At 48.7% G+C, this 286,440-nt stretch overlaps 2 protein-coding genes and 1 long non-coding RNA gene across 17 annotated transcripts; 2 read left to right on the forward strand and 1 right to left on the reverse strand.

Annotated features, from left to right (window-relative positions):
• Positions 1-13,542: 13,542 nt before the first annotated feature.
• On the forward strand, positions 13,543-172,220 carry Ano10 (anoctamin 10). Of its 11 annotated transcripts, XM_021257686.2 has the most exons (14): positions 13,543-13,639; positions 30,531-30,682; positions 32,530-32,727; positions 33,797-33,931; positions 46,272-46,391; positions 47,079-47,648; positions 49,137-49,192; positions 51,152-51,226; positions 52,784-52,966; positions 67,600-67,791; positions 71,962-72,090; positions 139,160-139,276; positions 148,259-148,372; positions 148,614-153,602. In XM_021257686.2, the coding sequence occupies exons 2-13, from the start codon at positions 30,544-30,546 to the stop codon at positions 148,349-148,351; spliced, it is 2,007 nt and encodes a 668-aa protein (XP_021113345.1). In that variant the 5' UTR covers positions 13,543-13,639; positions 30,531-30,543; the 3' UTR covers positions 148,352-148,372; positions 148,614-153,602. The 11 variants fall into 11 exon arrangements, with proteins under 11 accessions (XP_021113345.1, XP_004835133.1, XP_004835132.1 ...); XM_004835076.4 differs by lacking the exons at positions 148,259-148,372; positions 148,614-153,602 and adding an exon at positions 170,369-172,220; XM_004835075.4 differs by lacking the exons at positions 148,259-148,372; positions 148,614-153,602 and adding an exon at positions 157,821-158,105.
• Snrk (SNF related kinase) lies at positions 164,104-207,269 on the reverse strand. 5 transcript variants are annotated; one of them, XM_087186888.1, is made up of 7 exons: positions 207,112-207,252; positions 205,836-206,062; positions 192,618-193,312; positions 174,000-174,141; positions 172,220-172,432; positions 169,978-170,112; positions 164,104-167,678 (listed from the first exon to the last, which is right to left on the reverse strand). In XM_087186888.1, the coding sequence occupies exons 3-7, from the start codon at positions 193,204-193,206 to the stop codon at positions 166,451-166,453; spliced, it is 2,307 nt and encodes a 768-aa protein (XP_087043014.1). In that variant the 5' UTR covers positions 193,207-193,312; positions 205,836-206,062; positions 207,112-207,252; the 3' UTR covers positions 164,104-166,450. The 5 variants fall into 5 exon arrangements, with proteins under 5 accessions (XP_087043014.1, XP_087043015.1, XP_021113317.2 ...); XM_087186889.1 differs by lacking the exon at positions 205,836-206,062 and adding an exon at positions 196,387-196,448 and having other exon boundaries at positions 207,112-207,246; XM_021257658.2 differs by lacking the exon at positions 207,112-207,252 and adding an exon at positions 206,393-206,905.
• Positions 207,270-207,328: 59 nt separating this feature from the next.
• Positions 207,329-212,442, forward strand: LOC110348948 (uncharacterized). Its single transcript, XR_002394614.2, has 2 exons — positions 207,329-208,860; positions 210,900-212,442. It is a non-coding gene; the product is annotated as an uncharacterized LOC110348948 (long non-coding RNA).
• The last annotated feature ends 73,998 nt before the right edge of the window (positions 212,443-286,440 follow it).

Below are 286,440 nucleotides of genomic sequence, written 5' to 3' on the forward strand. Positions count from 1 at the left end.
AGCCCCCCACCCCCGAGTTGCTCAGATGAAGCTGTGCTTTTATTTTTGCTCTTTTCCTCTTGTTCTGCCCAAGTTTGCTCTGCAGAGCTGGTTCTCCCCTGACCCCGGCACCCCTCACTTTTCAAATAAACTTTTGGTGCCATTTTTGGCTTGTCTCCTCGAATCCTTTACTGGAGTCAGGAAGGACCTGGACTGCTTTGCTTGGCGAGCCATTTCTGAAGGAGCTACTACCCTGCTGAGGCTCCCTCAGAGCGCTGTGTTCTGTGAGGGACCGAGGGAGATGCCCGTGACTGGGCCCCAAACAACGTACAAGATGTCACACGGGGTTCACTACCCTCGCTGCCTTGGACTAGGACCAGAGATGATCAGGTTGCATGGTGGCATCCACCTGTCATTCCAGCACTCTGGGAGGCTGAGGCAGGAGAATCCAAAGTTCGAGCCCAGCCCAGGGAATGTAACAACTTAGTGAGGCCCTGTCTCAAAATAAAAAATCAGGGCTGGGGATGTAGCTCAGTGGCACCGCGCCTGCCTCACAAGTGCAAGGTCCTGAGTTTGATCCCTGGTACCAAAAAATAAATAAATAAAATAAAAATTAAAAAATCAAAAGGACTGGGGATGTAGCTCAGTGTGAAGGCCCAGGGTTCATCTCCAGTACCCACCCAGCAAAAAGATGAGGTTGCTGCAGCCCTACCCCAGGAAGAGTCACGGACAGCAGCCTCGCGTCTGATGTGAGCCCCTCCCCGCCCACTCCTGTGTCCCCAGGTTGGACCCCCTGGTTCCCGCCTCTTGCTGTCCCTGCAGGACCCATGCCTCCTCCTCTCCTCTTTTCCCATCGCAGCACCACAGCTTACCCCTCGTCCCCAGGACCGCAGCAAGGCCCTGTGAGCTGCGCAGAGCACCGCGGTAAGGACGACTTCTGGCTTGGTCTCCGGTCTTCAATAGTTGCTAGGGTTACTTGTATGCAGCCGCCTTCCAACCAGTAAGGCAGCATCTATGCATTCACCTTATCAGGACCAAAGGCAACCTGGGCGCACTTCTCTCAAATACCTTGTCTCCCTATGCCACAGCCCCAGCCTGCTCACTGCACCTCAGTGCCTGTGCCTTTGGTAACAACACCCTAAGTTGTACATAGTAGGGATGAGGGACTCCAGCACTGGGAACTGAACTCACGGCCCTTGCGTGTAGCTACATCCCCAGCCCTTTTAAATCATTGTTATTTTTGTTTTGAAAGAGGGTCTTGCTAAATTACCCAGGTTGGGCTAGAACTTGAGACCCTCCTGCCTCAGTCTAGTAGAGTGCTGGAATTGCAGGCATTACCCCCTAGAGTTTTACACCAAATTCTGACAGGCGATCGGCGGCTTTCAGTTCAGGGTATTTCACAGGGGCCTCCTTGAAACCTCCCGCTGGGAGCTAATAAACCTTTGGTGCAGCCATTGCCAACGAAGCTGACTTTGTAACCATCTTTCCCACGTCTTTTTCCACTTGCCTTTCAAATAAGTTTTAATATGGTATGTCCGTTTCTTCCCGGACAGCAACATTGGACAGAAGGGCTTCCCGTGGCCCCGCCTCCTCTCTTCATTTTGTCCCGTCCTCTGGAAAGTCCTGGGCCCGGGACCATCCCCTCTGGGTGGCAGCTGGAGTCTCACCGTCCTTCCCCCTGGGTTTCTCTGTTCCTGCAGCTCCACAGCTCTCTCCTTTGTGTTTTCTCGGCGTGGCTTGTTTAGCTTGGACTTCAGATCAGCCCCTCCTCTGTTTCCTTTGCCTTCTTTGCGTGTTCCCAGCCCCTCTGCTCTTCCTCCTTTCTCTTCTGCTGGAAATCGGGACGTTTTCCAGAGGGTTCGTGGTGTGATCGGTCAGTACATCCTTTGCATTCTGTGGCCCAGTGACAGCCAGAGCCCGGGTCTCAGCACAGGCACCAGATCTGCACCAACACTCACAGGAGCAGCCCGCAGTGGGACCGTCCTGTCCCTCCGCTGTCACCCAGAGGACCCCCGCTTCTCCTGCTCCCAGTCTTCATCTCATGACTCTGTGTCACCAGGTGAGCCCAGCAAGGGCCAGGATCTCCCACCGCACTGGCGTCTTCCGGAGTAGCCACCAGTGGGAAGTGAATGGATGGGAGCAGGCAGGAAGTTGGAAACCTACTAGAGGATGCCAAAGCTTCTGGCTTTAGCTTTTTCGCATCGTCACTCTGCTTCTGGTGGGTGGGGACGTGTAGGTGAGGAATTCCCAGCAGAGGGGCTGCCACACGGGCTGTGTGACAGGCACACAGGTGGGGGTGTGTGTGCATGTCTGTGACATTCACAATAAGCTGGGACCAGGGGGAACCTGCTCCTCATGGCCTGGTGTCCAGTAGACTTTCGTGCTCTGGGCCCGTGCTGCCTGTCTTAACTTCTTTTCTTTTTTGAATTAAAAGCCACACAAAGAGGAAATCTGGTCACTGTTTTCGCTCTCCCAGACTGCGCCTGTGAAGGCCCCCCCACAGCGAGCAGGACAACTTTCTGGGGAAGCCAGGCGAGCCGGCCATGGGACTCCTCGTTGTCGGGAGCAGTGGAGCCTCCCGGTCCCTGGCGTGTCCAGCCGTGTCCAGCTGCTGGCACTGACACACTGGGCTCTCTGCTGCCTCCATAACAAACAGCCTCGAGCCAGAGCTGGTTTCTCCCTGCAGAGCAGAAAGCTGCTTGCTGGTCCAGATGATACAGGTTTGCTAACGGTGCTTAAAAGCCTCGGTTATGTAAACTCACATTCCCAGCCGTGACACGAAGCTGTAGTGACCTGCTGCACCCCCCCCCCCGGGGACCTGGGGACAGGGGACCCTGACCACCACAAGCCCACGCTGCCTGCTGTGACCTGAGGGGCTGCGTCTGCATCAGTGACCCAGAGTCTCGTTCAGCAGCAGCCGTGGAGTGTGTGCGGGGCCGCGGGGAGAGAGGCCAGCCTCGGCACTTCCCCCAGGGGAGCAGGAGCCACCAAGGGACCTAGGGCTTCTGTGGCTTTCTTCCAGACTCGGTCAGTGCTCAGAACACAGAAGAGAGCCTGAGCCGCTTGCCCTGCTGCCTGCTGCAACTGGAAAGTGCAGCAACCCTGCAGCTGCAGCCACACTGTGCGCTGGGCTCAGGTTCCCATGCAGGCGAGGCAGAGCAAGACCCCTTCCCAGGACACTCAGAACACCTGGGGACTGCTCCACACCCCACGGAAGGCAAAGCCTCAAAGCCAATCTGTCCCGGAGGAAGAGCAGACCTTTCCACATGTGAAAACAAATCTCTGTTTCTCATTCCTAGGTCTCAAGATGGAAAGCATCAAGAATATCATTAACATAAATTTAAAGGTCATTTTCCCCATTTGTTTCGGCTTAATACATTGTGACATTTTAAAACATGATATGTAATATTTGGCTATTATTGATTTGCTTTAAACCTTGCTGTTAGATATTATATATTTTAAATGTAAATTTATATAATCAGAATATATTGTCTCACAACTGCTTTTTTTTTCAATACTGGGGATCAAACTCAGGGCCTTCACACTAAGCTACATCCCCAGCCCTTTTTTATTTTTCATTTTGAGATGACCTTATTAAGCTGCTAAGTTGCCCCGTGCTGGGCTTGGATTTGCAATCCTCCTGCCTCAGCTTCCCAGAGTGCTGGGGTTACAGGTGTGCATCACCGTGGATGGCCCTTTATAAACTATGTGTATGTGCATTTGTGTGTGCGTGTGCGTGTGTGTGGTGCTGGGGATGGAACCCAGGGCCTCCTGTGTGGTAAGAGAGCACTCCACCCTGACCTACATCCACAGCCCCTATAAAGACTTTTTATCCATCACCTCCATCGCCAAATGTTCACATCTAAACAGTTTTCACTGTGTCATACATGCCTTCCCCCAAATCCAATGTTAAATTGCCTCCACTAAAATCTCAGTCTTGGACCCAGCTACTCGAGCGGACTGAAGCAGGAGGATGGCAGATTTGAGGCCAGCACAGGCAACTTGCTAAGACCCTGCATCAAAAACAAACAAACAGACAACCCCAAAGTGGATCTGAGTCTCTCGGGGAAGAGCTCGGGCAGATTGGAGATCTGGAAGGCGGGCCAGGCAGCACAGCAGGCTGATGTGTAAATCACAGTCCTGGCAGGGACAGGCAGCACCCACACAGCTGCTGATTTGAACAGTTTTCACCGAAGTTTACACCACAAAGGTGTAAACCTCGAGGGGCTGGGGACAGCTTGCTGAGCTGGGTTGTTAGGGTTGTTAGGGTTGTTTGGTTGTTCTTGTTCGCATTCCAGGCCTGGGGGCCCAGAGAGAGCTCCCGAGTGCTCTGATTCCCTTCTCCCTCCTGCCTGTCCCGGGCCAGTGTCCCACGAACTGAATCCAACTGGGGCCAGAGACCCACTGAGGCAGCTCAGAGAGGCTGGACACAGTAGTGTCCACAGTCTGCATCCTACTCTGAAGACGATAGTTTCCATTTTGTCACCTTTTTTGATATACATTTTCGTTTTCCGCTGGAAATACGGGCTCTCACCATTAATTGCGGTAAGTTTGAAGTGATCATGTAAAATACCAGAGCTTCCACCCTGCAGGGACCTGGAGGTTATCCAGCAAGTCCTTCTCAGACAATGAGAATATTTTGAAACAAGTCTTATATGGAAAAAAAGTGCATCACTATCCCTATGCCAAGTTGGAAAACTTCTTAATAACCAGAACTTCTGCCTCAGCTTTTGCTAAGCTGTACAGGAAAGCAGTGGGCAGCCGGGCTGGAGAAGAGTGGACAGTGGCAGCCTTTCTCCTTTCTCTTGGAAGCCATCACAGAGGAGTACAGACTTGAGAAATAGAAAGTGAATCCCACGTCTGACCGAACAAGTAGACATCTGACCCTCAAAGCTACACACAGCCCCTGGATTGGGACCCTGGGCAGCAAGCGTCAGCGGGGATGCTGGGTGAGAGGAGAGAGCATGCTGGGTGTGGTGGTGCATGCATGCAATCCCAGCACTCAGGAGGCTGTAGCAGGATGAACACTCTGAGTTCAAGGCCAGTCTGGGCTACACAAGAAGACCCTGTCTCCTACAAACAGACAAACAACAAACAAACACAGACAGGAGAGAGCACGGTCATGTTGCAGATCTCAGATCGGGCCAGTTGCCACAGCAGGGTTGAGGATCTGGGGCAGAGGGTGCAACAGCAGAGGCCTGACAGGAGCAGTGTGCAGAGACCCTGGGGAGAGGCAAGGCTGGGAGCTCATCCTGAAGTCTACAGCTTAGCTTTCTAAACTCCCCCACTTTCTCTTGTTTATTGCTTTTCTCCCCCAGCACTAGGAGTCAAACCCAGAGCTTTAACACTGAGCTATATCCGTGGCCTTTTAAAATGTGTATATTTTTGGAACAGAGCTGTGCTAAGTTTCCCAGGCTGGCTCAAACTGGTGTTCCTCCTGCCTCGGCCTCCCACAGTGCTAGGATCACAGGCATGCGCTACCATCCTGGGCTGTTTTTTTGCTCTGAATTCAGCTTTACTAAGATCATGATTTGGGCCTTATGCATGTTTAAATTTGCCTGGCGTGTCTGTCTAATCCTTTTATTTTGGTTGAAATATGAAGTGTCCCCAGAAGACTCATGTACTGAGAGCTTGATCTCTGTTATGGCTTGGATCTAGACGTCCCCCAAAGCCTCATGTCCTCAGAGGTGGGGGTTTCCAGAAGTAGCTGGATCTAGTGTGTTGTACTGGGATTGAGCATGTGTGATAACTAAATTGGTTTAGTATGGTTCCAGGTGTGGATAACGGGAAGGCCCAACCTGGGTGTGAGTGGCACCAAACAATAGGCTTATAGCCTGGATGGAATATAGAGGGAGAGAAGGAAGGCAGGCTCGCTGCTGCTGCTGCTTGCTGCTTGCTGCCTTCTGCCCATCCTGCCATGGACTGTTTCTCATTTGTAATGCCCCTCTGCTAAGCCACCCTGCCTTGGAGATAGCCAGTGTCTTAGTGACTTTTCTGTCATTGCTGAGACAAAATAACCATCATCCAAAGCTAAAGGGGGAAAGGTTTATTTGGCTTATAGTTCATAGAAGTTACAGTTCATAGAGGCAGTCTCCAAGGCAGGGTGGCAGAGGGACAGCAGCTCATGGCAGTGGAACATAGCAAAAGCAATAAGGAACCTTAAAAGTATCTTTCTGTCTCTTTTATCCCATCCAGACTACCGGAATTAGGGTGGTTCCAAACCAATCACTCACATATAGTAGTTTTGTAATCACACACCCTTAATCCCAGCATCACACACTCCAGATTTGGCCATCAGATTCGGCCACCTCATCCGCATGAGGCTTTGGGGACACATCTAAACACAAGCCATAACAACTGACTATGGACTAAACCTCCACAAACTGTGAGCCAAAGCAAACCATTCCTCCTTTAACTTTGGGTGTTGGGTGTTTTGTCTCAGCAATGAGAAAAGTAACTAAGACGATCCTCAAGGCAGCAGTGTACAGAGGTGGGGTCTCAAAAAGTTAGACTACGAGGGGTCTAACCTCATCAAGTGGATTAATCCAGTGCTAAGACCCTCATAGAATGGCATCACTGGGAAGTGGTAGAAATGGGAGCTGGGGCCTACTTAAAAGGGAAGGGGCCTGGGGATGTGACCTTGGGGACTGTATTTTGTCCCCAGCCCTTTCCTCTCTGCCTTGCTCTCTCTCCCTCTGCTCCTCAGCCACCATGAGGCGAACACTTTTGCAGGCCCTCAGGCCATGATGTTTCTGCCCTGTCACAGCCTGAGGCAATGGTGCCAGCCTGCCGTGGACAGAAACCCGGAAACCAAAACCACAAGCCAAATGAACCTTTCCTCCTTGAGTTGTTTTTCTCAGGTATTTGGTCACAATGATGAAAATCAGACTGGTAAACTTGTTTGCTTTAAAACATTGGAATTCAGCTGCTTTAGATGTGTTCCTAGAGCTGAGTTTTAATCAATCCAGCAGGAACATTGTTTATTCACAGAGGTCTGGAGCACATTCAGGACAGATGAGTTCATCGGAGACTGGTACATTATTTCACGCTGTCATGTGCTTCTTCCTTGACCTGGTGCTTCCCCTTCTGTTCACATCCGTCCCACTCTCTGGCCAGGCCCGTGGCACTGTCCCACCCTTCTCCGATTGCTTTGCTCTTTTCTCATCTTCTCCCCACTTACTGTTAGGCCACGGCTTAGTCCTTGCTCCTCCCCTCTCCAGCACTCCCAACGCCGTGAGAGCGTCTGTCCCTCAGCTCCAAAGGGCACCTTTGTGTAGGGAATTTGCAAATTCCTCTCCTCACCCCATCTTAGTTACTTTTCTCTCATTGCTGAGAGGAAATACCCAACACCCACAGTTAAAGGGGGAAAGGTTTATTTAGCTCACCTTGTGTAGAGGTTTCAGTCCATAATCAGCTGGCTCCAAGGCAGAGCGGCTCACGGCAGAGGGGGTTCACAGAGAACAGTCACGGTGTGCACAAGGTAGCAAAAGCAACAAGGGACCTTAACAGCATCTTTCTATCTCTTTTATCTTATACAGATTACTTAGGGTGGGCAGCACTCACACCCTTAATCCTGGGCCCTTGAGCCTAGCTTTGCACCATGAATCAATCCCAGCATCACACACTCTAGATCCAGCCGCCTCTGAGAAATCCCACCTATGACCGCATGAGGCTTCGAAAGACATCCAGACACAGCTGTGACATCCCCCAACCTCTTTCCTGAAGCCGGAGGCCTGGGACTGACTCAGATTTCCCTGCATCGTCTCAAACTCGGAGTGTCCTGCGCAGGACTCCTGCCTCCTCCCAGTCTCGTCCTCCACAGTCTTCCCCGCCTCAGGCCTCTCTTGACCGCTCCTTGAGCCGAGCTTTACATCCACTATGTCCTTAATTCCTAAGAATCTACCTTCAAAATATTTCTGGGACCCAACCTCTCCCACTCTGCTGCTCCCACCCACGATGATGTCTACTGATGTCCTTCAGTTATCACCGTAGCCAGTTTCCATCTGTGTCTCTGCCTCAGTGATCCTGTTAAGATGACATCACTCATCGGCACAGAATTCCCAGGGGGCCATCCACTTCTCTCAGAATAAAGGCTAAAGAAGGAAAGCTATTAACAAAATTCACCATCACTAAGAAAGAAATCATATGACTGTCTCCAGAGAGGGTGAAAAGGCATATAATTAAATTCAGCATTCCTCCTCAATACACTAAAAAAAAAAGTCTCTAGGGTAGGAATAGAATGGACAGAGTCTCACTTAATGATTCAATATATTTGCCCTAAACTTGATCAACCTCCTACTGGTTGAGTAGGTGCCAGAAGCATTTCCTCAATGTCAGAAACAAGACAAGAGGAAGGATTATGAGACAGTGCAGCTGGACATCTCGAGGGAAGTAGCAACTATAAACAGGAAGAGATTTTATACTGAGTATGAATTAACATGCAGATATTAATGTTCCTATCTATAGACAACCAGTTAGAAAATATAATGGGAGAATAGTCTAATTTACGCCAGCAACAATAAAGATAAATTCCACAGGAATAAACTGTGTAAGAAATGAGCAGGGTTTATGACAGTGTGGTAGATGTAGGGTTTGGAAGCCTAAAAAACAACATGGGGTCTCCAGGTCAACACACCCACCTGAGAACTGGCAGGTGGAGATCAGGATCTGCCCTCCTGTGGCCCTGGCTGCCTCCTGGAAAGGAAGGTGATGGTTTCGTTCTAGTCGTCATTCCCCAGCTTCCTGTAGAACTTCCACAGGAAGTTCTTTGCCCAACTCTGAAATCCCTGGATCACAGATGAAGGTGTCTATTCCCCTAATCCAGGCAGAGGCTGCAGCTGCAGACCTGCAGGGCTCCACTGGCCTCAGCAGAAGCATCTCTGGGGTGGGCCAGGCCAGCAGTGCCACCTGCTCCAGCATGTCCACCTTGAATGTCTTCTCCAGCCTTCCCAGGATTCAGCAAGGACTTAGTTCTCTTTGTGGAGTCCTCTGGTGTGATGTGTGCATGTGTGATTTGTTTTCTGCACTAAAGCCTGACTAAGGTATTGAGTGTTGGGATCAGATCCTCGAGCTGGGAGTTTGAGATGGGATAGGAGGTGACAAGGTTTGGGGACAATGGCAGCCTCGCTAGCTGTGGCAACGAGGATACTGTGAGTCCAGACAGTGAGAAAAGCTACATGGATGACCACTGTGGTCACCTGGAATAAAGAGTTTACTGAAGGGGGTTGGGGGGGCCGCTACAATAGGCGCTTAGGGTGGGAATGAGGGAGACAAAACTATGGCGACCGTTGGGCTTTTCCGATTGTGCTCAAGAGTTTAACAAAAGAGCCTGATATATTACAGACACTCCTCGTTTAACGACCGAGTTATAGTCTCACAACTAGATTGTTAACTGAATTGGTTGCTAAATGAGGAATTGTAAGTAGGATGCACTTTACAATATTCAGAACAAAGAAATGGCCAAAGGAAGTTCCACCTTGATGACTTTGCTTTTATTTCCACAACTCTTACATGCAGCACTGTAATGCATAATGGAACATAAAGCTACAGTGCTGCATGGCACAGTCAGCAAAATTAGAGTATTGTATAAATGAGGTGCACTGTACAAAAAAGACAAGATGTGCAGAACCGTACAAAAAAGACAGGTCATAAATCCGAATAGCATGGCTTGGTTGTAAGTCCGAACAGTCATTAAACAGGTAGGCTGTTAAATAAAGAATATCTGTATGGAACTTTAAAAATTAAAATCTTTTATAAGGCCAACATTTTAAGCTTCCAAAAATCAATGAGAAAATAAATTTTTGCCTTTTGTTTTTGGTTTATTTCATTTCACATGATGTTCTCCAGGTCTGTCCACGTTGCTGCAAATGACAGGATTCCGCTACTTTTTATGGCCCAGTAATATTCCGTGGTGCATATACACCCTGTTCTCTTTATCATTTAACCTGCTGATAGACACCTTAGTTGAGTCTATATTTTGGCAGTTGTGAATAGCGCTGCATAAGCATGGAGAGCAGCCGTTTCTGATGTAGAATTATTTCATTTCCTTGTGAACATCCTTTTCCATGTGGTACTGGGGGTTGAACTCAGGTCCTTGGCATGGAGCTGCACTGGAGATGAGAAAGGGAGCTGGGGGGAGAAAAAGCGAGGTTCGACAGCAGGGATTGAAGCCGTCAGATGAGGAGAACCAGTGCCCAGGCTCTGTAGCACAGTCGGTAACTGCAGCCCACAACAGTTGCAGAGCTATTTCAAAATAACCAGCAAATAAGAGTTCAAAATTTCCCAGTGCATAGAAAGGATAATTGCTTGAGGAGACGAAAATGCTGATTATCCTGATTTGAACACTGCATATTGTATATATGTATCACATTATTTTACCATGACCAATAAATATGTACCAGTATTATGGTGCCATGACAATTTTTAAAAAGAGAAAAATTAAATCTTATGACAAATAAACTACAAAATTAATGGTACAAAGAGAAAGTTCATAAATAAAGACATTTACTACATGAAAATGGTGACGTTTAAAATCAGCAGGCCAATCGCTTCTTGGCCTTTTGGCTAAGATCAAGTGTAAAATCAGTAGGCCAAACTGGAGCTTATATCCCACTGATTAAGACAAAACACAAAAGCAAAGACCCAGGTAATGCAGGAGGTAAGGAAAGGACTGAGGAGGAGGGGAGGGTCTGCCTGCCTTTGAGCCTCTCTCTGGGCCCATCTGAGGCCTCAGGTAACCAAGGAAACGCCTGGAAAGACGAAAGACCAGAGGCCCTGCCTGGGAGACTTTCTGCCCTGGACCCACCCTCGGGGTTGGACATTAGCCCAGGACTGGGACACCGGGTCTAAACACAGCGGGACAGGTGACCGGTGACTCAGCTTACGCACAGTGAGTCCGGGGCCTGCGCCTGCCACTCTCGCCCGCCCAGCTCTGATCACCAGGTCCCTGGCCACGCAGATTTGACCCCCGTGGGCCATGGGCGCCATGACAGATCCTCCCAGGGCCACAGAAGGTCAAGGCCTCCACCGCCCTACGGAGGAGGAGCTGAGCCAAGTGGTCTTAGGTGGGAGCCACACCTCAGAGCAAACCTTGATCTTATTATAGACAGCTAAGGTAGCAGAAATATTTTAGGCAGCCAGACAGGGCTGGGCCCTGAAAGGAGTCAGGACAAAGGTAAAAACACATTGACCTGTGACTGGAGGTGCTTCTGTTGGAGGTCAGGCCTCAAGATAGAGACAAAATGGCCAGGCCAGAGATAAGCAGAAACACCCGGTCTAATGAAGTCTAGAGACAGCAGTCACCTGGGTGAGTCACCGAGGCCCTTGGACCCACCCCTTCCTGAAAAGTTCTCTGTCCCTTCCATGTACACTTGCTGTGACTTGCTTCCCCATTGGATCAATGTTATCTACGTGACTGTACTTACAATCTTATTGGTTGATCATTGCTGTAACCCACGTTGTTCCCATGTGGCTGTGCTCCATAAAACTTCCCCCCCAAAGTGGGGTCCTCCACAACCCACTTGCAGGCCCCCTCCTGCCTCTCAGGAGCTGTATCCTTCTCCCTCAATAGATGTTTTCTATCCTGAACCTCTGCAGTTTCTTAGGATTCATTCTTCGATTTGGGGAAACACGAGCTTAGCACGTCAGGCATCTAACAGGTTGAGAGTTATAACATTGCCCCTGTGTCATTTGCGGGGCCGATATCATTTCCTGTACCAATCTCACCCCAAACCCTCAGCCTCAAGCCTCAGCTGGGAGCTCTTCTGGCGGCTCCCACATCTACTCCTGGGTGCCCTGCTCAGTTGTGTGTTTAGAACATCAGGAACCTGGACAAGACCCCAGCCTGGGAACATAGGGACGCTGGAAAGGTCATGAGAGCCAGTGCTCTGGACAGGGAACTCAAGACGTGAAGAAAGAGCAGTGCAGTGGCGGTGAGTCTTGTGGGGTTTCCCCTCCACTGTCACACAGCTTTGATCTGAGGGCAGACTGAAATGGGCACTGCCAAGCAGACATCTTGGAAAACAGTCTGAGAGGATCAGATCCCAGAGCCGCACGACCAGGGAGCAGGAGAAAGTGCTGGAAATGCCTGGTGGTTTCTGCTCTTGCTCCTTGCCCAGGCCAGTCTGTCACGTCAGCACTGCATATCCAGACAGGGACCACAAACCCCTGGAGACTGTCTGCCCTTCCAGATGCAGGAACCGGAAAGGGGCTCCTGCAGGCCAGAGTGCGGAGAAAATCCCCAAAGGAGAGAGATGGAGAAGGAAATTCCGAACCCTGGCAGTGGCTGGCTACGTAACATCGTTGGGACAGGAGACAAGGGCCTGCCACTCCCCCAAAGGTCTTTTTTGTTCGTTTTTCTCCCCACAGCTGTCCCCCGTGCCTTGCCACTGGCCGCCACTACATCACACCACTACTCTGCAGCTGTCCTCCTGCAGGAGCCCCTTCCCCATGATGAAGTGACAGTCGGACACCCCACGCGCGGGCCGCTGCCTCTTCTCTGACGTGAGGGACCTCCCGATAACCACACCAGGGATCTGCTGCAGTGGGAGTCCTGATGGAGCGTCTTTTGTCTATTAATTATCTCTAGCTCCAGTAGAACAGGCTGAGCTGGAAGCCTGCTGGTAACGCCAAAGGCGGCTGGCCTGGGGACGCTGGAGGCAGGTGGTAGCCAGAGAGCTGCAGAGAGCAGTGGGGCTGCCACCCTGCGTCCTCGGAGGAGTCCCCAGGGCCGCTGCAGCGGCGGGCATTCAAAGCTCTCAGCTGCTAACACCAGAAAGAGCTACACTTCGGCTACTCATCATTTCTACCAAGGAGCAAACGAATCCTAGCCGACTGGTGACACAGGGACACATGGCATTAACTCAGTCCCCATCTGTGATGTTCAGCAGTCTGTGCTACTTAGAGAAGTCTGTGTTTACTGTGGGGATGAAATAGGAGAGATTTTCCACATTTCCATTTGTTTCTTCTACAACGTCCAGGCAGGTGAACACCAAAAGATGAAGTCACTCTTAGGATGGCAGTGAGCTGGGGGCCCTGAGAGAGGGGTGCCATTAACAAGGGTCTAGTCATTGAGGATCAGAGGACATCCGCACGCAGGGCCCGCAAGGCGAGGTGGCAGCAGCCCCGCTGACCTGGTCAGCAAGGTGGCAAGCTTCCGCCGAGGAGGGGACTGTCCTAGAGCCGGACGGCGACTGGGCCCGTGTGCCCGGCCTGAGCTGCGCAGGCGGGGCTGGGGGGCGGCCCTGGCGGGGAGCCAGAGCGCAGCGCGGAAGGACAGGCGGCCCCGAGAGGGTCAGGCCCGCGGGGCCGGGGCCAGGGGCACGGGGGTCACCAGCAGGGAATCCGCGTCGCCCCGGCCGCAACTGGAGGCACAGAGACAGATCCAGGCCCTTGGGCGATGGAAAGGGGCGCCGTGAACCTGCCCGGGCCTCTCGCGCCCTGCTGGCTCCTCCTCGCCGCACGCAGGCCCGCCCCGGTCTCCTGGCCCGTCACGGCCGGTCCACTGCGCGGCGGAAGGCCCCGCCTACCACGGCCCCGCCCCGTATGACCGCCGCGAGGCCCCGCCCAGGCGTGACGCCGCGAGGCCCCGCCCCTGCCCGAACGTCCACTCGCGGCCTCCGTGCCACGCTCCGTGCCGGCCGGAACACAGCTGCCCGCGGCGGTGAGTGGGTGGGGGGTGGGCAGGCCCGACCCCGACGCTCGCGGAGCCTGGTGCGGGTGTGGTCCCGGCTCCCCGCGTGGCCCCGCCCGGCCTGCGGCTCCTGACGTGGATCGGCCCTGCGACCGGGTGCGGCCGCCTCGGGGTGCGCGGGACCAGCGAGCATCACGCCGCGCAGCCCGCAGGGGCTGCGGTCCGTGGGGCTCACACCCGTGTGGCCGTGGCCGCCAGGCGCCGAGGGCTTGCGGCTGCGGGGTGGGTGGGGTCCCCGCGGTGCGGACCGCACGTTCGGGCTCGGAGAGGCTCTGCCCCCGTGGGTAACAGACGCGGAGCCGCCCCGAGCGTGAGCCCCGAACAAACCCAGCGGGCCTCCTGTGTGGAAGTCCAGGAAGGTGAACACAAAAGGTCTCATGTGAAGACGAGAACGTAAATATTCCCCAAGTTTACCACCTCTGTGAGCATTTTGATGCATTTCTCCCTAAGATTTGTACGAAAATTTACATATTACTTAATTGGGGTAGCATCACTTTACTTTCTGGTGTTATCTTACTTTCTAGTGTTATCTTACTGTCTATCTTCTGTTGTCTTACTTTCTATCCCACTTAACGTTTTCTCACTTAGGATTTTATGTGATCACAAAAAATTCTTAAACAACTTTTTGCTTTTTGGCCTTCGCACTAAGCTGCGTCCTCAGCCCTTTCTACATTTTTCATTTTGAGACCGCATCTCACTGAGTTGCCCAGGTTGGGCTCAAACTTTGATCCTTCTGCGTCAGCCTACCAGAGTGCTGGGGTTACAGGTGTGCGCCGCTATGCCTGGCTTAGCCTGGCTTCAACAATTTTAAGCACTTCATAATCATTCATCACATGGGTTCGTTTTGTATCAAAATAGAGTTTCAGCTGTGTGTCTATCTAGTGCTGTGTTTGGAGGGTAGGATTCAGCGCTGCTCAAGTTGTTCATATTTGTTGGGGGCTTAGATTACAGCCCCAGTGTACTTTATTAGCGTATTCCTCATCATCGGACATTTCAGTTGTCTCTAGTTTCGCTGATGTAAAATACATGAGCTTTCTTTTTGAAAGCTACCAGCTCTGAATGTCTAGTATCATAATGTGAATTGAAAATTGCTATTTTTAGTTAGCTGAGTTTTTATGCATATATGTTAGAAAGAGGAAAATAAGGAATTGAGAATGGGCATTTAGAATGTTTGATTTTAAAATAATTCAATTTATTCAAAAAGTTGCTAACATAGTGGACTGAGTGCCCTTATTCCCTTCCCCCGACTTCCCCGAAGGGTAACGTCTTATATAACCATGGTGCATGACTGAAACCAAAATTTACCCTGATATGTTCTGTTAAGTAACCTGCAGGCTTGACAGGAATTTCACTAGTTGTCCTGCTAATGTCTAGGATCCAGTTCAGGATCCTGCGTGGCATTTGGGTGTCCCGTGTCCTTAGCCTTTTTGCATCTGGGCAGCTCCTGAGCCAGATGACAGGGTGCAGCAGAACGCCCACATCTCCCCTAAGTGCATGTCCTGAACCCCATGCCGTAGCAGGGGATGTTTACCTTCCTTTCCTGGATAAGTAGACTGTGTAGCAGCGAGGTACCCTCTAATTAGCTTTATATACCATTTCTAGATCACCAAGCGACGGGATAGGACTGACTCCAGTAACCTCAACACTTCTTAACGCCTTTGTTGGGTTATAAACTGACAGTGGAGATCTCTCCAAAGCGTTGTGCCAAACGCCAGCTCCTTTCTCAGTGACCTTGGTTAGTGGGACCAACATGTCCGAGTTTTAAAACTGAAAATCTCTTTCTGGAGAACCCATTCAGTCCTGGACAACCTGGACCATTCGTAGTAAGAAAGCACAGAGTATTTCAGATGTGATTCCAGACACAGCAAGCAAACCCCCAGGGTGTAGACAGAAAGCGAATGGGAGAGGAGGCAGAGCTGGTGGGTGGCTGAGTGCTGATCGGGTGGGGCCTGGCTGGTGGTGGCCAAGCTGTTGGCAGTTCCCCTCCTCTGGTCTCTCCTCTACTCAGGGACACGGAGGCGTTGAGTTCCCAGACATGTGCCCTGAGAGCAGGCCTCACCTGCAGCCTGCGCTGTCTCTGTCTGTGAGAGTGGCTGGGTGCAGGGGGATTTCCATCCTCAGGTCTGCTCATGGATCTGCATCCCTAGGCCTGCAGGAGGGGCCCCGGTACTGTCGTCCTGCCCCTGTCTGAAGGTGTTTGGGGGTGCTGCTGTGGAGTCCCCTGTGTTCTGGGGCCTCTGAGGGTGCTGGGCCCTTTTCCAGTCCTGGCCGAGGAAGTCACGGCCTTTCTGCTGCGGAAGTGCCCCTGGCCCCCAGCCTGAACAGTGAGCCTTTCAGTTTCTCCCATTGAATGTTCCCTATTCTGCTTCACGGCTGAAAGTGGATGCTATTTTGCCTCCTGTTTCTCCCTGAGTCTGAAAAAGGTGATTGTTAAAGAAATCTTTATGCATTTCCTTTAGCTTTAGGATTTTTGATAACTCCATTTTTTTTTTTTACCCAAACTGAGGAAGGGCATAGTCCCCAAAATAACAGCTCTGTCATTCTTTTCTTGAACCTTGATAAAATAACTCCCCACCCTCCTGTCCCTCCCTGGTGGAACCCTCAGTATCTTTCTCTGCATCTTGACCTCCAGAGTCAGGATTTCTTCCTGTGGGCCGTGATTCAGTGGCTCACAAGCCACAGAAATCTTCGACCCTTTGTGCGAATCTGCACAGGGTGAAGCGGAATGAACTCTGAGAATATGCTCTCTTACTCCCACTCCCTGGGGGCTCTCAGGCCTTGGGCTGCTGTGTGCCCTGGAGTCACTGTCTCCCCACGCTGGTGGAAATCCTGAAAAAGGGGAAGAGGGGGCCAGGGATTTAGCTCAGTGGTTCCGCTGCCTGCCTCGCAAGCATAAGGACCTGAGTTCAATCCCCGGTACCAAAAAAAAGGGGGGGGACTGGGGGGGGGACTGGGGTGGGGAGCCCCCCCATCACTGCTGGCTGTTAGATCGGCCCCATCTGGAAGCTGGTGTTTCTGCCTCGCCTGCAGCCTCATGGCCCCTCACCCTTGGTACAGTGTTGGTTCCACATTTTGTCCAGCTTGTTGGCAGCGGTGGAGCCGACTCCCTTTCAGACCCTCTGGTGACAGTGGGCTGCAGAGTTCAGCTTAGGCCGAGGCTGCCGCCGCCTTCCACCGTACACTTGGTATTCACGCCATCCATCCGGACAGTTTAGTGGGTGAAGTGGGCCAGGGAAGTACGAGAGGAAAACCTGCTGCCTGCGGGACAGAAGGGCCAGCACCCCTTGAGAATGGTACCCAGAAGTCCCCAGAGGGTAGACATGCTCAGGTGGGGTTACCCTAGGGGGCAGAGATTTCCCGGGCAGAGGATAGCCCTGGGCAGTGACAGGGTAGCAAGAAGAGACCAGAGGCAGTGGAGGGGGCGTCTGCCCGCCCACCGCATCTCCACAGATGGCACAGTGGCAGCGGAGCAGGGCTGTGCAGGCCGGTGCTGCGGGCAGTGTCTCGACCTCCGAGAGCATCCTCTATCCCAGGGCCTCAAGGGATCGGGCAGGGCTTTGCAGGGAGCCTTCCCTCGCCCACTGGCTCCCAGCTCAAAGCGTATTCCCTGCGATTCCAGCACTGGTGTTGGTCTTGGAGTTTTTATTGAGTGGAAACACACAGGACACAGGTGTAGCAAGCCAGCAATATTTCTGATGATGAGACCGTAATAGCAGCTTGGACTTTCCTGGCTGCTGAGTTCCCAAAGAGGGGAAAGCAGGGCTTTCCAGGTGACCTGGTGTTGTCCACGAGCCCTGCACTGCATTTGTCTCGGTCACGCTGGTGCTGTGGCCCGGCCTGGGGAACATGCCACAGTGAGGGCTGATGCTGTAGCACTCCCCCGCTCTGACACCCTGCCTCTGTCCAGCCACACGGAGCGGAGCCGTTGGCAGTAGTCTTCTGGATGGGAGATGGCATCCAGTAGTATGAGTCCTTTACGCCACATGCTGCTGATAGGGACGGTTCACGGTTCGTCCTTACACAGAAAGGGCTTCTAAAGTCCAGGAGCTGTCACACGAGGCTGGCATGTTTAATCTGTGAGTAAAGCAGAGTATCTTCTACTACATAGTCAAAGAGATACCATTTGGCCCCAAAGTATTTATTTTACATTTACTGTTGAAAATGTGGGGCTTCTCTACTATTTTACAGATACAGTTCCACTTTTTTTTTCCATTAAGCTTATTGGTACATTTTAGGTATACAATACAGTTACAGTCATCATTGGGAATTAGTACCTGTACATGACGTATCTTGGTTCTTATTTTTTTTCCCCTTTCCCTGCCCTCCCTTCACCCCTACCACCCTTCCCTATTTACACAGACTTTGTTTCCATTTTTTCCTTTTCTCATATTTTTTCCTTTCCCTTCTTTCCTTTCCCCTTCCCTTCCCACTTCCCCTACTCCTTTAGACCTTTTCTTCCTATTTCACATTATCAGCTGTACATTTTGATCCTTACTTATACTTTTCAGTTTCTCACACTAGAGAAACTGTTTGGTATTTACGCATGTGTCCTATTTATTTCACTTAAGAGGATGGCCTCAATGTGCATCCATTTAGCTATAAATGTCTCTAGTTTCTTGTTCTTTATGGCTGAGTAGTACTCCATTTTATAAAAAAACCCACATCTTCTTTATCCAGTCTCCAGTTGATGGGCAATTGGGCTATTTCCAAGCTTTAGCTATTACAAACTGTGCCGCTATAAACATGGGTGCACATATATCACTGTGGTATGATGCTTTTAATTCTTTGGGGAAGATACCCAGCAGGGGAATAGATGGGTCAAATGGGACCTCTAATCCTAGTTTTTTATTTAGGTATCTCCATATTGATTTCCACAGTGGTTGCACCAGTCTGTACTCCCACCAGCAATGGAGAAGGGTTCCTTTCTCCCCACACCCCCGCCAGCATTTGTTATTGGTTGATTTCTTGATAGCAGCCATTCTTTCTGGGGTGAGGTGGAATCTCAGTGTTGTTTTCATCTGCATCTCTCTAATGACCAGTGATGTTGAACATTTTTCATATCTTTATTTGCTGCTTTTACTTCTTTGTCTGAGAAATGTCTGTTCATTTCAGATGCCCATTTTTGAATTCGGTTTTTATATTTGAGGGGACTAATTTTTTAAAGTTCTTTATATATTCTAGATAGTAGACCTTTGTCTCAGGTACAGCTGCTAAAAATTTTTTCCCACATTGTAGGTTGTCTCTTACCTCTCTTGGTGGTTTCTCTTGCAGTGGAGAAGCTTTTCAATAATATGAAATCCCAGTTGCTGATTCTTTGTGCTAGTTCCCGTGCTACTGAGGATTTGTTCATAAAGTCTTTTCCTATGGCAATGTCTTAGAGAATTCTGCCTAACTTATCTTCCAGCAAATTTAGTGTTTCTTTTTTAATATTTAGATCTCTAATCCACTTCGATCTTAGTTTAGTGCATGGTGATAGATATGGGTCTAGTTTTTTTTTTTGTTTTTTTTTTGGGTACCGGAGATTGAACTCGGGCCCTTCTGCTTGCAGGGCAGGCAGTGGAACCACTGGGCTAAATCCCCAGCCCAATATGGGTCTAGTTTTAATCTTTGGTAGGTTGAAATCCAGTTTTTCCAACACCATTTATTAAAGAGGCTATCTTTCCTCCAATGAGGGTGGTTGCCTCCTTTGTCAAAGGTGAGGTGGCTGAGTGTGTCTGGAGTTGTTTCTGCATCTTCTAATCTATTCCACTGGTCCTCGGGTTTGTTTCTTTGCCAGTACTGTGCTGGTTTTTTGTTTTTGTTTTTTTTGGTACCGGGGATCAAACTCTGGTCCTTGCGCTTGCGCAGCAGGTGGTAAAACCACTGAGCTAAATCCCCAGCCCAGTACTGTGCTGTTTTTATCACAGTAGCTTTGTAGTATACTTTCAAGTTGGGTGTTGTGATATCCCCTGCCATGTCTCTGTTGCCTAGAATTGCTTTTGCTAGTCTAGGTTTCTTCTGGCTCCAAATGAATTTTTGGATTGTTTTCTCTAGCTCTGTGAAAAATACTGTTGAGATTTCAATTGGAATTGCATTGAATCTATATAGCAGTTTTGGAAGTACGGCCATTTTCACTATATTGATTCTTCCTACCCAGGAACAGGGGATGTCTTTCCATTTTCTTATATCGTCTTCAATTTCTTTTTTCAGAGTGCTGTAGTTTTTAATGTAGAGGTTTTTGCTTCCTTTGTTAGATTGATTCCTAGATATTTCATTTTTTTGGATGCTATTGTGAAAGGAATTGTTTCCCTAATTTCTCTCTTGGTGCATCTGTTATTTGTGTACAATAAGGCTATTGATTTGTGAGTATTGACCTTGTATCCAGCTACTCTACTGAGTGTCAATTAAGTGTAGAAGTCTTTTGGCGGAGTATTTTGGGTCTTCTATGTAGAATATCATATCACCAGCAAATAATGGCACTTTAACTTCTTCCTTTCCTATCTTTATTCCTTTAATTTTTTCTCTTGTCTAATTGCTGTGGCTAATGTTTCCAGAACTGTATTGAACAGGAGTGGTGATAGTGGACATCCTTGTCTTGTTCCTGATTTTAGCATGAAGGTTTTCAGTTTTTCAGTTTTTCATACAGTTTTTCAGTATGATGCTGGCTGTTGGTTTTTCATAGATAGCCTTTATCAGGTTGAGATAAAGACCATCTATTCCAATTTTCTGTAGGGTTTTTATCATGAATGGGTGTTGAATTTTGTCGAATGCTTTTTCTGCATCTATTGAGATGATCATATGGTTTTTGTCCTTGACTCTGTTAATGTAGTGTTTTACATTTATTGATTTATGTATGTTGAACCATCCTTGCATCCCTGGGATAAATCCAACTTGGTCAGGGTGTATGATCTTCTTGATGACCGTCTGTATTCTGTTTGTCAGTATCTTATTGAGGATTTTTGCATCTATGTTCATTAGTGAGATTGGCCTCTAGTTCTCTTTTTTGGTTGAGTCTTTCTCTGCTTTTGGGATCAAGGTGTTGCTTGCTTCCAGGAATGAATTTGGGAGTACTGCTTACCTTTCAATTTCAGTGAAGAGTTTAAGCAGTAGTGGCAATAGTTCTCTAAATGTCTTGTAGAATACAGCAGTGAAGCCATCAGGACCTGGGCTTTTCTTTGTTGGTAAATTTTTAATTACATTTTTAATTTCACTGATTGTAATTGGGGTATTTAGAATTTTTATATCTTCTTTGTTCATCTTTGTTAATTGATATGTATCTGGGAATCTATCCATTTCTTCTGTGTTTTCCATTTTATTAGAGTACAGGTTCTCAAAATAGGTATTGATAATCCTCTGGATTTCTGCTGGATCTGTTGTGACTTCACCTTTTTCTTTCCTAATTTCATGGATTTGAGCCTTTTCTTTCCTTTTTTTGATAATGTTGGCTAAGGGTTTATTGATTTTATTTATTCTTTCAAAAAACCAACTCTTTGATTCATTGATTTTTTTTGTGTGTGTGTTGTTCTCTTAGTCTCCATTGTGTTGATTTCTGCTCTGATGTTTATAATTTCCTCCTTTATATGAGCTTTGCGTTTGTCTTGCTCTTCTTTTTCTAGAAGCTTAAGGTTGAGCATTAGGTTGTTTATTTGAGCTCGCTGCCACTTTATTTTTTGATTATAAAAAATACCAGCTCATTAAAATAAAAATGTAAAGAAGAAAATCAAAACCATCCTAAATCAGAACCTCAGATCAGAACCTGGAGAATGCATCTGACTTGCCATGGTACAGATTTCCTCACAAGAGTCATATCATGTATGTGAATATTTGCACGTGTGGTTAACGGTGGGGCCCGATGTCAGAGCTTTTGGGCCCCAACTCCTGTTTGCTGCTGTGAGATGTTAGGCAAACTGTTTAACCCCTGTTTTAGTCACTTTCCTTTGACATCTGCAAGTTAAGGAGGGCAAGGTTTACTTTGGCTCATGTTTCAGTCCATAGTTAGCTGGCTCCAAGGCAGTACAGCATGGCAGAGGAGCCTGGTGGAAGAGAGCTGCTTAGGGCATGGTGGACAAGAAGCAGAGAGTCATAGGCGGGAGATACAGCCTTCTAGGTCATAGCCACTGTGACCTGCCTCTTCTGACTGAACCTAACTCCTAATAGGAGGTCAGCTATGATTCCTATATAATCCAGTCACCTCCCCAAGGTGCTGCTTGTGATCGTGTTAGGGGATATGCAGATATAAACCATAGTGTTCCCCACAGCCCCTAAAAGACTCATGCACATCTCTTTATACAAATTGCACTCAGCCCATCTCTAAGAGCTGCCAAAGTCCTGACAGTTCCAGCCTTGCTGAAAAGTCCAAGTCCCAAGACTCTGAGACTCAAAGCAGACTCTTAGCTGTGAGCCTCTATAAAAATAAAAAGAAAGTTAAACACTCCCAACATACCCTGGCACAGGGTAAATGTTCCCATAACAAAAGGAGGAATAGGGCATAGAAACCAATTGGAACAAAGTAAGACCAAAACATATCAGGGCCACGTCCAGCACCAGAGCAGGCTGTGGCATTTAGATGTGACTCCCTGTGGCCTGGGAGGCCCTGCCCCTATGACATCACCAGTGGTTGTATCTCTCCTGGCTTCTCTCTTGGGCTGGCTTTGCTCACCCCTTGCGGCCTTCCTCAGACGTTCTGTGTTCCTGGCTTCTCCCATTTCCAGAGGTCCACTGCACCTTGGGCTTCACACTCACAACCTCACATGCTGCCCTCTCAGGGGCTCACTGCTTGGGCTCCCAGGCCTCCTTCTGAAAGCGGGTGGAAGCCTCCCTGACCCCACAGCTCTTGCATTCTGCGTGCCTGCAAAACCAGAACCACACGGATGATGCCAGCGTCTGCCACCACTTGAGTGTAGCCAGGCTGTCTGTAGAGGCCTCCACCTGCCTGGATGGCTGAGCACTCACCCGAACCTTGGGGAACAAACTCCCTGGGCAGCTGCTCTGGGGCCCGAGCCCTGAGGCTCTCTTCTCAAAGCAAAGTCTTTCAGTTTTCCAGTAATGAGCCTGTGAAGGGTGGAGCCTTACTGGCTCTTCACATGGCCTCAGGCGTTTTTCCTACTGTTTTGATCCAAGATACTTTTCTTCTTTTTTAGTGTTAATCTTTTCTGTCTTTTAAAATAAATTTTATTTTATCCCATTCCCCCCTAATGTTAATCTTTTCAACAGCCAAGCTTTCTGCTCCATCTTTGTGGATGCTTCCTTTCTGGCAAAACTGAAAACTTTAAAAAGGACCTTTTGCTTTTGCTTTTCAATGTAAACCTAGCGAAACACTCCTATCGGTGTCCATGCCACAGCCCCAGCATTGGACTTCCTTGAAATTTCCTCCAACAGATTAGTCTGCCACCCTTAATCTCAGTGTCCCACAAAGTCTTAAGACATGAGTCAAACGTAGACAGATTTTCTGCCAGAACATAACACACGTGACCTGGAGTCCAACTGCCAGTGGATTCCTTGTTCATAATTGAAATCACCTGAGCCTGATCTTTACCATCTGGTCTTTTTTTTTAAAAATCATTGTTCTGGTCTTCTCATCTCTGATGAGAATTTCTCATCAAACTTGACTTACAGCATTCTAGGGCTGCTTCTCAAGCCAGCATCTCTAAACCTTTCCAAACTCCTCCCATGAACCAGTTTCAGAGGTTTCTGACCCACATTGTCAGGTAGTGTCGCAGCAAGAACCCTACTTCTCTGGTACCAAAACCCATCTTAGTCACTTTCCTCATCACTGATACACAATATCTGACACCCGTGATTAAAAGGGTGAAGAAGTTTATTTTGGTTCATGTTTGAGCTCCAAAACAGGACAGTGGCAGAGGAACATGGCAGAAGTGAGCTGCTTACAGCATGGTGGACAGGAAGCAGAGAGGCAAGGGAGGAGGTGGGAAGAGAGATATTACCTTCTACTCCAGGCCCCCAGTGACCCACTTCTCCCCACCAGACCCCAACTCCTAACAGCAAGTCAACCATAAACCCCATAATGCAATCACCTTCCCAAAGTCTCACCTGTGATCCCAGAAGGCTTTAAGGAACATCTAACCATAACACCTTTTTGTAACCTGAGTTTTCTCATTGGTGAAATGGAAGTGTTAAACTTCCTTTAACAAGGGGTTGCTAGGAGGATTAAGTGAGTTAATTCTTGTTAAAAAGTGCACCCCAATGCCTCACATGTAATAAAGCCCTAGCAAATGTTAGCTAGTTTCACTCTGATATTAATATATATTTATTATATGTAATTATGTGGGACCATGCTTTGTTTTTCTTACAGCATGTTAGGAAATGCTTTCCATGTTGAGAAATACAGTTAGATCTGTATCCTAGTATTAATGATTCTGTTACAGCAGACCCTTGACTTATGAACTCAGTTCGTTCTTGAGTGCTGGTTGTAACTCAGGTTGGTCGATTGAAGGCTCATGTTCCTCTACACAGCCTTCAAAGTCTCTCTACTGTGTACAGGCAGGTCTCAGTGTCCTTAGAGAGACGTTTGCCCAGGATTTCTCAACCCCACACAGGAAAGGATGTTGTAATGTTCCTTCCAGAACTCTTTAAGGATTAAATATGTATCTGAGACCATCTGAAAGCACAAGCAGCCGGTATTCAGGTCCTAACTCAAAACTTTCTTCATAAGTTAAAACTAAAATTCTGGTCATAACCTAAGTTGTTTGTACATCAGGCCAGTTGTAACTCGAGAGTCCACTGTATATTGTAGCATAGTTTACTTTGCCAATCTCCTGTGGACAAACATTTAGGTATTGTTGTTTCTTTGCCATTAACACATAAATAAATTTAGTAAACAATCTGTAATGAGCTTCTATATTCATATTTGGTTTAGTTATTTTTTAGATAAATTCCATAAATAAAACTGTAATGAACTGTATATATGTTTAATTTTCTTCTTGGGAGAAATTTATAGAAATAACTCTTATGTCCAAGATTATAGATATTTAATGTTTAATATTATTTTTCATATTATCAGTCTACTTTCTGGCATGGTGACATCAAATTATAGTATCTGTCAACTATGTGTGAAAATGCCCAGTTTTCTAAACATATGCCCCAGTTGGGTTCTTTCCATCTTTTATTTTTGGCAAATCTGAAAAAGGAAAGGTATCTTGTTACTTTGCATTTGTTTCATTAGTGAATTTGAGTATCTCTTCAGGTATGCATTGGCATATTGCTTCTTTTGGAAGCTGTGTTTTCATTGTTTGTATTTTTGTTGTTGATTTGTGAGAACTCTTTGTGTACCAGGGATAGTGATATTTGTCCTTCATAGATATTGGTAAGGGTGTGTGCCTTGCAGGATGGATGACTTACAGTATCTTAAATGATAATGTCAGTTACAAATGTTTTTGTGAGTCTCTAGGTAGTGCTCACGTCCATGTTGCAAAAGGAGACCAGCTTTTTGCGTCTCAGAGAAATTGTTTTATGACCTGGTAATTAGGAGTAAAGTGGACCTTTTATTACTCACACTAGACAATGCATGTGTCTTGAGAACTGACCTTTGATGCAGCTCACATACCCTTCTGAACACGTCACTGTCTCCTCTGTTATTTCCAACATTGCTATTTCTTCCCTCGGAGTTATTCTTCCAGGCTGGGAAGCCTGGAGTTACCTGTAATGGCCTGGAGGCGATGTGGCTCTCAGCCTTTCCGCTCAGTTAGTGCCCCTTTGAGGCTGTTTCCCTCCCTGGTTCCTGCCACTGCACTTACCTTGGGTGTCAGAATGACCTTGTGCACACCCACTGCTTCTCCTGGACAGAGGGCTCCTCAGGTGGAAGGTGCAGAATTTACTTACTTTTACATATTCATTTACCTTTAGACTCTGTGATACCTTGGCTCATAGTAAGCACATGATAAATGTTTATTGTGCTTATTATTCCACTTTGAAGGTGATGAAGCTAAGCCTCTGCAGTCACCTGGTAGATTGATACTAGATATGCTGGTAGGTGTAATTTTCTTATTATGGAAAAGTTCATTTGTGCCAGATAGTTAAAAGACTACCTTAAAGAGCACCTGTGCTGTCACCCTGTAGGTTTATCTGTTGAAATCCATGCCACTCTGACATACACTCGTCTGTCCCAGAACCTGTGGGGACTCCTTACTGGCCATTGACTCAGATGTGATGATAGCATTTGTCATTCTTACGTGGCAACAGCTTATAAAGCAGAACCCTATGCCTCTGCTCTGTTAGCTCAGTCTTCTTATTGTTTTTTTCACATGCTGCCTTGTTCTTCCTTCATTGATACACATCATTCCCCATGTAGAACATGCTTCCCCCTTTGCTTTTCCAAAGCTTTTGTGCATGAACTGTTCCCACCACATTACAGTATTAGTATGGAGGTGAGCACTGTGTCTTGTCCTGATCTGATTACTTCTAGGACCTCACATGTTGGTTAATGGACTTGGCAGGTGTGATAGTTAACTGAGTCACCTCGAGTAACAAATGCCCAGCTAAATCGGATCGGCACAGTTCTGGGTGAGGCCGAGGGGATTTACTGCGGAGGGAAGACCCAGCCTGGGTGTGACTGACAACAGCCAATGGGCTTGCAGCCCGCATGGAATAAAGGGAAACAAGCAGGAAGGCGCCTCTGTTTCCTCCCAGGAGCTCCGCTCTTCCTCTTCGCCTTGGACCTGAATTCAAGGGCCTGTTTATAGAATACCTGGGGCAGTGGAGAGTATGAGCAGCGACCTGTTAGGTTTCTTATTTTTGGAGCTCGATAGGAAGACATTAGGGGTTTCCTGTGTCATAAATGATATAAAAATATCTTGAATGAAAGCTGCAAGAAAACTGTGTATTGTGAAAAAAAAAAAAGATGGGTCTCCTGGCTTCTTCCTGGCGCAGACCCTTTGGCCTCTTGATACTTGAACAGAACACTACAGTGAGCTCCAGGCCTCCGCCTGGATCCTTCAGATCTCCAGCACGCAGGCAGCCCTTTTGTTCTCTTCCACACCCGACTGTGGGCGGCCACTGTAAACCAATCTTGTAAATTCTTACTATGTATATCTTGCATTAAATGTTCTTCTAGTATGCACTGAGTGGTACAGCAGGTATCTTTAAATAGCACTCCTGGTGCGTTCAGAGTACAGTGTGAATCCAGCATTGCTTTATAAGACCTATGTTTCTCTGAACAAAATGTGTGCTCTGTTAGGGCAAAAACTGATGATCAGTCCAGCCAGACAACCTGGATCTGTTTGATTGGATTGCTGCAAAATTACAGTTTCCACCAAAGAAAAGAAAGATGGTGTACATTTATATAGTGTTGTCACTCCCTTTGTGATTGTTCTTATGAATTGATTTGCATGTGTATATTGCCATTATTAAAACTGACATGAAGTGCAATTAGAATAAGTGAATGTAAGGTCTGGAAGTTTTCCAGGGTTGAGAGATTCACATGTAAAACATTTTAGAAGGAAGGGTTTAGGCCTTAGTGCCTCGCCCCATGTATGGGTTTCCATTATTTTTCAAGCTTGGTAACAGAACTAAAAAGATGGTGCCTTTGAGAAAGGTAGGGAAGCTGGAGAAAAAGCCGATACTGGGGAGAAGTATATATGTTTAGTTTGGGATGTGTTGATAAGTTTTGGTGAGATAGTGTCAAACAGTGGTGGAAGCTTCTGATGGAGTGCACCTTAGAGGATACGATTAAGATATGGTACAGACATCAGTGCAGAGGTTAGAGTCTGAAGTTAAGAAAAAGCAGTTTTAGAGGTAGTCTTAATTACTTTCTTGTCACTGAAACACAACACCAACAGCTATAAGGAGGAGAGGTTTATTTCAGCTCAGTGTGGAGGGTTCAGTCCATAGTCCTCTGGGTCCAAGGCATGGTAGCATGGCAGAGGGGCATCACAGAGGAGAAACAGCTTATGGCCTATGGTGGGAAGCAGAGAGGGATCAAGGGAGGAGGAGGGAGATAACCCGCCCAGGCCATGCCCCCAGTGACCACCTCCTCCAACCAGACTCCACCTCCCAACATCACATTTAGCTATAAATCCATCAGTGGACTAATCCACTGAGTATCATGTCCCTATGACCCAGTCACCTCCCAGAAGCCCCACCTATGAGTGATGATGCTTTGGGGGGCATCTAGATGTAAACCATAGCATTCTGCCCCCAGCTCCAAAAAGGCTCCTGTGGATCTCTTTATACAAAATGCATTTAGTCCATCTCTAAGAGTTGCCAAAGTCCTCACAATTTTGACATTGCCAAAAAGTCCAAGTCCAAAATCGCCTATGAGTTCTAAGGTAAACTCTTAGCTGTGAGCCTGTGTACAAAGGAAGAAAAAGTTAAACCCTGCTGACTTACAGTGGCACAGTGGAAACATTCCCATTGCAGAAGGGAGGAAAAGAGGGATACAGACGGATGGGACCAAAGCAAAACCAAAACCCATCAGGGCAAACACTAAATCCTTTAGTTCCATGTCTAGCTTCCTGGGGAAATTGTGATGAAATGTGAGCTCCAAACCGCTTGGGTAACTCCACCTCTGTTGCATTGCTGGTGTTTGTAGCCCTCATGGCCTTTCTCTTGGGCTGGCTTTGCTCACTCCTTGCAGCTTTCCTCAGAAGTTCTACATTCTTGGCTTTTCCAGCATTATGGAGTCTATCGTACTTTTGACTTCATCCTTGCATCTTTATGGATTGCTCTCTCAGGCACACTGCCTAGCCTCATAGGCCTTATTGACCTCACAACTCTTACATTCTGCATGCCCAAAACCCAGCACCATCTGGGTGATGGTGCCACCAGCTGGAGCAGAAGCCAGGCCCTTTTCCATCTTGCTCCTGGCTGCAGAGGCATCTGAGTGCCTGGCTGGCTGAGCATGATAAACTGAATCTCAGGGAATCAATCCCCTAGGCAGCCCTTCTCCAACAGAATGCCCTGGTCTCTGCTCAAAGCAAAGTCTTTCATTTTTGAAATTTTGAGCCCTTGAAGGGCTAAGCCTTAATGCTTCCTCACATGCCTGTAAGCCATTTTTCTGCTGTCCTGTTTCAAAATACTTGGCTTCTTTTTAATGCTACTCTTTTCAGCAACCAAGCTCTCCTCTGCTCCATCTTTGCAGACCCCAAGTTTAATGAAACTTCCTTTCTGGCCAAACTCAAAACTTTAAAAATCATTCTGCTGGGCTGATTGCTCTTGATCCTCGGTGTACAGCTGGCTGCAAGCTTCCAGCAGCATCCAAGCCACAGCCTGGATCTGGATGTTTAGCTTCCTTGAACTTTCCTCCACCAGATTAGTTAGTCTGCCACCCTTCATCCCAGTCTCCTGCAAGTTCTCAGGACATGAGCAAAATGTAGATAAGTTTTCTACCAAAGGATAATACACATGATCTGGAGTCCAACTACCAATGGATTCCGTGTTCTTGAATGAAGCCTCTTGAGTCTGGTCTTTTCTAGTTGCATTACTGTCAATATTTTGGTCTTCTGAGCTCTGACCAGAGTCTCCCATCAAGCTCAGTTTTTAGGGCTGCCTCTCCAGCCTGTGTCTGCAAACCTAACCAAACTCCTCTTGCAAGCCAGTTCCAAAGGCTTCTGAACCACATGATCAGGTCATATCACAGCAGTGACCTCACCTCTCTGGCACCAAAATCTGTCTTACTTACTTTATTGTTGCTAAGACACAATACCCAATACAACTATAAGAAGGAAAGGTTTATTTTGGCTCACAGTTTGTAGAGGTTTCAATCATAGTCCAAGGCTCCAAGGCAGGGCAGCATGGCGGAGGAGAAGCAGCTTATGGCATGGCAGTTGGAAGCAGAGAGATCAAGGGAGGGGTTGGAATAGACCCTGTCAGGCCACGATGCCAGTGACCTTCTCCTTCCAAGGTCAGATTTAGCCATAAACCATCAGTGCACCAATCTGCTGGTGAGCATCACAGCCCCACAATCCCATCACCTCCCTCAAGCCCCACCTGTGAGTGTGTGAGGCTGTGGGCGACATTTGATACAAGCTGTAACGGAGGAGAGATTGCCTTAGAATGAAGGCAGCGGTCTAGAGATCGTGGCTCGGACCCTTTGCAGGCAGACACACTTTGTTGGAAGACAGAAGAAGGGAAGGTGTTTTCAGAGGTAGGGAGAGGACCAAGGTAGTGAAGCATCCTGTAGGTCAAGGAGTTTCATTTTCTGAGCTCCTGAAAGAGTCATTGATACTTTTAACAGCAAACATGGGCCATTCCACAGAGAGCATGGTATGTTTCCCACGAGTGTGTTCCCAGAGGGTCCCAGGAGGTGGAGGAACGGTCAGGAGAAGGGAGGGAAGTGGGAGGCCCTGAGGTCGCCGGGGTGCGCTCTTGGGGCCCGTGGGATCCCAGCACCCTCCTGCCTTCTCTTTGCTTCTGGGCTCCTTGGGGTGAGTAGCTGTGGCTCTGTCAGCTTCCTCCATGATGTGCCGCCCTTGCCAGAAGCCCCGAGCAGTAGGGCCACTCAGTCCCTGACAGCCACACCCAGCCACTTGTATTTCTCAGAGCCGGCTGGCCCCTTTTGTCACTGTTCAGTAGAGAAGCCGACCTTTCTGCGTAGCGTGTCCTCTGCTGGCTCTCTGGCGAACTCCTATGCATTCCTCTAATCCCGCTCCGGGATCACACTTCCTGACTCCTCTGCATGGGAGCCCCCTTTAGCTCCTCTCCCCGAGTCTCCCCTCTGTATTCTGAACTAGGATTGGCTTCTCTCCTAGCCTGGCTCACATGTGTGCTGTGACTCTGTGATCCAGCCTCACGTACACCCTGTCGGATTGTGAGAAATTTGCCTGTATCTTGGAAGCCAGGATTAGGTGTAATTAAGAGAAAATGCAGTCAGTTTGTAGTGTGTTTCTTTGCGAGAATAACCCATTTTGCCTTTCATTTTAATTTTCAGTAAATCGTCAAAGATGAAAGTGACCTTATCAGCTTTGGATACTTACGAGACTTCCTTCACGCCTTTGGTGGTCATAGAACTTGCTCAGGATGTCAAAGAAGAAACCAAAGAATGGCTGAAAAACAGAATTATTGCCAAAAAGAAAGACGGAGGTGAGTAAAGTAGGTGCCGCCCAGACCGCAGCCTGAGGCTGCCTGTGGCTCTCCCGAGGCCTTCCTTCCTGTGTCATAGCCATTGCTCTTCCCTCCCTCTGGACTTGGGCGGCCTCCGTCACTCACCGCAGAACATCCAACTGCCAGCGGTGAGGGCTCAGCTCCCACGCTTTGCGCCCGCTTGTCGGAGCTTTCTATGAGTGGGCGCAGGGCGCTGCTCTGCGGGGCTCCTGAGTGTCACCTGCGCTGCCCAGGGCCGGTTAGCACAGCACCTGCGTGCGAGAAGGTGCTGTCAGGGGAGGAGACCTAGAGCAGCAAACAGAGCCAGCCGGGAGTGGTCCCAAGGCAGCGCCTGCGCCCTGTACCAAACCCTGTGCTGCGAGCCTGTGCAGGAGCACAGGGTGGGGTGGCAGCGCTGCAGAGTCGGGGTGACCCAGGGCCCCCGCTTGGCCCTGTCTGGGAGCTCGGCAGGGCTGGGCTGGCGAGAGGTGGGGTCAAGCCCACGCCTTCTGCTGCCCGAGCGCTGGGCTAGGACTGTTTATAGAAAAATGCCTATAAAGTGGAATTTTGAATCAAAGTCGATTACATTTTTTCTCAATAATTGCACCAAGAGGGAAGAAAAGCACAAGTATTTGCTGCTGGAATCTGAGGAATCCTTTCTTCAAGAACATTTGCTGTGTCTTGTCGCGAATAACTCTGGCGCCTCCGTGCGGCTGTGCATTCAGGGACACTGGGGACGGGGAGGGTGTCTTTCTGTACCCCAAATGCACCTTTCATTCAGATTTGTAACACCTGCACTGGCAATCGCCTAAGCGACTGAGCCATAATAGAGTCGCCAAAACACGGATACACGCTTCGGGAAAAGAAACACCGGGATCAGTATTTTAACGCCAAATTTATTCAGACATGGTGAGATGAGTGCAAGTCACCTTTGGCCTCCACAGTGACAGGAGGTGCTCAGAGGGGGCCGTGAGCCCCCAGACGCTCAGTGCCCTGAACTGCCGCTCGGGGACCTCGCTCACTGAGATCGCCGTGTGTGCGTGCATTTTCACTTTCTTCCCTAAGGGCCGGCAGTGCAGTGGGTTTCCTGCGATACACGGCATCCTCTAGGGTCCCTCACACGAGGGTAACACCATCTGCTGAAAAAACTTCATAGTTTTCCTTTTCCTGAAGTGTGTATACATTTTTTGGTGGGCTCTGTACATTAATCTTAACATACGAATCCATTTGGGGGCCGGGATGTAGCTCAGTGGCACCGCACCTGCCTGGCAAGTTCAAGGTCCTGAGTTCGATCCCTGGTACTGCCAACAAAACAAAACAAAACTTCATTTGGTAAGCATAAACTTTGCGAATACCTGATTATTTTCATAATTTCTGTCAGCCATTTCTACAAGGGTAATAGAAAAGAAACACCTGGGCATGGCGGAGCTCGCTCTGTAGTCCTAGCTGTTCAGGAGGCTGAGATAGAGGATCTCTTGAGCCGAGGGTTTGAGGCCATCCCAGACAACATAGCAAGGCCCCATCTCAAAAGTAAATAAGTAAAAGAAAGAAACGTACCTTAAAAAGTTTGATGTAGGTGGAAATAATTAGGAAAAAATCATTTTTCTCCAGTATCTTGTGGGTAGTAATTGTATATATAATATCAGATCATAACATCTTTTTAATGTTTGGGGAAAATAATTATATTTAAGAAAAAAAATATTTTTTTATTTGCTTGGAAGATGGATTTAATTTTTATTTAACATTTTCTTCCTTTTACCAAACTAGAAACATGATATTACTAGGAAGTTTTCATTTTTGAAATTTCTGTTTGTTTCTAAGACTGTGCTTACCTTTTGTTTTTGAAGGTGCCCAGTTGCTGTTTAGACCCCTGTTAAACAAACACGAGAAGGAAACACTGGGAAGCGACAACTTGTACCTCGTGGGGGCCTCCAGGGTCCGGTTGCTGCTGGGGGCGGAGGCGCTGGGGCTGGTGAAGGAGAGTGTGGACGGCACCATGCGCACCTTCACCTACAGCACCCGGGGCAGCTTCCGGGGCTTCCACGGTGAGCGGGGCTTCCTCCTCAGACCCCTGTGTCCTGGCAGCGTTTGATGAGTGGGTCAGGGGCCAGCAGACTTCTCCAGGGAAGGGCCAGATAGTGAGTGTTTGTAGGCATTGTGGACGGTGTTGGCTCCCCGGGAATTAATACAGTCCCGCCACGGTGGAGCAGAGAGCAGCCCTAGACCATGAGGAAATGAGCGTACAAGGTGGTGTTCCAACAGAGCTTTATTTATAAAAACCCGTGGCAGACCGCCTTTGCCCCCTGGAGTAGGTAAGGAAAACTAGAAGGACGCATGTGTGAGTAATTTAATTATTCATTCTGTGTTTCATGATGATGAGTATTCTCTTGGTTGATGTAGAAAAATCTCACAATAAGAAACAGTGGTAGGTCCCTGTCCTAGGAACCCATTTCCTGAATGCTCTGGCTCCTCCCAAGTGTGGGAGGGTAGTTGGGTGTGTTCTGGCCCAGGGGAGCTTCCGGAGGGGATGCTTTCTGCCAGGAACTGGGCAAGCTGCGGGGGAGCTGCATTGTGAGGGCGATGGGTAGGATCGGGGTTCTTCAGACAGGCGCAGGTTGGAGCTCTGCACCCCGGTGACTTCTTGATCCAGGCCAGGGAGCCTCGGTTAAGAAGGTCTGCCCGCCTCAACAGCCTTTCTTCTCTCACTCCAGAGGGAATGAAAGGCTTGGGAAATTGAAGATGGTTTTCCCATTCAGGCAAACACGCTCTTCCATCCCTGGTTTAAAATGTCTTCAGGATCCAAGGTGGCATTGGCCTCTGCTCCTTGGCAGTGAGACCCAGCAAGTGTGTGCATTTGGACGTCTGCATGCTGCTTCGGAACGGCTAGCAGATGATTGGAGAGTTGCGTTATGAGCAAGCATAACCAAAATATTGTGTCCTTAGAAAAGATCTAAGGAGCTTTATGTTCTATTTAATTTACCAGTTTTATATTTGATTACGCCTGTCAGTTGCTATTGTATACATCATATTTCCATAATCTTAAGCAACTGCAGTACTGCTGAACTTTCTTTTGATTACTGAGAAAATAACGAGAAGTTTGTGCTTTTATTCCAGATGACAATGACGATTTCCTCACCATGACAGAATGTCAGTTCATTGTCAAACATGAGCTGGAAAATCTCAGAGCTAGAGATGAGAAGATGATCCCTGGGTACCCCCAAGCGAAGCTGTATCCAGGAAAGTCGCTGCGTAAGTTATGCTGTCAGCCAGGTTGATGGGGACACGTTCTCATTTGGCTATTCTTTCACAAAAAACAAACTTAATAAATCAAGCAATTGCAGAAACTTTAGTATCATCCTTATTGAGAAGCATACAGCCCTACAATAACACGAGCATATCTTTTGCCAGTGGAGCTCTATTACACTGCACATTTTAACCATTGTATTTGTTCTCTATGGTTTGCTGCTTTGTAAGGCCTCACTGCCCATGGTTGGCTGTGTGTGTGTGTGTGTGTGTGTGTGTGTGTGTGTGTGTGCGTGCGTGTGTGGTACTGAAGGTGGAACTCAGGCCTTTGTACTAATTTAAATCTCTAGACCCCGCTTTGTTTTTCATTTTGAGACAGGATCTCACTAAGTCTCTGAGGAGCCCAGACTGGGCTTGGGCGTAGTCCTGCCTCAGCCTCCCAGAGTGCTGTACGATCACGCACCACATGGGCTGTGATGAAAATCTGTGACGGAAGACACCTGGCCTTCCCCAGAGCCCTTCCCAGCCCCTCTGGTCCTGCTGGTGCTGAGCACAGGCAGACAGAGAAGCCTAAGGAGGCTTACAGGGGCGCATGACACCTGAATGCAGATTAGCAGCTTGTGACCTTTTGGTTTTGTGTAATTCTGTTTTATTGAGAACACTGTTTTGCAGAATGAAAGAGTTTACTTCAATGTATAATTCCAAATTTGCTTCAAGCCCAGAGAGCAGCAAGGCTTCAGCATTTTTGCTGCTTTAAACACACTTCAGGCAGTTAGCTTCTGTGCCCAGTCTGGCTGGTTTCCCTGGAGTTGTCATTGTAACACTGCCCTCCAGCCTCTTCCCTTGAGGATGAAGCCCCACGACCCTGTCCATCTTCATGTTTCCTCAGATCCCTCTTTGATCACCCATTTGTTGGTGGTTATGTATCATTTATACAGGGAAAATATAACTCCCGACCTGCTAGATGTCAGATATGCCGAATTCATGTTCCCTAAAACGGAAGAAGGAATTCTAAGGAACAGTGGAGGTTAAGGGTAGGAAAAATGTATTGAGAGAGAGAGCACTCCTGAGGGACAAGAGGGGCCCAAAAGTGGGTTGCCAATGAGCCTACTTTTCTGAGAAAGTTTTATAGAGCAGAGTCACTAGGTGGGTATAAGGTGGGTTCAATTATAATCAACCAATAAGATTCCAAGTACAGCCACTTAGCTAATATGGATCTGATATAGTAGCAAGGGCATATGGATGGCATCATTAACCTTGGTCGATAATCTATAGTCTTAGTCTTGTCTTTACTCTTAGTCTTAATGGTCTTAGTCTTAGTGGGTGGGAGAGAATGGCCCACCACCAGCAAGATTTTTATGAGAAATCTCAAAAGGGTGGTACCAATAATCTGAAGTTTCAGCTTATCCCTTAGGAAGTGTGTAAATCTGGCCAATGTGACTTTAAGCTTTTTTAGATGCGCCTCCAGCCACAGTTGTGATGTGTTCTCATCTTCCGCTCTTACTCCCTCAAGGGCCTAGCCTGTCTGACTGCCTGTAATATTTCTGCATGATTTAGCTGTCTATAATATCATGAGTCTCTAATATCAAACAGTTTCTGTTCTGCATTTTTCCCTCATGAAATTGTCTTGCTGAAGAGACCAGGCCATTTGTCTGATAATGAGATTGTTTCAGAGTGCAGGTTTTCTGATGATGTCCTCCCAGTTCCTCTGCCCTCTTGTCGTTCCTGCAGCCTGAAGTTTCTGGCAGGAATCCTTCTTAGGGGCTCTGCCTCGTGCCTGGTCTCCCTGGATTCCTGACAGTGAGGAGTAGGACTGCAGAGGTTCTCTTTGTCTCTCACGCAGATCCTCCTAACATCCTGTCCTCTGTTGGGGATGTTGCCTTGCCTTGGGAGAGTTTATCCAAATTTTTACTTGGACTTGCTTTTTGAATTTTGAAGGGTTTTTTTTAGGATAAATTGTTTATTTTCACTTTTTAGTAGAAAATTTTGTGGTGTTTTTTCCTCCTGAAGTAACATAACTTATTGTAGTGTGTGCTGAATGCTGTCCCGAATGCTGAGGGCTTATTGTTTGTGCGTGGACATTAACTAACACTTTTCAGTTACACAGCACATGCATAAACACACTTCCCTGAGCAGTCTGCAGCTGTTACAGTTCTTTGTCCCTCAGGTCTATAATAAGAAGGGCAGAGGGGGACCTGGGGCAGGGTGTGGAAGGAGACTGCACTTTGCACTGTCTAATTTTTACACTGTTGGCATTTCAGTTAAATATCTTCCTACTGTGAGAAGTGGCACAAGAGCGAGACCGCCCAGGTGGGCTAGTGGAAGGCAGTGAAGCACGTGCAGTATTCACCTCCTGCGGGTTGGCTGAGGGCAGCAAGAGGCTGTCAGTGGTGAACAAAGAAAAGCGGGAGCTTTGTTGGGGGTCAGGCAAGGGCTCTGGCACGTCTGTCATGTACAGGGCTCAGAGCAGATATTTGCTGTCGGGGTCCACGAGGCAGTCAAGGCAAGTGTGTGGATGTTATCAGGTAACTTGGTGCTGGGAAGATGTGCTGTACTTTGTAGTCTTGAAGCAGGAAACTGAGGACCTTGGACAGATAACTCTAACACAAAGACAGGAGCAAAACTCGGCTTTTAATGCTGGTGGCTCAGCGAGTGACTTTGTCAGTTTTGAGAGCCCCAATAGAAGTTTGTACTTCCTGGGCCGGGGTTTTAGCTCAGTGGTTCTGCCGCCTGCCTCGCAAGCGCAAGGTCCTGAGTTTGATCCCCCGTACAAAAAAAAAAAAAAGTTTGTACTTCCTTATCTACCTCTTTTTACATCTATGAAGCCCAATTCCATTGGAGCTTCCCTGGGAATATAGCGAGCAGGATTTGCACAAAGCAGAGCAGCAGAGGGTGGGGAGAGCAGAGTTCTGGCAGGACTTTCTGAGTCTGTTCCGCTCCTTTGGTGACAGATTACAGAAGCTGTCATGGCTACTCAGGTGCATCCCACAAAGAGCATAGCTACCTAGTTAACCCATAGTTGCCCAATAACTCAGTTAACCCATAGTTGCACAGTTCCACATGGAGGGGTGGTCTCCTCTCAGTCTTATCTCTGTTTCTGTAACATCCCCTGCTGTGTTCTGTCTGTTCCGAGACAGCACAGCTTGCATCATCTGTGTGTTTTGCTGAGGGCTGAGGTTTTTTGTATCTGTTAAACTGTAGCTTGGAATCAAACAACATATTTATTAACCAGGAAATGGCCAGATCAGGACTCACACTGACCTTGTGCTCTGAATCTCCTCCTTTCCTCCTTATTAGATATCCTAGAGAAATGTTGTTCATGAGAACATGTGTTCAGATAGCTGGAAGGATAGCATCCATGTCATTTTGGACCATGTTTTTTATTGAACCCCATCACGTGACCCTTCTAGGTTACCACGGGAAATCTAACTCCTCATTCCTTTTCTGTGACTCCTGGTTATGGATATCACCGTGTTAGTGAACATCTAATTTTTTCCTCCAGGTTTTTCATTACAGACAAATTAGGAAACTCACCTAAATTGAAATTGTTAGATCAGAAGTATCTACAACCTTTGGGGTAGATATTGCCGAATTAAACTTCACAGTGATTTCATCAACTTAGGAATGCTTCCATTTGAACATTTAGCATGATGTAGACTTCTGACATTAGGTAATCTTTCCAGGTTCAGAAATAGTCCATTCCTTCTACTTCATAAGAATTTTTGTCTGTGTGGCCATTAAATTTTATCAAATGCTTTCCTAGCATCTGTGAAGACTATTATTTTTTGTTTCTAACATTATCGATATGGTAAATGATGGTAGTAGAATTTCTACTATTAAATGATCTTGTACTCCCTTGAACTTTCCTTGATTATAGTGTATTATTTACTTCCTGCTAAATTCTAGTTATCATTTTAGCATTGGTTATTCATGACATGAGTATTTTGATTTCTCTCTGATGTATTCTATTGCATGTACATGGTAATATTGTCATTTAGTTGTTGTTGTTTTTTTTTTGAGACAGGGTTTCACTATGTAGTTCCAGGCTGGCCTTGAACTCACTGTGTAGCTCAGGATGGCCTCAAACTTGTTGTGATCCTCCTGCCTCAGCTTCCCCATGGCTAGGATTACAGGGATGTGCCATCACATGGGCTTGTCATTTAGTACTTGTGTCTTTGACTCTATTTTTGTTTTCTTGATGGTCATTAACTGTTAATCCTTATCTTGCTTACTGTTGTGTTGTTGAATTCTACCTTATCTTGGGTCTCTTGCTTTCTTTTAGTTTGCATCTGCTTAGATGTTTTTATCCACCTTTTTGCTCTTCCTCCCTCTCCTACCAGAATGTGGCAAAGTTTAGCTTTGCAGTCTGATCTGAGGACTTATTATTTGGGTAAATGAATGCTTTCATTTTTGCGTGTGTTTATGGTGCCGCGCGTGGAACCCAGGGTCTCATACATGCTACCCAAATGCTGTGCCACTGAATGAGACCCCAGCCCTGGTGAATTTATACCACTTGAATGAATGACCTACTTGGTATTGGGCTATCTTATTTGATGTTATGTTTTCTATTAAAATTGCTTCTTTTGTGCTTTAAAAAAAATCTTTTGCTATATGGAGTGTGTCATCTTTCCCCCCATTTCAGTGGAAAAGTCTAAGAAATATATATATTTTTAATCATGAATTTATGTTGATGTGTTCAGTTCAAATTTAACATCAAAGAATTTTACTTAATTTCTTTGGCTATATATTTGCATCTCTTTTCACTTACATTGAAAATCTTTATTCTTAGTAACTTTACTGTAATTAGTAATTTTCTTTATCTTCCAATTTACATAAAATAACTTATAAAGCCATGCTAACTTCAGCATTAGCAAGTTCTGAACGAAGTTTAACATTTCTTACTCCTTGTTCTATTACTGCCCGTAGTCAGAATCAAATCTGTTTTTTAAAATTAAGGCTTGGTAGAATTCCTTTAAGAAATTACCTGGCTCTGATATTAGTTCATGTGTTAGGTTTTGAAGAATTTTCTCTGAATCATCTGTAGAAATGGTTTGTTTAAACTTTTCATCTCTACTGGGTCAGTTTATTTTCCTAGAAGATTTTCCATTTTATCCAGGCTTTAAAACTTTCAATTGATTTGTGCACATTTGCCTCGGAATCTTTCTGACTGTTGTGCTGTAATGGTAGTTTTTTTCCCTTGTCAGGTTTGCTTTTTTTTCCTCATTAGCATTTAAATGCTGAGGATGTTGCTGTGTCCCAAGAGCTCCTGGGCTGTGAGTTCCCGCTCCAGGACTCTTAGCCACATCTCCCTCCCTGTCCTTCCCCCAGGACACACTTTCTCAGCTGTGGCCTCCGCAGTTCCTGCAGCAGCGCTGTCCCAGGCCAGCCGCCTCTGTCCAGTACACCTGTTCACCTCCCATGCTGTGAAGTCCCCGCCTGTCCTTGGGGGTCACTCACAGTGTGGAGCCTTCTCCCAAGGGAAGGTGGGGGTCCCGGGGGCCCATTGTTCACTGGGTTCCCCTCATTCGGACTGCTCTCCTGCCTGTTCTTTGAGCAGCTCTTGCCATCTTCGTCCCCCACCAGAGGCTTCGGGCCAGGGACCCAGGGAGCTTGGGTCCTGACCTAGCTGTGGTCTCGTCTGCTGTTGGCAGATGTCGTGGGCCTTTCCCGAGCGGCTCCTCCCATCCGTGTGGCTTCAGGAGGCCTCGGGAACTGCGAATAGGGGTGCGCTGCACAGCTGGTCTCATTTCAGTTACCTGTGGAAGCCTCAAGGCCATTATCTTTTCCCAGCTCTTTTGTCGGACGTGGTTCTTTCACTGTAGAGGTGAGAGATTGCCATCATGTTGGGACATGTTCTTAGTCACCTTTGAAGTGTTATTTTGTTTTATTTGCTCTGTTGTCCTCAGGGGTGTGAACTATATATACATGGCTCTTACATATTCCCTGTAATATTTAAAAATCTTTGTTCTTAGGCACTTTTCTTAGGCTTTTCTACAGTTTTTCTGACTGTTTTCACGTTGGTGTTAATTTCAACTTCATGAAAAATTTCATAGTTTTTCAAAGCTTGATGCTATAATTTTCTGTGTAGTTTTTCTTTTCTTTTTCTGTTTCCCTATAGAATTTTTGCACAGCTCAGTGTGGTTCTTTGTCATTGCTGCTTACTCTTCAGTGAGCCGCTGTGCTCCCCAGATTGGCACGGGGAGGGGCTCAGGTGTGTGGTGAGCAGCTTGGACCTGCCCCGCGGGGCTCAGAAGGGGGCGCTGCAGAGCCCTGTTCTCCTAGGGGCTCTCGCGTCTGTTGGCCTTTAGGTTGCTTTGACCTCCCTGTCCTGCAGGTCCAGAGTCAGGTGTCTCCACCTGGCTCCACCAGCCAGCTTTTCTTCCAACATGGCCACCCTCGTGGTCTTTGGAGAAGTTTTATTTTAATAGCATCTGAGATAATCCTATTTAAGTTGTTAAATCTGGATCTGTGTTTTTTGCATTATTTTAATGTATGACAGTATATTTGATTGAAGAAGAAATGGTATATGCATAATTATGAGTTGTAAACTATTTTCAGAGTGCAGATTTCAGAAGTCACAAACGTTACAATCCTAGCTCTTTGGTAAATTAATCCACGGCAGCAAGACATGTTTCTCCTGCAGGTTTTGTGGGAGTTGCTCCCTTGTGCAGCCCCTTGTTGGAGGCTGATCGGAGGAGTCTGTAGCTGCCCAGTAGCACTTAGAGGTGGCCAGGCTTTCTTGAAAACACTTGCCACATCCGAGGTTTAATGCGACGCACTTGACAAACCCACCGCGACTGTGGGTTTGTTTGCCGCTTGCCACCTGTGGAGCTTTGGGTATGAAGCATTCATTAAGCAGATGGAGAGTTGCCTTGTTGGGAACATGACTTGGAGCCTGGTGGGATGCTGGGAGATGCATCCTTAGGGCTCTTCCCAGCTCCCCCAGATGCAGGGGATATGAGGAACCGGATGTTGGTTCCTCACCGTCGTCAGCAAGTGTTGAGCTTGACAGCCATTCACCGCTGGCTTCTGCATGAGCCAAGACCCCTTCCTGCCCTCAGACCGCCTTCTCCTTCATCGAGGCACAGAGAGCAGATGACAGGTTCCCTAGAGAGGGGTGCAGGGGCCACAGCTTCAGCTTCTTACTATCAGCTGTACCCTACCCGCTGTCCTGTAGCCTGGCTTACTCGCAGTCTCTGGATGTCTTTCCCATGAGCATCCTGGTTGGAGAGATGGGAGTGCCGTGCCTTGCACTGGCCTCAGTGAGTACCCCCAGCGTCCCCAGCGGGGCGGTGTGCACGATGATGGGACCGTCAGGAGGTGGCCTGAGTGGGGGCTCCTAGCATTGCAGTGTGCACTCTCAGGGACCGGCACCACACCCGCTCTGGTCCCCTGTGCTCCTGTCACCAGGATCGAGCTGGAGCTGGTGCCACGCCTCTGACTCTGAGCTAAGTCATCCTCTTTTCTTATAAAGTTAGTCTGCCTCAGCATCTCACTATCGTAACAAAAAAGGATAACTCAGGACCCAACACATCTCATGTCTTTAATGTCAGGTAGTTGTTCTTGTGGAACATTGTGGAAGGTTCTCTAGAATATCTTATGTATACAAGAATGGGTGGGTTAGAGTAGTCAGATACTGTCTGTCTTCTCAACTCTTTAATTGGCATTATAAAAGTGATAGAGTGGGTTTCAAGTCAGTATAATGTCTCAGGAATGTACACAGAAGATAGAGACGTCTATATGACTGTATGAAAGAAGATTCAGCCAGGTGTGAATGAACGTAAGCCACATATAAATATATATCCTGCTGGGCAGCACAGCAAACACAGCTGTGTTTTCCTGTGTGTGGGGAACAGGGGAAGGGGACGTTACCAGAACCTCTGCAGTGAGTCCTGGTCTCCTGCGAGCCACGGCAGCACACAGCAAATTACAGGAAAGGTAGACAAATGAGACTGAGAAGAAGCTGAGCTTTGGGTCTGATCAGTGCTGCTCTGGGCAGCAAAGATGAGAGCACCCCCCACCCCCAGGTTACCGCACCTTTTATTCAGTACTTAGTACATTGGGAGAAACAGATGTAACAAATGACTTGCAGAGAGGTCAGTACATCCGGGTAAACAAGATGGTAACAGTCCAAGAGCAATGAGGAACTGAGTAGATGTTTGTTCCTCCCAGGATGTCTTCAGCTGGTGTAATCTTGTCCTGGAGAATCATAGCATCATCACTGGATCATTGAGTTCTCAGTTGTGATCAGAGGTCAAAATGCAATTATGTTTTGGAATTCCATAGCTGGGCTGTAGGCAGGAGAACTAGGCTAACCAAATGATTTTACCCTAAAATTATGTAGCATTGCTCCCGACACCCGTGTATGTATTTGTGCCTTTTGTATTAAGCAGGGATATAAAATGTGTTTTAAGGACACAGGCAGCCCTGGGGTGTCTTTTTGACCTGAACAGGAGCAGTCCGTTCAGATGCCAGCCTGGAGGCTGGTGCTCAGCGCTGCAGGGTAGTGGGGCGAGGGGTGGGGCATCTTCACTGCAGGGGCATAGGCTGCTCCTCCCTGGTGCCCAGCACACTCCAGGGAGCCCAGAGAGAGACTTTTCTTTCCTTTTGGAGTGGACACGACACATAAGCCATGGGCAGAAGCCGAGATGTGTGGGCACTGCTACTGCTCTGTCTCATTAGCGGGTCCGCCGGAAGCCAGGTTCCCGACAGTGTCCTGCACACCAGACTGGCTTGTTTGGCTGTCTGCAGTGGCTGTGTCAGACCCCAGCCCCACAGTGTCCCCACCCCTGCAGGCAGGGGCACGGCTGCGTTGCTGCCTCCCTGACCGCCCGTGCTGCAGCCGGTCTCCCTCCCAGAGCCCGCTTCTGTCTGGGAATTACATTCATAGCTGATGGGAGAAAGTTGGAGGAGTTTTAAAGAAAAGCCAACCTCTATTTTTAGGAGCTGAAACCAGAACCGTGCTTTGGCACTGATGGTGAAGAGAAGCCGGGTAACTTAGGACTTGCAGCTCTGTATTCCCGCCCAGTGCCCGATTGCAGTCCTATTTTTATTTTATTTTATTTATTTTTTATTTTATTTTATTTATTTTTTTTTTGCTTAAATTCTTTCATTGGTACATTTTAGGTATACAATACGTTTACATTTATCATTGGGTGCTTGTACCTGAACATGATGTATCTTGGTTCTTATTTTTTCCCCATTCCCTGTGTGCCCTTCCCTATTTACATAGACTTCGTTTCCATTTTTTTCCTTTTCTCATAATTGTTCCTTTCCCTTCTTTCCTTTCCCCATCTCCCCCCACCACCCCTACCCCTTTGGACCTTTTCCTGTTTCAAAGTATCAATTATTAGTTATTAATCCTTGTAGTCCTTATTTACACTGTCAATTTCTCACACTAGAGGAACTATTTGGCATTTACACATGTGTGTCCTGTTTATTTCACTTAAGAGTATGGCCTCAGTGTGCATCCATTTAGCTATAAATGTCTAGTTTCTCATTCTTTATGGCTGAGTAGTACTCCATTTTATTAAAAAAAACCACATCTTCTTTATCCAGTCTCCACTTGATGGGCACTTGGGCTGTTTCCAAGCTTTCGCTATTACAAACTGTGCTGTTATGAACATGGGCTCACATATATCTCTGTGGTATGATTCTTTTAATTCTTTGGGGAAGATACCCAGTAGGGGAATAGCTGGGTCAAATGGGACTTCCAGCCCTAGTTCTTTAAGGTATCTCCACACTGATTTCCACAGTGGGTGCACCAGTCTGCACTCCCACCAACAATGGAGAAGGGTTCCTTTCTCCTCACGCCCCACCAGCATTTGTTATTGGTTGATTTCTTGATAGCAGCCATTCTTTCTGGAGTAAGGTGGAATCTCAGTGTTGTTTTCATCTGCATCTCTTGAATGACCAGTGATGTTGAACATTTTTTCATTTGTTTATTTGCTGCTTTTACTTCTTTGTCTGAGAAATGTCTTTGCATTTCAGAGGCCCATTTTTGAATTGGGTCTTTGAATTTGGGGGGTCTGATTTTTTTCAGTTCTTTATATATTCTAGATAGGAGTCCTTTGTCTGAATTACAGCTGCTAAAAATTTTTTCCCACATTATAGTTTGTCAGCTCTGTTGGTGGTTTCTCTTGCAGTGCAGAAGCTTTTTAATATGATGAAATCCCAGTTATTGATTCTTTCTGCTAGTTCCTGTGGTACTAAAGTTTTGTTCATAAAGTCTTTTCCTATGCCAATATCTTCAAGAGTTCTGCCTAACGTATCTTCCAGCAAATTTAGTGTTTCTGTCTTAATATTTAGATCTTTAATCCACTTTGATCTTAGTTTAGTGCATGGTGATAGGTATGGGTCTAGTTTTAATCTCTGTGCAGTCTTATTTTTAGAAATATACTGGCTGGTTTAACACGGCCTGGAGAGTCTTCTATGGTGGCAAGGAGTCATCTTTTATAAAATAACTTGGAAATAGTGAAATAATAACTTACATGCTGTATCTCAGCTCAGAGTTAAAAAACTTGATGTAGTAATCGCAAAGGGTGGAAATAACAAGAAAGACTCAGGGACAGCCTGTGCACCCCCAGATCCAGGATAAGAGGGAAGCATGGATGGCTGTGGGAGATTGAAGAGAAATCCATGGAAACACTTTAGATAGAAAATATTTTAAAAATGGATTTGACAGCACCAGTGGCTGATGTAACTTAAACCATATGTCTTTGTACCGTGGCTGCTGGCCTTTGGAGTATATACCTTTTTCAGTCTTTAAGGAGGGTTTTACCAGTTGTAGCTTTTAAAGGCTTTTCTCCCCTGTGTAACTTACTCAGGAGTTGTAATGGTAGGAACCGAGTATTGAGAATCCTTCTCCAGTCTAGGCCCTTTCCTGTTTTTAGTATCAGATCTCTCTTTTCATTTCTAAGAAGTCAAATTGCTGTGCAGATCTTAGCACAGGGATCTGTCCCGAGACTCCACCATCTGTCTCTGTTCCTTGTAAATTCCCACACTGGAATCATCTGTCCTGTTTCTCTTCCACACTGCTCATCTTACTTTGGGGCTCACAGTTGTACCAGATCCCCGACTTTGGCCACAGGTGGCCAGGGTGGCACCCCGTGGAGAGGAGAGCCAATCGGCCTGAAGAACTCGCCTTGCAGTGGACAGAAGCAGCAAAGTGTTTTGATGCGGCCACGCTCCTCTAGGCAACCAGATCAGTCTTCATGGAGGATTTGGTCGCAATCTTAGCCCTAGTAAGAGACAGGACTGGGACTCGGTGGAGCAGGGATGTTGAGGCTGCGCCCTCCGTGCCCCCGGACACGCCTTGTCCCAGGGACCCAGCGGATTCCTACAGGGAGAGGACGCTGCCTCCTTTCCTTCACTGTTGCTAGGAGACACTGACTGTGGTTAGTTTCGTTTGTCTTTCCAAGTATGTGCCTGAGTGTTTAACCCAGACTAGTCAAATGACGGCTGAGCCGGGGCAGCCTTAGTCTGATTTTGAGAAGTCCTGTTTTGGTTTGGTCTTTGTAACTAGATTAGAAAAGATGAAAATAGTTGAAAATACTCAGTAATCAAAAAGAACCAAAGGAAAAGAATGTTTTCCTACTTTCACTATAATGGGCAGATTGGTAAAATATTGTAGGGGAGTTTGTATTCTGTGTCCAGATTTAGAATATCCATGTCCCTGGGCCAAGCAGTTCTGCTTCTGAGTACACATAACAGGGAAAGAGTGGACAGGTAGGAAAAGGTGTTTCTACAAGAATTGTAGCATTATTCATCACAGCAAAAAAGGGAAATAAATACCTTTCAGTAGGAGATTAAGTGAAAGCATTTCATACAGTGGCATATTATGACACTGTTACAGGTGCATTTCAGGTTCCCTTTAAATTGGCATTGAAAAGTACTAGATGATACAGTGTGAGAAAAGATCATAGAGCAATGAGTATAAAAATGATTCCATTTTTGTATTTTTTGTTTTTGTTGGTACCGGGGACCTTGCAATTGCGAGGCAGATGGCGGAACCACTGAGGTACATCCCTGGCCTTCCATTTTTGTTTTAAAATGGTTTATTTATGAATGAGTCTTTAAAAGTCTGGTTATACATAAATTGCTATTTCTAATGACTTTTGGGGAGTAGGGAGAGGAAAGCAGGCCTCTCTTATTCTCACATATACTTTTGTATCTCTTAGAATTTTGAGTCAGCTTGTATCGCCTCCATAGTCAAGACAGCAGGAGCAGGCCAGGTGCCAGTGACCTCCACGCGTCCCTCTTAGGGGGAGTCCTCACCGTGCCACTGAGGGCATCGTGTGCGGTCGCTGGCCTATTTGATGTGCTCTGACACATTTTCCTTCCACAGTGAGAAGGCTGCTCACGTCTGGCATCGTGGTGCAGGTGTTCCCGCTGCATGACCGCGAGGCCCTGAAGAAGCTGGAGGATAGCTGGTACACGCGCTTCTCCTTGCACTGTCAGCCCATAGGTAGGTGTCGTGTGCACCACCCACTCGAGCTCGGCCTGCTAGTGCATGTCTGGTTCACAGAACATGAGCAACCGAGGGGCCTTCGTCTGCCAGTGCTCCTGTGCCAGTAGAAATGAATGTGCCCCAGCGGGCTGTTCTGGAGCTAACGTGTGGATCTTGCTTTGCGTTTCCGAATACTTTCTGTGCAGCGTGGTGAAATCTGGCGCAGTGGAAAAATTGCGTATCTTTGGACAGGGAGGCAGGAGACTGCAGATGGGTGTCTCCTTGGCAAGCAGCATTTACAGCTCAATGCAAAAGTGGGGGGCATAAATTTGACACCCAAATAAGTCCCTCCAAAGGCGTGCCTGAGCTCAGTCTAGCACCTTAGAGACTAGGGCCAGCCCCAAGATGAGCCTTTCTTTGAGAAGAAAGTGCCCACTCAGTGAGGAAGTGAGGGGAAACTGAGTCAAGCTACCTGGCAGAGCAGCCTTGGCAGCTAAGGCCTAGGCCCCGCGCTGGGCAGCGTGAGGCTGTCCACAGTGACAGATGGGGTCTCTGTAGTGAGTGCAGCACGGACGCGCCCTGCGCTCCCTGGGAAGCGAGGCTGTTGAATGGCCCCCACTTACCTGAAACCTGAATGAGCACAATTGCAGGGCTGAACAGGAAGTCTTTGACGGTCAGGACTGAAGTTCTTCTTCTCTACCACAGACCGTATTCGTGGCTACTTCGGGGAGACGGTTGCTCTTTATTTTGGGTTTTTGGAGTATTTCACCTTTGCCTTAATCCCCATGGCCGTCATCGGGCTGCCTTACTACCTGTTCGTGTGGGAGGACTATGACAAGTACGTGGTCTTTGCCTCCTTCAACCTGCTCTGGTCCACCGTGATCCTGGAGGTGTGGAAGCGCAGCTGTGCCGACATGACCTACCGCTGGGGGACGCTGCTCATGAAGAGACAGTTCGAGGAGCCCCGGCCCGGGTTCCACGGGGTGCTGGGAGTCAATCCGGTCACGGGCAGGGAGGAGCCCCTCTACCCCAGCTACAAGAGACAGCTGCGCATCTACCTGGTCTCCTTGCCGTTCGTGTGCCTCTGCCTCTGTCTCTCACTGCACATCATGATGATCTACTTTGACCTGGAGGACTGGGCCTTGCGTGTCCATGAGGAGAGCAGCACCGAGTGGACCGGGGTCCTGTTGTACGTGCCCAGTGTCATCTACGCCATCGTGATCGAGATCATGAACCGCCTCTATCGCTATGCTGCCGAGTTCCTGACGGCCTGGGGTGAGCATTCATGCTTTTTCTTTTTGTCTTACTCGCTCCCAGGCAGTGATGCTGGGATCAGAGGATCTCCAAGCTGCTTCTGCGGGGAAGGCAGGCCAAACATGGGGAAGAGTTCCTCGGCATTGTGAGCTCTAGTGATGTCTGTTTCCTGGTTACCACAGCCCTTAAGTGTTTCTGTTTTGTTTTTTAGGGTTTTTGTTTGTTTATTTTGAGACAGGGTCTTGCCATATAATTCTAGCTGGCTTTGAACTCACTATGTAGCTCGGGCTGGGCTCCAGCTCATGGTGATCTTCCTGCCTCAGCCTCCTGAGTGCTGGAGTTACAGGGCTGTGCCGTCAGCCTGACCACAGCCCTGAGTTACCGAGGGTTACCATGTCCTGGGGCCTCACTAAACACTATATCCATAATCTCTCATTTTCACTTCCTTGGGGCCCCAGGAGACATGTTGTTTCACCATTTTCTGGTGCTTAACCGGGTCCCGACAGCAGAGCCGGGCGAATCCAGAGCCCTCTGTGCAGAAGCCATGCTCCTCGTGCTGTCACTGTGATTCGTGAGGAGGGTAAAATACTCGGAAATCATCTTCGTGATGCTAGGCTGGTGACCGACAGCTGGTCCTCAGACCCTGGTCCTGCTCCAGGTGGGCGGGCGCTGAGCATGGCTGTCGCGCCCCTCGAGGTGGTGGTCATGCTGCATCTGTGGGAAAGAGGACTCAGTTCTGGTTTAAAACGGCCTTCGCAGCCACTCACTGTTTAACTTACATATTCAGTCCAGCAAATAAGCAGATGTGCTGTGTTATTTCCCAAGAGGTCTAAGCCTTCATTTCACAGACCGTGAAGACGTGCTGAGATATTTTCATGAGCAGTGTAACAGCAGCAGCCCCGTATGTTGAGAGCTTTCACGTCCTGTGGGGGCAGAGGTCCTGTGTTATTTCTGACCCTGACAGTGACCCTGGGAGGGGCGAGCAGGCCGAGGAGGAGGTGAGTGGCCGGGTAGCCCCGAGCTGCCAGTCTTTTTTTTTTTGCAGTGCTGAGACTTGAACTCAGGGCCTCCTGTGCTAGGCAAGCGCTCTACCACTGAGCTACGTCCCTGGCCCTTTTCACTTTAATTTATTTTGAGACCAGCTCTTCCTAGGATGCCCTGTCTGGCCTTGAACTTATGATCCTCCGGCTTCGGCCTCTAGAGCAGCTGGGGTTAGAGCTGTGTGCCACTGCGCTCAGCTTGCAGGGCCTTTTCTGGTCATTTGCCAACAGTTTCCAAATGTCTGACTTTCTTTCCCGCGCTAATACTTTGCAAATCATTTGAGGCCACAGGGCATTGCAGCGCCATGAGAAGCACATCCCCGCGTGCTGTCCCGGCCGTTGGGAGTGCTGTGACCACAGCCTGCGTGTAGGGACTGAAGCCCTGGCGCCGAGCCCAGACCCCACTCTCCCTGTGACGGCTCACGTTGTCTTCCTCTCTGAGAGAACTTCTCTCTCCTTCACGTTTCAGAGAATCACCGATTGGAATCTGCTTACCAGAACCACCTTGTTCTGAAAGTCTTGGTGGTAAGTGGAGGTTTTATGTACAAGGCTTGAATAACGAAACCGAAGCATACCGCTGAAAATTGAGACACGTCAGTATGAAGTTGCTTCTAATCATGTAAGATGTAAGATATGAGACAGTTAACATTTTGTGTAGATAGGCAAGATTGATGAACAAGTAATGTGCACAGCTGGGCTTAGCAGTTCCCTTACAGATGTGCACATGGCATGACACTCTGAGTTACACAAATCAGTATCGCAGCCCATTTCTATGGTGTAAAAAGCGAGCCACTTTCTAGACAAGTTTCCATTGTTATTCGTTCAGTTATCTTCTTGAATGTTTTATTATTCACCAATCTCCAGGTACCTGCACTCTATTTAATGAAGGGGGACTAAATCATTTTTAAAAATTTCATTAGAGAGATTTCCAGAGTGTGGAGGTTCCCAGCCCTTCTTACCGGTGGTGGGAGGAGCGGTGGAGGGAGGCGCCCTGTGGACGCTGGCTGGTGGCACCTGCTTCCCCCCTTGCTGGGAGCTCGGAGGCGCCTGTGTAGTGCCGAGGACCGGGAGGTGTGGAGGCTGCGAGCTCTACCCTGTGTTCTCCCGCGGTCCTCATGCTCCACGCATAGAGCGGCTGTGTTCCGGGCCTAGAAATCTCCTGAGATGCTGGTCCCTCTGGTGTTTCAGTCCTGGAAGATCAGAAACCTCTGCTAGGAGAACTCAGGAAGTAGGTGAACTCAGGGAGGCAGGGGCAGGTGGGACCTGGAAAACCTGCCACCAACGGATCAGAATTCAGCATTTGGCCATTAAGAGGGAGCAGGTGGCCATGAAGCATCTGAGAGGCTCTGAGGGCCTCACACAGGCTGGGAAAGAACTGATGTTTAAGATGTCCATGAACCAGCACGGACGCTGCGCTCTGTGCCACATTGCTGCCCGCGGTGCTGGGTGCTAGGTGTGGTTCTGGCAGCGGCCTTCTAGAGCCCTGTGTGAGAGTCTGTTCTTCCTTCGTGACCAGCTGCCCCGGCTTCTGCTTTTCAGCTTCTGCTCTGACTTAACACCCACTCCTGGCCTGGGCCGATCTCGCTGCTCGCTGATGGGGTGCTCACTCTCACACAGCTGGTACCCCTGTGCTGCGCAGACAGAAGTGTGTGAGGCAGAGGGAACCCCGACTGGCTGCAGGTTCTTGAGTCAGGCCTGCTTGAAGATGCGGCACGTTTTGTGGCAGGATCTCCAGCCAGCCGCCCCAGCCAGTCCCCTGTGCTCTGGCAGGCGGAGAAGTTCCGCCTCTGCGCCCGAGACGCTTGCTGGGCTGGGCGGTTGGCAGGGCCAGCTCTCCCGTGCCAGCGGCCCGGTCGTCTGGGGTCTCTCTGAGGGAGCAGGGTCTGAGCCCCGAGCACAGAGCGGCTTCTTGCATCGGGCCCTTGGGTGGTGGGTCACCCACCAGTGCCCCCAGCTGCCCGCCGGCCCCTGGGGGGTGGGTTCAAGTCTGGGGTACGGGGCTTTGGGCCTGGGCCGCTGTGGTAGACGGGCCTTTCTGCCTTGGCGGCCCGCACCCTGGCACCTCCCTGTGGGACTGAGGGAGCGTGTCCCTGGCCTGATTGACTCCCCTTCACCGGTTCTGCTGGGCTGGCCTGGGTTGGGGGCTTCCTATGAATGGGGGGGCAGGAGGCACCCGGGCAGGAGGACCCACTGGGCCTCGGTCTCCGCCTCTCAGGCGGGGACTTGGGATGTGTGTTCTTCGGCCCTGGACTCCCAGACGGTGCGCTGTGCTCTCGGCACTGTCCAGGGCTCCCCTCCCGCTCCCCTCACGCTCCTTGCGGAGTTGACAGCTGTGTGCAGCGGGGGCAGGGGCAGAGGAGACCCTGCGGCACCCGCACTGCGCCATCCCCTCCGAGCAGAGCCCCTGCCTGTGTGCTTGACTCTGCCTCTGCGGGTGTTGCCAGGTCCCGCAGTGCAGCAGCTGACACTGCTCTTCCTCCGCAGTTCAACTTCCTCAACTGCTTCGCCTCGCTCTTCTACATCGCCTTCGTCCTGAAGGACATGAAGCTTTTGGGCCAGGTGAGTGTGACTGACAGAAAAGCAGCGGCTTTTTCAGTCCAGCGGTGGTTTCCTCTATTCAGGGAATGCAGTTGTCACTGTGGACCATGCTCAGCTGAAAATGAGTTAAACATAACTCACAGAATTAATCACATCAGGCAGTAAAATCAGTTACATATTTAGTTCTGTTAAAGCGATTGTAATAACAAAGATGTGTTCAGAAGTTGAGCTTTTGCCTCGTGAATTTTATTTTTAGATTAACCGGTTGGTGAGTTTTACAGACCAGTAAATCCTGTGCAGTGCTCTTTCCTCCCTGAAGTGTTGGAGAAAGTCCTATGTTTACTTTGATGTGCTGTAATTTTGGGACCATATAATATTGACTATTAAGTTGTGTACAAATTACTAATTTCTAGATTGTGTTTTCATACCCAAGCCAATTATCAGTAAGAGGTGTTGATTCTGGTTTCTAATATTCTGAGGTTGTTAGTGAGCAGTGTCGCAAGGCCCAGGCTTCTTAGTGCTTGTGCTAGAGCTTGGGGTAATTTTTCAGGAAATTTAAAAATCTGCATAATCTTTTAAGTAGTTGTGGTGCTAACAGCTTGCGTAAAAGTAAGATTAACTATTGTGTTCTTAACAACTATGCCAGATCTATTACTGCCTTTTAAACGTCAGTTTTGAAACTCGAGCAAATCAAGCGAATGCATGTGCTGTGGACAAGCTGGAGGTGCCCGCCCTCGCTCCGTGTTAGCTGGGGGACTTCGCGTTTCTAGGGCTGTCAGAGGGCGGGACGGAGGAGGGCTCTTTAACAAGAAAGTCATAAGGCCAGCAGCTCGAGGTGTGGTGGAGTGGAAATTAATTCAGCCTCCCTGGAAACCCCAGGGTAGCTCTTCAGAGAACCTCAGCTCCCCTAGTCAGGCGCCAGAGAGCACCGGGCTCCTGTGCGCAGAGCCTGGGAAGCGGATGCTTCCCGCTGAAAGCTGGAATGGAACAATTCAGCGGCAGTGCTCTAGGCAGGTGAAAAGACTCTCAGTGACCTGCGGAAAAGCGTACAGTATGTTAAGTGACGAGGCAACCTGTGAAAGTGCATACCTGGAATGACGGCAGCTTTACTTTTCATGTGGCTGGGCAGAGCGTCCCGAGAAGAGGCAGCAGCCCTGAGGTGCTTGGCCCTGCTGCTTCCATTCTGTTTCTGTTTTCTACTCTGAAGAACTATAGGTTCAATTTATAATTTAATTTTTTAAAAATGTTTTAGTTGAATTGTTGTTTTCAGAGTTGGCAACCTCATGTGGATCCCTGTGTTGTAGTCAGGACGAGATGGCAAGGAACGTGATTTCAAGTTGATGCGTTAATCAAGTTCTTGACTAATCAGTTTCCTCTTATAATTGTACCTGTGTTTTAATGTCTTCTCTGTGAAGAGTTGGAAATTATAAGCATACCCTGAAACACAGCTTTTCTAGCCCTAGTCCGTATACCAGCAGCACACTGTTCATTGGAGCTCCCATTGTATTTGTTGCACAGCTGTGTCCTGTTAGGGTTTGAAGCTGCTTTGCCCAGCATGACTTCTGTGTTTCTCCTTAGAGCTTGGCCACCCTCCTGATCACCTCCCAGATCATTAACCAGATTGCCGAGTCTCTTCTTCCTTACTGGCTGCAAAAGAAGCACAGTGTGAAGGTGAAGAGGAAGGTCCAGGCTTTAAAGGTGGACATTGATGCCACCTTCTATGAGCAGGTCGTCCTGGAAAAAGAAATGAGCACCTATTTGGTAAGTTGGAGTGTTGCTGAACCTCACATGCCCGAGCGTGAGTCACAGCTGTACTGGGTTCCACAACACAGTACACTTGTGTCTCACACGTGACAACTTCTAAGTGTTTCCCAGCCGGTTTTTCACTGTGAGCCACTTTAAAAGGTGCAAACTCTAGGCTTAGCTTTTTGAGGATTCTCCGTACTGATTCCCATAGCACTTTACATTTTCATCAGCAGTTCCATTCGATGCAGCTATTCTCCTTCTACTAATTGTACTAGATTATACTAGGGTTCACCCCAAGAGTTAAAGACCTCATACTACAGTGATCCACGCACACCATGTTCATAGCGGCACAAGTCATAACAGCTAGATCTTGGAAGTGGCCTGTACGTCCATCAGCAGATGAATAGATAAAGAAAATGTGATGTTTACACACAGTGGAGCACTACTGTGCTATAAAGGAGGATAAAGTTGAGTCATTTGTAGGAAAATGGATGCACCTCAAGACCATAGTGTTAAGTGAAATAAATCAGACACAAGCTTAAATATCACATGGTTTCTCTCCTATGAGAAACCTAAAATACAAATAAAGAGCGAAAGAAAAGATAGATGATAGGAAGTATGGAGAGAGATCTTTCTCAGAGGGGAAGAGGGTCACGACTGGAGGAAGGGGAAGGAGAAGGGGTAAGAAAGGAATGCAGACGTGCTGTGTACTCGCTTCAACTCCACACAAGGAGTGTACATATCACATGCTATGTGGACTACTAAACAAAGGAGAGGTTGGAACTGTGTGTTGAAGTGCTCTGTCCTGAAGCTGAAGTTCTGCGCAGCCGCAGTGCAGGGCAATTTAGAGAATTGTTTGCTCTGCAGAGAGGGGCTGGGAAACTTGCACCAGAGAGGATGAAGCCAGGAGAGAAGGTCTGGGAGAAGCAAGGCGTGGATGCTCTTGACTCCCCAAACTCAGAGAAAACACTCATTCAAGCAAAAGGTTCTGACCCAGTGCTGAAAAATCCAATGCCAGTGTGATTTTAGTTTAAATGAGTGCTGTTGTAAATACGAAACTGTTCCCTTTGAGGCCGAATTTCTGACTCATGTAAAGGAACTGCAAGCAGATTATTAAGGGGTGGCTGCTGGGGTACCTGAAAGCTGCAACTCGTGAAGAGCCAGCTGTGCATTCACGCGCTGTCATTGGGGTCAGGCCAGGCTCGCCGTCTCTGCCGGGCAGGGCCTGGGTGTCTCTCCCGCCCAGCGCCCTCCTGCTCGCCAGGCAATGCTTGCTGCTTGGCTTGTTAACTGAGGACCCATCTTGGTAGACTTCCTGGATCTCGTGTCCACTGGGATGAATCGTCTTCAGATCACTGACTTTCTTGGCTGGCTTGCAGTTTTTCTCCTGCGCTGCAGGACTTTGGTCTGTAAGTTCATCTTGGGCAAGAGCTGCCCACTCCCCCACTGCCCACGCTCCCCGCCTCTCAGTCGCCTCCATGGAGCCTCCAGGTCCCTGGTCCATGGCCGGGCGCGTGCGGCCCTGAGCTCCCATCTGGACAAAGCCAGGTCCCACAGATCTGCTCGGCTCTGTGCTGGTGGATCACTGTCCACGCAGCTGTCATCCTGGGCTCAGCTGTGGCCTTGTCTGCCTTTGCTCGAGGCGGGCCACTGTCCTCCCCCTGGTCCTGGTCGCTGGGTGGCTCCAGTTACACTGCAGGGGCCGGGGTGCTCGATTCCCAAGGATCCTCGCCACTGCGGGCCCTGGGCGTGTCCACCTTGCTGTCTTGCACTTTATCTGTCTCTTACCTATGCAGCTGTTTTCCCGATTTTTGCTTGGTGATCAGGTCTTTTGATTCACGTATCTAAATTTTCCACTAGCATTTTCTGCGGTGCTGGGTTTGGGAAGAAGGTTCAGAGTATAAACCCAACAGCACAACTGGAACGACGGCTGCACTGTTGTGTTCTCAGATGAAACGAGGGAGGGGCGGCACACAGGGAGAGGGACAGGTGGGGAGCGGGGACCCGGGGCAGCGTCCTGGCCAGACTGGCTGAGGGCTGCCCACCGAGGGTTCTGTTCCGCACGATCCTCTCCGTGCACAGGTCAGGATGGTAGTTGGGACCACATTTGTTTTTGGTCCCTTGGCCTCTGGTGGACACTGACCCCACGCTCGTCGCTCTGTCCCCTCGGGAGAGGCCTCAGTGGGCTCCTTTGCCGACTGTCCCCCTTCTCCCGCTGGCTCCCCCTTGCAGCCTCCCCAGTCCTTAGCACCCTCCTGCTTCAGAGGAAGCCAACCCTTCATCTCTGCTGTTTGCATCCTGCCTCTTCCTTGGCTCCTAGTCATTCTCCATAGTTTTGTCTCTGATGTCTTAATCCTCTTCCTATAATCAGAATCTGCTCTTCTTTCTCCTGAAATTGGGCAAGCAGCAGCATCCCCGAAAGTGCCCCAGCCCGAGTTCAGCCCTCTGCACATGGCTCCTCCTGCTTTCCCTGGCCAGGGTGGACTGCACAATCGCTCAAACAGCACATTCTTCATCCGCACCATTCCTGCATCTGAGAACCTAGCACTGATGGGGTGGTGTTGCCCAAATCCAGGACCTCTGACAGCACTTTTGTGGAGGGAGGCGGGGTCCAGCACTTACTGACGTGTGACAACACTGGAGTCATGCTCGGGTCGGACACAAAGCAGACATCCGAAGCTCTGTTACAAGTCACCCAGTGGCCAAATCAGGAACAGAGTTCACAGGTGACTTCCTGTGCTACCGCATGGCTCTCTGCTTCGAAGTGGAGAAATGGGTGTCCCCATTGGTCTCGCAGGGCCAGGGCTCCTTAACTCACCTGCAGGGTCCCGCGTGGCCTGGCCATGTCCCTCCTCATCTCCTGCATGCTCCTGCTTTCATCTCCAGTTGAGAGCGACATCTGCTTTCCACGGTCTGCATGTGTGGAGAGGGGAGGTGTCGTGAGCCACCTAGATATTTTAGGTGGTGGTGTCCTACTCACCCATCCTTCCTTCTTGGTGCATTTTGCTGCACTGAAGTTAGAGAGTGTAGAAGTGCATGTTCTGTATCTCAACTGACTGCTCTAGTTGAGTCTAAGATAACATTACCCAGCTCTGGGAGAAAGCTAAAACTTAAAACATGTATATTATAACAGTGGTGCCTGCTTGCTTACTGTAGAAAACTTGGAAAATGCAGGACAAATAGGAAAAAGAAATCCTGTCACACCCCCAAGGGTGACACACCGGGGCCCCTGGCCCTGTCCCCACCCAGGATCTGGGCTGTGCTGCCCCATGGTCCTCACTGGCCACGCTGTCCTTCCTTGGCTGCTGCTTGTCCAGCTGTGTGGCCATGGAAGGCTGGGTTTCTGCAGCCAGTGCTCCACTTTGAGCAGATTGTGGCACCAGGGGGAGCTGCCTGTGCCGGAAATGGAAAGGAGGGTCGGCCTTGCACTGAAACATTTTTGTTGTTGTTGTTGTTGTTGTTGTTATGGAAAATATCATATTTCAAAAGATACTGCATTTAAGTTAATGTTATTATTTCACTGAACCAAAAAAAGGTACTATTTCACAGAACTAATGAACAAAATTAAGTTTCCCAGGTTTAATTTCTGATTTGGTAAATATCACTAGATGAAATCACATAAGGGTGTCCTTAACGCATTCAGTAACTTTTCAGAGTTTAAACCAAGAAGTCTGAGAATTGCAGATGTGGAACAGGCTCCCTGCCTTGCTTTCTGAGGTGCTGGCCTCCTGGTTCCTCGTGAGGCTCAGTGGTGGCTTTGGAAGTGGCCCTGCAGTGGGGCCACCTTGTTGGATCCCACGGTCAACTTGGTGACAGATTTTAAAGGCTCTTTTATAATGAGTAAGTTACCTGTGGAGAGCCCGTAGAGCCTCCTGTTCCCTGTCCATGGCATCTTTTCTGGCTGCATGTGGCTGGCATATGGGGACCCTGTTGAGTTCTGGATCTTCACCTGCAAGTTTGCTGCACCCTCCTAATATTTCCAGCTTTATAGCTTTTCTATACCCCGTTATTTCAGCTACAGATAATGTCTCCTTTCTCTCTTCAGTTCTGTTAGGCTCACTCAGGTGTCCAGGGCACTTGTGTACTATTTTATTACAGGAATCTTTACCTTAGTCCTGATTTTTTTGTCTTCCTACCATTGCATGTTATATTTGCTCTGTGTTTTGGGACATGACATTTTGTCAGTTTAAAAATGTTTTGTCTTTCTTATTTTCTAAGAGATTTTTTATTTAAAAAACCTGAGTGTGAAGTTTTATCATTTTTTAAATTTTATTGTGATTGTCATTATCTCCTTATTTAGTATTTTTAGTCGCATTTAAAATTTCCTAATGGTACACCTGCTCAAATTTAAATGATTAACATTACTGGTTGAATATTTTTATATACATTTCTGTGTAGAGTGTGCTACACAGCAGTGTATATATTTAGGATTTTTATGCCATTAGCTGATAATTTTCTTTCTTGGTCACTAAGGGCAAGGCATTATTTAGAATAGAAACCCTGTTTCTAACATACAGCCTGGCATTTAGCAGTGACTCAGTGTCTTGGGTGTCTTGGTTACTTTTCTTGTTACTGGGGAAAATATCCTACACACACGTTAAAGGAGGAAAGGTTTATTTTAGCTCACAGTTTGTAGAGATTTCAGTCCCTAGTCGGCTTGTGCCAAGGCAGCGCGGCCTGGCAGAGGGGCCTGGCAGAGGAGAACAGTCCATGGCAGGCAGGCAGGAGGCAGTGGAGAGCAAACCTGCCTTCTTTTTGTTCTTTTATATTCTATCCAGGATACAAGCCTATTGATTGGTGCCACCCACACCCAGGTGGGGCCTAGAACTGTGCTGATCCAATTTGGGGGCTAATTCAGACATCACACACCCTTTATCCATATTCACACACCCTAGATCCAGCCACCTCCAAAAAGCCCCGCCTATGAGCGCATGAGGCTTTAAGTGACATCTAGATACCAGCCATAACACTCGGTGTAATATTTAATAGGAAAAGGACAGCCCTGTCCCTGAGGTCTGCCCTGATTACTGCCTTCATGCTGTGCTTTCTTTCCTTGCCTTTAAATCTGCACTACATAAAGGCCGGAGTGGGGAATCTGAGATGGATGAGCAGATGGGACAGGCCACCCAGAACCTGGATCTTTGTCTCCATACATCTAACAAATTAGATATGTAGAATTAATTGTGACTTCCCCCAGCGTGCCACACGTGGTACTCTGAATAACTAGCTTGTTCTGAAGGTTTGCTCCAGCCTCACAGGGCTGTCTTAGCTGGTCTTGGCCAGCTTTTGCCTAATAGGGAGGGTAAGGTCTACCTTAGCTAAGCCATTGTTAATTGGCGGGTATGTTTTTTGTTTCCTGGGTTAAATTTGCCTTTTTTTCTTCCTTGCTGTTGGGTTAGATCCCTGGTTTGCCATGTGTTCTTTGGTTTAAAAGTGTTCAGGAGTGTAGAAGCACTGGAAACGCTGCATGTGTGGCACATTGCTGTGTTGGGTAGGGGCTCCCTGCACGCTGTGTCCTGCCAGTGCCCAGGGCCTTGGTGGCCCCCAGAGGCTGCCCAGTGGCACATCGGAGAGAGACTGTCTGCACAGCTATGCAAAGCGTGGGACCTTTACGAGCTGGGAGAGTGTGGTTGTGAGTGCTGAACACACAGGCATCAGGGGTTCTTAAGATTGAGTTGTGGTAAAAATAGCTTGATTGCTAAGATTTCTACTCTTCCCGACTCACAGTTTCTTCGCTCTTCACGGAAGTAAACCAACCTTATATCACTGAGCCTTTTGTAAAGGCACATTTAGATGATGCAACAGAAGGAGATGCTTTCTAGAGCAAAGGCGACCAAGGAGTGGCTTGGAAACTCCTCCCTGCTGAGTCCACGGGCACTGTCTGGAGACACTCTCCACCGAGTCTGGAAATGGCCTGGGTGGCTTAGGCAGAATCCTGCTGATGTTGGCTCACACTTGACCCGCATGCCCAGAGTGCCTGAGAGAAGCCCTCCCTGCATGCCCTGTGCCTCCTCATCTTGTTCAGATTTTGTTTCAGCAACATAGGAAATAAGAAAAGAAACTGATCAGAGGTGGGGTTGGCTTAGTAACACTGCTCCTGGGCCAGTGTGTGTCTCTCAGCAGAAGACTGATTGGGAAAGTATTAAAATAGCTATGTTTATCAATTTTGAGAGCATATTTACTAGTGCTCTAAAACACTGTGATGAGTACTTCTTTCACACTAAAATCACCTCGAGTGCGTGTGCTGCGTGATCTGAGGCCGAGGGTGCTGGAGCCGGGGAGATGCAGTGTCAGGTGTGAGTGTGGCCTGGGGCACATGGCTGCTCTGCAGCTCCATCACCACGCTACTGGGGCAGGCCCTCACTTCCTCTAGACTGGAGCAGGAAGGCGCCTTGCCCGGTTACTAAAGGTCCTGAGTAACTCACCTCCTCCACGTGTGCCTGTCTCCAAGAAGGGTGAAGACTGTTTCAGAGTGGTTTCTTCACGCCTCCATGGTTTGCCCATTTTTTACCACTAATGCCTTTCTTCTCTGGCCTCTTTCAGTGTTTCTGCTATTTCCAGTAAGGTGACCCTGGGCAGCTTTCTTGTTGCCATCTGAGTTTCTCTTTTTTTTTTTTTTTTTTTTAACTCTTTAATTTAAAAAAATTGAGGCATAATTCACATACCATAGAATTCAGATTTTAAAAGTGTACAATTTAAAACATTCATGATGGGGCTGTGATTTGTATTATCTCACTGCATGACTGTCCCATTGGGTGGCTTTTTATTGATTTTATTAATAAAAATACTTTTAAAAGTGATTAGATCTGTTTGTACCACCAGTGGTACAAGCTGCCTGATGGGATAGTCATGCTTTAACACTGGTGGTTCAAGCTGGGGGGAATGGGTTAATGGCTTGTAGTAACTCACAGGGTTAGAGTTCTACTTAGAATTCCTGAACATTTCATCACCCAAAAAGAAATCTCACATCCATTGGGAGTCACCCCCGGCTCTGGCAACCACTAATCTACATTCTCTAAGTATAGGTTTACCTTTCATTCCGGAATGTGCCTTGTGTATCTGGATTTTTTCACTAAGCACGGTGTGTTAGAGTTTGCCATGGTTTGGGTCTGGATGTCCCCTCAAAACCTCACGTGGTCATAGGCTTGATCTAAAAGCTGGAATTGATTCATGATGCCATGCTAGGCTGAAGGGCACTAGGATGAAGGGTGTGAGTGCTTCCCACCCTAAGTAGCCTGAATAAGATAAAAGGGGCAGAGAGGCACTGTGAACTTCTCTTGTCACCATTGCTGCCTGTGTGCGCCATGTTGTTTTTGCTCTGTCATGCCTGTTTGTCATCCCTGCCTTGGAGTTGGCTGATTATGGACTGAAACCTCTTCGAACTGTAAGCCAAATAAACTCCTTCCCCTCTAACTTTGGGTGTCTGGTATTTTGTCTCAGCGATGAAAGAGAAGCAACTAACAGAGAGTTCATCCGCGAGTAGTATGTATTGGCACATCTTTCTTTTTGTGGTTGAAAATTTTCCATAGCATGGATACACTATAATTTTTTTATTCATTCATCAGTGATGGATACTAGGTTGTTTCTACATTTTGGCTATTGTGAGTCATGGTACTATAAACTTTTGTGTACAACTTCTTGTGTGAACATATGTCTTATATAAAGGTATGTTACCATTTGCTCAATCCTGTGTTAGCTCTGTTTAACTTTTTGAGGGACTTCCAGGCTATTTTCAAAAGCAGCACCACCATCTTACGTTCCAGCCAGCCCTGTATGAGGGTCCTGCTTTTGATAACATCTTCAGTGTTTTATGTATTTTTTTAATGATAGCTATCATTGTGGGTATGAAATGATGTCTTATTGTGTGTTTTATTTGCATTTTCTTAATGACTGATATTGATAATTTTTTATCCTTGTCTGGCTATTTGTGTATCTTCATTGGAGAAATATATTCACATTATCTGTTCATTTTTTATTGGGTTGCCTTTTTATCGTTGAATTTTAGGAGTTACATATTCTAAATACAGGTGTCATCAGGCATATATTTTCAAATATTTCCTCCCATTTAATAGGCTATCTTTTCACTGTCTATCATTTTTTGTTCTTATTTCCTTCTTTTCCTTCTCCCTTTTTGTCAGAGATGGGGCTCAAACCCACGGCTTCATGCATGCTAGGTAAGCACTTGACCACTGAGCCCCTTGGCTTTTTTCCAGTAGTTTCAATAGTTTTTTTCAATAGTTTCCATTCCATAGACTCAAATATTTTTCATTTTTATGAAGCCGCGCTTATCTTCTTGATGCTTGAGCTTTTGTGGTTACATCTAAGAATATTGCCTAATCTTAAGCTCAGGAAGATTTTACTCTTACACATTTTAAATGAATTTTTGTGTTTGATGTGAGAAAGGAATTTATATTCATTCTTTTTCATGTGGATACACAGTTTTCTCAGCACCACTTATTGAAAAGACTGTTTTCTCGGCACCCTGATTGAAATCAGCTGACCTTACGTATGGGGGTTTGTTCTGGATTCTTAATGTTATCCCTTTGATCTCTGTGTCTGTCCTCATGGCAGTGCCATCCTGTCTTGATTACTGTAGATTTGTGGTAGATTTCTAAATGAGGAAGTTGTTCCTCACTTTCAAGATTGTTTTTGACTGTTCGGGATCCCTTGAAATTCCATCTGTGCTATCATTAGCCTGTATCCATTTCTGTAAAAAAATGTAGTTTTAATTGTGAACAGGAATTGGTTTGAACCTTTGGATCGGGTTGAGGAGTATTGCCAATATGAAGTCTTCCGATCCACGAACACAGTGTCTTTACAGATATTTGGGTCCACGTCATCAGCTTTTAGAGATGATTTGTAATTTTTAGTGTGCAAGTATTATACTCATTTAGTTAAGTTTATACCTAAAATATTTTATTCTTTTTATTTCTATGATAAGTGGAATTGTTTTCTCATGTATTGATCATGTATCTTGCAATCTTACTGAAATCATTTGTTAGGTCTAATAAATGTTTTGGTAGATTCTTTAGGAATTCTTGTATATGAGATTGTTTTCTGCAAACAGAAATACCTTTACTTTTTTTCACTGTAGATGCCTCATTTCTTTTTCTTGCCCAATTTTCTGCCTAGAACCTCCAGGACAATGTTAAATGAGAGAGTTGAGAGCAGAAATCTTTATCCTGCTTCTGCTCTTCATTGGGAAGCTTTCAGTCTTTAACCATTAGGATGCTGACTGATTTTTTTTTTATGGATAACTATCTCAGATTGAGGGAGTTCCTTTCTATTCCTCAGTTGTTGAGTGTTTTTATTGCAAAAAAAATTGGATTTTGTTTTTCTGAGTCTTTTTTAAAAACTTTATTAAGGTTGTCAGTTACTTTGATTGATATTCATATGTTGAACTAACCTTGTAATCCTAGGATAAATCTCACTTAGTCATGCTATAGACCTTTTTTTTTTTGGTACCGGGGATCGAACTCGGGTCCTTGCCCTTACGCAGCAGGTGGCAAAACCACTGAGCTAAATCCCTGGCCAGCTGTAGACTTTTAATATGCTGTTCAATCCAGCTGAATTGTATTTTCTTGGGAACTTTTACATTTCTATTCATAAGGAATATTGTTTTATAGTTTTATTGCAGTGTCTTTGTCTCATTTTGGTATGAAGATAATACTGGCCTTATTGAATTGGTTGGTTAGTGTTCCTTACTCTTCTTTTTTGGAAGAGTTTGAGGAGAATTATTATTAATTCTTCTTTGGATTTTGATAGAATTCACCAATGAAACTCTGTGGGCTTGGGCTTTTTTTTATGGAAAGTTTTTGATAACCAACTCTGTTTACTTGTTATAGATCTATCCAGATGTTCTATTTCTTCCTGAGTCACTTATTGTAGATAGGTCATTCTAGGAATTTGTCCATTTCATCTATGTAATTATTTTTTATGATATTCAGTTATTCTTATTATTTCTTTTATATTTTTTCCTCCCTATGTAATCCATTATGGTTTCCTTCTCTCTTTCTTTCTTTCTTTTTTTTTTTTTTTTTTTGATACTGAGGATCAAACTCAGGTCCTTGCACTTGTGCAGCAGGTGGCAAAACCACTGAGCTAAATCCCTGGCCCTGTGGTTTCTTTCTTAAAATGTTTTCAAAAAACTAACTTTTGGTTTCATTGATCTTCTATCTTGGCTTTATTTATTTCTATTCTATTATTTATTTCTTTGCTTTGGGGTTAGTTTACTTTTCTTTTTTAACCCTCTTACAATAGAAGTTTAGGTTATCTTGAGAGCTTTCCTCTTTTTTACCAGAGGCATTTACAGCCACAGATTTCCCTTTGACACCTGCTTTTGTGGCATCTCATATGTTTTGACATAATGTATTTTCACTTTTATTTTTCATCTTTATTTTCTAATTTCTCATGTGACTTCTTCTTTGACTCATTGGTTTCTTTAGCATATGTTGCTCAAATTTCATGTATTTGTGAATTTCTGAAACTTCCTCATTGTTGATTTCCAGTTTTGTTCCAAAGAAGATATTTTATATAATTTTAAGCCCTTTAAATTTATTGAGAATAGTTTTGGGTCCTAACCTGTCATCTGTTTTGGAGAATATTCCACATACATTAGAGAAGCATGTGTGTACGGCAGTTGTTGAGTTGAATATTCTATAGGTGTGTGTTAGGTTCCTGTTTTTGTGTTGGGGTATGCTACCAGCACTCAACTAGGAAGCATACAGCTCTACCTTAGCATTATTCTCCTGCTTGTGCCTGGCATCAAGGTCAATCAGAGGTGATATCATAGAGCTTTCTTAGGTCTTTCCTGAGTGTGGATGTGGTCCTATGAGCGTTTTTCAGGAATATGTTGGCAGTTTTCCAATCACTTATGAGCATCTCATTCCTCAGCTTTGCCTTTGAGCTCTGTGGCTAGTCTGACATTTGTCCCTGCTCCACCCCGCACACTGGGAAGACATAATACGGGAACATTTGACAGAGACCCCTGGAGAGAAGCCTTTAGCACTGGGACAGACTTTAAGTTGACCAGTGACAGCTTTTTGAGTAGTGAAATTCCAGAATGCTGCCAGCCAGATCAGCTCATGACTTCTCTTTGGGAATGAGGCTTTCGGAGATCTCTGGCCCCCCTCTGTTCCCTCTGATGCTAGGAATGCTGTTGTGTTTCAGGGCTGCTGCAGACCTGAGGCGCAGGTGATGAGATGAAAGTAAGTTAAAATGCCCCAACATTGTGGTCCTTCTCTTCATTAAACGCTGCCTGGGTTGCTGCCAACCTACTGGTAGATTCCAGAGTACTGAAACAGTTGACTTTGACAAATTGTATTAGCTTATTGTTTAGTTGTTTTTATGGAGGTGAACTTTTGGTGATTATTACTTCACTATAGTTCAGTGGCATCATCACCATCAGTTTTTTTTCAATATTTCATCTTTAATGTTTATTGTTACTTTGAAATTGAAGTCACAAACACTAAGATATCTTCTCAGAAGAAATGAATAATACACACACACACACACACACACACACACATTGCACGCAAGAGAGACTTCTTCCCAAGTATAGATGACAATACAATTTTTATTAATTTATTCATGATAAAGAAAACTCCTTAGGCAAAAGGCATAAGATACATTAAATAGCCTACTTAAAATCTGAAAGGAAAAATTGCCAAAGTTCTATAGAAGCACGCTGGCTTCAGAAGCAAGTGCTTCCTTGTGGAAGGAGGTTTATAATTTTTGTGTAGGGTACAAAATGAGAGCAATAAATTTTAACTTTAGCACCACTTCATATTAGTTGGCTAGCTCAGGGGTTAGTGACTGATCTTCCTCGGTTCTCAAGAAGGAAGAAATTTAAAGAATGAGAAGATGAGTAACTTTCAAAGCAATGGCCTTTTTTCCTGTTATTTCTGGGTTCATTTACATCACTCATTTGAGTCTACAAGAAAGTTAGAGAGAAATGGAGAAAAGATGACAGTTTTACCACATCTTCAGGCGTGAGCTACAAAATGCATATATTGAAGCCAGCGGTGCCTTGGTTCGTGAATTTAATTCGTTCCACAATTCTGGAAAAGATGGCCACAGTTGTGTTCATCACTCAGTGGGAAGTTTGCAAACAAAAACAAAATTTTTTAAATGCTTCTGTTTGCAAACCAAATTATTCACAAAAGCGCTCGTGAACTGAAGCATCACTGTATTTCAATATGGGTATTCATATTTGATGCTTTGTTTAAAAATGAAAATTTTCATTTTAAAACATCTTACCATTTTTTTCTAAATTTTTAAAAATAGTTGTAAATGATTTAAAACTTCTGTTATGATCTCCATTAACTGGCTGACCAATTGCTTCTTTTTTATTGTTTACTCTATCCTACTTGTTCCCCTATCTGGTAAAGGATCAATCATATTAAGAACATTGCATATTGATGAACTGCTGAAGACTAATGTGTGGATTGTTTCTCATGTCCTTTTTTTCCTACCTGGAAATTAGAATGTGAGCTAATATTCTGATTTTTTTTTAGGAGCTGAGTTGATCTAGCTCACACTGAAGCTCCAACTAAATCTTACCTGTGATCATTCTAACCACTGAACAATCCAAGAAGTTTACCTCCTGTCTTGTATTTGCTTTCTGTCTCTCTCCTTCCTTTCTTCTCTTTCTTCACGTTTTTACTGTTTTGATTATAGTTTATTTTTGTAAAATAACAAGTCTAGAGGAAGGTTTCAAGAAATGTATAAGGCATTTCTAATATACCTTTGAAGTAGTTTTCCCAGTGCTTTATAGCTGTTTAATTGGTGTTCATTCTTCCTACTCTAACTTCTTTGGAAAATGTATTTATATTTACTGTATCTATTCATTTTTTTCTATGAATGACATATAATTTTTCTGAATAGTTTTTAAATAAATTGGAGTAATGTTTTTACCTTTAAAACTCAATTCTGTTTTCTTAGAGAAAATACATTTAAAATACTATATGACTATACTGCACTATATTTACCATTGATTTATTATTTAGTTGAGTGCTGTTCTCTAGTTCATAGTCTATTGTAGCTATAGATTTTGCGTCCAGGATCCAGGCTTGTATCAGACATTCTAAGTTTTCATGTCTCTGTAATGTCCATTAATCTAAAGAAGTTAAGCCTTTCTTATCCTTGCTAGTTTTGAAGAGTGCATGACAGCTAATTTGTAAAATATTTTTCAATTAATGTCTTCTGAGCAAGATTTAGGTTACACATTTTCTAGAAATGATGTAAGAATCGACAGTGTCCTCTTCAAGGAATTGGGACATTCATGCGATCATTCTGTCCCAGTATGAAGGGTTAACTTTGCCAATGTCCTGTACACCACTTTCAATGTCAGTTCAATGTCGTGTACACCACTTTCCTTTACTGTGGGTTACTTTTTCCCCCCTTTTCAAATTTTGTAGTTTGAGTCTTCAGAGAAGTAAGACAGGATTAAAGTGAAATGGATTGCTGGGAAACCACATTTGAGAGACAAGTGGAGACAGTGTCAAAGCAGTTAGGCAAAGCCACGTGACTTAGATGGGGAAGAAAAAGGAGATGGTGGGTGTCCTTGGCTCTCAGCCGCAGCTCAGTCTCAGCAATGTTTGGCCAAGGCGAGGAGGATGTCAGGGAGCCAAAACTGTCCCTGAAAGGGTCCACATTTTCCAGGCTCAGGTAATTACCCGTCCTAGAGCTGTAATGTGCACCGCAGGAAGCACAGCATCATTCCGGGTCTCTGTCTAGAGATGCACCAAGAGGCTCCCAGTCTGACGAAAACGCGTGTCTGGACGTGTTCCCACGTCCCTGGCGCGGTGGGAGGGTCCCTACCTGGTGGCTTCCCAGTCGCGCGTAGGTCTGGTAGGTCTGTCTCTGCTGAGGTCACGTGTCTCCCAGGTGCAGCCTTCGCGCACGGCCCAGGTCACTGCGTCCACGGCGGTGCTCTTGCGAGGCGGGTGTCTGCACTCCCGGGCCCTTCCCCGCTGTGTGCACTGCTGTCTCCGGAGGAGGACCGGCCTGGGGCTTCCGCACACTCTCCGCGGCCCGGGTTCGCCCGGAAGGCATGTTCTCCCTGGAGCTGCGTGCGTGTCCTTGTCCCCATAGCCCTGCTCACACTCGCCCCAAAGGAAGCTTCTCCCGGGAGTGTGTGGCCTGGGGCGGGAGAGGGCCGACTTCCGGGTGAAGCCCGGCCTCAGTCGGCACACGTGCGCGCGCTTGCCGGCGGGCGGCGTCTTCTGGTGGCTCCACCATCAGTTTTTAATGGACGCTGGAGGACTGACATTTTGGGGTACCCAGGACATGAGGGCATTGTCTCTAACAATGAAAGTGCATCATTCGTTTTTAGTTTGCTAAAAGCAATCATGTTTAGCGTAGCTATTGTTTGCTTTTGAAAAATGTAATAATTCAGTGACTTGGCTTTTCCCTAAGGAAATGGACAACTAAATATTTTTTTCATTCTCTATTTTGGTGACTACGAATAATATTACATAAATTCTGGGTTTAGGAAGAAAGAATTGATGAAAACTCTGGGAAGAAAGAATTAATGAAAATTCTTTGAAGTTTTTTAATAGAGGCCAACACACTGGTAGTGTTACAAAGGATCTTTCCTGTACTAAACATTAAAACGACGCCTGCTTTCCTTTTGTTCACATCTGCAGGGTACCTTTGATGATTACTTGGAGCTCTTCCTGCAGTTTGGTTACGTAAGCCTCTTCTCCTGTGTTTACCCCTTAGCAGCTGCCTTTGCTGTGTTAAACAACTTCACCGAAGTCAATTCAGATGCCTTAAAAATGTGCAGGGTCTTCAAACGTCCATTCTCTGAACCTTCAGCCAGCATCGGTGTGTGGCAGGTAATTATTTGAGAAAAAAAATCTTTCTTTAAAAACAAGAGGCACTGTAAGGGAAAAAATAAAGCAATTTTTAAAAGAGGGATTTAGAAAAACTCAGTTTTAATCCTTGCATAGCTGCAAAATAGTTGTGTGACCTTAAGAAGTCATTCACTTTAACTCACCTGGGCCTCACTTTTCTTATATACTTTTTGTTTTAACATTGGATGGGGGGCAAAGTCTCATTGTTAAGGACCCTTTCAGGGGTGGAACTCTGCCAGTTCTCTGGAAAGTGGCCGGCCAAGCCTTCATCACAGGGCAGTCGTGAGGCCCCTCCTGCTGCAGTGTTGGTGGAGACTGCATGGGAGCCTGGATTCATCCTCTCACCTGGCAGTAACCAGGGTCGCTCCCTAGTCCCTGATGGGTGGGCTCAGAAGAGCTGAATGGAGTTTCCTGCCACCCTGCACAGCAGAGGCTATGGGTGCACATACATGTCCTCAGAAAGCAGGAAACAGTGTAGGCTTAGTGGGAACCAGAATGCCCACCCTGGTGCAGCGGCCTTGAGGACCTCCCACCATGGGTGCCAGAGGTTCCTAAGTGGGGAGCCTGGACATTTACCTCCATCTGGTTGTCACAGTGCATTACCCCTCTTCCCTTGCTGAAATGGTGTTAGAGTAACCAGCTAGAACACATTTACAGATGATGTAGGGTCTTATAACATGCAGAATGTCCAGGTTTCCAAAAAAAAAAAAAATCACTCTTTATATCAAGAATCAGAAAAATACTGAACTGAATGAGAAAAGACAATCAGCAGATGTTACTGCTGAGATGACATAGATATTAGAAATATAGGACAGTGATTTGAAATCAGAGCCATGATAAAAGTGCTTTAGCCAGTAATTATGAGCACCCCAACATGAAAGAAAAAATAGAATTTGATCATCTCAGCAAAGAAACAGAAGACACAAAGGAGAGTCAAACTGATATGTTAGAAGTGGCAAACAGAGTAACTGAGATAGAAGGCTCAGTAGATGGTACAGGAACAGAATGGAAGGGATAAGGAGCAAATTGGGAACTGGAAGATGGAACGAAAGAAATGACCCTATCTGAGCAACAGAGAGGAGACAGATTGTAATAATAAACATAGCCTCAGCAGCCTATGACTGTAATGAAAGAGTCAGCATTCTTCTCTTTGGAGTTATCAAAGCAGAGGAGGGAGGAGGGGCCAAAATACTTGAAGAAATAATGTCCACGAACTTTTCAAATTTGGCAGGAAACCTAAAGCAACAGGCTGAAGAAACTGCAAACCCCAAACTAGATAAACCCTAAGAAATCCGTGCCAACACATCATAGTTAAACATCTGAAAACTACAGACAATACTGAAGACAGCAAAGGGAAAGGACATTTTAACTGAAGGAGAAAAACAGGGTGATGGCCATTTTCTCACCAGGAGCCATGGAAGCCAGAAGAAAGTAGCACAACATTGCAACTCCTTCAAGAAAAGCATGGTCAGTACAGGATTCTGTTCCTAAAGAAAACACCAAGACGCTCACAGATGAAGGAAAACTGAGGGACTGTGTTGCCAGCCTCCTGTCCTGATGGGATGGCTGAAAGGAGTTCTCCAAACTGAGAAAATGATGAAAGATGGAATCTGGGAACATGTGGAAGAAAAAACATGGCAACCAAAAATGGGAGCAAACACAAAAGCCTTTCTGCCCTTGAGGTTTTTAGTTATGCTTAACGTAATATCTGAGAAAGTAGACTTCTGAGAAAAATAATCCAGAGAGGAACATTCTGTGATGATAAAAGGGACAAATGTCTAGGGAGATGCAACAATTGTAAAGGTGTGTGCACTGTACAACAGTTTCAAAATGGGCGATAAAAGCTTGAACTGAGAGAAGAAATGAATTGACAAGTATAGCTTGAGATTTAACATTCCTTTCTGAACAGCTTGATAGAAAATCAGCAGAATGCAGAAGAACACAGTTATACCATTAAATGAGAGTTTCTAATTGATATTATGGAGCATTCTACCAGTAGCAGTAGGATATATACTCTTTTTTGAAGTGCATACAGAAGATTCAGTAAGATGAATCATCTCCTGGGACATAAAACAAACTTCAAAATTTAAAGCCTTGCGATCATACATAGTATTTTCTGTGGCCACAATGGAATCCAACTGAAAATCAGTAACGAAAATAACAGCAAAATCTCAAGCATTTGAAAACTGAACAACACCAAAATAGCCCATAGGTTGGAGAGATAGGCTGATGTGAAGTAGAAAGATACACTGAACTGGATGAAAATGAATATACAGCAGGTCAGAATCCGGGAGACACAGTGCTGATGGCAAACTTACAGGTCAAGATACACATGCTAGAAAAGAAGAGGAAGCCGGGAGCAAGCAGAAGAAAGGAAGTCATAAAGAGAAGAGTACAAATCAGTGACAGTGTGAAATAATAGAGGAGATCAGTGAAACAAAGATCTGGTGCTTTGCAGAGATCAATACAGTTGACAGACCTCTAGCAAGACCAAAAAGGAGAGGAGCTAGCAGTAGAGGAATGAAACCGAGGGCATCACTGCAGGTCCAGGGGCCATTCACAGGGTAATAAGGGACACCGTAGCTTCCCAAATGTAAACTTCACAACTTGAATGAACTAGACCAATTCTTCCAAACAGTACATATTACCACAACTCGCCCAGTATGAAATAGATCATTTGAGCAGCCCTGTAATTAGGAAGAAAGTTGAATTTGTAATTGCAAATTTCAAAAATGAAAAGTCTTGGCTAGATCACTTCAATGGTGAATTCTATCATTTTAAGAAGAATTAACACCAAAATTACACAGTTCCAGAAAACAGAAGAGGGGAAGAATATTTCCCAGTTCATTTTATGATGAAGATAGTATCAATGTGGTAGCAAAACTCAGCAAAGAGTTAAAAAAACAGATTATGTTCTTCATGAATATATGCACAAAACATCTTTAAAAATTATCAGCAAATAGAATTCAGCAATAATGTTAAAAGAATTTTATGCTATGACAAGTGAGATTCGGTCTAGGGATGCAAGCCTGCTTCAGAATTTGAAATTCGGTTAATACAATTCACCATAATCATCTAAAGAAGAAAATCACATCATATATCAGTGTATACAGATAAAGCGTTTGGCAAAATCTAACAGTCATTCATTTTTTGACTTTCAGAAAAATAGGAATACTTCAACTTGATAAAGAACATCTATTTAAAAACCCTAATTTTAATGTTATTCGTGAAAGAGTGAATACTTCCCTTCTAACATTGGGAACGATGTAAATATGTCTAGCCTTTCTACTTTCATTCAGTGTAAGTCCTGGAAGTTTAGTGTAATTAAGCAAGAAAAGAAATAAAAGACATACCACTGAAAAGGAAGAAATAAGGTGGTCTCAATTTAGCTGACGTGATTACACAGAAAGCCCAAAGAATCTGCAAACACAGGGCAAATGGGGGATCAGTAAGGTTTCAGGATATCATTTTTGGATCATATGATTGGGAAAACCCAGAGGGTCAACTGAAAATTATTACACATAATAAGAAGATAGAGTTACTCACAAAATTAAGATTCAGAGATAAGTAACTTTTTATATACGGGGAGGAGAAGAGAGACCCTTCTGTATTCAGCAGTCTGCCCCACAGTCCTGTATGGCGCCTGCTGGATGAGCGTGTTTCGTGGTCTCAGTGGCCCTGGCATCTGTATTTTCCCAGTGTCCTGCAGGTGCCACTAGGAAGGGATCAGTTTGCCATGGGAGCTTGGTTATAGCTGCTCTGGATGATGTCTGTGACCTGTCAAAGTAGGATGCTTTCACAAAGCAAATTCTGCTTGCAGTCTTCCATGCTTGTGGATGCTCCAGCATGCCTCTGGTGGTCTATCCTCAGATAGCAGTGTACTGGGCAGGTTCCAAACCAGGCCGCTCTGGTTGGAAACGTGAAACAAACTGCTTTGGGATGCTCAAGCCAGAAGTGTCTAAAATACCTTCAAACAATATGGCACTTTGTAAGCTGAAGAAAATCATACGACAGAAAGCGGTTTGAAAGGCACTTGGTTGGAATGTGTAGAACCTAGGCAGACCTTGTCCTTGGCTTTCAGGGGATATGAAAAGGAGAAGGAATTGTGGAAAGGGGCATTGCAGTGTTAACTTCACATCCTTCTTTTCTCAGTTGGCTTTTGAAACAATGAGTGTCATAGCTGTGGTCACAAATTGTGCTCTGATTGGAATGTCTCCGCAAGTGAACGCAGTCTTTCCAGACTCAAAAACAGAGCTCGTCTTGATTGTGGTGGTGGTGGAGGTAAGTGGACACTTAATCCCCTGCGGACACCTGTGGTTCCCAAGCAGTGCTGTCCTTGCTGCTCATACCTGCAGTGAAGTGATGCACGTTTGCTGTGAGAAAGCGGAGCAGTCCGGCTCTGCAAGGTGTGCCATCCTGCTACCTCAGCACGCCATGCTGCAAACGGAAGTGGCTCCGGCCACTGCCATCTGTCCAGGGCCGAGTGGATAAATTCTACTGGGAATAGGAGTCGGTGAACCTAACATGTATTTTTAGTAGGGCAACATCACTCCCGCTTTCTTAAGCAAATGCTAAGAAATGTTTGTTAATGACTTGTGCTATAGGTATAGAGTGAGACACTCTGACTCTAATTCGTAGAAAGGCGCAACATTTTGCATATGAAGAATGTGTAGGCTTTCTGTGTACTTTTTAGATTTTTCTTTTATTTTTCATGTTTCAGAATATGGACTCTTGCAATAGTGCAAATGAAACACTGACCAAATGTAAACACAAGGGTGTGCAGTAAGTTGGTTTTGTTGCTAATGGTTATCATTCTCAAAAGAATATTGTGACCTTTCATTTTGAGATATTTTCAAGTTAGAGCAGTTGTGGAAATTATTTATTTTCATTTTATGAAAAAAATTTCTTAACAAATAATAAGAATAACAATATTTACTACACAGTGTATCGTTACTCAGAATACAAAACATAGACCAAAAAGATTGTTACAAGGAAGCAAAGAGATAATGACACAGGATCATAGAGCGGTGTTTCATGAGGAATGAGATGGTGAACTGTAATTCCAGTGCGGGCTCAAGACATGTCCTGCTTTGTGCTGTTTGCGCCCTCCTCCCGTCTGCTGGGCCTCTGCCGGTGACCCGTGCTGTGTGCAGCGTGCCTTGTGGAGAAGGGCTTCAGACAGCAGTGAGCGGGAGCCGGAGCAGAGGGTCCTGGCGGGTAGAATGGCTTTGTTGAACTGTGTGGGCTGGGAGGATTGTGGAGCCCTTTGCAAGGCTGATTTGCTGCCTGTAGAAGTGCGAGAGGAGGGTGGGAGTGACCAGCTGCGAGTCACCCCAGGCCTTCTGAGAAGGCTGCACCCGAAACTGGGCAGATCTGGGACTCACCTTTGCCCATGTGTGTGGGCTTGATTAGATCCAGGCCCCAACTAAGCCCTGAAACTACTAGACTCGCCAGGGCCCAACAGAATTCACCACAGGAGCTGCCTTCCCTGGCCCACAACTGTCGGTGCTGAAGTAAAAGCGGAATTGGCTGTTAGGCCATTTCTTGGTTAAATGTCCAACAAGACCAGGGAGGGAATAAGGTCTCATCCCTAGCCCCAGGAAGAGGGAGCTCTGTCCGAGCCTGGGGTCCGCCATAGCCTCGGGCAGGGCCGGCTGCATCTGAGCTCTGGATCCCTCCTGGCCCGGGTCGGGGCCTGTGTGTGCTGCAGGCCAGGCAGCTGCTTCCCCTGGCCTGGTGTGGGATCTGCCGCCCGCAGGACGGACCTACAGGATGGTGGCTGGCCTCGGGCCGTTTCCTTGACTTCTCACATCGGAGAGCAGGTCCCAGCTTGGGGTTATAAAATGAGCATTTTGTGTGTTAGTACAAAGCCAGCCTTAGAGATCGCATCAGAAATAAGCAAAAAAATCAGCAAGTTAACTAATTTTATTCTAGTGTTGCTGAGACCTCAGCTGAATACCATCTGGTCTTGTAATGAATCCAAAAGTGGAACATTTACAAATAAACTAGAAAGTAAACTTTGGGTTTGTTACCATCTAAGTGGGTAAGATTGTGCTGGAATTCTTTTTTTTTTGAGACAAGGTCTCACTATGTAGTTCAGGCTGTCCTTGAACTTACTGTGTAGCCCAGTGGGGCTCAAACTCACAGTGATCCTCCTGCCTCAGCCTCCCAAGAGCTGAGATTACAGGCGTGTGCCACCATACCTGGCCTCATGCTAGAATTCTGGCTCAGACTGTTTCCAGGTGACTGTGAGGTGCTGGCTGTATTAATTAGCTTAATTGTGATAATCATATTGCAGCGTCTACTTGTTTCAGAACATCACCTGTACCCTTTGCATATACACAGTTTTTATGTTAGTTTTACCTCAGTGAAGTAGAAAAGAAGAATGTTACAGAAATTTCATCAAGACAGTCAGCTCAACAAATTAACTTTTCTTTATAAGATTTTTCTCTTAGATCTGAAAATGTGTTTTCAAGGAAGGTAATAAAGACTTAAAATTAATTTTAAAATAAAATTATTATTTTACTTATTTCTTATTTTTCATGGAGCATATATATTGCTAGTACTTAATTAAGTTTAAAAAGCTTTGTGACCGGTAATAGCATATTAATGTGCTAACATGCTGACCATTCATGTGTTTATTCTTAAAATTTATTCCTAAAATTTCACTAAAGAAAATCATATTAAGTAAGTTTTAAATATATGTAAATTCTTGTATAAATTTTAACATTTGATGGAGAAATGTCCAATTTAAGATGTTAATTTTTTCTCCAAATTAATATCTAAAATAATTTCTATGGTAGAATGTGTTAACAACACAAATCTTAGAAAGTTGATGTTGAATGTTAGTTTTCTCATAATTTAAAATGGGATGAATTGATAGCTTTACTAGTTTTTTGGCTTGTGTTTCCAAAGCCAAATAACTTGAATTTCTTGATTAGGTTTTTGATTTTAGGTATTTTAAGGTCTTAATTGAATGCAGGGTAAAACGAGTGGAGGCTAAAACAGCCCTTGCGCTGTAGAGAAAGCAGCGTCAGGCACAGTGCCTGTGTGCCTACTGCCATCTAGCGTTGCCTTTGGACACGGATGCCGCTTCAGCGCTACTTGTCTTTGTGACATAAATTTATCATAAAATGAACAAGAGAGCGGCCCCAGTGTGTGAAGTGGAAACATGAATATGTCGTTTTTCTGGGTTAAAATAGTCAAACATTGGCAGTGTCATCCAGTTCATCCCCCAAGATCAGATCACCATGCGAATAACTTCCCTTAAGTGACACTTCTGAGACGAATTTATTTCACTTCTTTGATGCAAATTTCAAGCAGAAGATCACTATTTTAGATACCGAATTGCACAAAAATGTCCAACTCCTGAAAACGAGAAATGACTTAAAACCCTACAAAAATCAAATGTTAGGTAATACTTCACTTAAGTATTGAATGAATTCACAGTTTCCTTTTAACCCTGAGCTTGGCAGGCAGAACCCAGTCAGCTGTATGGAATTTTAACTGTTTACTGAAACCTGTCCTTCCGCTCACCCAGAAGTCACACTGCATTTCTCTCTGGTTTTCAGGTCTGGTGACCAGTGAGCCTGTCTGCATCATGCTTGTTTAGTTGGGAGTTTCAAAATATTCTTTGCTCAGATTCTTTAGGGAAAGGAAGTGACTCTAGGCCCTACCCCCATCCAGTGCTGGTTAGGGACAGAACTGAGTCTCATCTGTTCATAAGATGAAGGGGGTCTTCTCACAGTGGGCTGAGGCCGGGGCTCCTTTATGTCTGGATTCACAGTACTGGGGAGTAGGGTTAGGGGGATGCAAACCAGGGCTTTTGCACTGAGCTACATCCCCAGCCCATTTTTATTTTTTATTTTGAGACAGGTCTTGCAAAGTCACTAACTGCCCAGGCTGGGCTCAAAGTTTCCATCCTCCTGCCTCAGCCTCCCAAGTGCTGAGATGGCAGGTGTGCTGCACCACACCTCTGCCACAGGGTTAGTTTCCCAATTTCAGAGTAAAAGTTGCAAGCCCCATTTGGAGAATTCCTTCTACCCACATCAGGATTTATTCATCTGGCACGATCTTGACCCGGGCTCTCCCTCTGGGGATGGGGGAACCCGCTTGCTGGTGCAGGGTGAGGCGAGAGTGGAACTGTCCTGGGGGCTGCAGACGCGTGCCTGGGCCCCGGCCACGCGTGGGAGGCACCGCAGGCGGAGGAGGCTGGGAGAGGGCGCCTTGTCCCGGGCTTGGCGACCCTGCAGGATGGGCCATGTGCTGGGTGTCGCGTGGGAGCAGCCCCCACCCGGAGAGGCTGCGTGAGAGCCAGGGTTGCCCCCTGCCCTGAGGCCCCAGCCTCCACGCTGTAGGGCGAGGACAGCAGTGGTGGACACGGAGGTGACGGGCAGCGCGGGCCCCAGAGCGGCCGTGGGCGGCTGGTGACCCGGGGGAGCCCCGGCTCCTCACGGTGGCTCCTGGGAGCTCCCGCGGCCTCGCTTGGTGCTACTCCATCTGTGTTAGTAAAATGTGTGGCCAGCTGCATTATGCTGTAAACGGTAGTAAAAATGGAGCCTGTTTCTAAAGAGTCACGCGGATGAAGAAGGGTTTTGAATGTTGATTACCGACTAAGAGCATCTCTCATTTTCCATACATGAGTTCAAAAGCCCCATCTTGCCACTGGGAAAAGACAGATGCCTGGGGCTGCCTGCACACATGTCGGCGGTCTTCCGTGTGTGTGGTCTGCCCCCCCAGCTGAGGTCAGGGAGCCGCCGGGAGGACGGGTGGAGGGTGACCTGCAGAGTGCAGGCTGGCTGTCCCCAGCTGTTCTAGCCAGGCAGGGAGCGGTGGGGCTGCGGTTGTGCTGGCTCCCAGCGCTGGGCTGCTGCGGAGACTGGTTGTCGCCTCTGTGGTGACCACTGAGTCTGCGACAGGTCACAGCCGAGGACCTGCTGGCAGGAGGACTGCAGCAGGAAGAGTGCAGGTGCGTGGTACCTTTAGGCTGCTCGGTGGTAGGAAGGAACCCAGGAAGGCAGCAGCTGTGTCCTAGGCTGCGCTGATCTTGCTCGGCCTGTAGACCCGCCGAGGGTTCCCAGGATGGAGCAGAGTGGGGGTGCATCCCTCAGCGTGGGTGCCTCTGCCCTTGGGTCGATGCTGGTGGGCTGCAGTGCACCCGGTCCAGGGTGGGGCTTTACCCCTGGGTGGTTTCCAGGAGTAGGAATAATACCAGGCTTGAGGCCATGTTTGGGGCCAATGGAATTGTGCTGTAGCTTGATTGTGACTGGTTTCATAGCTCAGTATGTTTGTTAAGACTCCTAAGAGCTGTCCTAAGACTAGTGACTTGCACTCTGTGTAACTGTAAAAATTGCTTAGAAAATCTTTTGTCTTTGGTGCAGGATGCGTTATAAGATGAATGAATTATTTTCCCTTTTCCAGAACTAAGAAGGAAACAACCTACACCCAGTTAACCTAAAATTTGAGTTTACACAGCAAGTGACTCTTCCCAAACAAGAAGTCAGGTTTTGTCAATGGTTTTTGAGAGACGTTAATTATGTGTAAAGTAACCCTGCTGCCAGCAAACCTGGTGAGGATGGGGTGTTGTGTGTCCCTAGAATCCAGGTTTGCCAAGGGAAGCTTCCCCCCAGGCAGCGGTTGGACCCCAGTCTAGTGGAATCAGGGCACTGCCACTTAGTGGAGTCACTGAAAAGCACACGTTTTATAGCTTGTAACTTTTTTTGGTTCCAGGGATCAAACTCAGGACCTTGCGCTTGTGAGGCAGGTGGTGGGACCACTGAGCTAAATCCCCGGCCCTATAGCTTGTAACTTTTAAGTAAATAATTTCAAATTAAGAAAAGCAGCTTCATCAGCCTATGATGTAAAGTTTATCCATGAGTTTGATGTTTTTATCAGGAACGTTTAAAATACCTATAAAGTATCTTAAGCCATGAAGCTAAGTAAGTTAGAGAATATGTTTTTAAAATCTAAAGGCCTGAAAAAGGCGTCAGCAGGCTGAGGGACTGGCTAACAGGATTTGTCCAGCACTTACCTCGAGGGGCTCTGTGTTTCCCCTTTGAAAGGGGAACTTTCGAAACTAGGATGCCGCCTCCTGCTGGTGCATTCCTTCAAGAGAAAGTGAAGGTTTACCATCTTCCGAGACTCTGGGAAGGGTGCGTCTCACATCCTGATCAACCTGAGGTGAGCAGAATTTGGGTTTTCAGAATCTTCTCCAGTTGTCCCTAAAGCTCACGGTCACCTGTGCTCGCAGCTCTCGGCCACTCTAAGTGTGGCCGCATGCTGTGCTGGTCAGTTCACGGCCAGAGGAGGACTTCCTGGCAAAGTGAATCAGCCTGTGCTCCTTTCATTAAGAGTGGTGAGGTGTGGAACCAGGGCCAGCAGAGCTCTGCAGGCGCTTGGTGCATAGCTGATGCACGTCCTGCTCTGTCTGTCTGCCTGTCCGTCTGTCGTGGGCTGGCACTGAGCAGTGCTCCAGCTGCACAGGCTTGCGCGGCCTGGCCAAACACGTTGTCCTCGCCACCCAGGCAAGTCCCAGGCGTGGCCAGCACCCGTGCTGCCAAGCAGGAGGAGCAGCAGCAGTGTTGTTTCCACTCCCCATGCTGAAGCTGCCGTGTTCCACTGCCTGTCTGCCCAGCTGCAGGTGACCATGGGGACAGCTGTGGGGCGGGGACCGCCCTGCACAGGGGAGTGCGGCCTTCGGTGGGGGCTCCTGTTCATCACGCCTCTCTCCAATACACACTGTCTCGAGGGGGCAGGAGGGCATCCTCGGGTCCTTTCAGCCATGGGGAGAGTGGGTTGCTTCCTGTCTTCTCAGCTCTCCCGCCCCCTGCGTGTAACTGGACAGGATCTGAATGTCTGCCTCACCTTCCAAGTGTCTTCTGTTATTAGTGGACAATATGTAGCAGCTAGAAAAGTTGCCTTAGGAAAATAATGATCTCCTCTACTGAAGTTTTATGTGTGTGTTCTTTGAATAGTGATGCATTACCATGTATCGGAAGGCAAAGGCCCAAAAGAGAGCCCAGCGACAGGGCGCACCTTTTCCTCTGCTGGGCACTGGAGCCTCCGTGTCAGACTCTCGTGTGCACTGGGGAATCTCATATGCAGACTCAGGTATCTGTGTACCTGTGTGTGTGCACATCTGTATGACCCATGAGCAAAATTCAGCAAGCTGTTGTACACCTAGTTGCTTAGTACAGATAAGAGTGCTATTGGCAGTTAAAACACTTTCATGTAAGGGAATGCAGATGTGCTGCTTCTGAGCTCAGAACGTGTGGCCTGTGTGGCATTTTACAAAGCAGCTTTGACCTTTCCGGATTAAGGGAGGTTCGTCCTCTCCAGCGAGTGACAGGCTGGGGCAGGATCTGGAGTCCTTTAGCCTTGGATCCGTTTGTTTCACCTGCAGCTTAGCAGGAGCAGGCGCGGCTTATGAATAACAAATAGTTGTCCTGCTCTTCGCTAAAAGCAGCTCCAGCATTGGCCTGGGTCAAAGCAAAGGCACAGGCTAATTATGGATTTATCATAGCTTTTAATAAGAATGAGTTTCTTTAGAAGCGCTAAGGCCAAAGCCTGTTTAAACAGAATCGTGCAACCATGGAATGAAAATGAGTTTCACCAGTGTGATTCAACCAAAAGCACTGGATTAGGGAGCTTTGTGTGTTTTAAAAATAAGCCTCTAAGATTTAAGCAAACATGAAGTAGGCGCACCGTTTGGCTGCACAGTGCACTTCTCGCCTCTTCTCCTGAGTCCTGAGAACTGGGCCGCACTGAGCCTCAGCGAGACAGTGAGGCTCAGTCCGCTGCTTCCCTTCCACCCGGCCGGATGTCCTGGCCCCTGCTCCCCTCTTCATTCCCCTGACCGCAGCCCTCTCCTCCCACCTCCGCCATGTGCCAGCCCCCGTCCAGGTCTCCATTTGGGTGATGCGTGTGTGTCTTGGCATGGGGCGGGCAGGCAGGGGTATGGCCCTGCCACGGAGGTCATAGACACGGGCTGCGAGGACACTCGTGTGACTGGGACTGCAGGAGGAGCTGAGCACACAGAAACCTCACCGTGTCCTGAGACTTTCCACCTATGATTAGTGACTCCGGATGTTTGTGACGTATTGTTTCTGTGGGTCTGCTTTATTCCTTCCGGGAGAAAGCACTGCAGTGGTGTGGATTAAAGCTACTGTTCTTCTGTGTATCGGGAGGGATTTGTGGGGGTGGGGAAACTGCCTGGCACCTGATTCTAACATGAATGTATACACGTGTCCAAATTCCTGAAGCTGTACAGCAAAAAGTCAGTTTCATTGTATGAGAAAAATCATAAATGATTTTGTTTTGAGATCGTGTGTACTCCCTGCAGATAGAGACCTGTGACTGCAGGGGCATTCATGGGGCCTCACTGCTGTGCTGGGTCCATGGGCTGCCGTCCGACCCGGCCCCGGCACGAAGCGTGAGAAGCGCGAGATGTCAAAGGCCACAGTGTTTCCCTCTGCTGCTCCCTCCATGGCCACACTCACTGCCTGCATGGCTGCGATGAAAAGAGTTCTCAGATGGCGGGGGCTGTGAGTCAGGGCCGCCCCTGGTGCTGTCATCCAGAAGTCAAGCAGTGACAAATGCTGGCGAGGGTGCAGGGGAAGCAGCCCTGCTCCACTGCCGGGAGGAAGATGAGCCAGCACAACCGCTGTGAAATTAGTGTGGGATTCCTCCAAAACCTGAACTAGAAATCCCATTCGACCCGGCTGTTGCCCTTCTAGTATCTTCTCCCAAAAGTTAAAGGCATCGTATTGCAGGGATCCATGCACACCCGTGTTTATAGCGGCACAGTTCACAATAGCTGAATCCCGGAAGCAGCCTATATGCCCATCGACGGGTGAATGGATAAAGAGAGTGTGGTATTTACAAACAGTGGAGCACTACTGTGCCATAAAGAAGGGTGGACTTGAGTCATTTGTAGGAAAATGGATGCACCTTGAGACCGTAATGTTAAGTGAAATAAATCAGACACACAAGCTTAACTATTGCATGGTTTCTCTTATACGTGAAACCAGAGTATAGATAGAGGACAAAATAAGATAGCTAGTAGGAAGTGGGGAAATAGATCTTCCTGGGGTAGGACAGGGGCCGAGAGATGGTAGGGCGGCCGGGGATGGAGAAAGCAATGAAGATGTGCTGTGGGCACATACCGACTCCACCCAAGGGACTAAGGACTGTGTGCTGCAAACACAGACTATCAAAATAGATAAATACTCCTGAGCTCTCGTGTGTGGGGAGCTTAAGTGAAGGCAAAGCATTTGCGGCCTTGGCAACCTCAATTCCTGCTGCTGTCTCTTTGCTTGGAGTCTGAGGCCCATTCTCTTCGGTGTGGGTGCCCTGGGCCTCTGCCTTGTGGGGACCGTGCTGGGTATGTGGGTGTGCAGTCCTGGCTGCCGCTGACCCTGCAGGGTATCGGATCCTTCCTTGTTATATTTTAATTGCCATGGAAATGACAGAATTGTGAGATTACACATTGTACTTTCATTGTTGACACCTGGTACATCTATTTTCATATAGTAACTTACCACTTCATATTTTAAAATATCAATGCAAGAGAAAAACGCTAGCAGGTATAGCAGAAGGTAGAGCAGTTTATCTGAGTTGGAAGAGTCTTGTATCTTATCTTCATTCAGAAAACCTTTGAAACTATTACTACAATGGCAGATCTTGGCGAATTGTTGGAGTAAAGAATAAGCCAGGACTTGTGCTTTAAAGAATGTTAAAAATATTTATCCAAAGTAAGACTAGAATGTGCTTTTAAAGTTCAGGTCTGTCTTGGGAATTTGTCTTTTTCCTTTTGTATCTTCAGAACAGCTGAGTATAGGTTGAGCAGCAGGTGGATGAGGTCAGAACTAGAGCAACTGCATTGGTGACTGTAGATTTTCCCTCGAGCTTATGAATACACGGTGCACGCAGGGTTAGGGCCCCATGGTGTCCCAGAGGCCTCCGACCCAGCGGCCTTCCTCACTTAGGAGGAGGTCCCCCTCTCAGGGTGATTTTACCTGTGTCCCCACACCCCTAACCTCTGTTTCCCACCCTGCATCTCTTCCGCAATGTCTGACTCAGCTTCCCACTTAGCTGTGGACCCTGGAGCCGCTCTCTCAGATGTGTGTCCTCTGCTTTCGTGTGCCAAGGGGACACAGCCCCTGCAGTCCTGGTCACGCTGTTGGCATGAGGAGGGGGGCAGTTGATGCCTCCTGGGTCAGGCATTTGTTCTCCGAGGATGCACAGAGAGCTTCGGATTTAGGTGGCTCTGTTTTCTTGTGGGCACCCGCAGCTCCATAATGATGTTTTTACATTGGGAAAAATTCAATTTATGTTGGTGTTTCCAGGCCAGCTCAGTGTATTCTATTTATCTATGAGCTGAAGAGGAATGCTTCGTCTTCTCTTTAGTTTATTGCATATTTTATTATATATTATTTGAATTATCATACTTATTCTAATTTATACCTAGATCACTACAAAATCTGTTCTTGTTAACATAATAATAAACCTCTACTATATCATATATAAGGAGCATGCTGGACACGTAATAGTTTAATTGGATAAAGGGCATTTTGAAATTGAATTTTTACGGATATACAACCAACGACAGAATGTGAAAGGCTTCTGCAGAAATACATTACACCAATGAGTCCACAAATACGTGATTTAGATCCCGGGTGAATTCACCCTGAGCCAGAAAGAGCAGCACAATGTGGGGAGGGGCTTGTGTGTTCACTGCAAGTCACGCACACACCTGTATGTATGTATTTCATACACACATTGTTTTCTAACTATGGCTAAAGTCAAAAATACATCACAAATTATTTTAGGTCCTCAGAGAACTTCAGGAACCTCTACTGTTACTTACTGCTTAAAGTAGGGCTGAAAGGAAAACATAGATGCTATACTCTATAACACTGGCTATTAATTTAATTTTCAAAATATTTTAAGGAACTTTTTATAAATTGTAACATAACATTTTAAAAACAACAGAATGTTCCTTAAAATATTTTTTAAAAGTATTTTGAATATTCGCCTAATGTGACAGTCATTTAACCAAGCATTCCCTGAAGTATTTTGCGTTGTTTGCTTGGCAAATGCCAGCTGTGGGTGTCAGGGCGGTGGTGTCCCCAGGAGAGCAGCACCCTGCCTGCCCCACACCCCTCTGCACCCAGAATGGCCTCATCCCAACTTCTGCTGCCGCTCCCTGTGCCTCTAGGTTTTGTATCAGCTGCACCGTGCAGCGTGTTCTCCTGGGGTTTTCAGTCCTCGCAGGACCCTGGCTGTGTTGCCCACCCTTGCCCGTGGTGGATTCTCCCCACCCGTCCCCGAGTCATCTGGTTTGGCCCCAAGGAGGTGCACACAGGGCTGGCATGAGCCTGGGGCCCCAGATGTGTCACCAAAATAACCACAAACATTGTATCGCCAAATGCGGTGGGGAAATTGTCAAAATGCTGGCTAATTAGCAAGATTAATAAAATATGATGATATTTAAAGATCTGGTGGCTGCACAGAACAATGAGTGCGCTGCTAATCCTGCAAGGGAAGCTAAAAGGGGGCGGTGATTTACAGTCCATATGTTTGTTGTGTCCTGGCAAAGAGATCAGTCAGCAGCTTCTTTAAAGCTCATCAACCCTTCATTGCATTGGTTTTATTTCTCCAAGTGTGCTGACTTTGATGGCTTTCTTACTCAGTACTTTCTGCGTATGTTATGTGAGTGTGGCAGAGCCCACTGGGTGTTGTTGCTCCACTGTAGAAGTGGTGTTTCCATTGCAAAACAAACAAACCATGGCAGTGCGGAGGGCTGGGGCTGGGGACGACAGTGGCAGGGGGTCCGTGCTTTGGAAGGGAGGACTCTGCCGTCTCATGGATCGGTGCCCTGCCCCGATGCTGACAGCAGAGAGCAAGCAATCCAGCACCTTGGGGCAGGAGACGGTAAAACACCAACACCCCCCGCCCCGTCCCTTCCCTGCCCCCACTGCACATGGTGGAGTGCTGGAGGGGCCTGCTGGCCTCTGAGGTTGACCGTGACCCTCGGGACCACCCGCAGATGTCTGGCCATGCCCCACACCTTGCGCTGGGCACTCGGCGGCCGTTGCCTGCTCCCTGGCTGGGGCTCCCTCGTGTCTGCATGAAGCACTAACTAGCCGTGCTATGGGACTGGGGGGAACCCGACCTGCCGGGAGGGACAGGCAGGACAGGGTGCTTGGGGCAGAGAGGACGGGGCCTGCCCAGGGCATGCAGGTCTCCAGGCCACAAGGACGTGGCCAGAGTGCGCCGAGAGGCTACGGGGCACACAGCAGAGGAGCCCTGGGCGGTCACTGGGGAGGTTGGGGGAGGTGGCCGTGGTGACAGCCTGGAAACCCCAGCGCCCTCCTGACTTTCTGCGTCTTCGGGATGGAAGTCCTGGGTTTGTGTCCCTCATAGAACCCCGCGGCTCTCCCCCTGCTCTCTGCGCCACCCTGTGCTCCTCACCTCCTTCCTTGCTTGCCTGTGCCTTAGCCTGCGCCGCAGCCTCCACCAGAACCTTTCAGTCAGCAGCATGTTCAGGTGCAGTGCAGGGTCTCTGCTCAGTCACTGAGCCCCGAAACCCATCCTGTGTCCACTGTGGAGCCCCAGCCTCCCTGCTCTGGGGCCCAGCCGGGCACCCGTGCTGTACGGAGCCAGTAGCAGCCCTGCACCCCACACTTGAGCTGGAAGCCAGGGAGCCCAGGGTGCAGACACCTCAGAGCCCACTGGGGCGGGGATGGCTGGAGCGCGACTGTGCCCAGCAGCACCGACCCCAAGACCCTCGCTGGCCCTCTCTAGGGGAGAGCGAGAAGTGCCCAGGCTGTGTGGCTTTGAGCTCTTTCCACACCTCTTGGAGGCTGCGTGAGCTGCCTGCCACTGCGGCGCTCTCCTTTTCCAGGGAAGCCAGGGTTGCTGTTGCGGGCTGAGAAGAACCCTTCTTGGCTCTGGTGGGTTCCCTTCCAAGGCCCGGAAGCGGACACGGTGAAGCTGCACTCCAGTGCGGAGGGGCTGTGCAGGCTCTGGGCTGCAAACCAGCAAGAGCAGTAGCAAGAGGAGGGAGTAACAGTGTAACAAGAGAGCCTTGCTGCACACAGCGGCTGACCGACTGGCCAGTACAATCATAAACGTGGTAAAAGTGAAGATTAGGAATCGCTGTGGGACTTCTTTCTCAAAATATTTTTATTGTGGTAAAATGGATATAATAAAATTTGCCACTTCATAATAATTTAAGGACATCAGTTATACTCGCTGTATTATGGAACCATCGTCCTAGAGCTCCTGAAACTTTTGTGTCACTCCAAACAAATTCCGTATCCATTAAGCGTTCACTCTGGTGCCTCTCTCCTGCCCCCGCTAACCTCTGCTGTTCCTTCTGTCTATGTGATGTTGCTACTGTAGACGCGGCCTAAGAATGAAATTGTACATTTGTCCTTTGGTGTCTAGCTTATTTCACTTAGCAGGGTGTCTTCAAGGCCTTGTCTGTATTGTGCGTATATCATAACTTTGTTCCTTTTATGGCTGAATAATATTCCATTACATGTATAGATTGCATTTTGTTTATCCGTTTGTCTGTTGATGAATGCTTGGGTAATTTCCACCTGTTGGCTGTTTTTATATAACTGCAAGTCATCTTGCTGTGACCGTTGATATGCAAGAGTCCAAGTTCCTGTTTTTAATTTTTGGAGTATATTTCTAGGAGTAGGATTTTTGGGTCATATGATAATTTTGTTTAACTTCTTGAGAAATCTCCAAACTTTTCCACAACAGCTAAACTATTTTAAACCTACAGGCTAGGTATGCGGTTCCAGTTTCTCTCTATTCTCACCTACACTGATTTTCTTTTTATTGCTGCTCTCCTAGTGGGTGTGCCATGGTAGCTCCTGTGGTTTTGATCTGCATTTCTCTGATAATCGCTGATGGGAAGGCCCTGTCACATGCGAAGCTTCCTGACTGTCTCGTTTGTCTCGAGAGCATCCACTGAGTTGAGTGTGATGATGCCACCTGGGGACCATGGCTTCAGCACGGGTCCTGGGGACATTCACAAGCCAAGCCACAGTACCTGCTGCCTCTGCAGACTCCAGCTGATCCTGGAATCACGTGGAAACGTAAGGGGCCAGGACAGAGCCTGGAACATCTTGAAGAAAAGAACCAAGTATGAAGGCTCATATTTCCCATCTTTACAGCTTTGTCACCCCGACAGAAGAGTGGACACGGATTCAACTGAACAGAATTGAGAGTTGAGAAATAAACCTTCACATTATGGTCAGTGTTTGTGACAGCACTGTGAAGACAGTTTCGTGGGGAGAGGAGTCTTTCCGAGGGCTGATGCCGATGCCGCTGGGCATTCACGCGCAAGTGCAACTGGAGTCCTATCTGATGCTGAGGGCGGTGTGAGCTTGTGTCCCTGTGTTGATCTGGTCACCAGTGCAATGGTTTCAGGAGGGACAGTGGGAAGTGATTGTGTCACGAGAGGGATTAGCACCCTCGCCCCTTCCGCATATGAGGACCCAGCCGGGAGACAGTGTCCCGTGACCCAGGAAGCGGCCCTTACCGGACACTGAGTCTGCCATTGCCTTCAGCTTGCATGTACGGTGTTTTGTTGTGGCAGCTCAAGTGGACTGAGGCACACCATGCAACGAAGCACTTCAGAATGTGTCTGTGACGGGAATATTAAGAGCTAGGAAGGGGGAGATGTACATAGATAGATATCTCCTGCTCACATGTCACAGGCTGTGGAAATCAGCCATGTGGCTATGAGGCGACCACGTGACCAGCAGGGGCTGAACTAGTCCAGCTCTGCACCTGGAAGGGTGAGGTGTGATTTTGGTGGAGAGCCAGCCATCCCCGTCCAGGGCAGTTGCCGCTGTCACTCCCGTGGTCCTGGGTGGTTCCGAAGGTCTGCTCTCTGCTCTGTATTAGCACTGGTGCCACGGTTACAGGAACAGTAGCGGGCTGTTGCCTTTCCCTGGGGCCGGGAAGGGTAAAGTCCAGCCAGCACAGTCAACGTCACGGCCGCCCTGGCTGCCAGAGGTCTGTACTGTGACCTTGTGAACCCGACTGTCAGAGCGCGCTGCTGGCTTGGCCTGCGATGGCCTCTGCTGCTCTCTGGCCAGTCTCCCTGAGAGTGAAGGGGTGAGCAGAGGTTCTCCACAGTGGTCGGCAGTGGTTAGGTGAGTGCTTCCGGACAGGAAGCCACGCAGGGCTCAGAGTACAAACCAGCTTACTGGAGAAATGCATCAGGTCCACCCTCAGCCTGGTGAGACAGCTCCTGGGCGGACCTGCGGGTCCCCTCCCTGACAGGATGCTGGGCGAGTTTGCTCCTCTGTCCACATCAGTCTCCTGAGGGTGTCTGTTTCGTGAGTTTGATGGATACCCTCATTGAAGAAGTAATGCTCCGGCTGTGAGCTTGTAATCTTAACTGTCCTGTGCTCCCCGGATGTGATTACGGAGACTGATGCAAGGGCTAGAGAAGCGGAACAGAGGGAGGCTGCAGATGTGGCTCGGTGCTGCTCATCTTTCTGGGACCCACATCCTGCCTTGTATGCCGGGAACTGGCCGGATAGGACCCCGTACTACCTGGGCATCTCGTTATCCCTAACCTTGCAGCAGGCGCCTGGGTTCCGATGAGTTTAAAAGTCATGCCCTTATTTTGAGTTCTGTGTTTAAGCTTAAAGACGGAAGTCCAGTGTCGGCCCAAGGGTGGCCTCAGGCCTGGTGTTAGCCCGCTGGTATTTGTTGCCAGCCCAGGACTTGAGGATACGCGTTTGACACTGTGTGACCTTCGGCACATGGGCAGCGGCTCGGCTTGTGGAAGAAGGGTTGAGGCCCACGGGCGGCATTCGGCTTGCATAATTAGCTGCATGTGGAGCGGGCTTATTTTGCACAGTGCTGCAGACTAGATGGTTTAAACAATGGCCGTTATTTTCTCATGGCTCTGGAGGCCAGGTATCTAAGATCAAGGTGGGGGAGGCAGCTTTCATCCTGATACCGCTTCTCTTGGCTTGTGAGTCTGCAGGACTCTGTGGTCTCTTCAGTAGGACGTTAGTCCCCTGTCAGGCCGCTCTTACGGGCTCATACAGCTCCTCCTTATAGCCCTGGCTTCATGATGGAGCTGCATCTGTGGAGGACCCTCAGGGACTGAGCATTTTAGACCTCGGTGCCTTATTGCAATAGTTTGGTGGGCCTGGTTCACCTAACCCAAAGTCGGTTCATGAATAAAGAAGCAGGGAACAATTTGCTGTAGGCTAAAGTTTTGAATATTTGTCAAATTTATGTAGTTTCAACACTCCGCAGAATTATCTTGAGATGCTGACGCTCGGAGGAGCCGGGATGTTAGGAGCTGGACTAGACACAGATGAGCCGCATGGTTGCATGCTGCAAGGCTGGGCACAGGCTGGGGGCAGCTGTCGCCTGTGTAGCAGCCGAGTCTCCCTCTGTGCCCCACCTGCTGGCCCTGGCTTCCGCGGCCTGCGGACATCGGCCCAGGGCCACCCACAGGCGCTGCCATCCAGCATTTGTCCAAGCGAGAGCTTTGCCTGCTGCCCTTGTGCTTCCTTCCCTGTCTTGGTTTTCTGCCTAGCACATAGGGCTTGGTTCTAATGGATGCTCGCTGTGAAACTGTCCGGTGTGGCTGAGTTTTCCTCTTTCTCTTTGGAGCTGTTTTCTCCCGCCGGCTGCTCCTCTCTTGGCCACTCTGTCCCGGGCTCGGTGCTGAGCTCTGAGCGCATTCCTGTGCCCCACCTGCGAGCCCAGCAAGCTCCTTAGCAAGGCGGGTGGGGCCTTGGGCTGCCCTCTCGCCTGTGTCCTCCCTCCACACGCCGCAGCCCGCTGGCCTTGGCACTTTCCCTGGCTCTTTGCCTGGAGTTTCCTGGTACCTGGAATTTGCTCACATCCAATCTCTGCTGCCCAGAGGAGCCCTGACCCTGAAGATCCAGTTCAGGGAACCACCTCTCTGTTTCCCTCCCTTCCCATTTAGGAATAATGATTAGTTAATGTGTCCTATAATATGCTCTGATTTGATGTAGGTATGTATGGGTTTGTTTTGTTTTGAGACGGGCTCTCACTATGTAGTTCCGGCAGGCCTTGAAGTCACTGTGTAGCCCAGGCTGGCCTCAAACTTGTGGTGATCCTCCTGCCTCAGCCTCCAGAGTGCTGGGATCACAGGCGTGTACCACTACACCTGGCTGACATTTGGAGATTTTACCCTGTGCTTCCCCGACCCCTGCTGGGCTGCTCGTGGGTGGGGGCGTCTGTGCTCAGTGCTCTGGGGCCCGAGGCCTGGTCACAGCGCTGAGTGTGTGGCAGGAATGCGGCTGGGCGTTGCTGAGGTCACAGGAGAGGAGCGGGAAGTCTCAGAGCGCAAGGAGGACCAGGCCTCTCTGCGCCGGAGAAGAGGCGGTGCCCTCTGCCCAACTGTAGCCGCGGTGTACGGGTGAAGAAGGACAGTGTTCAGGCAGAGAGGAGACTGGGTGAGACGGGCTGATCTGATAGGGAAGAGGACGGGCTCGGCGGCTGCTCTCAGTCTAGAGCCGGGATGCTGTTAGATCACCTTTCTGAGATTTCACAGGTTCTGCTGCCAAGGCAGTGAATGAACTGATCCGTGATCTCAATTTTGCCTATTTTCAAAAAACCTAATTTGTGTTACTAGAGCAGCAGTGATAAAGCCAGACAACCATAATGCTCAGTAAATTACGTTGGAAATACAATGATACTCACTTTTTATTTTGGGCATCTTGCATCCCATTATTTTATTAACTGCTTGTATTAACTGTCTCTGATATGACTTGAAGCTATAATCTTTAAAAATGAAATCATTAACAAGATGGAATGTTGTTTATAAAAATTCACTAATTGGTCTCGTTAATCGACCCGTACTCTCTTGCTTATTAACAGTTTTAATTAAGCTGTGCCATGGGATAAGCACCGGGCAGTTAATTTTTGCCACCTTGGAAACAGTAGGATTATGCTAGCACTAAATATTGTTTCCTACTAGAGTCTTTTCAATCCTAACTGGTTATATCCATATAAATAGCATGCAGAATATAAAACCTGGCCCGCCTAGTAAGAGGACTGTTGGGTGGAGAGTTTTTATGTGGATTGGATAGATTTTAATTAAGCGTCAGTGGATCCAGACACATCTGTGACTAGCAGCTCCCCACACCCTGGTGCCTGCAGTGCATCCCTCAGACCCAGGTGCAGGCCCCGGTGCTGGGCAGACCACGCCAAGGGGATTCTGCTAAGAGGACTGTAGGATCCACACGCCGTCGTGAGCAGTACCATGCGGGACCTCGTGTCCCACGCAGAGATCCGCGAGATTTCATCTCCATCCCGCTTCCTCCAAGGTTGACGCTGTGCAGAGCCGTGGAGCCAGTCACAGCGGATGCTGACGTCGGTGCAGTCTGCTGCTGGCATGGCGATCGCCCCAGTCTCCTTGTCTCATGTGTGTGTGCGCTCGACATTGTCACCACACGTGTAGGTCCCTGTACCCGTGCCCACAGCAGTTGCAACAATTTTTAATTTAAATCTCATTTTCCCGTGGAAAAAGGGATGTGAGAGAATTTCAATTCCGAGCAGGGACTGGATGCCCGACGTTTTCTAGAAAGTTCCACACACTCTGAATGTCACGATACTGAAGTATAAACGGCTGCTGTTTGGTCTGAAACGCACATCCATCCTGAGAACCCACAGCCAGCGCGGCCCCTGTCTGTGCCGCGGTGCGTCCCACCGCCCTGCGCGTCCTCCTGTGACTCACTGGCCCCCGCACTGCCCCTGCAGGTGCGGGCATCGGAGCGACTCCGGAACAAACACCTTGCACTGGTTGATTTTTTTCTTTTTGAGAAATGACTCAAGAATTGTTTTCTGTCATTTCTCATCCCGGTATCTTGTTGAAAAGACTTTCCTCTAGACTACATGAACTGACCCGACTGTTAGGAGCCGCACCCCGGTGAGCACACACAGTGTACGCGCCGTGGCCGGGCCGTGGTCCTTTGGGTGCCAGGCCCATGGCCCTCCAGTTTCCTCCCCATCAGAGCCCGTCCCTGCCCCTCCCCTGGGCCCTCGTCTGCCTGCCTGTGCCAGGGGCGCCCAGGCTGACGGAGCCACCCCCGACTTCTCTTCCGTTTCCCCTCGGGGATGAGAGCAGCAGCACTGGTGGTGTTGGATCCCCCAGGGAAGAGAACAGGACGACGCCCTCCTTGCTCCCAGATCAGAGTGAATGACAGCAGCCCCTTTCAGTGTCCGAGGGTACTTTAGGTGTCTGAAACCACTAGAGGGAGCCCGTATTTTTCTGATTCCAAATCCTACAGTGTTTTAATAGCTTGATTTCACCACCTACGGGGAGGAATAGATACCTCCAACCACTAACTGCAACGAGCTCCGTTAGTTTGCAGTTTTTTCCCCCCAATTTTTAAAATTGTAAAACACATATAGTGCAAACTGTAGCATCTAGACCACTTAGAGGATTCCGTTCAGTGCCATTAAATACACTGATGACAGGCAACTATCTCTGCCATCTCCACCTCCATGACTCGTAATTTTCTGGAGCAAAGAAACCTGTGAAGCAATAAGTCTCCACCCACTCTCCCCAGCCCTGGCAGCAGCGATTCTACTCCCCGTCCCTCTGATTTTGTTTATATAAATACCTCACAGAAGTGGAACCATACACTTTGTATTTTGTGACTAGTTATTTCACTTAGCAAAATATCCTTGTGAACTTCCCTTTTCAAGGCTGAGTAATGTTCCACTCCATGTTTACGCAGCATCTTGCTTATTCATGTCTTGTGGGCCATGGAGTGCTCTTGTGAACCATGTTTTACGAACACGGGTGCCGAGTACCTCTTCTCTTCTGGACCCTGCTTCCATTTCTTTGGGGTGTATGCCCAGAGGTGGAATTGCTGTACCGTGGCTAGTCCTGTGTTTAGTTTCCTGAGGAACACCGTGTTTTGCTTTCCCAGCCTCAGTTCCCCTCTCGGTCATTAGCTTCTGTTGGCCTCTGTGCCTGTGTCTGAGCAGTAAGCATTTGTGAGTCCAAAGTGGTCCTGAGGTTGCTTTGAAGGAGGAAAACGAAAGTCACTGCATCCCTGTGCTCCAGGTCACTGCGTGTGAGACGAGGGGGCAGCAGGGCTCCCCGTGGGGCCCATGACCCTTTCTCCAGGACACTCGCTGTCATCGTCCGCCCTTTCTTCCCACCGCCCTCTGGGCAGCTTCCGTTGTGTTTCACGGGACGCCGTCCAGTGCCCGCACTGTCCCACGCTTGTGCTCTGATCGCCTCTCCTACCTCCCACAGCCTGGCCTCAGCCTGGCCTGGCCGGGAGCTTCGCCTCTGGCTAGTGACTGCCACCACTCGAGTGCTCCAGGCTCGCTTCCTGTTGGCGTGCTTGTCTTTTATTGTTTTTAAAGGTCTGGAGTCGATCGAATTTTGCACATTTTATCCCAGAGCCAGCTGGTTTCTTTAGCAGATTTGTGTTGATTCAGTTCTGCACACAGCCTCCCCAGCGTGTGTGTGTGTGTGTGTGTGTGTGTGTGTGTGTGTGTGTGTGTGTGTGCGCGCGCGCCCGCGCGGCCGCAGACGCCCCTCCGCCTTGCGCCTGCCAGAGTCCCGCCCTGGGCCGGCCTCGACTCCGTCCTCTGCCACGGTGCCCCTGGCGCTGCTTCCGCCTGCTCCCTGGGCTCAGTGCCCGGGCACCTGTGGCGCGACCTCCCCCTCTTCCTCCTCGGGACCCACCGCCTCCTGGCACGCAGCAGCCTGGGCACCGGCAGGCGACGTGTACCTAGTGCAGGGACGGCGCCGAGTCTCACACCAGCGTGAGGGGTGTCCGGCCTCTTATTCTGGGTTTCCTTCCCCTCCAAGCCTCGCGAAGGCGAGAACCACCTCAGTTACGTTTCGACCGCTTTTGTTGCTTCCCCCTCGCTGGCAGTGTGCAGGAAGCAGGGGTCAGCTCAGCTCCAGTGAGTGGCAGGGCCACTGTCCGGGCTCCCGGAACACAGCACGCCCAGGGGGAGCCACCCTGCCCCGTCAGCTGCCCTGGCGTGGCCTGCCCGCTGCACCCACCTTCGCTGGGGCCTGGAGAACCCCGAGGCAGGATGCTGAGCGGCGCCCGCAGAGGAAGGGAAGAAGAGGAGCTTAGGTCTCCACACTGAGCCGCCCAGGCTGGACGATCGGGCTCCGGGCTCCGGGCTCCGAGCTCCGAGCCTGTGGGAAACAGCCAAGTCCAGGCGCGGGCTACTCCACCCTTCTGAGCTGATTACCAGACTGTTAACACTTGATTCACAGCTGATCACGTGAGAAGTACAAAGCTTGTGCAGCAGGATGGGAATTAATTGTCGACATTAAGATCCATCCGTGATTTGTCTTCAAGTCTTTTAAGTTCATGTTTAAATTAGCTGGCTTTGTGTTGTCTTATTTTCTGTTTCCTTTGAATATTTCAGAGCACGGGCAGTGTAAAAACATCAGGGGGTGAATTCTGCAGTTCTCTCAGTGCCTGTGTGGGGACAGGGCCTGCCCTCCAGGCACACACAGTGGCTGTGCGGGCTCTGGGCAGGTCGGGGACACCTTAAGGTGGGTTCTCCTCCCTCCCCAACTGCCCACCTGCTGAGACCCCACCCCACTTCCTGAGGACAGCGCCCTCGGCCTGGGGACCAGGCCCAGGAGAGAGGCCCCAAGCAGAGGGAGGGCTGTGTGGCGAGGAGACACTTTATTAAATTTTTGAATGATTCGGGCTTTCTGCCCTCACTTTTTAAATTGCTTATTGCAATCAAATGAGGAATGTGGAGGCTCCCTGTGGGCAGATGCTGGCGTGGGGCCCAGGGGTAAACCTGCGTCCCTCCTGTAGGGCGAGGGGCGGGGGCTTTACTCACTTTCACCCTGCGGCAGGTTTGTTGTCCCACTGAACTCGAATCACGCACACACGCGCACACACACACGGACATACCATGCACATGCACACATTACACGCAAATGCACACACGTGCAATACACATATACACACAGGGACATACACAGAGATGCATGCACACCTATACACATGCACATACATGTACATCTCCCTCCTGGGACAGCTACGAGATGTTTCAGGTCCAGCTTCTCTTCCTGGTAAGCATACAGACTGTTTTCAGGTATTTTGAGTTAATAGAGATATATATCCTTTTAAAAAGCATATACTTCCCTGAAAGCAAGCTTGCTGGATCAGAGAAGAGGCACAGTCTTACTGTGATAGGTTTGCAAGATCATTTTACCAAGTGTCCTGACCACTTACATACGAGAGCTTCATTTCCCAATACTTTGCTGGTATCCATCCTGTGTTTTAAAAAACTTTTTCCAAGTGGATAGGCCAAAAATGTTTTCTAGGGTTGATCAGTGAAAACGAACACCTTCCTATTGAGGGCCCACTTGTATTTCCTTATTTTTTGTTTGAGTGATTTATCTTTTTCTCAATTTATAAGATTTTTCTATGTTAAGTACAGTAACTCCCTTTTTCTCCCCTACTGGGGATTGCATCCAGGGGTGCTGTACAACTGAGCTACATCTCAGCCCTCTTTTATTTTTTGAGACAGAGTCTCACTAAATTGCCCTACCTGGCAAACAGGATCCTCCTGTCTCAGCTTCCTGAGTAGCTAGGATTACCACTCTTGGCAAGCATATTACATCTTTGATGGATGGTCACGTGTTACAAGTATTTTCCTTCTGTCATTGATCTTTGAATTTTGGCTTTGTTTTTTTTCGGCTTTGTTATATATTGGATAATATACCTTTTTCCATTTCACATAGCCCAAGTCTCTTATCTTTCCTTGTTTTTCCTGGTTTGCTATATTCTTTAAGAAGATTTCCTAATAATCCTAAAAATTTCTTGGGAAGTTTTGAATTTTGTTTTGTTTGCTTGGTATCTTACATTCCGTTGTTCAATTCAGTTGGAAATTGTTTTAACTTTTGAAATTGGGATCCAACTTCATGTTTTCCAAAGCAATAGTTTTTTATATTCATAAAATTTATTAAACAGTTTTTCCAACAATCTAAAGTACCACCTTTATCTCATATTATTTTGAGATTCCCTGTTTGTCCCGTCCTGCAGGTAAGTCAACGGAGACCCTAGAGGGGGAGTGAGAATGACAAAGGACAGGGGACACGAGAGATGGAGACAAGACAGGTTTCTGATCAAGTCTCGTTTATTGCGGAAGCTGCTACAGCATATATACCATAGGGCTAGAGGGAAGGAGCAAGGGGAGGGTACTGGGGCTACTTCCTTGTTGCCGGGTAGACTTGCAGCAGGCCCAGACATGCCCGTAAAAGGCACTCAAGAGTTCTAGCGGGGGGGGGCAAGGCCCCCCACAGGTCCTCCCTTTAAAATTATAACTATAGTAGAAAGGCATCAGGAGAGCCAAGCCTATGGGGGCTGAGCCTGTCTTGGGTCAGAGCGACATATGTGTCTGCACTGTGCACCTTACCCGTCATCGGTTAACCAGAGAATCAAGGCTCTGGCACCTGTCTTAGGCGGCGCACGAGGGCTCTCTCATTGCATGGCACGCTTGCTCAGTTGCCCGTCATTGGCTTGCCAGCCCACTCACCAGGTGGGGCGAGAACACTTCGCCACGGCAAGGACCTAATCGATGGTCCGGCATTTGTCCTGGTCAGCCATTGCCAATCTATGATAGTGGACCTGTATGGGTGCTGTTTTTATTGCCTCTATCTGGGCTCTAAGGAAGGCCATGATTTTGTTGTATATTATGGGCCCCAAAGAAATGAGCAGAAGTAGGCCCAATAAGGGTCCCAGCAAAGGGAGAAGATAAGGGAGGAAACCATTGAGGCCAGTCCAGAGGGGATTTTGAGTGAATTCTTGTCGTCGTCTGTATAGATCTTCCTGAAGTTTGCAAATTTTTCCCCTGACGATCCCAGTTTTATTGGCATAGAAACAACAATGTTCATTTAGGGCTATGCAAATCCCTCCTTGTTCCGCCGTGAGGAGGTCCAGGCCCCTTCTATTTTGAAGGACCACCTCAGCCAAAGAATCGATCTGATCTTGTATATCTGTAAGAGTGTTGGAGAGAGCTTGAACATCATTAATCAACTGGTTGGATAATTTGGCATAGGAGTGTAACGCCACTCTGATGCCAGCGGAGCCAGTGGCAAGGGCGCCGGACACCCCTAGCCTCACGAGCAAGGGGACCAGTGAAACGGCCCTTTTATGTCGCCCAGCGATATAGTCAAAGCTGGGCAAGGGCACTGGCTCATCTCCAGGAATGAGGGCGATATCCGGGAGGACAGTCGCCACCATGCACAGCCCAGTCCAATTAGTGGGGAGGGAGGTGAACGCCAAGCTCCCTCCACAAACGAGCACGTGACCCGATAAAAGAATCAGGCTAACCTGATTAAGCTTTTGAAGATGACCAATGTGGACATATTACAATAACATATTTAGAACTTAACCAATGTAAACATTTTGTAATAACATATTCAGTGCTTAAATATCAAGGGTAACCAATGTAATCAACTTATAACATATTTAGACAATATTCGTTGTGATGTGTCTCCCATGAGATCATAATATAAAATTTACTAGGGGGTCCCTTTAATGAATTAAGACCAGAATAATCATTTTCTGGGTGGCCACTTCTATATTCATCAAAGGGAGTCCCCATAGTCTCTAATCATTTTGACAAGCAATTAAGAATATATATATCTTTTTATTGTACAACTGTTTATTGTAATTTGATTATTGCCTGTAGGTGACAATACACTTTACTTTTATAAAATAAATCTCAGTGGCACTTTAATCAATTAGCAACCTGGGAAGGAAGGCATGCCTTTAATTTAATAACATTTATCTGTAAGCCAATTTAACGATAGGCGAATATCTTTTGAAAAAGAAGGAAAAGAAATATTGAGCTCAACTGTACGAACACAAACAACAGACAACAGACAAACATATGAGACAGTTTATAAAATTAGGGTGCACTCAAATATATCTGACCAAATTGAATTATACTATTCTCTTTATGATTATTAGATTATAATTGTAGGCGCCATTGTTAACTGGTTGAAATTGGACAATATTAGGTCATCGGTATCATCAATATGCTTATCAACTTGTTTTACTAAGCGTTCTGGAAGCCACCTGGCCGACTTCATTTCCTTGGAGTAAACACACACTGACCCTCGGCTCCAGATGAGTATGGGGTCAGGCCCATGCCATGAGTGGTCCAGGGGGTCTCTCCACATCACAGAGGCAAATTGTTGTTGTGTCTCTGGTTGCCAGAAACGGTTAGCTGCGGATAATCCCTTAGCATCCAAATTTAAAAAGTTAAGAATAAATAGTGCATGTGATATTAGGTTTCTGGGTGACCCCTTGATAGGGTACCATTCCCCCTTTTTTATTTTATCTAATGTAATTTTGAGTGTGAGGTTGGCTCGTTCTATAATGCCTTGTCCTTGTGGATTATATGGGATTCCCGTTATGTGTGTTATATCTAATTGTTTGCAAAACTTTGAGAAACCAGAGCTGGTATAGCCTGGACCATTGTCTGTTTTAATTTGCTGTGGACATCCAAGTACTGAGAAGGCAACTAGAAGGTGGGCAATTACATGTTTAGTAGCCTCCCCGGATTGTAGGGTGGCAAATATAAATCCACTATATGTATCAATGTTGACAGGTATATATTTAAGATTTCCAAATTCAGGGTAATGTGTGACATCCATATAGTGTATAACATACATTTGGGCCCAAGATTCACTTATGGCCTGAATAGCTGAAGCTACAAAGGACTGGCAGAGCGTGGGGCTATTTGCCATGTCTTGAGGGAACACCCACCATTGGAAGCGTTACATTGGAGCACAGAAATTGGTCTCTGGAAGGCTAAATGCGAAGCGTTTTTGATCAGCAGGGTGTAAGGGAATGGTGAAAAAACAGTCTTTTAAATCAATGACAACCTTATAATATCCAAGGGGGATGGCTACCGGTGAGGGAAGACCGGGTTGTAAAGGTCCCATAAATACCATGGTCTTATTGACTGCTCTAAGATCTTGTAAGAGTCTCCATTTTCCTGACTTTTTTTTTAATGACAAAGATGGGAGTATTCTATGGGGAATTGCTGGGGATGATATGGCCAGCGTGAAGCTGTTCCTGTACCAGCTGCTGAGCTGCTAATAACTTATCTTTGGAAAGGGGCCATTGATCGACCCATACTGGATCATCTGAGAGCCAGGTGATTTTTTCAGCATGGTCCGCAGGAGTGTCAATGACCCCTATGGAAAATGGCCTAACCCTGCTCCGGGGGATCGAAGGACTGGCTCAATGGGCTGTATAATACCTGTAGAGTTTTTACCTAGCCCTTTTCCTGGAATGTACCCATTTTTAAACATCTGTATAGTGATGACTTCATTAGGGCTAGAGATAATTATCCCCATTTGTGATAATAGGTCTCTCCCCCATAGATTAATGGGTAACCCTGAGATGATATAAGGTTGAATGGTGCCCTGATTGTCATCTTGGTCTTTCCAGGTCAGATCTTTGGCACTTTGTTTAGGATTTTGACTCTGACCTATACCCTTGAGGTGGGTGAGGGTGTCTTTTAATGGCCACGCCTGAGGCCAATTTTTTTTTTTTTTTTTTGATGATAGTTACATCAGCACCGTTGTCTACCAATCCAGAAAACTGTCTCCCATCTAACCATAAGGTCATGAGAGGCTTCTGGGCTGAGAATATTTTTGACCAGTAGACATCGGATGAGCCGAATCCCTGGCTGTCTCTGACGTTGTTAAGAGCCTTATTAGAGGTAGGGAGAAGGGGAAGGAGCAACAATTGAGCAAATCTATGGCCTGACTGAATGGTGTTAATGGCTTTGGGGGAAGAAACCATAACTTTAATCTCTCTGGAGTAATCACTATTAATCACCCCAGGGTAGATCAGCAGCCCATCCATAGTGCTGCTGCTCCTGCCTATTACAAGCCCAAAGGTCTCTTTAGGTAGGGGTCCAAAGACCCCTGTCGGGAGGGCCTGTACCCCCATTTCTGGAGTCAATACTGTGTGGGCGGTGGAACCGAGGTCCAGTCTGGCACTTCCCGTTGTTGCTCTGAAGGGGTCTGAAATGGATTGTTGTTTGCTGGAGCAAAATTGAGTGCCCCATAAATTTGTTTGGGTCCGGGGTCCCGGGGCTGGCCCCCTCTCCCGTTTTTTTGGTCCGGGTTATGGGCCGGCCTTGAGCGTCTGTCACGGACTTGCATTCATTTGCCCAATGTCTCCCTTTATTGCATCGAGGGCAAGGCCCTGGAGGTGTGGCCCTAGGGGCCGACGCCCTAGGGGCCTGACATTCTTTGGCAAAATGACCCGTTGTCCCACACCGGAAACATTTGTTATCCGGGCGGCACGACAAAAACTGTTTGACCGTGTAACCCTGCATGGCGGCAGCCATAGCAAGCCCCTGTTGGTAGGCAGTCCCAATTTCTGAGCAAAGGGGAATGTAACCTGAGAGATCAGTTTTGTTTTTTTTTTAATAAGGGCGGATGGCGGCCTGGCAAGCAGCATTAGCATTTTCAAAAGCAAGCTGTTTAACAAAATCTGTCCCGGTTTCTGCGCTCCCAAAATCCGACCCGCTGCTGTGAGCAGGCGGTGAACAAAATCCGCAAAGGGCTCATCAGGCCCCTGTCGGATATTGGTGAGAGAAGCACTCACATCTCCTTTAGGAGGGAGCTTTCTCCAGGCTCTAGTGGCTGCGGTCTGAATCTGGGCATACAACCCCGCATCAAATTGCATCTGTTGATCGCTGGCGGCATAGGCTCCATCCCCCAGAAGCATATCGAGTATCCAACCATTACCCGCCTGAGCATTGCGTCTAGCAGTATCTCGGCAATTTTTTACATATTCAGATTTCCATAGTAAATAGTCACCTCCTGTAAGGGTGGCGCAGGCCAGAGTCTGCCAATCGATTGGGGTGAGCCAATTTTCTGTCACCAATTTTAAAATGGCTATTGTGTAAGGTGTAGTGGCCCCGTATTGAGCTGCGGCCGTTTTAAGTTCTTTAATGACCTTAAAATCGAAACCACTGTGGTGTCTCTACGCCTGTCCCTGCGTGTCAGTAGTTTTAGTTATGGGAAAGGCTTCCACATTTTTAAGTTTTAGGGATACTCCTGACCTGGATGGCACCCTAGGGGCCGCCCCTCTAACGGGGGGTCGTGGCTTAGGTTTGTCCTCTCTACGGATATTTTTTATGGGTTTTGCCTGTTTTTAAGCCCTCGAGCTGGGTAATAAGTTCCTGGTGTTCCTTTTCTAATCTTATTTGTTCTTTTAGAAATTTTATCTTGTCCCGGAGTTTCTTTTGGGGATCAACAGCAGGGCATGCCAAAGCGGGCGCATTGGGAGTGTTGGGTACCGGAACATAAGGAGGAGGACCTTGGACTACAGGCGGCCAGGCAGGATTATGATATCTGGCTGCCTCTTCCTCAAGATTGGCCCAGTCAGCCTCCCCTGGATCGTTTTGTGGCCAGGGGGGGTGTCTGAGGTGGCGGAGGAAAGGGTACAAGGTCGGTTCCTCTTTCACTGGCGGGGCGGGGTTAGAGGCAGGGGCTGAAAGGGTGGAGGCGGAAGCTGAGGAGCGCCGAAGCTTTTTCTTAAAAGGCTTGGATGAGGCAGAGCCCGCCTGTAAACCCTCATCAGTTGCATTTTGTTTTTTCTTGTCTGAGTCATCGTCACTATCAAAAGACATCAAGTCTTCTTCCTCATTCTTTGAGGAAGTCCCGTCCCGCAGGGGCTCGGGCCTCGGTGCCATCTTGGCATCTCGGGGGGGGTTTACAAACTCCTCACTCCGAGGGAGAGTGATCGACCCTACCTCCGATCGGAGAGCTGTCTCCCCGACCTGGATGGCTTGAGCCACCACCGGATCTTTGGTTTTTTGGGAGATAATTTCATCAATAAGATTCCAATAAGAAAATGCAGTGATCGGGACCTTTCCTGGTCCACAAGTAGCATAATAATCCTTAAGGGCCTCCCCTACTCTTTTCCATCTCCTCTTGTCGATGGTACCCTCGGCGGGAAACCAAGGGCAGAGATCTCTAATATAATCAAAATATTTTAACAACTGTTTGACTGTAACCTTTACCCCTCGTGTCTGTAAAGTTTTTTGTTTTTTTTTTTAAGACCTTCTACAAACAACTCATGTTGGCTAATCCCTGTCCCATAATCGCTGCTCAACTCACCGAGGTGCAGGAAAGACGGCAGGTTCACGTCAGACGCAATCCTCTTTTTTCTATTTTATTTGTCTCTTCTATTTTATTGGGCCCCCGAGCAGCGTTCTTTACTGGATCCCCCATTCTCAGGCCCCACGTTGGGCGCCACTTGTCCCGTCCCACGGGTAAGTCAACGGAGACCCTAGAGGGGGAGTGAGAATGACAAAGGACAGGGGACACGAGAGATGGAGACAAGACAGGTTTCTGATCAAGTCTTGTTTATTGCGGAAGCTGCTACAGCATATATACCGTAGGGCTAGAGGGAAGGAGCAAGGGGAGGGTACTGGGGCTACTTCCTTGTTGCTGGGTAGACTTGCAGCAGGCCCAGACATGCCCGTAAAAGGCACTCAAGAGTTCTAGCGGGGGGGCAAGGCCCCCCACACCTGTTCTATCTCACTGATCTTTTTGTCTGTTTTTGAGTGAATCCATATTTTCATTATAGTTGTTACAGTTTTAGTATTTGTTACAGCAATTTCTTCCTAAATTTTTCCCGACTATATTTTTTCTCTAAAAGTTTGTTGCCAATTCTTATGCATTTATTTCTCTATATAAACTTTAAAATTATGTAGTTCAGTTTCAGCAAAACTCCATGTGGGTTCTGATCGAAATGGCATTGAATTTATGTATGCATTTTAGAAAGATTAATCTTTCTGTGATACTTGCTCACCTAAGAACACTCTGTTAGCTATCTCCATTTATCAGTGTCTTGCGATGTATCCTTCCGTGAAACTTTAAGGTTCTTTCATATCAACTCTGTATATTTCTCACTTCATTAATTAATTACATTAATTAATTAACTTCATTAATTAATTAACTTTGCTCTCATCAACATCAGCTCTGAGCCTTACTTGGGGGATGAACCAATCAAATCCACGAAACTCCTTTACAAACCTGATAATCATCATGAGGGCTGTGACACATTCAAGTGACAAATGAGATCGTTACACTCAATTATTTGGAACCTCGAACGGAATACGAGCTCTGTGTGCAGCTGGTGCGCCCTGGAGAGGGTGGAGAAGGGCATCCTGGACCTGTGAGGCGGTTCACAACAGCGTCTGTAGGACTCCCTCCTCCCAGAAGGCTTAGTCTCCTACCAAAAAGTTAGACCACATTAAATTTGACCTGGCAACCAGTATTTCCAACCTCAGAAGATGACTTCTATGTTGAAGTGGAGGGGAGGTCTGTGCAAATTGCATATATTGTTTTGTGAGTAATGTTTGTTGATTTGGGGTTTTTTTGTGTGAGTAGTATTTTTTTATTCATTAAGTTTATTGGTACATTTTAGGTATACAATACGAAGACATTCATCATTGGGATCTTGTACCTGTACATGGTGTATCTTGGTTCTTATTTTGCCTGCTTCCCCTGCCCTTCCTTCACCCCCTCCACCCTTCCCTATTTACAAAGACTTTGTTTTCATTTTTTGCTTTTCTCATAGTTTTTCCTTTCTCCCCCCGCCAACTACCCCTTCCCCTTTGGACCTTTTCTTCCTAGTTCACATTATCTAATATACATTTTTGTCCTCATTTACACTTTGTTTCTCACACCAGAGAAACTATTTGGTATTTACACATGTGTGCCCTATTTATTTCACTTAAGAGTATGGCCTCAATGTGAATCCATTTAGCTGTAAATGTGTCTAGTTTATCATTCTTTATGGCTGAGTAATACTCTATTTTATATTTTAAAAAACCCATCTTTATCCAGTCTTTAGTTGATGGACAGTTGGGCTGTTTCCAAGATTTAGCTGTTTCAAACTGTGCTGCTATAATCACGGGTGTACATATATCACTGTGGTATGATGCTTTTAATTCTTTTGGGAAGATAACCAGCAGGGGGATAGCTGGGTCAAATGGGACCTCTAATCCTAGTGTGAGTAGTATTTTTCTAATCAATCTCTAACAGTTATTAGTAGTATAAAAAGGCTTTTTAAAAGTATATATATCCTGCAGCTCCCAAGCTCTCTTATTATAATTGGCTGGGTTTTTTCCTTGGGTTTATTTGTATTCATTGCTGCAAATAAGGATAATGCTTCTGTTTTTGCTAATACTTACACCATTTATCTCTCATCTGCTATTGCAGTAGCTAGGGCCTCCCAAAAACATGCCTCAGGCATCCTGTCTGGTCTTACTTAAATAGTACCTTAAAAATTCTTTTCTGTAGGTTTCTAATAAATTCCCTGTATCTTATTTAAGTACCCCTTCCTACTTCTATTTTAGGCAATGTTTTGTTTGGCTGTTTTAATTAGGAATCATTACTGAATTTTATCAATACATTTTTTTGCCCCTATGTTTGTTTATTGATACAGATTTTACTCTTTCAGTTTTTAAAAATGTAACATCTATGTTGATTTTCATAATGTCCAGCCCTCTCTGCTTTCCTAAAATAAACCATACCTGGTCATGACATATTATTCTGTTAATTCACTTCTGGGTTCTTTTCGCTGGCACTTGATTTAGAACCTTTGCATCGATATTCGTAAGTGGAATTACCCTCTGGTTTTGTCAGGGTTGGGTATGAAGTATATTCTGTCTTCTTAAAGGAACTGGGGCACCTCCCACCCTTTTCTGTGGTTCAGACCAACTTCAGTCATGTCCTCTTCTCACAGGACGTCTGCTGCCCAGTATGGAGGGAAGGGCATTAACGAGTTTGTAAGCTCCACTATTAGGATGGTGAAATACGATCTGATTATTTAAAAGCCTAGCTCTAAATGCCTTCCATCTCTTCCAAGTTTCCAAGATTTTTGTTATTTTGTTATTTTGCTTTTTATTTAATTGTGTTAAATTTAAAAACCCCTAGAATTCCAGCAGTTTTGAGCATGGATGCTATTGCAGCAGCAGGGACAGCTGGAGGGGAGGAGCACTCATGGCCCAGGACCTACTTTCCTGCTGCCTCCTGGGAGACCTGAGGAGGGTGAAGACCCCCGTCCGCCCACGGAGGGCAGAGGGCAGGGCTGGCGGAAGGTGCCTCTGCCCCTCCTCGAGAGCCCGCTTGTGCGTGTCCTGGAGCGCATGTTCTGCTGACAGTTGAGAATCAGAGGAATAATGTTCAAGAACTTCCAACCCTTAGAGCACACGTTGACCCAAAGGGTGCTTTCCAAGGTTTATTTTTCCCAGAGGATTGGTTGTTGAAGGTTGCTGCAGAAAAGGAGCTTCTCATTCATCCATGTTCCTGTAGCTGTTGGTTCTTACAGGACAGTCTTTCTTAACAGCCCCACTATCAACCATGAGATGATAAAATCAGGCATTAAACTTTGTTTCAGTCTTCAGCATGTGGAAAGCCAGTTTTTCCAGCACCATTTATTAAACAGGCTATCCTTCTTCCAGTGAAGGTGTTTGGCTCCTTTGTCAAAGATAAGGTGGCTGAGTGTGTCTGGAGTTGTTTCTGCATCTTCTAATCTGTTGCATTGATCCTCAGGTCTGTTTCTTTGCCAGTATCATGTTGTTTTTATCAAGTAGCTTTGTAGTACAATTTAAAGTCAGGGATTGTGATGCCCCCTGCCTTGCCTTTGTTGCCCAGAATTGCCTTTGCTATTCTAGGTTTCTCCTGGTTCCAAGCAAATTTTAGGATTGTTTTTTCTAATTCTGTCAGATATGCTGTTGGGATTTTGATTGGGATTGCATTGAATCTGTATAACAATTTTTTAGGTATGGCCATTTTCACTATATTGGTTCTTCCTATCCAAGAACAAGGGACATCTTTCCATTTTCTGATATCCTCTTCAATCTCCTTTTTCAGAGTACTGTAGTTTTCAATGTAGAGGTGGTCTTTTACTTCCTTCATTAGATTGATTCCTAGGTATTTCATTTTTTTGGATGCTATTGTGAAAGGCATTGTTTCTCTGATTTCTCTCTCCGTGAGTCTGTTATTTGTGTACAGAAAGGCTATTTATCTTGGATTGAACTTGGGTCCTTCTGCTTGCAAGGCAGGTGGCGGAACCACTGAGCTAAATCCCTGGCCCAAGGCTATTGATTTTTGAGTGTTGACTTTGTATCCAGCTATGCCACTGAATTTGGTAATCAAATCTAAAACTCTTTTGGTGGTGTTTTTGAGGTATTCTATATAGAGTATCATGTCATCTGCAAAAAATGATAATTTAACTTCTTTTCCTATCTTTATTCCTTTTATTTCTTTTTCTTGTCTAATTGCTCTGGCTAGTGTTTCCAGAACTACGTTGAACAAGAGTGGTGACACTGGACATCCTTGTCTTGTTCCTGATTTTAGAGTGAAAGGTTTCAGTTTTCATCCATTTAGTTGATGTTGTCTGTTGGTTTGTCATAGATGGCTTTTATCAGATTGAGATAAAGACCATCTATTCCAATTTTCTGTAGAGTTTTTATCATGAATGGATGTTGGACCTTGTCAAATGCTTTTTCTGCATCTATTGTAAGGATCATATGGTTTTTGTCCTTGGCTCTGTTAATATAGTGTATTACATTTATTGATTTGTATATGTTGAACCATCCCTGCATCCCTGGGATGAATCCATCTTGGTTATGGTGTATAACCTTCTTGATGATTTGCTGCATTCTGTTTGCCAGTATCTTCTTGAAGATTTTTGCATCTATATTCATTAGGGTGATTGGCCTATAATTCTCCTTTTTGATTGGATTCTTCTCTGCTTTTGGAATCAAGGTAATGCTTGCTTTTAGAAATGAATTTGGGAATATTTATTCTCTTTCAATTTCATTAAAGGGTTTGAGGAGTAGCAGCATTAGGTCTTCTCTAAATTTCTTGTAGAATTCAGCAGTGAATCCATCAGGGCCAGGGCTTTTCTATGTTGGTAGTTTTTAAATTACATATTCAATTTCATTAGCTGATACTGGTTTATTTAGAATTTCTATATCTTCTTGATTCAGTTTTGGTAATTTATATGCATCCAGGAATCTGTCTAATTTCTTCTGTATTTTCCATCTTATTAGAATACAGGTCCTCAAAGTAGGTATTGATGATCTTCTGAATCTCTGCAGGATCTGTTGTGATTTCACTCTTTTCATTTCTAATTGCATGGATTTGAGTCTTTTCTTTCCTCTTTTTTTTTTTTTGATAAGGTTGGCTAAGGATTTGTCAATTTTTTTTAATCTTTCAAAGAGCCAACTCTTTGATTCATTGACTCTTTGTATTGTTTTCTTAGTCTCCATTGCATTAATTTCTGCTCTGATTTTTATAATTTCTTCCCTTGTATGAACCTGAGCTTGACTTGCTCTTCTTTTTCTAGAAGTTTGAAGTTCAACATTAGGTTGTTTATTTGAGCCCACTCTGTTTTCCTGATAATGGGAATTCACCATTATAAATTTCCCTCATAGGACCACTTTCATTGTGTCCCATAAGTTCCAGTTATGTTATATTGTTATTATTGTTTCATTGTAGAAATTGTCTGATTTCTTCTTTAATTTCATGTGTGACCTGTTGGTTGTTCAGGAGGGTGTTATTTAATTCCCATGTATTTATGGAGTTCTTGTGGTTTCTTTTGCTGTTGATTTCCAGTTTCATTGTACTATGGTCTGATAATATGCATGGGATATTTTCAATTCCTTTGCATTTACTTAAGCATGTTCTATGGGCTAGTATGTGATCTATTTTGGAGAAAGTCCCATGTGCAGCTGAAAATCATGTGTATTCTTTTTTTTCTTTTTTGTTTTTGGTACCGGGGATCCAACTCAGGTCCTTGCACTTGCGCAGCAGGCGGTGAAACCACTGAGCTAAATCCTCAGCAAGCATGTGTATTCTGATGTGGGGTGGAACACTCTATAGACATCTACTAAGTCCATTTGTTTAAAAGGTTGGTTAGTTCTAATATTTCTCTGTTGGTTTTTTGTCTAGTTGATCTGTCTATCTGTGACAGTGGGGTATTGAGGTCCCCCATTACAACTGTATTAGTGCTTGTATGATTTTTCATGTCCATTAATATTTGTTTTGTATAGTTGGGTGCCCTGCTATTTGGTGCATATATATTTATGATTATTATCTCTTCCTCTTGGATTATTCCCTTTACCAGGATGTAATGACTTTGTCTGTCTTAATCAGTCTTGGCTTGAAATCCACTTTGTCTGCAAATAGAATTGCTACCCCTGCTTTTTTCTGGGCTCCTGTCACATGGAATATTGTTTTCGATCCTTTGCTTTTCAGTCTATCAATTTGCTTTTGAATTAAATGTGGGTTTTTTTTGTATGCAGCATATTGTTGGATCTTGCTTCTTCATCCATTCTTCCAGTCTGTTTCTTTTGATTGGTGAATTGAGATCTTTAACATTGATAGTTATAACTAATATGCATTGTCTTATCTCTGTCATGTTATTTTCCTGCTGTTGGCTTCCTTCTTTCCTTTTCTGTTTAATTTCTTTCCTTGCCTGGTGGATTCATTCTGTTGGGATTCATGGAGTTGTAGCCTTCATTATCTCTTTTTAGCACGTCCTTCAGAACACTTTGGAGTGCTATTTTGGTGGTCATGAATTTCTTCAGGTGCTCTTTGTCATGGAAGTATCTTATTTCTCCATCAATTTTGAAGGATAGTTTTGCAGGGTACATCAATCTGGGTTGGTGGTTGTTTTCTTTTAGGGCTTGAAACACTTCACTCCAAGTTTTCCTTGACTTGAGAGTTTGTGTTGAGAAGTCTGCTGTGATTCTGATGGGGTTTCCTTTATAGGTGATTTGTTTTTTTTCTCTAATAGCTTTTAATATTCTGTCCTTGTATTGAATTTCTGGAATGTTGACTATGTACCTTGGGGAAGATTTTTTTTTTGATCATGGCTAATTGGAGTCCTATATGCCTCATTTATCTGTATGTCAAATTCTTTTTCTCTGTTTAAGAAGTTTTCTGCCATTGCTTCTGAGAACAGTTTTTTTTAATGTCATTTGCACTGTCTCCTGCTTTTTCATTGATTCTAGTCAAGCTTTTGTTATTCTTCTTTGTATTGTCTAGCAGTTGCTGGATTGATTTCTCATGGTCCCTTGCTATTTTTAAGAAATCTCTCTTTTCCTGATCACTAGCTGGAATCCTGTCTTCTATATCTGATATTCTGTCCTCACATTGGCTCATTCTGCCACATATACTTTCAGTGGAATTTTTAATGTTCTGGATATCTGTTTTGAGTCTGTCTCATGGATTCCATTTCTATCCTATGTTGGGTGTTCATGGTTTCCTTCTGGTCACCATCTCTTTAATTATCTGGGAAATTATTTCTGCTTTCATTTTTTTTCTAGAGCCTTGTTCATCTCCTTTGTTACCTCTGCAGTTACCACTTCAGAGAGTCCAGATGGACAGTTTCTGATTGTTTCACTTCATTGCCCATGAAGTTTGCCTTTTGTGAGCTGAAAGTCTGTGGGAGTTGCATCTTGTTTAAGTGTCTTCTCATTTTCTATTTTTTAAAAAATTTGATTCCTGAGTTGATGCTTGTAAATTGCTTATGGCGAGTAGCTTTATTGCCAGTATTCAGAACCCTTAGGAAATGACTACTTATTAGAAGCATCTTCCAGGTGTAGCTAGCTTTTGAGTTTTGAGTTTGTTGCAGGATCCTACCTCTTCAGTTTAAGGGGGATGAGAAGTTTCTGCCTATTTGGCCCAGCTGCCAGTTCAGTGGCACTGGCCTATAGGGTTTTTTTTTTTTAAGACCTTAGGCAATCTCAGTCTTGGTATACCAGGAGGAACAAGTGATGAGCATAATTATGTGACCTTTGCTAAAGTAGTACAATAACAATAGCATCAAATACAGCCTAGAAAATGACAAATTGTGGCCCTTAATATGGCATTTTTACCCTAGGGGAGAAGATTTAAATGGGGTTGGGGGTAAAAAACAGAAATAGAAAAAGAAGAAGATATCAGAAGCAAGGCTGGAGGACAAACTTTAGGAAACTGGTGAAGAAGACATGTGGGAAAGAGAAAAGGAAAAAATAAAACCAAGAATAGAAAAGAACAACAACAATAACAAAAGACTGGAAACTGTTCAAACAATTGAGAAAAAAAAAAGAATTAGAAAGGAGGAAAAAAAGAAAGGAAAAAAAAATGAAAAAGATTTTTTAAAAACTCCAAAACATCCAGTTCAAGGTGTGTCTCTGCTGTCACTGTTAGGTAGTGTGGGCAAACAGAGTCCAGAGCCAGACTGATTAATCCCAGCAAGGTAGCTGTAGCTTCAGGGTGGGATAGTGGAGAATCCTAGCCAGCCTGCCCCTTTAATTCCTCTGAAGTTCAGGCTGGTTTCTGCTTATGAGGCTAGAACCAGATTCCTTGAACCTGCAACAGTCTTATGTGTCTCCTGCCAGCTTGAACTCTGCTCCCTGACCTATGCTGACTTGAACTCAGCACCCAGACCAAGGCACCTGGAGCCACTAGGTGGAGTCTGCCTGCAGCTTTTCTGAGTTCCGAGCTTAGTAGGCCCCTCTCCAAGATGGCTACCAGACAATCCCCCTCTCCTGGGTGAGATCTGAACCCAAATAGCTCACTGGCTGCTGCAGTGCAGTGTATCCACTGCTCCATTCCACTGGTGCATTTCTCTGTGGAGGCCTCTGGGGTTGTCAGTAGTCACTGTGCATCTGCAGGTTTGGCCCACCATTCCCTCTTGGAGAGTCCAGGCTCTGGGAGAAGGCACTGCTTGGTACCTCCCTCCTCTTTGTTAAAGTTTCTCTCTTCACTCTCCCTGTAGACTTCAGTTCTTGCCTCAGATCTTTCCTGTACCCGGAGACCCTCTTCCCTCCTCCTTCTCCTCTAGCTGCTATATTCCAATGTCTGGACACCACATCTCAGAAAAGCTTTCTCTGCCACCACTCCACCACCTTCCCAGAAGTCCCTAAACTTTGTTAAGTAGCTCAATTTCATAGATACTACACTGCCCCCAGTGAGACAGGCTCACATAATACTTTCATATCCCGGTGCTTTTAGTGATAGAAAGCAAACAAAACACCCACTTGTATATTTGGTGGCACCTGTACACTTTCCGCTCTTTGTTATACCTGGCCTGAATGAGACCTTCACAAGCAGACATGGTGTTCTCTGCAAACAGCAGGCTGTTCTCAGTGAATAGAACAGATGGTCATAAAGAAAATTTAGGATGGAGCATACAATCTCCCTGGCACTGAAAAGTCCAGTGAGTGCCTGCACACCTGCACTGACCATCCTTGGACCCTCAATCATAAACGTTCCTTATGAGCATAACTCCTCCCCAAACCCTACATAACGCTAATTCCCTTCCCAGCCCCCTCGGTGTCAGCCCATCCACACATGGAAGAAAGAAATTCGGCTCTTACTAGCTAGTTGCTGAAATCTGCCCCCCTATTTCAGTTGCTATTCACACCTGGATAGGAATAAAGCTTTTTTTTTTTTTCTCCTGAAGTCTGTCTCTAAGTGGCCTTATACATGCCATTTAAAAATTTTTTTGTTTGTTTATTTGAGACAGGGTCTCACTATATAGTTCAGGCTCGTCCTGAACTCACTATGTAGCCCAGGCTGGCCTCGAACTCTCAGTGATCCTCCTGCCTCTGCCTCCTGAGTGCTGGGATTATAGGGTGCACCACCTTGCCCAGCACTTATACATGCCGTTTATAACAGTCTTTGAGAAAGACTTTTTCCCTGTGTCCTTGGTTTTGTCACCTGGAAAAGAGCTTTTTATAACAAAATACCTCTCTAGCTCAAAGAAGAGGAGAATAATTTTCTCCAGCATGTGCGTTCGCATCACTTGATGGAACCACAGTGTGTTCTGAGCACCTCAAAGGAAAACCTTTGAATAGTTCACTCTGCCTCCTAAATGTCACCTGCATAGTCCTGTCTTGAGAACCTTCTAAGTCCTCTGTGCCCCTTGTTTTCTTCCCCAGAGATTGCCCTGGCGAGCATGTGGTCAGCTCACCCTGGGCCCCTCCTCAACAGTGATGAGCTGCAAACAAACAAACAAGCAGTTGACTGTTTCACCTGCCGGGGAGGACACGGCCCCTCCTTGATCTGGGGTGCAGGCCACGTGCACTTCTCCATCTGTGGAGCAGTGGGGGCACTGGGACCTCTGGCTTTAGTCTCTCCATGTGTGTTGCAGTCAGGCACCTGGCCAAGTGTCACCTGTGGCCCCAGCACTCACCAGCAGGACTGTGACACAGGAATCTATTTCTAGACGTTTGGCTCCTCACAATGCTGACAGAAAGGACAAAAACACACCCCGAAGGAAAAAGCTCCAAGGTCACCAAGACTCCGAAAATGTGCAGTTACCAGACTCAGTGAGAAAACAAACGTCGCCAAGTCCTAGAAGCAGGCAGTGTTTACTGTGGGTAGAGCCACCCACGAGGTCAGCATTAAAAAAGTGCTCTGTGGGGCTTAACACTGACCATCCCTCAGCGTCCCCATGCATAGGATGCTTGCAGCGTATAACTTACTTTCCGAAAGAAGGTATAATTGCAGAGTTCTTAAGCACAACTAAAAATTGCCTCTCTAAAGAGACAAATTTAGGGGCCGGGGATTTGGCTCAGTGGTTTCGACACCTGCTGCGCAAGTGCAAGGACCAGAGTTCGATCCCCAGTACCAAAAAAAACAAAAACAAAAACAAAAAACGTAAGAGACAAATTTAGTGTCTCTTTCACAGCAGTGTCCTATTGGTTGTGTTGCCTGCCTGTCATCTGTTTCTTTGGACACTGGACCCTGCCCTCTCCCTCAGCTGACTGCTGTGGGTGCTACGGTGGGGGGGTCACCCCTTCCTGACTCTTCCCTGGAGACTTCAGAATTGCTGCAGACTGGAGTCCACCCTGGCCTGCACTCCCGCATGGGGTGTGCAAAATTGAAACTGGGGACAGAGGCCTGGCGGGTGGTGGCGTCTGGGGAGCAGAGAGCCCCTGGGAAACCAGTGAGGCCGCAGGAGGAACTAGGAAGGCAGGCCCTGGGGTCCGGAGACGGCCTGGCAGGCTCCGTTAGTGGAGGCCCAGCGCTGTGCCCTCTTCTCAGTGACACTTGGAAGGCGGAGAACAGATGAGCTGTCTGTCCACCCCAGGGGGCTCCAGTCCCAGGAGTGCGTTCTGCTTTTAAGCGCTTGGTGATTTTTCTCTCAGTCTGTCCAGCACTTAGTATTTTGAAACGTCTGCACTTAACCTTCTTTTTCCTTCCTTTGTTTCCCTCTCCTCCCTTCCTACTTTCTTCCTTCCTTTAGTCCTTTCCTCCTTTCTTTCTTCCCTCTCCTCCCTTCTTCCTTTAAAAAAACTCTCAAGGAAAACGTACCGGTCACATTTCACTGAAAGTCATTACTTCTCCTTTTTCAATCATTGTGAATTTATTTTTGCGAATTACTAAATTTTGGATCAATCAGCTTCTGAATTAATACCTTAAGGTTTCACACTTATTTTTTATTTCTATCTTTACCTACTTGAAGAAAGTAACAACAAACCCTAAAGTGGGAACAGGATGAAGAGGAACAGAAACTTAGAGAACCTTTGGGATAACAGAGCAGGAAGTGCTCGTCTGCCTGACACGGTGGGGCCTTAACTCCGGTCTTAAGTTTTCCCGTCAGCTCAAGTACAAAGGGAGATATATATATGCGTATTTTTATATAACAGATGTTAGATAGGGTACAATCTTTATAATCTTTGGTTATTAAACAAAAGGAACCATAAACATCCTTTTCAGAGGCCAATTAGCCGCAGAGACGAATTCACTGTGTGATCTTGTGAACAGGGAACCTCGACGGGCATGATGACCTGTGTCCTCAGGACAGCTTCAGGAAACGCACCTAAGCGGCCACTCTGTGCCAAGTGCCTGCCTTGCAGGGGCTGCTGACGGCATCACGAGGCGCTTGGCTTTGCTGCTCCATGCTCCGACCGTCAATAGAGCTGGGGCTGGAAGCCTAACGTCAGTCAAACTTTCCCCCAGCTGTTTGATTTCTCAAGCTTTTGCCAAATGTTAGATCACATTTAACTTAACATTGAGTTATCTGCTACAAATGCAGGATGTGAAGAAAAAGTACATAAAATTGAATGCGACAGAAAGGTGAAAGTTATGCGTGACTGAACTGGTGCAAGACTTCTCCCGTGGAAGGGCAGCTTGTGTCCGCCGGGGCATAAGCCTCAAGTCACAGCACTGGCTTCCTGCCTGCGACACGGTTGGAGTTTCTCGGAGAACTGTGGAGCAGGGAAAATGTGTGGGTCCTGGGCTTAGGCAGGCAGGGTCCTGGCTTCAGATCTGAGGAGTGAGAAAGAGAACTTTCCCGACTTAAACTGCTAGTGAAACAGGAGCTCAGGCGCCTACTTTAAAGGGCCATGGTTAGGGTCGGGCTCTTGGTGAGGACTCAGGAGGGGCTCGCTCCTCCGGGTTTGCAGGTGGCCTGGCTCAGCGCTCCCAGACTGACCAGAAGAGCAGGTGCGAGCTCCTGACCAACCCGGAACTTCGGAGTGGCTGCTGGGGGAGCCCACAGCCTGGGACCTGGGACAGGGCCCCTGACCTCTCTGATGGCAGAAGGATTCTGTATTTGTGAACCAGCGTAAAGGGTGAGCTCATGTCTTGGGACAGCACCATCGGGCGGGGGGACAGGGCAGGAATGGGAGGGGATCCACCCCCAAGCACGTCCCAGCGCACCCCCTTTTGAAATCCCATGACTTGGAGTAGAGCTGCGATAACCCTCTGCCCACGGGTGTCTGTGAAGATAGGTCTTGGTTCTGCTGGAGTCCGCGCTGTGGGCAGAGGCTGTGGAGTCACATGTGGTTTTCCATGGTGGCTGCAGCATTTTGGGTTCCTGCTAGCAGTGCATGCGAGCTCCAGGGTTCCTGTCCTTGCCAGTGAGTGGCTCGGGCAGTTTTTGTCTGGGTCATGCAACAGGGGTGTCATGGAACCCACACGTGCATCTCTCTGGTGCCTAGTGATCCCAAATATCTTCACATGAGTTGTCTGTCATCTGCAAATCTGCAGCAGTGACCAGGACTCTGCCTGTTGCCAGCGACTTCCACAGTGTGGATCTCAGTGTCGTCTGCAGTGTTTTGCTTCATTGTCTTTCTTTTCCACTGCCCCCATTGTATTAGAGGTTGTTCTAGAAGCTTGAGTAGATCCAGCTTAACAATTTGAGGGAGAAGTTTCATGAGTGGCACATGTGTGAGGGATTTAAAATTGAATGGGAGTAGACTCACAGGCACACTTTGAAGATGCCACACCCCTGGGCATGGCAGCAGCTTCCCTGAGGGTCTCTCCAGGGTGGAAAGAACTCGGTTGGGTAGCCGAGCAGGTACATGAGGGATGAGATCAGAGCGCAAGTAGACGGAGAGGTGAGGAGGGGTCTGGAAGCAGGGAGTGGGGAGGTCTGTGGTGGCCACCAGACTGCTCCTCGGAGGGCGCAAAAAAGCACAGCTCTGCAGAGGAGAAGGAAGGGAGACTTTGGAAATGGTGACTGAAGAAGGAGAAAGTGTAGCTGGGTCGGGGGAGAGGGAGAGTGATGGCCAGGGAAGGCCTGGAGCTGCCCTGGGGGCGTGGGTTTACAGCAGGGTCCCACAAGGCTGCTTTTCTCTTCATTTGTTCTGGGCCTGTCTGGGAGAGCTGGAACAGTTTTGATTGATCCTACGCCTTTGCTTTGGGATTTTTACCCTAACATGCGGGTGTGTGCTGTGTGGGTGTCAGCAGGAGGCCGGTTACAGTGCAGACTCAACCCCCAGTGCTCACCCTGAGGACCTGGCCTCGAGTCCTCTGCCGAGGAGTTCCTGGAGGTTTCAGAGTGAGAGCAGAAAGCCCAGCCTCGCAGGGAATGTTCTGTGTCTTAAACTTAGAATTTAAAACTTTTGAAACTTCACCCCTGCTCAAAATGAGCAGCATTTTATTGCAGGTAAGGAAAAAAATAAGTGTTTTGTTTATACTTGATTTCTTAATATTTCTTTTTTAATTGGATATACTTCTACTGTCAGTTAAAGCCCGGGATGGAGCATTTGCTATTCTGTAAATAGGTTTCCAGCTGGGGGAGAGAGCTTTCTGAATGCTTTCTGGGCCATCACAGCAGTTATGTAAGAGAGGAAATCATTAGAGCGCCTATCTGAAAATACTTACTGGAAAATTGTTTTACAATCACAATATGTCTGTTGAAAGATGTAACATTAAAAATTCTGCAATCGTAATTTACAGTGTAATTTGAAATTAGTAAACTTCATTTTTTTTTTACAGTAGACTTAGTTTTACAGAAAAATTGCACAGCAAGTAGCTACCATAGACACTGCTCCCCTGAAGAGTTTCCCCCTGTGTTAGTCAGCTTTTTGTCTCTGTGGCAGTGTACCTGGGAAAGTCAGCTTCAAGGAGGAAGGTTGATGTTGGCACATGGTTTCCGAGGCCTCAGTCCATGGTTGGCAGGCTGCACTGCTGTGTGCCTGGGTGAGGGGGAAACATCACGGCGGAAAGGCATGGTGGAGCAAGGCTGCTCACCTCCTGGCAGCCTGGAAGCAGAGAAAGAGAGGGAGGCAGACACGAGGGGCTGGGGACCAGACCTACTCCCTGAGTTCAAGCCCCTGTGACCTGCTCCCTTCAGCCATCACCTCAGTAAAGCCGCCAAATTATGGTTTCATCAGTGACTCATTCACTGGATGAAGTTAGAAGCCCCCTGCTCCAGTCCTTTCTCCACAGCCCATCAGGTAGCAGCCAGCCTCTTAGCATATGAGTTGGGGGATGTTTTAAATCCAAACCCTAACATCTTACCATAGTGTGGGATATGTTGTAATTGATGAACTAACACTGATACTTTATTATTGTCTAAGGTCCGTCGTTTACACGAGGGTTCGTGCTTTATGTTTATATTCTCTGGGTTTTGATAAATTCCTAATGTCACGTCCACTGTTACAGTAGCCTACAGAGTGGTTTTATTGTCCTTGAGATCCCTTCCGGTTCACCTATCCTTCCTGCCCTGCCTTCTTCCTTCTGAGAGCCTCACACCACTGATCTTTTCACCAGCTCAGAAGTTTTGCCTTTTCCAGAGTGTTGGAACTGTCTGGTGTGTAGCTTTTTCAAACTTGCTCCTGTTACCTAGCAGGATCCACTTTAGGTCTCGCCCTGGCTTTTCATGGCTTGATAGTGCCTTTCTTCTTATCACTGAGTAATATTCCGCTGGGAAGATGGACCCATTTGTTTAACCGTTCACCTACTGAAAGATATGTTTGTTGCTTCCAGTTTGAGCACTTTTGAGAAAAGCTGCTGGAAACACAATATAATTTTAAATACACCATTACAAAGACGTTTGATGCTTTTCTTAAGCAGCACCTGTGTTTACTAGACCTTACACAGACTGATTAGCCTTAGTGTGTCTAAGGGTGTTTCTAGTTGGCTCCAGCTATCAAAGGCAGACAGGCAAGCTCTTTGTCTCATAATCCTGGAGTCTACCTGTGGAAGAGCTGGATTGTGCTTAAGTGTATACATGTACACACATACACTTAAATGTTCACATGTGAACGGCCACAAGAACTTTCTTCGTCACGTGAAGATTAAACCCCGAGCACGGGAGGGTGTGCAGAAGCAGAGACCCAGGCCGAGGGCTTCCCTCAGAGGGTCCAGCTGAGCGGCCTGGCTGGGTGTCTGGTTCAGGACCATTGCCCTTCTCCCGGCTTAGAGGAACCCTTCTCTCAGATAGAGGCCATGGTTCTTGACACTTGTGGAAACCTTCACAGTTTTCACTCCTAACAGCGTAAGTAATGAAACAGGGTTCAGGAGGCCCTGGAATATTAGAAAGGAGAACAGAGACAGGCCCTTGTCTGGTTGTGTGCCTTCAAGTCCTACTGATGGGATGAGTCAGTAGGAGATGAAATCAATGTAAACTTGAAAGAATTTCAGGAGAGCAAATCATGAAAAGAGCCCGTTTGGTGTAGGACTGAGAGCCCACCCTGAGGTTTGGGTGAGGGATTTGAAAATGGCCCGCGCAGGCCGACCACCGAGATCGGCCGGTGGGAGCCCAGACATGTTCATTACCACACTTGGCACAGCAAGCGCTTCGGGCCTTGGTACTGAGAGAGCCCTCTCCAGCGCAGAGGCCTCTGCGTGGCACCCTTGCCGCCAGGCGCGCGCTGTGCGTGTCTAATCCTGCACCAGAACCTCCCCTCTCTCTCTCCAGGGCTGGTTCTGTGACCGGAAAGCTAATCCCTTCCCTGGCCTTTCTTTATTTCCCAGGGCCCACGGCCAGCACTGTGTGTGTGCTGGGGCTGTGGCAGCAGCCGAAACAGTTGTGGGGATTCTGAAACTAACTGAAGGAATAGCCCACCACCTGCTATCCGTGCACTAACCCGCCCCGCCAGCCCAGTGCCCACAGCCATCTTTACACAATGTATAGTATGCATGCTGCAGCAAGTTATTGGACAGCGTGGCCAAAGCAGGAAAGTCATTCATTGTACTGTGAGAGAGAAACAGCATGTGGATTGAAAGGCTTTGTAATTAAAACTGAAAACACGACCTAGAATGCTTCCTCAGGTGCCACAAGTGAGTACTTAACGCTTAGTGCTAAGAACTCCGTCACTGTGGCCAAAGCTGCCTGAAGTGGCCGTGTTTCCCGTGCGTTTCCATGGCTGCAGTGACAGGAAAACTCTCAGTTCCTTGGTACCTTGTTTAACTTTCCAGTGTGGTTGGTATCTCAACCTGACACTACTGTTGCTGTTAAAATTAAGAGAGTTGAGGGTCTCCACGTGGCTTGGTTATACATACAGCATTCTTAGTGCCTTACTGAGGGATGACTCACGTGCTGTGCAGTGGGTCTGTATCAGTGCTTATGTTGGTGGTCTTGACATTAACCGCCACCGCAGGAGGGTTTGTCCACCACATCACAAAGTCCCCTCCTTCCTCTCTGCTTCGAAGGCAGTCGCAGAAGTGTTTCCTGTCGTTGTAGAGAACAGGTGTGTTCTAGAAATTCACGTAAATGGAGCACCATAAGTGTTCTTTGTGTGTTTTTGTTTTGGTTTTGGTACCAGGGATCGAACTCGGGTCCTTGCGCTTGCGCAGCAGGTGCCAAAACCACTGAGCTAAATCCCTGGCCCTTCTTTGTGTGTTTTTATTTGTCAATGCATTTGTGATTCATCTGTGTCATTGTGTGTAGCTTGTTTCTTTGTATTCTAAGTATTTCCATTGTGTGAATTTACCACAGTTTTCTCATCCTTTCACCCACTGTGGCTGTTATATTTTGAAGACAAATTTTTAATTTTTGGTAGAGTGTAATTTCTCATTTTGTATGTATATGATTATGCTTTTTTATGCTTTGTCTGAAAAATCTTTGATCACCCCAGGGTCCTGTGATTTTTTTCTGAGTTTTACGGTTTTAGCTGTTATATTTGCAATTAGGATCCACTTCAAGATAGTTTTTACTTGTGAAATGGATGTGAAAAAAAATTTTTTTCCAGTACTGGGGATCGAACTCAAGACCTTACCCTTGCGGGGCAGGTGCAGCGCCACTGAGCTACATCCCTGGCCCTGATCATCTTTTCATATAGAGAAGTATTTATTACTCTAGTCATTTGTTGCAAAAGACCTTTTGTACCTATCAGTTACTTTAGCATCTTTGTCTAAACTAACCATGTGTGTGTAGCTCAATTTCAGAACTCTGTGACACATTCCATTCATTTGTGTGTCCAGACCCTTATGTTTTGATTAGTATGGTTTTAAGTCTTCATATCAGATGAGAGTCTCTCGACTTTTTGTTCAGATGTTCTTTGCTATTCCAGATTCTCTGCATTTCCATATACCATATAAATTTTTGAATCAACTGGCCAATTTCTATTTTAAAAAGCTTAGCAGAATTGCATTGATTTAGTAGATCAATTTGAAGAAGATAGGTGGACATTTAAACGATATCAAGTCTTCTAATCCATGAATATTGTACATCTCTTTCTTTAGATCCTCTTTAATTTTTATAGCAGCATTTTATAGACTTTATACAGAATTTGTACACATCTTATTAAATTCATCCCTAGGTCTGTATTTATTTCCAATTTGAATTACTAGTATGCCAGAAGAAAATTGATTTTTATATTGGCCTTGTATTCTGCAGTTTTTCAAAATTTGCTTAATAACGATAGCAGTTCTACTTATATAGGATAAAACTTGAGAGGTTTTGCTGTATACACAATCATGTCATCTGTAGATGAACACAATTTTTTGTGTCCTTTACAATCTCAGACTTTATTTACTCTTATTGTCTGATCACACTGGTTAGGACCTCCACAAGAGTGCTGCATAGAATTAAGAAAAGTTGATATCCTTGCTTTGATCCTAATTTTAAGGGGGAGCAATTAGGTTTTTACCACTAAATCTGCTATTAGTTATAGCTTTTTTCCTAGACGTCCTATTTAGATTGAGAAAATTTCCCTTTTGTTTCTTTTTTTACTGAGTTTTTAAACATGGATGAGTATTTGAATGTCAAAAATGTTCTGTGTATAGTAACGTGATAGGTCATTTTTCTTCTTTATTTTGTTAATGTGTTGAATTATGATTAACTTTCTAATATAAAACCAACTCTGCATTCCCGAAACATGCCCTACTTGGCCTTGTTTTATAAGTTTTTGAATTTGATTTCTTAATATTTTGTTGAAGATTTTTTAAATTATGCTCATGAAAGATATTAGTCTATATGTATTTTCTGGTAATGTCGGGTTTGGTATGTAAGTGATATTGTCCCCAAAAGTGTTCCCTCCTCCTATTTTTTCCCTGAGACTATGTAGGGTTGGCATTACTTATTTCTTTGATGTTTTATATAATTTACTAGTGAAACTATCTGGGTATGAGGAGTTTTTAATTATGAATTAAATATCTGTAACAGTCTACTTCTTTCTGTTTCTGTTTGTTGTTGTTGTTGTTATTTTAATTTTGAGATGATGAATTAGTCACTTTTTATCTCTGGGACAGAATACCTGAGACCTACAACCTACAGAAGGAGAAGTTTATTTTGGCTCATGGTTTTTACAGGATTCAGCCCATAGTCGGTGGCTCCAAAGCAGAAAGGGTCTGGCAGAGAAAGCTGCTCGCCTCATGGTGACCAAGAAGCAGAGAAGGGAGGGGCCGAGGAGGGCCACACCCCAGGGACACGCCTCTCACCAGGCCCCACCTCCTAGCAGCACACTCAGCTGCTGAGCTCATTAGTGGATGAGGACAGGACCCCATGATCCAATCACCTTCCAAAAACCCCACCTCTGAGTACATGAGTGTTTTGGGGGACCCTCTTGATCTAAATCATAACAGACTCACTCACTGTGTTGCCCCGCCTGGTCTTGAACTCTTGGCTCAAGTGATCCTCTTACCTCAGCCTCCTGAGTTGTTGGGACTGCAGTTGTGTGCTGCTTCATCCAGCTTTCCTGTGACAGTTTTCACAACTTGGTTCCCTTAAGCCGTTTGTCTGTTTTATCTAAATTATTAAGTTTATCATAGAAATTACCCATGTGCTGATGATCTTCCTGTTTTCTTCATTATTATGGAATCATGCCACCCCCGGCCCCGCTCCTCTTCCTGTGACCTTTCCAGGTGGATTTGAGAGATCAATGGGAAGGCGCCACCTCCCACCTCTTGGTGTCTGGCACGCTTTTTAACTGGTTTACGTAGTAGGCAGTAGTGTTCTGATTTCTGGTCCCACACAGCCACTTCCTGGCTTCTGTTTCTAGAGAAATTGTTTAACTTCTGTGTGCCTCAGTTCTTTGAAAACTGAGATCACAGTAGCGCTTTGTATGGTGGCTGTGTAGCATAGATGGCCTGGAGTACCTGGTAGCACGAGTAAGCCCTAGATCAGTGTTTTCTGTACCGTGGCTAGTGGCAGCCAAACTGTGCACCACACACTGGCTGGCTCTGAGTTCTCCACGTGGGTGCACACGTGTGTGCATGTGTGTGTGCATGGTCCCTGCTTCCTGCTCCTAGTGTGGTGAGCGTCTCCACATGAGGCAGGTGCCCTTGCACCCTCCACCTTCCTAGAGACCAGATGGCTTGGGAAGCATCATGCCCTCCCACCAGTGTGGACAGAACTCCCAGTTTCCCTCCTTTTTCCCAGCCACAGGCCAATGCAGGAGGATAATGCACCTCGAGGCTTTGTTATGCAGCGCTGCTGCGAGGAGGCGCTGCTAACAGCCCGGTGAATTGCAGCACATTTGCGTTTGGAATCCCAGTCAGCTTCACGGTGGGAGGCAAGGCCTGTCGGTCGGCCCTGTCACTGGCTTCTGTCACAGCTGAGCCTTCCTGAGGCACAGACCCTGAGCCTGAGCAGGAGCAGCATCCAGGCGCTCAGGGCAGTGTCATGCCACGCGTGACCCCACGGTTCCACTTGCCTCCCAGCCACACCACCCCAGGGCTCTTTCCCTGGCCCCTGGAACCTTGTCCTGTGGCCAGCAAGCCCTCCAGCCCCGTTTCTCCCCTGCAGATTCTCCTTCCTGGGGCACCGCCGCCGGTCTGTCCCTTGCGGCCTCGGAGGAGTGCTAGGGAGGGTGCAGGGTAGAGGCTGCTCAGAGCCCAGCAGGTCTTTTCTGTGGCCACAGGGGGCTTCCAGAGGAGCAAGGCCAGGGACAGCAGCAGGCGGCAGCGAGACAGAAGGTGATGGACGAGGAGCACAGCCAGGGGACCACAGGGCCACCTCTCTGCTATCCCCATCTCCACCTCGGCTGGGGGCGCGGGGAGGGACCTGGCTCACCTCTGTGGGGTGCTGGTTCTGGAGCTGGGAATTCATACTTCTCAGGAGAATTCAGGTAGAGTCATTTCTATGTAGAAATGTTTTCAGAATATTTTATTGTTGTAGAGAATAAAAGGTTGATATGGAGGAATTTAGTGCAAATCAGATTATTTCAGCTCAGATTCAAAGACTCTGCAGGCCTCCATTGGCTTGTGCTAAGAACATCCTCCCAAGAAGGGAAAAGCCGGAAGCCTGCTGTCTCTGCTAAGCTTCTCCTAGAGCGGGTTTTTACGAGGTGCCCACCTGTGTCTGTGAGGAGACCATCTGCTGAGTGCTATGCACGACCTGGGGCACCACAGTCTCCACGGCGAAGGGGCCCTTGGCAAGGACTCTGGGGCAGCACCCGAACAGCTCTCCGGGGCTCAGTATTTCTGTTTCCCAAATAACAAAGATCCCAGGTGGCAGGCATGGTGAGGAAAGGTTGTCATCTCTCCTTTCACGGACAACAAGCTGGAACAATGTAAAGTATCAATCCTTCTTCCAGTGTTCACGCGTCCACTGTCCTTGTGACCCAGGGGCTCAGTGTCATTCAGTGGGAGGAGGACAGAACACCTAAGTGATTCTTCTGAGGCCCCACAAAAAATGCCCGCAGGAGTCAGAAATGGGCGCCTTGAGGTCGTGAGCACCCGAGTGGCGTGGGCGTCTCAAGGGCAGGACATGTTTGTTAAATTGCCATCTGCCTGCTGCTGATCCCCTTGCAGTTGATTTTATTTTGGAATGTAATTTGCAATTTAGTAAGGGAAAACAAAAGGCCTGGGGTGAACCAGGAGCCCGTAGGAACCCCGCGTCTGTGCTAAAGCGAAATGTGAGCACATTTTTGTGGTCAGATGCACCTGCCAGTGCTCCCTCTGATGTGCCGTGGTGGTTTGCAGTCCTCCAAGAGGTGTTTCGCGTGCTGAGTCTAACCACAGTGTCAACCTCAGTTGAATAGCAGCCTTTTAAATCTACTTTTCTCTCTGAATTTATTTCAAAGCATGATTAGAGCTTTACTCTTCATTAGATTCAGCATCGGCTAATTTAAATTTTGGCAAGTGTTATCCTAGTTCCTGCTAAATACCAGCCACAAATGGAGACAGTGCCAGTGCCAAAGCGCGTCTGTTTGTGGGGTGGTGACAGACTGCTGGGTACATGGTCATGGTACGTTACAGATGGCCCTGGAGCAAGGTTAGTAAGCAACAGGTCACCTTTCAGTGGGAGGAATACACAGCCGTTGTGCTTCGGCCATGAGAGTGCTGCTGTCCACTTCGCCCGTGACCACCCCCACCTCAAGTGTACAAAACGAAGTGGAGCCCAGGCCTTACTTCATGGCACAGGTGTTTTTGCTTATATTTCATTCCTTTCCACGTCAGCAGCCTGCCCCCTAGGTGGGCACCCACATGGATATATTTAGTGTATATCCTTTCCTTCCCTCTTCCACCCTTTTATTTAAATTGTGTTGTTTTGTGTGTGTTTTAACTTATGACATGATGTAAAGACATCTGAATCTAGCTCATTCTTTATCACTACACATTTACAACAGCTACCTGTGTTGCTGTTTATGAATCTGCTTCATTGCTTCTGCCTGTTGCATAATTCTGTCTCCTGAATATACCAGAATTTACCTATCTCTTCTCCTAGTGATGGGCCGCTCTTTGCTCCTGAGGCTGGAACACAGCTGCATGTTTTCTTCCTTGTGGGTGGTGTGGGAGCTTACACTGCAGCACAGGTGAAGAAAATGCCCAGGTTTAGCAGATGTTTAGCACCGTTGAGGCAAAACTCAGGATAATAGAAAACTTTTGGAGCTCTCAAATATTCATGTTTTATATAAAAGATGGCATTCAGAAGTGCAGTTGCAATTACCACTCATTATAAATGCGGTGTCTGAGGAGTCTATTTTTGCAGAGTCCTTGTCCTTTTTCCTAATGACTCTGCAGGTGTTGGTGACTCCGCCACACCTGCCGAGTGCCAGGTTGTCAAAGAGGGAGCCAGCTCGAGTTATATGAGCAGGCAAAAGCATCACACCGATTTCTATTTAAAGAAATTAATTATTTCATCCCGTAGCAGGTATTTACATGGGTTTTTAAAATGCTAAATACTCCCTTTGCTTTTCTTGGTCTCTGTTAGAAAAGTTAACTCTTTGTTCCTTTTGCACGTTGAACTCTGTCTGAAATAGCAGCACCTGGAGGACATGAGAGGTTAAATGCAGCCTCGGTTGCCATAGGTCACTCAGGTCTTCCTCATTTTTTTGCAACAGTCAGCGTCTGATACTGAAGAAAAGGAAGGGGGACAGTAGAACCAATGTTTGCTTGACTGATTATGTTTCTAATTTTGTAAGTACACTTCCTCTGACATTTTGGTTAAAATTCCTTGACCTTACTCTGTAGTCTTACCTAAGCAAGTCTGGACCCCTGAGCTAGATTGCAGGGTACAGTTTGTTGGCATTTCTTTTGCAAATTCCCTCAGTCCCCTTCCACCCTACTCTCCGTTCCTAAACACTAGGCCCAGGCAAAGCCTTAAGAAAGGCACTTAAAAATCTCATTCTTTATTACTGTCACAGGTCAGATTCCCCAGGAGCAAACTCTGAGACAGAGACAGGTGTGCCAGACTTTGATTCGTGTCTTAGTTACTTTTCTCTTACTGCTGAGACAAAATGTCCAACACCCAAAGTTAAAGGAAGAAAGGTTCATTTAGCTCACAGTTTGTGGAGGTATCAGTCCATAATCAGCTGGCTCCAAGGCAGGGTGGCATCACAGAGGAGAAACAGTTCATGGTGGGCAGAAGGCAGCAAAAGCAACAAGGGGCGACCACAGCTGTTTCCATCCCTTCTATCTCGTCCAGGCCCTCAGGGCGGGTGGCACTCACATCCTAACCCTAGTGCCCTTGAGCCTAGCACTGCACCATGAGTCAGTCCCAGTGTCACACATCTAGATCCAGCCACCTCTGGAAAAGCCCCACCTATGGCCGCATGAGACTTTGGAGGGACATCTAGACATGAGCCACAGCAATTAGCAAAGGTTGTTGAGAATTAACCCCTGCAGAGGGACGGAAATGAACCAGAGGGGAGGAAGGAGAGGTCAAACAGCAGTTCCATCTCAGCAAAGACTTCAGCTAACTTCACAGAGCTGCAGGGCTGGGGTCCAGACCCCTGTTGTCTGCCACATAGACAAGTACTGGGTGCTGACTGCCCCCAAAGAAGGGGAGCTGTGGTCGAGGTGGTCGTCTTCGGCAGACTTGTGTCTTCCAGCAGTTGGGAATGATTCCTTCTCTTCGGAGTGGGTATCTGGGCCAGGCATCCCAGCATCCTCTAAAATCTCATGCTCTGAGAGCACATGTCAACATCTGACTCCTGAAGTAGCTGTTTCTGAGCACGATCTTAGGGGACATGATTCCACATCATCTTGGGAGTATAAACTTCAAATTTGTGCTCTGATGTACTTTGAAAATAGGGGAACTTTCTTCCCACCAGATTGGCACTCTATAAAGACTGCAAGGATGTCAATAATCTGTTATAAAACCTGAGCAGGAGAAAAGGATGTCAGACTTGGTGGGCTTGGCAGACTAGCCCAGAGCAGAAGTGCATCTGTGAATGGATTACTGGAAGCTTCAGGAGCCTAGGGCCAAAGTGCATGTTTTGTTTTGTTTTTTCAGCACTTTACCAAAGTTTGATGAAAGTGCTTTTTAACCTCCTACTCTGTCACATCACAAAAGGTGGCATAAATGTTCTCATCATTATTTTCAAGAGTACAGTCTTTTTTTATGGCTTTAATTCAATGCATTTGAATATTATGTTTGGGAATCTTATTTCAAGTTATTGCTTGGTTTTTTAAAAAATTTGTCACAGGCTGGGGATGTAGCTCTGTGGCACAGCACCTGCCTGGCAAGCACGAGGGGATGTAGCTCTGTGGCACAGCACCTGCCTGGCAAGCACGAGGTCCTGAGTTCAACCCCCGATACCAAAAAAGTTTTTGTCACAATAAAGTTATTAATATAAGATTTCCATATCAATACCAAGGAACTCTATAAGATGTATGATTCTGGCATGGGTGAAAAGCAAGCTTTGTAATTTTTCATGATCTTTAGGGATCAGATTGCCATTCTTTAAGTTGCTTTTATAAATATATAGATAGGCAAGTATTTTTCTACCTGATTCTAAAAACAATGGTACAAACTAGAACAAAAGTCAACTTCTTTCCTATATGCCAGCAGTGAACTTTTGGAGTTTGAAATTTTAAAAGCAGCAGTATAACATTAACACCAAAAATTGAAATACTTAGATATAAATCCAAAAAAGTATATATAAGATCTAGATGAGCAAGACTACAAAACTCTGGTGAAAGAAATTCCAAAAAATAAAGAAATGCAGAGATAGTCCATGTTCATGGATCGAAAGATGCTTCTGAGGATGTGCATTCTTCCCAGCTTGATGTGAAGCTGAACACAGCCAACCAAACTCTTAGCAAGTTACTTCATGGATCGTGACAAGCTGACAGAAGTTTCTGTGGAGAGGCAAAGACCCAGGAGAGCCGACACAGCAGTGTGGCCCAAAGGGTAGCGCCCACCCAGACTGATGCAGCCAGCCTTGAGACTTGCTGAGAGCTACAGTAATAAACGCAGGGTGGTACCGGCCAGAGACCAAGCGAGTAGATCTGGGGAACAGCACCGACTGCCAGAGACGCTCAGAGGAGCCAGGGCAGGGCCCTCCATCCCACGGGGGAGGAGAGTCAGCAGGTGGGGCTGGAACCGTGGACGTCATATACAAAAGAGGAATTTGGACCCAGACCCGACACCCTCTACCAGAGTTAACCCCAGATGCTTCTGAGCCCTGCATGGAAATGCAAAGCCATATACTTCTCCCACAAGAAAAAGTCTGTATGACCTGGGTTTGGGCTTCTTAGACACAGTTCCAGAAACATGAGAAAAATAATTGGTAAGTTCAACCTCTGCAATTAGGAGCTTCAGCTCTGTGAAAGAATACCATTGTGGGAGTGAAACGACAAGCCACAGCTGGGAAATGCTTATTTAATAAAGGATTTGCATGCAAAGAACTCTTACAGAGAACTCCTAGTGGTCACCAATAAGAAAATGATCCACAGACGAAGGATCCGATGGCTCATTTATTGCTGGTGGGAATGGAAGACAGCACAGCCACCCCGGCCGCACGCGCTTCCTTGGAGAACAGAGTGGTCCTGACCTGTAATGTGTGCCCTTGGCATTTGCCCAGATTAGTTGAAAATTTATGTCCTCACCATAACGTGCAGCTCATAACCGCCAAAGCCCAGGAGCAGCTGCGATGACCCTGGGTAGGTGACAGGTGACATCCGGTGGTGAATGCAGGCGCTGAGAGGTGATTCAGTGTCAGGAAGGAGAAGCAGGATGCGAAGGGCACGGAAGCCGTTACTGAGCACTGCTGAGTGAGGGAGCCGGGGTGGCATCCTGTCTGGAGAAGGCAAAGGTACAGCAGGCCGGGGAGGGTCGGGAAGCTGGGTGCGGGGCCAAGGAGGATGCGCAGGATGGGCAGGCGGAGCAGGGGGGCTCTCAGCCACTGCTGCCTCCTGCACACTGCTGTGGTGACCACATCACATCACAACACATCACATCACACGCTTTCCTCACCCAGGCAGCTGTGGAGAAGAAGGAGGCTGGGGGTCCACAGTCAGGGCACCCACAGGTTCGGTTCTTGGCAGGGCCTTTTCCTTCATGGCAGACAGACGGCTGGTCCCCAGTCCCTGCATGGAGAGGACGTGCTGTGTCTTCTCCTCCTCTCAGAAAGGACACTAGCCCCACTAGTGAGCCCCGCCGAGGCCCTGCTGCCTGACTGCTGCGTTGGGATCAGGGCTTCCACCCAGGGACTGGGGGCAGACATGCAGGCCATGTCAGTGCTGTGCTGACACTGGGAACGAGCCCTCACATTAACTGCAGCCCTTACTGAAAGACCATGCGTCAGCGTTTGCTCACTGGGCGTGACAAGTGTGTGACACTCAGGTGTTAATGGGGGAGATGTCCAGGAACACTGCACTTTAAAATATGCATCACTGGAATTTAACCTGTCCTCATAACAGGCTGTAATAATTTAGGCCAGAAAATGAGTTCTTTGTCCTTGAACAGAACTCAGTGTACTTGCCTCTTCCTCCTCTCCTTCCAGGTCTCCTTTCTCTCCAGTCCTGCAACCTTCCCAGATGCTTCCCATTAGGAACAGAAAGTACACATGCGCGTGTGCACACACACACACCCCTCCCTGAGGGTGAGGGTGCTCATTGAAACAACTGCACCAAATCACCTTGGGGTCAGCTGCCACCCCCAGAGGACATGTGTCACCCGAGTCCCCAGCCAGGGCAGCAGGTTGATACCACAGAGGAGCACGGTGGGCAAATCTACCTGAACAACAGCCCCGTGTGTGCATGCTTCCAGGCAGCAGCTCTCCTTTGGCAATGCATCCTGGCAATGCATCTGAAAGCCCCGTGCATATGTGCGAAATGCCGCCCACCTGAGGAGGTTTCCTGCAGCATCACTGACAGCGAAATGGGGAATGCTGTGGATGTCCGTCCCCAGCTAGTGAGTTTCGAATGCAGTCTGTGAACCAAAGACCCAGCCTGGAAGGGACTGTAATGTGTTACTGCACAAAATCAAGGGGCCGAACAATAGAGTGTGTCCTTTATGAAAACGGAGGAAATATTAATTTATTCCCATTGTCTGCATGAACAGGAAGCGGAGCAGGCATTGGGCAGAGGGCAGGGAGATTTTTCACTGGATACCTTTTACTCCTCCTGATAGTGTGGCTGTATCACCTTCAAATGTGTTGCAAAAAACTAGGATAAAGGTATATATACATTTAAAAATAATAAACTCAGAATAGCTAAGGAACGTTGCTTCTTGCTGTTAGCCATAGGTTTTCAGGCCGCCTGTGAATCCCTCCCCTCCTTGGGCAGCACCCGGCCTTGTCTAAAGGCACCTCCGTCTCCTTACTGCTCTGGCCATGTGCAGTAAGCACATCTAGTTGGCCTGTTTAGAAAAAGGAAAAGTAGTAAACCCTAAACCTGCATTTATTTAAGGAACTGTGGCAGTGGAGAACAGAAGGTTTCTTCTTTGACCTTTCATAGAGAGGCAGTTGTAAAGGCAGTCGCCCCTGGCCTGGCAGCAGCCTGTACATGCCGGAAGCCACTCTGCTTAGGCCAGGGCGGGACACTGGCTTCTCTCTGCCTGCAGGGCCGATGTGCAGTGATGGTTGCCCCTCAGGTGCCCAGAGGGGGCCAGGTCCGGGGACACAGCTTGGGGCTGCTAGGCTTGGGCGTGGTAGATGGCCGCATGTGCCCGGAGGTGACTGCAGGAAGCATCTTCACTGCTCCGCGCCTGACGCTGGGCCCTGGGGCAGAGGACAGCGAGATTGTGGCAGCTACACCCTGCTGCACACCGCGTCAGCGTCTACTCTGCCCCAGCTGCTGGCCTCATCCTCCTCTGCGTCCCATGCCGCCTGGCAGGACCCCGCCGTGCCCCTCTGCCACGTGGACGGAGACGCAGTCTCAGACACAGTCTGGAGCCATGGGTCATTGTCAGGATTTTCCTGTCTCCTAAGAACTGGTTCAGTAGATTTTGTTGATTTTTTTTTTGTACCGGAAATCAAACTCAGGGCCTCAAGCTTGCCAGGCAGGCGCTGTGCCACTGAGCTACATCCCCCGCCCTGCTGAGTTGATTTTAGATGGTTTCTTTGAAGCCCTAATTTAATTCTTCAATGTTTTTCCTGAAATTTTCTCAGGAAAAAGATAGATAATGTAGTATAATATAATATAATATAATATACATGCTAGAGCTTTGGGCTTGTATGCCCCTTGTGGCAGGCCAGGAGGCCAGGGAAGAAGCCCGCCCACCTGGCGGGGGGGGGTCTGGCAAGGGAAGGGGTGCGCAGCCACCTAACCTCTGCCCACCCGGCCACATGTGCTCCAGGGCCCATCTCCCACCAGCACCGCAAGCCCTTCAGGCGTGGCCTCTGGGGACAGTGACCCAAGCTGTCCCAAGCTGTCGCCCATGGCTGTGTGAGCCGAAGCTGGTCGCTGAGGGCGACCTTGGGCAGGCAGCGTGATGGGTGGCCGGGCGTCCCCTGTGGCCAGTGGGTCAGGGCTGACGAGCGTGTGTCTCCAGTGTCGCAGGAACCCTCACCCGATGGTGCTGTAAGGTAAATGAAGTACGAGCAGAGCAAAGTGAAATTGCAACCCTGGGTGTCGCTTTGCTTCTAGGCCTCGGCTGGAGAGCTTTCTCGGGCACTCCGTTAGTAAGTGTTGCTTGATATTTAAAATTGTCAAGCAGTCAGAATAGCTGCTGAGAAACAAAGCAGGCTCTAAATGCAGCACGACCCTCCTGTGGGCTCCCTCCTCCCTGCTGGCCAGCCTGGCCCTGAAGGGCAGGCAAGCTCTGAATGCTGAGCTGCCTTCAGGCTGCTTGAGGTGCTGCTTGAGGTGTTCCCTGGGTGACATGGGGATTGCCAGAGCCTGAGGGCAGCTTCCTCCCCCGAGGACAGGTGACAGCCAGCAGAGTCCTTCCCAGATCCCAAGACGGGGACCCTGCTTTCAGAGGGGGCCCACGAGGCCCGCAGCCTCATTGCTCTGCAGTTCCTTCTGCCCCTGTTGCCTAGTGGGCACTGCTTTTCTCCAAACTACTGGTGAATTAGGTGGTGGAATAGAGGAGGAGGCAAAAATGTCTCCTTTTGGGGGGGGGGGGTACCAGGGATTGAACTCAGGTCATTGTGCTTGCAAGGCAGGCGGCGTAACCACTGAGCTAAATCCCCAGTCCTCCTGTTTTTAAAGCAATCACCCACTCTTTTGCTTTTGTTTTGTTTTGGGGGCTTTGAGACAGGATCTCATTGTGTAGTCAGGCTGGCCTTGAACTCACAGCGATCCTCCCGCCTCAGCCTCAGAGTGCAGGGCCAGCAGTCAGTTCCTCTTGTCTCTGTCCTGGTTTTGACTGTGCTGACATCTTCCCCATGGATTCTCGTGGGGGCTGTAACTTTTCAGCTTTCCATTAACCTTTTCAAGCCCAAGTCCTTGCTCCTGCACTCGCCCCGGGAAATTGTGCACAGGGGCAGCCTGGGGCCGTTCCCTGTGAGGGCGACTGGTCTTGTCGCCTGTCCTCTCTGTGTCCTCGGTGCACCGGCCCTGCGCTGAGCTGGGAGGAGAGTGAGCCATGCTGGGTCCCAGTGCTGCCCAGCCCCTCAGTGACTTTCTCAGGACGCCCACCAGGGCCAGCGCCGGAAGTCCCTGCAGGAAGCCTCCTCTGAGACTCCAGAGAAGCTGCGTATCTGTTATGGTATAGAAACCAATTGCATGATGCTTCCTCATCTTTGGAAAATGTTCGCGCGAGCCGATTAAATCCAGTTTCCCGTCCTTCTGCATAGTCACCCGAAGGTTTGCAAACCCAGCCAAGGACAGTGTTGGCATAGCCACATCTCTGTGCTCAGCTGCTCCTCGCATGCTGAGCTGTGGCCGAGATGGTGTGGCTACCCAGCCATTGTTTCCTGTAAGAAGTGTGAGCCTGCTGGAGAGGAAGAGAGAGAGAGTCTTCAGGGTGGGGATTTCGGGAACTCTGTAGATGGCTTGAGCAGTGCGGTCCGTGCTACCAAGTCTTGCCGTGTGTGGATAGAGTATTACAGTTTTAGTGTGTAGGTCTTTTACCTTCTTGGTTAAATGTATTCTAAATATTTTACACTACTATAAACGGGACCATTTCTAGATGTTCTTTTCAGATTGTCCATTGTTACTGTATTGCGATGCAGTTCATGATTGTGTGATTTTATATCTTGCAAATATATTGAATTCATTTTAGTTTCAGTGTGTGTGCACCTGTACATCTGCATACACTCACAGAGCTATGAATTTCCATTTAAGATGATGTTGCGCAGGCAGAGATAATTTTACTGCTTCATTTTCAGTTTGGATGCCTTTTATTTCTTTTTCTTGCCTACATTTTTCTGGCCAGGACTTCCAGTGCTGTGTTGAGTAGAAGAGGTAAGAGTGGGTGTCCCTACCTTGTTCCCGGGCATAGAGGGAAAGCTGGAAGCTTCGAACCACTGAATACGATGTTGGCTCTGGGATAGTTGTATGTGGCCTTTATTATCTGCAGATCATTTATTTTTATTACTAGTTTGCTTCAAGTTTTTATTGTGAATGAGCATTAAATTTTATTATTGTACCTTTTCTGCATCAATGCAAATGATCATGTAGTTTTTGTCTTTCATTTTGTTAACACAGCATAGTTTTACTCTGACTGATTTGCATGTTACTCCTTCTGTCCATTCCAGAGCCAGAAGCCACTTGGCCACGAAGCACAATCATGTCACTGCACTGTTGAATCCAGTTTGCTAGCTTTTGTTGAAGATTGTGCATCTATTTCGATCAGGGATATTGGTCTGTAATTTTCTTGTATTCTCTTTGTCTGGTTTTGGTATCATGGCAATGTTGGGTTTGTAAAATGACTTTGGAAGTGTTTTCTTCTCTTCATTTTTTTTTTGGGATGAGTTTGTAATGTTTGGTAGAATTCATCTATGAAGCCATCTGGTCCTGGGCTTTTCTTTGTTGAGAGGTTTTTGATTATTGATTTAATCTCCTTATTAGATGATTTGGTTCTGTTCATTTTTTTCTCTTGATGCAACATTAGTAGGTTTTATGTTTCCAGGAATTTACTCATTTCTAGGTTATCCGGTGAGTTGGTGTATAACTGGTGGCTCATAGTCCTCTTTATTTCCGTGGCATCAGTTGTAATCTCCTTCATTTCTGACGATTGGTAAATGAATCTTCTCTTTAACATCAGTCTAGCTAAGGGTTTGCCAACCTTGTTGATCTTTTCCAAAAAACAGCTCTTTTGGTTTTATTCTATTGATTTTTCTGTCCTCTTATTTATTTCTCCTCTAATCTTTATTATTTCTTTCCTTCTATTAACCTTAGGTTTGGTTTGTTCTGATTGTGGATCCTTAAAGTTAGTAACGTTAGATTATTGACTTCAGATCTTCTTTTATAAGCATGGGCATTTACTAGCATAAACTCCCCTCTCAGACCTGCTTTTGCAGGTAAGTTTTAGTATATTATTTGTTTCTATTTTCTCAAAATATTGTCTAATTTTCCTTGTGATTTCTTCTTTGACTTACTGATTCTTCAAGTGTGGTACTTAATTTCCACCATTTGTGAATTTTTCAGTTTTTCTCTTGGTTTTCATTTCCACTGTCATTTCATCATGGTTGGAATAGATACTGGATATGATTTCAGTCTTCTTAAATCTGTTAAGATTTATTTTGGGGGGCTAACCTCTGATCATTCCTGGAGCATATTCTCATGGACTTGAAAGGAATGTTTACGCTGCTGGTACTGAGTGGAGCGTTTGGTCTATATCTGCTAGATCTGTAGTCGGTTAAGTCTCTGTTTCTATACTCTTCCTGCATCTGGATGTTGAATTTTCTGACTCTCAAATTACCACGAATTTCTTCCTTCAGTTCTGTCAGTCTTTGCCTCATATATTTGGAAAGTCTGATGTTAGGTGTATATATATTTATAATTGCTGTGTCTTCTTGTGAGTTGATCCTTTTACCCTTACATACTGTCCTCCTCTGTCTCGTATGATATTGTTTGACTTAAAGTGTCCCGATGTGTAGCATGGGTCTCCGGTAGCACACAGTTCCATCTCTTTAAAGATCCATTAGCCGTGCTGTCTCATGGTGGGACAGGGTAGACTTTTGCCATTTTGCCAGTTGATTTCTATATATCTTGTAATTATTGTGTCTCTCTTTTCCTCTTTTGTTGCCTTCCATTGTATTTTGTTGATTTTTTTGTAGTGGCTTGCTTTGATTTTTTTCTCATTTTTTGTATCTTCCGTAGATATTTTCTTTGTGGTTGCCATGGGAATTACATTAAGCATCTTAGAGTTATGACAACCTTGACCCTTTACCTCTTCCCCCTTGCTACTTTATACTGCAAATATCACAGATTATATTTTTGCAGTATTACCATTGTTTTATAATTTATCTTTATCCTTTTATCTATTAAGTTATATACCAAAATTAAAAGTTATTTAGACATCATTATATTATTGCAGGATTTTACAGTATAGCTTTATTTTTTTCAGTATAGCTTTAATGTTGTTGCCTAGTGTCCTTGAATTTTAACCTAAAGGACCCTTTTTAGCATTTCTTATAACTCAAGCCAAGTGGCAATGAACTCCATCAGCTGTTGTTTACCTGGGAAGGTCTTTATTTCTTCTACATTTTGAAGGACAGTTTTTTCAGATATAGTATTCTTGGTTGGCAGTTTTTCTCAGCACTTTGAATATGTCATTTGTTCTCTCCTGGGCCTTAGTGGTTCTACTGAGAAATCTGCTGATGATCTTCTGCAGCCCCCTGTATGTGACAAGTCACTTTTCTCTTGCTACTTTCAAGATCCCTCTTTGTCTTTGACTTTTCACAGCTGGATTATAACGTGTCTCAGTAGCGACCTCTTTGAGCTCATCCTGGCTAAAATTCTTTAAGGTTCTTGAATTTGAATATCGTTTATTCCTCAGATTTTGGAAATTTCAACCATTATTTCTTCAAGTAAGCTCTGTTCCCTTTTCTCTCTCTTCCTTCTAGAATTTATCCAGTTGATGGTGTCCTATCAACTTTTCTTTTTTTATTATTATTATTCCTTTTTGGCTTTGTTTTGCTCTGTTCCTGGGAGCGAATAATTTCAAGTAATCTCTCTTCAAGTTTGCTTATTCTTCTGCCTGATCAAGTCTGCTGTTGAACTCCTCTAGGGAATTTTTCTACCCAGGTGTTATGTTTCTGCAGTGCATGCCCCCAGCTTTTCTGAGAGCTGTTCTTCACTGCATCTGTACTCTGGTACTGACTCGGGGTCAGATTTGACATTGGCCTCTCTCGGGGGTTCCTCTGGGGGTACAACCTGCTATTGTCTTGGGGACTCCATCTTCACTGGTCCTGTCCTAAGAAGTTCTGGCAGCCTTTCTTGTTCCTGTTAGGATATACATTTCTGTCATTTCAGGGAACCCTTGGGACTGGGAAGCAGATGTATGTGCTTGATCCACAGCCTTAAATTGGAAATCCCTGAGATTGTTTTCTTTAATTCCATAATATTTTTCTCAATCTCTGCTTCATTAATCATTTTTATAAATTGGTATTTGACATGTAATTTGTCTGGGAATCAGCAGAGGATACTTTTTGAAGGTGATTCTTCTGTGCAATTGAGGCTGGGCTTTGAGTGTAAAGAAGTAATGCAGCAGATACACTGCTGTAAGAATCAAATTAGCTTTTCAGAAGCCTAAGAGCTCAACTCTGCTTTCCATTTTCTATTTCAGCAGTGATGGGGTTGGTGACACATTGCTACAACATACAGCTTCTCCAGCCAGTCACATCAACACATTTCTAGTTTTTGCAAAATAAAATGGTTCTACTCACTGTGTGTGCCTGCCACGAGAGTTCAGGGCTTGACAGCCCTGTGGTGACCACTGGTGCACACCCGACCGCTGGCTGGACTGGCAGCCCCTCACCACTGGAAAGCATTTAGCATAGGTGCCCATTTTCTATGGTCTTGGTCTTTTCTCCTTTCCCAAGAAGCTTGTTCTATTCATTGCTTAATGTAAATGATTGTGGGGAGCTGACTGTCATGACTGTGTCTAGACGTTCCCCCAAACCTCATGTGGTCATAGGCGGGGCTTTTCCTGAGGTGGCTGGATCTAGAGTGTGTGATGCTGGGATTGATTCATGGTGCGGTGCGAGGCTCAGGGGCACAGGATGAAGGGTGTGATGCTACCTGCACTAAGTAGCCTGGAATAGTAACATAAAAGGGGCAGAAAGATGCTGTTAAGATCCCTTGTTGCTTTTGCTGTCTTCTGTGTGCAATGAACTGTTTCTCTGTGAATCCCCTCTGCTGTGCCACTCTGCCTTGGAGCCAGTAACGATGGACTGAATGTGAGCTAAATAAACCTTTCCCTCTTTAACTTTGGGTGTCGGGTATTTTGTCTCAGCAATGAGAGAAAAGTAACCAAGACACTGATATCTTTGTATTTATTTGTTTTTAAATTCTGCCCATGTCCATGCACACATACATACTCACGCACGCATGCACACACAATTTCCTTTCTCTTTACTTTGTTTAGGATATGATTTCATGAATTTTACTTTAAAAGAAGATTATTGGTGAATAGTCACAATCTTACCCTGTAAAACATCTCCTGTTATCCTTTTGAGTATGTTTTTCTTCAAATGTGAGTGATTCATTTCATCTTAGGTTTTCCTTTAAATAAACAAGTCAAGACAGCTGAAATACATTTTATAATTTTTTTCTTTGATTATTTAACATTAATCAGTTTCCAGCCTTGAGACAGAGTAAATGTGTGGGCAATACAAAATTTTTTTAAATGGATCTTTGAAACACAGTGCTATAAATATTATTTAGATTTCCAGGCTAGGCCATGAGACTAGCTTAATCCATCATGATGACTTGAATTCTGGATTGTGGTGAAAGAAACCAGTCATAAAGAGATGACATAGAAGAGCCCTCAATTATCCTTCCCTGGCTCTGGAGGCAACATTAGGTCCTTTCTGCTTCTCTGTACCCCTTATCCTCAAAGCTGCTTCCTTGCTGCTGTAGCTGTTTTTCCTTTCTCACCCCAGTCCCAAGAATTCAGTGTCACTCACTCACCAAGTGTGGAAGGGAGTAGACACAAGAAGAAGGTGGTTAGATCCAGCCATTACATTAATTAGCCAGTATCTGGGAGTGGTTAATACTCTGTTTTCACTATTTATTTGTTTGTTTGTTTGGTACCGGGATCAACTTGGGACCTTGCAGTTGTGCAGCAGGCGCCGGAACCACTGAGTTAAATCCCCAGCCCTGTTTTCACTTTTTAAAGTGATATGTGTTAAAGCAAATATGTATAATTGTCCCAGAAACTGCACCTAGAATCGGTAGGGTTTCTGGGACAAAAAGTTGAATATGACAAATGAGGCAAGTTTGGGAAGAGGTGGGTTAGGGTTACAGGGTTAGCGATGTAGGGTTAGGGCAGGTTAAGGTTAGGGTTAGGCACCCTCTAAGCAGTCTGGTGGATCAGTGCTATGCCTTGCTGCATGCAGAGTGGCCTTTTCCCGCAGCTGTGTGTATTCCTGGCCTCCCAGCAAGTAGCCGGATTCTCTGAGCTGCACAGTGCCTGCTCGTGGTCTGTTTGCAGGGCACAAAGGCAGTTGTGATCAGTGTTAGAGACCAGCAGAGACGTGTAATTCATATGTTCTGCGAAGAACCCTGTGTTCCTTTCCACATACCCCGCCCCTGTTGTATAAAAGTAATGTGTGACCATTAAAGTCTAAAGATAAAGGGGCCACCTCTAGGGCCACCATCCAAAGAACACCACTGTAAAGGTGTCATATTTTAGGAAAGTAAACTATGGAGAATCACTTATAAGAGAACATTACTGTATCCATTTAAACATATTAATGTGGTCCCCTATTTGGATTACTATTGCCAAACCAATACCAAGTCTTCTCAGTTCCTGAGAGCCTTATGAGCAGTTCACACAGAAACCCTGTCCCAAGGTCTGTGGCGGCCTTGTTCAACCCCTCATTGCTAGGCCCATTCCTAGAAGGATTTGACATACACAGGAAGCAGCTCTGTCCTCCACAGGATGGCTTTGCTTGGTTTTGTGTTTTAAACTAATTCCCACCAAGCCTCTGAGGAGGAGGAAGTGGCACCAGTTTGTTAGGGGGAAAAAGAGCAGCAATTGGTCTTGCTGGGCCTCTGGCAAGCTGGGGCCACCTAGTATCTGAAAAATTAGATTTCTTTTCATCCATTAAATTTATTTCTTGTCTGCTGTAGCCACTGAAGAGATTCTGTTTTGTAAAACTACGTCTCAGTACTCTAATAGAATAAAACAATGGCATAGTTTCATGTTTTCTTAATTTTGAATTTATTCTTTATAATTTATAGCCAGGTTCTTGTTCATTCAGTTCATTTAGTTCACAGATGACAGCATCTGACTGAAGACGTGTATCTTTTTCATTTGTCTGTTCTGAGACAGGGTCTCACTATGCAGTTCAGGCTGGCCTTGAACTCACTATGTGGCCCAGGCTGGCCTTGAACTTGCAGTGATCCTGCTGTCTCAGCCTCCCAATTGCTGGGATCACAGGCCACAGGCATGCACAACCACACCTGGCCCATGTTGTGTTATCTGCTTGTGTTCCTCCTGCAGCCTGAGGCTGCATCTTCCAGGGTTACCCTTGGCCCTGCCCTCACGCTGACTGAAGCCTGCTGGTCCTGGTCCACTCCAGGCCTCCCATAAACACCAGGCCTTGTGGCCCCATCTTCTGTTGAACTTTTGCTTGTCCTGGCGTGTTGCTGACTTCACCATCTCCTGCCTCTCTCTGCTGTCTTTTCTCCCTTCTTTTGAAAATATTGCAATAAGGAATTGATTTAATTTTTTCGGCTGTCTTCTTTTTCTGTCAATGTGACATTTCTTGCAGGCTGCTCTGTCTCTTGCGTCATTTTTGTTAATGTTTTTTATTCTTACCTATAAAAGTTTAGAGCTTTACCGGGCGTGGTGCTGCACACACTTGTAATCCCAGCACTCCCGGAGGCTGAGGCAGGAAGCTCGCAAGCTGAAGTCCTGCCTGGGCAAGTCCTCCGTGAGACTCTGCCTCCAAATAACAAATGAATGGGCTGGGGCAGTAGTTAGTTCAGTGGTAGAGCGCCTCTGGGTTCAATCCCCAGTACCACAGACAAACCTCGCAGCTTTGCCTGCGTGGATTCCTGCTCTCACGGCGCAGGCTTTATTCTCCATTGTTCAGATGTCTGTGGATGTTGACCCTGGATCCCAAGATGGTGCCAGGTTTGAGAGGCACCCACAGGCCGGGGCTGGCCATTGCGGGGCAGGGCTAAGATGCAAGCAGTGCTGCTGATATAACGATAGACCTCGATCATTATGTGATAGAAAACCTCTGCACTGTGATGCTGGTGGAGAAGAGGGGCCTCCCAGCCAGGTTTAAATTTCCGTGTTTGAACAAGCACTCTTTCTGTGCACCTGCCCTGCTGTATATGAGTCCGTAGGATCAGAGGACAGCCAGTTCTAGCAAATGAGTTAATCGCTATTTACTGAGCGCTTGGTCGAGGAAGAAACTGCGCCCAACCAGCTGGGGGCGTGCAGGACCTGGGTGCTCCCGGTCAGAGAGTTGCGTGAGCACTCACCGTAGCAGCCCTGCTGTGCGCATGCGCAGACCCTGGGCAGAGGCGGAGCGGCCGGCCGTGCATGCGCTGTGAGCTGAGGCGCAGGTCGGAAGTGTGCAGTACTTTGGGATGAACTTAATTTTCTACGACACACTGTGAGTGGCTTCTGGTTCTAATTAGGGTGATAACTGGCTTTTCCGAAGAATAGTCAACAATTACTGAATGGACCGCAGCGTGATGGGCTACACATAACTCATGGGCCTGCTCGGTCTGTAGGACTCCAGGGACCAACAGTGAGGCAGTCCCTAGGGCAGCATTAGCGACAAGGCGGGACTCAGGTGGCAGTGTGGGAGTGCGCGTCAGCCCATGCGCTTTCTTTTTCAGCACGTGCTCCTGGCTCTCAAGTTCATCCTCGCCTTCGCCATCCCCGATAAACCACGCCACATCCAGATGAAGCTGGCCAGGCTGGAGTTTGAGTCTTTGGAGGCGCTGAAGCAGCAGGTAAGAGAATTGAACGTCCAGTGTTTCTCCGGGAAATAACAGAAACAACTCCGAGGGGTCGCCGTTGACATTTACCTCAACATTGTGCTTATTACCAGTCTAAATAAATATGGAAGATCCACCTAGGATGCCAAAACCTAACCCAAAACAGGTTGAAAGAACTAAAACTAAGCAGACAAAAATATTCAAGCAAGGGTAATAAAGAATAGAGCGAGGCTTCAGTAAAAGAACAAGACAGATTTCTAAGGATCACTGAGGCAGCTGCCTCCAATTTCTGATTCCGCCCTGCAGAAACATCGGGGAGGAGACTGCGTAATAGAATCCTTAATGATATCTTGCAGAGCACCAGGAGGAATGAAAACAAGTGGGCAGAAGCAGAAATTGCCATGAAAGGAGAAACTGTTTCTCAATGAGTTCCACATTACGCCAGCTGAGAGAGAGAGAGAGAGAGAGAGAGAGAGAGACAGAGACAGAGAGAGAGAGAGAGAGACAGACAGAGAGACAGAGAGACAGAGCTACCAAGAAACAGGCACCCTGGAGCTCCCTGTTTGGTGATTTTCCCCCGCCCTGGAGAGCACAAGTAGGGAGAGGGAGAGTCCTAGATGCCCAGAGTGGTTTGTCTCCAGGGAGACCTAGGAATTCAAGTAAGGAGAAAAGTAGGAAAGCAGTGTTTCCAAGGTCTAGAACCCCCTGGACTGCAGTCTCCTCAGCCTCCAAACCACTTTGCCCAAGAATCGTTCTCCTTACGCTTGGGGAGCTGGGAGGGGAAAGCAGTAGGAGGACCCCAGGCTGACCTTCTGATAGAGGTGAGCAGCCTGTGCCCCACATTGGGCGGGGTCACCCCGGAAGAGGACTTGTGACAAGAGGACAGGAAAGGGGAGAACCTAGCCCCTAGCCCGAGCTGTGCTCGTGTTTGTCACATAGTTGGCGAGAGGAGGAGCACAGCCACCCGTGTGTCCCACAGGGAGGGTAAGGCCACTTGTAGCACATGAGCCAGCGGGCCTGTGCCCTACACCAGAGCTGCCATCGGGCTCTGCACTGAGCACTCGAAGTGGAAGCGTCCACAGCCCAGACCACCACTGGTGCTCAGTTTTGCTCCCAAGAAGCCCACCAAAGCGGTGGGTGAGAGCAGGGCTAAGAACCCCACGTAACTGGGAGGAGCTGGTGCACCATCACTGGGGTATGAGGGTCACATATCTAACAGTCACAAGGTAAGGTCAGCTATTAAAGACAGTAGGAAAATGTGGCAAGAAGGCATGTTACAAAGTTTAAATAAGTTGCTTCCTTTCATAAGAAATAATGACCGGTTATTATTGAAGAATAAAATCCTATTTACAGAAAAAACCCAATAGAAAACCTTTAGGTGGTAGCTTATTGAATATGAATAATCTGCATGAGAATATTTTTTTAACTCCCCGGGGATCAAAAAATGTAGTCTTGTGAAAACGCAATGCCAATTCAAATAGAAATAAGCACTTGAGAATAGCTAGGAAACGTCTCAAAAAGAAGAAAATAGGATCACTAGCTCTGCTTGATATCAAAATGTATTCTAAATGATATAATAATTATAATAATTTAATACATTTTGAATTAAAGAAGAAATGGACAGATCAGTGGAATAGAGCAAAGTCTCTAAATGGACCCACATAGAAATGGGGTTTAGTTGATGGTAACAGTGACATTTTATGTCAGTGGGGAAAAGATGGTTTGATGACAAACAAGTGTTTTAGAAATCATGACACTTTCTTATATTACTTATGCACTGTTTTCTACCAACTCCAAACTCAAATGGTTGAAGGATCAACTTAAAAATTTAAATCCTTAAAAAAAAACTATTTAAAAAGTCTGGACACATCTTTCAGGGTGAAGTGCCTTCCCAGTTAAGACAAAATCCCCCAAGATCTTAAAGGAAAATATTGACAAAGTAAAATACATGAAAATGTAAAACTTCTACATGATAAAGCAAACTCAAAAGATAAATTGGGCAAATTGCGAAGATATTTGTATGTCTGACAAGGGTTAATATATTTAATTCAAAAAATTTCTACAAACCCTTAAAAAATGAGTTTGCTAATTAAAGGGTAACAAATGAAGAGCTGCTCAGCCCCACTCAGTTAAAGAAATGTAAGCTAGAACCCCCTGTGAAATCCCACTGTTTCCATTGCTTGACATCATCCTGTCACTGGGACACAACACCCGACACCCACAGCTTCAAGGAGAGGTTTATTTGACTCCCAGTTCCTGTGGGTCCAGACCATGGCCACTGGCTCCAAGGCAAAAACATGTGGCATAGGGGCCTGGAGGAGGAGAGCGTCAGGAAGCAGAGAGAGGAGGGGCCGGAGGCAGGGGCTCAGGAACACACCCTTCCAAGTCAGCTGTATCTCATCCAGTCTGTCGGAAAATGTTGCTGATGTCCTTCCGTCATGAAATATGGGGCTGGGTGTTCTTTCATACCCCACTGGCAGCAGTGTGGATTGGTTCAGTCTTTCTAGAATGCAAGTGAATGAAAATATAAATGACTGTTGCACAGATAGACTCGCATCCTTAGTGTACCACACTACAGTCCTCGAAACATCTCCATCCACATGAAAACTCTCGAGACAACTAAATTCCTAAGAGACTGGTTAAATAAGTTACAGCATATCCATATATTAAATTTTTATGACCCTATTTTTTTTTGGTACCAGGGATCAAACTCAGATCCTTGTTTATGACCCTATTTTAAAAAAAAACCTGTGCTGGTGTGTTTGTGTGTGTGGAATGCACACACACGCTGACTGTTTTATTAAGAACAAGGTGCTCTCTCCTCTGAGTGAAATTATAGAATACAGAAGGAGGGAAGCAAGGAGGAATGACGGCTGCCAGCAGGTGCGTCTGTTTTTCTTGGGAGGGCTCAGGCAGCAGCTCTGGACAGAAGGGTTAAGACTTCTGTTTCCATGTGGGATCTTAATTTTCTGACCATGTGCATGTATTGTTCTTTTAAGTCAACTGGACTTCTCTGGGAAGGGGGCTGTGCATTAGCCGTGTGCTTTTCTGCACATAAACCGTGGATGTGTGCGAACAGGGGTGAAGTCTTCTGTAAGCAGAGCGGCTCCCATATCTGTCTTCAGCTGTTTGCAGACACACACGTCCTCTGCACGCTCTCCCTGCTCCTTTTTTCCATAAACATTTGCACTTTTTTTAGAACAAATAAAGTAAACATCCAGGGAAGTCTTCAGAGTAACTTTGACACCTAGTGCATTTTATACGTCAACTGTGAGGCCACAGGTACAGCGTAGGGACGGGGCAGGGACAGGAGCCGGGGATCTGTGCCCTCCCCAGGAAGATGAGGACACCGAGGCTGGAGCAGGGCTGGGGGCTGGGACAGGCGGAGTGACTCGGGAAGGGCGGAGAGAGGGTGCAGGGGACAGGACAGAGCACAGCGTGCAGGAGCTGGGCCCTCAGACTTTGGAGCTCCTGGGCCTGGAAGGCGCTCGGGCCTGCAGGCGCAGATGCCCCATGCTCGGGGCTCCCGGAGTCCTCTGCTTCCACCGGGCTGTCCACAGCCACCTCCCCTTGCACAGGGGCCCTGCTCCCCCCGCAGAAGAAAGGCACAGCCCTCCCCACAGTGGCCCACCCGGCCTCCAGGTGAGAGAGCCCTTCCGGGAGCCGGGCTGCCTGCTTCCCATAAAGGTGCCACTGCCTTCTGCCTACAAAGCCAGCTCCCTTCCTCCACAGATGTGTTCAGAGGCAGATCCAAAGTGTGTTCAGTGCTTCTCAAACTGTGCGTCGTAGTTTGACAGTTTTTCTCATCTGTGCACCATAAGACTCGTAGTGATCAATCGCTCCAGAAGAAAATTTTAATTAGAGACACGTCACAGAAAATTTTAAAAGTTTTAAATTTTCAATTTGTGTTATTACTGAAAAATGTGAGGAAGTGCTCTGTAAAGCTTTTCAAGCAAAAAATATATTTTTTTAATAAAATTCTTTGGGAGAAATGGAAAAATATGTATGATATAATTTCAAGGAAAAATATTTACTATTAAGAGCATAGTCACGCATTTTTAGATGGGTAGTATTGGATATTACATCATTATAGTATTTAAAATCTCTTGAACATCTTTAAAAGAATGACATCATAGTTTATTTTTGTGTCGATTTTTACCATATGTGAGAAAATGCATTTTGAAACTGATGATGGAAATTTTAGATGTCAATTTAAAATTGTGTGGGAGGCCATAGGCATTTAAGACATTTCTAGGGAGGATGTAAGAGAAAAAGAGGATCTGTATAGTGCTGTCTGGGAGAGTTTTGCTAAGTCAGGTTGCTCTAGTGATTGCCTTTCTGGGACGTCTGTAGGCTGAGGCTGGCGGCTTCCTGGCTGGTGTGTGCTCCTCTGTCTCTGTGTCAAGTGGGATCTTGCCTCCTGTTAGAAAGCTTCCCCGACCCAGGATGTCAGGTGCCCATCATCTGTCTAAAAAGCGAAGAGTTTGTGTTGAGGCTCACTTTCATCAGCATCCCTTGAGTTGTGAAATAGTGGAGCAGAGAGCCAGGAGGCGGGGCTGCTCCATGTCACTGTTGTCAGCGGTGTGCTGACTGTGGCTGTGACCGAACATCCTCTCAGATCCCTTGCGTCCTTCGCTAAGCCCTGGTTCAGGACTGTTTCCTCAAATTGTCTCAGTGACAAAGCAGACGCTGACAAAGTCCCACCGCCTGTTACTGAAGGAGAAGAGGGAATTTAGACATTCATGGCCCTCACCCTCAAGAGCCCATAACGGGTGTAGACACTGCTGGGCGTCCTGGGGGCAGAGCCATCTGAGGGGCAGCGACACAGGAGAGGCACCAGATGCCTCGGACGGGACGTGCCTGCCGACCTGAAGGGACTGGGTTTCTTCGTGGGGCTGGGATATCACCCAGGGCCTCACTGCACTGTCTGCTCAGGGGCAAGGTAGCCCCAACTCTGGGCTCCTCCCAGGTTCCCACAGCAGAGCTTCCTTGGGGTCCTGGATGGTTTCTGGGCCTGGGACTAAATGGAGACGCTGGAAACATGTCCGCAAATAAACCTCCCTCACAGCTGGCCCGGCCTGGACTCCCCACTGGGTGATGAGAAATGGACAGCAGCCGGCCAGCCGGAATTGTCATTCCTTATGAAGAGCTGTCGCATTCAGTGTGTATCTGAATCGCTACTCTTCGTGGCTCCCATTTTAGGGGAAAATACAATCAGGAAGTTCACATCCTCTGACAGATCTGAAATGAGCTTGTGCTCTTTGAATAAAAACTCCTCATGCATGTGCTGGGGCTGTACACACTGAAGACTGTGGTTCCCCAAATCTAAGGTGGGGCTCAGGGACCTGGATTTAAAACCCTTCTTGTTTCTGCAGAGCCCCCTTCCCAGTCCACACCCCCCAGCAGAGATAGGTCCTGTTATGGTTTAGATCTCAAATGTCCCCCAAGTCTCGGGGTGTGCTGTGTGCCACGGGGCACTGTGCTCACTAGTGGTGAGCTCAGGCCTGAAGGTGTGCTGTCCGGGTGGGCCTGGCTGGAGCTAGTCCCTGGGGTGTGACCTGGAAGGGTCCCTGTCCTGGCTCCTCCCCTCTCTCTGCTTCCTGGCTGCTGTGGGTGAGCAGCTGTCCTCGGTCACACTCCCGCCATGCTGCTGCTGCTGCCCTGGAGCCAGCCTCCCACGACTGAAACCGTGAGCCACAAACCCCTCTCCGTGAAGCTGTGGGTCTTGGGTGTTTTGCCCCAGTCATAGGACAGACTGATGCTTGTCCCAGATGTGGTCAGGTGACAAACACAGAAGTGCTGCACGGGGTTCAAAACACGTCAGCCCTTTGTCTTACAAATTCATGGCTGGGTTCCATGCCCCACCCATGGAAAGACCCAGAGCTGGACCTTTCTGCACCTGTGGGGCTGAAGCGGGAGCCCTGGAGCCCGGAAGAGGAGCAATGGGCCCAGAGCGAACATGGAAGGAGACCGCTTTCCTAGGTATCAAGTAGGAAACCGCGTGCTGTTTCTAAATGTGTAGACAAATTAGATATCCTTAAAGGTGAGAGGCAGACGGGAAAATAAAATAGTTCTCTTTGCAAAGGGCATTTTCAGATGGTGAGGCTTCCGTTGTGTGAGACCTTTAGGAAGAACTGGAGACTGTAAATACCACCCTCGAAGTGCCCTTTCTTTTCAGAGTGATTTATTCAATCCTCAGTCATTTTGAGGTCTAGGTAAAAATAGAAAGCAGTCTTATCCTGGAGCCATTTGGTAACTCGGGACCCACAGTGGAAGGACAACATCACCTGTGACCCAGGCCTGGGCAGCCCACCCTCCCAGCCCAAGCACATGGGGCCAGGAGCAGCAGCTGCCCGGAGCCTCTGGCAGAGCCGCAGCTTCAAAATCAGCCAGAGAGCAGCATAAGGATGAAGGAGTCACTGCAGTGCTGGTTACAGGGGCATCGGGCCAGGCGTGGGACCTGGCCCAGATGGACCCACGAGGCCAGCCCTCGCCTGATGCTGCACTGGGCTGAGAACCAGGTCGGTGGCAGGGACAGGCTGGACATGCTTAGCAATGAAATGCACGGAAATCCATTTGCCCCAGCACGGGAGATACATATGTATGTCTAGTCTTGTGTTTCAGTGATTTTCCCAACATTTTGCAAGAGCTTCCGAACTTTTCTTTCCCTGCCTCTGCGCTCGCAAGTTGTGGTGAATACATAGTGATTTCTAAGGAGAAGCCTAAGATATCGCAGCGTGCAGCAAGGGTGCCCGACTACAATCACGAGGCTCTGTCAGTGTGGAGCTCAGGATGAACTGTCCGGGGTGGACGGGGATGCAGTGCTGTCTGCTCTGTCTTCCTGGAAACCTAAAACTGTTTGAAACACTAAAGTCTCTCAGTTAAAAAGAAAAATGAATGAAATTTTGAGCCCTAATAAAGTCCTGCCTCTAGGAAAGGCAGGGCCGGAGGCAGAGGCCCTGGGAAGGGACTGGTCCGTTTCCAGGGCCCAGAGTCCAGTTCAGACCTCAGGTGAAGGTGAGCGAGTGTGCAGTCTCGGGTGTGCAGGGTCTCAGGGTCCGGTGGCCGTCAGTCCAGCCTGACCCCCACAGGCAGGCCGTGATGTGATCCTGCGTCTTCTCCCGCCACTTGAATGGGCCCAGGAAAGTGGCGCCTGCAGCTAGGATCAGGGAGAGGCTGGAGGAGGCCGTGTGGGACATGCAGTGCCGTGGGCGCTGGTGCCCCAGGGGCCCAGGGAGGAGGGGGCGCCTCACGCATGGGAGCCTGCTCACCGCGGGAACCAGCAAGGCTCTGTGCGGGCTGATGCCGCACTGGGATGAGGAATCAGGGTGGCACCTTCACAGCAGCCCCAGCTCCCTCGGGACCTGGCACAGCGGGGCCGCAGCAGCACAGGGAGGCACAGGTCTGGCCCTCGGGGTGGGCACGAGCCGGCACGACTCCAAACCTCTGCCCACGCCGCGCCGGGGACTCCGAAGAGCAGGTCTGGGCTTTGGGGGGATGGTCGGCCTTCGCAGGGGACTCTGTGCAAGATTTCTCCCCAGAGGCAGACGTGACCTTCTCTAAGGTGATCCGTGCTCCCAGCACCTCTTCCTGCCACTCTCTGGCCGGGTGGGCTCCCGAACTTCATGAGACACTCCCTCCTGCAGTGCCCCGGGATTAGGCTTCCCTGCTGGGCCCTGCTGCCTGCTCCCAGGAGCTGAGGTCCCTGTGCCCAGGTGGCGCCTCACTCAGCACCAGGTCGGGCCCTGCCGATGCTGGGCTAACTCTGCTTCCCAGACAGAGTTTGTTGACTCATACATAGTGCAGAAGCCAGTGTATTAAATAAATGACAAATGATGTCCTTGGATAGAAAAGGAAGAGTCTTAAAATAGCTACGCTGGCAAAAACGGAAACAAGTCACGCGCTTTGCTGGGATCAGAGGAAGAGAATGAATTCAGGGACTGGTGAGCCCTGTGTCTCACCGGGACAAAGCCCAGGCCCAGTTGCACTGGTGGGCAGCAGGCACCGGGCACACTGGATGGGGCATGACATAAAACTGGCATTTTCCTAGTCACCCCTGTGTCAGTACCCCACACCAGGCCGAAGGGGTCAAAGCACAGGCCCGGTCTGCAGGAGGCCTGGGTTGCTGTGCTGTAGGAGTGCCCTGAGGCTTGGGCCCATACTGTATTAAATTCACCTGTACTGTATGCGTAAAGAAGAAACGTGCCTCAGAACAAGGGATTCTGGAGACTTCAGGTGCTTCAAACTGTACATCTAGCCGGGCTTGGTGCACACCTGTCATCCCAGCGCTTGGGAGGCTGAGGCAGGAGGATCATTGCAAGTTCAAGGGCAGCCTGGCCACATAGTTCAGGACCAACCTGGACTGCACAGTGAGGAGCATATACGGTAAGAAGGTACATACGTACATATGTTAAGATAGCTGAGGTTCTAAGAATTGCAATCTCAGGCTGTGTATTAGATCAGCAGTTACAGGGCCTTCAGGGCTGACATGTGCAGGAGTAGCTCTTCCTTGCCAGTGGCATGCCTGGGCTGGATGGTTACCTATCCCAGATGTCCTGAGGTAGTAAAGGACTGCCTGGTAGGGCAGATGTTGCAGAGGCTAGCTGGACCTTGAGCTCACTGCAGAGCACTTGCCTGGCGTGCACGAGGCCCTGGGTGCCCTATGTATGCAGTCTGTGTAGAGATGTGAGGGCCCAGAGCACCATCCTAACGGGTTTTGTAGCTCCTTTCTCCTTGGGAGAAAATAGTCAGCTGATGAAATCGAGTAGCTGGTCACCCGTGGATGTGAAGATGACAGCAAGGCGCCAGGCTCGGGCGGCAGGGCCCCTCTAGCTGATGGCAGCCCGGGCACAGCTGTGTGCACAGCGAGGTGCATGTTCAACACCCCCATAGGAGCCCTTTGAAATGGTGAAGGGCACAAAGTCTATGTTGTGTATATTTTGCCACAATAAAATAAATGATTTTATATTAAAAAGATTCACTCTTTGCTTTATTGAGGTCAAAGATAATTTGTCGGTGACCACCAGACTAGATGCGTCCTGGAGCAGAATGATTCTGATCATACACAAGTTAGATTTGCCGAAGGAGTGAATCATGAATCAAATGAACATGGTCAGTGGCAGAGCCCCTACCTTTGTACCCTTTTATACACTAAGCATTAATCCTTTGCCTTTGAAATTACCATTTGCCTGTAATATTTGCAAATTATATTTAGGAAACAGTTATGAATACAGCATGTGTAGGAAGCCACGCTTTTTAAAGTTTTGTTTTTAATTATTATTGAACCCTAAAATAGGAAATCTCTTTTCTAATATAGTAAATAGTATTTTTCTGTTGGTTTCCAATGCTACAGGATCTCAGGGATGTGACTGGATCAGGCTAAACGTACAGCGTCTGACAGGCTAAGTAATATGGATTCTAAAGAAATACCTAAGAACAGCACACTTGGTTAACTGCCTCTTTCTGCTAAGAACAGAATGCAAAAAACAAGAAATATTTGGGTTTAAGAAATCTTTGGTACCACTGAATGGCAAATAATCATTCCACACTAATAATGCTTCTGAGGACATAAAGCATATGTCATAGCCCATACAGAAGTCCAAGTGAAAGTGCAGGTATTAAAATTCAGTACCAGATATTGAGTACTGTGGGCCCTCTGTACCCATGGCTTCTGCATCTGCAGATTCAACCAATGGCAGATGGAAAATATTTGGGGGGAAACTGTGTCTGCAGAAGCACGTGTTCCGGGTCACGGTGTCCCGAGCAGTGCTGGATGCCGACTATTTGCATCGTGCTGGCCTTGACATCCTCAGTCACCCAGAGGTGATCGAAGCACACGGGCGCGTGTACCGCTGCTTTACCCTGTGCCAGGGACTGGGGCACTGTCTTGGTCTTCCTGGGGGGCTCCTGGAGGCCCCCTCTGTGGAACTGAAGGGTGATTTTCATTCTGTGCTCAGATGGATTTCCTGGATGTTTACACATCCTCGGTGATGCCATTTACAGTCGAGTTACAGTGACATGGACCAGGCCTCATAAGAAAGCAGGAGAGAGGAAAAGTCAACTTCCAGGCCCGTCACAGTGCCATCCGCCTATGAAATTCAGTTCACAACATGTCATCTTCTCTCCTCTTTCCCTTCAAAAACCTGTGTAGTTTCCTATTCTCAAAATATGGCTCCGACTAAGTTTCTTGGGCTGTTGGATTGGTTTTCTTGTTGCCATCCTCAGGGGCAATCTACAGGCGGTTGTTATCTTCCAAGTAGCCCCATTATTGAAGCTGTGACTGCAGTGCTTCACCTTTACCCCAAACCAGATGGAAAAAAATTTCTTATTCATTATTTGGAAAATAAATGGATCTCAAGATTCTCTCCAATTCTCTTCATTCAAGATGCTTGAAATACTGTTCGTATGGGGAGATTTTTGGAATCCTCTGTTTAAATTGTGCTGGAAATACTGGCAGGTGTATTTTTAAGTGGCAAGTCTGCTTTCAGTCACAGGCATGAGGGAAGATCAGCGGGCAGATGTCGGGAAACACAGCTCCAAGCTCCTCTCTCTGCCTCATGAGCGATGGATATTGTTTTGATGAAAGAATAAATTCAGGTTGCTTTTATTTTTCTTCTTGGCCTAATGGGCCTGCTTTTCTTTTAATGTATGCTGTGGAAAACCATTTCTAAAGCATCAGTGCAAGCCACTTAAACTTGCCCCAGGATGGCTGTCCACAACCCATTTCTGTGAGAACTGTGAGTGATTCAACAATTACAGTCAGAGACACTGGCCAAGGAGCTGACGTTTTCATTCACAGTTTGTACTGAAGCCCTGGCCTTAAATGAAGCCTCTCGGCTCACTGCAGGCAGATTTCGAGTACACCTGGAGCAGGCCGGGGCCTCACAAGTGTGGAGGAGTCAGATGCCCGAGCTGGTGCCCATCCTTCACCGCCTTGGGTATCCGGGGCCTGGGCCTGGGTCCAGGTTGGTGCTCTCGCCCGGGGCTCCCTTGGCCCCTTGTAGAGGGTGACTTCTCCCAGCCACCCCCTTTGAAGGCCACGGATGGCTCAGAGCCTGGGCAGGAGTGCGGTGCAGCCGACCTAATGGGGCCTGGGAGACATGCAGACTACTTTCCTGGTAACAGCAAGCAAGGAGCCAAAAGAGCGTGTCCAGATCCTGCAGTTACGCTGATTGTACACCAGCCCCCTTTAAATGTCACAGTGCCAGATGGCAGGCGAGCAGCCGGGTTTCAGCTGAACTGGAACCAGCGGTGCATACGTCTGTCCCTCCTCTCCTGGGGCTCCTTCTGTGGATGAGGGCAGAGAAAAGCCAAGAGCGGGTCGGAGAGAAGCCGGAGAGAGGGGCACACAAGAGCCCGGGTGACAGGGTGTACTGCCGTGTCCGGACTGTGCACTGCCAGCACGGGCGCTGCTGTCGCTCTGCCAGGTCATGACGTGGAGAGCCCACTCCTCGCCGTTCAGACAGGCAGGGCATAGACAGTGGTCCGCCGTTTGTATGGCTTCTTTCATGGCTCAAAGGAGAAAGCGCTAACTGTGCCTGAGAAGTGACGCAGAAAGGCCCAGCCGGAGAGACTGCAGTCCCCCTGCAGAGCTCAAGTCCACGCTTGCCGGAACAGTGCCAGCTCTGTTGGTCTGGAGAGTGAGGGAGACAGTGCTCAGCAGCCCAGGCCAGGGCCTGGCACATGGCCCAGAGCCCAGCTACCCCCTCGCAGCCCCGGCCTGCACGTGGGAAACGGCATTGGCAGGTGTCTCTGCCCTGCCTGACTTCTCTTAACAGAGCTCCGGCGTCTGCTGCCCTCACTGGCCTGCTCCCTGGACACCTGACGCCTTCCTGCCTGCGCCTGCGCCTGCGCCTGCTCCTGCTCGGGCGGCTGCGCGGTGACGAGGCAGTGGCACTGCAGGAGGGCAGAGCGGGCTGACTTCCTTCCTGTCCAGCCTCATGACTTGGTCTTTTCCAGGCCAGGTGTGAGGGTCTTATTTCAGCCATGGGATGCCAGCTTCTGACAGTCAAGATATTCTAACGAAAAATGAAATTAAACAAGCTTTTCCTGTGGCCCTTTATCTCTGTCCTATCCACAGATACAGGGAGCTCCAGTCAAACAGCTCAGCTACAGAGAGCGAGAAAAAGCCCGAGTTCTTGTGACTTAATTACATCTCCACACAGTGGCAGTCTTGGGAAGAAGTGGTTGGGGCACACAGCTAATGCCACAAACTGATTTTTCTGCAAAACAGTAACTCCTGAGCCCTAAAATAGACTGCAGTGTCTCATGGTCCTCTGTCAGACCCAGCACCATCAGCGTGTTTGAGGTCAAAGGGTAAAGGGAAGATGTCACCGAAGGGCTCCCCGCCACTTCAAGGGGCTTCGGTTCATGTCCATCCCTGTGTCAGGGAGCAGAGAAGAAGGGGAATCCAGGGTGTTGGCTCAGAACAGCTCCGCCCTCCATCTCCCCAGGGCCCAGAGGGCTGCCTCTCCCTTCGGCTGCTGTCACCCAGTACTGTGACTCTCAGAACCACTTGCCCTCAGCTGCAGGATCGGCTTTTGAATGGTCGAAGTAAAAGCTGACTCACCGTCCATGCAGGGAGGTCCCTGCCATCGGTGGTGCTCACGGTTCCAGAGTGCCATGCGCTTCCTTTCCGTTCTTGGTGGAGCGTCCAGTGTCCAGTGAGGCCTGGATTAGTGCGCTCGTCACCTTGTACTTTGCACATCAGCTTTCCATAACCAACTCCCCTCGCATCACGGCCCTTATGTACACTGGAAAATCAGGACCTGCCTGCCTACGGCTGTAGCCACCATTCACACATGGCGTGACAGCACCAGCCACCTGTGGTCATACGACTTTCTTCTCAGGGACAGCAAGGCAGGCACGAGCTGCTCCCTGCCTTGGTGCCCGAACCAAGGTCACAGGTTGCAGGGTCACCCCAGGAAAGCTATGCCTCGGACCACCTGGAACCATATTCTCCACTTGGAAACTTTCATCAAAAACATCTTATTCACAAACAGCACTGCTGGGCTCAATATATTTTCTTATGCGATTCAATGCTGAAACTGGCAAGGGTGTCCTGTTCTGGTTAATGCCTGAGGCTAGGTAAGTTGGAATGGACTTGGTAGTGTTACCTTCTTGCTAGGTATATAGATTGCACCTGGTCAGAAAAGAACATCAGAACAGTGTGCTGTGCAGCTGGCCTGGAAGGCTTTTTTTTTAGCAAATGTAAATGCACAGGACTCACTAGAGTGCATTCCATAAAAGGTTCCCTCACACAGAGTTCACCAAATCCAAATAGTATTGCCCTGCAGGATCAGAGACGGGGTCAGCAGGAGATTTTCATCTTCTACAGCAAAATTTTTTAACGATAGTAGTGGGACATCGTTAGGATCAGGTAAAGGAAAAAAGCTTTGAGTAGAAATACAGTGAACAACAGATCTCAGGCAGCGTCCTTATTCCCTTTGTTTTACCTTACTGTCATCCTCTGTTAAATCTGGTAGATTCTGGGAAGCAGGAAAAAGTTAACCTCACAGAGTGGCTGCATTTTATTGTCACTTCACAAAGCCGTACGAAACATAGTGTCCCATCTCACACGGATCCCACCTCTCACTCAACATAAAGGAAGGACCCAAGTCACCCTCTGCCTCCTTCAGGTTTTTAAAAATTAACAGGTAAAATCCATCCCAGTTCCTTGAAGTAATTAAGTAACACGAACTGCATTTTGTAGCTAGAGAAACAAGATCCTGAGAGATAGAACCAGTTGGCTACAGAGAGGGGAAGAGAGTGCTTCCCTTCCTCCTACCTGCCACAGACTCCCCGCCTCCCCTCCTAAACCCCATGCCTGGTCTGAGTGGTGCCGGAGTGTGGTGACTTCCGCCTTGGCTGCTGCTGTCCGGAGCTCTGTGAGAGTGACTTCCGGGCTGCCGCTGTGGCCAGCGATCAGTCGGCATCTAGAGTCATCTGCCAGGAGCGCGGGAGCGGTCACTGGCTGGTGGCTCATCCCATGTGGCTCCTTCAGATAGCGTTGTCCCCTGTAACCTTTGTGTGTTAACCTGGACACTGACTGCGGTCACACGTGGGCCGGATGGAAGGAGCTAACTTGGAAGCTGCTTTTGGTGAAATTTCGTGGACTATGAACCAGCAGCTGTGCCTCGGACTGCACCTTCAGGGCCTCAGAGGAGTCTTGGAACTTGAAATCTCAGATGCATTTTCAAAGCCAGAGTCTGCACTGCTGGTTAGTTTGCATCCCTATGTTCATTTGGTACTTGAAAAAGCACAGAAACTGTGCTAGACCACAGTACTACCACTGCAGCCTTAAGATTAATTCATTGTTGTAATAAATCTGCTTTAAGAAGAACTGAGATTCTTCTTTTACATCATTCGAGAACTCTCTGTGACCAAGAACTGATTATGGGAATGGACCTTATTTTAGGTTTCCTTTAGGGTTCGGAGTTCTAGTGCCTGCGCGTGTGATTTATATGGCATCCAGACTTTGCCAGTGTGTGTGTGTGTGTGTGTGTGTGTGTGTGTGTGTGTGTGTGAAATGTGGGTTTAGCCATACATTTGTTATAGGCTCCACCCTCGATCCTCTTTTGTTTGGTTGGTAGTCTTGCTGTGCAGCCCAGGCTGACCTTGAACTTGCAGTCTTCCCGCCTCAGCCTCCTGGGTGCTGGGGTTGTAACTGTGCGCCCCCGCGCCCAGCGTCTTCGTCCTGTCTCTCCCGGACTCTGCCTCCTCTTTCCGGCCTGCTCCCTCTTGCAGTCAGCCTGCTGTCCCAGATAGATGGTGTCGCAGGTCCGCAGCCCTCGCATCACCCACCTGACTGCCCTGTGCGGCCCACTGGCCCCGTGGAGCTGCACCTGTCCCCAGATGTCCTCTTCCCTCCCTTGTTCCCGTTTGCCCATCTTCCTGGAAACTCGTGCTGCCCTTTGAGGGCTCCTGCTGACTTGCAGCCCCGAGGCAGCTCCGTGGGGCCCTCCGGAGCGGAGCAGGCTCTGCTGTGCTCTCGTCCCAACTGCATGGTGTGTGCTGAGCCTGGCGACCCGCGCTTGCTCCGAGGAAGGTGGCACAGGTGCTGCTGCCCCAGCGATGTTGGAGTCTGGCTCGAGCCTTGGGAAGGCCTTGTGTGCCTGCTGGGGAGCGTGCGGTGAGGGAGGGACACTGCAGGGAGGAGCCGCGGGTCAGCTCCCCGTACCATCTCCATGGGCCCCGGGGCTCCTGCAGCCGAGGCTGGCCCCCCGCCCAGTCCTTGGCCTTGGTTCAGGGTGGACGAGGCCACCCGAAAGTCCCTGCACTGCTGCGTCCTCACCGAGGCTCCTTGCACTGCAGAGGATGACGGGGCAGCGGGTGGGAAACGCTGCGTCCCCTCAGACAAAGGAGTTGGGCGTGGGACAGGAACTCCGTGCCTGCGTCATCTTTGGCCAGAGCCGAGAACTAATTTTCACCCCACAGAAGGGCAGCGTAGCTCCCTGGAGTCCTGTGCTCCAGGGAGACTCCCAGCCCCTCTTGCACCGCCCCTGTCCCCTGCTGGGCCGATTCCTCCCTCCGTAGCTGTGGGACCTTCCCCCCGGTGCTGATGGCTTTGGGGCAGCAGTGTGCCTCTCGCCTCAGACTAGACTCAAAGACCGAGGGCGGCTCCTCTCGCCGCTGGGATGCCCGCGTTGGCCCAGGACACTCGGCAGCAGACTGCCCTCCATGCGTGTCCTCGGTCAGCACTGCCCCAGCACTGCCCCGTGGGCTCCTGTCTCCGGGGCAGCTGTGTGGGTTCAGACGCAGCAGCTGCTCAGGGCCCGCAGTCCCCAGGCACCCGAAGGTGAGGCAAGGGCTCTGCTGGCCCTCGGGCTCCTCCTGCTGCCCCTGAGCCTGTTTCTAGGGTTCCCAGGGTGTCCAGCTCAGCTGTTTCTCCTCCTATTGCACAATGCACTTTCGAGAATGGCTAAAATGTTGATCTCACTTTAGCTGCTGTGCTACTTGAAGTAATAAGAGAAAAAGTGTTTTTCTCCCCAACCCCGAGGAGGTAGATAATTCCTTCAGTGGTACAGGGTGCATTTGCTGGCAATTACACAATGCTGACTACATCCTGGAGGCTGAAGCTGCAGCTCTTGGAAGAGTCTGCAGGAGTCTTCACCAGCTTGCCAGGCACAACAGTCCGGACCCCCTGGGTCCCCACACAGGCCTCTTCAGGCTGCTGTAACAAAATACCTGAGGCCGAACGCTTTTTAAGCAATCAAAATGCGTTTCTCGGAGTTCTGGGGCTGGGAAGCCCAGGATTAAGGCACAGCCTGCCTCGTGTTGGCTCGAAAGGTGTCCTGCTCACGACAGCGCCTGGGGCTGGGAGCCTGAGGGGTAGGAGCTGAGGGGCTTCCTGTCGCTCACGGGCACCGAGTCCGTTCATGAAGGGGCTGACCTCATGCCTTGGTCCTACCTCAACGCCTGCCTCTTGGTCTGTGACACTGACCCCTAGAGCCCTCCTTGAATTTTCAAGGTTCCACCATAGCAGACTTCCGGGCAGTGAAGGTCTTTCTCATTCCTACATGTCCTGCTCCCCGGGTCCATCCTGAGGTGCGGCCCCTGTCACCCCAGGGTCCCCCCAGGTGGGACTGCTTGGGTCCCCAACACACCAGAGCGTCCCAGGCCTGAACCCTCAGACACCATTTGGCAGAAGATCCCAGCAATACTGGGGACTTTGGATTTGTTCAAGATTACAAGGATGGGCTAGACAAACTGCAGGTGAAAACCCTGGCAAACCTGAAACATTTTCTGGGTGTTCATTTATTTAAGACCATAAGACACTTTGGAAGGAACATGTGCTTGATGTTCCGTGGAGTCATGGTGTCACCTTAGCAAGACCCTGCTTGAAAGTTTAGTAGACCTAGTGTGAAGTCCTGGACGGGGACACACACACACACACACGCACGCACACACGTGCACACACACACACGCCCCTACCTTTCTTCCCGGAACACAGGAAGGAGACTAAGCCCATCCTGGAGTGGAGGACAGTGTTGTTCCTCACCCACAGATGGGGCCACACCTGTCCTCACAGGGCTGCTCCCGTCCAGAGGCCTCAGACTGCTTTACAGTGCAGGTGATCAGAGCCCTGCGCCGCCTCTGCCCTCCCCTGGCGACTGCAGGCCCACGCTGGCGGGGTGCAGGGGACCCCACTTCTCCAAGCACAGCGCTGCCCTGCCCGCTCCTGGCCACTGTCGGCAGTGTGCCGAGACTGCACTTTGCTCAGCTCCTGCCGGGCTCCTGTTCCCCTCTGTGGTCGGTCGCCTCCTCCCTGCAGGTGCTGGCTGGGCTGAGGACTCGGTTCCTTCTGGGGAAGAGGAGGGAAGTTTGGGTCCTCAGCCAAGATGCCAAGTCTTGGGTCAGCAGAGGCAGAGTCTGAGCTCGGGGCCTAGTGGAACACAGGCCTCAGGCCCGAGGCCCGGCACAGCCTGGGGCTGGTGCTGCATGGCTGAGCCTGCGTGGGCCGCACAGACAGCTGTGTGGTGTGGTGGCCTCCAGGCTGGAGCCACACCCAAAGCCCCAAACCGGGAGGAAGACCGCACACAGGCCCTGAACACCCAGGCAGGAATTAGCAGGCAGGGGTGTGCCGGTGGCAGCCGCCCCGTGGGGAAGGGACCGGCGGATGCAGAGCCTGGGCCGGAGGGGCAGGCGGCGGTGGAGAGCCCGGCTGGCGCTGGCACGAGGGAAAGGCTTCAGCTCCGGGTGGTGCTCTGTCCGCTTTCTGACATCACTTGGCCCGCTTGGGGCCCAGAGAGATGGGGGATGGGAAGGGGCTTTTGGCCGGTGGGGCAGGCGGGACCCAGGGGAGGGGCCGCCGGCCTGGCACTGTTGGGTCCCCTCACCGGCACTGTGGGCGCTCCCCCAGCACAGCCACACGCGCAAGTGGGGAGCCCCGGCACAGAGCACAGAGCGGGCCGGCCTCATCTCCGAGTCCCTCTGCGGAGTCGGACGCGGGCAGCCTTGGGTGCTCGGTGCTCCTGGTCGTCCAGGAGAGGCCGCCGGCTCATCGCTCTCCTCCCGCCTCACGCGTTGACGGCCACCGAGCTCAGCCCTCACAGGCTGCCTTGGTGGGACAGCGGCATCCGTCCGGAGCCGACAGGCGGGGCAGCTTGTGGGGGCCTGAGCAGGGTGCAGCCTGCGCCAGCCGAGCCTCCACATCCTCGGGCCGCGGCCACAGAACAGGGCAGGCCCTGGGCTGGCCTCAGGCCTGTCACCAGTCACCCAGGCCTGCAGAAAGAACCCCACCCTGCTCACCCGGATCCACCACCATCTCTGCCGCCTGAGGAGGAAGCCACTGGGGCGGGGCAGCGACCGTGGGGCAGGAGACAGGCGCTTCTGCTCTGTGGCCCCGAGAGCCGCAGGAAGCAACCCGGGTACAGGGGACGGACACACAGGCCCACGCTCAGCTTTGTTTCTCTGAGTGAACAGCCGGCCTGGTCGGGTTTGTGTCTCGAGCCCGGCTGCGGGGGGCCGGTTCACAGCCTGGGCCACAGGACGAAGGCAGGCGGTGCCCAGGCCCATGGCACAGGCAGGCCACTCACGCCACGCTGTGCTCTCTCAACAGCAGGTGCAGCCGGCAGCCGACAGCCTGAAGGAAGGGGGGAAGGAGACGGCTGCCTGAGCCCATCCCCACGCCTGTCCCTTGCCGTGTCACCAAGCCAAGCCCACGTGGGAGCCGTCCACGCCCTCTGCTGCCTCCGGAGCGCCCCTGCCGCCCTGTGGCAGGCTCTCCACAAGGCCCCACGGTCTGCCTGCTGCACCAGGGCTTGCCCTGCAGAAGGGGAACAGTTCCCTACCCTGAGCCTCCTCCCGGTGTCAACGAGCATTAAAGGCCACCTAACACCTCTGACTCTGGCTTCCCTGCCCAGATGGGCCCCGAACTGCTCTGTTCTAAGGTGAACCTGGGTCAGATCGGCAAAGGCAGAGCAGTGGCTGGTGGTAGACATCCAGGATCCCGGCTCCTGAGAAGGCGGAGGCTGGAGGGTCACAAGTTTGAGCCCATCCCAGGTGACTCAGCAAGACCCCGACTCAAATATTCAGCATAATGGCGCAGGGGGGAGACAGGAAGGCAAGGTGGGGACCCGGGCCTCCGGGAGAGCTGCTGCTGCTGCTTCTGCCACTGCCCGGGGGGCCCGCGAGGCCAGTTGCTCGCGCAGTGTGCTGCCACTTGAGGTGCCCTGGGGGCTCGTGCCGCAGTGGAGGTGCCATCCCCCATCCCACTGACAGGCTCGGCCGCTGGGAGGGCTCGGGGCCTCTGTCCCGAGCCCGGTTCAGACTGTGGGCTGCTGAATGCCCTGGCGAAGAGGCCTGGGGCCGGGCAGGGGGCTGAGCCTGTCCCCACCAGCGGCTCCGCGCCACCGCCCTCACCTCCAAGTCCCTTGTGTTTGGGAGCCCGGCTCCCCGCCGCCACGTCACCAGTGAGGACGGCCCCTCCGCAGGGCTCGTGTCCTAAGGAATCAGGTGGTGGCAGCCACCCCAGGCCCGAGTGCCCTGAGCCAGAGGGCTCATCGCCCAGCCTGCCCCGAGACGCTGGGAAGGGACAGGGTCGGGTAGGGCCCGGGCCCAGCTCCTGTGGTCGCCAGAGCCTGGCTTTGGGGACTGTCATGTGGACACTGGCTGTGAGGGTGGGTCCTGGGCACCAGGGGCCCCTCAGCCATCTGTGCTCACAGCTCTGCCTCTGTCCCTGTTGGCCACACCACCAGCCGGGGCACTGCTCAGCCAGACTTGTACCCCACGTACACAGGTGGCATCCGCTTGTGGCCCTGCTCAGAAACCAGGTGGCACGCTTGGCAGGATGGGACAGGAACTGCCGTGCCCTTTGCTGCCCACACACCAGCGCCCCTTGACTGAGCTGAGGGTGCGGGGCACTGTCCCCCACATTGGCTCGCAGGGTCCCCTCTGCCCCTTGGGTCACTTCCAGCTGGAAGCCTCGCCTTGCTGACTCTTCCGTGCTCTCACTGGTGGGCTCCCCTCAGCCTGGGCTCCTGGCCACCCCCGATGACCCCCACCCAGTGGGAATGAGGACCGTGGCAAGTGGAAGCCCACACTCCTCAGGCTGCAGGGAGAGGGGCACCCACTCCCTGACAGTGGGCAGGAGGCAGGGACAAAGCTCCACAGAACAGCCAGCGAGGGGGACTCGCCCAGCCGTGGGGAGCTTGGACCCCAGGCCCAGGCTCTCCCAGCCACCATGCAGCTGTCACCAAGGAGGGGCTGTCACCAGGGATGGCGGGGGCACACTGTGTGGGGCGGGTCATAGGAGAAGGTCCCCTCGGCTGGGTCCCAGCAAGCTGTGGGGCTCCGCCCAGGGTCACCCTGTGGGCAGGCAGGAAGCGCCCCCGACTCGCGGACACCGTCCCTGCCAGCACTGTGGCAGCTGGGCTGGATGCCTCCACCTCCAGAGACGGCGGCAGGGACCGCGTCCTCTGTCACCTGTCCACGCACCTCGAGCTCGCCTCCTTCCACAGGTGGGACAGACAATCACCAGGTCCCATAGGTGGCCAGAGCAGCTGCAGCCAGGCCAGGTCACCTCATCCCGACCCCTCGGACACACAGGACCCAGGAGGGGCTCCTGCTGCCCCCACACCCTGGGTGTGCCCTGCAGGCCAGATTCCTGCTGCTGTCCTGGCTATGGGGAGAAAACAGGCCCATGGGCCCAAGTGAGCTCTCACCTGGTGTGGCACCTGCAGGAGGCCCTCAACCCTACTGCCTTGTCCCCAGCCCAAGCCAGCAGCTCCTGTTTCCTTGCACAAGAAACCAGGGAGGAGGACGAGGGACAGAGGCACAGGCCAAAAAGATCCAGACGGTCTTGGGCCTCACAGAGTCGGTGCCTGACAGCATGACCCCAGCGAGGTTTTCTCCCTCCGTCCTCCACACGGCACCTGAGAGTGGCTTGAGAGGGGACCTGACAGAAGCAGGGGCCTCTAGGGACCTAGCAGGACCACAGTATGGATTCTGTTCCACCTGCACCCTATGAGGGAAAGGCCCCGGGAGACCAGACAGGCAGAGGGCAGGCACAGGGCCACTGTCCCCTCTCCAGGTGGGCACTAAGGCCCCAAGAGCCAGGCCAGGCCCAGCTGAGGCTGCCCGGGGCGGGGGGGGGGGCACACCTGCTGAGGAGCCAGCAAGGCCGTCACTGGTGTCGGGGACCTGGGAGTGGAGAGGAGATTACGTCAGAGAATTAGTGGGGACAGACGGGGACACAAGAGTCACAAGAAGACCCCGGCTTCTCACACTGAGGAGAAGCCAGCAGAGAAGCAGGGGAGGAGCCTGTTACTGAGACTCACTGGCGGCCATGACAGCGGGAGGGGACCGTGGTCGGCCCTCTTGCCAGAAAACCGAACAGTGCATGAAGCAATGGTTTTCAGACACTGGGCCACAGGCCAGACAGGACTGCCCTGAAATCCGACTTTTTTCATAAATACAACAAAATCCAACATTCAACAATGTGCAATTCACTGTTCAGCACTGAAATTAAAAAGGCAAACTAGAATTTTATACCCAGCAAAACTATCTTTCATACGTGAATAAAATTTTTTTGACAAGCAAAGCTAACAGGAGGGCTTCCAGCAGACCTGTGCTGTGAGAAGTGATGACTGTTCTAGAGTTGGAGGAAAACACCCAAATTTGTGTTTTCACCAGGAAATGAAGGGTGCTAGAAATTACAAATACGTAGGTAAAATGTTCCCCTCTCATTTAGTATCCTAACAACTATTTTTACCACTCTATACATATGTAAAAATAAAATAGCAATCGCACAAATAACAGAAGGAAAATGGAAGCATGCAGATGTAGACTGATATTCCACCTGACATTCTAAGGTAGGCTGCGAGGTACTGATATATACTGTAAAGCCTACAGCAGCCACTGAAAAAGCACAAGAAGCCAACAGAGGACAGTAAATGGAATAAAAAGTGATCAGCAGATGTGGTGCACACCTCTATCTTTTCAGCACTCCGGGAGACTGAAACAGGAGGACTGCAAGTTTGAGCCCACCCCAAGCAGCTCAGCAACTGGATGAGACCCTATCAACAAGTAAGAAAGGGTTGGAGATGTCCTGGATTCAATTCCCAGTGTCGGGAAAAAGTGATTAGTCAAACCAAAAGAAGGTAGGAAAGCAGGGAAAAGAGACCAAGACCAGATGAGACAAATAGAAAGCAACCAGAGAAAGGAAGGTTTAAGTCAAACTGTTCAACAACCGCACTCAATGTAACGGGTCTGAGCACTCCGGCAAAAGCAAATTGGCCAAATAAGCAAAACCCAACTAACTCTAGGCTGAGTAAAAACCTGAATTTAACATCACAGTTAAGAGCAAAGAATGGAAGATTCTCAGGGCCAAGAGGAAGGTGGAGGAGCTCTGCTGGGGTCACACAAATCAGGTCTCAGAACAGAAAATCCTTTCCCAGGGCAAGGGCACTGCACACTAACGACCCATAAATGCATATGTGCTGAACAACAGGGCTCCAGTTCCATGAAATAAAACTGACAGAAGTGAAGATACACACCGGTGTGATCAGAAAATAGGGTTTCAATTTTAAAAGTTTATTATAGTAAAAGCCACATTGGCAAAATCTTCCTCCTTGCTACAAACGCAGGCATCCCATCATCCTTGCCACTGTCCAGCTGCTCTGGAGTCCACTTTCCTGAGAGTCTTTAGCTGCGCTGTCCAAGCTCCTTGATGTCCTGAATTGGTTCAAAATGTTGACCTTTCATGGTCATTTCGACTTTGGGGGAGAGTCAGAGTCACACGGTGCCCGATCCAGTGAATGAGGTGGACCAGGACGCAGCCTCATGTTTTTACGAGCTGCCTTGCTGTTGGATGGCGCTCGGCAGCAGCACCCACTGTATTTTTTATCACACTTAGTTAGATAAGAAAGAGGACTCCGGGGCCGGGGATTTAGCTCAGTGGTTCCACCGCCTGCCTCGCAAGTGTAAGGATCCAAGTTCAATCCCCAGCACCAAAAAAAAGGACTCCAGAGCTGCTTCAGAATGTGGACAGAACCATGGGCTGAGGGTTCAGGGAGGATCTTGACAGGGATTATTGGCAGTGTGTCTTTTACTCCGATAAATTTTTAGAATTGTATTACCCCTTATATGGTTGGTTCAACCTTCTTCTCAAGAGCTGCCACAGTGGGAGAAAATCAGTAAAGACACAGAACATGAACACTGCCAACCCACTGAGCTGGCGTGCAGAACATCCAGCAGCACTTTCCTAAAACCCCAGACATTCACCAGCACAGGCTACATGCTTCATCATGAAACAAGCTTTTCAGCTTAAGACTTGAATCGGCCACGTGAGGTGGCACACATCTGTAATCCCAGCACTCGGGAGGCTGAGGCAGGAGGATCACCACAAGTTTGAGGCCCGCCCGGGCTACATAGTGAGCTCAAGGCCAACCTTAAAACACAGAGCAAAATCCTGCCTTTAAAAAAAATTGTAGAAAGCATGTTCTGATTAAAATAGAATTCAACTAGAAACTAGTAACAGAAACTTGTGGAAAATCCCCAAACATTTGTAAACACCTTTTAAAGCATGTTTTGCTATTTTTTTCCGGTTTTTACTTTTTCTTAGTACATTTGCAATTTATCCTTTAAAATGATCATGTGTACTGCAGAGTGGGGAAGAGAGAACAAAGCCCAGGGCGATGGCAGAGGCCGCCTGAGACAGTGGTGCCCTGCTTGTGGGCATCAGGGACTGGCTTCGGGGAAGTTTCTCCACGGACAGGGTGGAGGGGGTCAGGTTGTCAGGGGAGCGTGCAGGGCCCTTGCCCACTGAGAGGAGGCGGTGCTCGAGCGATAGGACCAGCTGGGCCCAGTGCCTGAGCGCAGGGCTGCGGAGCTCTGCCGTTAGGGGACATGCTCAGCTGTCCAGAGTGGTGACCATGGAAGCAGTGAGAGGGGCCTGGACATCAGGATGGAAGAGTAGAGGATGGATGCTGAGGGTTCTGGCGGTCTGGGGTCACCATGATAGCATCAGGGAGGACTGAGGTGAGGCTGCGGGTGTGGGCTCAGAACAACTGAGACCTGAGTGGACGCGTCCACGGGGAGAAGTGAACAGTTGACATGATGCTCTGGGGGCTCTGCCAGCACAGATGGCAATGTGCAGGTGGACCAGACGCCAGAAGGGAGCCTGGCATCTCACCTTCCGAGGTTGGGGACCAAGGAGAGGGGACTGAACAGCAGCAAGGAGGAAGTAGGGTGGACAGACAGTAAGTTTCCAAGCAGAGGTGGAGGGGTGTGAGAAGGGACCTCGGACGATGCCACCCTGAGGCTGCAGGGCGGGGCTGACACAAGGCCTAGGCCTCGTGGAGGGGGTGAAATGGATTACAGCAGTGGTCACCCAGAATCAATGAATGTCCCACTGAACTGCACAATTTCACAAATTTAAACAGCAAATTCCGCAGTAAGTGACTTACAAGGCAGTAAAGCCACTTGCCAAACTGGCCCACTGGACCTGTCACGTGGGTATCACTGACTCTAGCACAGCAGCCCCCGTGAGGCAGCAGCAGGGCCAGCGTGGCAACGGGGAGCAGAGGAGAGGACCCAAGGACGCGGCCACCAGAGCAACGCGCTGTAGAGGGAAATGGAGTCACGTTGGCTTCATCTGCTGTAGGAAGAGTCCACCGCAGAAGCGAAGACGGACGAAGCAAGAGAAAGGACAGAATGACCGGAGCCTGGTCCCCACCGCTCCCACGGACCAGGAGTGAGCAGGGCGGGTCTTCGCTCCACGCATCTGGAGGGCGCAGTGACCCGAGACGGGACAGATCCGAGCTCGAGCAGCAGAGCCACTGGACCTGGGTGTTGCGAGCGCAGAGCGGGCACCTCGAGGACACACACAGACGGGACGCGGCTTCTACTGCTGAACACCAATGTCACTTTATTATTGGGATTATTCTCCATTTGTCACAGACCTGTAAATGTTTACACAACGAGGAAAGTCCGCCAGAAATGGAAGCAACTGAGCGAATCAGCTGATAACTGTGTGCCCTTGGAACACACATCAATTCTGCAGGACATCGTTAATTCAGTCCAGGCTCACAGCTATTCTTAGAATTGGTGTCAAGATTGTCACTACTTTAAATACATACAGAATTGTCAGAAGTACATAATTATATATATACACACATACAGAAAAATACAAGACTGTTTTCCACAATATTTAATTATGCACTACTGTAACTCTATGCAACTTCTGAAGACAGAGGTTAGGGTACAAGTGGCTGTGGAGCAGGCTAAGGAGTTTGGTCCAAGAGTATCTCAATGTAATGGTGTTCCGCCCCCTCCCTTACAGCTGACGCACGACGACATACGACACATGCACCGTCAATTCACTTACGGACGGCTGAGACACCACTCAGACAGATGTGTGGCCCAGAGGGCCAACCAACCACACACAACTAATAAGGCTATGATACAGCTCTGCAGCATAAATGGTCAACACTGCTGATCCTAAAGTGAGCACCATATATACATCTGAATATAAAAACCACTGAAAACCAAACACAGGTGGGTTAGTTAAAAGGTGCCATTCCAAGGCTATGCACAATCACAGGAAAAGTATTTACAGGACTTGGAAAACAGCTGCAACAAAGAGTTTATTGCCAATGCCCTTTAGAAACCTCTCTCCTACGTTTAATACAGATGTTACGCTCACTATCTACGTGAACCACACATCTTATTTCTGGCCCTTTAAAGATCCCTGCTCAAGAATTTCAAGCAAATATGTTCTATGGCTTCACCCACACATCTATTCTCATAGCTTTCGGTATAAATATCACAATGAACTAGAGCTGTAGCTTAAGACGTATCTAGCTACCTAGGCCTACAAAGTAAAGTGAGGATCTAAGTATCATCTGTACTTATACGGTTAGGTACACTGTGCGAGTCGAGTTCTGAGTATGATGCGCTCACCAGCCCTGTGCCGCCGAGCAGTGTGCTGCGGACACCGAGGCTGCCCGCTGCAGCTCTTCCATGCTCTGCTGCTCTGAGTCGAGCTCGTCACTCCGAGGCGAGCCGTGATGGAGCCAGAGTGAGGAGGGGCCCGGGGCCGGCCACAGCCCACCTGAAGGTTGCTGAACACTGCTTTCAAGCCCCCAGGGCACAGCATGAGAAAACAGCATCTGTCCTTGCGAAATTCACAATCTGCGATCAATCGCATCCTGCAAGATGAACTGCCATGAGATGATTATCTGGTCTAAAGTGTCTCTGTGTTCGGACAGGTTAAAGCCAGAGTCCTCTGATTGTTTTCTGGCAGGAAGGCAAAACAAAATACAGGGGAACAGCTACAAAGAAGGCTTTGCACATCTTTGACTGCTGAGTGAATTTTACCTTTTTATCTGTATTTCTGATCAGCCAATTTTCATAGCTAGCTGAGCTAAAGGATGGAATGAAATGGAAATAACAAGAGATAAGCTATTAGCAAACTCCTAGGAAACAAATCCCAGGAAGTTTGGTGTGCACCACAGACGTGAGACTCGGCCGGCATCTGTTGCGCTCTGCCGAGCAGGGCCTGCCGCTGCCGCTGCCTCCGTCCGCTTGGTTTTGAGGATGCCAGCGGCGGGCCCCACGCAGCCCTGCAAGCGCTGCCCACGGGCAGCCTGTGCTCCGCTGGACGGACGGACAGTCAGGCACTCACCTCATCGTAGCATGGGACTGTCTGCGAGCGCCGGGCACCGTGGGGAAGCTGCTTCAGAAAGCTGTCTTCCCCCTCACCTCTAGGAAAGTGGGAGAATCCTGTTCGGTGACCTGTGAGAGCCCAAGCTTCCTGTTTCACAGTCTAGCGTAAGACACAGGTGCGGGCATTTGGGGTCGCAGTTCAGGGTTCTCAGTGCAGACGCTTGCCGTCCTCGGCTCCGCCGGGCTGTGGGCGGCAGGGCCACGCCGCATTATTGCTTTGGTTCTGTCTCGGGCACCGCTGGCGCCTCAGAGCACGGAGTTACTGGATCACAGAAGGTCAGGACAGGAACTTAGATTGTGCACAAGAAACAAATGCATTTCTCTCTCTCTAGGTTAAGTGCAGAACATCAAATTTCTAAGTGCTCCATTTACATTAGGTTCCAAACGTACAATTTAATTTCATCCCGATCATCCACATTAGAATTATGACGGTAGAAATGACACACAGACTTTGCGGCCGGAAAGAAGCGGGCCTAGCAGCATGCAGAGACCATGCGCGGTCGCGGGGCGGGGCGGGGCGGCTCAGATGACGTGGCAGCAGCTGGCGGGGCTGGAGGCGCACAGCAGGCCCTCCTTGGGGCTCCGCCCGATGTTCACGGAGATGGTCCTTTCACACAGAGGCAGCTGCAGCACGCTGCTTTTCAGCTTCTTGCTCTTTATACGGTCTAGTTCGGCGGTGGCCCCGGCCACGTGCTCGGAGAAGAACTGGATGCCACCCACAGCCGGGGCCGGGCCGGCGCCCACGGCGGAGCCCACACACATCTTCCACGAGGACTTCTCCTGCACCTTCACGCTGGACAGCGCCAGCGCCCGCGCCCGCTGCGGGTCCATGATGTGCTTGGCGCCGCCCTGCAGCTGGGAGCCCAGGCACAGGCCCACGAGTTTGAGGCTCTCCACGAGCTCCCCGGCGCTGCGTGCGGCCAGCTGCACGGCGCTGGGAGGCCCCGGAGCGCAGCGGCGCGTGGAGCCTGAGGTGCCGCCCGGGGTGCCGCCCGTGCCCCCCGAGGGGCTGCCCCCGCCCGTGCTCCTGTCCCCCGGGCCGGCCTGCTCCGCGCCGCTGCTGCTGGGGCCCGGCTTGCTCTGGCCTCCGCCGTCGCCCCCGCTGCCCGGGGGCCCCTCGCTGCTGTCCCGCCGGTGCCAGGAGTAGGGGAAGCCGCTGTCCTTGTCCAGGCGCCGTCGGCCCTCGGAGTCATCGTCGCTGGTCTCGGAGCTACTGCAGCTGGAGCCCCGGGCCTGGCTCTTCCTCCGGTGGTAGCGCTTGTGCACAGTGCCCGGGGAGGCGATGTTCATCTTCAGCCTGCTCAGCTTCGGGGGCAGGTTCTCGTCCATGTCGAACTCGTCGTCGGACTCCCCCTCCTCGAAGATCTGGTTGAGGACGGGCGCGCTCTTCCTGGACGTCAGGCGGTTGGTCACAGACGGCTTCCGCCGCAGAACCACTTGTGTGGACAGGGACATGGGCTTCCTGTCCTCCTCCTCTTCCTCCTCGTCCTCCTCCACCCTGAAGAGACACTTCCGCCCGCTGACCGCGGGTTTCAAGCTCGAGGGAGGCACTGTGGAGAGGGCGGGTCCTGCCAGCTCGGGGAGCTCCTCCTTCTTGGCCGACTCACACAGGCCTTTGCTCCTGTGGCCATTGAGGACGCTGTCGGTGGCCCGAGCCGGAGACGGAGGGACAGCTGCGTGGGACAGAGGCGTGGCTGTGAGGTCGTCCTCCAGGTCCTGGGGCACATCGATCTTGGTTGGCCACGACTGCCTGTGCAACACATCAGAAGGAGAAAAGGTATGCAGTCACGCACAGACGCTGGTAAAAGACATAGAGAAGTACAGCACTAAACCCACAGAGCCAAAAGGAGACAGGGCAGCAGCCTGGCAACCCCATCCTGCCCGGCCCCTGTCGGCCGGGATGCCAGGGGCCACGTGCTGCCAACAGGAGGCCATGCAGGCGCGACCTCGTCACAGCTGCCTGCCGGGGGCACGCAGGCGAGGGGCTGCACCCCAGAGGAAGCACTCACTTTCCAAAGCCTGCACAGCACCCAGACGACGTGTGATTGGAAAATGCGGAAATTTAAAATTCCAGTGAGAGACACACTGTCCTGAGTCCCCTCAAAATCCTCCCTCTTACACTGAACACTCCTCCCGTCGCCCTGGCCACTTTCTGCAGCGGCTCTGCAGGCCTCTTTCTTGAGGGTCTATAGTTGCTCTGCCCTGGCTGCCTCGATGGGTCATCTTGACTTTGGGAAGAGCCAGAAGTCCCTCGGTGCCAGATCCGGTGACCAAGGCAGATGAGGACACAGCGCCGTGTTTTACGAGCTGCCTTTTTGCGGGCTGGCGCTTGGCAGCAGCAGTCACTGTATTTTTGATCACACCTCATAAAGACACTCAAGAAAGTGTACCCCCAAACTGCAAGAACGATAAATGTGTTCAAAGCCAGGCGGATTTTGAGGGGGATTAATAGCGATGTGTCTTACTGTAATAAATTTTTTAAATGTAAAGATTCACTGTATATTTTGACCACACCTCTTACTTTATTCCTTTGATGCCTACAGCTCAGGTTTGTAAGCTGTAGTACTGCTAATAAAATTCACCTGGAATTTCCAGCGCTGCTTTTACAGCATTTATAAAAATAAGTGGAAACAGTTTAATGGGTGCTGGGAGAAGAGTGTATAACTGTCATGTATAAATCTCTTCCTAAATAAAAACTTTCTCTAGCTCTAAGTACGTGTACTTTCACACGCCCATAAGGAGTACTGTGAGGCCAAACGGGTCCTGTTTAAACACTGGCTTCGCTCTCCAGTCTAGAGTCACCCACACGATGAGAACACCGCTTGGTGGCCCCCGGGGACTCTGAAAATGGAGTGCTCTGCCTGCCACCTTGAATGGTGCTCTGAGTCCTCAACTGCCCTCCCTGTCTGGGGGATGGGAGGTGCCAGAGGCGACTTGACACCAGACCTTCCAAACAGCCACTTCCACTTGGTGACATTTTCGTCTTCATTTCACACCAATTGTGTTGGTCTAAAAATAAAGCCCAATGGAGCCTTCAGCCTGCAGATGCCCAGGGCTTTACACTGGTGTCTCCCCACGCAGCCTCCTAGCCCAGCTCGCCGGGTGCAGGAGGGGAACAGCGAAGGGGTGCCGCGTCGAGGCCAGGAGGTCAGGGCTGTCTGCAGCCGGACTCGGAAGCTCTTCCCAAACTGGCCCGCACTGAGCAGCGGGGCAGACCCGGTGGGGAGAGGGGCACAGACGGGTGGAGCTCTTCTCCCCTTTCCGCTCCACCTGAGAGCCGAGCCCCGCATCCTGTGTCTCCGGTCTGCCCCCACAAGGCCCGAAAGTGGTGGACATAGCGCCGTCTTCGGCCCACAAGGCGAGAAGGGAGGATGCCAACAGGAAGCGTGGATGGACCAATCACACTGACCAGGGCCCACGGTGATGGCTGCACGCAGGGGTCCACACACCGAACCCACTGTTTACCAACCCAGGCAGGGCGGCCGGGCCCTGCCCAAGGCCACACAGGCTCGAGTCAGTGATTTCTGGTGCTAGGCTGGGACCAGGACCGCCCCCTCCACTCTGGAGCTCGGCCCCCACGGAAGCAGGAGCAGGGTGAGGCGCCCTAGTGCTGCATGTTCCTGCCCCTCACAGCATCCCAGCTTAGCAGTTACTCCTCTCAGCCCGAAGGCAGGCAGCTAAGTCAGCGAGAGGTTAAGCAACCTGCTGGGCCAACCAGCAATGCACTGGAGGATCCCTGCCCACTCCCTAAACCCCGGGGTAGTATGAGGGTACAGAAATGCCCAACACATTTTAAAACCTATTTCAAATCACCGGGAGAAGAACTGGCATTGTTCCTGGAAGAATCAGGGGGAGGACAATGGGAGCATGTGAGCCCGGCTGGACGCTGCTTCCCCAGCCTGTCCCCGGCCAGGCCCACAGCCCAAGGCCGCGCCATGGGGACAGGACCCGCTCGGCACAGGGCCCCGAGCTGGCTGGCCTCTCCGCACCCTCACAGAAGAGGAAGGTGCGCCACTTCAAAACGTAACCCTACAAGACATTGCCCTCACCTAAACTGGGCCTTAATGTTGCTCGGGCTCGCTGACCGCGTCTGTATTTCCTTCTCCTGCTTCTCCCTCAGGATCCTCTCAGCCAGCAGGAAATAGGTGGCTGTGATGTGGTTGTACCTGTTGGTTTCCAGGGCTCTAAGGAAAAATGGAGGGAAGGTTAGCCACATAGACAGCTGCGCTTTTCACAAGAAGGACTGGTGATTTTTCAAAAGGATAAAAAAAATGAAATTTAATGACCAGGAAGCTTTAAAGTCATGCACAAAGGCAAACGGGGGAGGAGACTTAGTAGGTATTTAAGTCACTACCGAAATCCTAAAAGGCAACTACACATAAATGTTCATCTCAGTGAAAAAAAATGCAAAATGCTAACAGCATGTGGGCTTCATGTCAGTTTCAGATGTGCAAGAAATGGTGATGAACCCTCCCAGATGCTGTACGCTACCTGAAAGTCACTGTGTGTGAAACATTCACTGGTGAAGGATTTATCTGCTTCCAATGCAACAACATGAAGGCAGGACCTGCGGCCCTGTGTGCACTGATGCACTGTCAATCAGGAAAACCAGAAAGGGTGTCTGCTTTCAACTCTCCTTGCAATACGGGCACGGTGGGCACACGGGATTAAGGTGACTGAGATCATTCACTGCTTTTCTGGGTAAAATCAGTATTTTCATCCGTCCATTTAGAAAGCGGCGTTCACAGCGCACCTGTGTCCCTGGTGCTGGGCACGACACCCACCAAGGCATGGGGCCTACCGTGGGTCACCCTGGGACAGGGCCTCAGAAACCCCACGAGGCCCGTAAACACATAAGGACGACTTTCAGGCTCTGCGATACACCACGCATGCTCAGGACGGAAGCCATTCAGAGGTCAGTGCTGACTGTGTCTGCCTGGGGGATGGGGCGGGCGGCAGGAGGGCTTCCTGCAGAGCCGCTGGGGCTGGGGTCACGCTGCAGGCCAACGTGCGAGCCTGAACTCAGGGTAAGCAGCAGCGGGAGGCACTGAGGACTACGCAGGCCACAGCCCACAGGCGCCACACACCTTTCCCTGTGGATGGAGATGCTCCCTTGAGGTGAAGTCACACTAACTATGAACTCTCCATGCACTAGTGCTAGTGTGGATCTGAGGGAGACGCTGGGCCATCAGGGAGATGCACACAACCCTCTCCCTTAGTCATCCTCCACACACTCCTACACACATGTGCTCAGCGGACACACGTGTCCTGCGCTCTGCTCGGACAGCTCACATAAGTAGCTCTGTGTCATTCTGGGGACTTGCAATGCACCTGGAAACTTGGACAAATCTGTACTGAAACCCAAACCAAGAATCTGTTTACTTTTGTAAACCCTTCCCGCCAGGGTATGAGAAACCCCGAAGATGTATGTCCTGTACACAGGCCACACGGGCACCATGGGCCCCTCTGTCCCGGGTCTGGGACTAGGTCAGATCCGCAGTCAGAACACAGTGGGCCCCAGCCGTTACCTCCGCGTGGGCTTTTAGCTGTTTCCTCTTTCCATCATACCCAACTGTTTCTTCAATGAAATAAATAACTTTTGATATTTGTCTATGGAAACACTGAATATTTAGCCAGGACCTCTTAAAAATTGTCATGAGAAGCAGTTGCATCTACATGCTCTTTGACACCCAGCTGCTCGGGTTACTGACACCTGGCTGTGGGGGCTGGGTGGTGGAGCCCTTGCCTGGCATGCACGAGGCCCTGGGTTCTGTCCTCAGCATCAGAACAGCAAAAGCCAAAGCCCTGCTTCTGGTGTGAAGAGAAAGCAACACCACGAAAGCCTGCAGGGCCCGATGCTGCACAGGGCTCCAGGGAGAGAGGACTGAGCTCAGCTTGACCATACACGAGCATGGGCACTGTGTCATCCAGAGGAGATCAGGCAGGGCTGCTCTGATCTCCCCACTCCCTATGGAGACCGGCAGGAGACCTGGCAAGGAAGAGGACACTGCTACAGACAAGCTGTCCTCCCAGACACAATCCAGCCGCTGCACTGCACCCCACTGGAAGTGAGAAGGCCACGCACTCACTGACACCACCCGGCAGTGACTCACCTGTTCACTAGAACAAAACCCAATCAAAACACCCTGTGTGTCAGGCACCGGGCGGGGGCACTAAATAAAGACGTAACTCCTCCCAGCTGGGGCTCTACCACAACACAGGGTCCCAAAGACCCAGCAAGCCCCTTCTGGTAACCCCATCCTGGGCCCCTACTGGTCAGAACTGACATACTCTACAATGGCATCGCGATCGGCAATGTCCCCGAGCACCATGCGCTGGATGATGCTGTTGTGCTCCTCTTCCGAGAGGTTCTTGTAGGACACGAGGGGGATGTTGTACTTCATGGCCGGTGAAGGATCCACCCCCTGGAGCCAAGCATGGTTTTCAATCTCTTCTAAAGAGGCCCTTCTCTTGGGATCTCTCTGCAGCATCCGGGTGATCAGGCTGCAGAAGAAGGGAGGGTGGCCGTTACAGCAAACTGCTTACAAAGATGAGCAAGGGCAGACTTATTAAACATCTCTCACACCATCGATCCCACCAGGTTCCCAGATGGGCACAAGGAGAGTTCAGTGCCGTCACATTTGTAAAGTAACAAACTACAACCTACAGTTGCGCTGATGAGCCTGCACACCAACAGCGTCACTGTGCCGTGGAGTTAACGCAGGTACCAACATGTGCCCAGCTGCCGTGGGCGCAGAGCACGCCAGTACCAGACACAGTGGTTGGCAGTGACAGCCAGCCAGCTTGTAAACAAGTGAAATGCCATGCAAGATGTTTCTAGAAGCCAGGGATTTAGCTCAGTGGCACCGCACCTGCCTTGCAAGCCCAAGGTCCTGAGTTCGATCCCCAGTATTGGAGAAAAAAAAGAGCTTTCTAGAAATGGGTTTTATTTAAAGCACTGTGTTGACTGAATAAACACACGAGGAGGACTCAGCACCAACCATGCAGTGAGGCGGGGCCCGTGCGCTCCATGGGTACGCCTGCAGAGGACAGCATGAGGGCAGCACGCACCCCACAAACACTTGGCCTGGCTTCAGGGAGGCGGATGAGAGAGTGAGGGGTGCGCTGCCCAGTCCCGAGGGAGGCCTGCCCGACTCGGTGGTGCTGGGCATGGGCTCTAAGAACGCAGGGCCCACGTCAGCCCCATCTGGGTGGCGCTACTCGCTGGGTTTTCCTGTGCACGCCAGGGACCGAGCCCTGCACTCCACGTGCATCGAGCGCGTCACCTCTGAGGTGCGTCCCGGTGCTCTGACACCTGACCTGTAAGGAGTGGATCCAGACCTTCACACCCTAACTTCTTAACTGGCACCTAAGATGCGGCTCCACTGGGAAAGAAAGATCTTCAAGCTGGCAGGTTTCCTCTTCACAGGTGTTAGGAGAAATTCAAAACGTCGTTATTCTAGCAAATCCTTTAGTTAGTGGCAATGATCTCTGCTGGGTTCATTTTAAAATACTGAGAATATCAATGAAATACTACACTCCAAGAGCTCGCCCCATCAGCGACTTCTCGCTACAGCAATGACCAGGGTGCAACACTTGTGACCGCGAGGGACCAGCCTGGTGCACATCTCACCGCCGCTTCCCGTGCGCCCAAACAGAGCTCATGGGCAAACGGCCAAGAGCAATGCAGGGATAAAATCGAGCCCTGCTATGGGAACCTGAAACAGCGCAAGAGAGAAGCTTCACACTGCTGCAGAGAAAGGCAACTTCCACGGTGGTGTCTTCACTTCAAGCGAAGAAATCGCCACCTCGGAGGCGGCCAGTGAGGGGCTTCTTGAAAGCAAGCATACTTAACAAGCACATGGAGTAAGCGTGTGAGCACTTACCTGTATTCTAATGCTGAATTTCAAGTGAAAATCTGGGGCTCCCCCCCCAACGTCTCTCAAAACCACAGAAATATTAAACTCAAAGAGGAAAGTGAACTCGGATGCTTGGAAGCTGAATCGCCGCAGACTGAGCGGGCACGGAGAGGAGTGGACTCACACTTCCGGTCACGCGCCTGTCTACTTACTCTTTACACTCTTTCGACACGTGGGCTGGCACCGTGTACTTGCAGTCCATGATCATGGTCAGCGTCTCGCTGTCGTTGGCCTCTTGGAAGGGCGGCTGCCCACACACCAGCATGAACAGGATCACGCCCAGGCTCCAGATATCTGCAAGTGCAGACAAGGCTTACTGCCGGCCTATGTGAACACCACACGCAGTAAGAAGCACCCGTAGGCGCCTCTGAAGCAATCGAAAGCACTGTATCACAAAGCAAAAATGTCCAGGGAAGAAAACCGAAGCCTTGGTAGGGCAGGAAAGGGGTCTGTGTGCTCACTGGCTTCACTCATGGCCCAGGCTGGGCCACTGCAGAGTGAAGGCTGGCAAATGCTCTGTGGAGAGACAGAAGTCCCTCTGCAGCCGGCAAGATCATCCTGTGGCAGTGCCTTGCCAGCTCCCAGGCCAGAGCAGCACACTGTTCTTCTCCCCTGACAGCCTGCACCAGAATAAAACTGCTAAGACTTTAATGCTTTGAGGAGACCTGAAAGGGTCACAAGTATCTCAGCTGTCCTTCACCTCACTCCTGATGAGGCAGCTAGAACATTACAGCCCAGAGACCAGCGAAATGCAGCTGAGGATGAAGAGAAGCAACAGATCCGTCCCGCAAGGCGTAACCAACTAGGAGAAGGCCCCACCTTTCAAGCAGCAGAATGCAAGGAAGCACTCAGCCTGAGGACGACGCCCACTTGCAGGCTGAGCTCCAGAGCATCTCCGGGCCTCCCAACTCCAGCAGGAGGCGCCAGCGAGCCTCCTGTCATCGGGCAGCAATAAGCCACCGACAGGATGGAAAAGGGTGCTTTGTGAGATGAAAATGGACTTAAGATAAAAAGGACTTACGAACAGAACACACATGATAGTATGAACAGCCACATAACCAAAACTCAACTCCAGAAGCTTGGCAACCCCACAAGGCTTAGGAGGGGACGCCCTACCCTGCCACAGGCCTTTGTCATCATCTGTTAACGCTCAGCTGCAGCTCTCATGTAAGACACCCAAAAGAACACAGGTTCCAGGCCAAGAGCATTACAATTTGCTAAGAAAAATGACTAAAACTAAAACAGCACCAAAGGCAGAAACCCCACAGTTACACACAACGTGGTACTTTACATGTATAATACATTTTACTAAGGATGCACTAATGGAAAAAATGAAACAGAAAAATCTGCTGAACACATAGAAACACATAGATACAGAAGGCAGCTACCTGAGGGCCAGCGCGCCCGGCCCTGTGGGGCCCAGCTCTGAGGCTGCCTGCGAACCTGTGACGGACACGAACCGCACCCGGCCACTGGCTGGCAGTCGTGTCTCGCCTGCACCTGGGAACCCAGAGGGCCACATCCTCCCAAGACCAAGAAGGCAGGGTGATGGCGGGCACGCGCAGCCCTTCCTCTACAAAATGGGCTCTCACCCAGTGTCTCTCTCGGGCTGGCTTGAGCTTGCCGCCCTCCTGAGCAGCGCCAGCACCTGCTCCACATGGCCGGGAAGAACTCACACACCAGGTTCCAGCAGCGCCTTACTGAGCGACTGAAGGAAATCCACGGAGCTGGCGCTGAGCTTCAACCCGCTGTGCGCCGCCGCCAGCTGCCAGGCACCGCTGCGAACGGTGGCGAATACAGCTCTCCTCCTTACGGCTGCTGGTCCTTATCTTACAAAACACTTATGTTCTAGAAATTAACTGTAAAGTAAATCTCATTTTTCTAGTGATGTCTATTATTCAAGAATGGAAACTCACCAATTCTGTATTTCTAGTTTGTGCTTGGCTATGCCCCTTTCCACCAAAAAGAAAAAATTTTTAAATGACTCACAACAAAAAATGCATACAGATTAAAAATCTGTGCAATTAAAATAAAAATTCTTCTTTTCCTATTGCCAAATGCTGACAGCGTTTAATGTACTGCCATCATCACGCCTAACCACCAACACACATGCGTCTGGTTTACAATCAATTTATATCTTTCCACGTAAATCCTGTAGAACAATGACATTTATAAAAATAAGTAAACTCTTTTTTTTTTACTTTTACTTTACGCTAAACCACAGGTGACATCTCACACAGGTCTCTGATAGTATAACTAACTACGCAAAGTTGATGTTCTAAAAATATAACAAGTGCATACATACCAACTAGCTGTTACCCAAAATTTGTAGGTGGTGAAGGAAAACTTTCTTTCTCTGTTAAGCATTAATCTTATAAGAATCAAGAAGTCCCGTTATTTGGACTTAGTGTCTTCAGAGTCGTTTGCTCAGCAAGTGAAGACACTGCTAGTTAGGAGGTAACACGTGATGAGAAAAGCTAAACACGAGAAAAGGCCACATCGCGCACGCTGCTCAGTTTCCAGTTAGGACTTAATCTCCGAGCCCAGATGCTCAAAAGTCCAGAGACTCTGAAATATGACTCTATGCCACGGAAACTGCTGAAACAGACGCCACAATCTGAAGCATTTCAGCCAGAAAAGGACAGAAGTATCAGGAAGGGGGCAGAGTGTTACACGGACCAGTGATCTCCCCACCTGGACAACATGCTTACTCAGAAAAGGCCTGCATCTGTCCGGAACATGCACACTTTTTGTTATTATGCCCCAAACCAGTGGCAACGAATCTTTCAGAGCTGTCAATGATATAAACAGCCGGCTGCGGCACGCATGCCCCAGGTTCCCACCACTGCCCTACACAGCAGTCTAACAACTGTTCACACATCAGCTGCCCAACTGGGCCTCACAAGTCATCCGGTGGGGACTGAAAGCACACAGGGAAGAGCATCTTCCATGCAGACCGAACCCCTCTGCTGTAAGGGACCGGATCTTCTTGGGTTTGGCTCAGGGCAGTCCTGGAACCAGCCTCCTGCACACACTCAGGGAGCACTATATTTACTTCTCAGACTTTCTTTTTTGGTCTTTGAATGATCTGTGGCCAAAGGAGATGAAAACAAACCACTAAAAAAACATAAGAGTGGTATGACTTTAACCAAGTTACTTACGAATGGGCTGTCTTCACTGAGGGAACACCACAGCAAGCTACTTCCTCATAAAGCTGCTGTGAGCACTCCGAGGATTAAGAGGACTCCAGCTAAGAATCCAGCATGGAGGAAACTCTCAAGGGCGCCTGCTGCTGTGCGGCCTCTCCTCGTCTGTGCCAGGCACTGCTCTAGGCACAGTGACCCCATGACGACAAACATCCCTGGCCTCGCAGGCCTCCCGACCACGGAGGGAGACAGACAGACAGCAGGAAAGTTCGGGGAGCCACAAAGCCAGTGTGGGGAAGAGGGGAAGAAAGACGGGCAGGGACAGGGACAGGGATGGCTGGGCAGTGACGAGGTGGCGAGCTAAAGCCCAGGAGCCGCACGCCATCCAGAGGGCGCAACTGTCTTTTTCTAAATAAAACCACAAACTCCTGAGGGCGGATCACAGCCTCAGGTTGACACCAGGACTGCCAAGGACCCAGCAAAACCGGAAATGGGAAGCAAGGCCAAAACATGGAGTAGGAACTTGACTTTTTTCATTGTTAAAAAAAGTTAATAGCACTGTCTAACAGGTTAACATCAAACCACTGAACCATCAAATTCAGTGTTAATACTAGTGTCTGAAACACTGTGATTTCTGACCCACCTATGGGCTCTTGGTTAACAGAAATAGAAAAAAAAAAGAAATCACATAAGTGTAATTCATTTGGCTTAAAACAAAACAAAAAATCTTCAACACAAGGAAACGGGGGCGGGGGGGTGTCTGACCTCATCGAGCGCTGAGGGTGGGAGTCTGTGGTCTGCAGCGGGCGGCTGAACCAGGCTCTTTCCAGGCTAGGGGTGCAGTGCACATTACAAAGCTCACTGCAGGCAGGATAAAAAGACCAAACTGCGAACAAAGGAGGAAAAGGGACATGCTGACCGTCTGAGAAAACCCCAGTGCAGAGGAGGGCTGGGGTGTCCCGATTACTGAGAGGTTTTCTACAGCACGGTTTTTGAAGTGAATCGCCTGCACAGCCAAAGCACGAACCGCATCAGGAAGCCCTGGGAAGGTCAGAAGCGAGGTCCAAGAAGCAGCCTCTACTTCTCTTCTCGCCCTCTTTTATCAGGATGGCCATGAGTCAAGCAAGAGGCCATACAGGAAGTTCTGAAACCACCGCAGGTGGAATGAGGCGCCTCTCACGCCCCAGTTCCGGCGCTGAGATCCAAGCCAGCCTCTTGCTTCCAGCGCGCACAGTTCTCGTGGAAGAGGCCGGGCTTTCTCAGCAGCGCTGCTTCACAATGGGTGGTCCGGGCACCTGAACGGAGCCCAGGCCTCTGCAGCTTCTTCGATGCGGAGAACCCCGACCATTGCTGCGTGCCAGGCTGAATCCCCACTCACACCAGAATAACTAACTCTCTGCGTCCAAAGTCACCCAGCGCTTGGGTCACCAGTGCTTGCTTCACACAAGATCCATGGTTCACCCCCAGGAACGGGACTAGAGAGCACTCTCAAAGTCCAAAACTGTCGGGTCCAGGAGTGGGGCTGACAGGCATGAAGAATTTGCCCTACGAGTCTGGAAGCAAGTCTTTGAGTCATGTTTGAGGATATTTCTACCATCCTGGCTCCATCAAAGATCTGCTCAGAAGCAAGGTTTTGCTGTTTCACAGAGAAATGTTCCCTCCCGTAACAACAAAGGCAGTGAGAATGAATGTGAGCTTCTCAGACTTACTTTATTAACATTTCTTCTCCAAACCACAATTCATCTGATGCCCCTGGTGACTTCTGAACCCGATGCTGCCCAAGCAAGCGTCATCAGCGCAGCCCCTGCTCTCAAGTCCCGCCTGTGCACTCGGGTGGTCACCAGCACTGCCACACACCCGGTGACCCCAGACATGGCGGGCCCTCGCTGAGGGTCCTGGGCTCCGTGTCAGCAGGTGCAGGCAACTCTACCAAGGGGCCCCAGGACCCTGCTCTCCCCTGAGGTCCCCACCCTGTCCCCTGCCCAAGCAGAGAGCCGGCCACCGAGGGCGGCACCATCACCACGGGCTATGATCGCGAACCTTGTCCTCACGGCCGGGTACCTGAGGCCCCGTATGCAGAGTGCTGGGTGTCCCTGTCCCAGCCAGGGCCGGCAACACCAGTCTGATGAGTGCGGGAACCCTAATGGAGAGGGGCTGAGATGGTCTCAGGGTGCAGGGCAGGCGGTAAAGGTTACTCAGGGTCAGGAAGCCGAGAAGCGCCTGCAGGGGTGGCCAGTGAAGGCAGCTGTGGCTGACCTCAGCCTCCCATGAGCTTTGTAGGCCAGGAGGAGGCTCAGCCAGCCCGTGGCATCCTGCACCAGTGGCCAGCCGGGCTCACCTGTCACACTGCTCCGCTGTGTGACTGCGGCCGCCCCAGCTCCCCTGGGTCTGCTGTCCCGGGTGCCGGTGTCTGAGCATCGTACTGCAGGCCTCACTGCCGGGCCCCAGGCAGGAGCCAGGGCACCTCAGGGTACAGAAGCAGAGCAAGTGGGAAAGCAGGGCACTTCACCCTGCTTACGCCATACACTTCCTTTACTTGAAGGACAAGAACACTCATTTACTTGCATGTAAAATTTAAAACCAGATACACGTAAGAGATGCTGATGTGATGCACAGGTACAGTATTTTAAGCAAGCTGAAACATTCTTTGTGCTGGGGTTGAACCCAGGCGTCTGCCCTGGGCTACCTCTGCAGTGATCCCCACCCTTCCAGGTTCTGAGAGAGGGTCTCACTACATGCCTAGGTGGCCCAGGCTGAGCTCAGGCCTGCGATGACCCTCCTCTTCACGGGGTCGGAAAGGGGATGACAAAAGGCTGAGGTGTGCTCTCTACTCACAGCGTCTGTCTCACGCCTGTGACCCGGCACCCTCGGTCCTGCAAGGTTCCCTGGATTCCAACCAACCTCCTCTCCAGACTCGCACTTTTTGAGCACACATAAGTGCTTCAAGAGCGAAGAAAACTCAAATATAAAACTCATTAATGTGGGCTGGGGATTTAGCTCAGTGGTTCTGCTGCCTGCCTCGCAAGCGCAAAGTCCCGAGTTCGAAACCTGATACCAAAAACAAAATTCTTTAATGTTCCATAGAAATCCATGAGTCTTATAAAACATGACTTTAAGAGTGAAGTGGAGAGTTCAATCCCCGGTACCAAAAAAAAAAAAAAAGAGGGGCGTGGGGTCCACAGAGCTTCTCGATAGCCCAGAGACTGACAAAGTGTGCTCTGGAGGGCTCAGTACTGCAGTGTTAGGGAGCGCATTGGTGCTCCTGCAGCCAGGGAAGGCCTCAGGGCCAGCCGCCGGGTACTGCCCCAGCTCCACTTCCCTGCTTCAGAACAGAGCTTCAAGTCCTTGACTGTAAGGTGACACCCTGCCAGAGTCACCAGGGAGGCGGCTACGTGGGCGCATTTCCTGACAGCCACATTGGGTGATCTGCCACCCAGAGCTACCCTGTGGGGCACTCCTAAGACCTCGGTGCAGAATCAGCTACAAACCCACGCCTCTCCAAAACAAGATCTTCTCAAGGCTACTCTGTGAACCCTAACCTCTCCTTCTGTCAGCTCCAGGGGAAAAGCCCTAGCCTTGGCCCAATTCCGTGGCGACACTAGTTACAAAGGTACAATGCTCACTACTGGAAGTCCTGCGACAGTATGGGAACACAGGCCTTAGCCCTGGAGCTTCAGAGTGGACACCGTTCAGAGGGAGGGTCCTCTACCGTGGGGCACGAGACTTTCAAGCAGTGACTGCACATTTCAAGTTCCCTTCAAGACTGGGACAAATGCAAATGCAATAGAACTTTACGGGTCTAACTTTGAAGCAGAAAGCAGAAATGTTTAAATTTAGTACAATTTAGTCCAGTTCAATTTCTCTAGTCGAGTACACACTAGAGTCTGCATGGTCAGCACTTTGTAAGTTGGAAGTCTGCAGTCTCGATGCTCATTTCATAGCTAGTGAAGTGCTTCAGTGTTTTAAGGTGATTTTTAAAACATCGAGGATTTTCATAAGATAACATACAAACCACTAAAATATCAGTTAACGGGAATCACTTGCATGTGGCAACTCTTGGCTAAGACTTTTTTTTGGTACCGGAGATCGAACTCGGGTCCTTGCGCTTGCGAGGCAGGCAGCGGAACCACTGAGCTAAATCCCCGGCCCTCTTAGCTAAGACTTAAAACAGGTTCTCCTTCCCAAGGCACTAAATAGGGCCCCACGGGTCCCCCTTCTGCCCCTAGAAGTGGAATTTCGCAGCTTGCAGTCTGGTTGCCCACGTGCTGCTGCCCCGTGTACCCCGCGGTGCGGGCATGACCCAACTCATCTCCCTTAGCGCCAGTTATGCAGGCAGCCAGCCAGGAAAGCCCTGTGTACTCGCTTTCTGCTAACACACATCTTCGCTTCTCTTGGGTGGACACAGTGGGCTTGCCAGGTGAGTGCCCACTAACCTTTCTAGGAACCCGCAAGCCACTTTCCAAAGATAACGGAGCCCTGCTGCTCTACTCTGTCTCGGAGGCCGAGGCTGAGAACCACCAGGGTTTGGAAGGCAGGCCACTTCACTTCACGGGTGTGGTTTTCACCGGCATTTCCTTCATGACAAATGGCGCTGACTTGCCAAGTTCAGTCTTTGCTAACCTGTTTGTAAAAATCTTTTGCCTATTTTTAAACTGGGTTGCCCGTTATGGCTGAGTTTTGAGACTTCTTTATACAGTATTTGATTTGCAATGATTTTCTCCTAGTCTGTGCTTAACAGTATCTTTCAAGCAGCAAGCATTAATTCTTATAAAATCCAATTTATCAAGTTTTTCTTTTACAGATCATGCTTTTGTAATTGTATGTGACATCTCTTTGCCTATGCTAAGGTAACAAAGATCTAGGTTTTCTTCTAAAAGTTTTAGGTTCACATGCTACTTCTAGGTCTGTGAAGCAAGTTGAGCTTTCACACACAGGGTAAGGTACAGATCGAGGTTCATTTAACAGTTTCTGCAACATAGCTGAAAAAAAACATCTTTTCCCCAGTAAATTGCTTTAGCACCTTTTTTCAAAATCAACTGACCATGTATGTGTGGGTTTATGCAAGGACTTGTTATTCTATTAAAATTTCTTTTGCCAATTTCATGTCATCTTTAATCTAGCTTTGTACTGTCTTCAATACCCTACATCTAAGGTTAAACTTTTTCTTCCTCCCCCACTATCTGCACCAAGTTACCTAATGCACTATCTTTTCATTTGTGCACAGGGAGACTGAGAACTGTCTCTACGTTAAGAACAGAAATCTTCCCTGTACAGCGAAACCTTGGCTGTCGAGCTCCATGCCAAATTCGTGTTCAAACACCAGGAAGTTTGAGAACTGCACACACTGTGTTTTCCCCATAAGAAACAGTAGAAAACCACATAATTGGTTCCGAGGCCCAAAGTTTACACTTACAAATTCATTTTGCCCAAATTTTAACAAATTTTGCAATGACTTCCTCCTTTAACTCCATCATGGCTCTCACAGTTTCCTCTTAGCTTACTGCAAGGCTCATTTACTTTCTTTGCAGCCGTGGTATGATATTCTAGGCAAACAGAAACAAAGCACCAGGGCGAAGGCTGTGACACGGCACTGGATGCTGTCCAGGCAACAGCGGCGCCCGCCCTGAAACATCTCACCTTTTTTATGTTAGTATTACTTTTCATTAATTTAATTTAATGTCTGCAGTGAGACTCGACGTGTGACTCACTTTCAGTCCGTACAGGTTTTTTCAAGTCAGATTTTCAGTTCGGCTATTGAGCAGTTACCAACACCAAGCAGATTTTTTTTGAACTTTGCTGTTTGAGTAATGGAAAGGTCAAGCTTGGCAGTGTTCGACAATTCGGGTATCACTGTAATACAGATATTCCCCCATTCTGCATTCTTTGTTCTGAGAATACGTGTACCGGGCTGGTGAACCATGATAAAATCTATCACCCTTTGTCTTATGATTTCTTTAGAGGCCAAGATCCTATGAATCCTTTTTCTTAATTGTTTATATACAAATCCTTAATGGACCTGGAGTTTACTCTGACACATGACATATGTTGGGGCGGGGGGGGTCTCTGGTCCCTTCCTCAGGCATTTCTTTTTTTCTTTGGTACCGGGGATCAAACTCGGGTCCTTGTGCTTGCGAGGCAGGCAGCAGAACCACTGAGCTAAATCCCCGGCCCCTCCTAAAGTATTTAACTAGTCCAGTCAATTTACTAACTCTTCTTCTGATGCCTTTGATAATGGAGGAATTTAAAATTACTGGAACCTATTATTTTCCCCAGGTGGACTTAGGCCGCTGAAAAGCTCAGATCCAGGGGGCCCCGGGGGGTGGCAGTCCCCACAGTACTACGTGGACATCGACAACCGTGCTTAGCCCTGTCTGCCTGGCACGGTGCCGGGTGCTGAGATGCAGCTGGAGCTGACTGAGGCCGGCAGCCAAGGGGGCTGGCTCTACAGCAGAGCACCACTGCCAGCCCTCAGCCTCTGCGCAACTCATTGGAAGGCAGCTCCACCTTGGCTCTCGGGGAAGTGTCCCTGTCCCTTCAGCGCCAGCTGTTCCAGCGTGAGCGCCCCTCACCTGACCTCCAGGAGACTTAAAAGCATCGATCCCGGGGCTCCAGGCAGCACAGCGAGACACACGTCCCGACTCCAGCTCTCAACTCCGATTTCCTGATTCTCTCACAGCCCTCCTCCTGCTGCTATTGGATGCCGGTCCCCACATCTCCCTCTGGTGCCTGTTAGATGACTGCTGGGAATACAAATTATTGACCTTGGTGGAATTCTATTTAAAATTAAGGCTCTGTGTGAGACCCTGACTGCTACGAACCAAGTCCATGTGGTTTGTCCATCTCGGCCACTGAGGAATTTACGAGCTGCCTCCTGGTGCTGTGTGTATCTGGGCCAACTCAAGAACTGCTCTCAGGAAAGTGGTCAAGAAACAGTTCTCCAACCGCTAAGAGCCACTGAGAGCTGGGGGTTCCGCAGCTCATGTATCTCACAGAAAGTGACGTAAGAATAATTGTGGAAAGGCTCCTTCCCGTATGAGAAGCTGCTCTCCTCTGCCCTGATAACAGCTGAAAAGGCAAAGGGAAACAGCAGGGGCCACTAGAATTCTTCACCTATGTTTCTTGCCTCTACTAACTCAGGAAGTCCTTCTGACACTGAAGCTGGAGGCTAAATCCAAGAAATCTGCATCAAGCTGTTCCCTGGATAACACGGGTGTCCTTGTATGGGACACACAGCAAGGTGTCCAACCCACACACTGACCGATGAACAAGTACAAAACAAGACAAATCTACAACCAGTGGGAATTTTCTGCCTCCTAGTGGAATAGAAAGGGTTTCAGGAGACGGAAAGTCCTGCTGGAACAACTAAAAACAAACTAATTTGCAGAAACTGTGTTTTTAAAGCCTCAGGAGCAACCAGAATAGAAGAGCTGAAATTTCAGATCCTGAAGAACAAAACAAGAATCAGACAGTACAGCCTCAGGAATTGCAATGGATCACATAAATGTTCCTTAAAAAGGGCCCAAGCAACATATCTTACACTCCAAAGAAAAGAGGCTGTTTTGCATAATACCTAAAAATCTGCCAAAAAAAAAAAAAATAGCTACTCTGATGTAAGAATATAAACTTGTATCTGGCTGAGACTCGCTCTGCCTTGCTGGGTATCAACCAACTGCTGTTCTACTGAACACGGGCGTCTCTGAGGACCTTGCTAACGCAGGTTCTGTCCTCTGGGAAGTAACTGTCACTGAGCACAAGACCGCAAACCGCACCGTAGGATGTGCACTAGGTTACACCACCTGAGGGCTTCCTTCCATCTACTGGGTCTCCCAAAACAGGAGTCTAACAAGGACTTCCATAGGTCAGTGAAAAGTTGAGACAAATAAATTCTATCAATAACATAGAATTCATTTCTAAAACAATCATGCCGAACACAGCAAACACCTGTAAGTGGAGCTTATTTGACTTTTTAGAAGAGGGCTAGGGGTGTAGCTCAGTGGTAGAGTGATTGCCTAGCAGCACACACAAAAAATTAAATAAAAATAAGTAAAAAGAACACCGTGCACCCAATGACTCGATGTTCCTTCCAGACACAGCCTCATCTATAAACCCTAAGTCAAACTTCCCACTACGATCTCCTACCCAAGTTATAGCAAGGAAATTTTAGATACAATAAGGAAAATAAAAGAGCTAATGTGCAAAACAGTAACAAGTCAGGTACCCAAAGACACCTGTATTTTCTTCTCCACAGCTGATTATGTGCACATCCTCCCTGCACAACAGTTGTAGGCCCATGAACTCACAACAGAGCCAGGGAGGTTCACAGTAGTCACTAACTGCCTCCAAAACGGGCACTGAATGTGGTTTGTCTGCATTACCCAGAGGACAGCTCTCAAACGATCCTCTAAGCATCTAGGAGTCATCAGAAAAGGAGTTGTGGCATAAGCAAACACTAATTGGAAGATCCACAATTCAACCTGGTAAGTTTTTGTTTCTTTAGGTCATCCTACTTATCCACTCGGCAGACACGAAGAGTGCAGTGCTGAGGAGCAGCCGGACTCAGAGGAGAGCAGAATACACGATGCCCTCTCTCCAGTGCTTGCCCTCGCAGAGGACAACCAAGCCGCCCAAGGGAGGCAGGCCTGGCCGGGCCCGTCCGAGTCCACACAGAAGGGCAGCCGGGGCAAGCAGCCTCCCAGTGCTGCGCACTGCTTCTGGTCCCCACGGCAACCCCATCTCCCCTGTTGCAGTGACCCGACCTGTGGTGCTGCTGCTGTCCGGCCCCAAGCTGAGTGCGCCTCACCCACCGAGGCTGGATCTCCTCCCCTCACACGGCACCACAAATGCTGAGATCCTACAGTTTGAGTTTCAGAATTCAAAATGACTCTAAATTAAAAATGTAAAACATTAAGTTAGGCAGTGTTTTACACTGGATGCCATTGTAAACACGCTCCTTATAAAGGCTAATACATCAATTATGACTAAGATAAATCAATGTTTTCTGAAGGTCAAAGGGGTTCTATAAAAAGGGCTCTACAGAGAGAGGGAAAGAAGAAATGATGACTGTGAAGGCCACGTTTGGAACAGACCTGTGGCAGCAGCCCGGGCTGCTCTACTTGGTTCTGCCCCCCACATCACTGCTCCTCACGAGCCCCGTGACAGTGGCAGCCCCAGCCCTGTGTACAAGCACGTGCAGGTGCTTCTCAAGCCGCTTCCTGCATCTGACAGCCTCAGGGCCACACACACACAGCGTCCCCCTAGCACAGGTCTCCCAAGAGGCCCTGACTGTCACCAGCCAGCCAGGTGCATCGGGTGGGCACAGGGCCCACTTCTCACAAGCCCTAAACCACTGCCTGCAACAGCTGCAGCTCAGCCTGTCCAGCAACACGCATGCACTGCCTAACAGGGCTCCGAATTTACTGCAGTTCAGTTTGTTCTGAAGCTAAATTTTGTTGTGTAATTTTTTGTTTCATGTTTTCATCTTCAAAAGGCTTACATTCTTATCTCAGAAAAGCTTTAAAAAGCAACTAAGCAGATTTAGTGTTTTCAAATATTTTCTATGCAGCAAACTAAAGACAGTAAAAGTGGGTTCAGTTCCTGTGCATTTCCGTATTGAAACAGCTACTGTTCTCAGAGGTTGGAAAAACTCATCTGAAGTTCCGAGAGACTAACTCATAATCAAATAAATACCAGGACTTCATCTTTTAATCTAGCATTTTTGAGAAGGAAGGAAAATCCCTACTTTAGAAATGAACTATTCCCTAAGTATAAACAACCGAGCATGCTGAAAGTTAAATACAACTAAAAACAACATGCGAAAGACAGGCACAAAGGTTGCGGGCCTGCCCTCCTCCCAGTTTCCCACGGCAGCCAACATTTCAGAGATTCCCTGAGGACAAATTTCCAAAACAAGCCAGCACCTCGGACATTCTTCCTCCCACCCGGAGAGACTGAGGCACACGAGACTGAGGCTCCACATCGGAGGTCCCTGCGGGGAGGCAGCTGATGCTCAGGGAAACAAGGCCCTCTGTGATCCCCCAAAGAGGAATCAGGAGCCGCCTGGGCAGAGCAAGGCTGATGGGGTCTGGTGTGCGCCCCGCGCCATGCACCGGGTGGGTGCCAGGACTCCAGGAGGGGACGAGGGCAGGAGAGGGGTACAGCGAGGAGGCAGCCTGGTGAGGGCTGAGGGAGGTGGGGAGACCACCATGAGGGCCACGCCCCGGGGGCTCAGATGCAGAGACTCAGACTTCCCCAGGGACAGGCACTGCTTCCTCTCAAACAGAGGTTGCCTGTACTGTGCTGTCTTCCAATTGATAAACACCATATGTCTAGCCCTTTGTTTAGGTCTCTGAGTTCTTCCTTTACCATTCTGTAACTTTTAGCATAATTTTTTTTAGGTATGTTTTTTTTGTTGGGTTTTTTTTGTTTTTTGGCGGTACAGGGGATCGAACTCAGGACCCTGAGCTTGCGAGGCAGCCACGGTGCCACAAAGCTAAATCCCCCAATACTGTGGTCTCCATGTGCTGTTCACTGTTAGCATTATAGAGATGTAATTAATTTTGCAATGATTTTTTATATCCTGTGATCTTGCTAAATTCATTAGTTCTAGAAATTTGCAGATTTCTTGAGATTTTCCAGGTAGATAAACATGTCAATTTCAAGTGGAGACAGTTCAATTTCCCGCTCGCCGATCTGATGTTTCTGTACTATGCAGCGAAGGTGGGACGTGTGGGCCCTCGCCTCACTCCCACAGAGGAGGACGGTGTCAGCTCCGGGGCTCGTGCTGATGCTGTTTATGAGGCTGAGTGTGTTCCTCTCTCTTCCCAGTTAACTAAGAGCAAGAAAGAGTTACTGAGGGTAGGCAAAGAGTAACAGTTTAATGCAGGGCAAATTACACATCTATGAAGAAAAGAACACAATTTTTTGCACACTAACATGCATGATGATACATTCTCATCTGGGGCATGTCTCTTAAAGGCTGAATTGCAAATATGATAAGTATTATAGACAACCCAAAAGCCACAAACAAGCAAACTAAATCAAATCTTTGCATAGTACTGAGCCATGCTTTAAGCTAGATTTCAGTTATATCTACTACAAAACCAGCAATGCTAAATTAATGCAGGACAGGAGATTTCACCTTGAAGACAGACTCTCTATGAACCAGGCAACATTCAGTACAGGGGTTTTCAGGTCCAGAGTTGTAACTTCCTAGGAGGACTCCAAATTGCAAGGGAGATGCCACAGTTCTCAATACTAAACTTAATTCATTTTAACTTGAAAACAAAATTTTAGGGAAGTAGAAAAAAGTCTTAGACAATGTGAGAGTTTTACAACTACTGAAAAATTATAAATCTGGGATTTAAGAAAGTTTTCCCATTTTAGAGTTTCTATAATAAAGAAGTTTTTAAAGCACAGTTCATGTTTTCAAGAGTAAACCCTTCCTAGACGCCGCTTCCAGAGAGACCTTAGGCAGAAACGCACTGGGATGCACACCAAGGCCCCGCACAGGCCAGCAGCAGGCCCAGGCTCTCGCAGCAGACTCGGCTTTTCCACACAGACGGTTTCTGTCTGAACACCATGAAGGCAACTTAATCCAGAACCCTGGACCCCGCAGCGACCCGAGCAGTCCCTGAGCAGGACGTGGCCGCTCTTGCTGCCCTCCAGTCCTGCACACAGCCTAGGAGGTGGGGCACAGGTGGTCTGCGACCTGGGGAGGAAAGGAGTGCCTCAGAGCAGCCGCAGGCCCTTCCCTCGTGCCGCGCTCCAGGAGGCCAGGCTGGGCCCCAACCCTGCGTGGGAGGATGAACAAGGCTTCTGCCGGGCCCCTCTCAGCTCCACCTGGGCCCAGCAGGCCCAGCGGGGCCCGGCAGGAGGAGGAAGCCCAGGAGGGGTGACCTTGGCCACACAGCCTGCGCCCCATCTGGACCCCCTGGAGCTGACGATACTCATGCATGGTGTTCACAGAATGGCTCCCGGGCATCTTGAAACACAGATGAGCAACACTAACGTCCCCAAACACCGAGGGGGAGGAGGCACTCAAGGAGAATGAACACCCAAGAAAACCCACTTACAGAAGTGTTAAAACACACACACACCCAGAACGAGCGAAATGCAGAAAGTCAGTGTCAGATTCGATTTCTTCCTCATAGCTTTGGAAGCAAAAAAGATAACGGAAAAACATCTGTGAAAATGTATCTTCAAAGTTGGGAAGAAATTTGAACTTCTATTTCTATACTCAAATCATCATTCAAATATGAGAACATTTTTAGGTAGACAAAGACTTGGGGAATTTTTACAAATCCTTTCAGAAAAGATATAAATAAAACAAAACAAAATAAAAATAACTCAAGTGAAGGATTGGGAGACCAAGAAATTTATAAAACTAAAGCATATTATAAATAAAAGCAAATCAAAATTTATTATTAAAAGCAAATTATGATTTTTATCTTCCTTGTTAGCAGGAGAAATAATACGGGCATTGGCTGACTTTGGGGGGTAGGGGTGGAGACTACCACAGAGAAAAACAGACTCACACTTTGCAAACTGAAGGGGAGGAGAAGAAACCTGAATAATTAACAAAATATAAGAAAGGGAATACATAATGAGGCAGTGGAAAACAAAACAAGACAAGGGCCCGGGATTTAGCTCAGTGGTTCTGCCGCCTGCCTCTCAAGCGCAAGGTCCCAAGTGCGATCCCCGGTACCAAAAAAAAATAAAAAAATTTCACAAAACAGCAAAAGTAAGCCCAAGTATTCCAATAATAATAAATACGAATGTATTAGATTCGCCTACTAAAAGACTCACAGGCTCCACTTGTTTAAAAAGGAGACACTGAGCTCTAAGCCAATGGGGCCCAGCCAAGGCACTATTACTGCTAAGGGGAAAAAGACAAACCTGTGGCAATGTCAACACGCAAATGAAGGGCAGTTAAACAAACATCAAGTAAGTAATTCATTGATAAAAAGTACAGATCATGGAAAATAAATTTAAAGCTTCAGCTTGAAGATAAAGTAAACTTTGATTATAAGACACAATTACAGGGCCAGCATAACTACCTCTGAAAAGGACAGACAAAATAAAGCGTAAGAATGCAAAGGAATAAATCACATAATGAACAATATTAATTATGTATAAAACTATGACTGCACCAAAATATAGGGAACAGTCACCATGGTAAAAATTGTTAAGGTAAAAAGGCACAAAGAAAACACAAAAATGTTTCCAAAGCAAAAATCAACTGCCCTATTTACTGACTTCAATATACTAGAATTAGATACTAAAAATCAGAACTAAAAGGAAAAAATAGACCTATCCCCTCTACATAGAAAATGAGAGAGAGAAGTCTTTCTAACTACCTTGGATTAAACAAGAAACCAAACAGCAGTGAGCTGTGGCTATACAGCGAAACCCACAGGGGTCCTGAGAGCCATTACATGCAGCTTCCAGAGGCTGAAACACTAAAGAAATAAGAAGAGGAAAAAGAAAAGACAAGGGGAGAGGGCAGGGCAGGGAAGGGAAGGGAACTATAGCCTAAAAAGAGTATGAATGAAAGCAAAAAACAGTAACATTGAAAACAAAACATGTAGTTGAGTAAAATCAAAGTTAATTCTTTAAAAAGAATACTAGAGATGATTCCTAAGCTAAAGCTCAATGCCAAAGACCAGTACACCATAAAATACTTCCTTTTAAACCCAAACCAAAGTCTTATTTAGCAACATCTGTGTTGTGGCTGTGTCCAGCTGTCCCTCAAAGCCTCGTGTGGTCACAGGTGGGGCCCTTCCAGAGGTGGCTGCATCTAGGGTGTGTGACACTGGGACTGACTCATGGTGCAGTGCTAGGCTCAAGGGCACCAGCGTCAGGGTCTGAGTGCTGCCCGCCCTGAGGGCCTGGGTAAGACAGAGGGGCAGGAAGAGCTGTGGTCGGCCCTTGCTTGCTTTTGCTGTCTTCTGCGTGCAATGAACAGTTTCTCCTGTGCGAGGCCCCTCCCCCATGTGCCGCCCCGCCTCGGAGCCAGCCAATTATGGGTTGAAACCTTTGCGAACTGTGAGCCAAATAAACTTTCTCCCCTTTAACGTTGGGTGTCGGGTATTTTGTCTCAGCACTGAGAGAAAAGTAATCAAGACAAATTGGCAATTTAATATAATAGCAGACGGTAATTTTTGGCCACACTCATTTTGCTAAAACTTTGTGAAAAGCCATCAATTGATTTTGGCACAATAAACAAAGAATATATTAACAGAAAAATTAATTGCCCATTTACTCTTTATTTTAATCACGCTACTACACAAAATGAATTGAAATATGAATCACCAAAGTGAAAAAAAGTAGCTATGAACTCCACCCAACCTACTTCACAAAGAAACTATCAGATTCTCTCAACTGTCTTTTGGAACAACCTCCCAATTTTTTTCCCTTTTATGATTTTTAATGTTTTATTATGTAATACTTAAGATACAAGAAAAAATTAAACACCTGTGCATCTACCACCCAAATTAGAAAATAAACCTCGTTAGTAGAGCAGAAATTCTGCTACACCTGCCCCTCCGAAGTACTCCATCTTCCTCTACTGCATGCTTCAGTCCACTGCACACACACACTCCACTAAATAATGCGTAACACTGTTTGATGTGTTCTAAACTCATACGGTGCCATTTATCCCCTTGCTGATATAGATTCAACAAGTATGTTAGACACATCCTTTGAAAAATCCTTTGAATGCCCAAGTGAGACGCATGCACAGGTGCAGAAGTTGGGTCACAAGATGTACATTTTTCTCTTGTTTCTTTTTTGGGGGGTTCGAGACAGGTCTCACTATATACCCCAGGCTGGCTCAGAACTTGCAGCGATCCTTCTGCCTTAGCCTCTTGAGTGCTGGAATTACAGGTGTGCACCACCATGCCCAGGTACATTTCTTTACTAAATATTACCAAACTGTCCTCTAAATTATACAAGTGCCCAGCGGTCTATAGTCTTAGCAATGCTTACTTTTGTCTGCCTTTAGTTTTTCTCAATATGCAAATGATGAAACTGTCTTATTGTGGCTTTGCCCCTCCCTGTACTAATGCGGCTGGAGACCTTTTCACCCTCAGACATTTCTGTTCCTTCTTCTGTGAACTCCTGGCTTCATTTTCTGATTAGAGTAGCTCCACTAATCAAAAATCTCTAGCTCAAATATTCTAATGAAAGACTTCAGGGAAGCCTGGATATCTTCAGGAGGCAGAAACCATTCATAAACCTTCTCTTTCCTACAACACAAGAGTGTAACGTGAGGGCGGGACGTGCAGTGTAACATCAGTGCCCTCAACGGCGTGTGCACCTTTGCCACTGCCCTCTTTAAGCTGCAATTCAAACAGAAAAGCAGGAAGTTTGGTGTCACTTGTAGGTGACCTGAGGATGTATTTTTCCAGTATGAAACTAAAACATTAAAAAACTGGAAAAAAAAGGTTGGAATACACACCAGTCTTGGGGATGTATGGTGTTCATGACACCCAATGTGTTAGGCCAGGCGCAGTTAACGGAAATCTTCTGAAAAATGATTTTAGGTAATCAACCACCAACGTGAGCAACCAAGCTTAGCTAGCTGGTAGGAGCCAAGAAGGCAGAGCCTGGACCACGGTCACTTACCTACAGCAGGGGCATCATATTCGTCACCAAGCAGAATTTCTGGAGCAGAATATGCAAGAGATCCACAGCTTGTGGTGAGTTTCTTCCCTGGCTGAAATTTGTTGCTGAAACCAAAGTCTGTCAACTTTACAAGACCTTGTTTTTCAAAGAAGACTACATTCTCTGGTTTTAAGTCTCTGTGAACCACATGGAGTTTATGGCAGTAAGATATAGCGTGAACTATCTGAGCAAAGTACTTCTTAGCCAAGTCTTCATTGAGACCCTCCTCATGTTTCATGATGTAATCAAACATATCTCCTCCATCTCCAAGTTCTAGAATAAGATAGAGTTTGGTCTGGGTGTCAATAACTTCATAAAGGCGCACGATGTTAGGGTGCTGCACTAGTTTCATGCATCTCACCTCCTGGAAAAGATGTCCCGTGGCTAGAGTGTCCAGTTTTGTCTTGTCAATAACTTTTACTGCCACCTTCTCCCCTGTGAAGACGTGCCTGGCAAGTTTAACCACTGCAAAATGACCCCTACCCAAGGTTTTATCCAGATCGTACAATCCAGCAATCTTTCCATCATATCCTCGCTTGAATCCTGCCATGCTGGTCCAGCGGAAGGAAAAATATTTAGACTGTTTGAAATGGATCTTCTCATATAAGAGTATCTGTAGAAAATAAGCAATTCATTTTCAATGTTGCCATGGACATCTACAAAATAAGAGGAGAAACAAAATTAAGTTTCTGTAAATGCTCTTTTTCTTTTTTCTATTTTAAGAGATGCTTAAAGCAAATAAATCCACACAAAATGATTCAGGGTCATTTATAAGGACCTATTTCTATATTTAGAGTTTATATTATAAAGTAAAGGTTGAGAATTTAAATACCATATTAAATTTTGCAAACCGAAAAATAAACAGCTCCTTGGAAATAAGAGACTACAAGCTTGATAAGCAAAATTTATAAAAAAATTCCCCCCCAAATTAATTTCAATTAGCATCTTTAAAAAACAAAGGCAGGACTGACAAAGGGAAAACAAGAGTAAGCGTTTGGACAGAAGCCCAACTTGTTCCTACGACTCCATGGTATTTCCTTTAACGCGATAAAGCTCCCCAGCAAGGCCTTCTGTGGCCCCTCTAGAGCCACCTTCTCCCCCTGCACCCCCAGCACCACCACCCCACGCGGAAACAGGTGGCTGAATGTATGCTCTCCGACGTGAGACTCCCAGTATCATGCAGGCCTTCCAGTCTAAGGTCCTGTCTGGCTCTCTCACCCTCACGCTGTACCTAGGACAGTGCTCACCTCTTCCAGGTACAGTAGTCAGAGCTTTACTAAATTATAAAACTCAACCTTGCCCCCAAATGTTTATAAGACAATTCTTTGTTCTTGCACACAGTCGGTGCTTAATAAATGCCTGCTGCTCGCCCGTACTCACTTTCTGTCGCTCTGTAACTACTATTTTTATTACCTATATTATGTTCCTATTTTTATTACAGTTTCCCAACTCTCAGGCATAAACCATCTGACCTGCTTATATTTCAAGAGGGTCAAGCATGCGTTCCCACAATTTAAACCTTGTATTTTGTACCACATTTAAAATCTTCAACCTTTACGATACAAGCCCCAAACATAGGAATAGGTTCTTATAAATTAGCCTGACTCAGAAAAGTAAATAAATATATAACATTAGACAAACTAAGATGTCGCTTTAAATTCCACAGGCTGAATGCCCCTATTTTTTCTGACCAAAATTTAATACAAATTTTGGAGGATGCAGCGAGGATGCAGCAAGTGCTTGAGACAAGCTCCATCTCTACTGGTGAACAGGAAGCATCCGTCCGTCCAGGGAGGCCTCCTCCAGGGCTGCAGTGTACCGTTTCATAGTTTTAGACATCTTCTTAAGAGAAGTATTTACATGAGCACATTTAAGTGAAAGTGTTTTGCAAACTGTATTTTATATCCAACAGGACAGTTGAAAACAAGCATTCGCCTTCCATCCCTTCCACGAATCTGTGCAAAGTGAGTCGGACAGGCTCGGGTCACCGCCTTACACCAGCACCTGTCTCACTTCATAGACCGAGAAGTGGCCTCAGCTCTGCGTCCAAGGGACTCAGGTGAGGCAGCTCGGCTAAAGCCCACACTGCTCACAGTCATTTCCCACCCTGGATGACTGTCACCATGGGGACCAGGGTTTAGGAGCTAAAACACCAGCTGAAAGAGGCCTGAAGTCATTCCCGTGTTCTAATCGCTTCAGTAATGACCCCAATCATGATCTGGGGCCACTTCAGAAAATTTATGTAACTTTAAAAAGTCAACGGTGAGAGGGGCCGGGGATTTAGGTCAATGGTTTCGCTGCTCGCTGCGCAAGTGCAAGGACCCGAGTTTGAGTCCTGGTACCAAAAAAAAAAGTCAATGGTGAGGGCTGGGGATTTAGCTCAGTGGTTCCGACGTCTGCCTTGCAAGTGCAAAGTCCTAAGTTCGATCCCCAGTACCAAAAAAAAGTAAATGGTGAGATGTTCACTAATAAGCTTTTTACGTTTTAGGAATGATGGCGATGCTAACTAGTGGGACCACTCCCCTGGTGAGGCCCACATGCCAATCACATACCACCCTGCACACCAGCCGCCACCCTCAAAGCGCCCTCGAGACGGGTGAGGAGCCCTGCTCTGTGGCACGTGGGCTCAGTACCCTGGCCTGCACTGCAGAGCTCTCTGCACCAGTCCATGCGCCTTCCACTCCGCAATCCGATTTCAGAACCAAAACTAAATTATTAATCCTGTTTCCATTAAGATTTTTAAAATAAGAAACCAGTAGGATGTACAGATGCTAGGGAAGAAAGGCAAATTTCTTCTACACTCTTTATTATCCTTGCCACCTGAGCTAATAATTTTAATGACATGATTAAGAAGAAAACCTAAATTGAAAGACTGCTATATTTGGACACCAATTTCCCAAAAGAAACTTTAATTCAGGCATATTTACTTTTCAAAACTAAAAACTGTAGGCTAACTGAAGATGGCAGAAAACTATCTTTAAGTCTTCAGCTCCAATTAATTATAAGGGCAGGAATTATTCGTAAGATCTACCGAGTCTGCTTCTACTGCACGGTTGCAAATGTAACTAGCTTTAAAGCACACACTCAGACTGCCCCGTTACGTAGCCTTTGTCCTCCTCCTCTGTCATTTCAGCTGCGATGTGTTTGGGAGAAATGGTGTACCGATCAGATTTGGTAAATGAATCTGGAGGCTTTTAAAAATTAAATCTATGCCATTATGACAATAATAAATGAAAAAATAAAAGACCTTTTTTCAGGGTCTCACGCACCCAGGGATAATCACTATTAAACACCTTCGTGTTTCTCTCCCCAGACCTGTGCCAACAAAATGGCAAAATGAAGTAATTTTAAACTAGCAAGCTCACAGAAAAGAATCTAGTAGGTTTCTTCACAAAGGCATACTGGCCTATAGTGATTAATCACTGTAACAATTCATTACTCCATTGAGAAGTTGCTTGTGGATAAGTACCCCCTTTTCAAAGACTGAAAACTATAACTAAACTTCACGCTGAAAAACAAGACATTATGACTAACTGAAGGTTGGGAGGAAAAGTATTCTTAACAGTGAACAAACATTCTTCTAAATTCTAACCCGCAGTCTAACCCTAGTACCAAGTGCATTTTAAGTTAGAGAGAATTCAATCACTTTTGATCTGAGGCTCTCATCTTGAACACATGCAATGCAGAGGCCCAGGCAAGGCTCAGGGAAGTGCATGGCCCCAAGACGTACCCTGCAGGCCTCAGCCTGGGTGACCCTTGTAATCACCGGGTCCTGTCAGCGGCCTCTTTCTTCTAGAAGAAAACACAGAAGGGTGTCAGCTCGATTTAACTTTGCTTCAAGTCAACACATACACCCTGGGGCTAGATCCTAGACAAACGTATAAAGATGGCAAAACCTGTCTTTCGTAACCCAGTCTCCCCATGTCTCTCTGCCCTCCATGAGTTCAGACTCGGTTAAGAAACTGAGTCAACAGTGACTTCAGTGAACCGGCACACAGACTTTTCCACTTAGGCAGGTCAGAAAGACTGTTCCACTGGACAGCAACACATCTGCCAGCCGCGACCATGAGCCGGGGTGGGGGTGGGGGTGCGATGGGGAACCCCAGAGGCTCATGAAACACCCACAACAGCAGCCAAGGCGGGCAACCTTTCCCAGACATTCTTCCACCAAGCAAGCAGACATCGACTCCAAAGCCAGCATCAGGGAAACACAAAAACCTCGACATCAGAGGTTTGCCCTTCCCAGGAAAAGCAAACCTGACTAGAGGCTAAAGAGGCTGTGAACAGATCGCTTATATCCACGCCTGCGGCACAGCGAGGGAATTCTGACGGGTGGTCCTGCGGGCCCTTCCACAACACTGGCGTATCACAGGAGTGACAGAAAGAGCCCAGCACTCAGGGAAGCCCACCGCTCACACTATCACTGCAGCTGAGGGTGTGGAAGTGAGACTCAACCTAAGCTCACACGTTTTTGGGAGAAAAGTGCTGCAGAGGATGGCAGACAGGAAAGTTGAGGAGGAAAGGCAGAGCGAAAACAATTCCACTGGCGGGACTGAGAATGACAGCACTGCGGGTCCAGGTCTGCTCACAGGTGAACCCTGGGTGCCACCTGCCAGCCCCTCCCAGCATCCCTTGCTTCGCACAGTCTCTGCAGCCAGGCACTGTGGGGGCCCAGGGGCACTGTGGTGAAGAGCCCGTGAGCCAACAGAGGTACAATGTCGAGCAAAGAATGCTGGCCCAGAGCAGCCTCCAGGAAGTCCTTGAGCACCATGGCGACTGCCAGGTCCTAAGGACACCACTCCCATGCCCCCAGTGGAAATTCTCCTAGTTGTTCACCCTGCTTCAAGGGGACCAAGAGTTTGATGAAACAGGGAGCAACAGGAGGGGTAGGGGGCAAAAAAAGAATTAAGATGTCTTATGTACACACAGACTCAAGATAAATGTAGTCATTATGTACTACAAACATGTACTTTAAAAAAGGAAGAAAAAAAAAGAATTCAGAGCATCTCTCATTTTCATAAAAATTCTGTAGCAAGTACCCTAAAATGTATTCAGAAAATAAGTGCTATGAAATGTTGATATATGAGAACCAATGCCTCTGAGTATCAAAGTCTGTGTGACTTTTCAATAAGACATCTCAAAAAACCTAAGTATTTGCTTTTTATTAAATTTATCCTTTCCAAAAAACTGAATATTGCCTTACATTCTTTCTCATCGAAGTAATATATTCTTAGAGAAAATCTGGAAAGTGCAGAATGGAAATAGAATAAAAAGATATCCATAGTCCTACCACTGAAAATCAGCACTATTAACATTCTGGTAGTCAATTTACAAATATTTAGATACAGTTTCTTTTCTCTTCAAAGGTCCAATCGTTCTATGCATTTTATATCTTGCATCCTGCTTTTTTTCACTTGCCATACCACTTTCCTTTTAGTATTTTTGTTCCAATTATGAAAGAAAATGTTTAATTTAGAAAAATAAAAACATATATGCTGATAAAAAGATAAAAAGAGCAGTTTTTTTAACCATTTATTATCCCATCATCCATAACAACATCTGTTAACATTATGGTACATACAGTACACAGCCTTTCAAATTATGTTCTAGGTATAGTATATGCCCAGATAAAATTTTTTTGTAAAATGAGATAATACGCAGGGCAATGAGGGTGATATAAGGGGAAGAGAAAGGTACTGTACTGTGTATTTCTAAAATTTCTGAAATGTAAAATGGGCCGGGTGTGGTGGTACACACCTATAATCCCAGCACTCTGGGAAGCTGAGACAAGAGGGTTACAAGTTCCAGCCCAGCATGGACAATTTAGCAACAGCCTGTCTCAAGATAAATAAAAAGGGGCTGAGGATCAGCTAGCTCAGTGTGAAGGCCCTGGCTTTAATTTCCAGTGCTGGAAAATAAATTAAAACAAACAAACAAAAAATCTGAACAAGCTATAACAGTTCACTTTAGAAAAACAAAGACAATGAATTACAGGTGATTTTTAGCCTCATCAAGGATGACTTATTACTAGGTCTCGGTTAGATCCTTACTCACATCCTTACAGCTTGAGAACACTGTGAGGAAGTTTGATACTTTTCCCTCTACTTATATGGTGAACATTTTCTCATGCACTGTTTTACTTCTCATCAGTTTTAACAACTACACAGCTCAAACGACATCTTTTAAAAACAGCAAAAGCCACTAAGTAGACTGTTCTGACACGGTCTTTTTATTCGGCACACACTCACACACGTGTACATGGAACAGGACAACCAGCCGAGAGTCTCTGTAACATGGAAATCCACGTCTGAGCAACAAGTACTTGTGCATGGTGCAAGAACATGCTGATGCTCTCCCAGAGCAACTGCAGTGTGGGTGTGGCTAGAGGACAGGAAGGAAGTGTGGGTGGCCCCACACACGTTTTGCAAGCTGCTGAAAACAGTTGTAGAACCAGCCTCTGTAAAACCCAATGGCAGTTTAGAATTCATACACTTCCAGCTCTCTGTTGACGCCACTGCTGCTGCAGTTCGATGTGCATATCAAACAAACCTCTCCCACTCCTCCTCCTTCCTTCCAGCCTAGGCCAGGACAAAACAGCTGGCTGTCCTGGGCTTCCTGGATGCTGCACTGCTAGACCCACCCAGGGAGAAGGCCGAGCAGCTAAACGCCAAGTGCTGCACGCAAAACTTAGGCTACATACACGCCTGCCTACACGTGGCTTGGAATATCGATTTCCTCTCCAAATCGGACCATCAATGTTCCCGTACACAAAACCTCCCAAACATATTAAATGCTTTAAAAAAAATCTATGCCAGTGTTCTCTAGCTAATACAATCAACAACTGAGTCTTTGCCAGGCTACACCATAACTGCATTTAAGCTTCTTACCTATGGAAATTTACCTGGCGTCTTTTGCAAATAACAAAAAAAATGAAACTCTAATCCCTACTCTCGGGAAATACCAGACTGAACTCCATCTCCAGAAAAGCTGACATATGCAGTAACTAACTCTCTCAACAAGTACTGCTAACCTGACCTTGCTGTGAAAACTTTCAAGACTCCTGTAACAAAGTGGTGCGTACCACAAGGAAGACAAGATTAACTTCCCGCCACAGCACCAACGACCTCCAGGGCAAGCCGAGGCCGTGCGGCACTACCTTGCAGTCTCCACTGCCGTTCTCTCCACCGGAGGAACCACTCCATGGCTCCAGACCAGCCTCTGGCTCCCAGGAAACGCTCCAGGCTGCAGCAGAACTGGGCGGCCCTGCAGGTCAATCCCTGGAGTACTGGCCTAAGTCACTGGTATTTGCTCTAAGCAATACAAGACGGAGTCCGGAATCGATCAAGGAATTTCGATGCACTGTATCAGGGAGACCATTCACTGATGCAGGACAGTGTGTGTGCTTGTGGGGGGAAAGCAGCAAGTGCCCAGCCACAGAACCTGGGCCGGCAGGCAACACAGTAAGTTCAAACTCCCCAGCAGAATCTGCCTCTTACCGAGCCATGAGAAAGACTCCACGTCACCATTTCTACCTAAGGGTGTGGGAGACTTCAAAGTTAGGCTGTGACGGCCCTGGCATAAGGCACTTGCATGTAGAAAGTACTCCAAACTAGCTAAAACTGACCCACCACTACCCACTGTGCCCAGGAAAATAGAATGTAACAGGAAATTACAGGAAATTTTAAAACTTAAACTAATCTTATTTCTTACAAAACTTTCATTAACACTGTCAAACTCATGTTAAGTCCCTATCTGGTTTAGTTCCCCTAATTTGGATGGAGATGGTCATTAAAACGTGATTTTTAAAAATGCTGAAACAGAAAAAAAAAGTAATCCAAAAACTACAATACTGGCTGATTTTGGACTTAAAAGACAGAATCATCTGGGAATTTTCCTATGTTGCTAGGGCTGCAAGTTAACTTTCTGAAAACCAAAGGGCAAAATGTGTATCAAGTGCCTGATAAATATCCTTGATTTAATCATCTTTCTACAGGTTGAGTGTCCCTAATCTAAAAATCTGAAATGCTCCAAACTCTGAAACATTTTGAGAGGCCAAGTAGAAAATTCCACATCATCAAATTTTGTTTCATGAATAAAGTTATTTAAAATAACATAAAATTACCTTCAGGGTATGGGTATTAAGTGGACATGAAACATATATGAATTTCATGTTTAGTTTGAGTCCATCACCAAAATATCTTATTATGTATATGCAAATATCCTAAAGTCTAAAAGAACCCAAACCTAAAACACTTCTGGTCCCAAGCATTTCAGGTAAGGGATACTCAACTCACAGTAAATTTACATCATAAATAAATATGTGAACAAGTATTTATCAGAAATAATGTGAAAGCATACAATACAAAAAATGGTGAAATAAATTACAGCATACCCAAAATAACATTATGCTGCTACATAAGACTCTTTAATCTCATGGGGAAGTTCTCACAACTTAATGTCAAGTTTAAAAAAATCCATATACTAAATTTCATAGCTTATCATCTCAATTTTTTTAAAAAGATACCATTTATATGAAAATATGTATCTTACAAATTCAAGATGTTAAATCAGTAACATTACAGAATGTTTTCTTCCTACTTGTCTATTCTTTTAAAATTTTTATCAATGAATATTTGCTGCTTTTGGAATCCAAGAATGGCAGAGGTTATTAAAATTTTGTCTTTCTGTACATAAGTATTCATCCAATTTACTTCTTCATTAAGAGATTTATGTACAAACTGATTTTCCACAGTCCATGAAGTATTTTGTTTCCCTGAGGAAGAACGCACGCACATGCGCATGCATTGCTCCAGGACGAGGGACTGGGCGGGCGTCTTTCACCAACAGCAGACCACACTGGCCCTGCTCATTAGCATCTCAGGAGCTGGAGCTGCCCAGGTGGGGCTCCAGGACTTTGCATTTGCCCCCTGCTGACAATACACTGCTTCCCTTTACCTAGGCCTGTCCAATTCCCAGAGAAACTGAAGCACTAAAATAATTATGCTGACATTTCTGGTGTTCCTGCAATTCAGATATACCATGAGTCACCTGCCCCGGTGCCACCCCAGACTCACCTAATAAACATTAACAAATAATTCTGCTCAAACCTTTTTGAAATGTTTGGAAACTATTCTCTAAGTTGAGAGAGGAAGTTACAGGCAAATAACCATTCAAAAGACAGGCTGAAGTAATTACAACACTTTGAAAATAACTTCCTGCGATTGTTTGCATGCAGTCTCACGACAGTGACAGCCAACACCAAGCATCCCGAAAAACTCACGCAAGCTCTCTACTACTTGAAAATTTTACCCTTCCCAAACTTCAATTTCAATGTACTTTGCAATTTACATTCTTTCCACTTGTTTCTGAAAAAGTATTTTCCATCCCAAGATTATTAAATACCGAAGAGAACAAAGAATAAAATTGAGCCCTGAAACTGCAGACCAAATATTCTCATTCCAAAATGCTTTAACAGTATTCACAAAACTTTATGCCAATAAAGAACTGTTAACCCGTAGAAAATGAGGTAAAATAGTTAAAATTAACCTTAAAGTTCACTCTGCTTTTGTTCACTGCTAAATAAATAGGCTGTACACTATCAGGGCAGTTTTAAAGAGATCCATGAACATAGTATACTTTGACTTCATATTCTGTTTGTGACTATATCGATATAATGTCCTAAATTTAAAACAAACTTTATAAGGTAAATCATACTGTAAAACCTTAGGAAATCTAAAATATAGTCATCCCAATATAGAATGAAACCAAGTGACACATTATTCAAATATTTGTCCCAGCTATGCAACACAGAGCAGAAGACCTGTGGCCTAAGAGGTACGTGCATACACAAGGTGAGGGAACCTAGGGACCGGACAGCAGCAGTCCTAAGACCCACAGGGCAGCTTTTCTTACTGTCTTGCCCTGGAGGCACGCTTTAGGAGTGATCAAACTCACTCAGCAAACATGCAGAGCAACTGTCACACAGGGCTCCAGGGCCCAGAGCGCCGAGGGTCCCTGACTTCTATGGCCAGGCACAGAGTCCACCTACGAAACTGGAGTACCCACCACCTGGGGGACAGCGCACAAGAGGACTGAGTGGTGTCCAAAATACCGGTGGACTTCCTCACCTCTGCAGAACTGGCCTTTCCCCACATCTCTCCCCTGCAGAGGCCTAGAAATGGGGCTCCCCACCTCAGTTATCAGTGCCCTCCTCCCACTGGCCAGCAAACTGGCCCCGATCACTTCCACAGGCCGGGAAAGTCTGGTGTCTGCCACCCCGTCCAGGAACAAGTAAGAGCTCTTTATCCTCAATCTGCCCTGGAGCATTCACCAAAGGCAGCCTAGAGAAATTTTCACGTCTGTGAACTAGGAATTCAAACTGCAATGGTGGAAAGAGGCTCTCCAGTAAAGAGACTGAGAGAGCTTACTTTGAAGACAAGGTCAGGCCAGTAGGTTCAGGCCAGATACCAGCCAGCTGGCCATGGCAGCACACACTTGTCATCCCAGCACTCTGGGAGGCTGAGGCAGGAGGATCACAAGTTCAAGGTCAGCCTGGGCAACTTAACAAGACCTTATCTCAAAATAAAATAAGTAAAAAGACCTCAGTGCTTTCTGGATTCAGTCCCAGTAAGAAAAAATAAAAAGCCAGATGCCCTTACGCATGCTTTAAGGCCTATCTTAAAGGTCACCATCCTGATCATCCAGGCCTCTCCCCTTCCCTCCTCGAAGGAACTCCCTGCACCCATTTATGGCACCAAGCCATCATGGTGACAAGTGCAGGGTCCCGTAATTATTGTGACTATGGATGGGGCGGGTGACCTGCTCCTCCACCAGATCAAATGGCAGGGTCAGTCCACACAAGGGCATGTCAGTTTTACTCAGCTCCATTCTAGGGCCTCAAATACAGCATCCACCCAAAGCAGACACTAGCTGTCCAGCAAACAAAGGGAGGCCAGTGTCTGAGGCCCCAAAAAAGCCCTGAGTGGGGACAGCAATCAGGGATGATGGTTTAACAAATCATTCTGGAAGGGCAACACCAGAGCTGGAGACAGGTAAGGGAAGTAACTTCGGGAGACGTCTCCAGGTGAACGGTGACTCAGTGGCTCAGAGGGAGGGCAGCCAGTGTCTGGGCACTGGAGAAGAGGTAGCTGTTGAGACTCACTGCAGAAGCAGGATCCAAATGGGCAGTGCCCAGGGGGCCGAGGGAGGCAGGGACTCTAACAAGCCCTGGTGGAGACCGCAGCTGGTGTGCCATTCTCAGACTGGGAAGACAGAGAGCGGCAAGCACTTCCTGAGCCTCTACACTGCCGTGCTAGCATAGGGCAGGTTTGCGTCTAGCTCTAAAACTGTAAGATTAAAACTTTAGACCCAACCTAGCTATATCAAAATGGACATGGTTCTATTAACAGACTCATAAAAATAAACCAAAGATCTGCATTCTAAAGCACTTCAGGGTGCAGGCTCTGTCAGGCATCACTCCAGTCCAAGTGCATGAGACTAGGAAGTGGTCTTGGCCTTCGAGGAGCTGCCCGTCCTTTGGGTTTGATGAGAACTGACTGCCTGTGGACAGCTGGGAGGCTCAGGCCAGGAAGGCTGTGATCTGACTGCGCTTCTGGAGCACAGACTTTGTACCCTATGTTAAGGGCCCAGGCATTTGACCCAAGCCTCTGGGAGATGCACAGAAAGGAGGCCCAGCTTGCTCTGTGCCTGGAGACGCTCCAGCACTCAGCACCACGTCCCACGGGTGGATGATGTCCTTGCACTCTCCAGGCCTTGGCGCACTCACACAACGGCAGACTGGAGAGCACGAGGGAGGGCCGGAGGCCTGGCTGGTTAGGGAAGAGCCAACCTGAGCAGAGGCCAAACACTGGTGCTGCCAAGCCAGGCTCTCGAGAGGTTCTGGAAGGGGCAGCAGAGAGACAAGAGTTCAGGGAGGGAAGACCAGGGGCATTCTTGAGACAGGGTCCTTCTCCACTGACGGTGAGCAATGGTTTCCCAAGTGAGGTAAGGCCACAACCCGAGGCAGATGTGCAGAAAAGCAGGCGCAGAAATGATCGTCTCGTGAACAGCTCAGTTTCAGCTCATCCAGAATGGACAACACACTCACAGCGCTCACTCCAGAGACCACTAAGTGCAAGGGATTTGACAATGGCTCTTCCCAATCAAAACCAAAACCTCCCCTTTGGCCGGGGATTTAGCTCAGTGGTTCTGCTGCCTGCCTCTAAAGCGCAAGGTCCCAAGTGCAATCCCCAGTACCAAAAAAAAAAGCCTCCTCTTCACCCAGAGCTAGCACCCCATCCCTCTCCCTCCTCTGCAAATGCTTTGGACAACAGCTTCATCCTCTCTACCTTAACTTCCTTTCACGCACTCAGACCTGAGTTGTTTTCCTGCCACTTGACCGCTTCATCCCTCCTCAACCCCAAGAGTGTTTCCCTGCCTGGAAACCTAACCTACCCTCCAAGACCAGTTCAACCATGGCCGCAAGCCAGGCTGCTCACAGATCCCACTTCCGCAGGTTCTTCCTAACCATGCTTTATTTATATCAGTGCTAGGGACCATGGCTGCTCAGTATCTCCAAAGATAACATTTTTCTATTTGGTTTCACTTTCCATAGGAAGGAAGCACCCTCAGTAAAGTTTAGGTGAACACTATTTCCTGTGAACAGTAAAAATATTATGACTGCCCTTCGATTTTAATAAGAACATTTATTCTTTTTTTTTTTTCGGTACCGGGGATCAAACTCAGGTCCTTGCGCTTGCGAGGCAGGCGGCGGAACCAGTGAGCTAAATCTCCAGCCCTTAATAAGAACATTTAAGTCTTTCTTTTAAAGAAATCTGATTAAAGATTAAATCTGAACCATAAAGACCCAATTTGTGTTTTGGTCTAGAAAAGTAAAAATAAAAATTAGTACAACTTGAGTTTTAGTAAGTTTTAAACTAATGGAAATAACTGCAATAATACAGAAAAATTTAAAACAGGAAAAAATTATTAGGATGAGAATAATCTTTGTTTACAAAATGAAATAAATTATGTAAATTTTAAAAATTGGAAGACGGCACTCAAAGTTTCCTGTTCTGAAAGTACTGCAGATGGGAGTATTCAGCAAAGTTAGCACCTTGCACTGGATTTTCTACACTGCTTCACTACATGACCTTGGGAATGTCATGTAATTTCTCTCACCTCTAGCTCTGTAAAATGGGAATGTCACCTGTTTTCTTCCCAGGGACAATTAGTTGGATAAAAGAATCGGTATGTATTTGGTGTTCTTTAAAATAAGGCAACGTTGTCTAATTAGTACACTTTAATCACTACTTGTACAGTATATTCCTCTTCGGGAATCCAATTCCAAGAGAAGTATTTAAGCAGACGTTGAAGACAGATTTCCTTAAGGGGACGATTTTATAAATCTGGAAAGCAATGTAACAAGATTATAAATTAACAAGTTGATTACATAAGCCTTGACAGCCCAGGCTTTAGAGTACACCGATACACATTCTGATCAGTTAAAGACTGATTTGGGCCATAGCGAGCCTGTACTATGAGGAACCCAAACTGAGGCTTTCCATGTTAGACAGGAACTTGTGGAGATTCAACAGGGCGCTCAGCACTTGCAGTGCCATAACCTGCAAGCCTTTCTCCACTTTAAGCCTGACACAATGCTTAACGCCTTAAGTCAGCCTCGCCACAGCTAAGACTTTCAGATTGTGCTTCATTAAAGGGAAGTGAAAGAAAGTAACCTGACAGGTGGGAAGGTCCTGTATCTTCAGGCGAGCACGGATCTGGAAACCCACTGCTGAATTCCCCCCATACTGCACTTGACCAAAACTCCCTAGGAAGCTGAGGGCCACCGCAGATCTGACTGTCAGGAACAGCACAGCTCCAGGCGCCAGCTCCAGCTTAAAGGCTGCCAGCGTGCTGGGTCCCGGTCCGGTCCGAGCGGATGAGGTTTCGTACACCGGGCCGGAAAGAAATCAACAGGCGAAGGCTGCAGAGCAGAACCCAGGTCCCCAACCCCAGGACCGCGCTCTCCCTCGAGAGCGCCCGGCTCCCTTCTCCTCACCCCGCTGCCCTCGCCCACAACAGCCCCTCGGCATCGTGCGCGGCCGCCGGCCGGGTCTCGGGACCCGCGGACGAGCGGGCCCACGGGAGCCGCACACAGAGCGGCGGCCGGCGCGGAGCGCCGGGCGGGGCGCGGGCCTCCGAGGTGCCGCAATCCCGCCGCGGCCGCAAGGGCAGGGCCTCGGGCGCCGCCGCAGTGCTGCCCCGCCCGCCAGGCCGCGCGCCCGGGCCCGCAGCCGGCCGCGTCCTCTGAGCCGGGGAGCGGGGCGCGCAACTTACTTTCCGCCCGCGGCGGGCGCCTGGCCCGGCTACCGCGGCGGCTGTGAGGCGGGGAGGCCGGCCCGGCGCCCCGGCCCCGCCGCGCCCCGGCCCCGCCGCGCGCCGCGCCCGCCCCTACCTTAGCCGGCAGGCGGGCGTCCGTCCGCAGCGGCCGCGGCGCCGACAACTCCCTCCCGGCCGCCGGAACCCCGCACCCAGCGCAAACCATAATACCGAGCGAGCGACCGGGCGCGGGGAGGGGGTACGCCGCGCTGCGCATGCGCGGGCGGCGTGTCACCGTGACGAGCGGGCGTGGGCGGGGAGGGGCGTGGTCGGAGCGGAGCGGGGCGGGGAGGGGCGGAGCCGGCCGTACCTGCGGGCCCGCGAAGTAAGAGGGAGAGGCGTCCGAGGAGGACGTGGGCCCCGGAGCGGGAAGCGCCGGGTCGCGGGACAATGGCTGGGAAGACGGAGCTCCGGCTGTCGGCGGAGATTCGAGGGAAGCGGCGGCGTCCGCGCAGGACGGCTCTTCGGGTGGGAGGAGCCCCAGCACCTTGCCCTGTGGGGTTCACCCGGCCTCCCGCCCTGGGTTAGCCGAGGCGGCTGTGTGTGCGTCTGTGTACACAGCACATTTTTCTTCTCGGTTTCTTTCTTTGAGAACCCAATTTGAAGGAATTTTGCAGATTTTGTTGCTATTTAAACAAAAAGAAAGCGGCCCGCGTCTGAAGGCGGCGCTGGCCTTAAGGTCAGCAGGCGACCCCACGAGGCCGGAGGAGCTCTGCAAACGATGGGAGAGGCGGCAGCGGCGAGGTGTCCGGGATTCAGATCGCGCCAGGCCTGATCCAGACCTTGGATGGCTTGGCAGCGTGGTTGCCAGGCCGGGCGGCCCCGGAAGAGGGCTTGGCCTCCCCAGGAGAGGCTAGAGAGAGACTCCTGCTCCCGGAAGCCAGGCTGCCATGGGCACCAGCTCCCCGGGGTTCCAGGTGCCCCTAAGCTTTCTCCACGCTCTAGGAAAGGCCTTCTAGCAAAGGACCCAGGCGAGAAGAGGTGCTGAGGTGTCCCAACTCTGGTTGAATTGACCAGATGAAGAAGAGAAACCTAGGTGGCTTTAGTGAAGCTGTTGACCTGCAAATGTCAAAAGCCTTTTCTTTGAGACTCATGGCTCTGCAAGTCTGAAGAAGATTAGGAAGCAAGACAGGATTGTGGCAAGGTTCAAACCTTTTGACTTTGGGTAACAACGTAAGGTTTTCTGTTAAAGGGCACTTCCTGTTGTGGCAGGGTGCACCAGGCAACCTCAGATTGGGCCTCTGCCCCTCTGGGAGCACTGTGACTTGGAAAGACCCCAAAAAAGTAATCTTTTTTTTTTTTAATACTGAGAATCCAACTCAGAACATTGCGCTTGCCAGGCAGTCTGCCACGCAATCTCGGTGCCATTGAGCTACATCCCGGCCTCAAGGGTAATCTCTTTATGTGGAAATTCTGAGGTAGCATCATATGAAGCGAGAGCTCCTAACTTGGATCTGTGGAATTCATTCTTTTGATGGAAGACCATGCACTTTTCCCTCAAGGAGGGCTCACTACTAGTCAGGGAATCCTACAGCCAGTCACACCACTCCGGTGGTCACTCCGGAGCTTCCAGTGGTTGAGAGCCTTGACCCCCAGGTCAGCCTCGGGAGAAATAACTATGACTACACAACAATACCCATAATACCTAAGCCCTTCAAAAATAGAGTGTTTCTGTTGCTGCTGTATGACTCAGACTTTGTCCTCCAAGGAAAAAAACAGTTTAAAAGAGCAAAACAATAAATGAGAAGGGCAAAATAGTAAATTGATTTAAACAAAGTCAGCTTCAATTCTCTTCCAGAGAGGAGGATACGGTGCAGGCTGCGTGGTAAATCATTTATTCATCCACAGTATTTCTTGGGATGCTGCGTGCAGCTGGCAAGAACAGGACTCATTTCCGGTTCCATACCGTAAATCAGTTAGCATGATCTGGTTATGCTTGGGCAATATTTTAAAACATTCGAGCACAAATTAATATATTATTACTTAGCTTTGCATTGAAGCACATGTGCCTATTTTAATGAAGAAACCCCTTCTCCAATCAGCCCTGGGGCTTTCTCCAACACACTTTGCTTTTTTCATGTTAGGTCTTTTTATGGACCTGTAAGAAGCTTTAATTAGATATACAGCACTGTACAAAGTGACAAGATGGAACATGCACACTTGCATTAGAGTCTCTGTGATTCAGATCTCAAAAAACAACATAATGCCACTGATATACAGAAGGAGTTGTTTATTGGAAGGAAACCAGGGAGGTGCAACAAATTAGATCAAGATGTGAAAATCAAGCAGACTCATGAAAAAAATTGCCATTTTTACTTTGGAACTCTCTCCAAAGGAGCATGTGTAACAAGGTTATCTTCTCTAAGGATTGTTTGTTTTCGTAATTTTTTTTTAAATTTAAGGGCTGAGAATATAGTTCAGTGGTAGAGCAATGCCAAAATGTGAGGCCCAGGTTTCAGTCCCCAGCGCAGCAAAAGTAAATAAAGACAATAAATATATTTTTTAAAACATACTCACATATAGCTCAATTTCAAGTATTTTGATATTTATTTAAGTGATTTTTACATTTTTAATTTTGTATGTTAATACATGTATTGTCCTAAATCCTAGCTTCATGCCAAGTGTTACCAAACTAATCCTTCCCTGGAATGGCCTAAAGAGTTTATCGACTTTCTCTAATCACCTCTTTGGCATCAGTTAACATTTCCTCACATTTTTTAAATCCCAAATGTCACTTAAAGCCCAGTGTGTTTGTATGTGTGTGTGGATTGATGTTCATGTGAGTGAAATAATTCTGATTGTTGCCAACAAGAACTGAAAGACTTAACTTACTAATTCAGTTTCTTTTCTTACTATGTTCCTTGTTTAATGATGGAGTTCTGGTCATGTGAGTAGGTCGTTAAATGATTGATAAATGAGGAATTGTAGCAGTGATGATGAACCTGTTAGAGCTATTTGATAACAAATAGCCAGCTGCGGCATGTGTGCCATAGGTTCACCACCACTGGTATATAGTAAGTAAATTACAGTATTCAGAACAAAGTAATGGTCAATGGAAACTCCAGCGTGGTGACTTTGCTTTTATTTGGTACTATAATTTATAACAACATAAAACTATAGTGCTGTACAGCACAGTCAACAAAACTTACAGTGCTGTATAAACGAACTAGAAAGACATAGCTTTAAAAAAAAGACATTCGAGGTTCTATAAACAAGATCTACAGAACTGTACAAAAAATGACATGTCATAAGTCCAAACGGTTGTTAAACGAGGAATATCTGTGATCAGTATCTCTAGTTCTTCTTAAATTAGATGTATTTATCTGTCTCTAGGAATGTGTATCTTTTAAGATGTCTAATTTGTCGCCATAAGTTGTTAAAATAACATATCCTTAAAAGTTTTGATTTTTGTTGGGTTGATAATGATAGGTCTTCTGTCATTGGGAGCTCACTCTCTCCCTCATCAGGCTAGCTAAAGGTTTATCCATTTTGTTTTCTTCTAGAATCAAGTTTTATTCTCATTGTTTTTCTCTATTATTTTTGTTTTTATTGATTTCCACTCTGATATCTATTATTTCCTATCTTCCATTTGTTTGGGGTTTAACTTACTCTTCTTTTGAAACTCTTCTTTTATGAATTAGGCATTAAAATCTGTAAATTGACCTTGAAATCTTTCTTAGCCAAATCTCCTCAGTTTTGATCAGGTGTGTTTTGGTTTCCATTCCTTTCAAGTATTTTCTAAGACCATGTGTTCTTCTTTGATTCATAGGCTGCTTAGAAGCACGTTGTTTGACTTCCTAATATTTGGGAATTTCACTAAGTTATTTATGTTATTGATTTTTCTTTTTTTTCTGTCACTTTCAGAGAACAGTTTGACGATTTTAGTTTTCTTAAGAATATTTGGACTTGTTTTATGGCCTATCTTAAAGAATGCCCTATGTGTACTTGGAAAGAATATGTATGTTGTAAAAATAAATGCTGACGAGGATGCCGGGTGAAGAAACTCTACACTGCTGATGGGAATGCAAATTAGTACAGACACTATGGAAATCATTATGGAGATTCCTCAAAAAACCTAAAAATAGAACTGCCATATGACGAAGCTATACCACTCCTTGGTCTAGACCTAAATGAACTAAAGCCAGCATCCTCTAGGAATACCTGCATCCCTGTGTTTATCATGGTACAATTCACAGTAGTCAAGATGTGGAACGAACCAGCCTAGGTGTCCATCAAGAGATGAATGGATAAAGGAAATGCATTATATTTTATGTATACATTATACATTACAATGTGAATAATATATAATGGAGTATTATTTAGCTGTAAAGAAGGGGAAGTATGTCATTTGCAAGAAAATGGATGGAACTGGAGATCTTCATATTAAAATAAGCCAGACTCAGAAAGACATGTATCACGTGTTCTCCGTAGTATGTGGGAACATAAAACAAATGGTGTGAAAGTAGAAGGGAAACTATTACTAGACAAGAGGAAAGAAATAAGGGAAGGGGAATGTAAGGGGGGCTAATAGGAAAGATGGATCTGATTAAAATACATGCGTGTATGAAAATACTGCCTTAAAACCCAATGTTTTGTAAAATTAATAGACACTAATACAATATAGTTTAAAAACAAGAAGTGCGCATTCTGTTGTTACTGGATGGGGTGATCTGTATCAGTTAGATCCTGTTGGTGAATGGGGTTGTTCAAGTTTTCTTTAATCGTGGTGATTTTCTGGTAGCTATTCTATCGATTATTGAGAGTAGGTATAAAAATCTCCAGAAATTTGCCCTTCCCTTCAAACAAGGGTGAACCCTTGAACAGCAGATGGGGATTTCATGCCATGATCATGTGATACAGCAGAAAGCTGTCTGAGGATCTACTCTCATCACGTGAGCCCTGCAGCAACAGTGAATTCTCTACGGTTTGTGGGCAGAAGAGGAAATTAGACAAACTCAAAGCATGAGAAGAACCCATGTACCGTTGCTTTGAAGATGGAGGGCCCACACAGATAGGACCAGAATGAAGCCTCTAGAAGCTACATGATCCCCAGTCGACAGCTAAAAAGCAGGACCTCAGTCCTACAGCTGCAAAGAATTGAATTCTTCCAGCAACCTGACTGAGCTTGGTGGCAGATTGTTTCCTGGAGCCTCAAGATAACAGCCATTATGTGATTTCAGCCTGGGGAGGCACTGGGCAGAGAACGTGGTCCGGGCAGCTGGACATCTGCCCAACAGAACCATATGTTGCTAAGGCTAAGTTGCTGAGACTGTGGTCACTTGTTAGGTGGTGTTAGAAAATGAATACGGCTGTGTCAAGTTTTACTCCACCATGGTTACAAGTCCTGCCTCCTTGCAGAGTTAATATTGAAAAATAAAATTCGAGATTTCTGAATTCTTTTAACAAATGGAAAGATCTTGTCATTGGAGATTTAAATTTCTAATGTCTGCTAGAACGGAACAGTGGTTCTCCATATACTCCTGCTAGCCAGGGTCTAGCTCCTCTGGTTCACCTGTCTTTCACACCAAGCCAACATCCCCAATTACAGGCCTGGCTGGGGAATTTGTGAATCTGTGACGCTGGATTGGCACGTGCCCAGCTGGTAGTGAATGCTCAGGTGCAGTTGCTGAATTAGTGAGCAGGCAACATGTAGGAGGCACTTACACATGGCCAGGAAATGGACATAGGGGAGGACAAGGCTGGTGGCGATGTATCCTTCAGTGCACCCAGGGAGGGCTTGGGGGTATCCCATCAGTATCCATCTGTCAAGTACCCACTCTAACTACCTGACGTTTATGACAGAGATGTTACAAATGTTGCCTCCTCTTCAACTTCCTGTGAGTGGAATCACGCAGAGTGAGTTCTTTCTTGAACTTCTTTCACTTGCAGAATGAATATTAAAGAGGAAAAAACAAAAAGCAGCTCAAATTTTCTAGAAAAAAAACTTAATAATTAGCCTTTCCCTAGTTAGTTATCATTTACTCCCCTTTTGCTCTTTAACTACATGGACAGCCAAGAGAAATGACCAGTAAGAATAGTGGCAAGTGTCTCTTTCTTCCCCTATAGGAGATATTCAGAGTATTTTAAAAACTGCAGCCACATGGTCACCCCGTGGATGGACATAGAGTGGATGGTCCTGGTGCAGGTGCAGGAGGGCCCTAGGCTGCTGCTGGGCCAGGCCTAGCCTGGGGGGAGGTCTGGGTAGGGTTCCTCAGACAGGAGCTAGGGTGAGCAGGGCAGCAGGACTTGGGTGCTCAGGCAGTGGACACGTGTCAGTGGGTGTGGAGGAAGCTCGGTGCTGAACGCCAGCACCAATGCTGCCCTCTGCCACAACCGTGTGAAGCTGGGCAGCCTCCGCTGATACACAGCCAGGGCAGAGGAAGGCTGCTGTCATGAGGGATCCCTACAGTGCAGATGTGGTGTCTGCCTCGGCGGAGGTGCGACTGCTCTGTCCCCTGCACACATGAGGACCCTGCAGCGGAGGTTGGCATCTGATGCCTGCGCAGGGTTGAGACGGGCACCAGGCATCCGTGTCCACACACCTGAACTTGCTTCCCGAGGGCAACCTCTCAAATGAAGATGTACTCGTTCAGCTCACTTTCCGCTTTGCTGCTCTGCCTCAGAGTCAGCAGTGTTAGACAAACGTTAATAAAGGCAGGATAAAAACACCAAGACTGGTCTCCTAGAAATAGTATCCCTGAATTCAGTTCCTTCCTGACCCCTGCCCTCCTGGGTAATGGGGACCTGCAGGATTAACTGTTCACGGCCTCTTCGTGAGAGGTGCTGGGCTATGATCTGGTTCTGGCCAATGGATCTGGGTGGGATTCAGCTGTGGGATGGGGCAGCAGGTTTGGGAAAAGCTTTTGTTTTTCTCAGATAAAAAGACAGCTGCAGCTGGCTCTGGCCACCCCTTCCCTTCTGTCCTGAATGTGGGCATGATGCCTGGAGCAAGGGCTGCCATCCCAGAGCCACGATGGAGAGGCCAGGAGAGTCACAGCGATGCTGGCTCTGGCCCTCTCGAGCTGCTGAGAAAACGCTGGTAGCTGCCTTCTCCAGACTCCCTGTTCTGCGCATAAACGGAGGGCCGAGGTCTATGCTTACTTACAGCCGGCAGCATTCCTATCTGACCCAACTAAAACGAACCATTGCTTTTCCTGAGAGGCAAGAAAGCGGAGGCACAGTGAGGATTCTCGAAGTCTAGTTAATGTCTCAGAAAGACGGTGTGAGTGCTCTTCGTTTGCTAAGGCAAGAGCCATGTCGAGAAGCCCACTGGGGCGGGTCAAAGGGACCCATAATCTGACCTGGGGGACTTTCGCTGGCCAAGGAGGGGCAACCTGAATATCAAAAGAGCAACGACTGGGGCCTGGGGCCGGGGATTCAGCTCAGTGGTGCCATGGCCTGCCTCGCCAGCGCAAGGACCGGCGTTCGATCCCTCGTACAAGAAAAAAGAGCAATGACTACAGTATTAAAATTAGTCCAAAAATGGCGAAGGGAAGGAATCGAGCACTCATCCTGCCTTTCTTGTATGAACTGCCTTTCAGAGAAAAGGCAAGGAGCTCTTTCAGAAGAACCTCAGCTAATAGAGACGGAGGGGAAGGAAAGGCAGCATTAGGGAACCGCCCTTTGCCACAGCTGAGGAGATAAGGAGCAAGTCAGTGGCTGTCAGCAACTGTCAGGTGTGAGGATGACAGGGAGCTGTCTGTCGGTAGATGGGCGGACAGACTGACAACACCTCAGGGCATCGCTCAATATTTTTATATCTCTAGAAGCAGGACAATCAGAAGTGCATAGCCTCTCTATGAATTTTTCCAGCAAAACAAAACAAAAACCTCTATTTTAAAAAGAATGAAATTTAGGGGAAATCCAGGGTACAGAAAAATGGAAGAACAAATTAAATGACACATTAGCCAGCTCTACTGGCTGCGGGAACTACTGGCTCCTCTCTCCCTCGGCTCATGCGAATGGTACAGCCACAGACAAGGGGAAGAAAGTGCTGTAGGGGAGAGGAAGCTTAGGAATCCTTTCTGTATAATACCACGTGTGGCTTGTGTTTGGAGTCTGCTTTGAACAAAACAAGCATAAATTTGTTATTTGAGCTAATTAGGATGATTTTAATATGCTTTGGATGTTATACCACAGGCTAATGTTATTATAATTATATTTTTTAAAAAGTTCTTTCTTGATACAGATACAGAAATATTTATGGATGACATGAAATGATGTCCCCCAATTTGCTTTAAAATATTTCAACAGAAGACAAAAATTACACACCGTTGTGGGATAGAGGAAACAAAGTCAAGTCATAGCTAAAAAGGTTCAGTCATAATTGTCTCCAATTTCTTGGTATGGTTGAATATTTTGTATAAAAAGGTTTTTTGTAAGGTGATCATTTTATCTTCCTGCATTTTGGATGCTTATGGCAGCAAAATGAGAAAGCAATGCAAAATCCCGTCAAAGCTCCCAAACTCTAGCTCCTTACTTCATGGTGTTATTTCCATGAAAGCTGAAGCAAATGCTACAGCCACAAATCCAGGACACAAAGCAATGCCGGGCAACCGTACTTTAAAGCACAGGATTTTAGGAGTTCTTTAGAACCGCTCATCCTTCTGCCCAGTATACCTTCCACGTTCTTGTCTAATGAGGGACTCCCAGGTATATTTGCTTTTCATTACCGTAAGGAAACACTTGAGGCAGGCTGACTCACTCTGGACACTCAAGGTGCCATCATCAGCGGTGTCTGGGAGGACGTCTTGGCCCGTGGTGTCATAACAGTGGGACCAAGCTGGGTGAGGTGGTGCACACCTGCAATGGTAGCACTCAGGAGGCTGAGGTAGGAGGATCGCCATGAGCTGTAGCCCAGCCCAGTTATATGATAAGACTCTGTCCCCCCCCCACCACACACAAAAGTAATGGGACCATATGTGGGAGAAAGAGATCCCACCTCAAAACAGGAAGACAGAGAGCCATTCGGGGGTCTGCCTCACTCTTGTGAACGTTCGGGGTCCCAGGAGAGCTACCTTAAAATCAAAACCATTCATATCTGAGAACCTCTCACTTCCACCTCCTGTCCAGTGCTACTTCTGAGTCTCCTGCCTGATTCCAGAAGTCTTCTTTGTTGTGGCAATATTCCTCCTTACTGGTGCCAAATGTGCCCTATCCGATCCACCACCCCAATGCCAATTCCCACGACAGTGTTCTCTACCATGACGCTTTGGGATCCTCCCAGAAGACGTCATTCAAATTGTTTTAGGCAGAGGAGAGATGACCAATAATCACACAACAAAAAGCATGGTGTTATTTTATTAATAATAATAATGATGATGATGATAAGTAAAATCCTGAGCACTCATATTTTCAGAACTATTACCTCTTCCTTTATTTCTGCTCCAGCTTCTAATTTACTGAGTCAGTAAAAGACTTAATGGGTTTACATGTTTCTTGAGTTTGGCCTCAAAGCCACGGCATACACTGTGGTATGTGTGACAATCCACTCCTGACTTCCGACAAGCTAGGTCTTCCCTGATGGCTCGAGCTGGACTTCACCAGGGGTCCCACTCGACTGTTCCATCCAGCCCACCTTCAGGGAAGAGCTGCCTTTTCTCCGATTCCCTTCAAAGTAACCAGCCACTGCAGGGGAAATCCAGACCAGACATTGGTCCCTGTCCGCCAGTGCTTCCCTCTCTGCCCTCGTGTCATATTGGCCGACGTCCTGTCTGAACTGGGCAGTCTGCTTTCTACCTGTGACCGCGGCTCACCCCTCTGGGCTCCTCCAGGGTACCGTCACAGTTGTCTCTTCTCACTCTAGCGTGCAAGCTCCTCTCTGAGGCAGGGAGTCCGTCTTCGACCACTGCATCCTCGATGACTTACACATGGAGATTACTCAGCAACTCTTTTATAGTGAATATACTGAGAAGTTGAATAAATAAATGACTTTCAAGATCCAAAAGCCCAGTAATTAAGACCCCAAATCTAACCATCCTACTTGCTAAGGTGTTAAAGAAATACCTGCTGTCCTCAAGACTTCACCTAACAGAGTAATGCAGCAAGAGGGTGGAACCGTAGACTTCTGAAAATGATTGGGAGCTGTGGTAGGTGAGGGGAGTGAGTTACACTAGCACCCACCACCCCGTGCTCTCCTGTTCTTCCTTTCTCTGAGAAGCTGCCTTCTCTGGAATGACCAGCTAAGGTTTGCTTGTCCTCACGGAGTCCCCTCTGACTCCTAACAGGAAAGACTGGGTGTGGAGGGCCATGAAAGGAGCACAGGCTCCAGGTTAGCACTGAGCGTTCTCCTCAGCCACCGTGGCCTCTGTGTGTGGGAATTGACCCCGAGGAAGATGCACTCCCGGCCTGCTCAGCCTCAGGCCTGCCCAGCAGCGCCCACTCCTAGGCCTGATGCTAATTAGCAGATCCAGTGTGCAGAAGGAAGGGTACAAAGGATGGCGGAGCTGCACCTATTTTGGCAGTAGCAGTTCCCATTTAAAATGTCCTTCCAGAACTGGGGGTTCCACTTTCCAGCCCCGCACTGTCTCTGCGCTAAAGGAGCCCCCACACCTGGCACACGGAGGTACACTCAAGCCTCGTCACTAGAGCGTCACTTGTGTGAGCAGAAAAATTATAAGTGACCTCAATGTCAACTGTGTGCCCCAGCTCAATGTGACAAACACCCGAGATAATCAACTTACAGAGACAAGAGTTACTGGGCCCACAGACTGGTTGTTCCTGTTGCTTTGGGGCCTGTGGCAAGGCTGTGTGTCTCAGGAAGTGCCCGGCACAACGGGCATGCTGACCTTGTGGCTGGAGAGCCAGAGAGGACAAGGAAGAGAGGGTCCCATGGTGCCCTGCCAGGAGGGCGCCCTCTTCAGTTCCCACTGACACCCGAGATCCACACTGGGCACCAAGTCTTTACTAACACATGGGCGGCTGGGGGACATCCCAGAGGCAAGCGCTAGCACCCACCAAGGCTTCAGCAGTGCCCACCCACCCCGGGACCCCATGCACCCGAAGATGGTGACACGGGCCCGGTCTCGTCAGAGAGGTCTTGGAGCATGGGCTGGAGGAGAAAAAGGAAACTGCGGAGTGAAACCAAAGAGACCATTTGTGCAGAAGCTCAAATACGAAATAATCACATACAACCCGTGTGTGCAAGAGTGTGTGCGTGCGTGTGTGCGTGTGTGTGTAAATCAAAGACAGATGCTCTGGGAATGGGGCAGCTGTGAGGCAGAGAGGCCAAATGTGAAATCAGCCACCTCAGAAGCGTTTCCTTTCTATAACGTATCTCAGGCACACAGAGTAAAAACCCCACGTTATAGCGCCTAACAGCACCTACTTCTGTATGCTGCCTTCTACAGAGCAGTATATAATAATTCACAATCAGTGTAATGAAATTTATAATTGAATAATAATGGAATAATTTACTACAGAAATTTACTACAATAATTTGTGATTTTTTGCTTATATGATTTCGCAGTATGAAATTTATCTGCCTGTGAACTTTGAAGGAATGACCTGGGAAATCCGCTACCACGCAGACTCCCGGGCCCTGTCCTCAGATATTTCAGTTCCGCCTGTGTTTGGGGTTCAACCCAGGCGCTGCCTTTTCGGCGAGTTGAGGCTACCGCCGATGGCCCTAGGCCTACTCCCCTGTCTTACTCTGGGGACCCCCTGAAGCACCCTGGCTTGTCAAAGTGCAGCCCTGCTGGGCAGGTCCAGGGATCCAGGACCATGCATGGCTAAAGGCTGACACTGTGGGGCCTCAGACCGAGTCAGGCTCAGAAGGGGGTGGATGTCCCTGGTGAGAAGGGACCCTCTGACGGAAGGGCAGCAGGAGAGCCAGGAGGGGCAGCACCCAGCTGAGAACCCGGTGCTGGGCCCACCAGGAGGTCCTGGTGGCTTCAGATGGGAGCCCAGGACTCAGCTTCGAGGACAGGAGAGGGTGAACATGGGGTGGAGCCCCAAGGCCATGCTCCAGCCCCATGGAGCAGCCAGTGGGCCAGGGGCGGCCTGGATCTAAGGGCTGGGCTTCCTGGCGAGCCAGGCCTCACATCCTGCCAGCGCAGAAGGTTGCTCAGCCCTCTCTTAGGGGTCAGACTAGCCCTGCATTGCAGGGAGGAGACAGAGCTGCTCGTGTTCCACTGTGGACACTTGTGGGACCAGCCTGGGAGGGGGTCTCACCCAAAGCTGTGGGTGGCATTTCCTCGGTGCGAGGTGGTACTTGCCCCACGTTGGCAGAGGAAAGCTGTCCTTGAACAGGACGCGGGCTGGCTTACACCACTGTGGAGAGGTCCTCCAGGGAATGTTGGAGATTAAGGTCCAGTAGAGAGCAGGGGTGGGTAGGGTGGGGACAGAGCAAGGCAAAGCCCCAGTGCCCTTGGATCCTGTGCTACACTCTGGGAGCTCCACTGGCTCTGGGTGGTTTTAACTTTGTTCTCTGCTTCACTGTTTTGTCCAAAACCCCTCTAGAATGACATGGGAGCAGAGCTCGCTGTGCATCCCCAGCTCCAGGTGCTTCCTTCCCCTAGGCTCAGAGGGCTGTCACTGGGGTGAGCCTGGGGACCTGGTGGCTAGGCGCCCCTCCCATCCCCACCAGCCCCTGCCCTCCTGCCTCCTGGCCATGGCCTATGGCCTTTCAGGGCTTTGCTGGAACCTCCACACCTCGGCTACACTGGCAGCTGCACGCTCTCGTTGTCTTTCAGCTGGAGACCACGCTGCAGCCTGCTCTGACTGCATCTGCAGGAAAGGCTGGCATCACCCGTGCTGCTGCTGGACGGCTCGGGCCCAGTTGCAGGTAAGCAGAGTTACACATTCAGGTCAACAGCCACCTGCAAAGCCGAGAGCCAGGTGGGTCATAGCAGAGCTCCTGTGTGCTACTGTGTATCTTCTGTAATTTGATCTTAAATGCCTTGTTATTAAAAATGAAACTTATCATACACACTTAAAACATTTTCTAGACCAAGATATTTAACTATTTTTAACGAAGACACTTTTTCCTAATGTGAGGAGCAATCTATAAGGTTGTAGAACATAGAGAAAGTATACGAAGATGATAAAAGTCATCAATTACTTCTCTACTCTGAAATTTATATTTTATAGTACTTTAAAGGAGAAACTGGATGGGCTTTCTTTTTTAAAAATAAATTTTTTAATAAAATTCTGGATGGAAAAATTTTAGATTTACATAAAATTTAGATTTACATAAAAGTTGCAAAGATAATACAAATTTCTCATATGCCTTTCACCCAACTTCCCTGATATTAACGTCTTATGTAACTCTGGAACATCTGTCAAAAAGAAGAAATTAACATTGAGTGCAACCAAATTAACAAGAGTGCAACCACAAAACCTGTTCAGATTTTGCAGTTTTTCCACTAAAGCGTCCTTCGTAAGACCTCAAGTCCCCTCCAGGCCACACGGGGTGGGCTTAGGGCTCCAAAACACTGTATTTACATTACTTGACACTTTCCGAGCTGCAGAATAAAGCACTGGGAAATTGCAACTCTCCATCGGTGAGGGAGGTAAGCAGCTTATTTTGAGCCATCTGCCCAGAAGCTTCAGGAGCGGAGTGCGCCCCGCAGACTGACTGTGGGGCCCGAGCCCAGCCGGTACACGGAGGGCGAGAGGGAGCTGCGGCCTTCTGCTTCCCTCCCCTGCCTCTCCCTTCTCTCTCCCCCTCCGGTCCTTCCCCTTTCTCCCTCCACCTCCTCTCCTTTGCTCAGCCCCTCAGCAAATGTTTCTGGTCAAGCCCTTGTCTGAGATGTTGCCATGCACTGTGAACAGCACGCACACTGTGGCTGCCCTCCTGGCGCCTGGTGAGGAGGAGAGGGTCCTTCCCACGACCCCGCTGGAGCTGTGTGGTCACAGCTCAGAGCTGGGTGCCGTGTGGGGTTTCTGAGGGCAGTGGCCCTTGAGGCTGAGTGTGACGGCCAGGCCCAGAGGGCAGAGCTGGGCCGGGGCCGGGGGCCGAAGGAGCATGGACCTCCTGCAAAGGAGGCGGCCCCTGGCTGAACCGCGTACGAGGGTCACGCGCTTAGGAGACTAGAAACCCAGCAACAACGCTTGTCAGTAGAGCCCAGATCCCCAAACCGGCATCACGCAGGTCCTCCGAGGTGACAGCACCGCCAGCACTCAGTCCCCAGCGTCCTGGTCACGGGGGCGTGGGATGAGCTCCCTGCGGCCAGAGGACCCTCCGCAGCCGCCTCCAGCCTCGGGCTTGGCCCTGCACCACCCAGTCCCCTCCGGAAGGACCCGCCTTTCCTCCCACGGGCCTCTGCGGGCCTGGACGCGTGACTGCTACCAAAGGCCACCAAGGGAGAGCTGGCTCTCTGGGGACTCTGGGGAGGCCCTTGGGGTCTCCGTGTTTGACAGGCGGCCCGGGAGCCAGAGTGGGGGCGGCTGCGGGCTGGGCCGAGGAAGCAGTACAGCCGGGCGCTGCCGCTGCGTGGACCACGGCCTCTGTCTGTCCCGCTGTGCTGTCGTGCACCCCTCCGGGCTCATGGGTCTCTGGCGGGGCGGCGTGGGAGTGACCGGAGGAGCTGCTCTTCTGACTTCTCCAAACTCCCAAGGCCACTGCTGAAGAGACCTCCCAAAGAGTGACTGGACGGAATACGACAGAAGCGGGATGCAGGATAGCTCCAGCCACAACTGCGTCCACCAGTCCCGGCCTTTATTCCTCCCGTCCTCCGGATCCCCGCATGGGTTCCAACTCTGCCGTCGGTCCAGAGGCAAAGAGGACACAGAGCCTTCCCTCCAGGAGCTTCGAGTCTTCCCGGTCCTGGCCTGGGGGGACCCACGGGGACACAGGGAGACCGTGAGTGTGAGTGTGAGAAGGGCCTCCAAGCTGTCCGTCCTGGAGGCTCAGAAGAAGCCATGGTTCATTCCGCACAGGGAACCAGGTGTGGTGGTGCAGGCCTGCAGTCCCAGCACAGGAGGCTGAGGCAGGAGGATCGCCAGGAGTTCGAGGCCAGCCTGGGCTACATAGTGAGACCCTGTCTCAAACAACCAAAAAAGTTAAATAAATAAATAAATAAATAAATAAATAAATAAATAAATTCTGCACATGGAGGAAAGGGTGGTTGGTAAACCTGTCAGCAGAGATAACATGGGAATGCGTCTTGCAGGACAGCTGTTGGGCCAGCAGGCAGTTTGCAGGCGAGTCCAGGCCTGTGTGAGAATACCTCAGGTCCCGAGAGTAGCAGACATAAATGCACGGGGGGCAAGGTGGGCGCTGCCTCTGGGAGCCGCAGCCCGCTGTGACAGCTGGAGTTACCGGCATGCAGCAATTCTGCCAAAGAGTGGAGGCTGCTCCGACAGAGAGGGCCGGGGAGAGCCTGGAATGCAGGTCCCCTCTCAACCTGTGCTGTCCCCGGGGTAGCCGCTTGTCACAAGCAGCAATTGAAATGTAAATTTTCATTAACTCAGATACATGAGAGAACCCAGTTCCTCGGACACATTCCCCACATTTCAGGTGCTCAGGAGCCGCGTGTGGCCAGACTGCCACAGGACAGGCCTTGGGAGACATAGGACACATCGGTCATCATGGGAGGGTCCACTGGACAGACCTTGGGGCCCTAGGCGAATTCTGAGCAGGGGACCGAAGTGCCCGTATTTATATTTATATTTATATTTACATTTATATTTATATTTCAGAGTCCTCCCTATGGCCATGGGAGGGTGGACCAGAAATGTTAGCGACGGAGGTCCTGAGGTGCCTCTTCATAGGGCCTTGGTGCCCTTAGCACGGCACTGGACAAGCCCCGTAGAAGTGGCAGCGAAGGTGCGCCTTCATCGAAAGTGGAAAAGAAGTTTGCTGTGTCAGTGAAAAGGCTCCCAGCGGCTTTGAGGATAAGGGAAAGGATCTTTTGTACCCAAGATTCCTAGGTTCTCTCTCTTTTATGTAAATAAGGCATTGGAAAAGTCATTCTATCCAACGCTTGCATGGTGTCTCACCATGAGTAAACTGGCCTATCGGAGACCCACTTGGCTTCCTGTTACATGTAAATGAAGGATCAACATCAGCATCTTGCCATTGGCTGTGCCCACATGCAAATGAAAGATTGAAAAGAGCATCTTCTGATTGGTCCTGTGAGCAGCACCAGATTCAAATGAGGGATTGAAAACTGCAACTTTCTGATTGCTCCAAAACAGCACTCTTCCGATTGGTTCTGTGGACAGTTGATGATGGCATTACTGTGTTGGCAGTGTCCTTCCCTGGGGGAGTGTCCCTCACCCTGGCAATGTCCCTGGCCAGGGAGCGTCCCTCGCCCAGTTGCCCTGAAGGCTACTGAAACACTTAGCCGAGAGCGTGCTGCCACCATGGAGGAGCACTCGGCCTCCTGCCTGGAACTTGTCCTTATGCTATGCTGAGTGGAGAATTATTCAGAGTGACTAATGTCTCAGCTCTCAATGTCCTGCCCCCATGGCTTGGAGGTCAAATGTCCCCAAAGAGCCAGAAGCCGGGGCATGGATCTCATTTCATCTCCAGTGGGTCCTGGGGCTTGTGACATAAACCTCAAGTGGGTCCATAAGACACAGGGCCTCCATTTCTCTAAACCACATGCCCAAGACCTGCCTCACTCACCCAAGCATGGGAAGAAGACTTGAGTTTGCCATCATGAAAGTGAGGTAAGGTGTTCAGCAGGCCTCGGCTTGCAAATTGATCTCAAAGCCCAGAGCAGCCGGAAGCTGGGCAGCTCACACGAACACCGGTAAGCAGGCTTCGAGGATGGGTTTGTTGCCTGGCTGTTTGCAGTGGTAGACAAGGGGTGGGAACGTGGACACTTCCCAGTCCTGAGGACAATGTGCCCATGACTCAGAGGCAGCACCTGACAGATTCTGCTGGAGGCTCTGGGCTCCGAGGGTGTGGTTGTGCCCGCAGGAGCCTCGGGGTAGCCTGTGAACATCACCCTCGCCTTCCCAGCTGAGTCAGAGGCGGCCCGGGAGTCAGAAGACCTGGTGCACAGCCCAGGAGCACCAGGCAGCTGCAACAGTCTTCCCTACCACACCTGGCCACTGAGCCGCAACCCTCGATGCAGGTCAGGCCAGTCCCAGCCCTCCTAGAAGTGTTTATTTAATCCTCCTGGCAAAGTAGGAAGCCGACACTGTTGTTATCTGTACTTTACAGGAGGAAACTGAGGCACAGAGGCTAAGCTGCTGGCCCATGCTTTTATAGCTACTTATGCTCAGACCCAGCACCCTGGCGCCAAGGCTGCATACTGTGTGCTCCTGAAAAGTCACCGTGTGGGCCAACAGCAGCCAGTTCAGCACTATGTGCTTGGGTTGTCAGTGCTGTTGTCACTAAGACTGTGGTGGGCATCAGAGGGCCCTAAGGAAGGGGCTGCATTCCTTGTTGCCTGTCATTACCCCTAACACCGGGGGAGGTGGCCACAGTGTAGCTCCTTTCCCGGGGGCCGCCCACCCTGTATCCTGCGTGGCTCTGCCACAAGCCCTCACCCACACTCCCGGGGAAAAGACCTCTCAGAGAGGCGGCTGAGGTGCAGGGCGTGCTGCCACAGAGCTGGCGTGCATACCTGCAGGCTATCCCAGAGCAGCCAGGCACCCTCCCACTGCACAGGCTGACCCGCCCCAGGGAATCATCCTGCCGTCTGAGGTGGTTTCCAGCTACTGAGCCCGCCTCGGGGTTGGAGAGAGGCCACTGCTGCAGAGGACCCAGTGCATCTGAAAGGCGGCACCGACCAAACTCTGGCCCTCGGGTCCTGGTTATCATCCTAGTGCTCTGTATCTACAGAGCTGGTATCTATCCGTTCCTTGGATGGTCCCTGCAACCTGTGTAGGACATCAGGTGTATTAGGAAAATCCTGAGGTCTCTTGCTGGCTTCGGGTCTAGGTCGATCTAACAGGTATGTGCACCATTAGGACTTGCTCTCATCTAGGTCTCTCATCTTGGTCATTCACACCTCTGGGCTGCATTCTTGAACTCTGCATTGAAGGCTTGATGGCTGCAGAGCTCAGTAGGAAACACAAGTGCTGAGATTCTTCCCATGGGACTGTTAAAGGACGTGCGCCTGTCCCAGCTAGCGCTGTTGTCTGGGGGAAGGAGCTCCAGAGGTCTCCCTGGACCGGAGGGAGTGGATGCTGAGTAGTGGGGCCATGGGCATCCATGGACAGGAGAGATGAAGCAATGGCCCCAGGGTCCTCCAGCCAGAGTGGCAGAGACGGTCTGAGGCCTGTCCTTCCATCTCTGAACACGATGGAACCCAGAGGCTCTATGATGCCACCCTGCAGGGATCCCCCTTCCTTTACAGCCAACCCTGCTGTTCCCCGTCCCTTCATGGCCGTCTCTCCAAGATGACAGCAGCAGCCTCTGACTCAGCCCATCTCTCGCTCTACAATCTCTCTGCCCACTGCAGGAAGGGTTCGTTCAACCCCTGAAGCTGGTTAATACCTACTGCCCTTCAACATGGCACTGCTGGCCTTTGTGGCAGGCCCTGCAGTCTCAGCTCCTGCATGCACTCAGCGTAGAAGATGTGATTTCCTGCTTTTAGGCATCGCCTGCTGAGCTTGCACCATGGCAGGTGCAATGACTTCTTTGAGAATGGGGAGCCATGGATTTACTGTTTCTGAAACTGCTCCCAGCTCCGTACCACTATGCTCTGCCCAGAGCCTTTGCCACTGCCCATTCCCCTCTGCTGCCTCTCCTGACCCTTCCTATCACGGCTTAGAGCTCCCCTGCCCCAGGAAGCCTTCCCTCCTAGGGGCACCTCAGGTTCCATGGGGCTCCACCACTGTATGAACAGTGGACCCTCAACTTACTAACTCCATTGTTCTTGAAGTCTGGTTGTAACTCAAGTTGGTCAATTGAAGTCTCAGGCTCTCTACACAGCCTTCAAAGTCTCCCTCCTGCACACAGGCAGATCTCAGTGTCATGAGAGAGACATTGGCCCAGGATTTCTCAATTAACCCCACACAGGACAGGACGCTGTGATGTTCCTTCCAGACTCTTTATGGGTTAAATCTGTGTCTGAGACCATCTGGAACCACAAGTAGCCAGCATTTGGGGCCTAACTCAAGACTTTGGTGTAAGTTAAAACTGAAATTCTGGTCATGATCCAAGTTGTTCATATGTCAGGCCAGTTGTAACTCAAGGGTCCACTGTAATCTTGTTGGGATGGTGACTCTATGAGAGACTGACCCTTGCGGTGACAATCTGCACATTTGCAAGGGCAAAAATATGGCCTCGTGTGGCCTCCACGGCGCTCTCCTCGGGAACACAGTAGCTGGAAGGTGTGGCTGACCTCATCCTTGTGCTGTGAGATGTTTCCCGTGGGCCTTTCCCTAGCCCCTCCATACCAAGCTACCTTCCTTTGCTTGTTTCCATGTTGGTTCTCCAACCCTTTTTAATCTATGGCTCACTCTCCTTTTAATAAGCTCAGTTTTGTGGCTGTTGGACAAAATGTGTTTCTGTTACCTGCAATCAAATGTCCTTGAGCAACAGGGCAATTGTTTCTCAGTTGCTCCTTGTGCCCTCCCCCCTCACAATGGAGACCTCCCCACACCCAACGGAGCTTTCCCCACGGAGGAGGGATGGCTGTCCTCCTGGGTCTTCTCAGCAGGCCCCTTACCAGCCGTGCTTCTGCTCAGCTGATTCTCTAGCTCCTCAAATTCTCTTTCCTTGTCATTGGATGCGATCAACATTAGACAGTTCAAAATAATCTTAGCATCCTGCAGTTTAGGAGGTAATAATTGGGGCCCTATTTTTAAATGATATTCTGATTTGGGATTGGGCTACTTTCTGTAAAGGCCAAATTCCAATAGAAAAAAACATGAACTTGAACGGACTAGGGAGAGAAAAATTCATCAGGAGTAGATAGCTTATTCTAGACCTGACAAAACTTGTATTTTCTGGACTGACTTTCCAAAATGAAATCCAGATGATCATCTAGTGAAGGACCATTACTTTATTTGGAGGTTGGGTGAGTATATATTTTTAATTTTAAAATTTAAGACTTTAAAAATATTGAGACATTTAATCATAGTGATGCAGATATATGGTGATGAATTAAGGAGGAAAAAAGCATATGGTGAAAAGCAACCATGTCTTGCCCCAGTTAATTATTTCCTCTTTCTGCAACTCTGTAATAAACCTTTTTTGTGAGTACAATTTTCCCCCGACTCCTAGACCTGGTTCTCTAGAACCAGAGCCTGAGATATTACTGGCGTGTGTGACTGACTGAGGAGAGGATGGAAGGAAGCGGGGTGCTCTCAGGTGCTTGCAGCCAGCACTGCCAGGAGAGGAGGCGGCAAGGGGACCTGGGTGGGTGGCAATGGTGCGAACCATCTCTTTGGGTCACCTCTTTGGAATATATGCCAAGCAGCAGGGTTATCAGATTCAATGGCGGAGCGTGCATGTAACTCTGAAGCCATGTTTCAAGAGGAGACACGTGCAGGAAATTAAGGCATGAATACTTTATTGTGAACTAATTTGTCAAACATGACGGCAGCTGAGGCAGACCCCATGTGATGGGATGGAATCTGGTGTGGGAAGTTCGTTCGGGAGGATGGGCACAGGTCTGGAGCTGCAGAGAGAGGAGAGGCAGAGAGAGGAGTGAGCAACAAGGGGAGAAGCTTCTTGTGGGGGAGGCACCCAAGCCTACTTCTAACCCTAACCCTAACCCTAACCCTAACCCTAACCCTAACCCTGACCCTGCGCAGGGAGATGGCAGTGGCTGGAGGCCCTCATGTTTACCAAGAAATAGACAGGTTACCTTGTTCCTGTGTTTCACTTGCTAAATGTTTGATCTTTTATAAAGAATTGCAAACAATTCAGAAAGGTACAATAGACAGAGAGCCCTCTGTCCCCACCATAACTCATCTGCCGTGGTAACTTCCCTAGTAGTTCCGTAGAGACCATCCGTTTGTTTTGCCTGTTTCTTTGAGGGACAGACATTGTTCCTCCTCTTCCAGCTTACAAGTGTTTTCCACTCCAGAGCACAAACAATAATGGAGAGACGAAGGACTCCTATCCCAAGCAGCGTGTTCCTGCTAGGAGACAGGGTCCCTGGAGGCTCAGGGAGAGATCAGTGCCGACTACTGTCATGGGACCTGGCAAGCCAGGCTCTTGTTTAGCCTCTGCGCCTCCTACACTTCCGCTGCACCCTTGTGTCTCCTTCGGAGCAGAGAGGCGGCTTGTTAACATCTCTCCTGCGTCTTCTGCCTCTGTATATCATCGAAGATGTTTGACACCATCTTTCCAGTTCCCCCTGCTCCAGATGTGAAGGACTGGGGCATTGTCCTGTTTTCACTTGAACCAAAATAACATGCACCAGCTTACTTAATCTGAGAGAGCCAGAGAGAAAACTCATGCTTGCCCCCAATCCAAATAAGGAAGTTCAAAGAGCCAGATGATGCTGTACATCATGTTTCAGGAAAGACCTGGATACAACAGAAATAGGCAGGAGAGCTAGTTCCCAAGCAAGCTGAGGTCTTGCTTCTCATCCCGCCACCACCAGCATCTACAGGGCCAGGGAATGTGGTCAAACAAGAGAAACCACTGGCCAGGCTTTCAGTCCTATCCCAAAATAACCGGGGCCAAGTAATTTATAAAGAATACAAGTTTATTTGGATCAGGGTCTGGGGGCAGGAAGTCCAAGAGCCCAGTGTCAGAGCCTGCCCAGCGTTGTGAGGGCTTCTCGTGGCATTGTAACACGGTGGAGGGCATCACGGGGTGAGAGGGCAGAGGCGTCGGCTCTGGCTGTTCTTCTTAGAAAGACCCCATGCCTCCATGACTCGTGACATCCTCAGACCCGAATTGCCTCCGGAAGCCCCACCCCCACGTACCAGTGGTATGTGAATGTGGGAGCTCAGTTTCCAACACACGAACTTTTGGGGGCACATTCTGTGAGAGTTAACTATTGTGTCACCTCGAGTAACAAACGCCCAGCTAAATCGGATCAGCACAGTTCTGGGCGTGGCCGAGGGGATTTACTGCAGACAGAAGACCCAGCCTGGGTGTGAGTGACAGCAGCCAGTGGGCTTGCAGGCCTCATGGAATAAGAAGGAAACAAGCAGGAAGGCGCCTCTGTTTCCTCCCAGGAGCTCTGCTCTTCACCCTCACCTTGAACGTGGTCTCCTGGCTTCCAGCACAGACCCTTTGGCCTCCTGACGGGGACACACATGGGACTCTCCAGGAAACTAGGCCTTTGCCCAGACCCTTCAGATCTCCACTTTGCAGACAGCCCTTTTGGCCTCTTCCACACCCGACCCTTTGGGTGGCCACTGTAAATCCTTATGTATTTGTATATCTTGCGTTAAATCTGTTTCTCTAGGAAGCACTGACTGATACAAATCTGAACCACAGCTGCCAGGCTGTGACCCACAGGGCTTGGTGAGGCCCATGACACATTTGTTTCATGCAGGCAGAATGTGGTGCCATGCTCTCTGCAGGGTCCCCATATCAATAAAGCGGTCCAGCAGGTGGCTTTGGGGAAGGCATGATACACATGTTCAAACCCCAGCACAAGCAACCATGGTGCAGGGCAGTGTAGGGGTGGGAGCTAGCGGACAGGCTCAGAGAAGCGGGGGAGTTACAGGCAGGGGTGACGGCTCCTACACAGGGCTGCGTGCAGGACTTCCTGGGGCAAGAGCAGGCGCTTACATTGGATCCTAAGGGTGGGCGAACATTTGGCACCTGGATGTGTGGGCTGGTGGGACAGACATGGAGATGAGAGGAGTCAGAAGCAGAGTTTCATGGCTCTAAGTAACATGGTGGGATTTCTCAGGCGCCATGTTGAGGGAAAGATGCCTGAAGAGGATCTATTGTAGGATCCCGTTTAATGACAATCTTAGAAAGGAAAACTGAACTGCAGGGATTAGGGAATCTCACATTTGGTAATCGAAGGATAAATGAGCCAGATATCTTTCCCATAAAGCCCAGCAGAGTAGCTACATAAGAAGGAGGAGACACCATGACCTGCCTGTCGACCTGGTGAGTAGACAAGGGTTTCTCCTTCAGTGACTCATTAAGCTTTGTAGATATGTTCTGCACACTTTCATAATTTATGACGGTCCCAAATGCCTTCCTGTGTTCTGCCAAAGGTGAGTTAGTTCTTGTGTCCCATGTCTCCCTAAAGGGATTGTCACCTTTGGAATTTAGTTCACTTGGGTTCCTTGTGGCCTTAGCTCTCTGATGGTTTCAGTAAAACTTAAGATTCTATGGACAATCTGGCTTTTCACATGATTTTCATGTTACATCTCATAATGGAAACATTTTTTAAGGGAGAAAAAGAAAGCAGTATTGGTCCGAAAGTATGAGGCTGGGCAGGACAGTGTCAGATCAGCACCAGGGAAGTCAGGTGGCAGCCAGGGCCTGGGAGGAGGGGCACAGGACATCAGGCTGGTGAGCACGGCTGAGCCCAGATGGTGAAGGGGAGGCTGGAGATTTATCAGCAGCGAAAGAGGAGGAGGGCACACAGCGCCTGCTCTGGGCCAGGGCAAGCGTCCAGCTGTGCACACAAAGTGGGGAGCAGCAGAGTGGGAAAGGGGCTGGTGGAGGGCTGGGTGAGGCCTCCAGGCAGAGTCCGAGAGGGGCTGGGGGTGGACAGGGAGCATGGCGAGATGTCAGTCTGGAGGAGACCGTTGGGTGACATCGACACAGGCTTGGCGCCAGGACAAGGACATCTGCAGACACTCTGAAGTGGGGGAAATGACAGCACTGTCTCCCATAGCTGCCTGGACTGAGAAAGCCAGGAAGGGCTCAGGAGCACGCAGCAGGCGATGTTCTGCTTGGAAGGTGAGACATCTGTTCTTCACTCACACTTCATGTCCTGCCCTCTGCTTTGCCACCAGTTAGCCCCTCGGCAGACTCGAACGTGTGCTGTCTGTTCGAAGCTATCTTCCCCTTCACCGCCATCTCTCCAGGCTGCCCGTGAGAAGCATGAGCTTGGACCCATAAATCCTCAGGGGTCCTCGCTCGGTGTCCAGCCCTCAACGTAGGATGCTTATTCCACCCACATCCTCCCTCATGCCAGAGAACAAACTGAAGGACGAGGCATTTGGATGAGACAGTGCCCTAGGGATGGTAGAGGAACAAGACTGAAGTGGTCTGTGCCAGCCATCATCTGCCCTGCAGGGCGTATGTCCAGGTTGGCACAAGAGAGACAGTAACTCCATCTTGAAGTTTGAGTGGCGGGGATGCGGGGTCTGCCTGTGCTTTGTCACTCTGTGTCCGAGGCCTCCCTCCTCTACCCATCCACTTACCGACCTGTTGTCTGTGTAGAACTAGGTGCTCTGCCTCCCGACACCCCTCTCGGGATGAGCCTGGAGCCAAGGCTGTTGGTCTTGTCCTCAAGCAATTGCACCAATGCTAGATGCCATGTGTGCCTTTTGACTCCAGCTCCACGGCATCCACCGCAACCCGTCACTGTGCTATGGTCTCTGATGTTCCCCTGGGGAGCCATCTCCCTGGAGGCCACCACCCGAGAGCACTGAGAGCCTGGTGTGAGTGAGGCTTCTCCGCCTGTTCCTGGGGCAGAGCTTGACCCCATGAAGGACTCGTCTGTGCTGGACCTCAGGTTCCGCTCCCGGCCCTGTAATGCTCATCAGCTGTGCTGGTGACCACATTGCTTCATTTTTTTCTTTTTCCTTTTTTCCTCCCTTCTACTGTTTTGTTTTGTTTAGTTTTATTCTGTTGTTGTTTTTTTCCTGTCTCAGAAATTCACCCCGGACAAATTATTCCAGGGCACCTGATGGGCCTTGAAGAGACCCAGCTCCCTGCAACCCCAGCATTGGAACAACAAGGACTCTTTACTTGCCTAGCCCATTGCACTGTTAAATTAACATTAAAACTTCCTTAGCTGTTCCGGACCATGACCACCGTGGTCATGGTGACCATGGTGACCGTGACCATGGTTCACAAGCCATGACCCACGGCAATTTGCTCGATCCCAGCCACCCCTTCTATTGCTGCTTGCTGGAGTCGGACAGTTCCCTGCCCGGGTTTGGCCAGAGAAGAGCCAAACAGTGGGTCTTTACCACTTCCTCTTGCCTGATTAATGATTGCCAGACTAGCTGTTCTCACGACTAGAAACCATGCCAGCTGAGGCGGCTTTGGGTTTGGGCCATTTGCCTTACATGATGCCAAATCCATTCTTGACCCTAATTGTATGAAATATGCTTCAATACTTTTCTACTAGGTGAATTAAAATAATGCCAGGGTTGCTGCTTGAATCTCTGCTCTTTACTATAACTTGATTAAGAAGCATTCAAGGACCTTGAAAGGAATCATACACTTCTTCCCGTGCTGTTATATTCGGGGACACTCCAGGCGCTGCCAGGAAGCAATTCTGGTGCCAGGGCTCCACGGAAAGGAGCCGAGACGGACTGTGGGCAGAATGTTAAACTTAGAGCATTCCCAGCAACACAGCGTGGGCTTCTCCTCTGTCTCTCTCTCTTTCTGGCATGCATGCACAAGCACACAAACACACGCATGCACGCACACTTTGGCTGTTAAGTATTCTTGTTCCTAATCTTTCCCCATGCAGCTCACCTGCCCTTTCACACATGTAGCCAGCAAAATTCTGCTGCTCCATTCCCAGAGCAATGATGGCCCAGCATCCTCATTTTTTACCTCATTCCTGATCAACACTTCTGGCTATCTTGTTTACCACCAGACATGCACAGGCCTTGAGTTCCCTTCATTCTTCTCCTGGCACCAGATTTCCCTGTGCTTCACTGGCCAAGGAAACGTCTCCCCCGAACACATCCTGTTGAGTACAAAGACGGAAACATCTCAAACTGGAAGCTGGGCTTGGGGAGGCTGTGCTTATTTCTTACTGCTAAAGTCAAGCCCATTTTACACATTCTAACAGTGCAGGTCCTATTGGCTGAGTGGGGGAGGGTGTGATATTCTCTCATTACGATAAAAATGTCCTGATTGTACTTTGTGTCTCTGGCAGATGCCAAACCATGATCTACATCCAGTTTGTTAAGGCACTGATGGTGAATGTCTCAATAGCTGGTCCAGTTGCTGAGACAGCAGCTGATGTGGCCATGGTGCGCCTTGATCTAACCTTTGTTTCAGTGCCTTTGCCAAAGCCGCATGTTCATTTGTCCCCCGGGCATGAGGTGGGCCGGCCTTGGCCTGCATCCAACTCTGTACAGATCCCTGGGACTCCTCAAGAAGTCTTCACGTCTTTGCTTCTAGGAAGTTCCAGTGTCTGTTACCAGATGCTGGGGGACTGCGGGGTCCTTTCCAGGCTCTCACTGCTCTGTTCAAAGACTTGGCTGAGACAACCAAAGGATATAAAAACTTAACATTTATTAAAAGAAGAGGGCCGGGGATTTGGCTCAGTGGTTCCGCCGCCTGCCTCGCAAGTGCAAGGACCGGAGTTCGATCCCTGGTACCAAAAAAACACCAAAAAACAAACAAAACTTTGGGCCAGGGATTTAGCTCAGTGGTTCTGGCACCTGCCTCGAAAGCACAAGGTCCAGAGTTCGATCCCCAGTACCAAAAAAAAGAAGAAGAAAAATAAGTGCTCCAAAGAAGTGTTCTGAAGAAAAGAAGAGAGAAGAGAAAATACGCCCTGCATGCAGAGTAGGCCACTGTAAGCACAAGAACATAATGGCCATGGGGCCAATGGCCGCCATTTTTTATATCCTCCTTCTACACCAGATCTGGACTGTTCCATACAGGGCTTCAAAGCTGCTCTTGAATGCATCCCAGCAGTGATGGACAGGTCTCCATGATTGACAGTCACACCCAGTTGTCCTGCTGGTTTGTCATGCCCTAATCTGCTGCCTCATGTTTGTCCAGGAAGACCTAAGGAACCCTAAACTCGCCACCATACCTGCAGTCTAGGAGAGGGACCAAACAATAGAATTCTCTCTGTAGACTTCAAGAGGGCTCTGTCTTCCCCAGTTAGGTTGGGTCAGCCCTGGGGGTGCAGCCTGCTCATCTGTGTGTCGCTGTGGCTGGAACCTCAGATGGACCCCCTGGGGAGCTCTTCTGGATAAACAGAGTCCTATTCCTCTGAAACCCAACTCTCTACCCTCCCATACCTCAATGAAATCCAGCACACAAATGCTGAATGGCTTCTCTCTTCCAAATAAAACAGGAAGCATGTTCTTAAAAACTGTTTAGTTTTGTTTCACTTTGAAAACTCCAGCATGGCTATGGAACCTCTTTCTAGAAACATGCATATACAGAGTTTTTCTGGATACCCTCCTAATCCAGCTGAGGACTCCAGATTAGGAGCCCTCTGAGTGACAAGCAAGTTCGTGAGCTGGGACACATCTGGGCCTGAGGCGTGGCTCTGTCATTTACCCAGAGCCGGACCTTGGGAAACCCTTCACCTCTGTACCTGTTCCTTCAGCCATCACATGGGACCTGGAAGACTTGCCTATTCCCCTCAAGGTGTTATAGTGGGGTGTTTCTTGGGTTATTTTGGTACCGGGATCAAACTCGGGACCTTGTGCTTGTGAGGCAGGCAGTGGAACCACTGAGCTAAATCCCTGGCCCAATAGTGGGGTTTTGATGAATGAATATAACCACAGAAAATGTGACACTCTTTATAAAAGAAAAAATTCATCCCCAACATGTGAATTGATAAGGATTTCAAAATCTCACGTTTTGGAAGAGGAAAGTGAGGATTCAGTATTTTCCAAGTGGAAAGTCCAAAGTGGACTCAATGACAGGCTTTGCCGAATTGAATCTAAGTCCTGTTGTAACCGAGGGACAAGCAGATAATAAAATACTGGGGACTGTAGAGCTTTCCAGACCTGGTTGAGCCCTGATGTCACCTTTCGAGAGTCCCTCACCTGCCAGCTCAGCTCTCCTTCCTGTGGGTGACGTCTCAGAGGACCAAAGTGCTCACATGATGAAACTGATTCAGCCGAGAACCTAACCAGTCCTGGTTCAGTCGGCACAGAACTGACCTGAGGAAGGTTTCTGGGGGTGCCAGATGTGCCCCTTCACCTTCCATGTTTCAACAGTATTTCTTCAGGGCTTTCGCATCTGCGTCAGCTCTGCCAGGATGACTTCAGGAAGAGAGTTTGGTGGTACTACCAGGTCTGACTGGTGCAGAGTACCCGAGCCCACATTCTGGGGTGGGGGATTGGGATGAAGGAGCCAGTGCTTCAGCTTCCATTTGCCTTTGACATTTGCCAAGCAGGTAGGGACGGAGGAAGAACTGACCAATTTTTGTCCAAAACCTGGACAGAACTCAACAAAAATCTGTTCCCAGTAGGTGTGTAGAGGTGCTTTCAAAGGTTCAATTGTGTTTACTTCTAAAAGTGGAGCATGACAGCTTGCCATACAAAAGGTATGTCAGCAGCCCGATGTGCCAAAGGTTCGAACGTCATAAAGCTTGGGCAGCCAGGGAGGGAGGGAGGAAGGAAGGAAGGAAGGAATGAAGGCCAACGGAAAATCAGAGCCAGTGAAAAGTTAATGTCAGCAGTTCCCAAATGAGCAGGAAACAGATCCACAGAGAGTGCCCAGAGGGAACACAGCCCAGGAGCCGTACGCCCGCCAGGCACGTCCTCTCGGCTGTGTCTGAGGACTGCAGACTCCTCTGCCCTCTTGGCTAAAACTTCCCTGGAAAGAAACATGTTGCATTCATCCTTCTTCTTTCGGATGAGCAAACAAAACACATTGGCTGTTTGAAGATACTCTGTCACGTTAACAACTGAATTCTCTGAAAATAAATCAGAAGGAAGAATTGTATTGGGCTTTAAGCAGACCTCAGACTGAGGGAGACTTGCACTGTTTTGATTCTCACACCAGCCGGCAAGGCAGATAAAACTGCTTTTATTCATCTCATGTGGGAATGGAACAAAGGCTCGCTGGGTGTCCAAGCCCACGCTGTCCTGTGTCCACTCCCTGGCACTCTCCAAGCCACCAAGCCATGCGCCCACAGCAGAAGAGACGCCCTGAACCAGGGACTCAGGGGAAGAGGAGAGGGGTGGAGATGGCCTGAGTGAGGTCTCCATCATGGGCCAGAAACACCTCAGCGCAATTCAGAGCTGCATGTGTCTCCCGGCCAAGCTGCCCGTACAAAATGAGGCTGAGCAGGGAGAGTTAAGACAGAAAGGAGGCCACGGAGCAGCATGCAGATTCTCCAGGATCTGTGACGCTACATCCTGCAGGATGGGCCTTCGGTGAGAGGTCCAAACCCTGCTTTCCTGACCTTGGACAGGTTTGTTGCCCCTTGAGCTGGGGCTGGTGGTCCACTAGGGCATAGAGAGGGCCTCAAACTCATATTCACTACCATAAAATGAAACACTGCCTGACGTGTACTCAGTACATATCTGCTTTTGAAAAATACAATAAGAGCTTTATGGATATAACTCACATACTATAAAACTCACCTATTTGAAGTGTGCAATTCAGTAGTTTTCACTAAATTCAGAGTTCTGCGACCATTACCATCCAGTGCCTTCAGGGCAACCATTACTGTTCAGTGTAAGAACATTTTCCTCACCCCAAGAAGAAACTCTATATTCATTAGCAGTCACCCCAGTTCCCTCTCACACTAGTTCTGGTAACTACACATCTTTCTATTTCTGTGCGTTCAGCCATTCTGGACATTCCATACAAGTGGAATCATACACAATGTGGCTTTTTGTGTCTGATTACTCTGTTTTCACTTAGCGTATTTCAAACTATTTTAAAATTATCCAATTTTAGTATGTGCTATTACTTCATTCCTTATTTGTGGCTATATAAAATTCCATTGTCTGGATAGAACAAATTTTCTTTATTTACCCATTCATCAGTTCTATACAGTTGGATTGCTTTTACTATTTGGCTATTATGAATTATGGTGCTGTAATACTCATTTATATTTTTGTATAGATATGTGTTTTTGGTCCTCCTGGTGTTTACCTAGGACTAGAATTGCCTAGTCATGTGGGAACTGTTTAAAGTTTTGAGGAACTGCCAAAGTGTTGCCCAAAGTGGCTGCACTGTTGCATAGTTCTTTTTTTTTTTTTTTTTTGGTACTGGGAATCGAACTTGGGTCCTTGCACTTGTGAGGCAGGCGGCGGAACCACTGAGCTAAATCCCCGGCCCTGTTGCATAATTCTTAATTCAAGTAAACGTGTGACTTCTGTGTAAGAGACAGCAACTGGTTCCACTGCTCCCTCAATATTTGCTAGTTTTGGTAGTGTGGTTGAAATTCCCCCAACTTTTCTCCTTAGAGCTATGATGTTGTTTTCTCTATGTTACAAATACACTCAAACAATAGAGTAGCTATTCGCACTTTGTGTGAGTTGATCACTTGGCAGAGGTGAATGGAACACTGGTGGGTCATGCCCGGGGAGAATAATCAGGAAAGGTCTAGGGGCCCCGCCTTGCTGGGGGAAGACTGGCTTGGGGATCGATTGAAATGGTGAAGGACAACTTGGAGAAGACTGTTCTCATGAAAACGAAGCAAGGCTGCGCTGGACACATATACACAACACTGCCAAGGCTGGTGCTGTCTTTCTTGTTGTTCCAGGGCTGAAACTAGAGCTCAACATTTACTCATATTAAATCAATTCAAATTTGATGTAACTTTGTTAAAAGAGTAAATCCAGTAATGTGGAGTTAGTGTCTAACAACTGGCTGTCTGGGTGGACATAAAGCCCTGTTTGAAGCATCTGCTGGTTTCTGTGGTGTAAGTGCTTCTACGCTGCCTGACTTCCAGCTGCAACAGTGTTGGGACTGAACTGCCAGTGGGCATAACTGAGGGTCTTGAGGCAGCAGAGCCTCACTGGTCAAAGTAAAGGATTGGACCAGAGCTCAGAGAACCAGGGTGGGGCAGCTCGTGTGAAGGTGGAACAGGCTGGACGGAGGTGTGAAAGGAAGGGGTAAATACTGAAAGGGGCCAGTCACACACAGGAAGAGTAGCCGAGCATCGAAAGTCCCGTGAGCACAGGGCTGGTCACCCACACCAGGCCTGACAGGTCACATCTGGAGCAAATCTGAGTCTCTCTTCTCAATGCAGACAGCTTTCAGAAGCACAGAAGCCTTCTCCAAAGGTCATGGCCGGGGCTCTGGTGCAGTAAGATAATAGTGCACTCAGCCGTGCCAAGTTGTCTGCTGTTGTGAACAGTGGATGAGCGGAGGCTCATCCGGTCTAACCTGGCCTCCCACGGGCTGCAGTGAAATCAAACACACAAGATAAATAGGCACTTTTCCCTTTCTGTGGTGTGAACCTATGTGGCACAAGCACATTTTCCATCAAGAATTGGTTGTTTGGAGAAGAAGGCTCTAAGCATGTCTGGACCAGGTATTTGCTCCATTTCCTTGCAGAGTCAAGAAAAACCATTTTCTGGACGTTGGGAAGAAAAGGGAGAATGCCAGTCGATGATCATCTTTCAAAAGGTTTCTTCTCATCCAAGGGACTGTGTTTGCATCTGGCCATCCAAGCTCCTCCAGGCAATGGAAACTCACATCTGCAAAGAATTCTGTGATGATCTTGAGTCAAGGTGCCCAGTGGGGAGTTTTAGAGATAGACAGCTACTTCTATAAAATCAAAGCTTTGCCAGCAGCAGGGTCTATGGAAAGCCAACGTGGAGAGTGAAAAAGAAAGACTTTCTGTTCCCCAGTTGGGAAGCATGAGCAGAAGGCCATGGAATGTCAGATATCACAGCTGATGACTCTTTCACAGAATCGAGGGATGTTTTGGTAAAATTGTCCTGAGTAACTGGTTGCTTAGGTGACAGGCCGACACAGTTTCTGCTAACTCAAGGCGATTGGGATCATCTTTTTTCTTTGCCTGCTATACCCTAGGGGAAAGAAATATGTACCTTTTAAGAAAGTGGATATATTTCCTTTGTGAGTGTAATAAAACCAAGAAGATAAGTTTCATAGATTGTGTTTACTTATCTTGATGGGGGGAAAGAAAGGTCAATCTCTTTCCAGAGCAGCCTCCTGATCAATCCAATCTATTAAAGAATAATTGAGCCAGCAACAATCATTTCCATGAAGTATCTACTAATTATGCTGTTCTATAAACAGTTTCTGCATTCAGAAATGCCAATTGCTAAAAATGGGTCATTACTTCACCAAGGGTGCTGCTAGGGTTTTAATTTAACTACTCCCAGATTCAGAAGGTCTAACCCTGAAAAATGAGGGCTGACGCTTCATTTTCCCTTTTCTGACAGTGCTCTAAATCTCACCTCATATATTCTAAAACCTTTGCTTTCCTTCAAATTCAAGTCCTTTGTCTTCTTCCGTGTTACGAATCTTACAAGGTATCCAAAAATACACCATTACCTTAAATGATTCACGAATTCTTTATCTTATTCAGCGAACTCCCAGACAGCTGACAGAACAAGCCCCATGAACCAGCCCTGCTCTAATTCATTCAGGCCTCCATTTTCATCTTTCAAATGAGGAAGCCGGGTTATATATGAGTGAGGATTAGGTTCAGCTGTAACAGAGACTAAAATAGCAGTGTCTTAAATTAACCATAGGTCATTTCTCTCTCCCATAAGTGAAGCCTGGAGGTACATGGTGCAGTGTACATAATATCATAATCATCAAGGACCAGGACTCCTATCATTTTCCTCTGCCATACTCCAAACATATCTTCCACTTCTTGGTTGAAGATGGAAATCTAGCTCAAATGACTGGATCAATATTTTTGCTACTTGTACAAAATGGCACCACCAGAAGTCTTATTCAACATCTCCACTATCCCATTGGATAGCTGCAAGAGAGTCCGGACATCAGTCTGGACATCAAGCCTTTGACAGCTATAAATTGAGGGGGTTCTGTTACTGTGGAGGAAGAGGAGAACAGACACTGGAAGAAGCTAGCTGTCACTAAGACAAATTAGATAAGCGATTTAAACATTACTTCCCCAATACCCCTCAAAGTGTGTAGCTTGGGGGTTACGTGGATTTGGGCTGGGGCAGGGAGTAAGTTTATATAGGATTCTAGAAAACTTCTCAAAATCAGGGCATTTGGACCTCTTCTATTTGGAAGTGCAATTGTATGAGTACTCTGTGCTAACCTATGGTGCCACTGGGGCTTCTGGAAGTACAATTGTGTTATGACATTCCTAATAGGTGACAGTGGTGTACCCTGAAGACTGCTGGCAGCCAACTAGTCAGAACTTCTGGGCCCCAGGAGAAGTGAGGTTGGAGTAGTGCCCTGGGCTAGTCAAGGGGAGCTTGGAGCTGGACACACTGAACTCGTATTAGATGAATTTTCAACACTGACCTCATGAAGCACTGACTGAAGAAACAGCAATTAACCACTGAGACCTGAACTTGGACTAGTAGTAGTAGCATGCTCTACTTTTCTTTCTCAGAGGATTGTGAGCCAAGAGGTGGTTAGAAATTCTCAGCCTTGGTAGCACTGGCATTCTGGCTTGATCATCCTTTGCTGAGTATAACTACAATGTGCATTTTGAGAGGCTCAGCATCATGCCCTGCCTCTCTCCATCAGACTCCTCTGTTGTATTCCTTCGGTGATAACAACTGAAAATGTCTCCAGACATTGCCAAATGTGCCTTGGGCAGAATCGTCCATAGAAGAAAAACTGGGTTAGTCTATATGATGGTGCTCATTTTTGTAAGTTGTTAATAGTTGTATGACTTGGTACCAATGCTTTCATAAATTAGATAGGCAACATACCAAAGCCCTTCACATGTTCATGACCTTGATGTAATAATCCCACTTCTTAGACTCTAGCCCAAGAAAACAATTTGTGAGAGGCTTTCTGAAGGTGTGCATTGTAATACTGTTTTCACTAGAGAAAAGTTGGGAACAAAAAAATGTACACAGTAGGGAAACAAACCCACTAAAATGTGTTTAATGAATCTGTAACATGAGGAGATGCTTATGAAGTGTGATTTAAAAAAAATACAGTGAATGCTGCTGCCGAGTGCATCCAACGGAAAGACAGGGATCTTCAATATAAGAAGCGAGTGACAAACCTTAGCAACGGTGTGTGACGTTTCAGTTCGTCCAGTGCTGTCACTGGGTCGTGAGCTCCAGGTGAGAGAAGGTGTGTTTTGAACAAAGTGTGCCGTAGATCGCGGGGCACAAACGACTGGCCAACGTGAAGCCTGGTCAGTTGTGCTGGAGTTGCGGGATCCTGCACCTCAGGTTCCTGCTTTAAGATGTATCACGGTGGGGGACGAACCTGGGCCTCTGTTGCCGTCCTGAGGCCGCGGCTCAGAGCTCAGTGGAGGCACCCGGGTCTCCTCGCCAGTCCAGACCCAGCGGCGCTTTGACCCTGCGGAGCTGCGCCGGGGGAGTCTGCACCAGGAGCGCGGTGGGGAGCCCTGGGTGCCAGGCCGGCTCCTGGAGCATTTGAGAAATGATGTGCGGGGGAAACGGCTGAGAAATGGGCCAGCGCTTTCACCCTCCGCCACGACTCTGCTCTGGGCCACACGGGTGCTGGAACAGCATTTCCTGTCCAGTACAAACTGACGCCCTGTCCCCACGTCCTCATTCCCCGGATCCGGCAACGCGTGACTCTGGCTCCTCCCCAGAGCCAAAACGACCACAGAAAGTCAACATATTGAATCCACTCAGGACATCAAGGCAGCCATACCTTGTATTTTACTGTAATGAATTTTTTAAAAATTAAATATTCACTAGATTCCTCAATCAGATCTTGTACATACAATGGGATATTATTCAACTTTGAAGAGAAAGGAAATTCTCACACGTGTTACAACATGGATGAACCTTAGGACATTATGCTAGGTGACATAAACCAGTCGCAAAAGACAAATGCTGTGTGATTACATTTATATGAGGTACACAGAACAGGCAAATTCGGAGAGACAGAACATAGGATGGGGTTTCCAGGGGCTGTGAAGAAGGAGGAGGGAATGGAGAGTCAGCTCAGTGTCAGCTGGGGAAGGAGGGGCTATAAAACATGGTCAGAGGTAAAGTCTTTGGAAAGTAAAATTAGTATGAGACATGCTTCAGTCATCTTATCAGGGTATCACATCGTAAAGTAAACACCGAGAAACAAGAAACAAGAGACTCACATAAATCCTTTTTTTTCCTGAAAGAAAAAAAAAATCATGGCTAACATTTTACAAGAGAACTTTCTGGATCTTTAAAAATGTCTCTGAGATGTTGTGGTGTAAAGACTTTTAAATCCCATCCCTTACTCCTTCCTACTCCCTGGGCAATGGATTTACTTCCTGGCTTATACAACAGTCTTCCTTTGATGTCCTAATAGATTTGGGGACACAGGAGGGGCCTCCCAGAAGAACCCTGTTCCCGGGGAGACAGAGGACGCAGGCTGAGCGCAGGGAGACGGTGTGAAGGTGACATGTGTCAGAAGAGGCACAAATGTACAGGCCCCTGGGAGAGGGGTCAGCTGCTGATGCCTGTTTTCAAAGGGTGAGCCAGAAACCACAACAGCTTTACATAGAGCGCAAAGTCAGGTTAAAGTCTAGACAGTGGTGGCCTCAGAGGCGTGGAGGTTACCTTTCTTTCACGCAGAAGCCAGAGGGAGGGAGCCTGGGCCGGCTGGGAAGCTTTTCAGGCCGGGTCCTCGGTCCTGTGGCCTTGCTGTCCCATGTGGCTCTCTGGGACTCTTCACTGCTGGGACTTGACCACCCAGTCTGTGCTGTGTCCTGGGGGAAGAGCCCCACTGCTTCCAGAAACAGGAGTCGGCAAGGCTCTCTGATTCATTTCCCATGGCTGGAAAGTCCAGTAGCCACACTGTCCTACTGGAGGGAAGGGCAGCTGGAGGTCCGGTCTGCTTCCAGGACCTGTGTCCTGGCTGAGGAGGGAACTGAGGCAGGGCCCTTGCAGCTGGCTGGGAGGCTGGCCAAGACACTGTGCTTCCCGGGTTTCCCTGAGCCTCCCCCGGACCCTCTGCCCTCATTCCCTCAATACTTGAAGCTTCCCTGGTTTGTGTTACAGACAAAGGCGCTAGGATTCTGACAGTCGATGTCACTTATCCAAGCGACCCTGGAAATGGCCTCTGAGTTCTCAGAACCGCTGCGGTGTGGTCCCAAATCCCCTTCCACTGTGCCACAGGAATGGGAAGTGCAGTGCGTGGTGCAGGTCTAGCATGGGTCTCCAAGTGCGAGACACGGCCACCTCCCAACCCACGTCTTCTGACCTCCTGCCCCTGCCTTCGTGTGGGAACGGGGTGCATTCTACGGCCCTCCTTTCCCCAGGAGCCTGGAAACCTTGTCTGGGCTCCCGGCCTGTCTGCTCTCGGAGCTGCCCTTTGCACTGTGGAGTGGACGTGGGCCTTAGTGCTGAGCCCACTTTGGAGGAGGACGTATTGTGCTGGGATGTGTGTGATGTTCCCTGCAGGCTCGGGACAAAGAGGGAAGAGGCCCCTGCCACAGACCTGGGTGCCCTCCCGTGCCCCTGCCTGGCACAGACGTCTGCCCTCAAGAGGGAGCCGCCCGGAGAGCACGGGCCCTTCACCGGCTCGATTCTCCCTCGCGGGCTGTGTGGGCTCCTTTCGCATGTTCAAGGAACTTTCTCAGGGATCAGAAAAATTAATGCTTCAGTTGCTGAGGGCGAGGATAAGCCAGAAAAGTAACTTAAGACAGGAACTGCTGGAGTCAGAGTGTTTTATACCAGCTTTTTGTCACTTAGCGATGTCCCAGACATCTTTGTCAGCATCATTGTTCTTAATGACTGAACATGTTCCATTTGGCCCACATTTTTAAGAAATCCTCTATTCTTGGACATTAGGATTCGTTCATTACTCATTAAAAATATATAAACAGGGTCTTAGGGCACATCCTTGATTATTTCCTTGGAACAAATTCCTAGAATTAGAACCCTAGGCAAACGGTTTGTGGAATTTGAGGAGTTTGGGATATATATGGTCAAAGTGATGTGTGGAGAAGTTGTAATGATTCACCCTCTCATCCATCGCCTATTGGAGAGATTCCCTACTTTCTGGTTTATATTAGACACTCTGATTTTCTCTAAAGTTCTGGAGAGCCACTGGGATACTGGGCTCACTGCAGTCCTAATCTGCCCTGCGTGGAAACCTTTCTTTCCCTGCTACTCCAACAGAGAACTTGGGGCTGAGAGCTGCGGAAAGCGGAGCAGTTCAGATGGGCCCGTGATCCGCACAGCCCCTCGCTCCCATCGGCCCCCACGCACATCTTGCCCACCAAACAGCTCTGCGGTCTGTGACCGGGCCGGGAGCAGTGCTGACCTAGATGGCGAGCTTCCGTCACATCGCCAGCCCTTCCAACCATCTGGTCCTCGAGAAGCAGGTTCCCTGCTCAGTTGGAATCGTCACCGCTCGGCTAACTTTCTTCTTGCCAGTTTCCTAATGAAAATATTCCCTGCCTTGCTCTTTACGCCAAAAAGAAGAGATGGATATCTTTTGTTCTCCCCCAGCACTGAAGTGAATCCAAGCACTTTCCACAGAGCTATATCCACAGTCTTTTTTGGTTTTGATTTTGAGACAAAGTCTCACTAAGTGGCTAAGTTGCCCAGGTTGGATTTGAACTTGGGCTCCTCCTGCCTCAGCCTCCCAGAGAGCTTGGATTATAGGCATGTACCATCACATCTGGTTGGGCTTGATATATTTTTAATTGATAGCAAAGTAGCTTATTTTTTTAAAGTCCTGACAAAGGGAGAGAAGGGAAGAGAAACCAGATTCCCATGGTCACTAGGATGGAGGCCTGAGTTGCCTACGTGCTCCTGAGCTTATTTAAATATTTAAAATATTTGTGGCTCGGAGGAAATGCCAATTATCTTCAAAAAGGAGATTCTGCTCTGGGCTACGAGTGCTTTTCCACATTCTCAGGATTGAAGCAGACTGTTCTTCCGAGATCGTGGGCTATTTTTATCTCCAACAACCCAGAGCACATGCACCTGTTTGCACGTCCTCTGTGTGCTAGGGCCTCTGCAGCCCTCGCGTCAGAGGCAGAGCGAGGGCGGGAGACTCTGGCGCCTTAGCACCTGTGTGGACCTGCACAGTGGAGGGAGAAAGGCCGGCTTCTTAGTGACCTCTTTTCTTATACGGTATTTTGGGGTACTGAAATCAATCGTGCCAAACAATGTAGACCTATTTTTAGACCCCCGTGATAGCCACATTGTCTCATGGTCTCTATTCTTTGCTCAGCCATTTATTTAATCTTAAAAGCATCTTCGCTGGGGCCCCTCTGGGCCAGAGCTGTATTCTGAGTACCAGGGAAGTCGTCACAGCAGAACCCAGGCCAGTGCTGTGACCGACCAGCTGTCATGAAGGAGGCCCTGCACTTTGTGTGCCTCAGTTTACCCACCTTGGGACAAGACACTGTGCTCATTGTCCCATGGAAGCGCTAATTTCCCTGCCCATGGGAGTACCCTGCCCAACCCGGGCTGGCCTTTTGTATGTCCTTTAGGAAAACTGCCTACTGGGCTCCTTACCTCATTTTTAAATCGAATTGTTTACTTTTTTGCTACTGACTTATGAGTTTCTTATCTATTTGGGATTTTAGCTCCTCACGAGAGACATGGTTTGCAAATCTTTTCTCCAAATCCATAGGTTGTCTTTCATTGCACGGACTGTTTCTTTTGCTGTGCGGAAGCTGTGTGGGGGTCCTGCGTGGCCCATGGTGGGTGTCCCATGCCACACGGTCACTCCGGAAGTCAGGCTGCTGAAGCCTGCATGGAATGGTCCAGCCGGCTGGGGGCAGGCATGGGTAGCTGGGGTCTCCCGTCATGCCGTCCAGAGCGTAGGCTGTGTGCTCGTTTTGCATGGTAGTTACGAAAGCTTTAAAATGTGCACAGCACAAATGGAAAAGGGGAACAGAAACTCAGGCAGCCTCATCTAACTCTGCCCCAGGCTCCATGACCCTCCAGTTACCACACGCCCTGGCATTTCATCAGAATGTGCCTCTGTAATCGATAAGGACCCTTTAGAAATGTAGCCACCACGCTTTCAACCACCTAACACAATTAGCAGTTATTCCTTGATATTAGATGCATTCTCTTAAAGATGCCTCTCTGGGTTGCTTTCTTCTAGGTCAAGGTGAAATAAGACTCATGGTTCTCATTCAATTACCGAGTCTCTTAAGTCTGTTATTCCTCAGTTCCCACTCTTGACTACATCCAACTAAAAAGCTTTTGCACAGCAAAGGAAACAACCAACAAATGCAAGCTATGGATGTGGAAAAAAGATGCATATACAAATGCATACCTATATACATAAATATCATGTTGCATACCTTAAACATCTTAATATGTATATCAAGACATGGTGTTGCACATAGTAAATGTACATTTTTATTTAAAAAGAACAGCTCCCAGTCTTTTTCTTCTCTTATTTTCCATGCCATTGATTTGTTGAAGAAACAAACGAGGTCATTTGTCTTCTGAGGGTCCCACATCCCAGATGGGGTTGATTGCTTCTTTGTAGTATTTGTTCTTCAGTCCTCTGTATTTTCTACAAACTAGCAAGAGCTCAAGGCTTGATTAGCTTCAGGATCAATTTCTCTGAGGCCAGCCTATGCCATGGTTTCACATGCCATAGCCTCCAGAAGCACGTGGCCCAGGCATCTCCTTACGGCAACAGATCGGGGGTTTAGTTGGTGGCAACCCCACCGCTCTCATATAAGGCTCTGGCTCAACATTTTCCCTAAGATTTTTAGCCTCCGGTAATGATTGTTTCCTAAATCCGTATTCACCAAGGGTTCTGTATGGAATGTTATCATTTATTCCTTCTGCATTTAATGGTGGAAATTTTTCCATCGAGAAACTTCCCCCAACAACAATTCCTTTACTCAGAATATGGTTATGCAGACCAAAAGGCAGAATAAATGTCACTGTTTCTCTTTATTTACCAAATTTCGGAGCCATGATTTAAAATCTTGGCAACATCTAGCAGAGAACCATAATCTTTTCTTACATATTTTGAGCTCAGGGAATTTATGCAGTTGATGTGTTTGAATCTACTCTTCCATTAGTTTATTGCTTTTGCTGAAACGTTCTAGTCTCCTGGAGCAGACACCTTCGAGCTGACCTCTGGGTCCCTTTGATGTGACCTCATTCTCTTTCAGCATCTCCCTTCTGGCATTAGCTGTCCGGGTTTGTCTTGGCCAACTCTAACCCACCCGGGGGATCACTCATTTCTCTGAGGACTCCACCTCTTCCCCTGGGAAGTGATACTTAGAGACCACAATCTGGTGACTGGTTTCCACCAGGCCATTTCAATGGAGAGAGATGCAAAGAAATATTTTCTAAAAAGAAAAACTATTAAATAACAGGATTTCACTTAAGCATGAGGCTCTCCTCTAATTTATCCAGCCAATCCCTGTGGTGTGGTTATTCGGCAAAGGGCCATCTCCTCCAGGCTCAAAGTATAACATCTGCTTTCATATCCTTTCTATCCTTTTTCTTCACTCATTGCTGGCAATGTAATAACTGCTCAATAAACATATGTGGGACAAGGGGATGCTTGAATGTGTGAAATTCCAGCCTCCTCTGACCCAGCCACAATGCACCAGGTGACAAGACAGAGTGCTGTCCCTATGTGCGTTTGAAGCCATTGCCCCAGGGCTTGTTTGCACTGGGAGGATGGAGGGTTGTAGTGACATGGATTACTGGCCTCGATTCTGCACTCCCATGCAATCCTGCATGACAGGATTATACATCTTGGTCAGTGAGCAGTGTTCTCCCTCCCACAGTGGGCAAAGTGTGCTGTCCCACCCCATGGGTGTGGGGCTTGGCCACATGACCATTCTGCCGGCCGCATGTGAGCAGGTGTGGAGTGAGCCGAGGACTTTGATGGAGTGTTGGGGTTTGGCTTGGGATTTTGAGCCTCCTGCATCAACCATGAACAGCATGGCCTGGATAGTCACTGTACTTTCTGCCTGGGCCCAGAACGAATGCAAGTGAGGCTGACAGGAACATACCCTTCTATATCATCAATCCTATCCACCCTCAACATGCAGCAGAGCCACTAGCTGGGCCCAGCCTAAGCCAGTGAGCAAAAATAAACTTGTTGGCCCATGCTTATGGGAAGAAACACTCATCTGATAGCCATTGGTTTGGGGGGGGTCATTTGTTAGGCAGCATTATCAAGGCAGGTGCTGTCTGATACATTGAATGACGATCAATGAAAATCAAGGAAGCAGGAGCCTTCGTGATTTGAGCATCTCCAAGGTTCACTCTAGCATCCAGGGTGATGCTAAAGAAGTTCCCTTTCATCTCTTGCTGTTCTCTGTCCAACCCCAGGCTGTCAACCTCTCTACAGGAAAGAAAGCCATCCAGACAAGAAGCAGAGGGCAGGGGACTCGAACCCCCTGTTCCGACTCCAGAGCGTGAAGTCCTAGCCACTACTCTACCCCCCGGGAGGGGCAAGTGCTCTACATTTACCGCTTTTCTGTTTCTAGAGTCCCTGTATCATCACCTCCCCATCTTGCTCACCCTTTCCCAGTGTGGAGGACCAGCACCACCAGTCACTGGGTCATGGAGTTGCCACTGGGGAGAAAGACAGCCAACCTGGGCCCGGGGTCCGATCTCGGCCGGCCTTCTCTGCTCTCCTGCGGGCGTGAGATGTGTGAGACAGGGATGGTGTCAGAAGCAGCGGTATCACATTGATCAGAGTTTACCCTTGGCAATGGCCCTTCCTTTTGACCTAAAACCTTCCGGCTGGGCTGCGAGTGCTGCATACCTCCTAGTGCCACGGGTCCAAGGAGTTAAAATCACCCAGTAAGAATGAGATCCCATGTTCAGGCTCCACCCAGTCTCTATAATGAACTTCCTGTTTCCTTAAGTGGCTTCCTTCCTGTCCCTTCTCGGCTACAACCTTTGCCGTGGTTTGGATCCGGAGCTTCCTCCAAGAGCCTCCCACTCAGAGTGGGCTTTCAGAAGGTGATGGCATCCTGGGGACGCTGAACTCAGCAGTGGATTCATCCCTGGTGTGTTCACAGCTGACTTGCTGCTAGCAGCCTGGAAGGGTTCATCGCCCTTCCTGCTCATCCCTGAACTCCCTCTCAGCTTCCTGTCAGCCTCCCTTCAGCAGCTGTCCTCCACCATGCCTCCCTGCCATACTGTCCTACTTTGGAGCCATAGACTGAAGCCATGAGCTTAAAATAAAGCTCTCCACCTTTAAATTTTGGTTGTTGGGTATTTTGTCCCGTCTACAAGGAGTGACTAAGACAATCTTCCTCATGAGACAAGATGATTTTTCCCAGCCCCACCTCCCTTGTCCCTGCCTCCTGGGATAGGAGTCTCTCAGCAGAATCACCCATTGAAGCCACACCATCCAAGCGAGTCAAGATAGCAAGAGGAAGGTGCTGCCTTCTGACGTCTTGGAAAGTCCTAAACCTGAGGGCTCACCTCCACCCCGAGTGACACTGGCCAGGTCCTGGCACAAGGACTTTCATGGTGGCATGGAAAGACTGAAGAGGGGAACCCTAGAGGAGAGAGGCTGTGTATGGGAATAGGGAAGTCTCTCCCGCCTGCCTCTGGCTGCCATGTGAGTGTTGCTGCAAGCCACAGGCCCCACAATGACCAGGGGGAAAGGACCAGCAGAGCCCCCACAGTCATGTGGACACAAGACACAGAGACTGAGCGGCTGTCCTGAGGCTGTCCTGGGAAAAGTGGCTGGGCTGGGCCTTGAACCCATGGATGCTGCCTTCCTCTTGGGGTCCTTCCTTCCCCAGAGAGCGCCATCTCCCTTCTTCCAACCCCATGACCCTTCCCCCAAGAACTGAGTTGAGAGCAGTCACACACGCCTCCCTGGAGCCCACAGCCCCAGGGACACTGCTGGCTGTGGCTCAGGGCGGAGCAGAGCTTTCTGAGGCCTCGTTCCCTGCTCTCGAAGCGAAGCTTCCTGTACTGCGGTGCCCCTTGGGACCCTCCCTTGTTGCTATTGGTGTTGCAGTTTGGTTTTTCCTTTTTGATTTAAAAATTTTGCTCTCCCCAATCCCAAGAGTCCTGCACTCATTTGAGAGTATTACCGAAATAAGGAAAGCACGAAGGAAAAGAGAAAACTGCTCTGGTCTCCTGCCACCCTGAGTCACAGTGAGGAGCTGGCTTCCCTTTTGTCTTGTCACCTCCTTGGCCCCCGGCCGGGCCCCTGCTGTCCAGGCTCTGTCCCCTCTCCCTCCCTCGGCTGGCTCCGCCTCTGGCGCACTCTTGACAGCACCCCGCCCACTGCTTTTGTAAACAGCCCCTCCCAGGTCGTCCGCTCTGAGCACACATCTCTCTTCTGCTGGGAACCAGCCCGCATCCTGGCCTGGCTGCCATTTTGAGGCCTTTCTCTCGAAGCCCCCACTGCCGCGAGAGCCTTTCTGGGGTTCTGTGAGTGGTCTCCACCCCTCCCAAAAGTGGGGCTGCTGCTGCTCCCGGCCCTCCGTGACAGCCAGCCCTTGAGTACCAGAATTATCTTCAGAAGGTTGCAGGCGAACAGGAAGCTGGGAAGGAGAGAAGAGCCGAGGCTTTGTGCAGAACGTGTCGGCTCAGACTGCCACTTGTGGCTGGCTGAAGCTTTGGTGAGCGCCCTGACCCCAAGCCTTCCCTGAGCTCCCACCCTGGCTAAGGCCTCCCTCCCTCCATGCTACTTCAAGGTTTGATGACAGAGTGTCCTGTTGCAGGTCTCTTCACCCCAGCCTGGGCCTGGTGCGTGGTAAGTGCTCCATAATCAAGTTGAACATTACACATTTGGGCCCCTTCCAGGACCAAGCTTCCCCCAGGAGACCCACTTCCAGGGCTCTGTCCACTTGGAAGGACTCTTGATTTGAATAAACAGCCACCTCCTCTGTGAGTACCGCAGACATTAGGCTCTCTGTCCCCATCCCACAGGTGAGGGTGGGGTGAGCAGAGGTAGGCCTTGCTCCAGGGACCTTCGTAGGAATGTTGATGCAGAGTATTGTAGGAAGACAGAGCAGGAACAACTTTAGTCTTCTGGGGTCACTTCTGCATCGATCTACATTATTGGACTTTACCTTTTAAAGTGGGGCCTGAGGAGTTTATGCATTCATGAAATGTTTGAGACCTCCTTCCCAGAGGCTTTAAATATCCTATTCCCAGCCAGGCGTGGTAGTGCACACCTGTAATCCCAGTGCTCGGGAGGCAGGGGAAGGAGGATCATCACGAGTTCAAGGCCGGCCTGGGCTACACAGCAAGACTCTGTCTCCAAAAAAAAAAATGTTCTATTCCCGTCTAGGGGAAAATAAAAATATGTCTATCTGCATAAAAGTCACTGGCACAATACAGCAAACTAATGAAGTGGTGGCTTCCAGAGGTTGTGAAGACCTAACCTAATGTCCCTAACTGAATGTCCACCATGACCCTAACCGAATGTTCACCATGGGGCCACCTTAGTTATTCTTTCATTATGATTTTGACTTTGGAAACGTAGGGGTTTATAACCTATTCAAAAAGAAATATTACATTTTTAAAGTTTCCCTGGTGAGAGCAATAACCCTCAAACTCATTTTAAACTTCAGCTCACGAGAGTGTGACTGAGAACCTCGTCCATGTGTGATGCCATCACCTTCCAATGGGAGGAAAGAGCCCTGTTGGCAATAACAAGGTGGCACCATGGACACTTTTCCTAGGGAAGGGCTGGTATCAGGTCAACATCTGCTTCTGCATGAGGGGAGCTGGCGACTCCTATTTGAACTACAATGCACGATCGTCTTTCAACATATTTATTAGAGAATCACGTAGCTATTAGAGAATCCCAGACTCCTGATACCAATGAGGTAGGCACAGAAAACTAACCGCCATCCAGGAGACCAGAGAGCCTGCAGAGGACTCCACACGGCAAGCGAGCAAACCTGCCTCCTCCTCCACCTGGCTCCAGCCCTCCCCAGCTCCAGACAGGAACTTGGTCTCCGGGTGCTGCCTGGGGGATGGGACTGGGGTAGAACACACAGAATTAAAGCGTTCGGGTCACACACTACTTTGAGTTCACAAATTCCACATCCAGCCATCCTTAATGATCCTCTGAATAAGTTACTAGTTACTCAGCTCTCCACTCACATAGCCGTGGGAGGGTGCCGTGGCATCGTGCAGAAAACCAGAAGGCTCTGCGAGTCTGGAGAGTGCCTGGCATCGGAGAGAGGAACTTGGGGTTCCGCCAGCGGCTCCCTAGCCTGCTTTGAGCATGACGATCAGCACTGGCCACCCTGCTCGAAGCACCCAGAGCCTGGAGGTTTGCTGTGGGAAACCCAAGGCTGCTTCTGCCAGGGACACAGTGCTGCAGTGAGGAAAGTCCTCCAAACAGGGCTCCGGCGTCTGGACTCCTCACCCTGTGGGCTGCACACACTCAGGGAAAGCCTCTCCTAAAGGCTCACAAGTGTCGGGCTGCTCTACCCTCCCTGTACGTCTCCCACGGTGGCTCCCAGGGCAAAGCCACACTGAGCTCATGCAGTGACCTCGCAGGCCGGAGCCTCCCTCGGTTTACCACTCTCCAGCCATCCCACCTCGTATCCCAGGCGCATCCTGGCAGCTGCCCCATTTTGCCTGCCTCTTAGGTCTGAGTCCTAAATGATGTTCGCCCTCTGGACCTGAGGACCCTCTTGGGCTCCCCCAGCTTGGGCCATCTGTCATTTGTCATTTGTCCCCGCTTTCAGGTTCTTCCTCATTTGTCAATTTCAGGTAGCCTCACACCTCACCCACCTGCCAGCTTGGACCAGAGGGACAGTGAGAGGTGGTCGAATGAAATCCCCTCTCCTGAGTCCAAATGTCCGTGCTCTAGGCTGCTCCCGTCAGACAGTGGGGACACGGAGGGACAGGTCGGCGTCAGCCGTGTGCTATGGATCTGCACTTTCTTTTTTTCTTTCTCTCTTTCTCTCTTTCTCTCTCTCTCGCTTTCTTGTGGCACTTGAGAATTGAGTACAGACATTTGCACTATGCTACATTCCTGGCATTTTATATTTTATTTTAGACAGGATCTCACTAAGTCACTCAATTGCCCAGGCTGGGCTTGAACTTGTAAACCTCCCGCCCGAGCCTGCCAGAGTGCTGGGATTACAGGTATTCGTCACTGCACCAGGGTTGTGGATCTGTACTTCTTAGGAATTCAGAAGAGTTATGAATTCTAGTTTGGTAGCCCTGCTAGGTGAACCTTGAATTATTTCCGTATCACTTGGTGTGGCCATTTTCCCACTACTTTGACCACCTACGCCCCTGCCCAGAGCCCCTGGAGCCCCCTCCCAACCCTGCAATATAAGGGCCCAAGCCAGCTCTGGAGATGGGCCTGGGACGAGATCTGCATGGGTCTCCTGGCCAGCACCCTTTCTGACATCACTACCTGGACCACAAGCTGTTATAAACCTTGACCATAAACCTTGTGCTCGTGAGTCCTGGCCCTAGAAATTTCCATAGAAAAAATGAAAAAGATAAAAAGCCAGACACACGATTCCCATGCTACATATTCCCAGCCCACAGCCTCTCCTCTTCTAAGGCCATCCTGGAGATGTGAAGGTCGGTTTGCAACAAGCAGGTGATTTCCTAAGTCGCTCTTTGCCAAATCCCCAGAGGTCCTCCTGTGCTGGGTGCGAAGGAAGCCCAGATTATTATTAGGTGTGTGGTCAGCGTCGGGCTCGGTGAGAGGCTGATGCAGCACGATGCCAGCCCAGGCGGCACGGGGACAGGGCCCCGCAGCCCTTCTGCAAAAGAAGCAAGTAGACGTTGCTTTTCTCTTCCTCTCCAAGGACCTGGTTTCCCCATCTGGAGAATGGAGGTGGTGAGAATGACCTTCTCTATTTATTCGTGTGCTGGATTTTGAGAAAAGTAAGAAAGGGCTCCTCAGGAGGAAGGGGGGAGCCCTGCAGGCTGGGGCCGGGAGACTCAGCCTCTTCCTGTAGAAGGTCTGCAGCAGTGCTGGCCTTGCTGTCCCTCCGGCCCCAGGGAGTGTGGCCTGCATGGGACAGGAGAGGCTGGGGGCCAAGATCTGATTCTGCCCTGGCAGCTGTTTCAGATGCTCAGAGGAAGAGGACCCAAGGCAAGCAGTCAAGCTCTTGGGAAAGTGGAGGACTGTTGCTCCGGAGACTGCTTCCTGGGAGGGGGACACGTGCATGTCCCACCCTTCCTGTGGGGGTGACGGTGGTGACTTCCTTTCCCTTTCCAGTGCAGGCTCCGGAGGCGCTGGGGGCCTGAGGCTGGGGAGAACGGCAAGACTGGAGCTGTCTGGGTCCTGGGTTTGGGAAGAGACTCTTGGGGAAGGAGGAAGGTGGTGGTGGGCCTCTCGTGCTAACATGACCCCTGAAGCATTCCAGGCCACATCGTCCGCTCTGACCAGGGACGCCTTAGGAGGGCGTGGGGGTGGGATCCCAGGGAAAGCCACCAAGCTCAGGTGAAGCTGGAGGGAGCAGTGCAGATTCAGGGGGCTCCGAGGACCATGGAGAGTGAACCAAGCCCTGAATATGCTCCTTTTTTTTAGGAGAGAAGCCCCCCCAGCTAAGGTCCCCTTCCACCTGCTTTTAGGATATGGAGCCGAACCTGCATCTTTAGTGTTACTTCCCTGTGGAATAACCCCAGGTAGGGCTGATCCAGCCCAGGCACCCTGGCAGGGCTTGGTGGGTGCAACTCCTGAGTCCCACGACCACTGGGGAGGTGGCTGGGCCCTGACACTGCTCTGTGAAGAGCTAGGCACAGAAAGGCGAGGTGACTCATCCCCAGGGTCACACAGCCAGCGAGAAGCGGCCTGGATTCCAAGAAGCCTGGTGCCCAAGCTTCTGCTCTTGACCTCTGACCTGGTATTTTAAAAATAAACTTTATTTCTTAGAATAAATTTATAGAGACTTAAGAAGAGGGTGATAAGGGTCCCCGTATACTGCACATCTGGCTTCCCCTATTAGAAACACCTTACACTAGTGCACACTTTTGTTAAAATTAACGATGCAGTGTTAATATTACCTGATGTCCACGGCTCATTTGTTCCTTAGTTTTTACCGCACGTCTTTTTCTGTTGCCAGACCCCACCCAAGATACCACAGACACAGCCACCATATCTCCTCTCTCTGTCTAAGTTTCCTTGTTTCTGGCGGCCTTGACGGTGTGGAGAGTGATGGTCAGGAGTTGGCATGTCTGCTGCCTTTTTTCTGAGGGCTGTATTCGTTCTGCTGTGGCAGAATTCCACACGAGTTTTGCTGCTTTCTTTTTCCCTTTTGTTTCACCGTGGAAGGAGGGTGAGACTGCTACATCTGCCTGGTCAGCTTCCAGTGTAAAAGAGCAGTCCAGCGCAGCTGTGCTGCTGGCGGCAGCTGGGGCCTGGGTCTGTGCTGGCCGCGTTTCAGCCCACCCTGCTCTTCCCTGGGAAGACTGGGGCCCTTGGGAGCTTGGCCCTTAGGGCTCTGCCCGCTCCTCCACCCGCTTCCTGGGCCAACCCCTCATCATGCCTTCGTCTTTGCTATGTCACTGCACCGCCAGCTGCCTCCCAGCTCTGGACCCCGCTCAGTCTCTGTGGCTGCCGGAGTCCGTAGTCTCCGCAGATGCGGCTGTGCTGTCCTGACCAGTTGGCCTGCGTGTGCCGCCACCCAGCTCTAGACCACACCCTCCGAGACTGCAGACACTTCCCTTGCTCTGCCCAGGGAGAGCGCAGATCTGAAAGATGCCTGCATGTGGGAGAGGGGCCGAAGACGTGGTCTTGTGATTATAAAGATACACGCGACCTTTTAAAGCCATAGCCACAGAGAGGCAAGGAGCCTGCAGATGGGAGCGCATTTGAAAAGTGGCTGTGGGCTCCAGGTTTGAAAGTATTTTAGGGAAAAGAACTAGAGGGAGCCGAGTCTGGCCTTCGCCCCCACCCACGTGGAGCCAGCTCAGAGCCTCAGCAAACCCCAATTATCACCTGTTGCTTGGAGAATGAGTGGAATACGAAGACCCCTGGGAGGGCAAAGCCTGCTTTGCTCCTGCCCACCCCTTGCGTTCACCCTTTGATCAGATAGCAGCAGCCTCAGGGCTCACGTCCCTGCCTCCGAGCTGAACCAGCAGTGAGCGCCTCTTCACCTTTGCCACATCTGCATGCTTGGCCTGAGGCTCCACGGACTCGGCCACCATCTGGGAAGGAGGATCCCGCCTGGCCCCAGCTTTGGGCTCGGTGTAGGATGGCAGCGGAGGTGACACACAGGGCTCTGAGATGCACTTGCATGTCCTGCTGGACCTCCACCGTCACCTTGCGGAGACCGTGCCCAGCCAGCTTGTGGTGCTGAGAGGACCAGGCAGGAGGGACAGATCTGGGCCCAAAGTGCAGCCTGGACCTCCACCTGCTGGCCCAGCCGGGATGAGCCACACCTAGCCTGGGCCGTGCGGGGCCTGGAGGCTCTCGCAGGCTGCTGAGGTCTGGGCGGGTACCCAGCAGGGCAGCACCGCTGATGGCAGCCTCCCCGCCCAGGCTCTTGGGAACCTGCAGGGCAGCTGGGTTCTGGGAAGAGGACTCGTGTCCAGCCCTGTCCCAGGGGACCTTTCCCTCCTCTGTGAGCTGTGACATCAGTCACCATGACTCACCTGCCCTGGAAAGGTTCCTGTATTAGTAATCAGTCACTAGTGCTCACCTGGGGCAGAAGGTAGTTAGGGTTACAGCTGTCTGTGTCTTAGGAGACCCAAGGTGGTTATACCCATTTGCCAAAGCAAAAATAAAAATTCACATGAGGGTTGCAGGCTCCCCAGGATTGGGCCGGGCAGAAGTAACGTCTGCATATGTCTCTATATGTGTTTCAATTTCTGTGACTTTTTTAAACTGTGAAAGGGATACACATCAATTGTAGAAAATAGGAAAACTCAGAAAGCATTAAAAATTTTCCATACTACATAGCAGGTTTTTTTTAACTGATCTCTGTGTTGTTTTAATGGATATATATTTAATAGGTATTTTTAAAGTTAGAATCACGATACATATAGAAAAACTTCCCATGGCATTTAAAATCTTTAAAGACATAGTTTTTAATGCATAGCTTTATGTCCTATGGACTAATTCTAAATTGTTTCGCATTCTTTATTTTGTACAGGTAGGTGGTTTACAATTTTTTTACTACGAAGAACAATATTTTGGTGAACATATGGGTTGAAATAGGCAGTAATTTATGTGCTTGGTGTGTGGCACATGGTATAATCATAGTATAAATATTTGCCTACATCCCTGATAATTTCCTTAGCATAAACTTCTCTGGGCAAATGGGTTTTAATACGTAAACAGGTTTTGTTGCCTATGTTTGAATTGCTTTCCTGGAGGACATCACAACTTGTGATACCAATGACATCTCACAGCCTCCTCGTAGATCTTGAGTATTCTCTACATAAAGCATTGCTAATTTAATAGGCAAAAAGTAGCATTTCATTGTTGCCCTGTTGATTGCTATGAGACTAAAACTTCCTGCATAATAATTAACCACCAGGACAACAGAAGTGTGTTTGCGTCAGGGCCTGGAATAGTGTATAGTTCTGAAAGAAGGAAGAAAGAAAGAAAGAAAGAAAGAAAGAAAGAAAGAAAGAAAGAAAGAAAGAAAGAAAGAGGGAAAGAGAGAAAGAAAGATAGAAAGAGAGAGAGAGAGAAAGAAAGGAAGAAAGAAAGAAAGAAAGGGAGGGAAAGAGAGAAAGAAGATAGAAAGAGAGAGAAAAAAAGAAAGAAAGAAAGGGAAAGAGGGAGGGAAAGAGAGAGAAAGAAAGATAGAAAGAAAGGGAAAGAGGGAAGGAAAGAGAAAGAAAGAGAGAGAATGAAAGAAAGAAAGGGAAAGAGGGAGGGAAAGAGAGAGAAAGAAAGATAGAAAGAGAGAGAAAGAAAGAAAGGGAAAGAGGGAGGGAAAGAGAGAAAGATAGAAAGAAAGAAAGAAAGAAAAAGGAAGGAAGGAAGGAAGGAAGGAAGGAAGGAGGAAAGGCAGGCAGGCATCTATTCAAGGTGGCTGTGCTTCAGGATAGTAGAATCTTGCAGGCTCCAGGGAAGAACTGGGGTGGTTCAGTGTTGTCTTTATGGGCAGGGATTCATTCCTAGTCCTGTGTTGCTCATTTGGAAACCCTTCCCAATGGACAGAATTGGGGGGTAGAAGTGAAGTTTGGGAGTGTGGGATTTGGAGTCAGCCAGTTATTCAGCCCGTGAGAACTTGATGGGAAACAGTTGCTGGGAGGGCAGCCCCAGGCAGCCCCCGACCCAGCAGCCTCCCCTCTGCACCCCAAGTGCACGCCATGACCTACAGAGGCGAGGAGTGCGCTGGACTCTGCAGACAGACCGTCCTGTTCTGGGGAGCCTTGCGGGTGTGAACGGAAGTTCCTCTCTGACTGTGCTGATTCCACACAGCCGCTAGACTGGTTGAACTGCGTGGCGCTCTGCTGCACTCCCGTGTTTCCGTTCCTTCTGCCCGGGCTGAGACCTCCTCTGGCCCCTGCCTCCCCACCCAAACCAGAGCTCTCTCGCAGGACTTAGGGTCCCATCGTTTTTCACCCTGAGTCACATTCCCTCCTGGATATGTGAGGGTGGAGATCCGGCCTTTTTATCTTCATATCTTCAACAGATCAGTGTAGGAGGACGAGTCCGTGAGAACTCCAGAAGCACCCAGAGAACACCAAGAAGAACTGGGGACTTGGAAATCGCCAAAGTCTACTCTTTATCCACCATTTTGCCTCTGAGTTTTGTTGACCTTAGGCTCTGTGGTCCACCGGGTTTGGGTAACTCACACCCCAGTGCCCTGAAGGAGTCTGGGTTTGCCCTGGTTTGACTTTGCACTAAGAGCCAAGACTCGGCAGAAGTAGGATTATTGCAAGCATCTGCTGTCCGTCTCTAAGATTGATGGTTCTCAGACTACTGAGAACCATAATCCTGTGGATGGCTTCTTCAAACCAGAGAGCGGCACTCGGCCTCCGGAGCTTCTGGCGAAGCATTTTGAACAAGACCCTGCCTGGCGCTGCTGCCGCCACCTTGAGCTCAGAAAGCACCAGGCTAAGTGTTCTCACCTGGGCCCACACAAGGTACCAATGCCCTCCCCCAGTCCACGGAGCTGGGTGTATACGATGCCAGCCACCGTGCCAGGCCCAGCTGGCATCATCCCTGCTCGGGCTTGTGCTGTCTCTACCTAGCAGAAAGACTCGGGGGACGAGGGCACCCCAGCCTGTGTTAGGAGGCCTTTGGGGCCTAACACCTCTCATCACTTTGTGGAAAAGCAGGTGAAGCTGTAGGCAGAACAGAATTTTCTGCTTTTTGTTTTTTGAGACAGGATCACCCTATGTAGTTCAGGCTGTTCTCAGACTCACTATGTAGCCCAGGGTGGCCCCAAACTCGTGGTGATCCTCCTGCCTCAGCCTCCTAAGTGCTGGGATTACAGGCATGTGCCACCACACCTGGCAGCAGGACAGAATTTTACACCATGGCAAAGCTCAAGCTCTGGTAGCCAATCTTTCTACTCAAGGCAACGGCCAGGTGGCTCCCCTGTGCTTCCCTGGACCCCAGCTCTTCAGACACGTCCTGGCTGTCACTCCTGGGGCCCCTGTGCTCTGGCCTTCTGCACCTGAGCCCACCTTCTGTCTCTTGATCTTTACTGGAGAAGGTGAGAACTATGGCTAGGACTGGCTAAGACTCATGCTCCACCAACGCCCCCTCATACTTCAAATACAGGCCAACTCCTGGCCATAGCCTGAGGCTGCCAGGCCTGGACGTCACCTCTCCAGAAAGCTCCACTGTGCCTTCCCTGGAGCAGCCCCACCTCCCACTGCACCTCTGTCCCCAGCTCCCAAGTCTGTGTCACCATCTGACCCGGGCTTAGGAATCTGTTTGCTGGCTCCTGATGTCTGCCCCCCACTCCCTGAGAATGTCAGCCCCACAGAGCCTGGCTGCTCCCCTGTGTGCCCTGTCCCTCAAGCGTGTCTGGCACAAGGTGCCTGTTCCGTAATGATTCAGGGTGTGAATTTGGGGACTCTACCAAGTCCACCATGGATGGCAGGGTCTAAGTCCTACAGAGCCCACCCACACCTGGACCCTAACATCCAGATCAGGCTCCAGGTTTCCTTACACTGAGTTCCAGTGGGAGGAGCCAGGGCCATGAGCCAGGTTTCGGTCACCGCCTTCTCTGCTCTGGGCCGGCTCTTCCACTCCTGCTGGCCAGACTGCCTTCCTGGAAGAGCTGGATGACCTTGGTTTTGCTCTGCCCCAAGACTGGATCAAAGCCCGAGGCAGCAGCTGGTGGGAGAGTGCTGCTGCAGGGAGGAGGTGGCCAGCACTCTGGAGATTTGGGGACAGCATCCTTCTCGATGTCTTTACAACCCTCACGTGGCATTTGATTTTAGATGAGCTTCTCCTTCTTGTTGTAGCTTAAGAAATATTGTTTAACTTTCTAAGCTTAAGACAAGGTCGTCACAGACTAAAAATCTAAGGAGTTATGTTTGCAAAAGGAATTTTGGGATTTGAAGCCCTGCTGGAGAGTCCTTCCCCCGCCCTCTCTTCTCCTCCATTCCCCCCATGGACACACTGGCCCCTGCCCCTCATGGCAGTGTGACTGTGTGCTCAGCACAGGGGGATTTAAGCATGATGAAAGAGCAGCTTGGGGCTCACATTCCCGCCCCGGTGTCCGCAGTGGGAACTGGGCCTCGGGAAGCAAAGTGAGTTACCTTCACATCAGTGGCTTGACTGGAAAGGTCTGAACCTCCCACGTGGCCTGAAAAGGAGTCCTCTGTGGTTATTGGTCTCCATTTCTGACCTTGGCAGTGAATTAAAGGAGTGAAGCCCCTCCAGTAAAGCCCTTGGGACAGGGTGGCCCAAGTCAGCGATAGAAATCCAAGAGGACCAGCTACATCTAAATTTCAGATTAAGCAACCAATAATGTTTCCATGTGTGTCTCATGAGATACTAGGGACACACTCAGACTTTAAAAAGCATTTGTTGTCTATTTGAAGTTCAGATATAACTGTGTGTGTCCTACATTCCGTCCACTGACCCTACTCCGGTGGTCCACTTCGATCCCGGGAATGAAGGCACAGGAAGTCTGTGTGCACTTTTCCTCACTTGTTCCATCCACAGGTGAGAATGCCTTGCTCCCCCAACGCCTGCCCTGACCTCCCCACCCTGGCCCTTGGTCAGGGGCAGTCAATGGCCATGACCCTGAGCTGCCGGATTGCCTGGGCAGCTCCACTCCTTGGAATGAGCAGGACTCTTACCAAAGCCTGATGCCAGAAAATGCTCAGATCATAAGGCAAACCAGGGCAGCGATGTTTCATAGCTGCTGGGAGTTTTTGATTCTGGGATAAAGGGCCTAGGAGGCCCAGAACAGTCCCCTAAATGGAGAACGTAACGCCTGTGTTATTTGTTGCACTATTACTAAGTTCTACTTTTATGCTAATAATACCTTGCACTCATGTGGTGCTTTTGATCCAGGGCTCTCTGGGTACTTTATTAACATAAAGCAGCACTGCCTTCTAACCTCTGGATTATGTAATCCTACAGAGAGAGTTTTTGAGGTAAGCAGCGTGGCCCTCCCTTCCTGGAAGAGATCTGGATAGAAGTTAGGAGTAGCTGTGCTCAGACTGGTGGGGCAGGGGGCGTCTGGGTACATGTTCCCCACTCTTCCTATTGGACCATCAGCCTCTCAGGTACGAGCTTAGTGCTACCCTCTTCATTTTCAAGCTCCTGGGACTCGGCACGATGACTGGAGCACAGCAGTGCACAGAAAATGTCTGCTTAAATGAATAAGCAATGAACAGAGAAGTATCTGGAAGAAAACTCTGGGGTCTTCCTTTTCTCTGGTTTCCTGAGGGTGGGTGTGCAGCACATGCGGTCAGCCCCCTGTCTGCAAGCCTGAAGGGCCTCATGTTTCTGGGCCCAGGAGTGCACTGGGCCATGTTCTTCTCCATTAGGTCACAGGATGCCCATGGGCTCCGGCATTCGATGCCTCCCCTCTGCAGCAGGGATGAAATTCCACAACTCCCTGTCCCTTCGGGGGACAATCAGGTGTGCCCTATGCTCACAGTAGCTCCAGGAGACTCACCTGCCACCAGAACCCATGTTTGCTGCTTCCCTTCCCACCCTGCTCCTCCCGTACCCTGGGTTTTCCTGAGAACCCCTCCTGCGTCACCCTCAGCAGAACCCGCTGCCAGGGCTGCTCCCAGGGACTCCAGCTCCAGACTGACATTTGGCTCATGTTTCCAGTGACTCTTGCTTTAGCTGCACCCAGAAGGACTTCCAACAGAAAGCCAAGGCCAACACCCAGCTTACTTTGCATTGAGAAGCAGTAGGAGATGAGACAAGATCCGACTGGGGGCAAGATTCTACCCACTGGCAAGAATGTCGTTTAGGTGAGGTGGTTCTCTGAGGAAAGGCGGCACAGCATGGACTGCTGCTGCCACATGAGTTTCAAACTCCTAGAGAAAGAGCGAGTGGCCTTTCTCTCGGACCATCTTCAGAAAAACATCTGCATGACCCAAGAGCTGAGACCCAGGAGGCTGAAAGATGTAGTCAGGACCCTGGAACCAAGAGCAGAGGGATTTCCCAGCCTCCTCTTGTTCAGATCATGGAGACTGGTGGCAAAACAGCAGGGGCCCGATGCTGAGCTAGTAGTAATGGCCATGTTTCTTGGGAAGACTTTTTATTTTCTTCGCAGTGCAGGGTCAAACCCAGGGCCTGCAATGCTGAGCCAAAGTGCTATCATTCAGCAGCCCCCACAGCCCCCTGGGAGGACTGAGGAAGCCACGTCGCATTCCCCAGGGCCTTCGGGTCCCAAGACTTCAGATTGGACTTTGAGTTCGGGTGTGGGCACTACTCGCTCCACTGTGGGTTCCAGGCAGGGTAGATGGAACGGTGTTTGATGATGTTTTGGGCTGTTTCCTAAGACAATGTCAGGGCCCGGTGCCCCTGAGCTGCCTGACATCTTCTTGGTTTGCAATCTTTTCAGGGGTTAGGGTGATAGTGCTGTAACCTACTTCGGAAGAAAACATTTATTATTAACCGTGGTTTAACACTTCACTTTCTAGGGTATTTGTGGGTGACACAGTCATACATGCCTTTTTATAGTGCTTCGCAGCAGAGCACAAGACCTTCTGGCTGACACCTCATAGATCATCAAAATTAAGACCTCTAGGCAAGCGGAAGAAAGTGGGGGGGGCGCGGGGGGGGGGGACAGCAACTGGAATGACTCCGACAGCCTCCAAGTTCGCTTGCCTTCAGAGAGGGGCCGTTTTCACAAAGGAATAAATTATTCTGAACATTAAGATGTCCCTGTTTCCCTGGCAACCCACAACAACTTGAAAAGAATGACCCTTGGTGGCCACGCAGCCAAGTGACACCTCCTGTCTCCTTGGTGACTGCTGAGGATTCAAAGAGGCAGGGTCACCTTCCAGCTGCCGCTGGCACTCAGCACCCAGCTCTCCAGGTAGAGGCCAGGAGACACCTACATCAGCAAGCCCGGACAAAGGAGCTTCTCGGCCACATCATCCGAGGGTCAGAATTTGGGCTGGAGCATTGAAAATTACATTAACAAAAAATTATGGCCCCAAAAAAGGAAAATGTCTAATTTTTTTCCTAAATTCTGCTCTTGGCCCAGCACAGGCTGAGAGCCTGTGTCTTCCTTGCAGGAGAGCAGCCTCTGGTCCTTTTCACTCCCCTCCCACAGCCCTGAGCCCAGCTCCAGGCCCTCAAGGCCGCCTGTGACAGCGGGAGGGCTGTTTCACAGGTCTCATTGGCCAGGCTCCACCTGGGCCACAAGCTCCCCTTTATGTGAGAGGAACGATTTTATTGTCCCTAAATCCTAGGATCAGCAGGATACAGAGCATCGTGGAAAGGAAAATTCCCGGAGAGGAAAAGACCCAGTCAGCGCCTCGGGGGATTCCGGCTTGAGAAGACGTAAAACCTGGCACATCTTCAGCTGTCCAAGCAGCCGGGGTTTGTTCTGGGGTGTTGGGGAGTCAACCGTGTGTCACACGAAATATAGAATCAATCCATCTGCAGGATCCTTTCCTTGTCTTCTTCTGTCAAGCATGTGACATTAACAACCCCGCAGGACGTTTGTGTTATGCATCCAATACTTGCCTGCTGCTTTCAGAAAGAAATAGAGCAACACAGCCCAGAAGAGGAAACAGGAGGGGGCAGGGCGGGCACTGGCTCTGCTGCTGAGTCAGGATGGGCTCCACCCAAAGGCTCTGTGTAGGGGTCAGGAAAGCAGCAGAGAAAAACGAAAAAGATCCCAAGGGAAGCCACCAGGCTGCCATCAGACGGGTGACAGCTGCCACCTCTTCACCACATCCTCCTTCCAGCCCAAGCTGCCGATCTGGAGTCATCAATTCTGAGCTCTGTGATACTTTGGGAGGTTTTAAACCCTAAATGATAAAGCTGGGTGGTGGCACATGCTTCTAATCTAAGTACTAGGGAGGCTGAGGCAGGAGAATCACTGTGAGTTGAAGGCTAGCCTGGGTTAAGGAGTGAGACCCTGTCTTGAAAACAAAAACATAAACCCTAAATGATGGATCCTTTGAGTTTTCTTTCTTTGCCGCATGTATGCACAGGAACATTTATGAGAAAAGTTAAAACCCCCTCAAAGTGCTGTTTAGTCCACACGGAACAGCAGCCACGGTGCCAGGGAACCCGGGGTTTCCGCCCGTTCCGTCACATCGGGGGACATAGCACTGATTTGACCCCGCCTCCCGCAGTCACCAGCTTCCATGGTCGAGATGGTGGCCATGCTGGACATCGTGACCAGCGAAGGCCGTGTGAAGCCGCCGGGTGGTGACCTGTCCTTCCCTGGGAACCTCGTCCGGTTCTTATCTGCCCTTGCCCTTTCCTTCCGACCCTCCCTGCATCCTTCCTGTCCACAACCTTCCTCCCTGCACATGCTTCCTTCTTGTCACTTACCCCAGCCTGGCCGCCCTTCCTTCTGCTGAGCAGGCCACATCCTGCAGGGCGGGTCCAGAGGGAAAGGGCTTTTCCTGTGACCCTAGGAGGGGCAATGCCTCTCCAGGCTGGTGGGTGGGGATGCACTGGTCCAAGGCAGAAATGGCATGGTGGACAGGTCTGGTAGAGGAGAGCTGCTCAACCCATGACACCAGGAAGCAGAGAGAGAGGGGAAGCCGTGGGGACGAGGATGTCCCCTTCCAGGACACACCCCAGTGACCACCTCCGGCCAGGCCCCACCTCCGAACAGCACACTCAGCCACGACTCACCATGGATGAGCCCACTGACGAGCACAGCACCCCACGATCCAGTCACCTTCCAAAGCGTCACCTGTGAGCACGGAAGGCTTTGGGGGACGTTTCATACCCTAATTATGATGAGGGTTTCTTTTTCTTTCAGTTCTAGCTCACTCAGCTGTGAGAATGGAAGTAAAGAGTGTTGGTAGAATGTGTGCACATTAAGAAGTGAAATAAAAACTTGGTTTTGTGAAACATTGCTCTGGTAGGAGTGAAATATACACACCTGTACTAGCTCACAATACAAATTGCATCATTTTAGTGATTTCACCCCTAAGTTCAATATTTTTATAAGTGTATTCAAAACGGCATTGCACATTGTAAAGATGAATAGTAAAATTCATGCTAATAATTTAGATTATTTATTATTAATCTATTTTTTATACTTAGAGCAGCATTACATAGCAAACACTCAATGAAAACATCACAAGTCAGGGGCAGATTCCAGAACAATGGAACAGCTTTACAGGTTAGGACTTTTAGGTATTTTTTCTCACTTTCTTTAAACAAGGGGTCCCGCATTTTGTTTTGCAGCCGCCCTTGAAAGTTATATTACTAGGGAGGTTTAAAAAGAAGACTTGGGGGAACAGAGCAGGAGAACTTTTGGGGTGTTTTCAGCTTAGCCCTGACTTCCTCTGGGCTTTTAATTCCCCCAGAGCCCTTCAAGGACCCCTGATCACTGTGTCACTAGCTGAGAAAATGACAGGAGCCCCTGCCAGAAGCCCCCAGTCCAAGTTTGTGGGATTTCAGGCTGACAGGAAGTCCCAGCCAGAGGAAAGGAGGGAGGGAGCTGGAGATTCACACCTGCAGTGGGCTCTGGCGGCCCAAGCTCCAGCCCAAGCACCAGTCTGGCTCCTTGCATGAATGGCAGGAGGGGAGCACAATTGTCATTTTCTTCCCAGGATCAAAATCAGACAAATCTCCTATTTGGCTTACCAGGCACTAAGTGGATAACGCCAGTGAATGTCAGTGCAAATTACAACGCTAGCCTCCTGTCATCAGCTTTGTGCTGCTTCTTGTCACTTTGATGTGAAGAGACTGCGCAGAGCTGAAAACAAGCCAGAGGGGCGGGGATGGCCATGTCAGGGACGGGGTAAATACATGTTGGAGAGACTGATGCAAGACAGCAAAACCCTAGGGTGATGCTTTTTCTTGGTTGCCTGTTTAAGGGGATTGGATACCCGGACAATGACTCCTGCGTAGCCACAAAACTGAGCAGTTACATTATCCACCCACCCATCCTTCTATCCACCCACCCACCCACCCAAACATCCATGCATCCACCCACCCATCCACCCACCCACCCACCCATCCACCCATCCACCCACCCACCCATCCACCCATCCACCCACCCATCCACCCATCCATCCACCCATCCATCCATCCACCCACCCACCCATCCACCCACCCACCCATCCATCCATCCACCCATCCATCCATCCATCCATTCATCCATCCATCCACCTACCCATCCATCCACCCACCCATCCATCCACCCACCCATCCATTCACCCATCCACCCATCTATCCACCCATCCACCCACCCACCCTGTCCTCCACAAAGCAGTGGTTTAAACAACAATCGAGTGTTTTTTCCTGATGTCTGTGGGCCAGGCATTCGAGGGCACAAGTGAGGAGCCACACACGAGGTGGTGGCAGCTCAGGTTCCTCATGAGGTCAAGGTCAAACTTTGGTGGGGCTGACCCAGAGCTGGAGGACCGGCTTCCAGATGGCTCACTCCCAGGACTGTGGGCAAGAGCTCTTGTTAACTTCCTGGGGCCCTCTCTCAGGGCAGCTTGAGAGTTCTCAGAATGTGGGAGCTGGTGTCGCCTTGAGAAAGCAACTCAGGAGACCAAAGCTGGGGCCACAGTGCCCTCAATGATGTGGCCCAGCTCTCTGCCTACTTAGGCACACTGACAGCCCTCACCTGACACAGGAAGCGCCTCCATGGGGATATGGCCACCAGCAGGGGAGGATGCTTGGGGAAGGAGGAACATTTTTGGAGATTGGACCACAAGTAGCTGGGATAATTCTTAGAGATCATCTGTTTCAAAATCCTTCTGTAGTAGCTGAAAACCCAGAGATCAGAAAGGTTAAGCAACCCGCTTCAGGCTGCTCAGTGACTCATTTGTTCCTATTCCATGACCCAGTACTCAGCAGCACTGGAAAAGAAAGCCCATCCTGCGAGGCCGTGTGAGAACTGCAGCCAAGGCCATGCAGCATCACTGTGCTGATGAAGAGGAAGTCGAGGGTGAGGCTTCACACTGTGAATGCGCAGCAGAGCTGAATGCAGGTGCTCATCCACTCACTCGGAGCAACTTATGGAGTGCTTACCGCCTACTGGGCCCCGGGCAAGGCGCGGAGAGTGTGATTCTGCTCTCCTGGTCCCATCCCCGGTGGGGAAAGCAGATGCGAGTGGTGGAGTTCCACCCACAGAGGAACACTGCCAGGCCGACAGTGGCTTGGAAGAGGGTATTGAAGCCCCATGCGAGCATAGAGCACTGGGCTTACGCAGCCAGCCAGCATCTCCAGGCAAGCGTTTATCGCCTGACAGCCGGGGAGTGTTTGCCATCTCCTGGATAACATGTCTGCTCACGATTTGTTTTTTTTCAGATATTGTGTTTCCACCTCCAGAAGTTCTGTTTGAGTTTTCTTTTGTGTCTTGTATTCCTCTCATAATAGAGTTCATGTTTCCTTGAACATCCTGAAGTACATTTATTTATGACAGCTATTAGAGCTCTTCTACCATCCTCGGCTGCTAGTTTCCCCATTTCTGGGCCTTTTTCCAGTTTTACTTCCTCTCGGCTATGAGTCAAATGTCCCTGCAGCTTTGTACACCTGGCAATTTTCTACTGGATGCCAGATAATGGGAATTGTTGTAGGTGTTGGATTTTGTTTTATTCTTTTAAAGAGTGCTGAGCTATGGCCTGGCCCTTGATTACTTGGAAACAGCTTGGTCCTTTCAGGGCTTCTTTTAAAGCTTTGCCATGATGGGTCCAGAAGACCCCTAGTCTGAGCTAATTTAGCACTGTCATTGAGGTAATGAAGTTGCTGCCCGTGCAGTACCAGGTCTTTTCCAGTTCTCTGGCGAGAATACCAATTACTCTGGATCCTGTAAGGATGCTAGGGACACCCTGTGCCCTTTTCTCAGGTAGTTCTTTTCCCTGCCTTGAGGAATTTCTTCACATGCAGAGAGCAAGCTGAGGCTCTTACCTGGCAGGACCTGGAGCCCCGCCCTACAGCCAATTCTCAGGTGCTCTCCCAGGAAGCCTTGGCCTCTCAGAACTGAGCTCTGGTTCTCAGCTCTGCAAGGCCCCAGGCTTCACGTGGGCTCTCTGCGTGCTGAGCTGGTGGCTTTGTGGCACTGTCCGTGTCCTTCTCCCACCGATCACAGCCCTGCTTTGGCTGGCAGTGCTGAAAACTGCTTCTTCATGTGCTTGTCTGGTTTCCCTGTTTAAGGGTATAGATCTCATCCCTATAGCAGCATGATGACATAGTTTTCCTTTTTTAGAAATTTTAAACAGCTTTATCCAAGTGTAACTGATATACTAAACTGCACACATTTAAAGTGTAAAATTAGGTTCTGACATATGCATGTATACAGAAAACCATCATAAAATGCAGAAGAGCAAACATCTCCCCCACCCCAAGACTCTGTTCCTCTTCAGAATCTCACCTCCTGGCTCCCTGTACCCCTCTTCTCGAGACAACCAGTAATCTGCTTTCAGTCACAACAGATTCCTTTTTAATGTTTATATAAATGGAATCGTACCGTGTTGTTCCTTTGTGTCTGGTTTTGTCACTCGGTATGATTACTTTTTAACTCATGTGTGTTTCTCCCTTTCTCATTGCTGAGTAGCATGCCACGGTACACACACACCACGGTTTGTTTAGTCATTTTGTTGATACCGTATTTATTTATTAATTACTGATGTGTATTTGGGTTGTTTCTGCTTTTTGCTTATTACAACTAACGCAGCCACGCACATTCACATAAAGGTTCTTGAGAACCTATGCTTGTTTGTTCTTGGGTTAAACACCCAGGAAGGCCATGTCTGGGCCGTATGGTGGGTATGCATGTGTAACTTCTGAGGAACCTGCCAAACTTTCCCGGTGGGAGCTGCTTTAGAGCCAGTTTTTATTTGTGTTTAGATCCATGTGGCAGCCTGGTAAATCTGTGAGATATTTGGATGTAAATGTTCAATGTCATTTATTCCAAAGCAATAAAGCATCCAATGCCAAGGGTCACTTTGATAAGCGCAGGGCCACCCCCGTCTGATGGGGCAATTCGAGGCCCCCGATCTGTGGGACAGCTGTGGGAAAAGAGTCAGGACCTTCGGACTTTTTGCTTTGAGGCATTTAAATGGAAATGAAAGTGAATTTATTCTTTTGGATAGTTCATCCTTTTCTGGTGATTTTTTGAAAATATGAAATGTTGGAGAACTCAGGTCAGGGCTGATTTTTTGAGGTTTTGATCTATGTCCTTGATGTTTTGACTTTGAAGCTCCTGTCTGAATAAATTCTGCCTTTGTTTCACCTTTCCCTGCTGAACAATGCCAGGAAGTTAGAAGGAAGTGTCCGGTAGGGATAAGTAGCTTTCCTGTGACCCACAGCCCGATGGAGCAGGGGAACAGGATTCCTGGTCACTTGCACTGCGCAGAGCAGAACGGACAGTGCTGCACAATCCATTTCTAATGCCCTCATGCCCTTTCTGCTCCCCAGCACAGGTGGGTCCACTTGTCGGAGATTGCTGGTGACAGCGTGGTACCTGTGTGCTTGATTAGTATCGTACTCAGCCTGAGGTTTTTTATGCTTGGCGATATCATAACTAAGTCCCTTGGACACGGCATCTCCCAAGGACTGGGGTGATGGCTGGATATAGCGAGGAGGGGACACTAATTTGCTCTGTAGCTCGTTCATCACCCTAAGGACACAGAATAAACCAGAGACCACACAATCTACAGCTGCCCCCATACCCGGCCTAAGGCAAAGAGCGGGATCTTCCTGCTGTGCCAGCAGCACAGTGGCCATGGAGGAGGTGCAGCTTCTCTGGCCATGGCAGCCCCTCCCTTAGACATGGCCTGGTCCCAAGACAGTGCCTGGCTCAGCCCGCAGAGCAGCTGGAGGAAATCCATGACAGAGCCTTCCTGTCCAAACCCATGAACCACCCGAGAGAAATGACAAGTGGCCTCACAGCCATTTTGCTTTCAGCTATCGCCAGGACAGGGTCCCTTGTTATTTTTCCCATTGCTGGGTTTAGGCTTTTTTGTCAATAACTATTTTGTTGCTGAGGTTCTGCCTCCCATCTCCCTATTTTGAGACAGGATTTGGGGAATGGGGTTGCACGGAGCTGTCCCAGGCCCTGCGGCCATCTGGCCTGGACCACACCCTGCCCTTGCCTGGGGACAGAAGCCACTCTCCCAGCCTGTTGCCAGGGCCTGTTGCCTGGCTCCGAGGGGCTCCCGATTGCTGCCACCCACTGGTGGATTCAGATGAGGAGCCCCAGGGCACCGCTGGGTGTGGTGTCAGAATGGATGGCAGCCTGGAGAGAGAAGGGCCTGATCCCTCCTGAGACTCCACTTTTCCCCACAGAGGCCCTAAGCCCTCTCCTTTGGCCTCCACCTCCCTTGACGCACTGGTCCTGCTGGAGAATAAAACAGTCTGTAGGTATCCTGGCTTCCGAGCCCTGGGTACTGTGGCTGAGTGCTTGTGGTTGTCATGGCAGCAAGCACCGTCTTCATTATCATCCACAGCCTGCCCTCCTCCCCGGGGAGATGCCCGCAGGGTTCTGGCTTTTCGCTCGGCTTCTGCTCCTTATCTTTTGCGGAGGGCTGTTTCTTCCCTGCCTTCCATTAGGGAGAACTTCCGATGATCTGGAAGGACGGATGGTGTAGGGGGAAGGGGGGTGTGGTGGGCGGGAGAAGGAAGAGGCAAAGTGTGTGTGTTGGGAAGCTCAGAAGATAGTCCCTGGGACAGAGGCCCAGGGGGACTTACAGAGGGAAGGGTGGGCTCCTCAGGGTGCACCTGCGCCAGGCTGGTCTGCGAGCAGCATGCGGCACCCTACGCTCTCCCCCAGACCCCTAGAGTGCCAGGCCTGCTGCTCCATGGCTGATCCTTGTGCCCCCGACTCATCAGCGATTTGCTGCTGAGTGAAGACACATGGGATGGATGTTCAAACACTTTTTAAAGAAGGTATTAAAGGTATTACCGAGCAAGGCTTTGGGGGTTGATTGATGAGAAATGAACTCACTAGAGACAGATGGTTCGACTCGTGTCTGTGTATGGATTTGCTCGAGACAGAAGCACAGCCCACAGAGCAGTGGGGTGCCTAGCCGGGTCTTCGTCTTGGGAAATCCTTCCCTCACTCCTGGTCTGGGTGCCCCAGGGTATTTGCAGATGATGGTGGATCCGAAGCTAGGTGCCCGAAAGGGGCTGGGTCAGCTTCCCCTGTGTCTGCGCCCCCAACCCAGAGTGCTTTGACGCCTGGCCTGCAGGAGGGAGCACCACTGAGAAAGCAGCTTCTCAGCAGCACAGGGCTGCCCTTGGCTCCTGCGCCTCTGGGTGTGCGTGTGCATGTGTGTGAGCGTATGTGTGTGTTTCCGAGTAAGCGCGAGTGTGCATAAGCACACCCAGCATCTTCCTGCTAATGTGCAGAATATGCCAGGTTTGGTGGTGCGCACCTCTTATTACAGCACTCTGGGAGGCTGAGGCAAGAGGATTGTGAGTTTGAATGCAGCCTAGGCAACTTAGTGACACCCTGTCTCGAAATAAAAAATTGAAAAAGGGCACTTCAGTGTGAAAGCCCTGGGTCCAGCCTCATCACCACAAAATAAGTAAGTAAATGAGCAACTTACAAAGGAAGTACAGGGTGCAAGTCCGCGCATCTGTGGTTTCTGCACAGCACAGCAAGTTTTCTGACCCCCTGAGGGGAGGACCAGAGCGCAGAGCGGTGGGCGGTAGGCCGCAGGGAATGCCTGTGGGCAGGGTAGCTGCCTAGGAGTCCTCTGAAGTTGCCCTAAAACAGGCTGACCTTTGGCCACCAACCTTCCTCCTGTCAGTCAGCTCCCCTGGATGTTGGTAGGGCTTGGAATGAGTGTGTGAGATGAACAGAAACTGCACCCTGGAAGAGAGGCTGTCCCAGCTCCTGCAGAGCACATGGAGATGCTGATCACTTCTGGGCCTCAGGAGGAGGGGAGGGGAAAGGGGCTGCGGGGACAGCACAGCCCGGCCACCTGGCCTCCCGGGGCCTTGACTCCCCCCAGCCTCTGGCACCGGCCCGGCCTCTTCCTCCGGACTCCTGAGGAGCAGAAGCCTAGTTCTCACTTTCTTTTGATGGCAGAGTAGCTTCAACTTCCAGACCTTCCTTTCTCCTGCAAGCATCCATTCAAGACTTTTCCACACAGAGGTCGCTCCCTCCCCCAGGGGCACTGCCCCGGTCCTCTAGACAAACCCCGACCACCCTCTCTGCCTCAGTTTTCCCTAAGCACCCCAAGGTTTAGTCATCCCTCCCCCGGTGCTCCTGGTCCTCCCTGGCTGTTCATGGAGCCTGCTTACCTGGTGGCAGGTGCACTGTGAAGGACACAGGGCTGGCCCCTTGGTGTTATGTAATCTTGGGCACTGACTTGCTCCTCTGAGCCCCTGTGAACCGCAAGTGCTGCACAAACCAAGGCCAGCCCAACAGGCACCTGTGGAAACGCTCAATATAAACAACTGTGCAGCCCGAGCCTCTCCCAAGCCCCTGGTGTCCTGGCCCGGAAACAGGGAAGCTGGTGTTGATGGACTGAGGTTTTGCCTGACTTGTTTCCCTTGGAGGACAGCCCATGGGCAGGGAAAAGTAGGGCTGCCAAGGCAGAGCATCCTCCTGGCCACAGAAAAGCCCAGTGTGAAGGACTTTGCCGAGCTCACGCATCTCTTTCTTGCCTCTGAGAACCTGACACTGGACAGCAAGCAGCAGTTGAGAAAAACCAATAAAATAAATGTGAGTCATTTGTAGGAAAATGGATGCACCCTGAGACCATAATGTTAAGTGAAATACATCAGACATGGAGGCTTAAATATCACATGCTTTCTCTTCTATGAGAAGTGCAAAGCATAAAGATCAAAATAAAGATGAACGGAAACAAGGAGGTAGATCTTTTGGAAATGAGAAGGGGACCGAGAGTGCGGAGAGGTAGGGCAGAGGGCAAGGGAAGTAAGAAGAATTCGGATGTGTTCTGTACCTGCACCAGCTCCCCATGAGGAGTGTGACTGTTCACCCAGGGAATCACGTCCACGCAGCGGGCTTCCTTCCTGTGTGTGCACGGTGTGTGTCGTGGCACTGTTTCGCATGGTAGGGCCTATGCTCTTGCACTTTCCAAGTCAAGCAGAGGCTCTCTCCGCCCACCCCCTTCCAGTGCCCTCGCTCCTCCTGCAGGTGTTTATCAGATGCCTTCTGGGCCCACACTCTCCAGGCACTGGGGTGCAGCAGTGAGGTGACCAAGATCCTGCCCTGGCTGCTGGTGTTCCAGGAGCAGGTGACCAACAATAAACAAACCCTAAGAAAAGCAGTAGAGAGTCAGCTGGGAGGCATCTGGCAACAGCTTGGCTCCTGAAGGAGCCACCCAGGAGCAGGACATGCTGAGTACACAGGTGCATGCTGGGTACACAGATGCATGCTGGGTACACAGGTGCATGCTGGGTTCATGGGTGCATGTTGGGTACACAGGTGTGAGCTGCTGCTCTGCAAGGTGGCTGCATCTGTGCTTCATCTGCTCAGCTGGCACCGGCCGCTCACTGTTCCCCAGGCTCTGCCCTGCTGAAGGTCAAAGGTTGTCTGCATTTCCTCCACTCCTTGAATTTCCTTCTTTCTCCTCTTCCTTAACTTTTCTTTTAAAATTATTATTAATTTACAGAGTGGGAAAAAATTGTTGCCAGTTGTTCCTCAGACAAAGGACTAATATCTAGAACATATAAAGAATTGAAAAAAATCAGACCCCCTAAATTTAAAGACTCAATCCAAAACTGGGCATCTGAAATGAACAGACACTTCTCAGATGAAGAAGTACAAACAGTAAATAAACATGAAACAATGTTCAGCATCACTGGTCATTCAAATGATGCAGATGAAAACGCTGAGATTCCACCTCACTCCAGAAAGAATGGCTGCTATCAAGAAATCAGCCAATAACAAATACTGGCGGGGTTGGGGAGAAAGAGGAGCCCTGCTCCACTGCTGGTGGGAGTGCAGACTGGTGCAAGCACTGTGGAAATCAGTGTGGAGATTCCTCAAAAAACTAAAACTAAAGGTTCCATTCAACCCAAGCATTCCTCTTTTTGGTATCTTCCCCAAAGAATTAAAAGCATCATACCACAGTGACATATGCGCACCCATGTTTATAGCGGCAGTTTGTAACAGCTAAAGCTTGGAAACAGCTCAAAGCCCATCAACTGATGAATGGATAAAGAAGATGTGGTTTGGTTTGGTTTTGATTTTACAATGGTGTGTTGTTGTTTCTTGAGAGACAAGGTCTTGCTATGTAGCTCAGGCCAGCCTCGAACTCACAGTGACCCTCCTACCTCAGCCTCCCAAGGGCTGGGATCATGTGCATGTGCCACCACCTGGCCTTAACCTTTTCCTTCTTCTCCTCTTTCCTCCTAGAACCTGGTGCTGCCTCAGTTTCTCCATGCCCTTGAGTTGTTGGTTTCTTAGACTCTGGCTTCTGGGCCGGAGCCCTGAAGATCCCACACTATCTATTCTAGCAGCAGCGTCCTTGTTGCCACAGGCAGAGAGGCTCTGGGCCACACCTGGGGCGGATCCTCCTCAGCTGCACGGCCTGGAGCAGCTTGCTTCACTTTTGTGGGCTTGGTGGCCTCCCCAATAAAACTCGCCTTAACAGCCCCTCCTGGGTGCTGTGGAGGTTGGATGAATTCCCAGTGCAGAGCTTCCTCCCCGAGCCACTGTGCCACCTACTCACCTAGGGCAAAAATACACACAGGATCTACTGGGTGTGGCCCTCTGAGCCGCAGCCACCGTGAGTCACTTCTTTCCTGGGGGCAGCAGCCTGGCCACACCCACGGGACCATCAGTCTTTGAGCCACTGTGTCCCCGCCACTCTGCCTCAGAAATAAGCACTGCAGCTAGCGTGGCTTCAGGCGGGAGCTGGGGTGACTCAGGGAGCAGCGTGAGCCTTGGAGCTGGTGAGAGTTCTCGCCACCACCTCTGGCAGTGTTGCTGACTGTGCAGCCTCCCTGTGCTGTCTGCAGCCGCTGGCAACGGGCCCCTTCTTTAGGGATCACAGAGGGGAGATGCTCCCGGGACTCCCAGCCAAGTAGTAAGTGCGGGAGGATGACCACCCCAGCCACACGACATCCAGGCAGGCAAGTCAGAGCCCAGAGTGGGCTAAGTGACTCCCTCCCATCACCATCCTGTGATGTAGTTTATGTCATCATTGAGGGAGCAATTAGGGCTGGGGTAAATGGGACAACTAACTGGGCAGAATGAAAAACCCATGGCTAGCAGGTCAAGGGAGATGTTTCCTAAAAAGAGAGGATACACACAGAACACGGACCCCAGTGGTGACAGGCTTGCAGCTGAGCACTGTGGACCAATCAGAAAAGCGCCATTTCCCTCCTTTATTTGAGTCTGGCACTGTTCACAGGACTGATCAGAAATTCTCCTTTCTATTCTTTATTTGCACATCGGCATGGCCAATCAGAAGACAGTTCCTGATCATTTACATCTAGTGGAAACCAAGTGAGCTTTTCAACAGGACAACGTACAGCTGCTTGACGTCCTGTGGGTGTTTCATAGGACGACGGTCCTGATGCCTTATTTGCATGAGAGGGAAGCCAACCCCTGAATTTGGGATACAAAACACCGCCTTCCCCCATCCTCAGGGCCCCTGTGATCCCATCTGCCCATCGGCTGTCACTCTGCAGACCGTGCTTCTTTTCCACCGTCCATCAGTGTGCGTCTCCCTCTGGGTCTTGTCCAGGTCTTTGTGTGGGACATTGAGACCCTGGAGAGAAGCTGCACTGGGACCCTCCTTCGGGTACCATCATCACACTCATCTTCCAGATGAGAAAACAGACACACGGAGCAGTGACGTCCTTTCCTCAAGGTCACCAGCAGGCCAGAGCTGGGGGCGACAGTCCCTGCAGCTGGTGGGTACTTTCACTGCAAATGGTCCAGGCAGTGTCTCTAGTGCTTCGGCCACAGTGGACAGAGGGCTCCTGGGCCTTCCATAGTGCCTTGCCGAGGAAGCCCCCAGAGTGCACAAAGGGGTCACATGTGGCTGACACCTCACCTCTGTGGGGGCAGAGGGCACATCAGAGGAGAGACTCAGCATCTGGAACATCCTGGATCTCAGAGGACAGAGGCTTCGGGCCCAAAGCCTGAAGCACATTCGCTCTGTTACCTTCGATTATTTTTTTTAATGTTAAAGGCTTAATTTAGGATGGTCCAGATGTTCACCAGGGAGCCAACTGACGCAGGAAGATGCATTTGAAAAAACCAGCCACAGACACACTTTGCTTCTGCAGTTCCACCACCCTGGGTCCTGGCCTTGGCCTTAAAATAGCTCGGTGTCGGTGCTGACCAGCAGCAGCCTCAGGATGTCCCGAGCTGCTTCGCCCCGCCTCTCCCTCCCCCAGGTCTGTGGGGGCCGTGGGGAGCTTGCATGAATGTTCTGGGGAGTGGGGCCTTCGGGCTCCCACTGGCCAAGTGTCCAAGTCCAGCCCCGCTGTGTCCAGCCATGTAACCCGGGCGCTTTACCTCTGCATGTCCGATTTTCATCCGGACACTGTGAACATGCGGGAAAATTATTTGGCCTGGAGGGAGCCCAGCACATGCCTTCCCCCAAAGTGAGGTGTGAGTTGGAGACACTGTTTCGTCCCCAGGGCCTCTTGGTAGCTTTGGGGGGACCTGGGTCCCTCTATCTCTCTCCAAGGCCTTTGCCTCAGGCATGGTTCCTCCTGCTGTCAGATCTGCCTCTGAGATGGCTAGGCCCAAGCTCACCACAGAGCCTTCTATGGCTCACTATTTCCTAATCAAAACTGCCCTGTCCCGGTATCTGGTGTGCCATGAACGGTGCCCATGCCCCAGAGGGAGCCCAGAGTAGCCACTTGGGCAACAGCAGGCAGGTTCACGGAAGGCGACCTTGGCCCTGAATCTGAAGCCACTCCACACAGATGACTGCCCCTCCGCACTGCGGTCAGGCCACCTCTGCCTTCCCAGAGCACACAGGCGCCAAGGGAGGAAGGGCAGCCTCCAGAGCGACGTGCAGCCCGTGCCTTTCCCTCAGCCCTGCGGTCCAGGGTGAGGATGCGGCCAAGCCAGGGTCCAGAGGTCAGGGTCAGACCTGAGTGTCGTGACTCACGTGCGACCCAGGGCAGGCACTGGCTCCCAGTTCTCTGCCCGCCTCGCAATGGTGACTCGAGGATCAGGGGAAGGGAGCGCCGGCCTTGTGAATGTTGGCTTTGTTCCAGTGCCAGCGCCTCTGATGATCTCCCAGATCCCAGAGAGGGAGGTGCAGGTCAAAGTTCTCTTCCTGTGAGCCAAGGTCTCACCTTTCCGAAGCGAGAGTGTGGCTGTGCGGGGCTCACCGGCAGGCTCACCAGCAGGCTCAGCCCAGCGAACTCCTCTCACTGGGCCTGGGGGACCCCTGCCAAGCTCGGCGGGGACCTGACGTCACCACCCTCAGGCTCCAGAGAGGAGATAAGGCTGCTCAGGCCAGGCCCTGCTCTCCCAGGTTGGCTTTCTTTTGCAATTTAATTTCGCCATCTCCCTGGCCAGTTGACAGCCTCCTGACACTGGGACACTGGCGGCCAAGGCCGGGGCCCTGGGGCAGCAGGAGGAGGGAGGGGAGCAGAGGGGCACAGGCGCGTCCTCAGCCCCAAGGGCTTTCTGTCTGAAAACCAGGCACTGCCTAGGAAAGAGGTCTGGACAGTGTGAGTCTGATTTCCGAATAATCCAATTTGAGGCAGTGCAGAGCCTTCCAGTTTCATCTTGTCTGATGGAGATCTGTACACGGGCAGAAATCAAAACAGCACAAATGAGAAACAGAGAGATCTCACCATGCCCCAGGCCTGGTCCCCTTCCCGCACAGCTTCCTTTACCAGCTACTCCTGTGTCCTTCTCACTCTATCTGCAAATCCAACAAGGATTTTACCCTGCCACCTCCACAATTGGCCAGGGGCTGGGGAGGAGCAAAGGGCAGATGGAGTGGAGTCCCCGGGAGGGGCTCGTAGAGCATTCACCAGGACACTGAGGGTGTGGGCGCGGAGCCCGAGGGAGGGCTGGACAGAGGCAGAGGGAGAGCACGGAGGGGCAGGAGGAGCCATGCTCTTCTGCGGGGCCCCCACTCCCAAGCAGACACCCGAGGCGGCGCAGAGGCCTGAGGGTGTGAGAGCCCCTGGAGGGGACCGGGGAGACCTTGTCATGCATCCCCCAGGCGCCTGTGCTGGCTGGAGCTCTTTCTTCCCCCATTCCCGTCCCTTTCCCTGCCTTTCCAGCCTCGCCACCAAACTCCCCGAGGATGAGGGCGCCAGGGCCCTGCTCCAGCGGGGACACCAGCATCCTAGTGGGACGTGGCCCCAGATCTCCGCGTCCCCCGGCCTGTGGGGAACGCTTCTCTGGGATTCTGGAACCCTTGGACCTCCCTGCAGCCCTGAAGCGCCCTCCCTTCCAGATACAGCCCAGAAAGCAGGGCCCTGCACTGCTGGACGTCACCTGACCCTCATCCTCCCCTGGCTCCTCCCTTCCCCTGCTCTCAGCTGTGTCGCTGCACGTCAGGGACCCCGCGCCCCCGCCCCTCACAGGGCCTTGAGCCCTGGGCACAGTAGGACATCATGTCCTTGAGGTGTGAGACAGAGGGGTGCTGCAGCATACACAGGAGCCCATTAGACGTTGGCCGTGCTCCCTGTTGGCAAGAGCCACTGCCGGCCCCACCTGGAGCCCTCTGCCGGCCACCTGTCTCCTGGGCCCCTGCCCTGCGTGTGCAGGGCTGCCTGCATCCTCTCGTGGCGTTTCTCCCCTCTGAGACCTGACCCGCCCCGAGTGCCCTTCCTGGGCCAGCTCCGCCTCTTCCCTTTCTCCCACTCTCTTACATGAAGCAGCTGGGCTCCCATTTGCCCCAAAGTCTCCCCCAAGCAGGATCCATTTGCTTTTCTCAAGCCCAGGGCTGTTTCCTCTCTGGTAGACTCCTGAGGAAGCTCTGACCCCATCAATGCATCTGAGAGAAATATAACATGAGCCATGTATATAAGGTTCAATTTTCCAGTAGCTACATTAGAAAAAATTAAGTGGAACAGGTAAGATTAATTTCAGTATTTTCTGTGCAACTCCAGATAGACAAAGTGTCATCATTTCCACATTTACCCAATAGAGAATTATGAGATATTTTAATCCCGGCCTGCAGCAGTCCATTTTAAATGTGGCCGTGGTGTATTCTGCCCTTCCAGCACCTCTCAGTGTAGATGGACCACTTTTCCAGTAGTCAGGAACCACGTGTGACCGTGGCTTCCCCAAAGTGCCTGGGAACTTCTGCTGTCAGCCTTCGTGAGCAGCCGCCAGGTGGACGGAGAGTTCGGGTGAGCACCATACCCTGTCCCTGCCCCTCACAGCTCATTCGGATCTCTCTAGGGATGAGGCTCTTGCGCTTCTTCCCCAGACCCCAGTGCCAGGCTCATGCATCTCCCCAGCCACATCCCTCCGGGCACCCGGGTGGGGGCAGGAGTCCTCACTGCAGCAAAGCCCCTTGCGCCTCCAGGCAGCAGAGAGACTCTCAGCCCTCGGGCCCTGCCCCCGGGTGAATCCAAGCTCCCAGGGCGGCAGCTCCTTCCAGAGAGGTGCAGTGGACCCAGAGAGCCGGGGAAGGGCCAGCATCCCGGACAGGAAAAGTGTTGTCCCCATGCCCCTGTTTTCTCAGGCACCAAGCAAACCTCCTGGCTGGCCCATTTCCTTACGTGACCGTGTGGAGGAAAAGGGAAGAGGCGCCTTGGTTTCCCTAAAGTGGGTCTGGGGTGTTTAAGGCTTTTTCCCCTGGAAAAAGGGTGAAAGGCGTCGAGTTGTCAGAGCTGCGCAGGTGTCTGGCCTGTGATCACAGCCTCCGCAACGCGAATGTGTGGCTTCAGTCCGCTATGCAGCGGTTCCCACCTCATCTGATGTCCGGCCCCCTTTTCTGTAGCTTATTGAGGGATAAGAATTTTGGAGAATATTTTGTAGGCCTCCTGATCAATAAGTAAAATGACCTCTGCATCTCATAAAGGTTTCTCCTCTTCCTGAGCAGCACTCCGGGAAGGGTCCTCGGCCTCTGGAGTGTCCAGCTCCACGCTTGTTCTCTGGTCTCTCGGGGACACTGGGCACCCGGCCAAGCCCTGCCAGGCCCTGGGCAGAGGCCGACAGATGTGGTGAGCTGAAGCCCCAACGCTGGGCTCCCGCCAGGCGCTGAGTACTCTACACTAGGCAGAACCTGAGGCTGGTGTGAGAGCTTGTGTCCCGAATGCTGCTCCCTCCAGCATTTGTTTACCTTCAGAATATTTAATTCATGGTTTTCAGTGCTAGGGATTGAACACAGGGCCATGTACACGCTAAGCACACATCTACCTCTGAGCTACACCTCCAGCCCTTAAGCATTTAACTTGTACAACCTACTTTACTCTTTTTTTTTTTTTTTTTTTGTACCGGAGATCAAACTTGAGACCTTGTGCTTGCAAGGCAAGCAGTGGAACTTTATTCTTATTAATATTTTAAAAATAAATCTCCCTTACTGTCACTCATTCTCACTCACAAAGTGCTCAGAGATAGCAACTGTTAGCAGTTGGGTCTTTAAACTCCACTGTGTTCTTTGCGTTATTCACCAGTGGGAATATCTGGAAATTCAGATTTTCTTGGTGGATATTTTTTAATGTAACACATCATGTGTGTCTTTCTGCAATTAAAAAAAAATACTTATTGTTACCGGAGACCCCTGCAGTCAGGTTCCAGTACCCACCTGCCCAGTGTGCGACGCAGGCCTGAGAAAAATAATACACTAAGAGACAGAACTAAGAGAGAAAGTGGGGGCCATGATGACCAATGCCAATGCAACTGACAAAGGCCCTGGCCAGTCCCAGGCACTGACTTTTATTGGGAATCCATTGGGGTAAAGGTGACCTGTGGTTTCTATGGAAATTAATGTAAACAAGGCACAGAAAGGACAAGACAAAGCATTCTCAAATTAGGAATATAATAGACAAAATATATGGTTGTAATTGGAATATTGTCCTTCTAGACTGAAGGTTTCAGTTGTGGGAATGGAATTTGGGTGCGAGTTACTCTGACCTTGGCACACAGGCTTTGGCCAGGCTCACTTATATAAACAAGCCACTTGTGGGGTTAACTCTTTACAGCCTGCCTTGGGCATAATCAGTATTGCAGTCCCGTGCATATTGTCTTTTCCTATCAGCAACACATGACAGTTTCTCTATTTCCAACTGGGCCATGGGATTTCATAGTAGGTATAGAACATTTAAGGCATTTCTAATTCTCATGTTTGCAAATAAATTTTCAGCAAATATCTTTGTGTACACAGGTGAGCAAGAATCTAGAGTCCCCTAAAATGGAACTGGTTAAATCAAAGTTTATACACATTTAAGATATTGCTATATTGTCCTCCAAAAATGACTGTATCAATTTATGTCATCATCAAAGGTATCAGGGAACCCATCCCCACAAGCTAGGCAGCTTTAAAAACCACCAAATGTTAAATTCTTCAGTGAAGTGAGGGTTATGGGAGACAGGAAGGCAAAATACTTTAGAACCAGCACCCTGAAAGGCAAGCCCCTGGCCCAAGTCCCCCAAAAACAGATTAACAGAGAAAAAGTGAGGGGACTGTAAAGACAATACTCCCAGAGGAATTGAGGGGGACATCACATCCGTACAAGAGCAGACCAATATGAAAATAGAAATAAACACACTGGAAATAAAAGTTTGACTACTCAACATGTTTAAAAACCACAATGGATGAGAAGAAAAAAAGGGCAAATTAGTACTATTACTTGTAAAATCTGGCTGCAGTATTTTAGATCCCAATCCCAAAAGGGCACACAAATGAGCAAGGGTATAAATAACATGGGAGGAAAATTAGCAGACAAAGGTCTAGAAGTTTGAACATGCATCTAACATGAATACCAAAGGAAAGGAGGAAGATAAATAATCCAAGAAATAATAAAAGAGAATAGTCCTGACCTGAAAAAATATTGGCAAGGAAAATCAAAGTAAAATCACATCTTGACACTGACTGTTTTCACTTTGTCTTAGAAATTTTTCCATGTCAGAATATAAACATGAACTTCAATTTTCTTGATGTTACACAGAAGTCCATATATATATATATATATATATATATATATATATATATAAATATAGGCATAGTATAGTTTTTTACTTCACTTTCTTTTAATAATATCTAATTTCCAATGGTAGCTGTTAGACCATGTCTAATGAACATCCTTGTGCATACATCTTTGTAGACCTGGGTGAATATTTTTGTTGAATGATTCTTAGAAATGTTAATGCTGAATTATATTTAAATTTTTCATAGCTGCTGCTAAGATGACCTCTGGAAAGCTGTAACAAATGAAATTTATGAAAAAGTTGATTTATCTTATCAGCATCAGCACCAGATATCAAGGTTTATTATATTTATTTCAAATTAATGGGTGAAAATTTGCATTTCCCCATGATGTGTTAAGACTGAGATTTCTTTCATAAATAATATTCATATTTTCTTATGTGAATTGTCTGTCCCCTCTATTCATTTCTCTCTTTGGTTTATTGCTTTCTTTAAACATTGAATTTTACAAGTTAGCTTGTACTCTTGCTCACCAGTAGGTCCTTTCCTACAGTGATACCTCAGTTCACAAATGCTTTTGTTTGTGAACAATTTGATTCACAAACAGAAGTATTTAGCAAAGTTTTGTTTTTGTTTGCAAACTGCACTGAATGATGAACATGACCACTTCTCCCTTCTCCAAGAGAACACAAACATGGTCATCTTTCCCCAAATCGTGGAATGAATGAAGTTCATGAGCTGAGGTAGCACACTGTATCTGCTATCTTTCTTCAGGACTTTAAGACTTTTTTCTACTACGTCTTTTTTATTTTTTCTAGCTATTCTCCATGTTCTTTCTTCTGAAATTCCTATAAGAAAAATTTATCAATGTTTGGTTGTATATTTCATAACACTTAAATTTTTAAAAGATGGCCCTTCTTCACTTTTTTGCTAATACCTTTTGTGAGACTCATTAGCTTGCTCTTCCAGTTTGCTAAGTTAATTTTCATTTGTCAATTCAGCCCATACATTGAGTTTTTAAAAATATTTTGACAATCATGGCCTTAATTTCCAAGGACTCTGATTTTATCTTTTTCACAGAGGCTTTGTTTTTAAATAAACATGACATTCTCTTAACTCTCTCTCTGGGATGTTCACTTAATGACTTGAAATTTTCTTCTGCCTGTTTTCTTGTAATCAGTATACTCCTGGGTTTGGTGCCTCTCTCAGGTTCTGAATTTTCTGAAATATCTGGCAATTCTTGGCTGTCTGTTGATATTTGCGGGTGGCTAGAAGACATTTCCTTCCTCCATGTGAGAATCCAGTTGGTGTGAGCACGCTGCATGTCCTATCCATTCTCCCGAGCTCCTTTCTCCTGGTGCCGTGGCCTCTGCCCTGGAATTCTGCTAGGGAATCTACTCTGTCATTGCACATTCACCCCTGCAGCATCACAGCTTCTGTTTCATTTCATCATGGGTCTGTTCTTAGACTGGTTTCCTGTTCCCAGAAACCCTTTCATCTTCTGAACGGAGACACCACCCCTCCTGACTGTCCACAGCCATACTGACTCTTTTTATTGCTGTATTTCTTCCATCATGTTAGTGGGAGCTGGGGAAAAGAAGAGGCAAACACTAGTGTATCCTTAGCCACAGTGAACTGTAAGACACTTCCTGGAATTATTTCATGAGAATACTTTACCAGAGTGGGGTTATTGGATCAACGAGCAGAAACGTTTTTGGAGTTTTTGATCCATATTTACAAACTGCTTGCCAAATGGAGGGACAGATCAGAAGGCAGTGGCCTTGACAGGGTCCAGGCTGGGATGTAGTCTGATTCCTTCAACAGCCAGTTGTGTAACCTGAGTCCGAGAACTTGTTTCCTCATCAGCAAGGTTGGGATGGCGGTAGAAGCAACATGAAAGGACACATCAAGGATGAATTATAAGAAGCATCTTCACTGAGGCCCAGCCTATAAAAGATGCTTGATTAATGCTGTTTGTCAGCGTTGTTTCAAATAACTGGTTTGTCAGCATCAAAGAGTTTTGGACTCGACCAGGTGCTTGGGGCGGCGTTTGCTTTCATGGCCATGGGTGCTTCGTGCTGTTGGATAAAGCCCTTCCCAGCTCAGTATGTCCATCTCCATCAGGGGACCCTCTTCCCACCTTCTTCTCTGTGAAGGTTTGCTGTTGCTTAGGAAGCCCTGAGAGACGCAGAGGTGGAATCCCTGACAGCTCGGCTGTCTCAGTGCAATGCTGAGTCCTGAGCGTCCCCCCCCAACACAGCCCCAGCCCCGATCCAGCGAAGCCAAGATCAGAGATTAGCCAGGAGTCACCTCTGACAGCAGAAATACCTGGTCCTTCTTCCGGGCCAATTTCTCGTAATTTAACTCTTCCTCATGGAGGATGTTGGTTCTTGACTTCCTTTTCCTATTCAAGAACCTGTCAATCAGAAATCCCAGTAACCCTCACTAGGGAGGAGAACTGAAGCAGGACGGTGGGCCCTGCGCCTCCAGGCCCAGGATACCAGAACCAAGCATTTCCGAATGCCAGGACGGGAGGAAGGGCTGGAGGTGGCCCTCTCAGAAGAGCCAAAGCCACTGGCCGGGGGCACAATGGCCTGGGGTGTCGGGAAGCATAAGAGATAAGATTTTTTTTTAGACCCAGCTTAACAGCAGAGAAACAGGGGAAAAGTACTTGCTCCAGAAGGAGGGCGGAGCCAGGGCTGCGGTCAGCCTGGGCCAGCGCTGTCAGAGGTTACTGAGCCAAGGGTCTGGTGGGCGTGGGGTGGAGGCATAGTGGGGCGGGAGCGGAGTAGAGGGAGGGTGGTGTGGAGGAGCAGCAGAAAGGCTGTGGGGCGCTCTGTTTCTGTTTTGACTTAGTGAGCAGTTAAATGAGCACATGAAATACAAAATAAAACCAAAGTGCAGGGCGTGAGCTTTACGTCAGCGGGTCGCCAAGCAGCAGGCGCCATCACCCAACAAACTCTTCTTGCTTCCTCCTTCCGGTCCATCCACAGCGCGGCGGGCCCCTGGGGAATGGGCTGAGCGGAGGCCGCAGGGCTGGCTGGAGGGGCTCGCCCAGGCTGAGTAAGCAGAGACGAGGACCGGGCCTGGAGCAGCTCTGGAGAAGGGGCCTGCACCCCACCGGCCTTGTGGCCCTGCTCTGCACCCAGCTGGCCTTCCTTCAGCAGCCAGCGCGCGGAGTGCCACGCGGGACCCCCTCCAGCAACGGGGTGACAGTGCCGATACGCTGTTCCCTGACTTCTTGCTGGGAGAGGGGAGCGGGCCCAGAGAGATGAAGCAACTTGCTGCTAGGAAGGGGAGCCTGGTGGTTCCTAAGGTTTCGGCACAGTGTGGTAAAATGGCCAAGAAGCTCTGAGTCCCAGGCAACCTCTCAGAGCACCTGTGAGGAGGACAAGGACAGAACTCCTGGGAGGGAGGGAGGCAGGGAGGCTGAGGCCCCGAGCAGCCCTGGAAACGAGCCCACTCCACTCCACCGTCTGCAGTGAGCTCGCTCGGAGGCGTCCTGCCTGGGAGGTTAGCGCTGAAGGGGCGAATGAAGGGCTCCTGTGCCCGGGCCTGCTGCGCCTCTCCCCCGGGGCTACCTTCTCCGGGTGTCCTGCTGCCCCCTCCTGGGGCTCTGGCCAAGACTGGAATCATCAATGCCTGCACCTCTTCAGGGGAAATAGCTAAGTTTCTTTCTGATTGCAGGCAAAATACCTGCCAGATGCAAAAACAAATTAGGAAATTAGGAAATGAGCCTGCAGCATCTCTCAAACGGTTCAGGTGCAGAATGGAGGCCTGTGGACCACTGGAAAGAATGAAGACGTCTGTAAATCTTGACACCCAGAAGATCCGAGGCCAGGTGAAAACAGGAAGGTGTAGGAGAATGTTCCAGGGAAGAGCATGGGGGCTGGGAGGGAGATTTCTCACTTCAGAGACTGAGATTTGCAGGTTTGCTTTCCTGTGATTTTTCAATTCCTTCGAAGATGAAGTAAAAATTTGAAAAAGGGGCCAGGGATTTGGCTCAGTGGTTTCGCTGCCTGCTGCGCAAGCGCAAGGACCCGAGTTCGATCCCCGGTACCAAAAAAAAAAAAAAAATTATTAATAAAAATTAAAAAATTTTAAA

This window comes from Heterocephalus glaber, unplaced genomic scaffold (assembly GCF_053883595.1).
Source record: "Heterocephalus glaber isolate CG9 unplaced genomic scaffold, H.glaber_assembly_v1.0 deba00001504, whole genome shotgun sequence".
NCBI lineage: Eukaryota > Metazoa > Chordata > Mammalia > Rodentia > Bathyergidae > Heterocephalus > Heterocephalus glaber.

Coding starts and splice junctions, on each gene's coding strand:
- Ano10 (XM_021257686.2), top strand. CDS start 30,544: ATGAAAGTGACCTTATCAGCTTTGGATACTTACGAGACTTCCTTCACG. Junction 67,792..71,961: donor CCAGCATCGGTGTGTGGCAG/GTAATTATTTGA, acceptor TTCTTTTCTCAG/TTGGCTTTTGAAACAATGAG. Junction 72,091..139,159: donor TGATTGTGGTGGTGGTGGAG/GTAAGTGGACAC, acceptor TTTCTTTTTCAG/CACGTGCTCCTGGCTCTCAA.
- Snrk (XM_087186887.1), bottom strand. CDS start 193,206: ATGGCAGGATTCAAGCGAGGATATGATGGAAAGATTGCTGGATTGTAC. Junction 174,142..192,617: donor ATATGATGCCCCTGCTGTAG/GTAAGTGACCGT, acceptor CTGCACTTGCAG/ATATCTGGAGCCTGGGCGTG. Junction 170,113..172,219: donor GATCGCGATGCCATTGTAGA/GTATGTCAGTTC, acceptor ATTTTTCCTTAG/AGCCCTGGAAACCAACAGGT.